The 288,358-nt window shown below is 43.2% G+C and overlaps 2 protein-coding genes across 2 annotated transcripts; one reads left to right on the plus strand and one right to left on the minus strand.

Annotated features, from left to right (window-relative positions):
* Positions 1 to 2,209: 2,209 nt before the first annotated feature.
* Positions 2,210 to 2,986, plus strand: LRRC3 (leucine rich repeat containing 3). Its single transcript, XM_030210486.1, has one exon. It carries the CDS (start codon positions 2,210 to 2,212, stop codon positions 2,984 to 2,986), a length of 777 nt encoding a protein of 258 aa, XP_030066346.1.
* Positions 2,987 to 51,393: 48,407 nt separating this feature from the next.
* Positions 51,394 to 201,384, minus strand: TSPEAR (thrombospondin type laminin G domain and EAR repeats). The gene is made up of 12 exons (XM_030209633.1): positions 200,668 to 201,384; positions 146,610 to 146,827; positions 144,533 to 144,771; positions 133,917 to 134,007; positions 124,276 to 124,435; positions 121,218 to 121,349; positions 98,286 to 98,518; positions 86,487 to 86,673; positions 63,827 to 64,056; positions 60,862 to 61,046; positions 55,053 to 55,154; positions 51,394 to 51,872 (listed from the first exon to the last, which is right to left on the minus strand). Exons 1-12 carry the CDS (start codon positions 200,759 to 200,761, stop codon positions 51,719 to 51,721), a joined length of 2,025 nt encoding a protein of 674 aa, XP_030065493.1. The 5' UTR covers positions 200,762 to 201,384; the 3' UTR covers positions 51,394 to 51,718.
* Positions 201,385 to 288,358: the final 86,974 nt, after the last annotated feature.

A 288,358-nucleotide genomic window follows, 5' to 3' on the forward strand; every position in this document is an offset into this window, starting at 1 on the left:
AGCAGCTAACATAACGATTGACTGCTCTGCGCATGCTTTAGGGGCCGATTACCGATGTGTATTGTGATTCTTTGATACATTGTACTTTTCAATACCGATCCGAGCATGTGTGACTTGTTGTTTTGGTGCATTCTTCGTTTTTTAAAAATCGTTAGGGACTTTAACGATTTAGATTTTTTAATGTTTGCTTGCTGCATCTGCCTCTAATTGATTAGCACTGGACATGTCTACTCTCTATCCTCAAACATGTCCCCAGCGCTAAAATATAAAAAGTATTTTTTAGCACCTGGGAAGCATGCGCAGATGACAACACTATTGTGGGACGCCTGAATGCACCTTATGATAGTGCATTTTCCCACACAGTAAGCATGTGCAAGTGCTTACCCCCGCTTAGTAAAAGAACCCTTTAAGGCACAGGCAGCTCCTTGTGACTCTGGGCAAGTCACGTAACCCTCCATTGTCCCATGTAAGCCACATTGAGCCTGCCATGAGTGGGAAAGCGCGGGGTACAAATGTTAAAAAAAAAACGTGAGCCCTCTGGGGACAGGGAAATCTCTACAGTTCCTGAATGCAGCTCACCTTGAGTTCCAACTTAAAAAGGCAAGAGTCAAATCCAAAAGAAAAAAAAATCCATAGGAATCTCTGCACAAAGTATTGTTTTACTGCAGTGAACAATTATTGGGATCGTACCACTGAAAAGATTATAGAAAATAAGCAGATCAAGATTTTGCGGGACTTTAAAATATGAACTGACTGGCAATTTGGAACACAACACACCTGACATCACAGTCAGAGTAATGAAAAATGTATGGTTTTACAGTTGCAAACTACTGGGATCATACCATTAAACGGATTATAGAAAATTAGAAGGTCAAGATCTCGTGGGACTTCAAAATACAAACTGACAGGCACTTACTCCTGGATTCTATATACAGTGACTAATGTTGTGAGTGCAATTGGGCTATGTGACCAAATTGTGCATAAATTATTTATTTCTTTATCTATTTATTTATTTATTGGGATTTATAAATCGCCTTTATGAAGAGATTCACCCAAGGTGGTGTACAAATCAAACCAATCGGCGCTGATAATTGGCCAATAAAAAGCAATTATTGGTACTAATTGGCACTAATTAGAATTTACGCATGCAACTTTCTAAGTGTATTCTGTAAAGTGCACGTAAATTCTAATGCATGGATCTTAAAAGGGGACGTGGACATGGGACGGGCATGGGCGGGTCAAGGGCATTTCTAGAAATTATGCGCACTGTTATAGAACATGCCCGAACCGCACCTAAGTTAGGCATGGGCATGCACACTAGGTTTTATTTGGCATGGGATCATCAAGAACTCAGAGCCTAAGTGGTAACAATTCACTATCAGAGTGCAAAAGACAGCAATAGTGGACTCACTAGTAAAACTTATCAGGATCCACAAATCATGTTGTCACATTTGTTTCACACCGTTTCATGCGGTGACACGACTTGTGGCTCCTGATTACAGTTTTACCATTTCTCCTGGTGGACATTCACTTTGGATTTTATTTAGCATTGAATGTATGATTTGTTTTCCTATTAAAGATTTTTTGCATGCTACCTCTGGTCCCTCATTTTTGTGGAAACTCTTCGGTCCATCCCTACTCCGAACAACCCAGGTTGCTTTTTGGCATAGGGTCCTGATCTCCTGCTTTGTACTTGTTACAAACAGAAGACCTTTGAGTTAGTAGTTATTACACAGTAACACAGTAGGTGACTTCAGATTAAGATCTGCATGATACCTCTATTTAATATATAATTTAATGTTACCTCCAAAATTATGTATCATTTTGTCTTTCTTGATTACACATTTCAAAAATTATTCTTGATTAAAAAACTATGGTTTATGAAAATATTCTTGGGTTGGACTGTTATACTTGTCAAAGTGTTATTGATAATATTCAGAGCAAACGGTGCTATTCATCCTGAACAATTACATACCAAAAATGACAATACATCATGTGGATGCTATTTTGTTGTAAAGCACCTTGGCTTATGGTGCTATATAAATATCAAAATCATAGTTTCTCCTCTTTTGTTTCCAGAACATTCTTTGGAATTTCTCCAGCTTCTTACTTACCTGGCAGATAACGCCTGTCCAGAAACGAAACCCTGCTGGTTGCACTCAGTAACTGTGGGAAAACATATTTCTAAACTTTGAGCAGACTAATCAGAATGTTTCAGGTTTGGAAGACTTACAGGTTTACAAAGTTGTTTCCAAAAAGGGGGATTTTTTTGGTTCTTTTGTGTTTCCACGTGGGCACCTCTTGCCCAAGAAAGTGTCTTTGCTCAGTCAACACTGGGTTAATGGTTGTTCACTGTAGTTCAAGAAACCTTGAAGGTATTCCAAAGGATATCCCAACAGAGACTGTATTCTTAAAACTGGATGCTAATAAAATTTCCCAAATCCCCGATAATGCTTTCAGACATTTGAACTACTTGGAGGAGTTGGACTTATCCCAAAATACTATTGAGAAAATAGGAACTTCAGCCTTCAAAGGGATCACGGAAGGGCTGAAGCTGTTGGACCTTTCAAATAATCATATTCATAGTATCCCCAAGGAAGCCCTAGCAAAACTCAGAGCTAAAATCCGACTTGCTAATAACCCCTGGCATTGCGAATGCAACCTCCAAGAGGCATTACAGGAACTGAAGCTGGATCCTGAGACAGTGAATGAGATAACGTGTCACACATCTGAGCAAGAGGAATACACAGGGAAGTCTCTTATTCGGGTTCTCGATTCAGGTATCAATTTCTGCAGTATCCAGCAGAAGACTACAGATGTGGCAATGTTCATCACAATGTTTGGCTGGTTTACCATGGTCATTACCTATGTTGTGTATTACGTTAGACACAATCAGGAAGATGCCAGGAGGCATTTAGAATATCTTAAATCTCTGCCAACTACCCAGATCACTAAGGACTTTGATACTGTTAGCACTGTGCTCTGAAGAATTAACTCTACTGATGGATATCCTATATCTTGGCTGATTGTCTGCGAAACCACTTTGTAACTAAAGGATTACAAAAGCAGAGCCAGCCTGCCAGATGTGAATGTTCTGCCTGATTGTGTTTTTTTTTAGTTCTCTTTCAGGAAGGAGGCTGACAAATCATCATGGCATCCTTTCAGTAGCAGCAATTCACATAGGGCAGGATTAATCAGAGGGTTTCTCTTATGTTATGCCTGTTGATAGAAGTTCTTGATAAATCAGCTTGTATGTGATGCAAGCCAGATATCTCAGAGCAGCCATCACCATCTGAGAAGACACTTAGCATCTGATGCAGTGGCATGGTATTACTTGATAAATTACAGATTTAGAAAGGTTCATAATATGGGGTTCTCTATGGGATAAATAGTTGAAACAATTGGCCTTAATGCTTTTATGAACCTTCCCATGTGCACTTTAAAATCAGTATAATACAGGAAACTGTTTGCAAGCTATTATATCCACAGCCATTTCCAACATTGGAAGCATACCCTTACCATTAATCAAAAGGCCCTTAGCATAACCTATATGGCAACCAGGAGTGGAGGAGTGGCCTAGTGGCTAGAGCTCCTGTCTTGCAATTCAGAGGTGGCCAGTTCAAATCCCCCTGCTAATTCTTGTGATCTTGGGCAAGTCACTTAACCCTCCATTGCCTCAGGTATAAACTTAGATTGTGAGCCCTCCTGGGACAAAGAAATATCCAGAGCACCTGAATGTAACTCACTGAGCTACTACTAAAAAGGGTGTGAGCAAAATATAAATAAATTGTGGCAAGGTGTGCACAGGAACACATCATCCTCAGAACTGTTGCTAACTCAAAACAAAACACAGGAAATCATATTTAAAAAGTCATTTGGTCACTGGACTGAGAAAACCAACTCATTGCATTAGTTTTCAATGGGATTTCCTACAACGACCGGATCTGTGGTCACAGGTCCGACAACTGTTTTGCCTTTTCTGTAAATGTATATAAAACAGTGTTAAAGTGATTTCTAATGTAACATAGTAACATAGTAGATGACGGCAGAAAAAGACCTGCACGGTCCATCCAGTCTGCCCAACAAGATAAACTCACATGTGCTACTTTTTGTGTATACCTTACCTTGATTTGTACCAGTTCTTTTCCGGGCACAGACCGTATAAGTCTGCCGAGCATTATCCCCGCCTCCCAACCACCAGCCCCGCCTCCCACCACCGGTTCTGGCACAGACCGTATAAGTCTGCCCAGCACTATCCCCGCCTCCAAACCACCAGTCCCGCGTCCCACCATTGGCTCTGGCAATGTGTTGAGTTTAAAAGATGGGAATACAAATAAAATGTAATTCTGTTATTCCCTGTCCTGTTATTAAGTTAGAATAGCTCTAGAAATCTTCATAAATGATTTAGTCTGAGGAGTATCTTTTGTGTGGTGAAAATAACCTCTATGGCAACCAGGTATAAACACGGCAACAAGAGGTGAAGCACAACTTAGCAACAAGAGAATGAACAACAGCTCTGGCAAGCTGCTTGCATATGTTTTTTGATATATTAATTGGGACCTTGTTTGTAAACTCCCATCCCAGGTGGATTAAGGTCCACTTTGAAACTGACAGACCTGTTTTTCTTCAGGAGATCATTAGCTAAAGTAAAGTTGCCAACTAGCTGACATTTGTCTAGCCTGGTTGATTTTAGGTAGGTGAGCTGGTGGCTAGCTGTTGGCAGAACATCTAACCTGACAGTCAAATGAGCTGCCTGCCTCCTACATACCTGGGAACTCTCCAAGTTTGGGAATATAAAATGCTGCAGATCGTTAAGGATGGGCACAGACAAAACAAAGGTTGCTTAGACTTCATTTTTAAAAAAATCTTTTATTCATGAAATTTCAATATAATATTACAAGAAAACATCTTGAAAAGAAACATGGAAGTAAATATAATAACAGTACAGATAGAGAGGGTAAAACAGCATACAACCAAAGTATAGAGACAAAAAAGAGTAACACTGGGCCTTCAAGACTAGGACAATAGGAGTACTTTATTAACAGGTGACCCGACACGGGCCGTGTTTCGGCACCAAAAGACACCTGCCTCAGGGATCAGAGTGTTGATACTATAATGTATAGATAATGTGGGTCAAATGCCTCAACACATCAAAGTGTGCGCTGCAACGCAAAAAAACGGGCTATAGAAAGAAGCCTTCTCCGGTTCACTGAGCCCCCCAAAACCCACTCCCCATAACTGTACACCACTACCATAGCCCTAAGGGGTGAAGGGGGGCACCTACATGTAGGTACAGTGGGTTTTGAAGGGCTCACATTTACCACCACAAGTGTAACAGGTAGGGGGGGATGGGCCTGGGTCCACCTGCCTGAAGTACACTGCACCCACTAAAACTGCTCCAGGGACCTGCATACTGCTGTGATGGAGCTGGGTATGACATTTGAGGCTGGCAAAAAATATTTAAAAAGGGGGTTTTTTTTAGGGTGGGAGGGGGTTGGTGACCACTGGGGGAGTAAGGGGAGGTCATCCCTAATTCCATCCAGTGGTCATCTGGTCAGATCAGGGACGCCCTTCTTTTTTCCATTATCAGTCGAGGACGCCTATGTGTTAGGCATGCCCCAGTCCCGCCTTCGCTACGCGTCCGGCACGCCCCCGTGAACTTTGGTCATCCCCACAACGGAAAGCAGTTGAGTACGCCCAAAATCAGCTTTCAATTATGCTGATTTGGATGACCCTGGGAGAAGGATGCCCATCTCCCAATTTGTGTCGAAAGATGGGCTCCCTTTTCTTTCAAAATTAAGCCTGATAGTAACATTGTAGGTGATAGCAGAAAAAGACCTGTACGGTCCATCCAGTCTGCCCAACAAGATAAACTCACATGCGTTACTTTATATGTATACCTGACCTTGATTTGCATCTACCATTTTCAGGGCACAGACAGAAGTTTGTCCAGTACTAGCGCCGCCTCCCAACCACTTGTGCTGCCACCCAATCTCCGCTAAGCTTCTGAGGATCCATTCCTTCTGAACAGGATTCCTTTATGTTTATCCCACTCATTTTTGAATTCCGTTACCATTTTCATCTCCACCACCTCCCGCGGGAGGGCATTCCAAGTATCCACCACTCTCTCTGTGAAAAAATACTTCCTGACATTTTTCTTGAGTCTGCCCCCCTTCAACCTCATTTCATGTCCTCTAGTTCTACCGCCTTCCCGTCTCCGGAACAGGTTTGTTTGCGGATTAATACCTTTCAAATATTTGAACGTCTGTATCATATCACCCCTGTTTCTCCTTTCCTCCAGGGTGTACATGTTCAGGTCAGCAAGTCTCTCCTCATACATTTTGTAACGCAAATCCCATACCATTTTTGTAGCTTTTCTTTGCACCGCTTCAATTTTTTTTACATCCTTAGCAAGATACGGCCTCCAAAACTGAACACAATACTCCAGGTGAGGCCTCACCAACGACTTATACAGGGGCAAAACCTCCTTTCTTCTACTGGTCACACCTCTCTCTATACAGCCTAGCAACCTTCTGACTACGACCACCGCCTTGTCACACTGTTTTGTCACTTCAGATCCTCAGATACTATTACCCCAAGATCCCTTTCCCCGTCTGTACATATCAGACTCTCACCGCCTAACACATACGTCTCCCATGGATTTCTACTCCCTAAGTGCATCACTTTGCATTTCTTTGCATTGAATTTTAATTGCCAAACATTAGACCATTCTTCTAGCTTCTGAAGATCTTTTTTCATGTTTCCACTCCCTCCGGGGTGTCCATTCTGTTACAAATCTTGGTGTCATTCGCAAAAAGGCAAACTTTACCTTCTAACCCTTCAGCAATGTCACTCACAAATATATTGAACAGAATCGGCCCCAGCACCGATCCCTGAGGCACTCCACTACTCACCTTTCCCTCATCCGAGTGAATTCCATTTACCACCATCCTCTAGCATCTGTCCATCAACCAGTTCCTAATCCAGTTCACCACGTTGGGTCCCTATCTTTAGCCTGTCAAGTTTATTCAAGAGCCTCCTGTGGGGAACCGTGTCAAAAGCGTTGCTGAAATCTAAGTAGATTACATCTATAGCACGTTCCTGATTCAATTCTCCGGTCACCCAGTCAAAGAATTCAATGAGATTCGTTTGGCACGATTTACCTTTGGTAAAACCATGTTGTTTCAGATCTTGCAACTAATTGTGAAGCGCTGCGTACGACTGGTAGCACTATAAAAATGATTTATAGTAGTAGTAGTAGTTATTGGCTTCCAGGAAATTCACTATCCTTTCCTTCAGCATCGCTTCCATTACTTTTCCAATAACCAAAGTGAGGCTTACTGGCCTGTAGTTTCCAGCTTCTTCCCTATCACCACTTTTGTGAAGAGGGACCAAATCCACTGTTCTCCAATCCCACGGAACCTCTCCCATCTCCAAGGATTTATTAAACAAATCTTTAAGAGGACCCGCCAGAACCTCTCTGAGCTCCCTCAATATCCTGGGGTGGATCCCGTCCAGTCACATGGCTTTGTCCACCTTTAGATTTTCAAGTTGTTCATACATGCTCGCTTCTGTGAATGGTGCTATATCCGCTCCATTCTCATTTGTACTTTTGCCAATCAATTGTGGTCCTTCTCCAGGATTTTCTTCAGTGAAAACAGAACAAAAGTATTTGTTTGCAGTTGTAACTAAAAGTACTTTTAGTTACAATTGAAGAAACTGCTGACTTTTCTTTTGTGTTAAACGAGCAACATCAGGAAAAATGTGAATTTTAAGACCAGAAAATGGGGAATCTCTATGTGGAAAGAACAATCTCATAATTTTACATCTATCAAATTCAGAGTCTAAAGTTCCTATCAAAGTTCTTTGTACAGCCTGTTTCTCAATAGAAGTTTCAAGAAATGTTGTCAAACCAGTAACTTGATCCTGTGGCATAGGTTCCAAAGAATCCTCCAAAACATCTGGTTGTAAAGGCATTTTAGGTTTAACAGGAAGATAGTAAACCTTCTACACAGGTAGAACAGATGACGCTGGAATTTGCTTAGACTTCATTTTAGGCAAATTTTTGCAATTTTTAAGAATTCTATAACTGGGCACCTGCAGTTGCATGCCCCTTCCACATGTAAGTGTATAGAATAATAACAGTCAAGAACATAAGCATTGCCATACTATGACAGACTGAAGGTCATCAAGCCCAGTATCCTGTTTCCAACAGTAAGCAGTCCAGGTCACAAGTACCTGGCAAGATCCCAGAGCAGCAAAACAGATTTTATGCTGCTTAAATTAGAATATGCAGCAGATTTTCCCAAGTCCTTCTTAATAATGGCTTATGGACTCCTTTTACGAAATTAGCAAAATCTAGTTTAAACCCTGCTAAGCTAACTGCTTTTACCACATTCTCTGGCAACAAATTCCAGAGTTTAATTACTCATTGAGGGCCCTGTTTACTAAGCAGCGTTATAGGCACGTTAACATTTTTAATGCGCATTAACCACGTACGTGCGTTAACCATGTAGTGCCTACAATACCCCTATAGGCGCCTACATGGTTAGCGCATGCGCCAACACTAATGCACCTTAGTAAACAGGGCCCTCAATGAAGAAATATTTTCTCCAATTCGTTTTAAATTTACTACGTAGTCACTTCATCGTGTGCCTCCTAGTCCTATTATTTTTGGAAAGAGTGAACAAGAGATTTACATCTACCTGTTCCATTCCACTCAGTATTTTATAAACCTCTATCGTATCTTCCCCTCAGGCGTCTTTTCTTCAAGCTGAAGAGCCCTAGCCACTTTAGCCTTTCCTCATAGGGAAGACCTCCTTCCCCTTTATCATTTCCTTCTCTGTACCTTTTCTAATTCCACTATATCTTTTTTGAGATGTGGTGACCAGAACTGCACACAGTATTCGAGGTGTGTTCACACCATGGAGCAATACAAAGGCATTATAACATTCTTAGTTTTGTTTTCCATTCCTTTCCTAATAATTCCTATTTGCTTTCTTAGTTTGAGCAGATGTGTTACAGATACAGTTATGTGTATCTTACTCATGAAAGAGCCAATGGGGCTCTTAAACACTACCCTGTAATGGTGCACAAATGGCATTACACATAAATGTAAGGGGGACTATGCAGAACATGGATGGGATTTCCACTTACAGAATACTATTGGTTATGTACATCCCTGCCGCATTTATGTGACTGCAGTTACACCAGGCCTATGGCTGTTGCAACTGCGCCTGTAAATGGTGGGTCTCTAGCGTACCAAGGGCAGGGTGGTGGGGGTGGTCAAGGGGCAGCAAGGGGGTTCACGGGGCAGGCATGCAGCTGTCAGCTCTGCCGGTCCCCTGTCCCCTCTGATGTCAACTTCCTGTTCTGGGGCAGGGGACCAGCAGAGCCTATAGCCACACACCTGCTCCGTGTACCCCCTTGCTTGGAGGGGGGGGGGGTGTTCCACCCGGGTGGCAACTAATGTAGGTGCGCCACTGTGTTAAGCAGGCATTACCAGATTGCATTAGTGTTTTATGACAGAACCTGGGTGTTTATAGAATACTGTAAGCTGTCCTTCACAGCATCAGGGCACCTACATTCATACACTCACTTATAGAATTGCCCCCTTTGTTTGCTTTTCTTCATGTTTATTTTTTCCAAACATTTGTTATTTTTGCACCCTTGAAGGCACATTTTAGAAAGAACGTACAAATTGGAATTGAGATGTTCAGGTCAGGACATATCAATTCCCATTACTATTTTATAAAAGGATCTGTTGACTTTGAGCCTTTTCTAAAATACATACAGGAATGGATATGTATGTGCTGGCTACATATGGTGGCAGCACCCATTTTGTAAGTGTCAGTGTCTAAGATATCAACAGAGCCAACACAGCAGCATACACATGTATCTGCTGGCACATATATGGGCATGTCTGCCATGTTAGAAACCTACATGACAGGCTTATTTTCGAAAGAGAAGGACGCCCATCTTTCGACAGAAATCGCAAGATGGGCGTCCTCACAGGGTTGCCCAAATGGGTATACTGGAAAGTCGATTTTGGCCGTCCCGGGGGCGTGTCAGAGGCGTAGCGAAGGCGGGACTTGGGCATGCTGGTTCCTCCCATGACCAGAGGGCTTGCATTTGGTCTTTTCTGAGATGGGCGTCCTTAGTTTCCATTATCGCAGAAAACCAGAAACAACCAAGTCTAAGGATGACCATAATGTCAAAATGTGGGCGTCCTCGACCATATTATCGAAACGAAAGATGGACGCCCATCTTGTTTCGATAATACGGGTTTCCCCGCCCCTTCACCGGGATGTCCTGCGAGGACATCCTCAGGAAAACGTGGGTGCCCCTTTCAATTATGCTCCTCCACATTACTCCAAGCCTGATATCAGTATGGCTTTTAGGATGGACAAAAAACACTGGTCGGTTAATATTCAGCTAACACAGAGGGGCATAATCGAACGTCACCGGCCAAATAGATCGCCGGCGATCTATGTTGGCGGCGGCGCTACAGCTGGCCGGAACCGTATTATCGAAAAAGATGGCCGGCCATCTTTTTTTTCGATAATATGGTTTAGCCCGGCCAAATGCCTTGGAGTTCACCGGGTTTGAGATGGCCGGGTTTGTTTTTCAGCGATAATGGGAAAAAAAATGCCGGCCATCTCCAACCCGGCGAAATCCAAGGCATTTGGTCATGGGAGGAGCCAGCATTTGTAGCGCACTGGTCCCTCAGACATGCCAGAACACCAGCTGGGCACCCTAGGGGTCAGTGCGGTGGACTTCAGAAAAACCTCCCACATGCATAGCTCCCTTACTTTGGGTGCTGAGCCCCCCAACCCCCTCCAAAACCCACTACCCACAAATGTACAACACTACCAAAGCTCTTAGGAGTGAAGGGGGCAACTACATGTGGGTACAGTGGGTTTTGGAGGTTTCCCATTTACCAGCATAAGTGTTACAGGTAGGGGGGGATGGGCCTGGGTCCGCCTGCCTTAAGTGCACTGCGTACCTACTAAAAGTGCTCCAGGGACCTGCATACATGCAGGCCTCTAGGACTTGTTGCTGCTGTATAACCTTGGCACACCAGTTGACACCTGAAGACTAATCTCTTTGAAAAAGTCCTTTATTTGAATAAGCACGTTTACTCACAGTTAACTGCAGATCAGAGGTTGTGCCCCACTGGCAAACAGTCTCCCTGGTACTCAGAAGGTCAGAGCTGGCAGAATGGTGTACAATGCCCTCTTTCAGCCACATTCAAGGTAATAACGTTCTCTAACGTGGGTGACACATGGAAGGGATCTAAAACTGGCTTATAAAAATGGCCACTACCTTATGGACTACTGGAAACAAAACAGGACACACTCTGAACCCAGTTAGCAGGGGGGGAAAAGCACCATGGGAGTAGAGCCCAGTACCCTACACCCACCACAATGCATTGCTGATTTGACTCTGCAGGGCACCTAACAGAAAAGATGTCACACTCACCCGAGAGCCACATCGTAACCAGGGAAGGGCTGTCGGAGGATACAACACATTCTGCTGTCATAGAGGTGGGTACGGCATTTGAGGCTGGCATACAGGCTGGCAAAAAAGGTTTTTAGTTTTATTTGTTTAGTATGGGAGGGGGTTGGTGACCACTGGGGGAATATGGGGAGGTCATCCCCCATTCCCTCCAGTGGTCATCTGGTCATTTGGGGCACCTTTTTGAGGCTTGGTCGTGAATATAAAAGGACCAAGTAAACCCGGCGATATACTGCTTATCGACGGTTTTTTTTTTTCATTATCGCCGAAAGCCAGCCATCTGGTAGCCACGCCCATGCCTGCCCATGTCTCGCCTTCGCTTCGCCGCCGACACGCCCCTTTGAACTTTGGCCGGCGACGAGCTGGAAAAGCGGCGATGTTGCCAAAAAAGCGGCTTTCGATTATACCAATTTGGCAGCTTTTCCGAGATCGCAGGCCATCTCCCGATTTATGTCGGAAAATGGCCGGCGATCACTTTTGAAAATGAGCTGGACAGTCAGCATGTTTTTATGCACTGACCATTGCCTGCAAAATTAGATCTGGATTTTCAATGGTAGGCCATGGCTAGACACCAGCATTGAATATCTGGGGTGGATCAGACTTCACCTGGCCAATGGCTCTTATGGAGGTCCCAGCTGAATACAGGCCAGGACCCACATAAGGAGATACATAAGGTTTCTCTAACCTTTCCCTTTCCCAGTCTTGACCTCCCCCCCCCCCCCCCCAAGAGTAGCAGCCATCCACCCAAAACCCCTTCCCCCAAAAATAGCAGCTCCCACCCGGAACCCCTCTCATTCACATCCCCCCCCCCCCAGCCCCACCCACACACTTGTATCCCCAGGCCTACTTTACTATCCCTGGTGGTTTAGGGAGTAGTCAGGGCAGGAGAAATTCCAAGTTGTTCCTGCCCATGTTAGGTGTGGTCTTAAAATGGCTGTCATGATCTCTAGTGGTAGTCTCACAGTACATTCTTTGGACACGAGGAATAGAATTATTATTTATAAAGCAACTTCAGTGTATAATATGTAAAAATATAGAAAGATGTGCCCACCCACTAGGGCTTACAGCAACCTATACATCAGGGGTACTCAAACCTGTCCTAGGGGGTCCAGAAACCAGTCGGATTTTCAGGATACCCTAATGAATATGCATGAGAGAGATTTGCATATAATAGAGGTGACAGGCATACAAATCTCTCTCATGCATTTTAGTACATAAGTACATAAGTAGTGCCATACTGGGAAAGACCAAAGGTCCATCTAGCAGCATCCTGTCACCGACAGTGGCCAATCCAGGTCAAGGGCACCTGGCACGCTCCCCAAACGTAAAAACATTCCAGACAAGTTATACCTAAAAATGCGGAATTTTTCCAAGTCCATTTAATAGCGGTCTATGGACTTGTCCTTTAGGAATCTATCTAACCCCTTTTTAAACTCCGTCAAGCTAACCGCCCGTACCACGTTCTCCGGCAATGAATTCCAGAGTCTAATTACACGTTGGGTGAAGAAAAATTTTCTCCGATTCGTTTTAAATTTACCACACTGTAGCTTCAACTCATGCCCTCTAGTCCTAGTATTTTTGGATAGCGTGAACAGTCGCTTCACATCCACCCGATCCATTCCACTCATTATTTTATACACTTCTATCATATCTCCCCTCAGCCGTCTCTTCTCCAAGCTGAAAAGCCCTAGCCTTCTCAGCCTCTCTTCATAGGAAAGTCGTCCCATCCCCACTATCATTTTCGTCGCCCTTCGCTGTACCTTTTCCAATTCTACTATATCTTTTTTGAGATACGGGGACCAGTACTGAACACAATACTCCAGGTGCGGTCGCACCATGGAGCGATACAACGGCATTATAACATCCGCACACCTGGACTCCATACCCTTCCTAATAACACCCAACATTCTATTCGCTTTCCTAGCCGCAGCAGCACACTGAGCAGAAGGTTTCAGCGTATCATCGACGACGACACCCAGATCCCTTTCTTGATCCGTAACTCCTAACGCGGAACCTTGCAAGACGTAGCTATAATTCGGGTTCCTCTTACCCACATGCATCACTTTGCACTTGTCAACATTGAACTTCATCTGCCACTTGCACGCCCATTCTCCCAGTCTCGCAAGGTCCTCCTGTAATCGTTCACATTCCTCCTGCGACTTGACGACCCTGAATAATTTTGTGTCATCGGCGAATTTAATTACCTCACTAGTTATTCCCATCTCTAGGTCATTTATAAATACATTAAAAAGCAATGGACCCAGCACAGACCCCTGCGGGACCCCACTAACTACCCTCCTCCACTGAGAATACTGGCCACGCAATCCTACTCTCTGCTTCCTATCTTTCAACCAGTTCTTAATCCATAATAATACCCTACCTCCGATTCCATGACTCTGCAATTTCTTCAGGAGTCTTTCGTGCAGCACTTTGTCAAACGCCTTCTGAAAATCCAGATATACAATATCAACCGGCTCCCCATTGTCCACATGTTTGCTTACCCCCTCAAAAAAATGCATTAGATTGGTGAGGCAAGACTTCCCTTCACTAAATCCGTGCTGACTTTGTCTCATCAGTCTGTGGACCCCTGGGACAGGTTTCAGTACCCCTGCTATACTTGTTTTTGATGTACCCAGAGGAGTACATTTGACCACTGTACTACTTAAATAGCTGTTCTATTCACTGAGAAAAAGGATAAAGTGTATGTTGATGAGCTAATTTAAGTATTCCATTCAATTCAGAAAGTAAGTCGCTCACCTTTCACACAGGTGCAATGCAAACTTTTTCTGCTCGGTCAGGGGTGCCATCGAAGGTTTTGTGGAGAGGATTTCATGTCAATCTTTCAAATTTAATTGCTGGGTTTGTCTTCTTTTGAAAGCAGAAGGAAGCCCCTGCAAGGTTTAAAGGCAGATGGAAGGTAACAAACATGTGCGTGTATCAAAACAAAACCAAAAGTGAAAGCATATATCAACTTAGGAACAACAAACATAGTTTGAAATGTCTATATGCGAATGCCAGGAGCCTAAGAAATAAGATGGGGGAGTTAGAATATATTGCACTAAATGAAAAATTAGATATAATAGGCATCTCTGAGACCTGGTGGAAGGAGGATAACCAGTGGGACACTGTCATACCGGGGTACAAATTATATCGTAGTGATAGGGTGAATCGGATTGGTGGAGGGGTAGCATTGTATATTAACGAGAGCCTTGAATCAAATAGATTGAAAATTCTGCAGGAAGCAAAACACTCCTTGGAATCACTGTGGATTGAAATTCCATGTGCAAAGGGGAAAAGGATAGTGATAGGAGTGTACTACCGTCCGCCTGGCCAGGACGAACAGACGGATGCGGAAATGTTAAAGGAAATCAGGGACGCAAACAAACTGGGCAACACAATAATAATGGGGGATTTCAATTACCCGCATATAGACTGGGTTAATGTAACATCTGTACACGCAAGGGACATAAGATTTCTTGATGAAATCAAGGACAGCTTCATGGAACAGCTAGTTCAGGAGCCGACAAGAGAAGGAAAAATACTAGACTTAGTCCTTAGTGGTGCTCATGATCTAGTGCAGGGGGTAACGATACGAGGGCCGCTTGATAACAGTGATCACAATATGATCGGTTTTGATATTGGCATTGAAGGAAGTGAAACTAGGAAATCAAGTACGCTAGCGTTTAACTATAGAAAAGGTGATTACGACAAAATGAGAAAAATGGTGAAAAAAAGACTGAAAGGAGCAGCTCGCAGAGTAAAAAACTTGCATCAGGCGTGGATGCTGTTTAAAAACACCATCCTGGAGGTTCAGGACAAATATATTCCACGTATTAGAAAAAAGGGAAAAAAGACTAAACGTCAGCCGGCGTGGCTAAACAGTAAAACAGTAAGATAAAGGAAATCATTAGAGCCAAAAAACAATCCTTCAGAAAGTGGAGAAGAGAACCAACTGAAAGTAACAGGATAGATCATAAGGAATGCCAAGCCAAATGCAAAGCGGAGATAAGGAGGGCAAAAAAGGACTTTGAGAAGAAATTAGCGTTGGAAGCAAAATACATAGTAAAAACTTTTTTAGATACATTAAAAGCAGGAAACCGGCCAAAGAGTCGGTTGGGCCGCTGGACGAAAATGGTGTTTAAAGGGGCGATCAAGGAGGACAAAGCCGTAGCGGAGAAATTAAATGAATTCTTTGCTTCGGTCTTCACCGAGGAGGATTTGGGGGGGACACCGGTGCCGGAAAGAATATTTGAAGCGGGGGAGTCGGAGAAACTAAACAAATTCTCTGTAACCTTGGAGGATGTAATGGGTCAGTTCAGCAAGCTGAAGAGTAGTAAATCACCGGGACCTGATGGTATTCATCCCAGAGTATTAATAGAACTAAAAAATGAACTTGCGGAGCTACTGTTAGAAATATGCAATCTGTCCCTAAAATCGAGTGTAATACCGGAAGACTGGAGGGTAGCCAATGTTACTCCGATTTTTAAGAAAGGTTCCAGAGGAGATCCGGGAAATTATAGACCGGTGAGTCTGACGTCGGTGCCGGGCAAGATGGTGGAGGCTATTATTAAGAATAAAATTGCAGAGCATATACAAAAACATGGACTGATGAGACAAAGTCAGCACGGATTTAGTGAAGGGAAGTCTTGCCTCACCAATCTAATGCATTTTTTTGAGGGGGTAAGCAAACATGTGGACAATGGGGAGCCGGTTGATATTGTATATCTGGATTTTCAGAAGGCGTTTGACAAAGTGCCGCACGAAAGACTCCTGAAGAAATTGCAGAGTCATGGAATCGGAGGTAGGGTATTATTATGGATTAAGAACTGGTTGAAAGATAGGAAGCAGAGAGTAGGATTGCGTGGCCAGTATTCTCAGTGGAGGAGGGTAGTTAGTGGGGTCCCGCAGGGGTCTGTGCTGGGTCCGTTGCTTTTTAATGTATTTATAAATGACCTAGAGATGGGAATAACTAGTGAGGTAATTAAATTCGCCGATGACACAAAATTATTCAGGGTCGTCAAGTCGCAGGAGGAATGTGAACGATTACAGGAGGACCTTGCGAGACTGGGAGAATGGGCGTGCAAGTGGCAGATGAAGTTCAATGTTGACAAGTGCAAAGTGATGCATGTGGGTAAGAGGAACCCGAATTATAGCTACGTCTTGCAAGGTTCCGCGTTAGGAGTTACGGATCAAGAAAGGGATCTGGGTGTCGTCGTCGATGATACGCTGAAACCTTCTGCTCAGTGTGCTGCTGCGGCTAGGAAAGCGAATAGAATGTTGGGTGTTATTAAGAAGGGTATGGAGTCCAGGTGTGCGGATGTTATAATGCCGTTGTATCGCTCCATGGTGCGACCGCACCTGGAGTATTGTGTTCAGTACTGGTCTCCGTATCTCAAAAAAGATATAGTAGAATTGGAAAAGGTACAGCGAAGGGCGACGAAAATGATAGTGGGGATGGGACGACTTTCCTATGAAGAGAGGCTGAGAAGGCTAGGGCTTTTCAGCTTGGAGAAGAGACGGCTGAGGGGAGATATGATAGAAGTGTATAAAATAATGAGTGGAATGGATCGGGTGGATGTGAAGCGACTGTTCACGCTATCCAAAAATACTAGGACTAGAGGGCATGAGTTGAAGCTACAGTGTGGTAAATTTAAAACGAATCGGAGAAAATTTTTCTTCACCCAACGTGTAATTAGACTCTGGAATTCATTGCCGGAGAACGTGGTACGGGCGGTTAGCTTGACGGAGTTTAAAAAGGGGTTAGATAGATTCCTAAAGGACAAGTCCATAGACCGCTATTAAATGGACTGGAAAAATTCCTCATTTTTAGGTATAACTTGTCTGGAATGTTTTTACGTTTGGGGAGCGTGCCAGGTGCCCTTGACCTGGATTGGCCACTGTCGGTGACAGGATGCTGGGCTAGATGGACCTTTGGTCTTTCCCAGTATGGCACTACTTATGTACTTATGTAACGCTTGTCCTTCTTTGCCTAAATATGAGCTATTCTATAAAGAGCATGCACCTTACATAGAATAGCGTTTAGTGCAGATCCCACACCTAACTTTTGGGCGCTGGATTTACACCTGCTGAAACCCGGTGTAAATGCCGGTGCCAAAGTTAGGTATGGTTAGGCAGTACTCTGTAATTTTGAGTACAACTTTTCGGAATGTCCCTGAGATGCCCATGGTTACGCCCCCTTTTGAGATACTCACCATGGGAGTCAGGCATCATGCCTTATAGAATAGCACACATCCAGATGCATGTGCAAATTGTAACAAATGCCAATTAATATCAATAACTGGTTGTTATAAATGATTCAGAGCTCATTACCTAATTAATTTGCACATACATCTCAGAAGCATACCCAAAGTTAGGTGCACATCTTTGGGTGCCATCCCCGGGATTCTATATATCATGCTAAGATTTTCACATGGAAATCCAAGCGCATTCCTTAACAATGCTGTCACGTCTATGATCGTGACCCCTCTCAGACTTACCTTATTTCTGGGGGTCAGCTTCTGAGCTGGCTTCTGTCTGTCCTTTCTGAGTTAGTTCTGTCTCTGTGTGCTGGCTGCTTCCAGCGTGGCTCTAATTACTCCACTATACTGCACCTGTGTGTGTTGCCTGACTTAGCTCTGTCTCTGTCTCTGTGTGCTGGCTGCTTCCAGCATGGCTCTGATTGCTCCACTGTGCTGCACCTGTGTATGTTGAGCTTCTCTATGCTTCAGTATGCTTTCTGCCTGCTTCTTGGTTTGTGCTCTCCTCGCCCTCTGGTGACGAGAACCGGTGGTTGCCATAGACTGTCTTGCTGTCCCTACCCATTCCAGGCTTCAGCTCAGTCCAGACCGGATCTTCCAGGCTGCCAGACTTGTCTTTTTGTTTGTGCCTGCACAGCACCCATAGCTGCCTTGTGATTGCTGCAGCTGAGTCTCAGCTGCTGCTGGGCTTATTAGCCATTTGGAAACTTCTGTGTTTGCCTTTGCATCGCCTAAGGCCCTGGTTTGTTGGTGCTTGTTGCACTTCTGCCCAGTCCAGTTTATAGTCTGTAATTCTTGCCTGATTCTAGTTTAGTCTTTGTGTAGCTTTGTGTTCTGTATTGCTTGTTTACTGTATTGCTTGTTTCCCAGTCTTGTTTCTTGTTTGTAGTTCGGGGTGTAGTTCTTAGGTTGTCTGTGTTTCTTGTTCAGTGGCTGCCTGGCAGCTTTCAGTTCTATCTCTTGTCTATCAATGTTTATTCCCTGTTTCAGTGGCTGCTTGCAGCTTTCAGTTCTGTCTCTTATCTATCAGTGGTTGTTCCCTGTTTCAGTGGCTGCTTGCAGCTTTCAGTTCTGTCTCTTGTCTATCAGTGTTTGCTCCCTGTTTCAGTGGCTGCTTGCAGCTTTCAGTTCTGTCTCTTGTCTGTCTGAGAGTCCTAGTCTAGTATTCTGCCTAGCCCCCTGTGTGTTCTAGACCCTGTGTGTATCCTGCTGGTACCCAGTTCCTGCCCTGTCCGGCAAGTCCTGCCGGCCACATGCACCCAGGGGCTCAACTTCTGAGGAACAGTGGTCAAGTGCAGGTGAAGTCTAGCTGTCCCTGTCAGGGTTCTGTCTTATCCTTGTGTGGGGTGGTTTTGCCTGCCGCTGCTGCTCCTCGGCAGTGGCCCAAGGGCTCACAAACCTAGTTCCTGCCCGGAAAACGTGACAAATGCGCATAAGATGCTAACAACCAATTATCAGCACTAATTGGCATTTTAGAATTTACGCACAGAACTGCCTAAGCGTATTCTGTAATGTGGCCTAGTGGTTAGGGTGGTGGACTTTGGTCCTGGGGAACTGAGGACCTGAGTTCAATTCCTGGCACAGGCAGCTCCTTGTGACTCTGGGCAAGTCACTTAACCCTCCATTGCCCACCGCATTGAGCCTGCCATGAGTGGGAAAGCACGGGGTACAAATGTAACAAAAATAAAAATAATTTAGGTGTCGGGATTTACACCAAGTTTTACTTGACATAATTGCCCATGACTAAATTTAGTCACGTAGAGAGGCGCTCAACGTATTCTATGAACCACACAGAAATTTAGGCTTATTCTACAAAATACGCCTAAATTAAGGTGTACTTTTATAGAATACGCTTAGGCAAATTTCATTTCTGCACAGATTTTTTAGGCATGATATGTAGAATCTGGGGAAATGTGTGTACCATCAAATAGGCTGAAATGCTACTTACAGTCTGTGCTTTTTTAAAACAATGCTTATTTTTACTGCTTCTGTAGGAAATAGCCTCCACTGAGCAAACCTTGTACCCTGCTGAGATCTCCTGTTGCAGGGTCAATAACCTGTCTTATTGGTGTCAAGTAGAGCTCCAGCCTGAACCCTTTCACAAACACAGGCCCCAAACAGTTGTTTAAATCAAGACAAGCAGATTAAAAGCAGATGTACAAGATTTGCATCTGGGCTGGACTGACCATAGCTTCATTGACATTCTAATCAGCAGTTTCCTAGCTGGAAACCTAACCCAATCTCCAGACACTTCTCAGACAAACATTCATTGCTAGGCAACCCTGCTAGGTAACAGCCAATCATTGCTCTAGGTCAGGGCTACCTTTTATGTGTTGTTCTTTTCTGTTCTGTGACAAAAAAAAATCAATAGACTTCTTTTTAACAATTTTCCTAAGTGTTTAAGTAAAGCTTATCAGTCATTTTCAATTGTCAAAAGCCAGATGTTACACATTAGAAAGAAAGCATTTGTAATGACATAGATGGATTTGAAAATTTTTGTTATTTTTATCATGTCTATAGTGCTATCAGGTGTACAAAACACTTTGCAATCACACTTAATAGACAGTCTCTGTTTCTTGAAGCATACAGTCGACTAAGACAGAGGGACAATAAACACTGATGAGACAGAGAGCCTTTAAAACAGTGTGGCAGGTTGCAAGGAGTGGATTTTGAATAATGGTAAGAGTATATTCAGGTAAAATCCTATCGTACTAATTTATTTTTAATAATTCACTGAGGAGATAAGCAAACTGGGATGTGTGAGAGCCTGACTTTTTTTTTTTAATTTTACTTCACACTTGAGGTAGTGTTACAGCTCAGTGTCCTTTGCTCACTCGCACTCACTATTAATTGCTGGGTAGAGTCCAGCCAGAACCTCATGTAAGTATCATAGTGATAAAAGCTGCAAGACAGCATAGATAACCGAAGATAAGATGAGGGAAAGGAGCTGCACACACATAGAAATGCAAGAAATAAACTTATTTGAACAAAAACAGAACAGAGACTGGGAAATAGCAGGCAAAGAGAAAGAAACAGGGGAAAAAACAGCACTGGTCAACACTGCTAGATTTCTTAAGTAGCATTAAACATAAATAATATCAGCCAGACACTGAAACACAAGGAGAAATAAAGCACAGGATTATTTGTGAAACCAGTTTGGTAAGTTGCAAGAAGAATGACTAAATTGGGACATTCATAGCTTGCAGCTTATTGTACATGAAGCCATTTGTAAACAACATATAAGGCCATTGGAAAAATGTGCATATTTGATGGCATGTACACCAGGAACAACCATATTGCAGAAAAAATAACCATGTCCAAAAAAAGAGCAGCATCACTTGGATCTTCATGGTGGGACTTCTATAAAGGATGCCTCCTTTTAAGTGTGCTGATGCAGTGTGGAGATTGCCTATTCTATAACAGCATCGGAGCAGCCTGATTTGTCCTAGAATACTACCATAAGTTAGAACATAAGAATAGCCACACTGGATCAGATCAATGGCCCAGCTAGCCCAGTATCCTGCTTCCAACAGTGGCCAATCCAAGTCACAACTACCTGGCAGAAATCCAATTAGTAGCAACATTCCATGTTACCAATCCCGAGGCAAGCAGTGGCTTCCCCCATGTCCATCTCAATAACAGACTATGGACTTTTTCTCCAGGAACTTGTGCAAACCTTTTTTAAACCCAGATATGCTAACCGTTACCACATCCTCCACCAATGAGTTCCAGAGCTTAACTATACTTTGAGTGAAACAATATTTCCTCCTATTTGCTTTAAAAATATTTCCATGCAATTTCATTGAGTGTCTCCTTGTTTTTGTACTTTTTGGAAGAGTGAAAAATTTATTCACTTTTTTATCCGTTCTACACCACTCAGAATTTTGTAGACCTCAATCTTATCCCCCCTTAGCCATTTCTTTTCCAAGCTGAAGAGCCCTAACCTCTTTAGCCTTTCCTCATATTAGAGGAGTTCCATCGCCTTCATAATTTTAGTTGCTCTTCTTTGACCCTTTTCTAATTCCGCTGTATCTCTTTTGAGAAATGGTGACAAGAATTGAACGCAATACTCAAAGTGAGGTTGCACCATAGAGTAATACAGAGTATTATTGGTCTTATTATGCATCCCTTTCCTAATAATTCCTAGCATCCTGTTTGCTTTTTTGGCCACCGCCACACACTGGGCAGAAGATTTCAGCATATTGTCTACAACGACACCTAGATCTTTTTCTAGAGTGTTGATGCATAAGGTGGACCCTAGCATCAGCTAGCATAGACCTACTACTACTACTACTATTTAGCATTTCTATAGCGCTACAAGGTGTACACAGCGCTGCACAAACATAGAAGAAAGACAGTCCCTGCTCAAAGAGCTTACAATCTAATAGCCCTGGTGCCCCCTTCCAGTTTCACTTTCAGGGTAGAGGGAGGGGGACAGTAACCATTGGGGAATTAAGGGGGTGTCATGCTTTAATCTCTCCAGTAGACAGCTGCTGTATCGGAACACCTTTCTGTAACCTGCACATTCAAAGTACCAGGTCTTAATAAGGATGTATTTTCTTTTAGACATGGACCTTTCTTCCTTTTTTGGTAATCACTGTTGGACATCCAGATTTCAGGCACTCCCTAGTTCCACCCAAAATATGGCCAGAACACGCCCCCTTGCTATTTGGACATACTGGAATTCAAACATGTGTGGGATAAACACAAAGGAATCCTGTTTAGAAGGAATGGATCCATGGAATCTTAGCGGAGATTGGGTGGCAACGCCAGTAATTGGGAAGCAAAACCGGTGCTGGGCAGACTTCTACAGTCTACACCCTGATCGTGACTGAATAGATATGGATGGGCATGAGTGTAAATTTTAAAGGGCTTCAACATTAGCTTCAGAACTTTTAGTACAAGAAGAGTGCTGGGCAGACATCTACGATCTGTGCCCTGAGAATGGTAAGGACAAATCAAACTTGGGTATACATATAAAGTATTACATACCATGTAAAATGAGTTTATCTTGTTGGGCAGACTGGATGGACCATACAGGTCTTTATCTGCTGTCATTTACTATGTGGAGTTTTGGTGTAATTAAACTCTGGAATTCGTTGCCAGAGAATGTGGTAAAGGTGGTTAGTTTAGCAGGGTTTAAAAAAGGTCTGGACGGCTTCCTAAAGGAAAAGTCCATAGACCATTATTAAGTGCGAGAGGAAGAAAAAAATGGCTAAAGATGTAAAGAGAGGTGACAAGACCTTTTTCAGATATGTTGGAGAAAGGAGAAAAGATAGGACCGGAACTGCGAGACTGAAAGATCATGAGAATGGCTATGTGGAGAGTGATGAAGATAAAGCAAACGTGCTAAACAATTATTTCTCTTCTGTGTTCATGGAGGAAAATCCTGGAGAAGGACCGTGGTTGGCTGCCAAGGGAACATCTGGGAATGGAGTGGGTACTTTGCAGTTTACAGTTTATAAACAGCTTGAGAATCTGAAGGTGGACAAAGCTATGGGGCCAGATGGGATACATCCCAAGATACCGAGGGAGCTCAGAGAGGTCCTGGCGGGACCTCTTAAAGATTTATTTAATAGATCTTTAGAGACGGGAGAGGTACCACGAGATTGGAGACGAGTGGATGTGGTCCCTCTCCACAAAAGTGGAGACAGGGAAGAAGTGGGAAACTACAGACCGGTAAGTCTCACGTCAGTGGTAGGAAATATAATGGAGTCGCTGCTGAAAGAAAGGATAGTTAACTTTCTAGAAGCCAATGGGTTACAGGACCCAAGGCAACATGGCTTTACCAAAGGAAAATCCTGCCAAATGAATCTTATTGACTTATTTGACTGGGTGACCAAAGAACTGGATGAAGGACGTGTGCTAGATGTAATCTACTTGGATTTCAACAAAGCCTTTGATAAGGTCCCCCACAGAAGACGCGTGAATAAGCTGAAAGGGTTGAACTTAGGACCGAAAGTGGTGAACTGGATAGAAAACTGGTTGACCGACAGGCGGCAGAGAGTGGTGGTAAATGGAATTCACTTGGAAAAAAGGAAGGTGAGCTGTGGAGTTCTCAGGGGTTGATGCTGGGGCCTATTCTGTTTAATATATTTGTGGGAGATATTGCTGAAGGGTTGGAAGGAAAGGTTTGCCTTTTTGTGGATGACATGAAAATAGCCAACGTTAGAAGAATGGTTGAGGGTCTGGCAATTAAAATTTAATCAAAACTCAGGGTTCTATTAAATGCTATCTGGTGTTTGGAATTCAAATCTTGGTTTAGCTTTCACACCAATATCATACCATAACTTATTACTCATAAAAATAATTCTTTGAAAAATGATTACTTTTTTTTATTTTTATATTATATTTTTAATATGCAGTGCTCAGTGTTGCTATTGTGCCAGTTTACCGTGATGTACGGTGACAGCATGCAGCACAACAGCCCTAAACCATCACAGCACAGAAGCAATCGGAGACGGGAAGGCGGTAGAACTAGAGGACATGAATTGAGGCTGAAGGGGGGCAGGCTCAGGAGTAATGTCAGGAAGTATTTTCTCACAGGGTGGTGGATATGTGGATTGCCCTCCCACGGAAGGTGGTGGAGATGAAAATGGTAATGGAATTCAAACATGCTTGGGATAAACACAAAGGAATCCTGTTTAGAAGGAATGGATCCACGGAATCTTAGCGGAGATTAGATGGTAATTGGGAAGCGAAACCTGTGCTGGGCGGACTTCTACGGTCTATGCCCTGAATAGATATGGATGGGCTGGAGTGTAAATTTTAAGGGGTTTCGACGTTAGCTTCAGAACTTAGTACAAGTACCGTGCTGGGCAGACTTCTATGGTCTGTGCCCTGAGAATGGCAAGGACAAATCAAACTCGGGTATACATATAAATTATCACATACCATATAAAATGAGTTTATCTTATTGGGCAGACTGGATGAACCATACAGTTCTTTATCTGCCTTCATAGAAATGCATTGGTCCATTTGTGGGGGGGGGGGGGGGGGGGGAGCTTATTTCTGTGGAACCTAGTCCAATTTTGCTTATTTTTGTACTCATGTCTTTTTACCAGTTTTTACCACAGGCCAAATTTCATCCTATTCTGTTAATTGTTTTATGCTATAGAAGCTAGACCTCCTTCTTCCTTTGAAATGGATTGGGCCGTTTTTGAGGAGCTTATTTCTCTTGGACAACCAGTCAGATTTAGCTCATTTTAAAACTGGTGTCTTTTTACCGTTTTTTTCCCCCACATACCTTGTTTCATCCCATTCCCTTAAATTTTTGGAAAGTTATTTTACCTCCCCCCCTCCCCCCCCCCCCCCCCCCCCCGACACACATTTTCAACCTCTTTTGCATATTGGGTTGGAAAGAATACACATTCAAAAAGAATGGTGGTTTGGGAGGTGAATCAGCATTTACAGGATTCATAATTTGGTGGAGGGGCAATCTAGAAAACAGAAAAGGGGACCATCCACAAAAGTTTGCCCAGAGACCCATAAATAGTTAAAGCTACCTTGTACACTGAGATCTCCTTTTCTGTTTGGAGATGTTCACATTCCATTGCTGCAGTTAACCATGTTTTTTTTTTTTTACCTTTCTAAAGCATCAGAGTATGTTTTCTGGAGATGCTATCTGTATGTGGGGGGGGGGGGGGGGGGGGGTTCACCTTTGCTTCCTATGAAGAAGGGTATATAAGTGATTAAAAGCATTATTTAAATAGAGCAGAGTGGAATTGAGGTGTGGCAATGTGTTGTTAACTTCTTCTCCTTTCTTCATGTTGATGTTGCACCTTAAGAATGTGTTGTACACTTCCTTCTCCCCATTCTGGATTTTGCTCATGTTAGGAGCATGACTTCACATGTCCAGATAGGGATAATGAACCTTACACAATCTGATACCCACAAGCGAGCCTTCTCTGGAGTAGCCCCCACACTCTGGAATGCACTCCCTGAAAGGCTCCACTTAACAGAAGACTATCTCTACTTCAGTAAGCAGGTGAAAGCTTGGCTCTTCAACCAGGCCTTTAATGGAAGAAGTAACTAGCTTGTTAGTCTCACTCATACACACAAGGAGTGACATAGGCTGCACATACTGCAGCAGGACATGTTTATTCACTTCTACCCTAGCTGAGATAATATTTAACCATCTCTCTGACCTTATGTGCAACTTTATTTAAATTAGTCACCTTATTTTCTAACTCCTCTTACTCTCTTACCTATGTATATGTTCCATCTTTGCTTATACCCTACACTATCAATTAAAATGTTCTATTACGTATTATGTTGACATTGTAAATAGTATACTATGCCATACTTTGTATTATATCTGAATATTTTTACTGCTGCAATTGTCTATTGCTCATGTTTGATTTATTCTTACTGTACACCATATTGAGTGAATTCCTTCAAAAAGGCGGTAAATAAATCCTAATAAATAAATAAATAATATACTTTGTGAGGAAGCTACAAAAGTATTATATATCCGAGAATTGAGGCAAAACTAAATCCTCAAATAAAGGGGTTTATTAAGCTTCTCTAAGATGCATACATCCTCCTGACAGCCTCTTGTTAATTTCTTCCAGCTAAATATTTCTGTTTGCCTCCTGCTGAAAATAAGTTTTGCTGAATTTTATTGAAGCTGCTAACAGAGGTGTATCAAGACAAGAGTGAAAATAAAAACTAAAGTCAAATTAACTAGCCAAAATACTTAACACAAGCTATTTCATGTCTTCCTGCTCAGCAGAGCTCTCAAGTTATCCAGTTCCAGGAAGGAGACTTTTTGGCAGTCCTAGTTTTGAACTTACACCCCACAGCAGTCCAGTATTTGTAGACTCTGATTTCACCCATTAAAACCAACGCTACAGTCAGAGTCATTGAGAGACAAAGCCAGGCCCGGGGCAAACAAACTTAATGGCATCCCTCCCAAACAGTTGCATGTTGAGACATTCCATACATCAAATATCTCTTAAAACAACACCTCGTGCCTCATGAGAATTCAACATCCATTCCTGGGCTCTAATACTAAGGATGTTCCCCATGCTGAATCTATGATTAAAAGCCTAACAAAAATCCACCAGTTTACATATGCTGTTTTGAGAATTGGGGATAAAAACCATGCAATGAAACTACATTAACTTGGTGGTTGCAGAAAAATACCCATTTATCAATCAAAAATAAGGAACCATCATTGCAAACCAAGGATATTTATGTGCCTCCTCGACCAGAAAAAAAAATATCTTTTCTTGCCTAGTGATGGCAAATGACTTTGAAGGGAAGGGAGTGAATTATGGGAATGACATTTTGGCATATTAAGCATAAATGAATGCAAATAGTCACAGTTTCTGCATAAATAGAGTTTTAGCTACTATGTCAAGCAATATTAGATATTTGGTATGATACAAATGATATAATATTCACAGCATGACTTTTTCCACTACTTTGAAAGGTACCTAATTACAAGAAAAGTAAACTTTTTATTTAACATAGATAAAACATTAGTTTTGTGTATTCTAAACAATGATTCAAGATCACAAAAATATATTTACACCACATCTTTTCTCAAAATGTCACTATGCTCTCAATCTAACTACTCAATGGCTACCATGATATCCTATACTACTCAACCTCCATTGTTTGAATGAAAGAGAGCATTTTTACTGTTTTAAATGTGTATGACCTCTGATATTACGTTTATGCCTTGAAAAAAAACCCCAGCCTCTCCATTCACTTAAATGCATAGTTTAGTCACTGCTATAGAATGGAAATATCTCCTTTATAAAATAACAAAAAAAAACCCATACTTTTAAGGATTTGCAGCGTAACCTCTCCTGGTTTGTAGATGGGAAAGATTCCGCTGAGGGATAAAAACTCCGCTGCTGGAAAATGGCAGGAGAATCTCACTGGATATTACCAGCTATGCTCCATGCTTGCTGTCTCTTCCAACTCCGGTGCTCACCTTCCCTTTTTTTGGCTGTGTCCCGCCTGCGCGGCAACTGAAGTTGCATCACAGGAGACGGGACGCAGCTGAAGGAAAAGAAAGCCTTAGACCTAGTCAGAATCTACCTGCTTGATTTGCTGCAGCGGCTGCCGAATTTGAAGGCGTCATTTCAGTACCGGGGGAGGGAGGAAGAGGCAGAGACACTGAATGGACCTGGGGAATGAAAGGAGAAGGAACCGGACCCGAGGCAGTGGGAGAGACACTGAAAAAACTGGCTGGCATACACAAGCAGGAGACAATGTAGCCTTTTGCCTGCCACCAGAAGCTTTGTTGATGTGGTGGCGGTGGCACGGGACTCCACTTGGAGACCCAAGCCCGGGGAATTTTGTCCCCCCCCCCCCCCCCCCCTCTCGGCAGACCTGGCTACAGTTCCCATAAAGGTTGTCTGATTTCAAACCTGGCCTAAAATCTCCTTCCTGGAACTGGTTAACTTTGCAGAGCTGGACAGGAGCAATTGTCCTTGAGAGAGGACATATGGCAAGATAAACCTGAATATAAAACACTTATTTAAAATACACCCATTCAAAGTTCAGTAGTTACAAATATCTTCTAGCAGTGCAAATGTGAAAAGAAATACTCAGGACCTCTATATGTTGTGATTAGCTTTGAGTGTTTCTCAAAAATGCATTCATTTGGGAACAAACCCATGCTGTGCAAGAAAAGAAAACAGAGATGCTCAAGAGCAGATGACATAAAAAAAAATCATTGTTGTTGCAAAAATAAAAATAATAATTTAAAAAAGCTACTTCACTTTCGGCTAGATTTAAGTGCCTCGTGATCAGTTCTGTGCACTGTGTATCTAACACGGTCTGGGTCTGTGTGGTCGTGACTCATGACTAATGAAATAGGACAAATGCCTCTTCTCATGATTGCCGTAGTGCTAGACACATCATTCTATCTGGAGACAGAAGGCAGTAGAGGAAGGGGCTGATGGAGACAATGCGCTCTATATTTTCTGTTCATGGTCAGATCAAACACAGATGTTGACAAGAATCAAAAACAGTTAAAATCCCCAAACCCTCTGCCATTTTTCAGCCTGTCCCTCAATTAATGAATCAGTCAGATTTCACAAAGGAACAAAATGTTAAGATTTAAATCTGTGCAATATGGAAGTGGGCATCCTTTTCTGATTGCTTTAATGTTCAGATAAGGGTCTATTCACTAAAAGCTATGCTAAAATAGTTCAAATATGCACATGCTAAAATTTGTAAATTACCGTCACCAACAGCTTTTGATCATCAACGCACTATTTTGTGTGCCCATTAAAATGTAGTCTCCGTAATGAACAGAGATGGACCATCATTTTGCAATATCACAGAAAATGTCAGTGACCTATACCTTGTTATCACCTGTTGTTCAACAAGAAGTAGCTGAAAAAAAACATTTTATGACCTGACAGCTTCTGCTCTAAGGGATCCTTTTACTAAGCTACAGTAGTGGCGGGGACCGTTTTTCCCGCACGCAAAAGCTCTTTTTACCACAGCGAGTAAAAAGCCCCTAAAAAATGGCCATACAGTAAGATTACTCTTACCATGTGGCCATGCAGGGGGAAAGCACTTACCGCTACCCATTGAGGTGGTAGTAAGGGCTCCCACAGTAACCCAGCAGTAATCAGGCAGCCACGCTATAAAATTTTTAAAAATGTTCCGGCATGGTAGAAATGGCGTGTGCTGAAGGTAGAACTACTGCCAGCAGCCATGTTGGGCTAGCAGTAGTTCCGGGTTTGCATGTGATAAGCTCGCATTGGGCTTACCTATGCTTTGTAAAAGGGCCCCTCAGTGACTGCAAATAATGCAGCTGCACTTAGCGCCTCCTCTTGAGGGGGAGGTAAGCTCAACAGTGCTGTCAGAATTCCTGACAGCTAGCGCACAGTAACTAGCAGTTGTTTTTAATTAAGCTAGTCTTTTTGCCACCACCCCAAATTACTATGTACCAACCACCCACAATTTGGAGTGATAAAAGACTAGGAAGGCCACGTTTGAGAAAAACAATTTTTATTGCTTACCAAAGTACAGATACAATCAATAATTTTCTCATGGGAGGACAGCACTGCTACACATAGGTGTTATCTGTAACCGTCTCTCCAAAGTAATACCCTGATCAAGGTGCTTATATACTAAAATTGACAAGCTAAAAATACATTCCACAGAAGTCCATACAGTTCTCCTTTTCCCAGGATCTATTTCCCTCATGTTATTCCCCTTAAATTGTTAAACCACGTTATCCTGTTTATGAGGTTTTTATGACTTCTCTTTTCTCTGAAATGCCTGCACTCTTTTGGTACTTCTCTTTTCATAGAACAAAGGGTGTCTTCAGCACCTCATAAGTTTCTAAAGTCACACAGGCTAGTTAACTGTTTATTCTTTTAGGCCTTGATCTTAGGGCTCATGGCTGTGCCCATATTCTACACAGTTCTCTAGCTGTTATAGTCAGTCACTTTTTAACCCACCCATGTCATACCCAGATCTCACCCTCTTCTGCATTAAGCAACTAATGCAGGGATTTTACCACAGCGGCTGCCTTATTAACTCAGGAGGCAGTAGTGTGGGTCTGTGCTACTGTCTAATCAAAAAAGAACAAAAGTGTCCCTCAAACAACAAAGCAAGGCAAAATAATTGAAGTTCCAAATGTGGAATTTATTGTCAGTAAGTCAACTTTGTACACAAGTCAACTTTTGTACACAAATCAATGACTCAACGCAGTCCTGTGTTTCAGCGCCTCATGCCTGCCTCAGGAGTCAATTAATTAAATTCAAAGTTGATGAATTATACTTTAAAAGTCGAACAATCCAAAATCCAATACAACAGTATCAATGATACAAGTGAAACAAAGTGTAGAATTGCGTATCAATATGGACAAGCAAATTTAAAAAACGCATCAAAAAGGGACAATATATATTGTAACCGGCTGAGACGGTCAGCTCCCCTGGAGAGGGACAAAAATGCAAGAAAGTGTTCTAAGAGGAGATAGTAAGACTGGGAACAAGAGAAAACTTGGAGGTAGGAACTCTGCACACTTCCCCACTGCAGAGCAGACTATGTTAGGGTTTGTACATGCTAGGGAAGGTAGAAAGAAAGGAATCTCCAGTACTTTTCTTGTAAGAATGAAGCAGGAGAAACCCTGCACAAGCTGAGCAGGGGAAGGGGAATTCCCTCAGGGTACAGTCTCACAATCAAGGTACCTGGGTGTATGTGTGTTCCTTGGTTTCCCCAGCAACCAGAAAAAGAGAGATGGTGTGACTGGAGGACACACTCCAGTTAAAAATAGCAATGCAGTAGAGAATAGAGGTCCATAGTAAAACAAGGGTTAGATTGCCTACAAGCTAGAGGGAAGGAAGGAGCCTGCTGGAAGGGAGGGCCAGTTTCCAGAGATAAGAGGGAAGAGAGGATTTCCCTGGGAGGGAGCTACAAACCAATGCAAAAAGAGACGAACCCAAATTAATATAAATGATACACTCTCATGAGAATCTGGTTACCAAAACATCAAATATATATCAGTGATTTATTATCAATTTTTCAACTTTGCAATTTAACGTTCAGTACTACTAGTAATTATGTTTCAAAAAAATGGTTCAATTCTTTTTACTTTTTCAAGATTTTTCAACATTCTTCAGTGCAAATTATAAAACGCTAAACCACTATGCAAAAAGAAAATTACTTATCCTATATAATAATTTGTACCTCCAACATTCCATGGCTGGCTGGCTGGCTGGCTGGGTTTGTAACATCTCCTGATGTCAGCTAGCCTCTAGCGTTCCATTCCCCCTCAATGTCCCGCCCTCGTGTCAAGACGTAATGATGTCAGAGGGTGGAACAGTGCGAGGGAAGGGAACGCTGGAGGTGAACTGACGTCAGGGGATGTTACGAATGGAATGGAACGAAGCCAGCCAGCTAGAGAATGTTCAGGTACAAAGAAGAACGGAATCATGGGACATCGAGGGCCGGGCAGAGCAGAGCAGAATCGATGGGATGAGATGGGAGGGGAGAAGAGGAGAGGAGAGAGTCGTGGCACACGGATAGGAGGGCAGGGAAGAGGAGAAACGTTGGTCATGGACGGAGGGGAGGGGATGGGAGGGGAGGAAAGAATCACTGGACATGGAGGGGAGGGGAGAGAGAAAAAATCGCTTACAAGACAGCCTTCCTAGGGCCCGTTTCATTGTTGAGGAAACGGGCTTAGTTCCACTAGTTCAGTCATAAAAACCCAACAGGGCCCATTTCACCATCATCATAGGCTTCCTCAGAAGTTATTTGTTAGCATAGCAGAAAAAGTGCTGTTTTACACCAGACTCGTGCACCTACAAATGAAGAAAAGACTTTAAACACTGAACTCAAAATTCTAATAATCGCAAAGTATATGCAATGGCTTTGATCTTCATTCTTCTGGCTTAGCCACATCTCAGCTGACTCGTGCTGTTTGTTGTAAAATGGCACCTCCATTTAAAAAGAACGCCAACACATAGCAGAAATTGTGATGTCATTGTGTATATCATTAAAGAAACAAATCAGTCGATACTGCTATTCAAGCCATCTGGTTCCAAAGTTCCTAATTTGAAGATCCACTTCACTTCCCGCTGTTACAAATATTTCAACCTATTGCCTCATCGTGGGTGTGCTGATTCTATATCGATCATACAACAGAGCATGTTTTCAAATTTGTGACCCTGTTCTGTACAAATCATTACCATTGGTTCATTGGTTCGTCCTCTCTTTAAATTTGATTTGTGCTTGATCATCCTGATTTTAAAACTTCTTGATGTAAGGCCAATGTAAACTTTGGAACACAGACAAAAAAAACAGCATAAATAACAAAGTCTGAGTTACAAGTAGAAAAAAATTTTTTTAAATATTTTTTATTGTCTTTAGGATTCACAGATTCTTTTGTTTGAATCGTGATATCACAGACAACACACCTGCCACATTTGAAATGTCCTCTAACCCCTAAATCTCTTCTTTTTGGAGTAATCATCGCTGGATTGATGATCTCTTTAATATTTTTTACATAAGCAATTCTGAAATCCATATCGAAGCCTACCCAAAGGAAACGGGATTTCTCCCAGGAAGCTGTGTGAGGCAGAGGGGCCTGCAGCAGATGGAATTCAAGAAGAGGCAGAAGGTTGGTAGTGAGAATGAAAGGGAATAGTAGTCCCTGTTAGCTGGCTGAAGTGTAGACCCACAGCTTCCCTCCAGGAGGCTGGTAAGGCAGGGTGAGAAAAGGGAGTTGTTCAGCTGGCTACTTTGTGTGCCTGGGGTAGGGCTTTGAAAGGTGTCAGCCCTTCTCAGGAGAGATCAAGCAGTAACGGTCTGAGTTGGAGAGACAGATGGTGCTGGGAGGCAGAAGAATCACTAATGGTGGAGTGGGGGAGGCCACATGGTTCCTAGGTTGTTAAAAGGAACTAGGAACTGGGAAGGAAAGGGCTAGGGAGTAGGAATCCAGGAGTCTGAGTATTGCACTTAGCGTGTGCTGGTTGGAAGCAAACACTGTTATTGTTTATGCGACTCAAGTCAACTTGTGACGGCACAAATGAGGAAGAGGTCTAGTAGATGTCTGCAACTACCCAAGATCCCTTGACAAAGCTTCCGCGAAACAAGCGCCTGTCGGGGTCCAGTGAGTTGATGGATCATTATGATAAGTGACCGCTTCATGCCTGCCATTTTCAGTACAATCTAATATAATAATTCGCACCTCCAACATTCTGAAGCTGACTCTGTGGCAGGGTGGCAGTGAAGCCGTGTAGTGTTCATAGGGTTCGTAATCACACTCACGATCACTGCCCTTCCTGCATGGTACCGCGACGTCAGAAGGAGAAGCCTCAGCTGTCAATCTATGGGAGGGCGGCTATCATGATGGAGCAGGACCTGGGCGCTAAGCGGGCAGAGTCGGCCAGGTTGCGGTGGATTGAGCAGCTGTGATGCTGGAAGGGCTCAAAGACTGAGCTGGTGGTGTTCCCATCATCGTCACTCTGAGAGAAGCGCATCTGGGTGAGCCTTACAATGCTGACCCCTCTACAAACCCCCTGCCACCCGCTCCCACTTCAGCAGTCCTGCACCCCCCTCTAACATTCACACAAACACACACACTCGCGCTCCGAGTTCGCCACACCCTCTCTCACTTTCACCACACCCCCCAGCAATGCTGACTCCCCTCCAAGCCCCCCGCCACCCCCTGCCAGTTCGGCAGTCCCGCACCCCCCTCTAACATTCACACAAACACACACACCCGCGCTCGGAGTTCGCCTCACACTCTCACACTTTCACCCCCCCCCCCCAGCAGCGCTGACCCCCCCCCCCCCTCCAAGCACCCAGCCACCCCCTCCCAGTTTGGCAGTCCTCTCTCCACCCTCCAACTTTGCTGCACCTCGATGGATGGAGGGGGCAGGGGAGAGGTGCTGCACATGGATGGATGGATGGAGGGGGCAGGGCACACAGGACATTTGCTGCATATGGATGAATGCAGGGGAGACAGCATAATTGGTACACACGGAACACACACTACACTCTCTCACTCACACAGACAGAAACACACATTCTGTCTCCCTCTCAATCACCCACTGTCTCTCAATCACACAATCTCTGTCTCTCTGACACACACTCTTTCTCTCTCACACATACTCACTCTCTAACACATACTCATTCACTCTCTCACACATACTCACTCAATCTCTCACACATACTCACTCACTCTCTCTCACACATACTCTCTCCTAGCAGTTTCCTTAAAAACATAATTGCCATTAGAGGACAACCTTGCTAGCGCCCATTTCATTTCTTTCAGAAACGGGCCTTTTTTACTAGTTATGTATATAAAACAGTGAAAAATTGTGAAAAATATTTAAACACTGACACTATATGAGCACACGCTTATACGGTAGAAGCAACACATTTGGAAGGAAGGGGGTTTTGTCTGTGATTATAACAGTCACGAAAAGGGCTTCACCCACATCATGGGTGCAAATTGCATTATATCCTCTTACCACACTAGTTGTATATCTGAGTTTATTTATTTATTGCATTTGTACCCCACATTATCCCACCTTTTTGCAGGCTCAATGTGGCTTACAGAGTGTTGTTATGATGTAGTCATTACAGGATCTTAAGTACAATCGCTGATAGGCTGAAGGATCTTAAGTACAATCGATAATAGGCTGAAGGTAAATGGGATTTTAGATGGAAAGGTGGTAGGTAAGGTAGTGTGAGAGGTGTTGTTTTTTTTTAATGCACATGAGTGTTGCACATGTGTGGTTTAAGGAATGATTTGTTTCATTGAGGATTGTTGTTGTAAGCTTTGTTGAAGAGATGTGTCTTCAAAGATTTGCGAAAGTTGGTTAGATTATCCATGGTTTTCAGGACCATGGGTAATGCGTTCCATATTTGTGTGCTTCTGTACGCAAAAGTAGTGGCATATGACTGTTTGTAATTTCTTTACAACTGGGGAAGTTCAGGTTGAGGAATTTGCGGGCCAATCTTTTGGTGTTTCTGGGCGGTAGGTCCACTAGATTTAACATATAGAGTGGGGCATCTGCGTGGATGATTTTGTGAACAGTTGTGCAGATCTTGAACTCAATTCGTTCTTTCAGCGGGAGCCAGTGCAGTTTCTTTCTTAGGGGCTTCACATTTTCGCATTTAGTTTTTCCAAAAATGAGTTTGCCTGCGGTGTTCTGGGCTGTCTGGAGTTTTTTAATGGTCTGTTCTTTACAGCATGCGTATAAAGCATTACAGTAGTCCAAGTGCCTTATCACTAATGACCGTACTAGGGTGCGGAAGATGTTTCTTGGGAAAAAAGGTTTAATTCTTTTGAGTTTCCACATCGAGTAGAACATTTTTTTCATTGTATTCTTCACGTGGGTATCGAGTGTGAGGTTTCGATCAATGGTGACTCCAAGAATTTTGAGATTTTCTGAACTAGGAAGTGTGCAGTATGGTGTGGTTATAGTGGGGTAGTTGTTTGTGTTATATTGGGAAGTGAGGACTAGACATTGAGTGAGATCGGTCTACTACTTTTTGTTGTGAGGTTGGAAGCAAACAGACAGAAGAGAACAGGGAAGCTGCCTGTCTAGTTAGTCTGTCCACCTGTGAAGCCCTCAGCAGTGCGTAGGTTTGGAAAAGGAGAGATTGTGTGCCTGGAGATAATAAAGATTGTTAATTTCTTTAAAGAAATGTGGACTCTCAGTTCTGTTTTGAACTTGTGTGAGGTAATATGGAGATTTGCAGCACCAAGCCTGCACCCCCTGACAATATATTTGTGTTGGATTTTGGATTGTATGACTTTTGAATATAATTCATCAACTTTGATTGGATTTAATTGACTCCTGAGGCAGGTGCATGAGGCACCGAAATGCAGGACTACTTGAAGTCATTGATTTGCGTACAATGTTGACTTACTGACAATAAATTCCATGTTTTGGAACTTCATTGGTCTACCCCCTTCTCTTCAATTATTTTTTCTGTACTATTGTCTACCACATAGTAAACCACGAGCTAGCTGCTTAATGCTTCTTAGTAGAGGGTCCCAGTGTGAAGGGAAGTAAAAGCAATAATAGCCTGTAGACATAGAGAGGCTAAAGCATATAAGACAATAACCTTTAGGTATGAAGGACCATATTTGTGGAACTCTTTGCCCCAGATATAAGAAGTGAGTCTCATAGGAGTCAATTCTATAAAGTGCATCAAAATTTAGGTGCCAAAATGCAGTGTATTGAACAAGAATTCTATAATGATATCTGAGTACCTATTATATTAATTTTATATTCATACTTTTGGCCTTCTCAAATATTTTGAACTCCTGAGGCAAAACCAGACAAGAAGTGGGAACAGGATCTGGCTCTTCAAAACAGACCAAGAACTCTTGATATATAGTTAAAAACTTTTAGTAGATGATGACTCAACACGGTACCATATTTCAGCACACACATGCCTACTTCCGGAGTCTGCACAGATGTAAATGAATCACAGATATTAACATATCGAAACACAGAAGTGTGAACATATAGTAATTAGAATTTTTTTTTAATGTATCACAAATTACATAATAGATATATAATAAAAACATTCAATAGTGGTGTTAAGGTAATAAATATGTGAAATTGAAATATATAGTGAAAAAAACAAATGAAAGATGTCACACTTTTCATTTGTTTTTTCACTATATATTTCACTTTCACTTACCTCCTTCTTCTTTGGTTCAATGTCTATGCTCTGTATGTATTATCTTAACACCACTATTGAATGTTTTTATTATATATCAATTATGTAATTTGTTTTATATATTTATATATTTTTTAATTATAATTCATTTACATCTTTGCACACTCCTGAAGCAGGCGTGTGTGTGCCGAAATACAGTACCGTTTTGAGTCATCATCTACTAAAAGTTTTGTACTATATTTCAGGAGTCCTTGGTCTGTTTTGAAGAGCCAGATCCTGTTCCCACTTATCGTCTGGTTATGATTCTTACATGGGACTTTTGTGTTCTTTCCACTGCTGTGGATCTCCTGCATCATCTGGACTCCTGAGGCAGGCCATTAGGCCGAAACACGGCACAGGTTGGATCATTATTTTGATAAAGAACAGTTTTAATCTCTGGAGTGCACACTATGGGCTAGATTCTATATATGGTGCCTAAAAAATCGGCATTGAAAAAAATGTGCCTAAAGTTCAGCATGGTTTATAGAATAACGATTAAGCGTAGGCGTTGCATGTAAATTTAGGCACCACCATTTGCACCATTAAAAACGTGGTGCAAATGCCTGTGCCTAAATTTCCACATAGCACACCATTATTCTGTAATTACCTGTTACTCAAAACCATGTCCTGATCCACCCCAAAATGCTCATGACCCTCCCATTTACGTGACCCTTTTATAGGCCATATAGAAATTTTAGGCATAGAACCCATGCCTAACTTTACCCACATAAATCCCAATTAATTGGTGTCAATAATTGCTAATTAAAAAGCCAATTATTGCCACTAATTGACTCATTCAATTAAATTGCACGTGCAAATCAGGACCATGCCTAAATTTGCACGCGCACTGTCTCCGCAGCACAGAACATGCTTCTCCATCATAGTTTCTCTTGGGACCAGGATCCTATGTATATATGCAAGTTTCAATGAAATTTCTTGTTCAATTTCATTTCATTTTGACAAAATCAAAACAAAACAAAAGGCCACACAATTTCATTCTTTTCATTCTGTTTGTTTCATTTTGTTTTCAGTAATAAGCAGCCAGTTTCAGCCTCCCACCCTCTGGTGAATTATCCTGGGCTATTAAAACCTGACCACCCCACCTACTGTACATCTTACCCCTCCACAGCAGATGATAACAAATGAGAATTAATTGACCCATCAAGTGTGCCTGCTGCTTTCTGTCTACACTGCTAATATTATTGTTTCCCTGGTTAGTCTACCATCATTCTGAGGAGATGTACATGTTCCTATCCTTAGATAAACTGGTCTTCCTTCATTCCGGGTACATGAACATTAAAGATATGCATTCATTGGAAACAACATAGAAAATGTCAGTGACATATACTATGTCATTTCAGGTCGCTGGCAATAGTGTGCAGTCTTTGGAAAAAGCATGCACTCTTTTAAAAAAAAGCATGCACTATTTGTAAAGGGCTGGATTCGGTAAATAGAGCCCAACTTTGAGCATTGAAAAAAAGAGTGCCGATTGCTGCTCTAAAACCACTTATAGAATAATACTTGCTGTCAGGATCTGAGCCCAAATTTAGATGCAAGGATTTACACCAACTGAAATCTGGTGTAAATTCTTACACTTAAATTAGGCGCAGATCTCCCATATTCTATAATACTGTGTGCATCTTAAGTAAATGCCTCTGACCGGCTATGCCCCCCCCTAAGACTATGCCCTCTTTTCAGTGGCATGCTAAAAAATATATGCACGCATCTTTATAGAATACCACCTAGCAAGATGCACATGTAAATTCAAACTGTTGCCAATTAGCACCAATATTGACTGTTAGTGCCAATTATTGGTGCTAACAATTAATTTGTATATGCAAGTAGAGGAGTGGCCTAGTGGTTAGAGCACCAGTCTTGTAATCCAGAGGAGACTGGCTCAAATCCCATTGCTGCTCCTTGTGATCTTGGGCAAGTCACTTAACCCTCCATTGCTTCAGATACAAACTTAGATTGTGAGCCCTCCTGGGACAGAGAAATATCCAGAGTAACTGAAAGTAACTCACCTTGAGCTACTACTGAAAACAGTGTGAGCAAAATCTAAATAAATAAATTGGGTGTCATCTTGTTGAATTTGGGAGAAAGTGTGCACACACACTCTCAATAGTGTACTCATGGGGCAAATAATGCTTGCATGCACACAGTATCAGGAAAGAATGTGCACCCTTCTGAACGAGCGCACAGATTTTGCATGAAGTGCACACTCTTTTGAAAGAGCACATGCTCTTTTCGAAACAATGCTCACTCTTAATGACATTGCTCCCATGATGACATAAGGAAAAAAAAAACCTGAACAAAATGAACATTTCTGGAAATGACACAGGTAATGACGTAAATGAAAAATTGCCTGGCTATACATCCTTGATGAACACACAATTTCCCACAAAATGACATCTAGTTCTCTCCACTCCCTGCCATAAGGTCCACTCAAACCCTCAACCCTGTTTCCAGCACTCCTCTCTACTGTTATCCCAAGCAGGCTCAAACTCTGTCATGGCACTGGCCTCTATTACAGTTTTACAGTATAATATCATGTATTAATAACTTTAGTTTATATAATCATGAACTTTAAAAATGTGATCTTCATCTCTATGCTCCACTTCCTCCAATGGCTCCCTGACCTTCATCTTCTGGACGTACTTGTGGGACTAAGAGGCCTGTAATAAGATGTGTTGAGTTTAGCCAATGCATGGAAATTACCTGAATACGGAGTTATGACCAGTTCAGGAAACTGCATTCTTTACTTCACTATGGGCCCCTTTTACTAAGCCGTGTAGGCGCCTACGCATGCCCACCACGTGCCAAAATGGACTTACCACCCAACTACCAAGTGGCTCTTGCGGTAATTACATTTTTGGCACGCGTCCACTACGCACATCTAAAAAGTCATTTTTATTTTTGGATGCACGTAGCGGACATGCACCAAGTGGCATTTGATGCGCGTAGGTCTCTATGGTCCAAATTCTTTACCGCTAGGTCTATAGCTGATGGTAAGGTCTAAGACCCAAAATGAACGCGCAGCAATTTTGATTTTGCCGCACATCCACTTTTGGGAAAAAAGAGGCCTTTTTCACAGGTACGCTGAAAAATGATTCTGCTCACGCCCAAAACCCGCACCTACACTACCGCAGGCCATTTTTCAGCACGCCTTTTTGAAATGACCCCTATTTGCATTAAATCTTTACTACAACCCTGTATGGGAAGTAAATTGAAGTTTCAAAAAGCAGCCGCCAACAGACCTGGGTTGCCCAAGTTGGGGACCCTTCATCATGTGATCACCAATTTAGGACTACACACTTGGCAATGCCAAGTCTAGGACTCTTGCAATCAAGGAACTCCAGCTCCAAGACACCTGCACCTTTGAGATCTGATTCTGGGGTAAATTAATAGGTGAGTAGAGGTTAGGAAGATGGGAGTGGGGGGAGGTCTCTCTGATTCTAGGGCGCATTCCCTCTAGCTGAGGGGTTCTCAACCCAGTCCTTGGGATTGAACTAGCCTGTCAGGTTTTCAGGATACCCACAATGAATATGCATGAGATAGATTTGCATACAGTGAAGGCAGTGCATGCAAATTTCTCTCATGAATATGAATTGTGCGTATCCTGAAAGCCTGACTAGCTAGGTGTGCCCTGAGGAATGGGTTAAAAACCTCTGCTCTAGTTTGAAGGTCTAATGTTTTCTTTTTTTTTAATTCAGTGGTGCACTTTTTAACTTTACCATCATTCTTACCAACTTTCCTAAGCTATTGAGGGAAACCAGTCACAATTAGAAAATAATTCATGCCAGCACTTAATAACTTTTACAAGTTTGTCCTCTGGCTAGAGGAGAGATTTATATATTTAATTAAGTATATGTCAAATAACATGTAAATCATTACATCTATTTTTTTTTTTTTTAATACTGTGAAGAAAATTATATATATCTATATGGCATTTGTAGAAAGAAATTTAATTTAAATACTGGATATAGCAAGGCACATTACAATTGCTCTGTGCTGATATTGAATTACAGGAGAAAAGGAACATGGAATTTAACACTGTTGATGAATCTATGAACCAATTATTTCTAAGCTATTAAGTTCAAAGAGTGATTTCGGCAATGTTGTCACACATGAATAAATCATCCGAAATATCATCCAGACCACGAATCTATTATCTGCAATAACACTTATAAATTTCTCATTTGATAACCCTTGATATGTTGTGTTTTATTAATTAAATATACTTAATAAAATGATGTGAAGGTTCAGGAGAGCCCAGGAGAACATAATCAGAATGGCAAGAAGAACATAAGGATAGCCATACTGGGTCAGACCAATGGTCCATCTAGCCCAATATCCTGATTGGCTATGGCCCTGTCCTCCCTGAGTGCCTCTTTACTCCTTGATGACTTAACGGTCCCACAGATTTCCTCACAGGCTTTCTGCTTCTGATATATGTGAAAATGTTATTACTATGAGTTGTTTCCTCCAGAGTGTCCTTTATAAGATACTAGTAAAAAGGGCCCATTTCTGACACAAATGAAATGGGCGCTGGCAAGGTTTTCCTCGGAGTGTGTATGTTTGAGAGAGTGTATGTGAGAGTGACTGTGTGTGAGAGAGAGAGAGTGAATGTGTGTGTGTGTGTGTGTGTGTGTGTGTGTGACAGAGAGAGTCTGGGTGCGAGTGTGTCTGTGAGACAGAGAGTGTGTGTGAGAATGAGAGTGTGTGCTTGTGCGTGTGAGAGAGAGAGAGAGAGAGTGTTTTTCACACAGATACAGTGTGTGCGAGAGAGAGAGAGAGTGTAAGACACAGACACTCTGTGAGACTAAGAGACCAAGAGAGTGTGTGAGTGACTGTGTGACACGTGGAGAGTGAATGTGATACAGTGTGAGACATAGACTGTGTGAGAGACAGTGTGTGCGAGTGAGAGAGAGAAAGACATTGACTGTGAGAGAGAGAGTGTGTGTGAGAGATACCCCCTCCCTCCCGTGTCAGCCCCCCCCCCCCTCTCTCTTTCTGGTGTCTGAGCATTACTGTGCAGGACGCTGAGCTCTGGCTGTGCTTCAAGGAACTGACCAATCCTATTTAATAGAATGCACCTCCAACATTCTGAAGCCGAGAAACCTTGTGTGGTTGGTCACTTCTGCTTGTGACGAACCCGGAAGTACGTGATGTCAATTCAGGAGATGGATACAGAGAGCAGGAATGCCTCAGCCATGTAGTCAGCTTCAGAATGTTGGAGATGGGTTTTATTATATAGGACTAGCTTAACATGGATCATCCCAGTGCCTAACTTTGGGTGCCGATATACCGGCTATCCAGAGGTTTTCAGAGCGAAGCCAGCTAAATTTGGCGGCCATATTTGGCCACCACAATAGGTGGAATAACTGTGGCCGGCTCCAACTTAACCGGTCAGCGCTGAATATCGGTTTTGCCAGTTAAGTTGAAACCGGCCAAATTTAAACTGGATATTCAATGCTGGCCACTGGAAATGGCCCAGCATTGAATATCCAGGCTCAGTGCTGGCCATGGGAGGCAGCCCGGCTATCTCCCACGGTCTGAATATTGGTCCCATTATGTATTTCTAAAACCGCCGTTTCTGGCTAGCAGATCAAAACAGTGTACAAAATCTAAAAACATAAAACATCACATGGAAAAGAATGTCATTTTAAAACAAGAAAGGGACTCCACACAGCAGAAAGAGGGAAAGAAAAAAAACTCCAAATGTGCAACCAGCAAGACATCCAAATCCCAGCCAAGAGCCATAAATCACTGTAAATAGGCGAGTCTTTCAGGAGGATTTAAATCTATTAAAGGACTCCTCACTACGAATGCACGGAGGTAGATCATTCCATAAATGGGGGACTAAAAATTAGAAAGCAATATTCCATGTAGATTCCAATCTCATCTGTTTAGGGCCAGGCAGAACTAGTCTGTGAGAATCCAGAGACCGTAAAGCTTAACAGCATAGATGCAGCTGGTGACAGCACTGCCTACATAAGGTTTTTTGTTTTTTTTAATTTCTGGCTGTTTTGTGAGTACCTATGGCAAAAAAAAAAAAAACTGCCGAAACGCTGGCCACTGTCGGCTTGGTACATTTATTAAAGAAAGAGGAATACAGCACATCACGCTATCCAAGAAGCACCCACTATAAAGATAAGTGTGGTGTTTAATGTTATAAAAAATATATATGACATTTTTTTGCCTATGAAGTTATAGATAGAGTTTTTCACCAGCAAGTTGTAACAACAGCAGATTTTTTGGTCAAGGATGAAAGCAGGGTCTATGGACCCGTTATAGCTTCAACAGGTTGAAGTAAGACCTGGAAGCTCTTTGAGGCCTTTTTCCTGCTGAACCCTGTAGGTAGTTTTTTTGTCATTTGTTGACAGCAGATCTTTTGTGGTGTATTTATATATTTTAGTTGATCTGTATTCGAACAAACATCAGTGTTTAGTTGATTCTAGTAAAAAAAAAAAACACCCAAAGTTATATGTCCAGTGAAGGAGAATAGTTTTGGGTTGAGTGAGGGTGGTGAAAAAGAAAACAAACATACGTTTAGAGGTGAAATTCAGCCACTGAACATACAAGTCATTCATGTAAGTGCTGATGCATAAATTACAGGAGTAACTTTAAAGATACATGTGACTTTTCAGCTCCAGTACCCCTTGATTCTGTAACTGGCTGCCCACATTTGTGCCCATAAATGTACAGAATATCAGCAGTTTCATGGATGAGTCTTCACATCTGCAAAAGTGTCAGCAAGGAGCCTAAGCATTATTCTGACAGGAAGTACACAAATGACAGAGAGACCCATTGTTGACAGGTCGTAGAAGCAGGAGTTGAGATATACAGGTCAGTGCAACTCAAGTTTTCACCAATATTTTAGAACAGAATCTGCCAACATAAAGCCTGTTTTAACATACAGAAGAAATGGATGTTTATGCGCCAGGTGCATGCAACATAAACATCCATTTTAGAAAAGTAAATTATATAATATTGATAGATTCAAAGATGGCACATAACCAATTATCTTTGTGACTTTAGAAACATAACTAGGTATTATCGCAGTGCTGTCACAGTGACCAGCTTCCCTTTTTTGGCATTTGGGGGGTTGGGCCAAAAACCACTGAGGAATTAAGGAGGCAATCCTCCCTGATCCCTCCAGTGGAGTGCTGCTCAATAGCAACTGTTTCCCAAGTCCTAAACATGCTTGGTTGCAGGTATAACTCCCAACATGTAGGACACACATTTAGTCCCCTTCTGAAATGAGGAATAAATGTCTATAAATTTGTAATGCCCTTTTCCCACTCAAAATAAACCAGGCATAGCCCCTTGTCATTTTCATGCACTTGGGTTTGATATGTGCATATCCTGGCTTTATAAAATGTTACACATACACGGGTTATAGTAGATTTTATAATTAGTCACACTGTATCAACTACTCATATGTTGCGCTAATTATTGGTCATAAATAACATTGTGTAATATCCAGTATCACATTTATTATATATTAACAAATTCCCATACATCCACAAACAATCTCACATACAGCTCAAAACTGTACTTTACCCCAATAACATTTCATCTTGTACCCCCACTGTCCTACATAATCCTCAAGTATATACAAATAACATCAGTCCATAGCGCAGTAATCACTTCATACCACTTATAGGGCAAATATCTTGATAGTCCATAGTTCACTAACGACAACCTCATTGCCACTCCTCACAGTCCAATAAATGATCACCGCATTGGTTAAAGTTCTTTAACAACCAAAAAAGCTGTCCAATTGAATCATACCACCAAACCCCATTACAGGGTCACTATTCCAGAGGTAAGCAATCAAATCGTTGCAATGTCAAATTTTACTCATCAGTGGGTAATAAATTCTTCCAGCTTTTCATCCATATGAAAATTGCATGTGGTTGAATGCGTCTCACTCCTTCACCATTCAACTCTTAGCTTGGTCCCGATCTCAACCCAGGCCGTGTTTCATTTTCTCTTCATCAGGAGACCTTTATCAGCCACATTAGAGCTTCTAGGTACACCCAGGCTCCTCTCTGTCTCCGGTTACACCTACTACACAGATCTGGAGGAGAGCTCTGGAATGAGGGGGCATACGAAAAAGTTAAGAGGGAATAGGCTTAGGAGTAACCTAAGGAAGTATTATTTCACAGAAAGGGTGGTGGAGGCGTGGAATGGCCTCCCGGTGGAGGTGGTGGAGTCAAGGACTGTTCCAGAATTTAAAAAAGGCATGGGATAAGCATATGGGATCACTTAGGAACAGGAAGAATTAGGGGTTACAGAGGATGGGCAGACTGGATGGGTCATATGGCCTTTATCTGCCGTCATGTTTCTATGTTTCTATTAAATGGCAGTGCCCAATTATAGAATTACCTCTATACTGCCACTTATAAGCCTAAATTTGTACAGGTCATCTAGGCAAAGAAAGGAATATCCAAGTTGGGATGTTAAAATTTTGCAGTGTATTTTACAAAAGGCACACTGAAAACAGAGACTTTTGTAAAATACATATAAAGGAACATGGAACAAAGCAAAATAATATATATTTGAAGGCAAGTACAGCCGCAACAGCTATTTTACAAAACATGTTTTAAAAAGAGCAACATCACTCAGGGTTTTGTACATGTGAACAGCGGCACTTACATATGCAGGCACACATTTTGTTACATATTTGTGTGAGTGTCAGCACTTACATGAGAAGGTGGAAGATTTTCGGGACCCAGTTAATGAGCTAAGCACCAAAACTCAAATGCCTGGCATTCTGAGGTAGTTTTCAACAGTTGAGTTGTAAGCACAATTTCCCTCTCTAGCTCTCCTTCCCAGCCCAGGCTCAAATGAGAGTTAGCCCACAGTTACACATAACTTGAAGTAGGTACAAATGCCAATGAGGAAATTGTTTTAAAATATCAATGTATTGCCGGTGCAAGATACAGAATACATGTGCACTTTCAATGTCCACCCAAACAATGTTCAGAACATGCCCCCTTCAAATCTGCACGTCACAGGATACAGGTATAAGAAGCACCTGTTCTAACATCGATAGTGCATACTGATTTCCAGGTTTAAATTATTTTTTTTTACATGTAAATTTTTAAAAATTGCTTCCTTTATATTTAAAGTGGCTTTGGAGCTCATTTTCAAAAGAGAAAAACATCCGCAAAGTGTCATAAAACCCGATTTGGACATTTTTCTTCTCCAAATCATTATTTTCAAAATCTATTTTGCAGATGTTTATCTAAGCAATTCATCTGCAGTGTGTCCAAATCACAAGGGGGCATGTCGGGGGCATTTCAAAGGCAGGGTTAGGGCGTGCCTAACACTTGGATGTTTTATAGCCATAATGGAACAAAACCAAAATGCCCAGGACTAAAACTAAGATATTTTGGTCTAAACCTGTTTTCAGATTTAAAAATATACAAAAAGGTGCCCTAAATGACCACTGGAAGGAATCAGGTGTGGCCCCCCCCAATACCCCCCCCCCAGTGGTTTACTGACCCACTCCCACCCCCCAAAAATGTGAATAAAAATATGACTTACCAGCCTCTATGACAGCCTCAGATGTTAAAGTCAGGTCTATTAGAGCATCATGCAGGTCCCTGGAGTAGTGTAGTGGTTGATGCAGTGCACTATGGAGTGGGGGACTCAGGTCCCTATTTCCCTCTACCTGTCACACTTGTGGTGGAAACTGTGCCCCCTCCCAAAGTCACCAAAACCCTATTGTACCCACATATTGGTGCCCCCTTCACCCATAAGGACTATTGTAGTGGTGTACAGTGGGGAACAGTGGGTTTTGGGTGGGTTTTGTAGGACTCAGGGGACAAGATAAGGGAGGAAAGGTGAGATGGTCACCTGGGAGCATTTTTATGAAGTGCCCCATTGCTCTCCTGGGATGTCTGGAGGACCAGTCTACTAAAAATGATAGCTCCTCCTACATCCAAATGGCGTGAATCTCTGTTTTGCACTTATTCATTTTTTTTTCGAAAATGGTTCAAAAAACATAATGTCAAAAGCACAAAACCTTGTTCAAAACAGTATTTTTGGGGGGGGAAAGATGTTTTTCTTTTTCAAAAATGACCTTCTTTCCTATTTGGATTTTGGACGTTTTATGCAAAACGTTCAAAATCAGACCTAGACGTCATATTGAAAATGCCTCTCCACGCCACTCAATATTCTGGCCAATATTCAGCGCTATTTAACCAGCCAGAAATGGCTGCTGACTGGTTAAATACCTTTTTTAATGCTTAACTGCTAATATTCAGCTTGAGATAACCAGTTATCTCAACTGAATATTGTCAGTTAGGGCCAAAAAATAACCAGTTGCATCACACGATAACTGGTAATATTCAGTGCTGACTGGCTGCGTTTAGCAGCCAAACCGGACTGCCTAAATAAGAGCCCTATCTTTGGCTGCTATAAACTTACCCAGTCAGAGTTGAATATTCACATAGCTGGTTAAGTTTGAGTTGGCCAAAAAAAACCTCTGGATATTCAATGCCGGTCACCGGAAACGGCCCGGCATTGAATATCTGAGGCCAGCGTCGATCGTGGCACTTAGGCAGGCTGCCTCCCATGGGCTGATTATCGGTCTCATTGACCTCATGAGGCTAATTTATTAAGTTGCCTTGGGTATTATAATGTGGCTTTTCAAATGCACTGACTGTATGGTGCCATGTTAACAGTTCATGTTCTCCAGTAAACTGTTTGTGCTTGCTAGTTATCATGATAAACACCTTCAGGACAATTCTACAGCTTAGGTAGAAACCTTTACTTGTGCATTATGGGGGGAAATTCTATAAATGGTGCTCAAAAATGAGAGCTGAAAAAAAATCGGCGCTAAGCCCTATTCCATAAAGGGTGCATGTCTTTTATAGAATAACGCTTAGTGCTTATTCCCACACCTAATTTTTAGGCGCCAAAGTTATGCCTGCTGAAAGTTGATATAAATGCCAACACCCTAGTTAGGCGTGTTGAGTCAGTATTCTATTACTATGCATGCAATGTTTTGGAACACCCCTGACACAACCAGGGCCACTCCCCTTTTGAGTTATGCGCTAGTAGAGTTAAGCGCCATGCTTTATAGAATAGTGTGCAGCCAGATGCGTGCATAGATTTTAATGGGGGCTAATTAACATCAGTAATTGGTTGTTAGCACATCAGTAATTGGTAGTTAAGGACTCGTTATTCGATTAATTAAATCAGGACACCATATATAGAATCCAGTGGTCTGAACACAAATGTTTAGAATATTAGTATGTATGCACATATGTGTACACTTACATACATAAATGCCAGTGCTATTCTCAAATACTTGCTGGTATTTGCAAGGGGCAGTACACAGAGATGGTACATGAATGGACCTCCAACTTCTGCAATAGCCTACACAATACTGTATGTTCTATAGGTACCTGCTGCCCTTCAACACATGAACTTTACACCAGTTCTATGGCTGGCATAAGTAATCACACTTAAATGTTAGGTGCGTTGATACCAGGTTACACTAACATTCTATAAAGCAATCTAGGTGTGTATGTTCCTTATACAATAGACCTCCTACTGTGCCCCCTCTAGATGCCTAATTCAAGGCACCCTGTTATAGAATTTCTCCTCTAATGTGAAAATTCCTATCAGGGGGTAAAATATGACTGGGGTATTAACCGTGTGATTAATGCAGAGTTTGTTGTGGTTTAACGGTGAATGTGACAGATTATACGGTACAGTTAGCTACACCCCCTGGAGGTGCAGCTAATGGCATTCCGCATTGTCAGCTGTGTGTTAATACAAAATAGAGACATTACTCTATCTGCCTTTCTCAAAGTGACCCCAACAGTTAACGCTGAGTTTTACCACTTAGGGGTAATCATGCTTATCTTCGTTGTTCCTTGCATATATATTTGGTGTCTTTTTCAAGACTGCTTTTAAATGCTGTTTTTTTCTATTGTGACAAGATACATTTGGATATCATCTGCACAGACTCCTGAGGCAGGCACATAGCCAAAACACAGTGCCGTGTTGAGTCTTTGATCCAATAAAGACCTTTTTGCTTGACATCGTCTCCTTAGTCTTTGGAAGAGTTGTGTTGGCTACACTACTTTTTTCCTTGCTGATTGCTTGACTTTAGTGTTTTACATCCCTCCACTTTTGCAGTTTGCACTCCCAGTGTATTTATGCATCTGAGGTTGTAGTCTTGTGTATTCCCATTATAGAATTACTTCAAATATTTAATCTTCAATTGTTTAACTTTGAAGTAAATTAGCCCAGTTGGCACTGTTTTAGAACACCACTACTCTGAACTTGTAAGCAATAAGCTTTAGGCTGTGAATTGGAGAATCTCTTCTATTTATCAAAGGATACGTGCCAGGGTTTGGTGTTGGTCCATGGGATATAGCCCTGGAACTGAGTGAGCCCCCTGTCTAAGAGGACAACTACATGTGTGCACAACAAGATCTTTTCTAGGGGAGTTCTTTAAAAGTTAACACAACCTACAAAGACTCTAGGGCTCCTTTTACTAAGCAGCGGTAAGCCCAACGCGGGCTTACCACTTGCTATTTAGGAAGTACCGCCGGGCTACCGCAGCAGCCCGGTGGTACTTCCCACCTCTACTGCGCCATCATTTCTGGCACTACCCGGTTGCCACTGGGTTAGCGCAGGAGCCCTTACTGCCACCTCAATGGGTGGGGGTAAGGGCTCCCACAATGGCCACGTGGCAAGTGCTTTACTTGCTGACCAAAAATATAAATTCTTGATATCCAGTCAGCATTCAATTGATATTTAAAAAGGAATTCTTAATATAGAAGATTCTTTTTACAGCTTTAAATTTTCAACTCACATCTTAAATTTTCCCCAAGAACCTCAATAATGTTAATTGCCAACCATTTCAAAGTTTAGTGATATGTCAATCATCAAACTCTTCACTGGTTCATTTTATATATCATCTTTTTTTTTTTTACATTTGTACCCCATGCTTTCCCACTCATGACAGGCTCAATGCAGCTTACATGGGGCAGTGGAGGATTAAGTGACTTCCCCAGAGCCACAAGGAGCTGCCTGTGCCTGAAGTGGGAATCAAACTCAGTTCCTCAGGACCAAAGTCCACCACCCTAACCACTAGACCACTCCTCCACTCCACTTTTTAGCTAAAAAGACTATGAGGGGATGTCCTTGAGACAGCTCGCTTCATGGTGAAACGTGCATGTCGGGCAGTAAACCCCTGGGTCCGACAAGACTAAAGATCTAAGATAAATTCAAAAGTAATTTCAATTAGGATTTTGAATGAAATAAGAGAAGATGATATATAAAATGAACCAGTGAAGAGTTTGTTTTTTAGGTATAACTTGTCTGGAATGTTTTTACGTTTGGGGAGCCACTGGGTGCCCTTGACCTGGATTGGCCACTGTCGGTGACAGGATGCTGGGCTAGATGGACCTTTGGTCTTTCCCAGTATGGCACTACTTATGTACTTATGTACTTGTTTGACATATCGCTAAACTTTGAAATGGTTGGCGATTAACATCACTGAGGTTCTTGGGGAAAATCTAAGATGTGAGTTGAAAAGTTAAAGCTGTAAAAAGAATCTTCTATATTAAGAATTCCTATTTAAATATCAATTGAATGCTGACTGGATATCAAGAATTTATATTTGTGTCACTCTAGGGTTCCAGCTTTAATAATTATATACTGCCTGAATATTGAGTGTGTTACTTGCTGACCAGCCATTTCCTGAAGGAAAGCAAGACCGGCCCTTTTACCAGCTGCGGTAAAGGGGGGCCTCAGCGCGCATGTAAAACATGCGCCGACGCCAACTCTGGCCCTTTTTGCCGCAGCTTGGTAAAAGGGGGCCTAGTTTTGTCCAGGGCCAACACGACTACTAAACTTGTTCCCTCTTTTACATTGAGCCAGTTATAGACAGACAGAGAAAATTTCCATTCTTCCCTGTAAAGTGAATTAAAAAATTCCTGCTGAGCCATTGGCTTTCATCATGGTCTTGTTGGTTGGAACAGAAAAAAAAAAACCTATGAAAGCAGATCCTTGAATTTCTGATGGAGCTCTAAATGATAGTACAATCTAGTGTACATGACAAAGAAAATTCAGATCACGAATAAAGTGTGTGGCGGGCCAAAGGTTCTGTGCCTGCCCGGGAATATGAGCAAGGAAAAGCAAAGTGAACATCCAGTAATGTCACCAGCTTCAAGCAACTGACAACAAAAGGAGGACCATAAACATGAACTATACCAAGAAACACTGGCACATGAAACTGGGAGGCATGTCCAATAAAAGCAAGCACTGCCTGAAAATCATTTATGAGCCAATCATGTAGCACAGACCCACTGAGGCATTGCAAGCCCTTTGCTTTTAATGGAAAGCATATGAACAATAGTTAGAATTGGTGAAATTAGGATTCCCTGTACTGCCCAGCTTCTGACCCCTGACAGAACAGCCACAGAGCAAAACACCTTCAGTAACAGATATGTCTTCTTATGAGGTGACATTATTTCAAAAACAACCATTTGCAGCATGCAGAAGTTATCAGTTAAGTATTTCATCTTGAAAGTGTGCGAAACCAATTTCAATATTCTTATCTTTTGCAGAGTTTCTCATACTGGGTGCTGCAACATTTCTTTGTGTCCCATTCATAGTCTGTACTCTGTCTCCTCCATTCTGTGGAGAGCTCTGGGATAGTTGGAAAAAATACTCTGAAAAGTTTTATTATAACTTCACCACAGGTCACTTCTGGCATTGATCCCCTTTTTGAATTTATGTCAATAGGTTTTAAGTTTCAGCACCTTGGATATGGGCTCCTTTGCACTTGAATAGATGAGGTAAGAGCCTGTTGTAGTATTAAAAGCTTCCCAGTCTCTACAACCAAATGTTGGGAGATGGTGAACTGCTACAAAGCCTTCATATCCTTGCCACCTGTAATGTAAATGAGTATGAGTCAGTAACAATGACCACAATGCTCCTCCCTCAGATATTCAGCACGATGATTTCAGCACCAAATGTATTAAGATTTTTCGCATGGATGTAAAGGTATTATTTAGTTATATGAGTTTAGCTCATGCCTTTTCATTGGTAATTCAAGGCAAGCTACATTCAGGTACAGTAGGTATTTACCCACCCTAGAGGGCTTACAATCTAACCAGTAAATTTAAAATTAATCAGAGAAAATATTTCTTCACTCAGTGTGTAATGAAACTCAGAACTTTGTTGCCAGAGAATGTGGTAAAAGCAGTTAGCTTAGCGGGGTTTAAAAAAAGGTTTGAATAGCTTCCTAAAAGAAAAGCCCATAAGCCATTATTAAAGTGGACTTGGGAAAATCTGGGACAAGCAGCATAAAATGTATTGTACTGTTTTGGGATCTTGCCAGGTACTTGTGACCTGGATTGGCCACTGTTGGAGACGAGATACTGGGCTTGATGTACCTTTGGTCTGTCCCAGTATGGCAACACTTATGTACTTACATGTAATATTCAGCCGTGGAAGTTAATGTTTTGTGCATGCCATCCATTGTGTGCTTTTTATATGTGGACATTCAGAGCTGGGCTGTACCCGGATATCAATGCCTTTTTTTGTGGCCGAAAATGGACATGCGACAAAATTAAAACCAGTGTGCATCCATTTTTGGCCTGAGACCTTACAGCCACCCACTGACTTAGTGATAAGGTCTCACGCATTAACCGGGCAGTATTTGTCAGCACGTGTAAACTGCCGATTAACACCGGGTAAGCACCACGCAGTAGAAAATAGAAAATATTTTCTACCGTGTGTTTTAGATGTGTGTCAAAAATGGAACTACCACTCAGGGCATGCGGTAGCCAGGCACTAGTTCCAATCTGATGCACGTTGGACGCGTGTGGGCGCCTTAGTAAAAGAGCCCTAAAGTTAAGTGCAGAAAGCGCACTATGCACTATTCTGTAAAGGGTGCTTTGCGTAGCGAGCTCTTTACAGAATACTATCTCAGCACAGATCACAGCGACACCTGCCTTTCAGCACCATTTACTGAATCTGGCCAATAATCCTCTATTTGGGTCCCTTTTACTAAGTACCGGTAAGCTCAATGCGGGCTTACCGCTCGCTATTCTGGAACTATCGCTGGGCTACCACAGGAGCCTGGTGGTAGTTCTCACCCCCTGCACACGCCATTTCTGTTTTTGTAGCGCCATTGTTTACCTGGCAGTAATCGGGCAGCACCACGTTGGCAGCGGGAGGGGGGGTTGAGAGGGTCATCAGCAGGGGGGGTCAAAGTTGGTGGTGGGGGGGTTCGGCAATGGCAGGGGGGTCAAAGTCGGTGGCCGGGGGGGTTCAGCAATGGCGGGGGGAGGGGTTGCGGCACTGGGGGGGGGCTAAAATGTGCCCCCTCACCTCGGGCTCTGGACCCCCCTCCCGCCGAAGTCTGGCTACACCCCTGCTGCATGGCCATTTCTTGCTCTCAGAAAAAGACATCGTTTTACTTGCTGTGGTAAAATGAGGCCTCAGTGCACATCAAGAACATGTGCTGACACTAGCGCAGGCCCCCTTTTACCGTAGCTTAGTAAAAGGAACCCTTGGTGAAGTGGATCAAAGGAAGTGGGTCCCAACCGGAAACAGAGAAGTACATCAGTATGGTAAAATCAGCTTTACTGATAAAACCTCTTGTATAAAAACCCGACACGGCCATATTTCAGCAAATGCCTACATCAGGAGAATGACAAATTAGTGTATAAAATGGAATTAAAACTGCTGAATTGACAGCTTCTAAGTCACGAGCAGTGTCATTTAAAATGCTGAGTGAAATCAGCAAATGACATTGCTCATGACTTAGATGCTTTCAATTTCAGCTCAGAAGTTTGCAAAATGTAGCCACATCTGTTTTTATACAAAAAGGTTTATTAATAAAGCTGATTTTTTACCATACTGGTGTATTTCTCTGTTTCTGGTTGGGACCCATTCCCTTTGATCTAATTCACTTTTTGTATCACCTACCTCTCCCTTTTTCCATCCCATAATCCTCTATTGCCTCAGATAGCAACTTAGGGGTCCTTTTACAAAGGCGCATTAGCATTTTTAGCGTGCGCTAAAAATAAGCATGTGCTAAATGTTAGAGACACCCATATATTTCTATGGGCGTCTCTAGTGTTTAGCGCTTACCAATCATTAGTGCGCACTAAAACTACTAGCACGCCTTTGTAAAAGGACCCCTTAGATTGCAAACCCTCTGGAGATAACTAATGTGACTGAATGTACTCACATTGAACTGCTGAGAAAACTGTGGGCTAAATCCAAATTCAGGTTCACTTCCCTCCATTCTCTGCTACTGAAACATACTCACTAGTTCCTAGTTTTGGCTCTTATCACTGCCATCAACACCAGCCATAGCTCACCATACAGAAACTCGCAGATTTGTAACAGCAGACACCAAGTGGAACAGTTTTTCAGAAGCGAAGTGCCCTCTATGTTACTTTTTGCACTTTCGTAGAAGCACAGCAGCATAATCCTGCAGCATTTTTTGCTAAAGTATGCATCAAGTTCATGTAACTCTACTACTCTCCCCTTGTCCATGTGAAATATTTTGCATCAAGCCCTACAGTGCAAATAAGGCAAACAGCAGCAATTGTTCACATGATTCTTTAATCAAAAATTGTACTCTTTGAACATACTAATTCTCTTCCCAACATTAGTCTTTTCTCATTTTCCTGTGTCTCAGTCAGTGCAATGGCGTACCGAGGGCAGGACGGTGGGGGCGGTCTGCCCCAGGTGCACGCTGCAGGAGGGGTGCAGGGAGCAGCCACACAGCTGTCAGCTCCACCGGTTCCCTGCTCCCTCTGCTGTTACTTCCTGTTCCGTGGCAGAGGGAGCAGGGAACTGGCGGAGCTGACAGCCGTGCAGCTGTTCCCAGCACCCCAGCAGGTAAGAAGAATGCACCCCCGGGGGTGATGCGCCATGGGGGACGCTGCACCCGGGGGTTGTTGTGCTACACCCGTGGGGGCGCTGCACCCGGGGGAGGGGTGCACAGTGGCAATACGCCCCGGGTGGCAAACGACCAAGGAATGCCACTGAGTCGGTGATGCCCCTATGTACCAGCCCTGCTAAAAGGCAATGAGTGGCTTGTTGTCTCACCTATATACAACACTATTTACAGCAAAGGAGACACCATCAAAGGAGTTTGCCACAACCAGGAAACTGTCTTCACCCACTGAAAAAAACTCCCAGTCCACAGCACTGCAAGGAAAGTAAAGGACACAGAGGGTTGATTAGCAAAGCCAGTAAAAGCAGCAAAGGGAATAATATCGTACATAGATACCAGATTCAACTATTCAGAAGCAATATAGTAGATCAGATGGAAGTGGACTGTAAATGAATTTATTAGACAACTAGAAGGACTAAACATGGCCCCTCCACTAGGGCTGCATCAGGGACAATTAGAACTGTGTAGCTGGGTCACCCATCCAGGACCCAGCCAGGCTCAACCCTGCTTAGCTGCCTCTTCCTCCACACAACTGTTGCCTTCACTCCACAGCAATCTGGCTCCTCTGAGCCTTGGCTCCAGGCCCTGTGAACTCCCAGGACTTCCTCCTCCCTCCGTTCCTTTCACAGAGGCACATTCAAAGCCCAATGTTTATAAGTAAGAGCTTTTATTTTCTTGCTTCAAATCAACAAAACACCCTTCACTCCAGGTTGTTTAGGCTAGCAGCCCAGAGCACAATTCAGGTTCAGCACAGTCAAGTTCAGGTTCAAAAACAGTCCATATAACTTCAAACTCAGGTTCAAAAACAGTCCATATAACTTCACTTCACTTTAGCTCAGATTACTTCACTTAGGGAACAGTACAGTATCAGAGGGAAAAACCAAATAGCTTGGTAGGTTGCAGCCCAGACCTTTTTAGTATGAAACAGTTTACACAGTCTTTCTTGCACCTTCTTACAGCATGGTTACACAGCTTTATTCCCACCTGGTTCAGGCTGGGGTTTCAATTGTGCCCAGCTCTCTTTCTCTCCCACAGGCTGCACCTGTTTCCTCTTTAGTAGAGATTTCCCCCAGTGCCTCAGCCTCTCTCCTCTGGTCTTCCACCAGGCTCTCCAAGGTACAGCTAGCCACCCTATTACAGCAGCTTTTCGGGTTTGAGCCAGGGCTCCAATCTCCATCTGTTCCTCCCCTAGTCCTTCAGTAATCTACATTTTATCCTCCTCTTCAACTTCCCCCGCCCCCAATCTCTCCAGCTGGCCCTCATCACCTTCCTCAGAGACCATTTCCCAATCTTCTATCTCCTCCCCTAACTCTTGCACAGCCAGGTGGGGAAGAGAAGGATTCTGGGACTGGTAGTTCCTCCCCTTCTTCCTTAACCCAGCCAACCTCTCTGCCTCTGGTAGCCTAGCTTTCTGAATGTGGGTGTTGTGCACATGAAATCTGCCCCGTTGGGATTCCCCGGCTCCCTGTACCCCCTTTCTTCGTGCCTTCCCGGATCCCCTTTCACCTGCACTCTCACAACTGTCAGAACAAATAAAATTGTTAGTAAACTCATAGGGGTCCTTTTACAAAGGCATGCTAGCATTTTTAGCGTGCACTAATCATTAGTGTGCACTAAACGCTAGAGACATCCATAGGAATATATGGGCATCTCTAGCGTTTAGCACACGCATATTTAACATACGCAATAAAAATGCTAGCACACCTTTGTAAAAGGACTCCATAATACCTTATAAATAAAAACAATGTACAAGGCACCATATAAATAAATAAAACTGGCACAATAATCTCAAATCAACAAATAATCTAATACATAATTATATAAATGTGCCCATTAAAAGATTGACTCTAAAACATAGAACCACCATTTGTCAGTCACTAAAACATATGAACAATACATATATGGAGACAAACTTTAAAAGGAATAAATGGCTTAAAGGCACAATTAAAATCCCCAAAAGAGTGTTAAACAAAAAAAAAAAAGGAGATACCCAAAATGGTGTCTGAAAATGGATTCTCCACTAAGATAAAGACGAAAAAATACACATAGTTTATCAGTTATTGCAAATGAGAGCAAACCAATAATTCTTGAAATAGAATTCATCAGCAGACTTAACCAGTCTCTCTCTTCCTCAAACAATGAGTGTTACAGACAATACTAAACTTAGGTGACAAACCAGTCTATTTATGTCCCAAAGGTCGCATGTCCCAGAAGTTTATAAAGTTAATAAAAAAAACAACCTAATAACTAGCCCTAAAAATATCGTAAATTTTTTTAAAATACAGTCATTAAGGGGTCATTTTACTTAGGTGCACTAATGATTAGCATGTACTAAATTATAAGAAGCCCATTGTAATACTATGGGGGCTCTGTTTACTAAGGTGCGCTAGCATTTTTAGCGCGTGCACAAAATTAGTGTGTGCTAACTGTGTAGGCACCCATAGGAATATTGTGGGCACCTACACAGTTAGCGCACACTAATGGTTAGCATGCGCTAAAAGCACTAACACGCCTTTAGCGCGGCTTAGTAAACGGGGTCCTGGATGTCTTATCATTTAGCGCATGCTAAATCTGTTAGTGCACATTAGTAAAATGACCCCTAAGAGAGAAATTAAGACCTGCCTCTCTAAAACCAGCCCAAAAAAAGAGGGTTTTTTGCACTGCTGGATAGCTGGACGTACTGAAAAGGAAAGGGGAATAAATATTTGTACTCAAAAATTGATTCCAGTCAATGAATTTAGCCAAAACTAATTGAAAAACATTGTTTTCAAATGTGTTAAAACCACTAAAATTAATGAAAAACCCTATGTATGCCATTCATGTGTTGCACTGTGCATCTATGCATTCAAGTTTTGAGTCCTTGGGTTGTAGGATCTCCGGCGATTAAGGTTGTGCTACGGGTTGGACAATTTTCCTCTGTTGGTGTAGCTTTAGATAGTTCAGACCTAATTTGGAGGATCTTATTGGTGAAATGATCAGCTAGGTCTTGGGCAGTGGGACATGTTTTCTGTGAATGTTCATCCTTATTAGTGGAAGCTAGAGTTTTAACTAAGAAGAAGCATTTTTTGTTGTCAAGATCATCTTGATCTATTAGGCTGCTATAGTACTGGCTAACTTCCATTTGGATTTATCAGTAGTATCTTTATTCTTTCTCCATTGTTTTTCAAGGTGTCAACATTCCTTTTTTAGGATGGATAGTTCTTCTGTAACATGGCAAATTTCTGGATGTTTTGACCTTTTTAAGTGGTAAATGGAGCAATTTTATCTAGTATGGCTTTCACCTTGGTGTCCCAGCAGGATTTGATTGAACCATTTATAGAAGATGTAGTAGTGAGGGAATCTGTTAGCTCAGACCAGAAAATAGCTTTATTGATTTTACCTCTGGTGGAGATAAGTTTGGATGACTTGTCTGGTTAAGCTTGACATATAACTATCAATGCTGAAATCCAATTGGAAGTGGTCAGCCCATGGTACTGGCTTCCATTTGAATGAACTAATCAAGATATTAGGATAGGAAGTCATGAAGTCTAACATATGGCCTTTTTCATGAGTTGCACCCTCAACTAATGTAGTTAGTTTGCAGTCCTTCAGGAATGATTTTAAGTTGTGGACATTGGTGTCGGCATTATTTTCCAAGTGTAGGTTTAAGTCTCCCAGGAAAATAATCCTTGAAGATTATGACATGGCAGAGAAAGTAATCTCTTCAAGTAGAAGTTTTGTATTGGACCAAGCTCCCGGAGGACGGTAAATGAGGAGAAGGGTGATTTGATTTGTTTCTTTTGAATCATTGCAGAATTTGTACAGCATGTATTCCAGTTCAGGGAAAATCCCAAAACTAACTAAAGACACATGGAAAAAACTCTTAAAGATAAGAGCAAGTCCGCCTCCTTTTTTACCTTGTCTTGAGAATGAAGAATACCATAACCGGGTGGGTAGATGTGGAGCAGTATCGGATTATCAACTTCTGTGAGCCATGTTTCTGAGATAAACAGAAAGCCTAGATCTGAAGATTCTAGCAGATCCCTGAGTAAGAGAGCCTTGTTGCTCCAGAACAAGCCCATGTATAATAATCATTTTGTTGATTTTTGAGTGGAGTATTTGGTGAGCTGGAGAGCTAATTAGAAGGAGGCAGAAACGTCAAACTGTTGGTCAACATTTTTACACAATTGTTTGTCTTCCATATAGGGATAACTGACCTGTATAGATGTACAGGGTACTATTCATTATGGGTGACAAACCTCCCTCACAATGTAGCTGAAGAGGAGCCAACATCCCATCCTTCTGACACAGCCTTTGGGGCTGAAGAGCTCTGCCATCCCAGGGTCAAAGAAGAACTGCTGCTCCTGCTAGCCCCTTCCCTCCTGAGATGACCAGTGGGGCCAAAGAAGCATATTTCACTTGAGTTTTATGAGAATAGTTGAATAAGTTCTCTGATAATGTCATTTCTTTTTCTCTGTCTGCTCAGGCTACTTCATGGGATGATACTTTTGAAAACTATTTACTGTATGAGGATGTTGCTTTACTTCAAACTTATATGGTGCATTCAAGATACTCTTTTCCAAGGTATCATAATGGGCTCTGTGTTCGGCGAAGCCAACTGTCATCATGAGCAGAAATGTTATAAACTTCAAACATCATCTAGTTTAGCATTACTATATGGTATGTTACTGAAAAAATAGAGTATTTCTCCACATTATGTGAGAGAAACACTATGCATGGTAGACTGTATAAACTAGTTAGTTGAACAGAGGAGACACTCAGTTCCCTTTCTTCAACCCCAGCCATGTCAGCAGACCAGTTATCACGGGCATTTATATATAAAATACAAGATCATTCCTCTACCGTTCCAAGTGTGTCTACTAGTCTACTACTCCTTTAGTTCCCTTATCATCTATTGCCTGTGCTTTATGTGCTTCTGAGGTCGATACTCACACAGCATCTACTGCGTTGAGAATATCTTGCTCATACTCTGACATTCCTGTCAACTCAATGCTCAAACAGAGTACTTTTCATAACTTGTCTCTCCTGGGTAGCTCTGTCACTGGTGTCTTCTACTTATCTTAATGACCCTGTTCCTGCCAATTTGTTAAAACAGTTTTTGAATCTTTTTCCGTTATCTACATTCTCTGGTGACTAATCTTGGAGAAGGGAACTTTTACTTTAGAATGGAGGCAGTTGATTATTCACCCTCATCTTATGGTTTACAGTCAGATGCTACCAAGACATCATATTATCAATCAATTTATAATTTGCCATTTCTTTCTAATGTGGCTGAGAAAGTGGTCTGTTTATCCAAATATAATCCAATGTTAATACTTTGCATCCTCAACAAACAGGTTTTCATCTACACTAGCTCAATAGGTGCCAAGATAACCGGATCATCCCCAGCACAGTCTAAAAATCTTATTCAGGACAGGTGTGATGTTCATCACCCTTGCACCAGGCAGGCAAATGACCAAGTAAACCTCACACCCACCAGACACCCAGCTATCTATATACCTAATGATCAATTCTCCAACTGAAATAGTCATCCTAACCCTTCCTCCTTATTCCACTTCAGGAATGGAGAAAATGACAAAAGAATAAAAGTTCTAAACTAAGGCCCTGATTCACTAGAGCTTTTTCCCCATTCCATGTCAATTTGAGGGGCCCTTTTACTAAAGGGTTGCCTCGTGGCCATTTCTTTTTTCAGGCTTTTTACCCACTATGGTAAAAAGTGCCTTGGTGCATGGCAAAAACAGTCACAGCTGTTAGCACAGGGCCCCTTTTACCTTAGCTTGCTATAAGGGCCCCTGAGTGAATTAGGAGACAAAAGTAAAACAAAGAGTTCTGTTGTATGACCCTTTCCTTTATATTTAGGATTAACAGAACATTGTCAGTAAAAGTAAATTCTGAATTCTTTATAGAAACACCATAGAACACAGCACCTGCTTGTTGACAACAAAAAGTTGTGAATGGTACCTGAAGGTGAGGACATCCTGGAACTTGACAAACATCTGGGCTGTGATATTCAGTTCATAGATGGTTGAATTGATAGCATAGGAGTTGAGCAGTAAAGTCTCGGGATCGTAACTGTGACTGTTGGCAACAGCAAGGAAAATTCGGTCCCCAATCTGGAACACTTCCCAGTCAGCAGCCCCAAACGTCTAGACCACATGAAGAAGAAATAATATGATTGCAAGCATGAATGTGGGCCTTGAAGATGAAAAGCAGTACAGTATAAAATATAGGAGCATAGTAATAAAAGTCCATACTGCCGAGGCTATATCCTGGTTGACAGCAACAGAAACCTTACCATTTGTACTATATTACTCCTTATACAAGTCATGTCTTCATTGGCCTCTACCTACTTGGGTAGATAGCCATATAAATTCCCATATATAATTCAATATCCAGCCTATAAAACCCAACCTACCACAAATCTTACTATCTTACTTCCAAATTTTATTTAAAAAATACTAAATAGCTAACAAAACAAGTGACTCAAAGATCTGGCTCCCTAGATTCTCATGGTCTTTCGGGACAGTACACAGACTCAGTTGCATTCTTCTCAATATGAGATAAACACTCATTTTGGAATCAGAAAATGATCCCCCAATCATTTTTCTTGTACTACAGGATGTCTCTGTGAGACTCCCCAAAACACACCTATTTTAAGACTACCTTATAAAGACAACATAGGTACTTAGGTGTCTTTATAAAATAGGCACAATGCAAAGCTGTGACAGCTAGTGCATAGGTCTTTACTGTGCTCTAGCTATCCCAACTGCTGATAGTATAGTCAAACTTACCACCACCTCATGAGGAGGTGGTAACTACAACTTTGCTGGTGCACTGGCGCATCACCAGAACCTTCCACTGACACCATGCATCTCCTGAAACCTCGCCAGACATCAGTCCAACTCTCCCTGACATCACCTGAACCCTCTCCTGACACCAGCCTGAGTCTCTCAACATCATCTGAACCCTCCACTGACACCAGCCTGACCCCCTGCACATGATAGGGTTATCTCCCTACCAAACAAATAGGGAGTCAGCACAACCAGCCTGCCTCCTTCCTCAAACCCTGCCTCCCTCCTCTAGGACTTACTTGAGGGTCTGCATTGGTATCAGTGGGGTCCCAGGTGGAAGCGACCCCTTCCTACCCCCCGGGTTGGTGGTACCATCCAAAATGGTTCTGATGGCCTCTAGGGGACCTCCTTTCATATAAGGAGATTCACATTAATCCAAGTGTTAACATACGACGTGTAATAAAAAATAGTGGGAACACTATTGCAGTGTTAGTTTTGGGCTTGCTGCATGTTATAAGTCTGCATTATAGTGCATTAAGCTCAAAATGATGCATTTTAGTAGAAGGCCCCCCTGTGTCTTAAAACAAATCAGTGCATGTTAAAGTGATGTTACCTAGAAATAAGCATGCGTTTTCAATTAGTGCATATTAAAGTGCTATAGTGCATGTGAAAAATCACTATTAAAACAAACGTGTGAAACAAACAAAAGAAATCACCTGAAAATCAGCAAAAAAAAAAATAAAAGCTAACAATTATTTTTGGCTATGCACATCCCTACCAATTTAAGATGGCAAAAGGGCACCCTATTTTACAATAGTGAGCCTATCCAGTCTGCCCATCCATACCAAACTACTATCCCTTCTTCTCTCTTTGCAATCCTATGTACTTGTCCCAATCTTTCCTTAATTCAGATACAGGTACAGTCTTCATCTCAACCACTTCCACTGGGAGGCCATTCCATGTATTCACCACTATTTCCAGGAAAAAGTATTTCCTTAGGTTACTCCTCAGTCTGTCCCCTTTCACCTTCATCCTATGCCCCTTCATTCCAGAGCTTGCTTCCAACTGAAAGAGACTCATTTCCTGTGCATTTATGTCACAGAGGTATTTAAACATCTCTATCATATCTCCCTTCTCCCACCTTTCTTAAAAAGTATATATACATGGAGATCTTTAAGTCACTGTTCCCTCTTAGCTGAATGGGAGTCCTTCAACTGCATCGCTGCTGGGGGGGGGGGGGGGGGTTGGTGCTTCAATACTGTGTTTTCAATTGCTAGGGACAGGCAAGTTCCTTGGAGTCTTCCAGAACTTGCGTGTTCTTCACTATTGAAAATATGGTAGTGAAACTGCAACCCTTACTGGCAGTACTGTAGGTGGAGGACTTTTGCTCAGCTTCGAAGGATCAGTTCTTTAAGCCTATCCCCATATGCTTTATGTTTTAGCAGCTGCCCTCAGACCGACTCTACCATTTTATCTTTTTGAAGGCGCAAACTCTATAACTATACACTGTATAGTGTAGGGACTTATACAGAGGCATTAACACCTCCTTTTTCCTGCTGGCCATTCCTCTCCCTATGCACCCAAGCATCCTTCTGGCTTTTACCATCACCTTTTCTACCTATTTGGCCACCTTAACATCACCACATACAATCACACCCAAGTTCCATTCCTCTTTCGTGCATAGTAGTGTTTCACCCCTTAAACTATACTGGTCCCTCAGGTTTTTGTAGCCCAAATGCACGACCAGGCATTTTTAGCACTAAATCTTAGCTGCCAAATTCTGGACCATTATTCAAGCTTTGCTAGGTCCCTCATCATGTTATGCACACCCTATTACTGATTTTGGTATCATCCAGAAAGAGGCAAACCTTACCAGATAGCCCTTCTGCTATATCACTTACAAAAATGTTAAGAAAGAATTGGGCTAAGAACCAATCCTTGTGATTCACCACCACTATCTTTTGTTGCCTTCTACCCACCCAGTTCCTAACCTAGTCGGTCACTTTAGGGTCCATACCAAGGGCACTCAGGTTATCTATGCAAAACTGTGTCAAAGGCTTTGCTAAAATCTAAGTACACCACATCTACAAATAAGATCAAAACTATTCATAGACTGGTACAGACAGCTTTCTTACCAGAATTGACTGGAAGAGTCGGAACATTCCGCTGAGCCAGATGTAGATATGAGAGTGTATCTTCGTGGATGTACCATTAAAGGTGTTTGCCACAACCAGAAATGAATAAGGTCCAATGGTGAAAAACTCCCAGTCATAAGCCCCTGAGGTAGGAATAGTCTGGTTAATCTCAAAAAGTGCAGTTCTTGAGTTCCACTTGTAAATGATGCTATTTATGTTGTGATTATCCCCTAGAAAAGAAGACATACAAAGTAAGTGCAGGACAGCAAACATAAGTAGATTGCTATTCATAGCATAATATGCATTCGCCAACTGGTGGCAAACACATTTCTTGCCTATGGTAAAATTATGCCTTACCTGATAATTTTCTTTCCTTTAGTCACAGCAGATGAATCCAGAAAACAGTGGGTTGTGTCTGCCTACCAACAGGTGGAAATAGAGAACCAAACTCAAGGGAGCTATACCAGCCGGCCAGCCCCTAAGCTCTTTAGTATATGTTCCATCACAAAGCTGTAGAAAATATAACTTTATAACAATCATAATTGCCAACTTCCTCACAAGAATGAACCACAAATGAGCGGTTTGCGGCACAAACTGCCACTTAACAGGTTAACTGCAAACAACATATGTCAGTTCCGAGAGACACAAAGAGGGGCATAATCGAAAGGGACACCCAAGTTTTGTTGAGGACGTCCTCGTAAAACGTCCTGATGGAGAAGCGGGGAAACCAGTATTATCAAAACAAGATGGACGTCCATCTTTTGTTTCGATAATAAGGTCGGGGACACCCAAATCTTGAAATTTTGGTCGTCTTTAGAGATGGTCATCCCTAGACTTGGTCATTTCCAATTTTGGGCGATAATGGAAACCAAGGACGCCCATCTCAGAAACGACCAAATGCAAGCCCTTCGGTCGTGGGAGGAGCCAGATTTCAAAGTACACTGATCCCACTGACATGCCAGGAAACCAACCGGGCACCCTAGGGGGCACTGCAATGGACTTCATAAATTGCTCCCAGGTACATAGCTCCCTTACCTTGTGTGCTGAGCCCCCCAATCTCCCCTCAAAACCCACTACCCACAACTGTACACCACTACCATAGCCCTTACAGTTGAAGGGGGGCACCTAGATGTGGGTACAGTGGGTTTCTGGTGGGTTTTGGAGGGCTCACATTTACCACCACAAGTGTAACAGGTGGGGGGATGGGCCTGGGTCCGCCAGCCTGAAGTGCACTGTACCTACTAAAACTGCTCCAGAGACCTGCAAACTGCTGTGATGGACCTGGGTATGACATTTAAGGCTGGCATAGAGGCTGGTAATCAATATTTTTAAAGAGTTTTTTGAGGGTGGGAGGAGGTTAGTGATCACTGGGGGAGTAAGGGGAGGTTATACCCGATTCTTTCCTGTGGTCATCTGGTCATTTTGGCCACCTTTTTCTGCCTTGGTTGTAAGAAAAACACGACCAGGTAAACTCATCCAAGTGCTTATCAGGGACGCCCTTTTTTCCCATTATGGGTCGAGGACGTCCATGTGTAAGGCACGCCCAAGTCCCACCTTCGCTACGCCTCTGATACGCCCATGAACTTTGGTCATTCCACGACGGAAAGCAGTTGGGGACCCCCAAAATCGGCTTTCGATTATACCGATTTGGGCGACCCTGTGAGAAGGACGCCCATCTTCCGATTTGTGTCGAAAGATGGGCGTCCTTCTCTTTTGAAACTGAGCCTGAAAGTGTCTGGAGCACTCATAAAATTCTTCTCAACTCCTCTGCTCCTTTCTTCTTAAAACGAGAGTTCTGATCTGCACAGCGGAACAAAAACATTCAGGGTGGGATCCTGGATTCAACTGCTGTGACAAAGGAAAGAAAATGATCAGGTAAGGCATAATTTTACCTTTCATAGCGTCATCAGCAGATGAATCCAGAAACCAGTGGGATGTACCAAAGCACTCACTAAGTAGGGTGGGTGTCCGCTGCACCGTGTGCCAACACCGTTTCTCCAAATTGTGCGTCCTTACGAGCTGAAACATCTATTCTATAATGTTTCGAAAATGAATGCAACGATGCCCAAGTAGCTGCGCGACAAATCTCTGCCAAAGAGAGGGTTCCAGTTTCCGCCCACGAAGTAGCCTGAGCTCAAGTCGAGTGAGTGTGTAGCCCCGCCGGAGGCCATCGACCCACTAGATGTAAGCCGAAGAAATGGCTTCCCTGAGCCACTGCACAATAGACAGCTTAGATGCCGTATCCCCGTACCGAGGACTCGCTAGCAAAACAAAAAGATGGTCTGAGCGTCTAAAATCATTGGTCACCTGTAAATATCGCATGACTACCCTTTGAACATCGAGAAGCTTGAGGGAATCAAAATGGACCGGATAATCCTCCTGCTTAAAGGCAGGAAGGAAAATCTCCTGATTGACATGAAAAGCTGACACCACATTTGACAGAAAAGAGGGAACAGTCCTCAACGTAACCCCAGCTTCCGAAAATCAAAGAAAAGGGTCCCGGTACAAAAACGCCTGAATCTCCGAAACCCTGTGCGCTGACGCCAGCGCCACCAAAAACACTGTCTTAAGCGTCAGATCCTTCTCCGATGCCTTATGCAGAGGTTCAAAGGGAGCCTGCTGCAGTGCTCTGAGCACCAAATTTAAATTCCAGTTCGGACACGGAAGCCGACAGGGGGGCTTAAGATGGGAACCCCTCAGAGAAAACTTGCAACATCCAGATAGGCTGCCAAGGAATTCCCGGCAAGGCAACCTCAGTAACAAGAAAGAGCCGCCAGCTGCACTCTTAGTGAATTGTAAGCCAAACCCTTCTGGAGGCTTTCCTGCAAAAAATCTAGCATCTGAGAATCTGAAGTCCGAGAGGGCTCCCATCTCCGAAGGGTGCACCAAGCCATAAAGGTGCGCCATACTCGAGCGTAAGCCGTCATGGTGGAACGTTTACAACCCTGCAGCAACGTAGCTATAACATTCTCAGAATAGCCCTTTTTCCTCAATCTCGACCTCTCAAAGGCCAAGCTATAAGACCAAAGTGGGAGGGATCTTCTATCAGAACTGGCCCCTGATGAAGAAGATCCGGTGCTAAAGGCAGATGAAGAGGCGATCTTGCTAACAACTGGATCAGATCTGCATACAAGGGTCGCAGAGGCCAATCCAGAGTCACCAGGATCACCAACCCCTGGTGTTTGCTGATCATGTGCAGAACTCGGACAATGAGTGGCCAAGGAGGAAAACGTACAACAGTCTCGCAAGCGGCCACGGTTGAAGTAGAGCATCGAGCCCTGCCGAGCCGATTTCCCTGTGCCTGCTGAAGAATCGGGCCACTTTGGCATTCTGGTGAGACACCATGAGATCCATCTCCAGCCAACCCTAACGATCGCAAATCCATTGAAATGCGCTGTCTGACAACTCCCACTCTGTCGCATCCAGAAGGTGCTGACTGAGAGTCTGCCTGATGTCCAGCTACGTAAGCTGCCAAAAGAAGCTGAAGATGAGTCTCCGTCCAAGAGAGAATTTTGCTTGCTTCGGCCTGCAAAGCCCACCCTGTAGATTGACGTAAGCCATCGCTGTCGTGTTGTCCAAGAACACTCGGATTGCGGTCCCCAGAAGATTGTCTCAAAACGCTAACAGTGCGTTCCAAATCGCTCTCAACTCCACTTGATTGATGGGCCAGGTCACTTCTTCCGTTGACCAACTGCTCTGCGCATACCGCGAGAGACAGAGAGCCCCCCAACCGAGAAGGCTGGCATCCGTCACCACTACCACCCACTGAGGGGACACCAAGGGCATCCCCCGTTTCAAGTGGGCAGGTAGGAGCCACCAAATCATACTGGCTTGCGCCTTCAACAACCAAGGAAGACATCGAGTGTAATCCTGCGAAACTAGAGACCAATGGCTCAGAAGGGCCAGCTGAAGAGGTACCACTTCGATTGTAGCAGCCATCGAACCTAGTACCTGCACATAGTTCCACACCTGAGGGCACGACATCAACTTGATCCTCCTGCCCTCGGGCAGAAAAACCAGTCCTTGGGCAGTGTCAAACCACACCCCCAGGTATTCCAGTGACTGGGAAGGTAGCAGATGACTTGGAGAAGTTGATCACCCAACCGAGGGACTGAAGAACTTCCACCACTCACTGAGTAGCCAGACGGCTCTCCAACTCTGACGCCGCTCGAATGAGCCAGTCGTCCAGATAGGGATGAACTCAAATTCCCTCATTCCGAAGAGAGTCTGCCACCACTACCATGACTTTGGAAAATGTGCAAGGAGCTGTGGCCAATCCAAAAGGCAATGCTCAGAACTGAAAGTGGAGCCTCGAGACTGTGAACCTATCAGAAACCTCTGATAGGGCGGCCAAATTGGAATATGCACATAGGCCTCTCTCAGGTCCAAGGCTGTCAGGAACTCCTTGGGCTGCACTGCCGCAATCGCCACCCGGAGTGTTTCCATGCGAAAATGGCGAATTCTCAGGAAGTGATTTACCTTCCGGAGGGCAAGAACAGGTCGGAACGACCCCCCTGTTTACTTCGGGACCACGAAAAACATGGAATATCGACCTGTGCATTCTTCGAGCTTCGGCACACTAGGTCTCGCACAGAGGTTAGAATTGCCTCGCGCTTGACAGAAGTAGTGCACTGGGACTCCAAGAAAGAATCTCCAACCTGAGTGGCAAATTCTATTTTGTAGCCTTCCTTGATGACTTTGAGAACCCATTGGTCTGAGGTAATCTTGGTCCACTCTTGGAAAAATAGAGTCAACCGACCCCATTTTTTAAGTCCAACGAGTGGGCTGGCGCCCCGTCATTGTGAAGGTCGAGAGGATGCTCCCTGCCGAGCTCCGGACCCAGCTCCTCCTTTGTCTGCACGAAAGGAATTTCATTGCTGAAACCTAGGCCGCTGGAAGGCTGGAGAAGGCCTACCTGGTCGATATCGTCTGGAATCTCTAAACCGAGGAATAGAGGTTCCCAAGAGAGCCGAGGGCTTGGGTCTGTCTTCCAGAAGTCATTGAGATTTGGAATCCCCCAAATCCTTAACAATCTTTTCCAGCTCCTCTCCAAAAAGTTTACCTCAAAAGGATAACTTAGTCAGACGTTGCTTAGATGCCATGTCTGCGGCCCAATGCCGACGCCATAGCAACCTACGAGTGATGACTGCCAAAGCCAAACTCCTGGCCGAAGCTCTCACCAAATCATATAATGCGTTCACTAGGTATGCTAGAGCCCCCTCCATCTTAGGAAGGACTTACATCTGGCAGGAATTCCTGGGCTCCTGCTCCGTCAACAGCTGTAACTAATCAAGGGAAGCCCGAGCCGCGTAGGAACTGCACACAGAAGCTTTAAGAGCCAAAGTCAAAACCTCAAATGCTCACTTCAGCGTTGCTTCTAGCCTTCTATCCTGCATGTCTTTAAGCGCCACCCTGCCTTCCACCGGAAGGATAGTTTTCTTGGTGACCGCTGTCACCAAGGAATCGACACGGGGCAGTTCAAATCTCTCTGCCTGACTGGGCTACACCGGATAAAGGCGAGCCACAAAGGGGCATCCGGCTCCGACCACTGAGCCATGATAATCTCCTGAATGGCATCATGCAGGTGGAAGGCCTTGGACGGTCTCCTCGTGCTAGCCATGCACACATTCACAGCGGCAGCAACTGGCGCCTCAGGGTCCTCAATGTGCAACACTTCCAGGGCAGAAGAAATGAGGGAGGAACGCTCCTCCCTGTAAAAAATCCGTACCGCAGACAGATAATCTGATTCCTCCATGGTGATCTCCCCCTCCTCTAAATCCTCTGTGCCCGAGGCACTCAGGGAAGATCCTGAACATCCAAGAAGAGAGGTGGTGACAGAAAGCGGTCCAATAGAACCCGTGTCTGAGCCAGAATCTCTGCGTCTGTGCTTGCGAGCCTGATCTAGCCCAAGAGGCATCAGACCTCCATCTGCACCCTCTAGAGGCACTACCTGTCCCCCTAAACCAGCCGAGGGAGGAGGAGGAGGAGGAGGGAGAGAGTGCTTCAGCAAAAAAGCCTAATGCAATAAGAGGATGAATTCAGGAGAAAAGCCTGCCCCTGAATCAGCCACGCTGCCCTCCACTGGAGCAATCATTCTAGAAGGACCAGGTCCCCTAGAGACGTCCTCGGCCACTACACCAGCGAAATCCTTGTGTTTTGGGGTCAAAGGAGTCTGAGCAAGCACCAGAGAACCAGGGGAAGAAACAGACGGCGATTCCAAAATGGTGCCCTCATGAGCGGTCCCCGCATGGGAAACTTGTGCTCCAGAAGAAAACGCCCCAGCATCTCCTCAGCTTGAGTCTGAACAGCCCGCGAAGCAAATACCCGCTGTCGACCTGCGCTTCCCACAATGGGCACAGCGCTTAACATTTTCGGCCGCCATAGCCACAGGCAGCGCGATAGTAAAGTTGGAGGTAACAGATAGAATCAAAAAGAGCTGCACTCACCCCAAGCTGAGCAGCCAGACAAAGTCCCTCAATCTCAGAATGCTGCCTGCAGAACAACTGCCTGTCTGAGCAGAGGGAAACTCCCATACAGCAAAAGGAGCAGGAACAGAGCACTGCTTGAATTGCTCTCTGTTTCCTTTTTCTCTTTTTTATTTATTTTTATTTTTTTTTAAGTGAGGAAGTTAGCAGAGAGAAGCCAAAGGCACAGGGAGAGAGGGACTTTCACAGGGTGAAGCAGGGACAGGCAGGCAAGCCAGTATGCTTCTAAAGGGGGTCAGAGACCACACAGTCACCCCTGGTCTCAACTGGCTACCAGCCCAGGAGACTACATAGGCCCTGAAAATATCCAGGAGCTGGGACAGGTCCGTCTACCACATGTTGGAGATAGAGATAAACTATAGAGCTTAGGGGTTGACCGGCTGGTATAGCTCGATTGAATTTGGTTCTCTATCTCCAACTGCTGGTAGGTGGACATAACCCACTGGTTTCTGGATTCATCTGCTGATGATGCTATGGAAATGTAGATTTTGAAAAGAGTGGAGGGTAATTCTATAAAGGAGCACCAATTTCTAGGTACCAAAATTGTGCCTATATGGAGCCTATTCTATACAGAAAAGTAGGTTTCAACTTTTATTACAGAACACTTGCACAATAGATCAAAAATGTGCCTATATTTTAAGCATGTGGGGGCTTAAAAATGAGTCCATTCAATGTCCAATACTCTTTGAATCTCAGTGGGTAATGGCATAAACAGCTTTCAAAACCTCAGTGGCGACTTTTTTCATATAGACAGCTCAGTCTATAACATTGGCTTAGTAATTGCTACTACCCAACTCTACTATAAATTGTTTCCAATTAAAACCACATTACTTCAGAAATTCATACTCAAAAAAGGATTGAAATTAAAATTTATTTTATCTTGTTGAAATCAACTGGACCCATGCCAGTGAGGAGGTAGGCAAATTATAGACTGAGCTGTCTATATGAAAAAAGTCACTGCTGAAGTTTTGAAAGGTGATTGTGCCATTACTCACTGAGATTCAAAGAGTGTTTGGGCATTGAATTGACACATTTTTCAGGCCCCATGGTTTTGACACTTTTCATGGATTTTTAAAGGGATTTATTTAAGCATGGTCACATCACAAAAGCTGATCACCTTAATAAAAATTGTTTTGCTGGACCATCAGAAATACAACTCCAACATATGCTTAATTATGCTGAACACTGAAGCATCAAAGTTGTCATAGGTCCAATTTTTAAAGTCCTTCTTTTTTATAAATCTTTCCCATATTTCAAAACCAACATCTTCTCCAATCTATTTATCAAATACAAATTTATTATATTTAATATAAAGGGTTCAGAATGGAGACATCCATCTGACATGAACTCATATTTCACAGTGGCTGTTGTAAGGATGTGTCTCTCAGACTTTCAGTCTGCAGATTTGGGGATTGAGCAGCATGGGACTGAAAGTTCAGGAGACACATCCTTAAAACAGCTACTGCGAAAAGTACATTTATATCAGATGGATGTCTCAATGCTGAACTCTTTTAAGAAGAATATTGCCTTCTGAAAGAGAACTACTACAAATTGCTGTATTTCCTAAGTGCACTAGAAATGGGCCTACCTCAGTCTAAATTCTATATATGGCGTCTTAAGTTGTGTGCACTAATTTGGCCGCATGGCCAAATTGCACACACAACTTAATTAAGAAGCCAATCAGCATGATAATTGGTACTTAACCAACTAGTAGCACTAATTGGCTTCAATTAGAATTTACACATACAACTTTCTAGGCATATTCTATAACACAGTGTGCGTAAATTCTAATGTGCACAGTTGGAAAGGGGGTGTGGCCTAGGCATGGAATGGGCGGGTTGTGGACATTTCAATAAACTATGCGCTCTATTTTGGAACATACCCGATCTGCACCTAACTTAGGCACAGGTATTTAGGCTTGGTTTTAGGTGGCTTAGATGGGTGGGCCTAAATTTTAGTCTCAAGATTGGTGCGTGTGCATATTCTATAAACTACACCTAACTTTAGGCATAGTTTATAGAATCATGCTAACTGCTTGGGTTTTCGGTGTCAATTTTTAAGGCACAATTTATAGAATTTGGCTCTTAGCACATGGGGAAAGTCTCACCTTACATGCGCTAAGCCCATTTACTAGAGTACTTTACTAGACATACTCTTAAAAGCATAAACTGATTTGGATTTTAGCTCATGTCTTTCTCCATATTTCAAGGTCAACTACATATGTTCCTGTTCAGGTATTAGGGGGTCCTTTTACCAAGGTGTGGGAAAAAGGGTCCTACGCTAGTGGTGGGGGCTGTTTCCCAATGCGCCAGGGCTGTTCCCCCCCCCCCAAAAAAAAATGGCCACATGGGGAGATTTATTTATTTATTTATTACATTTGTACCCCGCGCTTTCCCACATAATGCAGGCTCAATGCGGCTTACATAGTAATTTAATTCTTACCATGTGTCCATGCGGCGGGGAGCCCTTACTGCCACCCACTGAGGTGACGATAAGGGCTCCCGCGCTAATCTGATGGGAACTAGTCAGCATGCGGTGATGCCCAATTACTACCAGGTCATTGCCATGCAAGCCATTTCCAGGAGTTTTCTTTTTTCCCCCAGAAATGGCATGCGCTCAGGGCAGGAATACCGCCGGCAGCCACGTTGGGCCGGCAGTAGTCCCAGAAGAGCAAGTGATAAGCCAGCGTTGGGCTTACCACCGCTCTGTAAAAGGGTCCCCTTATGTTTAATTACAACAAATTAGAGGAGAAAAGAAGATGATGCTATGAATTATTCATTTAACAGGCAAAATTAAATGGACAGTGTCTGTGTGGTAACTGGCCCATATATATATCAGCATCGCTACCTAAATGAAAGAGGTGCAGATTTGATATGAGATTTCTTTCAAACAGATATGATATAAGAGTTATTATGGTATTTTGATTTTATGATGTAAATTTGTAAACCATATTGATAGAACAATGGTTATTATTGTGGTATAGAAGCATTTGAAATAAATAAATATATGAATTTTTAAGTGCTGATGCTTTTGTTTCACCTGCTGTTATAACTGTGCCAGTTGACAACTGACCCAAAAGACTGTATAATAGTAAGGCCATAGAAAGGGGAAACCTACTTCCTTTTAGTATTCTTTCACAATGCAATACGGTTATATTAACGGTTAGCCTTTCATTAAGTAATGGAGTGGTATCAGATAGATTGAAGCAAGCTGTGGTTACACTTATTTTGAAACAGGGAAAAATGGTTGAAGATGGATACTCTGGTTTTCGCCCACTCTCCAATTTGTCGTTGTTAACCAACGTGCTTGAAAAGTCTGTGTTAGAGCATTAAATGACTGTTATTAAAAGGCAAATTTTGCATTAGTTTCAGGCTGGTTACAGGTCACATCACAATACTGAGTCACTTTTAATGTCTATTGTCAATGAAGTATTAGTGAAGGGTGACCAAGGATATGATGCACTATGTATCCAACTGGATCTTAGTGTCACCTTTGACACTATTTCACATTCTAAATTGCTTGTTTATTGCAGAAAATTGGAATTCACTCCACTGTTCTTCAGTGGTTTGAATCTTATTTTTCCAGTCGTTCCCAGCTGGTCTGCTGGACTTCTGAACTTTCTTCTCATAGACATTTGGAGCATGGGGTACCTCAGGGTTCATTACTTTAACCTACGTTGTTCAATTTATATCTTGTTCTCTTGGCAAAACTGTTAGATAGCTGGGGACTTACATTTCAGTTTTTCACTGATGATATACAAATTATTGTGTTTATGAAAAATGATCAGTCAGGTTGTGTCTGACCTCAATTGCAAACTTGGTTGCTTGGAAAAATGGTTATTTCATAATGACTTGATTTTGAATATTGACAAACCTGCAGCTATATGATTCTCTCGTAAGAACAAGCCATTGCTTGTCTCTCCCTCTATGGGACGTCGTTTGATTTCTCTCAAAGAAGAAATATTAACTTTAGGTTTTTATTGTGATAATGCATTGAAAGTTGATAAACAAATCAGTCGTGTAGTAAAATCATGTTATTACCAACTGCAGCAAAATTTGGCAGCTCAAGCTTCTTCTGACACGATCTAATTTGATTAAGCTGGTACGTGCTTTTGTTACCAGCAGAACAGATTATTAGATTTCTTTGCACCATGTACTTACTTTGAATAGTCTGAGGAGGCTTCAGCTTGTTCAAAATACTGCAGCACGCATGGTGGTAAATGGAAAGGGAACAGATCGTGTAACACCTATTTTGAAAGAACTGCACTGATTGCCTGTTTCTACCAGAATCGATTTTAAGATATTTATGTCTGGTTTTGAAAGCTCTTTTTAAAGAAATCTTCCTGAATATCTTTCCAATGTATTGGTTAAGCAAGATAATCAGTGTGTCTCTTTGCACTCTTCTCAGCACTGCCTAATACAACTTCCTTCACGTCAATCTATCGAGTTGACTACTACAAGAGCTTTCTGCTATATGGGACCATCATCATGGAACATATTATCATCTAGTGTTAGTAGCATAACTGTCTATTTTGGTTTTCGCAAAGTGTTGAAAACTTGGATTTTTGACACTGATTTTCGTTAAACTGAAGGTTCATTGCTATTAGATTTATAAAATACTGTACTAATTTTTGTTTTAGTAACTGGAAGATGTTATTGCTATATTGTAAATTGCAAAATATTTTTATTGTACACCGCTTTAAAGCTTTGCATTAAGCAGTATATCAAGTCAATAAATCCAATCCAGTTGTGTGCCGCTAACATTTACTGTGCTTGAAAAATAACATTTGCTGGTTTTACAGACATGCTGAACCACCTTGAATGATATTGAAAGAAGCCAAATTAATTTCTATTGGAGGGCGACTATTGAAATGGCAAAAGTCATACTGTTATTAACACAGACTATTAGCATGTCATCTGCTTTGGCTAGAATTCAATCAGGTTTAAAATATGTGGGAAGAAAACATTGTTTGCAAGAAATTTATTGCAAAATGAGCAAAGGATATGTAAATGCAACATCATACTTAGCTAAGTTAACCAGATAGCTCTATGTGCAGGGAGAGAAGTTGAGGCAGCTCTGGCTTTGCCCCATTCCAAAAATGGAGACATAGTCCTGCTTTCCTAACTAATTTCACAGCAAAAGCAGCACAAACTTGCAATGGAGAAAAGCCAGGACTGGATCAACTTGTCCTCCTGGACCTGGAGTTGCATGGTTGCCCCTATTCTTAGGGCATTTTGAACTGCCCTGAAGGAACATAACTTTTTATTGGACTAATTTAACATATTTGGATTAGCTTTCAAAAGCTATCATCAACATTTCTATGACCTTTATTTCTACCTTTTTTACATAAATTGAGGGTAATTCTATAATGTATATGCTTAAATTATTAGAATAATGGCATATACGGGTACATGTTCACACATATATGCATAAATGTCCAAATTACACCTTAGTGATATTTTGTAAACGTGTGTGTAATTTACAAGTAGAAGTATACATAGACAAAGTCTGGGTGGAGCATGTGCAGGACTCACTTATCCATGCAGTTTTCAGACTGCTAAAAGTTATTTATTTATTTATTTATTTATTACATTTGTATCCCACATTTTCCCACCTATTTGTAGGCTCAATATGGCTTACATAGTACCGGAGAGGCGTTTGCAGACTCCGGTGTGAACAAATACAAAGTGATGTTGTGGTAAGATAAAGTTCATGTGGCACAGCCACATTAGGGCATTGTATAACGGAAGAGTTGTGTTAGCCTAGATTTGTGTGTCAAAATTTGGGAGCAATCCTGAGATACGTGCAAATTAATTGGCAAATGAGCCAATTAACTTCAATAATTGGGTGATAAATTATTTAGCACCCATTAAAATTTGCATGTACATCTGGCTATGCACTATTCTATAAGGTATGGCGCCTAACTCTACCAGCATGTAACTCAAAAGAGGGCATGGCCATGGGCGTATCAGGGGTATTCAGAAATGTTGCATGCATAGTTCCAGAATACTGCCTCAGTGCAAATTCTATAAGGCAGTTCTGCGCACAACTGTCTTTACAGAATATTAACTTAAATCCGCATTTTCACACCTAACTGTAGTCACGAGCATTTATGCCTGCCAAAGGCTGGTGTAAATGTTTACGCCTAACTACTGTAAGTAAGTTGCAGAAATGCAAGTACTCTATAACAACTAAATCCTGGGAATGCCCTGATCTGCCCATGCCCCTCCCTTGGCCATGCCCCCTTTGGATCTGTGCACAAGATAAGTTAGGTGTGCAGGTTACAGAATAGAGGCATAGGGAGATGCACACATAGGACCAGATTCTATATATCACGCCTACAAAATCCACGTGGAAAAAAATACGCCTAGACATAGTCTATAAAGTATGCCTAAATCTAGGCATACTTTATAGAATAAGCCTAAATTTCTGTGTGGTTTATAGAATACGCCAAGCACCCATCTGCACAACTAAACTTAGTCACAGGCATTTATGCCAATTAAAACTTGGTGTAAATCCCAACGCCTAAATTAGGCACAGAATGAGTGTATTCTATAACAATGTGCATAGATTTGAGAAATGCCCATGATCCACCTATTCTACACATGTGGCCACGCCCCTTTTCAACTATACAACCTAGAATTTACACGCATCATGTTATAGAATATCCTTCGGCAGTTGTGAACGTAAATTCTAATTCCAATTAGTGTCAATAATTGCTTGTTAAGTGGCAATTATCAGTGCTGATTTTTTTGTTAACTAATTAAATTGCGCACTCAAATCCAACGTAAGTCGCGCTATATACAATCCTGGGGATAACTACTAATGACTGCTATTTAGTGCTTGATAAGGCTATTGCTTGTTATCACCAATTTATCCAATTAGTTTATGTGCATATCTCTGATCCATGGGCAAAACTGTGTGCTTAACTTTGAATGACCTATACAGAATTTGGGGGACAGTTATAGAATTACTTCCAAAATGAAACAGTTCAAAAAGGAGCCACGAGCAAAATGGCCTGCAACCAGCATGATGTATGTGTGTATGTCTCCCTGTCAGTTGGTGTATGCCATGTGTCAGTTATTTTTAATGCAATTCAGCATAATGAACCTGCTAGAGCAGGTGTAAAGCATCTTAGAAAGATCAGTCATGGGCAAGTTCTTAGCCAGAAATAGGTCTACTCTTTGCTTCTGATGCTCACTGTGCTGCTAATCTTGTCTCCAGCTTTATTCATGAGCGAGCCACATGCTGTTGTCAAATTAGTGCATCCATGACAACTGCATTCAAGGTATCATTCAAGAGTACATTAAAGTTTTAATAAAAGGAATTGCACTTCTGTACAGCATGTGTTGCTTCTCCAACTCTAAGGATAAAAAGTGTATGTATTGTACAGTCACATCTCAGCGAATGAAATGATAATGCTATTGTTCCATGTTGCTAGCATGTTTCTGAATTCATGAATGTATGCATTTTGTATACTGCTGATTTTTCCCTCTCAATTTTAGAGCTAGTGGGTTTGAATAGTTCTCTTCGCACTTATCGTAGTCTTTACGATGCGAGCTGAGTAGCTCCAAACCTCTGGAGCACACTCCCAGAAAAGCTTTGGTTACAACAAGACTCTCTCTACTTCAGAAAGCATGCGAAAGCTTAGCGACCTGAACATGTATACCCTGGAGGAAAGGAGAAACAGGGGTGATATGATACAGACATTCAAATATTTGAAAGGTATTAATCCGCAAACAAACCTTTTCCATTGTACGTGCAGGACGTGAGACTAAGAGTTCTGTTCTCTGAGTCTGACATCGCACGTACAACGTGCAGGACGTCAGCAATGCATGCAACAGCAAGAGCAGGATGGAGAGGACGTCAGCTGGCGGGGAGTGGGGTAAGCAAAAGTGAAGGTAGGCGGCGGAGGGGACGGGTTCGCCGGGAGGGGGGTCCAGGCTGGAATCTACGGGGGCCCAGGCCCCACGTAGCTACGCCACTGGTCTACAGCTTGCCCCCAGACCTCGTTGGCACTTCCATAGTGGTTTGCCCAGATATTCAGCAGCACTATCTGGATACATGTCAGTAAATATCCAGGTTAACCCTGGTGTCCATGAGCTAACCAGACAGGAGATTCTCCTGCCAGATAACTTATTTTAAATATTCCCTCCTCCTATAGAGACTAATATTCAACAACTGATCTCTGTTAAACAGAACTGGAGAGCTTATTCAATTATCTTTAAGTTTGATTACTGCAATTCCATCTATGCTGGATGTAAGGAGGGTGTCCTAAAAAGGCTGCAAATGGCCCAAAATACTGCAGTGAGGCTTGTCCTCAAGGTACTGCGTTTTGTTAGAGTCACTCCATTATTATGAAAGCTGTACTGGCTGCCCATTAAAGCCAGGATTACTTTTAAATTTTGCATTTTTGTCTTTCAAATATTGTATGGCATGTCACCAGATTGCATGCGGCCCTTAATAACTATTCCCCTACACAATATAACCTCTGGTTCTAGGGACTACCTTAGACTTCATCTTCCAGATTGCAAGAGAGTGTGTTATAAGTCGGTTCACTCTGCAGACTTTAGATATCAAGGTGCTAAGTGGTGGAATTCACTGCCAATGGCAATCAAGGGTCAGCCTGATAACTTGGTATTTTGCAAAAGACTGAGAACTCTCCTCTTTGAGAGGTTTCTATCCATTGATGGAGCATCTTAGATTGCAACTGGCCATCAATGGTCTATATTTGATATTTTGGCTTTGTAAACCTTGGCTGTTGTTTATTTACTGTTAACCACATTGAACTTGAATATAAGGATAATGTGAGGTATAAATGTCAAAAGTGGAGGAGTGGCCTAGTGGTTAGGGTGGTGGACTCTGGTCCTGAGGAACTGAGTTCAATTCCTACTTCAGGCACAGGCAGCTCCTTGCAACTCTGGGCAAGTCACTTAACCCTCCATTGCCCCAGGTACAAATAAGTACCTGTATACAATATGTAAGCTGCATTGAGCCTGCCATGAGTGGGAAAGCGCAGGGTACAAATGTAACAAAAAAGTAAATAAATAAATAGTCAACCAGATATTTAGTCAGTTCAGTACCACTGAATATAGCTGGTTAAAGTTTATGGGGTATCATTATCTAATTACTTTAGACCTGCTATTTGTGTAGTCCAGTTTAACTAGTCTACTAACCAGATAGCTCTGAACAACAACAGTATCTGGTTAATATTTAACCATGCCCCCAGAATGCCCCTTTAACTGGATAACTTTCGACAAATTGCAAGATATTCAGACAAAGGCTATGCAGTCTGCAGCACAAAAATTCAAAATTAAAGATTTATCCAGATAAATCCTGGAGTTACATGAAAAAAATCTTTTGAATAGCAACCCCCCCAGATTACATCTGGTGGACTCAACTGTTCGTGAACAAGTATCTATCTCACTGAAAACCACTATAGCAATAAGAATAGCCATATATTAGTCACCAGAACAGGCATTTTCACGTAAGATATGCAACAAGCTGGCATTTAAAACTGGACTGCTGAAATTATATACTGCCACTGCAAATCTACATTTTTATATAGCAAAAATTGGCATCAAATATTTTCAGTTGACAGTTGTACAATGCTAGCCTCACATGAAACTAAATCACATTCCCTCAACTTGTCTTAGAATATTTAAGGTCTATTTTGAAAGGCACTTATGAGATCAGGGAATGACGCCAGCTAGAACAGTGTCTTTTTTTTTGTTTAATTTGATACAGATCTACATTAAACTTTAGTTCTCTTATTTGCAAAATGGCCAGCGTTAGATATTCAGAAAAGGGGTACGAGTTGGGGTTGGTCAAGGCAGGAAAAACATTACACATTCAGAGTGAAATTCAGCTACTGAAGGGGCAATTCTATAAAGTTTTTTCTTTGTGTAAAGCCTGTTTCACATGTGGAGATGAGTGTTTATAGAATTGCACAACATATATTGCCATGATCAGGAGGATTCCTGAGCCTCGGTCTCCAAGACCAAACCCAAAGTCCCTATTCCCAGGGAAATGATTGTGAAAGCAACACAGGCGGGCTTATTTTCGAAAGAGAAGGGCGCTCATCTTTCAACACAAATCGCAAGATGGGCGTCCTTCTCCCAGGGTTGCCCAAATCGGCATAATCGAAAGCTGATTTTGGATGTCCTCAACTGCTTTCCGTCGCGGGGATGACCAAAGTTCACGGGGGCATATCGGAAGCATAGCGAAGGCAGGACTGGGGCGTGCTTAACACATGGGCGTCCTCGGCCGATAATGGAAAAAAAAAGGGCGTCCCTTACGAGCACTTGGCCGGCTTTACTTGGTCCATTTTTTCTTGCGACCAAGCCTCAAAAAGGTGCCCGAACTGACCAGATGACCACCGGAGGGAATCGGGGATGACCTCCCCTTACTCCCTGTGAGGGTTTACTGAGAAGACGGTCTCAAGGAAAGCGAGAGCAGCCCCAGAGGGAGATAGGGAGGCATTCACAAACCTCTTGTAGAGGAGGAGCACGCCCTCCGGTGGCCAAGAGACTGTTTAGAATAAGGAATAAGCCCCAGGGACCACCATTCCCATAATGCCCCTGACCCAATACAGGACTCACAGAAAGTGAAGGGGGAGGGGCAGGATTGGGAGATGGTTTCTAATCAGGGAGATGAGGAGCAGCTGGGGGAGCTCTGGGAGGAGGAGGAAGAGATGGAATGGGATAAAAAGGAGGATATAGAGGAGAGCCAGGAAGAGAGTATGGGAGTGGCTGCATGTGCACAGACTGCTAGTGCTAAGGTGAGAGGTTTCTGGGCTGTTGTACTCCCTCAACTGTCTAGAATTGGTAAGACAGGATTGATGCAGCTGGGAAGGAACCTGTGGCAGCAAGTAATTCAGAAGGTTCAGCTTGGGGGAAGAGTAAAAGGCTATGTGATGTCAGGAACTGGTGATTAACAAAGCAATCAGTGACTAACTGAGGAAGGAAAGGTGGTGTTAAGAGCACCGAACTGTGATCAGCCAGTGAGGGGATGAACCCCTGTTTGATATTGTGAATGTGAACAAAGGTCAAAGAGACTAAGATAAGACAATATAATGTGCTGCTGAAGTGATTACAGCTGAACTGATGTAAATAAAAGAAAATCCTTTGTTACAAGACGGTTGAAGTGTCTGTCCGTTTGTTGGGAAGTACCTACTAAGGTCACAGTGACTGGAGGTAGCCGTGGTTGTGGAGAGCTGAGGAGTGGAGCTGGCCACTGTAGAGGGCCAGAAGCCAGCATTGAAGCATGTCAGCTAAGCAGGGTCAGCCTGGACCAAAGACTGGAAGGGGGACCTGCTGACATCCCCTGGTGGTCACCAACCCCCTCCCACCCTAAAAAAAAAACTGTAAAAATATTTTTTGCCAGCCTCAAATGTCATAACCAGCTCCCTGACAGCAGTATGCAGGTCCCTGGAGCAGTTTTAGTGGGTGCAGTGCACTTCAGGCAGGTGGACCCAGGCCCATCCCCCCTACTTGTTACACTTGTGGTGGTAAATGTGAGCCCTTCAAAACCCATCAGAAACCCACTGTAGGTGCCCCCCTTCACCCCTTAGGGCTATAGTAGTGTTGCACATTTGTGGGTAGTAGGGTTGGGGGGCTCAGCACACAAGGTAAGGGAGCTATGCACCTGGGAGCAATTTCTGAAGTCCACTGCAGTGCCCCCTAGGGTGCCCGGTTGGTGTCCTGGCATGTGAGGGGGGATCAGTGCACTACGAATGCTGGCTCCTCCCATGACCAAATGGCTTGGATTTGGTCATTTCTGAGATGGGCATCCTCGGTTTCCATTATCGCCAAAAACCGGAGACGACCATCTCTAAAGACGACCATCTCTAAGGGTGACCTAAATGTTGAGATTTGGGCGTCCCCTACTGTATTATCGAAACAAAAGATGACCACCCATCTTGTTTTGATAATACGGGTTTCCCCGCCCCTTCGCCGGGACGTCCTGCAAGGACGTCCTCAGGAAAACTTGGGCACCCCGTTCGATTATGCCCCTCAGGGTATACCAATAATTTCTGGTCTGGAATAAGAGGGGAAGGGAGGAGAGGTCCCAAGTGTATAGGAAACTTCATAGGGGAGGAGCTAGTTAAGGGAACAGCCCCATAGAAGATGAGTCTCCCTGGATCTGCTGAAAACAATATATAATGGATCCCAACAGGCCTAGGGAAGCACAGCTTTTAGTGTGACACAAGAAGATTGAGGAACCCATCCCTATAGAAGTAGAAGTACCTGAGATACACAAAGTGGACCAAATGTCTGTCATGTCCCCTACCTCAATGCAAGCGGCGTCCTCAGGCTGCACAGGGTCCCGTCGACATGCACACTTGACTGGCACAGCCCTGAGCCATGTGTGTGTGGTTCTTCTCTGGCTGCAGTCTCCTTGATTGCTTTGCTTCCATGCACCTGGCTCTGCTCTCTCTCTGCCTGGCTTCCAGGCCCCTTGATTGCTTTGCTTCCACCCACCTGGGTCTGCTCTTCCTCTGCCTGGCATCCCTTACTTCTCTCCTTTTGGTCTTCCGGTTCCTCCTTCCCCTGCTCTTGTCCTATGGCTGTGCTCCTTCTCCCTGCTGATGTCAATCACCAGCACTTTATCAGCTGAGCTCTCCCTAGACTCCTTGCTTTGGCTTCTACTTTGGTAGGTGTTACTTGCTCAGTAGTGTGCTTCTCCTCTACTTTGTTCTTCATTACTGACTCTGCCTGTACCTGGATTACTCTCGTGTCTGCTGCCCACCTATTGACTCTGCCTGTACCTGAATTACTCTTGTATCTGCTGCCTGCCTACTTACCTTGCCTGTACCTGGATTACTCTCATATCTGCTGCCTGCCTCCTGACCTTGCCTGTACCTGGATTACTCTCGTGTCTGCTGCCTGCCTACTGACTCTGTCTGTACCTGGATTAAGCTCTTGACCTGCTGCCTGCCTACTGACTCTGCCTGTACCTGGATCACTCTCTTGCCTGCTGCCTGTCTGGCCGTCACGTTCATCACCCCGCTTCCTGCTCCATCTCATAAGCCCTGCAGGCCGCCCGCACCTAGAGGCTCAACCTCTGGGGAACGGCGGTCAGCACAGGTGAAACCCGGGGTTGTCTGGCCACCAAGCAGAACCTGGTCTGAATACCAGGCTCGGCAGCACTCTACTTGGTACAAGAACTCACAGGTCTGACAATGTCTAATGAGGAGTTTATGGACTGTTCCGATGCAGAAAATTTTGCAGAACCAAAGGGTTTAGAAATGTGAAAAGATAGAGGGAATTCCCTTGTCCAGGAAAACTCACCAACAACTTTCTGGTTGACAACTATGGGGTGGGGGATAGTGCCTGTTAAGTGATAAAACTATCCCAAAAGGAGTTGCTGTCAGGGGTCCCCAGAGCTCTTAAAGTTGGGAGAGCCCAAACCAGGAAGAGACTGAAAAGAAAAGTACTGGGTTTTTGATAGCAAATTTGCATACAACTTGTGGACAGATAAGATCCCTGGATTATACATTGCTGAGGGGGGGGGGGGGAGGAATTCGGGGCTAGAGCCTATCTTGGGACTTATACAAACTGATCTTAAAATATGTAGTGTCTTGCTGATGTCTGGATTTTGACCTGGTTTGTTCATCATGAGTGGGAAGGAGTAACAGGACCAGGACCCTGTGAGCAATCAACAGGATAGGGCAGACACTGGCTCTCTTGGGGTCACCCTGGATTGCAGACCCTTCCTGTTGGAAGAAGGCCCCTTTACTTGACAAGGTGCTGTGACATCCTGTGGGATTACTTCATGGACAGGTCAGATGTGTGGACACGTATTGCTGGCAAAGGACCCCCCCATCTGTTACAATATGCATGTAAAAATTATGTCCATGGTAAGCATGTGTCTTCTTTTATGTGATCTGTTGATGTTCTCGAGGGCACACTTTGGATAGAATAGAGACACAGTTGCAAAGAATGTGCATATTTTATAAAATACACATGTATATGCATATAATACATGCACACATTCACCTTTTATAAAAAAAATTGGAGCAGATGGAAGCTTGTTCAAGAGTATTTGTGTAATGTTGGGCCTGGATATAGGAGCCTATTTCATAACAGCACATAAACGCCTATTTTAGCTTTTATAACACAGGCTTAAAATAGACACCTTTTTGGACTTCTTGTATTCGATTTTTGTTGTGTTGATATACTGCTTAATAAAAGTGGTTTACAATACATAGAAAAACAATACGATAGGCATCTTGTTATAAAATCAAGACTGGAATGTGTAAGTTATACATCCAAGTGCTGACAAGTAAGGGGGTAATTCTATGTGTCTGACTCCGTGTCGATGCTGTGATGCCGCATGGGGAGCGCCTGTTCAATAATGACATCTGGAGACCCAGAATACTAGCATAATCCAACGCTGGCATGCCTTACATTTATGTACCCGAAGTTATACCAGTCTTAGAACTGGCATCACTGAGCACACCTAAATGTTGCAAGGGGGTGTTTAATTTATAGTATTCTATAAATTATGTGCATAACTGGGAGACATACCCATGCTCCACCATATGTACACCCCCTTTACATTTGTACACTATCCCCCAGGTTCTGCGGCGACTAAAGTTACCTGCGCGGCTAAATTGCGTGCACAACTTAATTGTTTAACAAGCCAATCGGCACCGATAATTGGCCAATGATGAGCAATTATCAGCACTAATTGGCACTAATTACAATTTACATACTCAACTTTCTAAGTGCATGTAATGTGTGGATCTTAAAAGAGGGCATAGCCAAGGGAGGGGAAGGGGTGGGATGTGGGTGCTCCTAGAAACTACACACACTGTTACAAAATATGCCCAATCTGTGCTTAAGTTAGGCACAGGCAGTTACATTAGGTTTTAGCTGCTGCAAATGGTCATGCCTAATGTTAGGCGCGGTTTATAGAATAGCGCTAAGCACATTTTTTCCATGCCGATTTTTTCATTGTCATATATAGAATCTCGTCCTATAGCAATAATGCATGCCCCTTTAGAATAACACTTATGATGCTTACACACATAAGTGCTACTTTCTGGCATATAGATATATATATATCTGTCGTCATAGCCAGAGTCACCATCTAAGCACCAGTCAACATATCAACCCATGCAGTCATTTAAGTCTTGTTTTTTATACCATCCATTTTCTGATTAGAGATCCTCTGTGCTCATCCCATGCCTTTTTGAATTCTGTCACCATTTTTGTCTCCACCACCTCCCTCAGGATGGTATTCCAGGATCAACCATCGTCTCCGTGAAAAAGAATTTCCTTACATTAGTGCTAAATCTACCACTCTGCAATCTCAATTCATATCCTCTAGTTGTGCCATTTTCCCTTCTCTGGAAAATATTTGTTTCTATATTAATACCTTTCAAGTATTTAAATGTCTGTATCATATCTCCCCTGTCCCTCCTGTCCTCTAGGGTACACAGCTTCAGGTCTTCCGATCTCTTCTCTTACTATTTTTGTCACTTTCCTCTGAATGGCTTCAAGCCATTTTACATCACTAGCAAGATACAGCCTCCAAAACTGAATACAATTCAGATAGGGCATCACCAATGACTTATACAGGGACATCAACACTTCCTTTCTTCTGGAGATAGATAGATAGATAGATAGATAGATAGATAGATAGATAGATAGATAGATAGATAGATAGATAAATTTGGCAAATATACATGCATATGTACATATGCAATGGGGTGCCTAGTTATAGAATTGCCCTTTTATCTTTTAAATGGCAATCATGTATTTGAATTATGACCCCCCCCCCCCCTTGTCTCTATCAAAGTGATTATTTCCAGTTAATCTATTTTTTGCATCTTTTTTTTGTACTTTTCTTTATAACTTGATGGCATTCCTTTCCTTTCTAACTTAGGGTGTCTTTTGGTAAGCTGTGGTAGTGTTTTTTTTAGCAAGTGGTAGAAATCAGCTGACGGTAAACACTAAGGTGCCCATTATATTCCTATGGACGTCTCAGTGTTTACCACCAACTGATTTTTGCCACGAGCTACTGTGGCTTAGTAAAAGGACCCCTTAGATTGTAAACCACTTTGAGCATTCACTCATTTAGCCGTATACCAAGTACCTTGTAAACAACAAGCAATAAACAATTGCCTGTGCATTAGGATGCACTGTTACAAAATAAGGTAGGAATACCTTGTCTATGGTTGGCAACAACAAGGAACGTCTCTCCAGCAATCTGAAATGCCTCCCAGTCCCTAGCGCTGTGCGTGGCAATCCTCTGGTAAATGAAAAACTTCTGCTTCATGGAATTCCACTTGTAAATCACAGACAACTCCTGCCTGTTTTCATTCCGTTCAAAATTAGCCACTGCTAGGAAGATCTGAAAAATAAAACAGACACCTCAGGTTCCATTCATTTTAATTTCTTTTTGATCAGTCTTCTCCTCTGGAAGTTAATATTCACATAAAGGAAGCTGGGGGAGTAAGGGGAGGGCATCCCTGATTCCCTCCGGTGGTCATCTGGTCAGTTCAGGCACCTTTTCGAGGCATGGTCATGAAAAAAAATGGACCAAGTAAAGTCGGTCAAATGCTTGTCAGGGACGCCCTTCTTTTTTCCATTATCAGCCGAGGATGTCCATCTCTAAATCACGCCCCAGTCCCGCCTTCGGTATGGTGCCGACACGCCCCTATGAATTTTGGTCATCCCTGTGACAGAAAGCAGTTGAGGACTCCCCAAATCAGCTTTCGATTATGCCGATTTGGGCGACCTTGAGAGAAGGACGCCCATCTCCCGATTTGTGTCAGAAGATGGGCGTCCTTCTCTTTCGAAAATTCACCTGACAGTCACTTAAACCTGCATTTTTCTGCATATAGGAATTAGCTGGAAACGTACACGCAGACTTTCATTCCCTGACCTGAATATGCCCCTTGAGAGGCTTCTTCATTACCTCTGGGAGATATTCCCAGTGTTGTAATGTAACTAAGTAGATGTAACTAGTTACTGTACTTAAGTAAAAGTTTTGTTATTTTTACTTGTAAAGAAGTTCAGGAAAAGTTTGTTACTTTTACTTTTACCAAAGTAATAATTTTACTAATTTTTACTACTTTTACCTAATTACTTCTGATGCTTGCAGATAAAAGTAAAAAGTTAAAGTGGCAGAGAGACCTAAATGATGATTCCTCAGTAAATCAAATGAAACAGCTAAACCTGGAACAGGATTTTGCTATTGCAAACTTCATCACACAAACAGAAGATCTTCTCCTCTTAAATTTTAGTGTTCAGGGAATACAGCCTATGAGAACAGTAGAGTTGCCTGTGCTTGTTGAACTGGTTACTAGTCTCCAGCCAAACAGAACAGTGATGAGTTTGGTCACTCTGAAGCAGATAAAGCTGAAGCTGGTTGCAATTCTTGATGAACAGACATATGCCTCTATCACAACAGACTGCTGGACATCCCAAGGAAAATTTTATATTGGCATGACAATCCACTGGATTGATATTCTGCTTATCTGGCCTTAAGACTGAAGAGTTTCCATACATTTGACATTATTGTATCAGTTCTTGAAGATATTGAGAGTTTACCATCAGATGAAAAATAGTTAGGTCAGCAGACTATGATTTCAACTCTATGAAAGCCTTCTCTGAAATTGGACAGCATGACAATGATAACAAAAATGAAGATGAAGATACAAGCGATGAATTAGCACTACTGCTAATGCAGATGATAATAACAACAAAGATGATAAAGCATTCTTTGCTATAAGGAAGTCAAGTGTTTCAGACAGAGATTCCTTTGATCAACACCTGCAGACCCAGTTAAAAGACATCAGTAGTACTGCAGCCTTGCCTGATTTGAAGGAATTTTTTATCAGACTGAACCATCTACTTCCTGCTAGTGCAGCTGTGGAACTTCTTTTTAGCTGTACTGGATTAATGGCTCACAAGTACACTCACATGAGTGACATTCATTTTCAAAATTTAGTTTTACTAAAAGCGAAGTAGATTAAATTGTAGAGCAATAAAATAAATGTTAACAATAGTTGCATTCACTGTAATTACCGTACTTTTACTTTTTACTCAAAATGTTTTATATTAGGCAGTCACCTTTTTACTTTCACTTAAGTAACATTTTTAATGTGTTCTTCATTGTACTTTTACTTTTACTTAAGTATTAAAATATACATTTATTTTTACTTAAGTACTTTGACCAACACTGGATATTTCAGATAGCCAATTTACACAGGTAGAAAGGCAGATTTAGGCCCCTGTTTACAAAGCCACGCTAGCGGCTGGCGATGTGGTACTGTCGACACATCCCATTCATTTTGAATGGATTGTGTCGGCATTGCCACACGGCTTTGTAAACAGGGGAGTTAGATAGTAAGTGGAGCAGGGAATTCATGTCTAGGTCAGAATGTGGAGAATTCCCACAGTATTTTACAAAAAAAGGCTTTTGTAAAAGAGATGCTGGAGTGCACATTTAAGGATATCTTCATACAGCAGGAACAGCAACATTACCCCGTGGAGCAGCTTTTTGAAAACACTGCTCCTGACACCAGCCAGCCCACATATCAAGATGCATATATAGGAGGGGGAGCAAGGGAAGTGGCTGCTCCCCCAAATGGATTTTGAATGACATGGCATCTATGAGGATTGGGCCTGCAGCCTCACACCAATGCCTGTTTTACAAAAGGTCTGTTCCTCCTGTCGTCAAAACCTGACTATGCTTCTGCCTTGACACTCACTCCACACATCATCAACCTACCATCCAGCCCCCCTGTTAACTATAAGTCTTCCAATATCCCCCTCCTTCACACACAAACAAACATATGGCAACCCCCTTCCAATCCCATCCAAACCCCCAACATGGCAATTACTAGTATCTAGTGGGGAGCCTCGCTTTTAATATGTTTGGTATTCTCATGAGATTACTGCTAGGAGTTGTTGGCACCATTTTGAACCCAGGACTGATGAAGTAAGAGTGACTGGACCATTCCTGCTCCCTCTAGACACCGGGGACCCCCGGTAAGAGCCAGGGTTGGGATTAGGGGGTAGTGGATGTCCTTGTATAGGGAGGGGGGGAATCAAAGCAGTTGCCATACAGGGAGTAGAGGGGATCAGAGAGCTTATAACTGGAGTGGTAGGATTGGAAAGGGGGGGTTTGACTTTGGCCTTTGCCGCCAACATTCCAACAGGCACTTATGTATGGCTCGGGGCAAGTGTAAATGTCAACACAGATATTTATACATATCCACATGTATTCCCCTTGTAAAATGATGAATATATATCGGTATGCTTGGCTCACCCTGCCCATTCCCCCTTGCTGTTTAGATGTGGTGAGCTTCCCCACCTTTATATAGCCCCATTTGTAAAATGGCATTTATACCTATATGCCAATCAATCTACACGCGTAAAAGCTTCTATTTGCATATGGGGGCTCTTCTAAAACAAGGGCCATAATTTGTTCTCTCAGGACAAGTAGGATATGATTAATCTCAAGAGTGGGTAATATTTGATATAGCAAGAAAACAGGAGAATTTTTAAATAAGCTTTAATGTTTTGTCAAATGGTGTGCTGATAAAATGTGGAAATCCACCTCAGTTCTGGTTTTTCTGTGGAGTCCACTAGATGCAAGTTCTTATCTACATGTTTTTCCTTTCAGTGTGAGTAGTATTTCAATTTAAATATTTCTCTTAGTGATCCCTTAGTTAAGTGTTTTTAAACATTTTTATTTTTTTGTGCAGCCATGGCCTGCACCAGCATCTGTGCTTTGAGCTATAATCAAGCCTGCTGTACTTATGATGTACTGGAGGGTAAATGGTTTTGGTTTAATTTTATGATTAGAGCTATTTGTCCATTTGTTTTATATGTATTTTTACCATATATGTTTTATTGTTCTCTGCCAAGAATTCTAAGATTGTGCAGGTTATAAATAAGTAAATAAATAAGACAACAATGGTTACCATCAAGCCATAATTTGCCATCAGTTATTCTTCTCCCAGTGGCTTCAACAATGTAGCTGGTGTAGCAAGAAGCTATTGGACACCAAATCCCATAGTATGATAGAGGTCTATAAGATAATGAGTGGAATGGAACGGGTCGATGTGGAGCGTCTGTTTACGCTTTCCAAAAATACAAACTAACACATGCTACCAGCTTTTCCTACATGAGCACGCAGCTTTGGAACGCACTACCAATACATTTGAAAACAATTAACGAAATCACGGACTTTCGTAAATCTCTGAAAAGCTATCTCTTCAACAAGGCCTACCATGAGAATCCATAGCTTAAGTATAACACTTCACAACTCCACCCCTACTCTGAATGCCGCCTTCTATAACTGTCTGCTTAGTTCTTCTACTACTACTACTACTACTATTTAGCATTTCTATAGTGCTACAAGGCGTACGCAGCGCTGCACAAACATAGAAGAAAGACAGTCCCTGCTCAAAGAGCTTACAATCTAATAGACAAAAAATAAATAAAGTAAGCAAATCAAATCAAATCTCTGCTATCCTTGATCTCTTTATAACACCAACTGTATCTTTTACCCTGGAATGGCGATGCCATAACAGGTCTTTGTAAGCCACATTGAGCCTGCAAATAGGTGGAAAAATGTGGGATAAAAGTGCAATAAATAAATAAATAAATAAAATAGTATGTGTTTGTTGTGTTTTGGGGCCCAATACGATCTCTGTCCTTATGCCACCTGTTAAAAAATGAAACCTAGGGGGTCTTCATGGCCATCCAAAGTATAACAAGCAACTATTTGTCTCGTCTAAATCAGATTCAAGTGTATTAGCATCAGTGGCATCAACCCCCGAGAACCTTGATGTTGCATGCAGGAACTATGCACCCCTTTGTAAATAGAGTACACTATTAAAATGTTTGTTTTTTTCTGCTCATTTTTGTTTGTTAATGACATGGGCTATGCCACTTGAGATTCCCTATATCATTGCAAATGACAGCCCATCCCTATTATCAGCTGTTGTTTCCCCCCTCCCCCCCCCCCCCCCCCCCCCCCATTTCCCCTTTATTGTTTAAAGCAACTTGTAGCTAGGGCTTCTTAATCCTTCTTGTCCTCAGAAAAAGCAAAGTTGCTTACTTATAACAGGTGTTTTTCAAGGATAACAGGTCATAACAACACTCCCACCTCCCCTAATAGATGCCTAACCTGTTACAGGTAAACAACTTTGTTTTATCTACATAGATCCCCTTGAAAACTGACCTTTAAAATCTGACAACGGAAGGTATTATTAGTACAATACTGTACTTGCAGCAAATATCTTGAAAAGAAAACACCTGGGGAAGGCTGAGGAAAGGGTCATGCTGAACTTCTAACAAATGCTTTCTGAGTGTTAAAACCTGCTGTAAAGCTCAAACTGATTTTTCCAACATGGCATCTGCTGGGGATCATTATCCCAAACAAGGAAAATGGCAGAATGTCAATTAATTTATGGTTTTATATATCTGTTTCTCTTGATCATATGTAGCAATCACAGTTGATATTAATAAGTAAGCATAAGCATAAGCATCGCCATGCTGGGACAGACCAAGGGTCCATCGAACCCAGCACCCTGTCACCGACAGGGGCCAAAAGAACAAGCAATTTGTCCCACCCATCCTAGAAATACTGTATTTCCTCATCCATTCAATAACATTCTATGGCTTTTTTCCTCCAGGAAGCCGTCCAACCCTTTTTTGAAGTCCGCTAAGTTAACTGCCTTAACCACCTTTTCCGGCAGCGAATTCCAGAGTTTAACTACGCGTTGAGTGAAGAAATATTTCCTTCGATTCGTTTTAAATTTACCACACTGCAGCTTCATTGCATGCCCCATTGTCCTAGTATTTTTGGAAAGCGTAGACGCTCCACATCGACCCGTTCCATTCCACTCATTATCTTATAGACCTCTATCATATCTCCCCTCAGCCGCCTTTTCTCCAAGCTGAAGAGCCCCAGCCTCTTCAGCCTATCCTGATAGGGAAGCCGTCCCATCCCCTGTATCATCTTTGTTGCCCTTCTCAGCACCTTTTCCAATTCCACTATGTCTTTTTTGAGGTGTGGCGACCAGAATTGAACACAATATTCGAGGTGCGGTTGCACCATGTAGTGATACAACGGCAGAATAATATCCTTATTTTTGTTTTCCATCCCTTTCCTAATGATACCCAACATTCTATTCACTTTCCTAGCTGCAGCAGCACATTGAACAGAAGTTTTCAAGGTATCATCAACGACGACACCTAGATCCCTTTCTCGGTCCGTGACTCCCAACGCTGAGCCTTGCATGACATAGTTATAGTTTGGGTTCCTCTTTCCCACATGCATCACTTTGCACTTGTTCACATTAAACATCATCTGCCATTTAGACGCCCAGTCTCCCAGTCTCGTAAGGTCCTCTTGTAGTTTTTCACAATCTTCCCGCGATTTGACATAACAGACCCCCCACAGCGGTCCCAACTCACCGCGTGCTGCCTTCCCCCGTGAAGGAGATTCGTTCCTGGCTCAGCGCTCTTCTAATCAGTCTAAGGGAAGCCTGAAGCACTGCAAACGCTCAGTTTCTTCTTTTTTTGGGGGGGAGAGGCAGGAGAGAGCAGCAGGCAAACCCAGACCAAGTGCCAATGTGTCCAGGCGGACTAGCTAGCGAGGCTGGCTGGGAGAGGGAGGGAGGGATCTGGCCCCACCAGGTATGCCCAATACCACCACACGGTACCTCAACCCTAGAAAGGACTTGACAACCCCCGAAGGAACAGGTTAAGAGTCAGATCAATCAGAGCTGCACAGGTATGTCCTCCACCTGCTAGATAGAGAGAATACTGAGATGAAGCTGGCTGCAAAGGTCCAATATACAATCTCGGAGTTCTCCCTATCTCCATCTGCTGGTTGAGGGACATAACCCACAAGTCTCTGGATTGAACTGGGGACGCAATGGAATATTCCTTTAATAGTGTGACTATTGATAAATGGTGTGCACAACACACAAAAAAACATCAGTTATTTTCCTGTCATTTGGGGGTTAGAAACAACATGGGAAGTGTCATTGGCATTTTCCATATCATTTTAAGTTAATTTACATCCTAAGTGTACTGTACATGCGTGATGCTCTACTGTGCTAAATCCTACTGAAATAAACACTCAGTGCCCTGTTTACTAAGGTGCACTAATGTTCTTAGTGCATGCTAAAACTTAGCACGCACTAACCATGTAGACATCCATAGGAATATTATGGGTATCTACACGGTTAGCGCGCTCTAAAAATGCTAACGTGCCTCTAGCGTGGCTTAGTAAACAGGGCCCTTGAGCTCTGTTTTCATGTTGCTTCTTCTATTATTTTTTATGTTAAAGTTCAATGCCCATAATTCATATTCGGTGTTTGTATTCAGTCAAATAGTAAAATATGATATTCGGTATAACTCTACTTACCACAGGATGCGCTGAAGCATCCTGCAGTAAAAGCACAAAGTACGCACACAAAGCATGCGCTAAGAATATTTCTATTTATTTTTCATGGAGGGGGTGTGTCTGGGGGCAGAGAATGGGCATGACAGTGCAAATCAGGGCAAGCACATCAATGCCTTACCTTACTAATTTTTGGTAATGGATGCACACTAATTGCAACATTAGCGCTTGGCCATTCATTTGAAAAATGAAAAATCGACCATTTTCTGTCTGCGGTAAGAATGGCAGGGTGCAGGAAAACCCCACATAAGGGCAATCTAAGGCCAATTTTTACCGCACCTTATTAAAAGGCCCCCTATGGGAGCAATATCATTAAGACTACATACTATTTCAGAAAGGGTATGCATTTCATGCAAGAAGTGTGCATCATTTGTAAAGAGGGTACACTCTTTCCCAATAGTGCATTCATGGCAATACTATTGTGGGAAAATGTGCCCTCTTAACAGATAGTGTGCACTATTTTGGAAGAGTGTACACTATTAACAACACATGAAAAAAGAATTCAGAGTTTTTCCTGTCACTTTGGGAATAAAATGACATGAAATTACATGCATTAGGGTTCAGGCAACACAACTATTGCATTCAATAAAAGTCATTTTGATAGTTCAGTTAGATGTAAGAAAATTATAGTTTAATTAAGAGCAGCTAAACCAATCCAAATATTAAGCAATTAAGGGTTGTAGTTATTAAGGTGCATTATAGCAACACATGTAGTTTTCCCTTTAACACATATTAAAAAGCAATAACATGCATTATATTACTATAACACACATTAGTTTAAATTAAAACAGGATTCAACAATGAGATGTAAAGCAGACAAATGTAGGCAAAAAAACTCATAATGTAAATCGCTTAACACAGCCTGCGGTGAACACCACGAGCTGCATTATTCTTAGAAAGGAAAAAAACACCAGCTTAAAGCTAGTATTATTTTGCCATCCTAGTAGTACATGACCCAATGCTCCTTAGTAGCATTTTAAAGGGGCCGTCACTAGAAAACAATGACTTCCCCATCCCCTTCCCCCTAACAGATACCCCATTACTCAAGCCCTACCCCCTTTCCCTGCCAAAGATCTGTATCCCCTCTCCCAAAGGACCCCCTCACCTCTCCCTGTAGACCCCCCAGGCCTCCCATAATGGACCCAGGTTGTCTAGGATAAGATGGGCAGGAATGATCCCCAATCATTCCTGCCCATGACAGTTCCAGGCTCAAAATGGCTGCTGCAGCCCCTAGCAATAGTCTTGCAGTAGTACAACTAGAAGTCAGGCTGCCACATAAGGGCTTTGTGGTGAGACTACAACTAGGGTCAGAGGCGCCATTTTCAATCTGGTGCCCAACGGAGCAGAAGCACCTGGGGATCACAAAATGGGAGAATCCCTAGAAGCTGCTGGGAAGAGGGTCTCTGCAAGGTAGGTAGCCATGATGACGAGGGGGTTCAAGGAGGGGTGTGTGATGATATCAGGGGGATCTAGGATTCTGAGGTAAAAGTGAAAGGGGGTCTGCTAATGTTGGGGGAAGTACAGGGGGAGAGGGGGGGAAGAGGTTCAGTCAACTTTTGCACCCGTCTCAGCTGGCACTCTCAGGATAGGTATAAAAAACAACATAGAAAATCTTTGGCATATATGTGTATTCCCTTTGTAAAATGGGAAATGTCTATATTTTGGGCTTGCCAAATCCATGTTCCCTTCAAATCTCTGCATATCTACAGGTAAATAGTAGCTTCCCCAAATTGCTATTTGCACATATAGAGGGGCATAATCGAATGGGGCGCCCAAGTTTTCCTGAGGGCGTCCTCGCAGGACGTCCCCGCGAAGGGGCGGGGAAACCCGTATTATCGAAACAAGATGGGCAGCCATCTTTCGTTTCGATAATACGGTCAGGGACACCCAAATCTCCACATTTACATCAACCTTAGAGATGGTCATCCCTAGAGATGGTTGCCCAGATTTTCGGCGATAATGGAAACCGAGGACGCCCATCTCAGAAATGACCAAATCCAAGCCCCTTGGTCGTGGGAGGAGCCAGCATTCGTAGTGCACTGGTCCCTCTCACATGCCAGGACACCAACCAGGCACCCTAGGGGGCACTGCAGTGGACTTCAGAAAAAGCTCCCAGGTGCATAGCTCCCTTACCTTGTGTGCTGAGCCCCCCAACCCCCCCCAAAACCCACTCCCCACAACTGTACACCACTACCATAGCCCTTAGGGATGAAGGGGGGCATCTAGATGTGCGTACAGTGGGTTTGTGGTGGGTTTTGGAGGACTCACATTTACCACCACAAGTGTAACAGGTAGGAGGTGGTTGGGCCTTGGTCCGCCTGCCTGAACTGCACTACAGTACCCACTAAAACTGCTCCAGGGACCTGCATACTGCTGTCATGAAGCTGGGTATGATATTTGAGGCTGGCATAGAGGCTGGAAAAAATATTTCAAAAAACATTTTTTTTAGGGTGGGAGGTGGTTAGTGACCACTGGGGGAGTAGAGGGGGGGTCATTCCCGATTCCCTCCGGTGGTCATCTCGTCATTTAGGGCACACGTTTGTGGCTTGGTTGTAAAAAAAGAGGACCAAGTAAAGTCGGCCAAGTGTTCGTCAGGGACACCCTTCTTTTTTCCATTATCAGCCAAGGACGCCTCAGGTGTTAAGCACACCCCAGTCCCACCTTCGCTATGCTTCCGACACGCCCCCGGGAACTTTGGTTGTCCCCACGACGGAAAGCAGTTGAGGGTGCCCAAAATCGGCTTTCGATTATACCGATTTGGGTGACCCTGGGAGAAGGACGCCCATCTTGCGATTTGTGTCGAAAGATGGGCGCCCTTCTCTTTCGAAAATTAGCCCAATAGTCAATCTATACATGTATATGCTGTCAGGGCCGCCGAGAGGGGGGGCAGGGGGGCAATATTCCCCGGCCCTGGCCTCCAAGGGGGGCCCGGCACCGGGGTCAGACCACCAGCGCTGCAGTTCCCGGTCTCACCTGCCTCCTCGGCTCTGGGCCCCCTGCATTCGAAGCGGCAGTCACAGATCACCTCTCTTCGGGCCTTGCCTCCGTGTCCCGCCCTCGCGGAAACTGGAAGTTACATCAGACAAGGACAGGACACAGGGAGGGAAGGCCAGAAGAGAGACGATCTGCGACTGCCGCCTTGAATGCAGGGTGCCTGGAGCCATGGAGGCAGGCAGGTAAGACCGCAGACTGCAGCGGTGGGGGGAGCGACAGGGGGCGACAGCAGCAGAGGGAGTGACGGGGCGGCAGCGGCGGGGGGGGGGCGGAGGCGGGGCGGCCTCGCCCCAGGCCCAGCCTAGTCGCTCGGCGGCCTGGTATGCTGCTATTTACATCTGGAGATGCTTCTAAAATAAGAGTCAAAAAAGAAAGCATGGAATAAGTACAGAGGAATCCTGGTTTAGAAAAAGTGAGGTCTATGGCATTGCACCAAATAGATTATCAAAAAGTCTAGACAGATTTTATAGCATAATATGCCATCATATTCTATGTTTCAATTGAGAATTTCACCTTTACATCTTTAGTTGAAACACAGGCCTCTGCTTTTGTGTTTAATAAGTTTTACTTTAGTTTTGTTACGCTGTCTGGCTATATAATCTGAAGGCCCACCCTCAACCCTTGCTCACGCTATCACAAGCCCATATATTCAATGCCAGGTCATGTCCAGGCTCCAGAATTGAAAATACTGTTCAGAGAGGTTACCCAGAACTTAACTGGGCCCCAGCCATTATTCAGACTTGTGCCCGGTTAGCTTGGTAGATAAAGTTATGAAAGCCTTATTTGCAGGTCTAACTTTATACACTTCCTTAACTAGTAGCAGACTGAGGAGGGAAGTTATCAAGCTGTGTTAAGGCTTTAAGTCACGTTACTTGCCCCTTAAGGCGACTTAAAGGAACCTAATGCTGCTTGACACAATTTACTACGATGATATTTAAGCTGTCACCAGTTACATAGTAATGAGATGCAAAACATTCAAAAGCATGATTTGCTTCTCATTGCTATGTAAATACCATAATGTGAGTCAAGCTAGGGTCAACCAATCATGGTCAAAATAACCCCAACTTTTAGCTGGAGTTATTTTACTGCTCAGGAGCATTGAGTCGTAAAGCTGCAGCCTAATGCTCCCAGGCCAGAAGAGCAGGCCCTTCATGGCTTACGCCTACCCCCAAAAGCCTTACTGGCCCCCCAGCTCCAGGTTCACCTCCCTCCCAAAGGCTTTACTGGCCCCCCCCCTCCTAGCTCCAGAACCCCCAATATCAAGCCACACCCACCCCATCACACAAAAGGTCCATGCCCCCTACCCCCACATTGCCTTAGATCCCCTACAGGAGCTACCGTCTTAAACACTGGTGGGCCAGGGGGATAAAACCCCTAGATTCCTTGGTTCTTAGACTGCTTCTCTGGCCACTGGGCTATTCCTTCACTCCACTTTGAAAGACATGATAAATAAAAGATTTCAGCCTCTCTACTGCAGCCAATCCAGTACCTCTAGCACTCAATTCACTAGAAGAACTTAGATGTCATAAATTACTTACTCTTTTTCCTATTGTGAAATATCTCCAGGCTTGTGCTTGATATGTTGTAATGTATTGGTAGGGCTCAAATCTTCCATCAGTCCATTTATAAATAGCTGAACCTGGCTGAGTTTTTCTGTTGGCTGTTGCCATAAAGAGTCCAACCTTTGGGATTACAAAGGTCTCTAGACCCATCGTTTCTGAGGTAGTAACTAGATTCTGGTATTCTTCTACATAGTCCAGTCTCTTTTTAGCTATAAAATGAGAAAAGATCAATGTGCAAAATTAATTTAACTGATTGAACATTGCTTTTATAAATAGCATCTTCCCAAGACATTTGTTTGTTGTAGTAACTGAAGTAAGGAAGGCAATTTTCAAAAGCCATTTATCCGTATAAATGTCTATTTTTGCCAAGGGGAAAATGGCATTATGAAACTTACCTACCCTGTATGTCAATAAAAACAAGCGTGTTTTCCCACAAGGCATGTACATTTACCCAGATTTTCAAGGAGGTGTTCCTGGAGCAGGGCTAAGCTGGGGAAGGAAATAAAATAATACAAACAATTTTGCATATTTTAAATATAGTTTTGCATTGTTCTGGCCAGAAAAAATTACCTGTAAGAAAATCAAGTAAAAACCCCTGTGGGTACATTTCCCTTAGATATTATTTTTTTTTAAATGTACACACGTGCTTTCACTTTAAAACAAACTGATGACAAACTTCTATCCATGGACCTTACAAATGTTTGTAGTTTTCTGGTTTATGGTTTATCATATTTGATATAGCAGAAAAAAGGATTAAAATATTGACGTGTTGCACATAAAAAAATTAAAGTAAAACAAATGAGATTATACAGATAACTCGGTTCTCTGGGGTGGTCTCCTGGTTCCTTGTCCTCATTGGCTGAATGTTGTTTGTTTTATTGTTTAGTATGTGTGAGTTTTTTTAGAATGATTGATTGTCTTGCTGATTTGCGAGTATGATTTTTTGGTGTTTCTTTCCTATTTTTTAATGGCGTTCCTTTCTTGGCTTTTATTTAGTTTTGTATACCGCTTGGATCCACTGGTTTGGTACATGCGGTATAGCAAGGTTTTTTAATAAACATAAATATAAATAATAAATAACATATAACAAGAATAATATAAAGAGATAACATATAATAAAATGATTAAAGGAAAACCATAAGCCAAAATACCACAATAACTACAATAAAAAAAAAAGTAAAAATAAAAATCATACTCCAAAGCAGCCCCATTGCCCTGCTGGGGAAGATAACCTTGTAACAAAGATATGCTATAGCCCATCCAAGAATCGGTGCAAATATAGCTGAGATTCGACCATAGTTAACCTGTAATAATTTCTATGTTAACCAGCTTCCCAAATAACCAAATCTTGAGGCCCTATTCCACTAAATATAGACCTAGTTGCCTTTATCTGTCATCATATCCAATGAGGTCAGGGCTCAGCAGTATGCTTGATGCATAAATTTATTCAGATATTTTAACTGTATAACCTTATGCAGATTTCAGCCAGACTTTACATTCAAGCCTGAACACTGAAAATGCTGCCATAACATTAAAGTGTTGACGTTTACACACCCATTGCATATGTAAATACTTAGAATATGAGCACTTACGCAGTCGCACATAAGTACACACTTACCCACAAAATTCTCAGTAGGGCACCTAAGTGCTGTTCTGCAAATTCCCACTTAACTCACAAAATGTATTTGCAAGGGGGGTGAACGCATGGGCAAAACAAGGGCAAGACATAGACTCCCGCTTACACATGTAACTTACAAAATACTACATTATACATGTTCCTCCTGCATTTAGGCGCTTGCATTTACGTAAGCTCTACGGATAGCCAGATCACCTTGTGAGGATCCTTGCCCTCAAGATCTCTTGCCTCAGGGCCTCTCTGATCCAGGTTATTTAAACTCATCCCTGCCTGAGCCCCGCCCCCTTGACTCCCCTAAGGTGGCTCACTCTTCACACTCATGAGCTAGATCCCCCTGCTGCAAAGTGGCTTATTTGCAATATCAGTGAGGTAGTGCTTTTCACTATACCACCTACTCCCTCACAGTGCCCAGTTGTAGCATTGCCCCCTTAAATGCTGTACCTGTTTGTACTGTGTTCAGAAACGTATAAGTTAGATGGATAGTGGCTTAATTTTGCCATTCTTTTTATAAATTTTATCCTACCCCTCTGTGATGCTCCAAATCCTGCCCCATTTTAAAGTACATATCTTTGGTCATATAGTTTCTCATAGAAACAGATTATATATATATATATATATATGGAGCTACCAATACAGGCCTCCAGGCCTTCTTAACAGTAGCAGCATCATTATGGACCATTGGATCCAATTGTGGGAACCACTTCTTGCCGAAGATCTTTTTCTGTTCTGAGTCACGTGTACTGCACTTTGGGTGTCCAGTCAGTCCACTCCCAGGTATCACCCAACCAACTTCTTTTTGTGTCTTCTAAGAATCATTGTTTTTAGCAACTCTTCATCTTCCATCCTAAAGATATAGCCAAACATCTCCAGTTTCCTTGCTTCAATCTTGTCCATGACTGTTCAAATTATCTTGGATCTCTCTGTTGCCCACCATATTCCTCTAACTTATTATTCAGGATATTCACAATGAATATTCATGAGAGAGATTTCCATGCAGTACCTCCACTGCATGCAAATCTCCTCTTTCATGAATATTCATTGTGGGTATCCTAAAAACCTGACTGGCTGGGGTGCCTCCAGAACCATGTTTGGGAACCACTGGTGTAGACCAATTTGTATATCTGGGAAATGTGACAAATCAAGATAATAAGTGTAGCAAGGAAATATGAAGGAGGATCGTAATAGCAAGTAGTACTTTTATGAACCACTAAGATATGGAAGAGCAAGAACATGGACAAAATAACCACACTGCAAATACTGGATGCAGGTACAACACTACCATAGCTCTTAGGGGTGAAGGGGGCACCTACATGTGGGTACAGTGGGTTTTGGAGACCTCCCATTTACCAGCACAAGTGTTACAGGTAGGGGGGAATGGGCCTGGGTCCACCTGGCTGAAATGCACTGCAGTACCCACTAAAAGTGCTCCAGGGACCTGCAAACACGCAGGCCTCTAGGACTTGTTGCTGCTATATAACATTGGCACACCAGTTGACACCTGAAGACTAATCTCTCCGAAAACGTCCTTTATTGGAATAAGCATGCTTACTCACAGTTAACTGCAGATCAGAGGTTGTGCCCCACTGGCAACGAGTCTCCCTGGTACTGAGATGAGCAGTAGGTCAGAGCCGGCAGAATGGTGTACAATGCCCTCTTTCAGCCACATTCAATGTAAGAACTAAGTTCTGTAACATGGCTAACATGTGAAAGGGATCTAAAACTGGCATACAAAAATGGCCACTACCTCATGGACTACCGGAAACAAAACAGGGCACACTCTGACCCAGTAAGCAGGGGGAAAAGCACCATGGGAGTAGAGCCTACCAACTACCAATATCATGAGCATTTGCCACAAGCTAGTGGAATCACGGAGCCCAATACCCTACACCCACCACAATGCATTGCTGATGTGACTCTGCAGTGCGCATAACAGGAAAGGTGTCACACTCACCCGAGAGCCACATCAGAACCAGGGAAAGGCTGTCACAGGATAGAACACATTCTGCTGTCATAGAGGTGGGTACGGCATTTGAGGCTGGCATAGAGGCTAGAAAAAAAGTTATTAAAGTGTTTTTTTTTTGTGGGAGGGGGTTAGTGACCACTGGGGGAGTCCGGGGAGGTCATCCCCGATTTCCTCCAGTGGTCATCTGGTCAGTTGGGGCACTTTTTGGGGACTTGTTCGTGAAAAAAAGGGTCCAAAAAAGTGACCCAAAATCGCGGTAAAAACACCTTTTTTTCGATTATCAGCTAAAGACGCCCATCTCTCCTCGGCCGATAACCACGCCCCAGTTCCACCTTCACCACACCTTCAACACGCCCCCGTCAACTTTACCCGTTTCCGCAATGGATTGCAGTTGGAAACGCCCAAAATCGGCTTTCGATTATACCAATTTGGGCACCCACGGGAGAAAGACGCCCATCTCCCGATTTGGGTCGCAATATAGGCATTTTTCTCTTTCGATTATAAGCAGGTAAGTTTCCAGGGACAGAGTCGGGCTAAGTGCCAATATTCAGGCCCTTATCGCGTAAGTAAATTGCTTAAATTGGGCTGCATAAAAGGCGGTTTGACTTATGCGGGCAAGGGCTGAATATTGACTTAAACTGGCTATATGCTAGCTGCTCAGAAAATACCGGACATTTAATGCCGAAGCCCAAACAGGGTCTGATATTGAATATCCAGGAATAATGCCGGCAGCAGATAGCAAAATGCTCACTGCAGCCAGCTGAATATTGGGGGAAAAGTGTTAGTCCAGGAACCAAATGTGGAACAAACTCAGACACATGAATGGTTATAAAGAGGTGAACTGAAACCCAAGGATGAGAGATTTATGGCTGTAGCCTAGTACAGTTCCCCACCTTGAGACCAACTGCCAGATTATTCAGTTTATTTATGAACAGTGTCAAAAGCTGAGCTGAAATCAAAGTATACCACATTCAATATATGCACCTGATCTAATTGCCTGGTGACTCAGTCAGAGAAATTAGATTTAGCACAATTTTCCTCTGGTAAAACCATGCTGTCGCAGATCCTGCAACTCGTTGGATTCAAAAAGTACTTCATCTCCTTTATTCTATATCACACCTTTCAATAACATATCAAAGGGAGTTACAGTAAATTTTTTAAAACGGCACAAAATACTGCACTATCCTTTCCTTTGGTACAGCCTTCATTAATTTTCCTACCACTGCAGTCAGAATAATCATCCTGTAGGTTTCATCCTCCTTGTGTGCCCCCTTTTAATCTATTTATTTATTTACTTTCTGTTCTTGAAAATTATTTTTAAAAATGTACAAGTTGTACAAGTAAGACATAGATAAAAGGAGATATATTTCACACTGAGGTTAAGAAATAAGGAAAACAAGAAGGAATTTAAAACCGTAAACCCTTTCAAGCCACAAACAAAGCCAAAAAGAGCGAGAACCTGAAAGTCGTACTGCCTTAGCTGTCATTCTTCGACCAGCATCTTTGCCAACCTGATTACCTTTAATACTGAATACCTTTAATCCTTTTTCTAAGATCTCTTGTACTTTTGTGGGGAAGAGGGTGGTTTTCCCTTATATCACCGTCTACAATTGCCTTTTGAAAAATGTAAGTCTCTGCTAAAAGTATACTGTTTTTCCCTGGCCCTCCCACCCACTCTGCAAGATCAACTCCTATTACTTTCTTTCTGACCGAGCTGTAGATTTATGAAAGAATGAGAAGAGTATAGTATAGAACTTCCCTCCCCTTATGCTGTTTCTCCCTGACTCTCCTTTGTTCTAAATTATAATTTTTCCTCTCCCTTTATTTCCTTCTGTTTATTTCTCATAAATGCAGTGTTGCGGTGCTCTTCAATGTAAGGCCCAGGGGCCAATAGCGGCCCCTGGAGACCTCTGAAGCGGCCTTCCTCATCATTCTGGTGTTTGTTTGTTTGTTTTCTCTGCTACTGTCCGCCTCTATCCAAGCTTGTGACAGAAATGGGAAAAAGGATGGGGGAGAAGAGCCACATACTTCAAGTCAAAAGGGTGGCGGAGTGGCCTAGTGGTTAGACACTGGTCTTGATAAGCAGAAGTGCCCGGTTTAAATCCCACTGCTGCTCCTTGTGATCTTGGGCAAGTCATTTAACCCTTTTTTACCTCAGTTACAAACTAAGCCCTCCACAAACAGAAATACCCAGCGTACCTGCATGTAACTCACCTTGAGCTACTACAGAAAAGATATGAGCAAAATCCAAATAAATAAAGCATTTCTCAATAGACAAAGAGAATATATTTTCAAATGCCCACCTCCTTGAGGAAACCCTGATGAAAAGTTTGAAGATGGGCTGATGGGAATGGATATCATCGACACCCATTGATAAGTAGTGTCGTGGTCCCACATGGGAAGATATTTGGCAGCACTCCTTTAACTTATTCGGATCCAAAGAGGGGCATAATCGAACGGGGCGCCCAAGTTTTCCTGAGGGCATCCTCACAGGACGTCCCCGCGAAGGGGTGGGAAAACCCGTATTATTGAAACAAGATGGGCGTCCATCTTTCATTTCGATAATACGGTTGGGGACGCCCAAATCTTAACATTTAGGTCGACCTTAGAGATGGTCATCCTTAGAGATGGTTGTCCCCGGTTTTCAGCGATAATGGAAACCGAGGATGCCCATCTCAAAAACGACCAAATCCAACTCATTTGGTCATGAGAGGAGCCAGCATTCGTAGTGCACTGGTCCCCCTGACATGCCAGGACACCAACCGCGCACCCTAAAAGGCACTGCAGTGGACTAACTGATGCACTAACTGAATGGAAAAAGCCCTTCCCTTAGCGATTCGGAAAGGAACGGGCATGCATGAAGGAAATTGCATGCAAATGAGCTGCTCACTGTTAGCTCATTTACACACGATTTCCTTCCTAAGGAGGGGAAGCCAGTGCAGAGCAGTCAAGCATTATGCGTGGCTGCTCTGCGCATGCCAAAGATGTCTTCATACATGCAGAGAAGCTGTGTGTATAAATAAATTGCTATCTACAACCTTAGAAAAATACCAGGTGAAAACATCCAAGTGCTTGTCAGGGACATCTTTTTTTTTTTAAGAGTATAGGTGAAAGACCTCCAAAATGTGGCTGTTTCTGTGAGAAGGATGCCCATGCCTGGATGTTTTTGTGAATGCTTTTGCTATGCCTCTGACACCCTTTATTTATTTGGATCACAAGTAGCAACAGTGGAATCTGAACTGGCCACCTCTGGATTGCAAGACCAGTGCTCTAACCACTAGGCCACTCCTCCACTCCCTTGAAACTTGGCTGGCCCTGTGGGGGAGAGGCAGTTCAGGACATCCAAAATGTTTGAAAGAAAGACGTCCACGCCTTCGCTATGCCTCTGCTGACACATACATACCTCCCCCCCACCCCCACCCCCAGGGACCTGCATACTGCTACGATGGGCCTGACTATGACATTTCAGGCTGGCAAAAAAAGTTTTTTTTTTTTTTTTTTATTTATTTATTTATAAATTTTTACAAACAATTATTCAAGATATAATTATTCAAGATATAACTTGACGGATAGCATTATATCATAGGAAAGAAACAATAAGAAAAAAAAAAAAAAAAAAAAAAAAAAAACATTATGTTAAAGAAAATATTTTCTGATACAATACTCAAGTCCTAACAATAAGGAGATCCAAGATCCTGTTTTTGGGTTTAAAAAATTTCCTTGTTTCCTGATCTCTCTAGAGAGACTCAACGTAAGCGAAAACAGTTCCTTATTATGAGACCAGCAATTCAACAGTTGGGAGGTGTTTTCTTTCTGAGATACCCATGCAAATGTGTTGTTAGGATTGACTCTGTTAAATATGTCTTTTTAGATCCTTCTCAGCTCTCGGCCTTTATAGCGTCCAAAAGAACATCTAGTAGCCTTAGAGAAAGTTAGCACTCTCTTCACAAGTACTTGATTTCCTTTTTTTGTATTTTGAAAAAAAGTTTTTAAAGTTGTTTTTTTCGGGGTGGGAGGTGGTTAGTGACCACTGGGGGAGTCAGGGGAGGTCATCCCCGATTCTCTCCGGAGGTCATCTGGTCAGTTCGGGTACCTTTTTGAGGCTTGCAAGCTTATTTTCGAAACTGATCGCCGGCCATTTCCCGACATAAATCGGGAGATGGCAGGCGATTTCTTAAAAGCAGCGAAATCGATATAATCGAAAGCTGCTTTTTTGACAGCATCGCCGCTTTCCCGTCGCCTCGCCGGTGAAAGTTCAAGGGGGCGTGTCGGCGGCGTAGCGAAGGCGGGACATGGGCGGGCATGGGTGTGGCTACCAGATGGCCGGCTTTCGTGGATAATGAAAAAAAAAAGCGGCGTACAGCAGTATTTCGCCAGGTTTACTTGGTCCTTTAATTTTCACAACCAAGCCTCAAAAAGGTGCCCCAACTTATCAGATGACCACCGGAAGGAATCGGGGATGACCTCTCCGTACTCCCCCAGTGATCACCAACCCCCTCCCACACTAAAACAATAAAACTAAAAACCTTTTTTGCCAGCCTGTATGCCAGCCTCAAATGCCGTACCCACCTCCATGACAGCAGAATGTGTTCTATCCTCTGACAGCCTTTCCCTGGTTGTGATGTGGCTCTCGGATGAGTGTGATACCTTTTCTGTTAGGTGCACTGCAGAGTCACATCAGCAATGCATTGTGGTGGGTGTAGAGTAGTGGGCTCTACTCCCCTGGTGCTTTTCCCCCTGCTAACTGGGTCAGAGTGTGCCCTGTTTTCATAGGCGGTCGGTGGCCCAACTGTTTGGGGAGGCTAAAGGGGCGGGGTTAGGGGCGGGGCCAGGGGTGGAGCTTAAATCCATAATTGTCTGATAACACACAGAAAAAAAATAAAAATAAAAATGTAAGTCACAATTAATACCTTTTATTAAATTTAGATATTAGATATGTATCATATGTCAAAGGATAAAGTGGTTGCTCAAAGCATATACTAACCACAATCGCTCAACTGCAAAACACTATGCACAACTTTGTGCAAAAACACACTCAGAACCTTACTGTACCATAAATATTACACTGGGCAGACCCTAATACACCATATACCACCCAAATGGACAACATCACAGACCGTCAACAATATGAAACAAGAGATCATATCACAATTCTCATGTCATATACAGCCACAAAACATCCTTTTAGGGTGGAAATTCACAATGAGCTCCTTTTATTAATGATCAGATAGAGAAAACAGTTTTCAAATTTCAATTTTGGCACAGTATAAGTCATCACAAACAAAATATAGGAACCCAGAGCATTAGGGGCTTATAGCCCATTTAGTTATGTTTAAACAAAAAGAGATCTGCATGAAACAAAATATTATTTTTTTTATTTTGACTTAAACCTTCAGAGTCAGCACCTACCTCTCCTGAAATCCAATGTGCGCTGCGTGCCACAATTTCCTCTTCTTGAATTATTATGGTCTGGGTCTGGGAAGGAAGTGGGAACACCTCAGACAACCATTGTAACCAGCCTTGAACGTTGAGCCTTCCCTTCCCTACTTTGACGGCCCCTCCCGTGCGGAACAGGAAGTTGCATTGCTCTCGGGTAGGGAAGGCTGACTGGCTGAGAGCCTGCACATCATGAATATCCCACCCGCTCCGCCGATCCATCTCGCCCCTTCCCCGTGCAAGCTCTGACTGTCCCCACGATCCCCGGCCCGCGTCAACGCAAGAAGAGGAGGAGGAGGGACGCAGCGCGCCGGAACTGGGCATGGCGCTCAGCTGATGGTGAGCCGGCCGGCAGCGCTCAAAGCACTGCAGAGAGGATGGACGGATGGTGAACGGATCAAGAAAGACGGCGTGTCGGGCCGGCGTCGCGTCGGAGATTGAGACTGCTGCGGGCGGCTGGGGAGGCTTAGCCTCCCCAAGCATCTTATACCGGGCGCCTATGCCTGTTTTGTTTCCGGTAGTCTATGAGGTAGTGGCCATTTTTGTAAGCCAGTTTTAGATCCCTTTCATGTGTTACCCACGTTAGAGAACTTAGTTATTACCTTGAATGTTGCTGAAAGAGGGCATTGTACACCTTCTGCCAGCTCTGACCTACTGCTAATCTCAGTACCAGGGAGACTGTTTGCCAGTGGGGCACAACCTCTGATCTGCAGTTAACTGTGAGTAAACGTGCTTATTCAAATAAAGGACTTTTTCAAAGAGATTAGTCTTCAGGTGTCAACTGGTGTGCCAAGGTTATACAGCAGCAACAAGTCCTAGAGGCCTGCATGTATGCAGGTCCCTGGAGCACTTTTAGTGGGTACCGCAGTGCACTTAAGGCAGGTGTTACGTTCCTCGCCTGGTTCCAGGCATGCGCGGCCGATTCGCCGGCGAGGCGCGGTCCGGCAGAGATAGCCGGCTATTCTGGATGTGGTTCTCCAGGATAGGTCGGTTTCTGTTTCCTATTTCTGGCAGCCGTCATCTTGGTTGGATCAATGTCCGCAGCCATCTTGGATAGCTCACGAGTCAGCCATCTTGGATAGATCTTATCCTAGGAAGCCATCTTGGTGTTGATTAGCTTCAGGAAGGAAGCCCATATTTGGACGTAGGCATCTCTGCTGATGGGGGCAGCCATCTTGAATCAACTGCACATGTTTGAGATTGATTCCAACACTATTTAAAGCCCTGCCTTCAGTCCTTCATTGCTTTGGCCTCAATTGTTCTGAGGAGTTGTTGTTGGAGTGCTGTTTGCCGATTATCTTCTGTTCCTGGTTTCCTGTGTTCCAGACCCTGGCTTGTTTCTCGGATATTGCTTGTTTGCTGCCTGCCTTGACCCTGGACTGATTTTGACTTTTCTTTGCCTGTTGGAGTACTAGTTCTGGACTGTGTCTGTTTGCTGCCAGCCTGGTCAGCGGCTGTGCAACCCCGCCGGTTCCAGAAGTCCTGGTAGCCACCTGCAGCTGGGAGCTCAACTCCTGGTGAACGGTGGTTGCTTTTCAGGTGAAGCTTGGGGTTGTCTGGCTGCCTGACTGAGTGCATGTGGGAGCTTTTTCTGAAGTCCACCGCACTGACCCCTAGGGTGCCCAGTTGGTGTCCTGGCATGTCAGGGGGGCCAGTGCACTACAAATGCTGGCTCCTCCCACGACCAATGCCTTGGATGTTGCCGGGTTTGAGATGGACGGCAGTTTTTTCCATTATCGCTGAAAAACAAAACCAGCGATCTCAACACCGGCGAACTCTGGCATTTGGCTGGGCTAAACCATATTATCGAAAAAAAAAAGATGGCAGGCCATCTTTTTCGATAATACGGTTCTGGCCAGCTGTTGCAAAGCTGCCAAAATAGATCGCTGGCCATCTATTTCGCTGGCGACGTTCGATTTTGCCCCTCTTGGTCGCAAGAAAAAATGGACCAAGTAAAGTCGCCCAAGTGCTCATCAGGGATGCCCTTCTTTTTTCCATTATCGCTCGAGGACACCCATCTGTTAGGCACGCCCCAGTCCCGCCTTCACTACGCCTCCGACACACCCCCAGGAACTTTGGTCTTCCCCGTGACTGAAATCAGTTGGGGACACCCAAAATTGGCTTTCGATTATGCCCATTTGGGCGACCCTGAGAGAAGGACGCCCGTCTCCCAATTTGTGTTGAAAGATGGGTGCCCTTCTCTTTCGAAAGTAAGCCTGAAAGTGGCCTGTTGAACAAAAGTATGAAAGATTTGTTGAATAAAAGCATGAAAGATGGGGTGGAAAGCTCCATGATTACAACAAGCTGTTTTAACACTAAACCAAATCTCCTGAGGCATGAGAAATTTGACGGACATTAAACATTAGCCAAAGGCAGGCTCCAGAAAGTCTGTGGGCAATAAGGGGGAGTAGTAAGTGAAAGCAGATGTTCTGCACATGATTAACAGTTTGTGGTATTCAGAGACTTGCACAGGAATGTTGTATGAGAGAATTGGTCAGATGCCAAAGAAGAACGATATAAAAACAGATTGGAACAAAGAGGTAGCAAGCATTTTGAATTTTTCTTTGTCTGTATATAGATTTCTCTCTCTGTATATAGCATTCTGATTTCTTTGCTTTACATTGCTTTGTTTTGATCATTCATTCTGGCTTGTATATTGCTTATCAAGAAATGCTTCCTGCAATAGCCCATTGAGCTATTCAGTACAATTGTAAATAAACTGTTTATATTAAATATGAAATTTGTCTGGCCTTCTCTACAAAAGTGGCGGCATCCTTTTATACAAAAGTGGCGAGCCAGCCAGGAGTAGGCCGCACACGGAAAAGAGAAGGCGAGACGAAGGACAAATTAAGTTGTTGTTAATGAAGTTTTTTACAGGATTGAAAGCAAAGCAAGCGTTGTTTAAACCTGATGATTTCTGTGCTCCACTGATGTGGGATTGATCAAACTACTGAAGTGGACATACGGGTGACTCCTGAGCTTGCTAAAAAGAGAAATAAGAAGACGCGTGAGTAAGCTTACACTGTGGCCTTATTACTGGTATATTTGTTTAGTTTTGTAGTTTTCTGTTTTGTATATTTTCTTGGTTTAGGTGCAGTAGTATATTTTTGTAGGTTGTGGCTCTATAGGAGAAATTGTAATAGTCAGAATAAAAGGGAAAGGGGCAGATAAGAAAGAAAAGCCTCCTGTATATGCTATGTATTTAGATTTAGATAGTTCAAAAAAATGCTCCCCTTTGCAGCATGTCATAGAATTATTCCCATTAGAAAAAAAACAGATTGAAAAAATACATGACAAATGGGTCAAATATGATGCAAAAGATTCTGTTTTGAGCTGGTCTCAGGATGGATCGTTTGATCGTCCAAAATTATTATCTCTCCTGAGCTACTTACAAGAAAATAAAAATAAAACTAGGCAGAAGAAAAGCTTAGAGAAGCATCTTACAATTTGGAATTTATTTTCTTTAGCAGCAGACCTTTTTCATGCTGATGTAGATAGGATACAAAAAGAGGCAGAAAGAAATAATCCCCCATCATATGAATCTAGCAGGGACACGTTGTGCCCCATAAGGGCGACTGATAAAATGAAGGAATCAAAGTCAAAGCGCCCTGTGCCATGCGCTGGGTATTCGGCTCTTGATGACCCCCCCAGTGATTCAGAAAGTGAAAAGGGAGGGGATAATGAGGACAGTGATGTGGGGACTGGGGAACAGAAAAAGGAAAAAAAACGGGTGAGACAGAAAGAAAAAGGAAAATCTAGTGCAGAATCAGGCACTTACCCTGATTTGAAAACCCTAATTACATCAGAACAATATGACTTGGCAACACAATTTGAAATTGAGGGACGACTGCGGATGTACTCCGAGCCTCCCATGACCATGTCAACCCCAACTCATAAGCGAACAAAAACTATGCCAACATCTTTAACCCCAGGGCCCCCCAGGCCAATTTTTCGAGGCACGCATGTGGCTGCAGAGCTTATGAGACTGAATAATACTAGATATGGTGAGGAATGGTGGGGGGCTACTAGACACTTGTTAGATGTAAAACGGCTCCCCTTGCCGTGCGATGAAAATGGTCCTAGTACACATGAGGACATTCAGGAATTATTAGAGGTTGTCAACAAAAATTGCCCGGGTATAGGGACTGGAACATTTGTAAAAGAGGGATTGGAATTCTGGGATAATTGGTTCCACCAAATAAAACGTGATTTGGAAGAGGAAGGTAAACAGGAGATTTGCAGCGCTTTAGATAGTAGTGCTTTACACATGCCAGTTATGACGCGCTTAGACGCAGCTGGCAATCGAATACAACAGTACAAACCATACACCCCCGTAGATGTTACAACTTTAGTTGCAAAAATTCCCAGTATAGTGAAAGGAGCTCGTATGTGGTTAGATGGGATAGAACAGGCAACTGCAGGGACTCAATTGACTATTGGAGATTTTAAAGCCCTGTGTGCAGCGTCAGGTATTAGTATTTCTCAACTGGCAGTGCAGTGTGGATATCAGCGCCTGCCATCACATACTGTGGATGGGGATGTATACGCAGGGAATAGTAAGGCTGCTCTTTCTGCAGCTCTGCATGTGATGTATCCAACCCCGATTGATTTTTCAGCCATAACAGCAAATAAATGGGACCCTAAAACTGATTTTTCGGCACATTTGACAAAATGTATAAATTTGTATAAGGCTCAAACAGGGCAAGATGCAGATGTGGATCATAATGTAGCAGTATTTTTACACCTATTTATGTCCACACTGCCTGATAATATGCGTAAAAATTTAGACGCTGTCATTGCCCTGTCCTCAAAGCCATGGCCAGAAATAAGAGAGACATTGATGCATTTTAGTAATGTGCATCGTAAACTGATAGAGACCCCACAGAAAGAACAGGCTAAATTAACTTCTAAGTTAATGACTATGCAGTTAAAGGATTTGGAAAGCAAGGAACAGGATAGAAATAAAAAACAGGAAACAATGGTGATGCCCTCTGCCTCACCTCCACAGGTCATTTACTATGTACAACCGGGATATAGCCGGCCGTACCAACCAAGGGGACGAGGCATGGTTAGAGGCAGGGGTAGGGGTCGAGGGATGCAAGGATCAGGACTATCACCTAATAGAAGGGCACATGTACAATGTTGGGGATGTCAGCAATTTGGTCACTATGCTTCAGAATGTTATCAGAATGCAGGAATGCCCCAAGTACAAATGCAGACGCAGCAAGGATTAATGCCACAAGTAGTAGGGATACCTGCGAGTGCCCCGCAGACTGCAATACAGCAGCCAGCGACGCAATCACAGGGACCAGGAGCGGCAGTACAGAGACAGGGTACTGTAAATGCTTTTCCAACTTGGCAGAATATTCCAGACCAATGCTATTGACTGGAAGCAGACCAGTGTCAGGAAGAGGGAATGATTTTCAGGTTAGACACAAGGGAACCCTTTATTACATTGACAATTGGCAAATATGGAACTCCTGTGAGATTTTTGATAGATAGAGGGGCGAGTACCTCTGTATTGTGTGCAAAACCACAGGGAGTTAAACTTTCAAATCAGTATAGAACAACAGTGGGATTTACGGGGATAGAACAAAGAAAAAGGCTAACAGAACCCACTCTGGTGCGCTTGGAATGCCAACCGCACGGTTCAAGGGAGGCTGTGGTACCCTTCTTAGTGGCACCTGATTGCCCAGTAAATTTGTGTGGTAGAGACTTATTGTCTCAATTAGGATTGTGTTTAGATTTTGGAAATAAAGAAATACCAAGTTTGCTCACCATGGTCCAGCAGTTGAATAATGAAAATAAAGTAAGGGTTATGGAAGAATTACCACAACATATTTGGAGTACAAGTGATTCACCATATGGACTAGCCGTAAATGCAAAACCCCATAAGATAGAATTAATAGAAGGGGCAAAGGGGCCGAAGCAAGACCCTTACCCCATACGACCTAAATTAGTATCCAAAACCCTGGAACACATTGGTAAATTATTGAAATGTGGTATTATTGAACCTTCAGTATCCCCGTACAATACCCCATTGTTTCCGGTTCCGAAAGGGGAAAACAATGTAAGGATAGTACATGATTTAAGAGAGCTAAATGAGATTACAAGAAATCAATTTCCGATTTGTGCAAATCCTGCTCTCTTTTGCATACCCAGAATATATATGCATATAACACTGTTATTGACTTGTCTAATGCATTCTTTTCAATACCTCTTCATCCAGAGTCTAGGGATTTGACGTCATTTATAGTACAGAATGAGGCATACAGGTGGACTAGGATGCCTCAAGGCTTTACTGATAGTCCATCGGTATTCTCAAAACAACTAATGATGGATTTAAAGGATTTCAGGAGTCAATTGCCTGACACGGTGTCATTGTTTGTCTATGTAGATGATATTCTACTGTCTGCTGAGACTGAAACAGAATGTCTAGAATGGACTAGAAAATTATTTTTGTTATTAGGAGAGTTAGGATATAAATGTAACAAGGAAAAATGTGTTATAGCTCAGTCTACTGTCACCTTTTTAGGACAAAATGTTTCAGCAGAACATAAGGTCATTATACCGGAAGTTATATCTATTTTAAATGAGACTCCGGTACCGCAAACAGTTACCCAGTTACGTGCTGTTTTGGGAATGTTAAATTACTGCAGACAATGGATACCAAATTATACACAAAAAGTAATGAGACTTTATAAACATTTGAAACTGCCCGCAGCCACACCAAAGAATACACTAATTGTATTGGAAGAACAGGATAAGATGGTATTGGCTAAGATTGTGAGGGATTTGTTATCTCCAGGACCTTTAGCAGTAATAGATATCCAATCACCTGTGCATTTGTGGGTAAAAGACATGGGAAACAGTTGGGCAGCTATGATTAATCAAAATAATGAAGTAAATGCACCAGTAGCTTTTTTGTCAGGCTCTTTTAATCATGTGGAGAAGGGAATGAAAGAAATACCAAAGTTACTGACAGCTATAGTGGCTGCAGTAGGTAAATGGAGAGCACAAATGCCTTTTGTTCCTATTGTAATACATACCAACCACACGATTAAAACGCTGTTGAGCCCTAGCCAGACGGCATTGACAGCCACTAGATTTGGAAAATATCAAGCAGTACTTTTAGGACAAGATATAAGAATAATACCATTAACTAAAGAACAGAGAAATAAGATAGATCTGCTTTTTCCTGTCGATCAAGAGGGTGAGATTGATACTATAGAAATCCCTACATTTCACTGTCTTACTTTTGAACCCTTATCTGATGGATTAATATGGTTTACAGATGGAGCTTGTGAAAGGACTGTTGCAGGCTTTGCCTGCATGCAGGTAGATGAGAATCTAAGAAAGATAATGCAAGTACAATATAAAACCCCTCCTGATCAGACTGCACAGCATGCTGAACTTTTAGCCGTTAGTACGGCCTTACAACACACTGATATGACTCAAAATGTCACTATATATACTGATAGTGGTTACGTTGCAAGTTCACTACAGTATCATATATTAAAATGGCAGCGTAGGGGGATGATAACCAGTGCAGGTAAAAATCTACAACATTACACATATTGGAAATTGCTGTTTGAAATATTGGCAAGAAGGGAACGTGAAGGTAGAAAAACTGCAGTTGTGTGGACCCCGGCCCACACTGAAAGGCCAACCTTTGAGGCACTAGGTAATGCAATGGCTGATGCAGCAGCAACGGAGGTGGTTAAGCAAAGTGAAAAGATTTTGTATAATACTAGACAGACACAGGAAGGGCCACTTACGAATGTAGATAAGATTGAAATGTGGCAGCCAGAGGGACAGGAAAGTGAAAAATGGTTGAAGAGAGGATGTATGAAATTGGGAAGTGAATGGTTTAATGCAGAAGAAGGATTACCTTGTATGCCAATGAGCCAGGCGATTAAGGTATTGATTGGGTGGCATGCAACCATGCATTGGAACAGAGAAACAATGAGGCAACAATTTGAGCAAAGATTTTGGACTTTAAAAATTGATAACCTGATTCAACAGGTTGTGCAAAATTGCATGGTATGCAATATTAACATACCTAAACGAGGTCCTAAAATATCACCTGGGACACTTCCAATACCAGAAGGCCCAGCAAAAGAATGGTATATCGATTTCACCGATATGATTGTTCCAGTGCAGGGAAAAAGATATTTGTTAGTTTGGGTGGATGCTTTTTCAAGGTGGATAGAAGCATTTCCATGTAAAAGGGAGACAGCACATGAAGTGGTACAATGCCTGGTAACTCATATTATGCCAAGACATGGGTGTCCGTCTAGAATAATTTCTGATAACGGGACACATTTTAATAACAGTGTTTTGAAAGAAATGGAAACGATTATGGGTTTAACACACAGAAAAGTATCAGTGTATCGCCCCACCTCCAATGGTTTGGTGGAGCGCTACAATGGTATTTTAAAAACTAAATTGAGAGTATTACTGAAGGCTTTAAACAAGGAAACAGCAGGTAAACCATATACCTGGCTTGATTTGTTACCATTAGCTTTGATGGTTATAAGGGCCCAACCTAATGGGCGTACAAAATTGTCCCCATTCCAAATTCAGACAGGACGTCATTTCTTCCCGATGCAGACAGCAAGTACTGATAGCACAACTCAGTACTGGCAAAAGCTACAACCTATGTTGAACCTGACAAGTGATATGATCCGAACAAATGTAGCATCACAGGCAGGGACTACTAATGATGTTTGTGCTTTTAAAGTAGGTGATCTAGTACTGCGAAAGAACTTTACACATAAAACATGGAAAGATCCTGTGTATGTAGGGCCTTTTGCTATCACGGCCCTTACTCAGACCGCTGCCCGTCTGGAAGGTCATACTTCTTGGATACATTTAGCAGATATTCGACGAATTAATAACATTGAAATGGACAAAGAATAAACAAACATCATGTCCCTAAACATGATGGTATTGGACTGTTGGTGTTTGTTAATGGACAATGAACACATATGAGAATAGACTTGTTACAGTGGCCAAGATGTTGAATTTGACTGATTGTATCATATGTGCCCACATCCTTGTCCTTGCCAGCTATGATGTATGGGACTACAATGATAAAATTGAGTGGGCACCATGACTGTGATCCCAATAATACCTGTGTAAGGGATGATGAAAACCTTCATTGGACAAATGAGACTATTTATAAGCAAGCCTTGCTTATGGACAAGTACCCACAGACATCATGTTGGTGTCTGATTAATAGTATGACAACTGAACACATTCCCCTGATAAAGTGCACTTACACGCAGAATGTTGTAACAACTGATTTAATGAATGTTATGCTTTTAATTTGTGTAATTTTTAATGCCACATCAGCTAATGAAAAGTAAGAATGAATGACAGTGTATTCCCCTGTGATGAAGCTCACTGTCCTATAAATTATATACCTCAAAAGATATAAATTTTGTACCCTAGTACAATTGAATCTGTTTAATGCTGTGTAACATGTGTATTAGCATGTTTGCAAAGATGTGCCAGGATGCTTTTAAAATAACAATGATAACTGAAATCAAGAATAAATAGAACTTTAATATGTCAGCCAAAAATATTGAAAAAGCGTGCAGAAACTGAATGCCACAAACAAAGGGGGGAGGAAATTTAGAAGGGAGGTAAGGAAACAGACTGGAGCTAAAACAGATGTTTGAGTCCTGGAATACCAGGCCTCAAAAGGGAGGATTTGTTGAACAAAAGTATGAAAGATTTGTTGAATAAAAGCATGAAAGATGGGGTGGAAAGCTCCATGATTACAACAAGCTGTTTTAACACTAAACCAAATCTCCTGAGGCATGAGAAATTTGACGGACATTAAACATTAGCCAAAGGCAGGCTCCAGAAAGTCTGTGGGCAATAAGGGGGAGTAGTAAGTGAAAGCAGATGTTCTGCACATGATTAACAGTTTGTGGTATTCAGAGACTTGCACAGGAATGTTGTATGAGAGAATTGGTCAGATGCCAAAGAAGAACGATATAAAAACAGATTGGAACAAAGAGGTAGCAAGCATTTTGAATTTTTTTTTGTCTGTATATAGATTTCTCTCTCTGTATATAGCATTCTGATTTCTTTGCTTTACATTGCTTTGTTTTGATCATTCATTCTGGCTTGTATATTGCTTATCAAGAAATGCTTCCTGCAATAGCCCATTGAGCTATTCAGTACAATTGTAAATAAACTGTTTATATTAAATATGAAATTTGTCTGGCCTTCTCTACAAAAGTGGCGGCATCCTTTTATACAGGCCCCAGCTTCAAAATTAGTGAAGATCACTGCAGTGTTGGGTTCACATGTCCTTTCATTCAGTTCTAGGTATTATCTCCCCCCTCCCCCATTTAAATTCGAACTTGTAAACCACTTTCATTTTTTAAAATATTTTAAATATTTGTGGTATATCAAATACATTGAAGTTGAACTTGGTTTATGTGTGTAGAAAACCTCTTCTAAAATTACCTTATCAGTTATACACTTAAAGGTGTGTGTGGTGAAAAGCAGACACATACTTTTCCTTGACACAGGTTAGGTAGAAATTTGGAGGAGGAGCAGAGTAATACAGTAAATGATGGCAGATAAAGACCCGCATAGTCCATCCAGTCTACCCAACAAGGTGCCAGAGCCGTGCCTGTCAATCTGTGCGGGACCCAGTCACCCATGCCTAAACACTGGTTGTCAAGTCTCCACCATGCCAACTACATAGGCAGCCAAACATGATAAGTCTTGGAGACATGCTAAGTCTTGGAGGAGTAGCCTAGTGGTTAGTGTAGCGGACTTTGATCCTGGGGAATTGAGTTCGATTCCCACTGCAGCTCCTTGTGACTGTGGGCAAGTCACTTAACCCTCCATTGCCCCAGGTACAAAATAAGTACCTGTATATATGTAAACCGCTTTGAATGTAGTTGCAAAATACCACAGTAAGGCAGTATATCAAGTCCCATTTCCCTTTCCATTATAACCATATATCATTCACAAATATTGCTAATAGTATTCAACTTACCAGTCAAGATGTCTTCCTCACTCGCAGCATATGACAATAAAGTGATCTACAACACTGGAGTTGCTGAAGCTTCACCTGTCTTATGCCATTTGCAGGACACAGACCATAGAAGCCTGTCCAGCCATAACAACATGAGCAGATTCATAAATGAATGTGTAGTTTATAAAATACATAACTATGTGTGTATTTGACCCGTGAACATTTATACCTACTCCCAGATGTAAATGTACACAGGTATATTTTAGCCAAGATTCTGCAGGTTTTATAAGGCTATTTTGTAAAGGCACATGCGGCCTGTTACTAAAGTGTGCTAAGGTTTTGGTTTAGGTTTATTAGCACTTAATATACTGCCTTGAATGCCAGCCAAGTCACAGCAGCATACAATAACTACTTAGAAATTGCAGAAAGGAACTCTATTAAACTGATGGGGCAGAAGGATAAAAGAGCAATACAAAAAACAAGACATAATGAGAACAGACAGCATCACGAGATCCCGCAAACCCTAAGCTACCAGGGAATCGTTGAAGGCAAGTAAGCTGCTTAGCACACACAAGTGACAGCAAGCACAAAGCTGTGTTCCTACTCTGTATGATGAATTTCTCTGTATACCACACATCAAGATTGGTAGATAGGACTCTTACTGCTTTTATGTCCCTGCTCACATAAGCCACGTGATAATTCAACTGGCATGCTGTGTACTTAAACACAAAAGAAAATAAATGTATTTTATATGATAATCCATGAAAATCAAAACTGAAACACTGAAGGCCACACAGGCCACGTGTCCTTCACAAAAAAATTTGAGTCCACAGAATTAGGTTTTCTGCTCCTCAGATTTTGTGTGTGAAGTCAGAAGGAGGGCAGTTCTAGAACAGTGCAGCCAGATTTACGTACCAAGAATGCATATAAATGACCAGAATACTGACATATATATAAGTACCGTATTTTCACGTGGATACCCTCGGATTCTATATAGCGCGCCTAGAGATTGGCGCCAATATCGGTGCAGGTTCTATAACAATGCACCCAATTTAACAAGCTTAACAAGCTAATGAGCACTGATAACAGCACTTAACAAGCAATAATGAGCACCAATTGGCACTGATTAGAATTTAGGGGCACAACTTGTTAAGCGTATTCTGTAACGATGCACGCTGAACTTCTAATGTGCGCAGGTAAAAATGGGTGTGGTTATAGGCTGTGAAATGGGCATTTTGTAGGCATTTCGAAATTTAGGTGCCTATAGAATATGGCCCAGTGTTCCTAAATCTATGTGCTGGGATTTACACCACATTTTTGTTGGTGTAAATGGATGTGCGTAAATATAATCGGTGCCTAAATTTAGGCACCGATTATAGATTATGCTTAGATGGCTCTGATTTCAGCGTCAATTTTTTTTACACGCCATATATAGAATCTCCCCCATAATGCATCCACGCATATAATGCTCAAATGCATATAATGTGCACAAATTGATTGTGGATGTTTAAAAAAACTCTCATATAACACACTCACATGTACAATGCCACATTTTATATGTGTGAAAATACCTTTTCTCTCCCCGGAGTCTTCCACCGTGATCTGTCAGCGCCTCCTCCTCCTTCAGCTTCTCCACATCTTCCTGCTCAAGTTGGCAGTAGGACTGCTGCCTTTAGGCTCCCCCTCCTCAGAGTTCTCCCCTTGGCTACCTTTGGACTTCCTACTGTCCACTCTGTTCTCCCCCAACCCCCACAGCCCTCAGTGCTTCTGGCTCTATGAATAGCATAGCTTGCAAGGTTGATTGCAATTGCATTATTCATATACCGCAGCAATGACTAACTGGTAGTTTTGAGACATGTAGGGGTATCCCTTTTGTAGGCCTGAGGCCTGGATAGGCCATGAACCATTTTTTCTGAACTATATTATCATGGATTCTACATGATTTCCTGGCAACACTGTGCAAGATAACATCATCCAAGAACAAAGACCACCTGCACTAGCACTCCAGTCTGAATATCGACATAGCTGGTTTCAAAAATAAAGCAGGTATTCCACGTCGGTCACCGGAATCGGCCAGGCATTGAATATCCAGGTTTAGCGGTAACCACAAGAGTTAGCCAGGAGTTAGTAGTTGTGTGATCACATTTACATTTTCATATCTATCTGTATATATATATATATATATATATAGTGTGTGTGTGTGTGTTTAATTCTCAGTATTTTTTGTATCTTGCTTGCCATATTTGCTTATTTTTATTATCTATAATAAATAATATATATTTTCACATTGGTATTATTCTTTCATTGGGGACAGGTCAGCTAGGACCATAGGGTCACCTTAGGTGCACTCATACCTCTTGCAATATGAGTCCACAGTAATTACTATCTGAGGGCCCTGGTTACTAAGCCATGCTTTAGATATGCTAGCAACAAATTAGTATATGCTAACTCTAGAGACACCCATAGGAATATATGGGTGTCTCTAGCGTGCACTAATTTTTAGTATGCACTAAAAACGTTAGTACACCTTAGTAAACAGAGCCCTGTGTGATTTATTGTCATTATATATGCACCTACAGATACCACAGGTTAGTCACATTCAGTGGGGAATTAAGATGTAGTAAAAGCCCAACTTTTACCACACCTTAATAAATGCCCTCCTTTGACCCTATAAAATTGTCAAGCTTCTCCTCCTCTTTTACAAAGATTAATGACACTGGTGTAATTATGTAGAAAACATTGCTCAAAATATGTATGGCCAATGACTTTATGATAGTCAATATTTTTAGTCACAACTCCATGACTGTGAATTTAATCCAAATCAAAATTTGAAACGGAAGTATACTTCCCCCAGTTCAGTTCTCTTACCTTCTAGCACTGAAATCCATTGAAGACCATCACATAAATAAAGGTCCCTCCTGGAAGCATCAAACCAGAATTGAGCACTTTCTGCCTTTGTGCAAGGAGGGTGTACTCCCAAATTAACCTTCATAACAGCTTCTGAACAAACAACAAAAACACAAGGTATACCTTCTTCATGTCATTTTGGAAGGGGCACAACCAGGATTTAGTTACTAGGAAACTGATTTCAAAGAAGTAGAATGATACAATGAACACATGGGTCCATAAAACCATAGCTAAAAATCCCTGGTTTACTCTATCCCAAAGCTGCATGTTATTAGTCCCTGGATTCTATATATGGATCTCAAAATTGTGCATTAAAAAATTGGGCGTGCCCAATTTGCATGCAAAATTTAATTGAGTAATGAGCCTATTAGCACCAATAATTGGACACTAACAATCAATTATCAGCATTAATTGGCAACAATTTGAATGTACACACACATCTTAAAAGATTTGCGCATATATCTCTTAGGGGTCCTTTTACAAAGGCGTGCTGAAAAGTGGCTTGCGGTAGTGTAGGCGTGGGTTTTGGGTGTGTGCAGAATCATTTTTCAGCGCGCCTGTAAAAAAGGCCTCTTTTTTTCCCAGAAATGGACATGCGGCAAAATCAAAATTGCCGCGCGTCCATTTTGGGTCTCTGACCTTACCGCCAGCCATAGACCTAGTGGTAAAGAATTTGGTAAGGACCTACTTGCATCCGATGCCACTTGGCACACGTCCACTACGTGCATCCGAAAATAAAAATAATTTTTCTGATGCACATAGCGGACTCGCGCAAAAAAACGAAATTACCGCAAGAGCTACATGGTAGTCAGGCAGTAAGTCCATTTTGGCGCACGTTGGGCGCGCGTAGGCACTTACGCGGCTTAGTAAAAGGGGCCCTGAGCGTGCAACTGAAAAGGGGGTGGGGCCATGGGAGGGTCAGGGGTGTTCTCTAAAGATTATAGAATTCGGGGGATCCGTGCCTAATTTAGGCACAAGGATTTACACCAAGTTTCAGTTGGTGTAAGTCCTCGCATCTAAAAGTTGTATGTGGATCCTGGCGCAACACACTATTCTATAATTGGCGACCAACTCAGAGCGCCATTTATAGAATAGCACTTAGCACTCTTTTTTTTCAGTGCCATATAAAGAATATGGCCCTATATGTCTGGGAACTAAAAGGAGCGAGGTGGCCAAAAACAAAGACATAACCACAGGACCAAATAAGACTGTGGTTATGTCTCCATTTTTGGCCACCTCCACTCCTTTCGATTCCTTTGTATAGTGTGCAGAGATTTCTCTTCTCTGTGTTGGTATTGCAATATGTAGGAACAAGTCTTCTACTTTAATTTGTGTTTGGTCCAGGGTTGATCCTGCGAATGCATTATTATAGAAAACAGCCAAGGAGCTTCGTGAGGTCTACAGTCCTGTCTAGAAAGGGCTGATATTCAGGTACAGCATAGCCAGCATACTTACTATACCTAAATGTACACTGCTTTGATAGTTTTCAGGCTAAATTAAGTAGAGATGTGCAGCCCAAAATTTTTCATTTTATATTGTTTACCATGTCGCTGACAGGAATTTTTTTTTTACGTTGTTATTTTATTTTCTCTATTTTATTTTATTTTTCATCATGGGAACACTCTTTCAGAAACAGTGTGCACTTTTTCAGAAAACGTGCACATAATTCTGAAAGACTTTGCACTGTTCCAACAGTGTGTAATTTTGCAAGGAGTGTGCACTTTCCATGGAGAACACACAATATTTGTTAAGAGTATATACTGTTTGCAAAGAATGTGCATTCTTTCCAAAAGCTAATACTCTTTCTGACCAGGGGACACTATTAATGACACAGAATTATTTTTTCAGTTTTCTTCCTGTCGTTTCAGACCAAACAAATGACACAAAATAACATGGGAAATGTCCTTCATATTTCCTATTTCATTTCAAAACAAATGCACATCCCTAAAATTAGCCTGCAGAGATATATATTTGTTAGTGTGCTTTTGGTTTCTAAGCATGTCTTTAAAAAGTGTATGCTTAATGGATTTAATGCAAGTTGAATCAATTAGTACATATTAAAATTCTAGTGCATCAAAGTTTTATTACAAGAATGTGTGAAACAAACCACCAAACTCAGAAAATCAAGAAAAAAAGCCCAAACTGAAAACGAACCAAAAATGATTGTTCTGTGCACATCCCTACTAACTAGTTAAGTTGGTAACACTGAATATAAACACTTAAAATTAACTTGATTATTTATCTGGTTAAATTTAAATCAGGTATTTTCCTAACTGGACTTACTTTAACCAGCTAATGCCGATGCTCAGTGTTATCTTGGCAAAATATATTCATGTCCCCAGTATGTTTCTCTCTCTCTCTCTCTTCCTATTTAACTGGTTAACTTTTGTCTGGATGACACCCTTTGAAGAATGGTGCCTCACTTCTGCCCCCCATAAATTGTCTGGGCAAAAGTTGACGACTGTGGAGCAGGATTTTTAAAAGTTTTGAATTGTCCAGTTACCCAGATAAATAAACCTCATCTTGCCTAACTCACAGTCCTGTATGTAGTGGAGAATTTTTGAACACTGAGCTCCTAAACCACCAACTTGCTTCCATTTTGTGTCAGAATAAAAGCAGCTTAATACATACTACTACTACTTAACATTTCTAGAGCACTACTAGGGTTACGCAGCGCTGTACAGTTTAACAAAGAAGGACAGTCCCTGCTCAAAGGAGCTTACAATCTAATACATCTGACCCATAACTGGTCTCCACAGATTCATATCACCATAAGAAGCTGATTACCTAACAGATCCCCACAGAAACAACAGGAAATGGAAAGTGACTGTAAAATACTGGATTCCAGCAGATTCATAGAATCGTCCAATGGATCTATATCTTTCTATCAGTGTGCATTGTAAGTATACAAAATATGCCCACTGAAAGACCAATAAGAGTTCTCAATTGTTTATTAATTTCTAGTTTGATCACAGCAAATCCCTTTACTCTTGTACCATTCCCCCAACAAACTACTGACCATAAGGATGTGTCACAAGCACCTCGTTGCTTTCTGTCTTGACTGGAAGTTCCTGTAGGACTGTGGGGATGGAAAGCACAGCTAGTTTGGGGTTGCTACTTGGGCATATTCTCAGGGTGGCATCAGATCCTGGTAATAGGACTAGCTGTCTTAGCAATCCCTGAAAAGACAAGAAAGATAGGGAGTTCAGAACACAAACCCCATGTTAAGTGGAAAAATGGTAGGGCCCCGGTCATAAGGTATTTGGTGATGAACTACAGCCTGTTTATAGAGAATGAAAACAGACTCTGATACCCAGAAAGATCAAATGACTCTGTTCATGTTTCTAGTATCTGGAAAATGCAATGAATTTTGCAGATATAGATATATCAGCATATAACAATGATGGTGGGATCCAAGATATTTCACCATGTTATCAGCGAATCCATGCTATATTGGGTCTGGAGTGTAATATGTAATATTGAAAAAATGGGATCTAACCATTGACTACATTCAGGCAATCTTGTGTTATACAGAGCTGTGTTATATGGGATCTACCATGTACTTTTTACTTTCTTTGAAAATGTGAGACAGTTAGTTTTGCTGATTTGCAGCAGTTGGGCAGAACCACCATTTATATCCTAGAAATGCTTATCTAATGTCTCTGATTCATACATTCTATGTGTTTGGTCTCCAGTTCTATTTCTGTGTATAGCAGTGTTCTTCATTGCAAGGCCCGCGGGGCCAGTGTCAGCCCCCACTGAATGTAGGTATGGCTCCCTAACACTCTTCCCTCAGTAAACACACTCTGCCCCACTCTTTTTTTAAAGCTTGCTGCTGATGCTACCTGCAGAAGAACTGTTTTGTTTTGCTTTGGAACCACGCCACCCTCAATGAATTTGAGCCATGCAGTTTCCAAACATCTATGTTATTCTCACAAAACAATGCAAACCATGATGTAATTTGGATACTGCATGGCTCAGACTCACTTAGAGCCAGATGATGGTGACAGAAAACTGAGTAGCTGTCCCAGAAGTGGCATCAGCAGCAAGACTCTGTGGAAGATGAGGGAGCATTTGCAAACCGAATGGGGATCTAGGTTGGAGAGATAGAGGACAGGATGATGGGAGTTGACATTGGCTAAGATAGGGTTGGAAGAGGGCGTGTGTTGGGAAAACAGTTTGGGGGGAGAGTGCGTATTGGCGAAGAAAATATGGGCTTAGGGAGATGAGTCTGAGGAATCAGACTTCATTTTATTGACATATGTTGATCTGAGTATGCTTGAACAGTTGGACTGGATGCATCATTTTGTTTCACTGCTCAGGGCACTTTCTGTCAATGGTTCTGGATCTTACACTGAAGTCCTGTTGCCAGTGTGGCCCCTGTTTGAAAAACAGTGAAGATCAGTGTTATATAGGACTTGTTGTGGGGACCCCAGGACAAGCTTGAGACAGGCAGCTCCTTATGACTCTGGGCAAGTCACTTAAACCTCCATTGCCCCATTAAGCCGCATTGAGCCTGCTATGAGTGGGAAAGCGTGGGGTACAAATGTAACAAAAACAAAAACAAACAAACATTTTGGCCTAAGGCATCTGTCTGTCCCCTTACCCAAGTCATGGTCCTTTGAAGATTGCTACTGACTACCTCTGCTCACCAGAAAGCATTCTCCCAGATGCAGACCCTGGAATATCTACTGATATGCACCTCGCAATGCTCACCCTCCCATCCATCTTAGCTATATTCACCCCTTGCCTTTCACTTGCAACATAAGCTTTCTCTTTGCTGAACTCTTTTTGTTCCTGTCACCGTGCACAATATTACACCACTTCCATGAGGTCTTCTTCCCCTGACCACCATCAGATTCATACCCCTACCACAATCACTCATGCCCCCTCCTACTGATAAAGCTCCCAAAGCTACGTGTCTCACTGCCCGGGTGCCTCATTTTTCCAACTTCTGCAGTTGCCTGGGCCCTAGTACACTGCTTCTTATGCAGCAACCCAGAACAATCATGAGGACACCTTCTCCTTATCCTCTTGCCACCAAGGTATGCCCAGTTGGCTTGTGCTCTACTCTCCACTTCATTCTGATTACACATCTGGCCTACTCCAGCTGACATGGCCTGTGCTCTAACACTTTTACTCACTCCTATGCTTCAAGCCCTTTATTTGTCAAACAATGCTCACCCACCCCATGCCACACACAATTCTCTGGCCACCATATACCTACACACTCCCTTACCTGCCCCATGCCCTCTTCACCTGCCACCTACCAAACTATAGGGAGAGAGAGAGTTCCCATGTAACATTTGTTTGAAGGATAGACAAAGAGTGCCTGGATCAGTTTGGGGAGATAGAGTGAGCATGGATTGGTCAGGGAAGGAAGACAGTGCAGGCTCAGGTTAGGGAATGACTGCTTCAGATGATCAGGAATGAAGAAAGAGAGACAGTGAGAACTGGTGAAGAGAGTGGCTTGACAAAGATGACTGTTGGGCCTCATGATGCATTCACAGGCAGTGTGCTGAGTTCCTGTTTTTCCAGGCGCTATGGGAAACGGAATATTGTGTAGCAGTAGTGGCGTACCAAGGGGGGGCAGTGGGGGCGGTCCACCCCTGGTGCAAACCGCTGGGGGGGTGCCACGACGCGCGCCTGTTGCCCTGTCTCCGAGTTCGCAATTCGCATGTGTTCACTGCTCCCTCTGAGTCTGCCCCGGAACAGGGCTCACACTTTCCACCACAAGTGTACCGGTTAGAGTGGGATATGGGCCTGAGTCCCCTTCTCTACAGTCCCCTGCACCAACCACTAGGCTGCTGCAGGGACCTGCTTCCTGCTTGACTGGGTATAACATCTGAAGTGGTCATAGAGGCTGGTATGTACTATTTCTTTCACAACTTTGGGAGGTGGGAAGAGGTCATTGTCCATTGGAGGAGTAAGGGAGGGTCATCTTGTTATTTAGGGCACCTTTTTGTGACTTAGGTGTGATTGAAACAGGTCTAGACCAAAACATCTAACTTTTAACCTTGGACGTTTCTGCTTTTTTTCCATTATGGCAGAATAACATCTATGTTTTGGAAATGCCCAAATCTCACCCCCAATATGCCTTCTTGTGATTTGGATGCACTATAGAGAAAAACATTTCAAATCCAAGTTTCAAAAATCACGCTTTGGACTTTTTTGGAGATAAACATCCAAATGCCATTTATGCCATTTTTGAGATGTTTTCCTCTTTTGAAAATGAGCCATTTATTTTTGTAATTATATTGTTTCTAGTCTCTGGTTCTGTTTCCGTCTGGTTGTGCTCTGAACTCTGTTTCCAGATTCTCTTGTCCATTTTCTATTTCTTTTCTCTCCTCTCTTCTTCACTTCCTGCCCTACATTCACTTTGGCACTGATCTTTCTTGTTAAGTTTTCTTCCATTTTCCTTCCTCCTTCTCAAATCTAATTTTCCATCTTTTCCCTTTCCCTCCATCCATTTTCAGCAATTCCTTCACCTCCCCTCCATCCATTAGGTTTGGAAAGCCAGAATATTTTCATTTAGTTGTTTCTTGTATCATTTCCAGGAATTTTCATTTTATTTTTTTCTTGACCAATTTGTCATTATGAGAGTAATGTCATTAAGAGTGTACATCTTTGCAAATACAGTATGATGCTGATTATTCGAATGCCAATCAACTGGATGTCCAATTATCCAGACCAACAATCTGTTTGTGTCTGTCAGCATCGGAGTTCTTGCCGGTGAGTCAGCTGATACAGTGAAGGATTCAGTGCCACTGCAGCGAGTGGGTCTTTGCATGTTGGGAGGTGGACGGGTCAGTCTGATAGTGTGGATCATGAGGGTTTGTGAGAGAAAGTACAGCACTGCAAGTCTTTGCACTCGTGCTTTTTTGCAAGGTTAACTAATTTATTAATTTTTGTGCTTTTTGTGCTTTTGGTATAGGTTTGTCTAATCATCTGGATTTATGGTTACCCAGACCACCCCCTGCCGAGGATGGTCCAGATAATCGGAATCATACTCAGGGGTGTGCTGGTAAATTTTTAACAGGCTCTTTCTCCAGCTTTGCAGTTGGAAGGGCCAGGGGTGGCCGGGGGGGGGGGGGGGGGAGCAACACTTGCCTCTCTCTCCTCCCTCCCTTCATGCAGGCACGCTAGGCATATCTTTGCTGGCAGCCACTAAATGGACTGCCACCACTCCCAACGCCTTGCTCTGAGCAGCATGCTGGAACTTCTCTCACATGCTCCAGAAGTCCCAGCCTGCTGCCCAGAGCTGGAAACAAGGAGCGGGGAGCAGCAGTAGGAGCACAGAAATGGGACAGTCAGTGGTGTAGTGGTGTTGTTATAGAATAACTAGTAAAAAAGGCCCGTTTCCGAAACCAATGAAACGGATGCTAGCATGTGGTTTTTTTTGTGTGTGTGTGTATGTGTCACGGAGTTATTTTCTGTGTGTGTGTGTGTGTGTGTGTGTGAGTGCGGTGTATGTGCAGGTTGTTGATGTGTGTCTTTTTTTGTTTTATTTTGTTTTTTGCTTGGGGGTTGGGGGATGTGCTGTGCTGGCAAAGTGGGTTGGATTGGTGTGTGGCTTTGAGGGTGTGTTTCTGTTGTATTGTGTGTGTGTGGTTTTGTCTGTCAAGGAGGTTTGTGGAGGGGGGTCTTTCTGTTGGTGAAATGTAAATGTGGATGTAGGGGGTGTCAGCCTTTGTTGAGTGTTGTTTTTTTTTTCCATATTTTTTTTTTTGTGTTGTGCTGAGGCAGCAATGTTGTTTTAGATGGGTGGAAGGTTGAGGAGCACGTTCTTTGTCTGTCGGTATTTTTTGGCCGTTTCAGGGCTGCTGTAGGGGAATGCTGGAAGAGAAATGTGCTGTTGGAAGCAGCGCCATCTTTTTCCATTGGGCTGGGGTTCTGGGCATCCTGGAGGTGGGTGACGGCTTGCCTGAGGACGGGGATGGTTGTTTTAAGTTGGCGGAAGGTCTCGGGCCGTCGGGGGGTGATCCGATATGTTTGGTCCATTTCAGGCTGGCTGCAGGGGAATGCTGGAACATTTATGCGCTGCAGGAATCAGCGCCGTCTTTTTCCGGGTGCTCGGGGAATCCCCGAGGTGGGAGACAGCTTGCCTGAGGCTGGGGATGGTTGGGCACGTCCTTGGCCGCTTCAGCAAAAGGGGAAGAGGAAGGGGGTGGGGAGTTACCTGCAGCCGCCTGAGGAACCATGTATTCTTTGTTTGTTTTGTATTATTAGTTTGCATTTCTGTTGAAGAAAGAGTGGATGCCTTTCGAATGATGGAGGTGGTGCGTCGGTGTGCGGTTGTTTCGTTAGTTTGGCAGCCAGTCTCCAGCGATTCCTGGGCAGGGAAGGAGTAGAGAAACATACTCCTCCCCCTTCCTTGGTCGCTGTTTGCTGCTGGCTGAGTCACGGGTAATCCTTCCAGCTGGGCCGCAACTTGTCCTGTTCGCCCACATCCCAGATGGTGACGGGCACGTTGTTTTCCGGCTCCTCTGACTCCATGTCAAGCGATCCCAAATATAGTCTGTGCTATAGGCCCTCTGGCACTCTTCAGTACTGACATTAGGCATTTAAAATTTCTCCCCCCCCCCCCCCCCCCCCCCCGGTCTATTTTTGCACATACCCACAGCAGGAATATTCTTCTCTCGTTCCAGTGGTGGTTCTATGCTCTCCGTGCTGCACAGATAATGAGCCATTCTGCTGGGGAATGCTCCTCCCTTATTGTCACGTAGTTTCCTCTGATTGGTCCGTCTTACGTTGCCTAGTGTTGCCTAGTGATGGTCCTTTGTGTTTCAGAATGTTGAGTGTGTTTTTTCTGATTGGTCCGTCATGCGAGGGCGAGGCAGAGAGACATGGTCAGTGTTCTGGCTTCACCTCCATGAATCCATGAACCCTTCAGTGAGTGACTGAGTGACTTCAGAACGTTGTCTTCAGAACGTTGAGGGTGAGTTTTATTATAGTAGATGAGGCTATGTGTTTAATGTAACCACTTTCATTTGAACCATGTTTCACTTCCTGTAAATGGCCACACCTAATGTTAGGTGTGATTCCTGGCCATACACACTATTCTATAAACTGTGCCTAACTTTAAGTGCAGCTTATAGAATAGCATTTTGGGAGAGGCCAATTTTTTGGGCACCATATATAGAATCTAGCCTATAGTGTGCACTCAGAAACAGCATATACATGTGTCAACATGGCCACATTTTGCAATGCTGCATCAGGACAACAGCCCTGAAAAAGTATATATATATAACAATAACAATCATGTACACCCTATTTTTTTATTCTAAATGTATTAAACATACCTGTTACGAATACGCTGCTCACTTCCAGCGCTTTCTCATCTTACAAAATGGCGTCATAACACCATCATCTATTTCTAAGGCCCAAGCCACCCAGAAGGAAACCACATATTCCAATCAGTGATGATCACAAAAGAGATCGCCGCTGATTGGAGCATGTGGTTTCCTTCTGGGTGGGTTGGGCCTTAGAAATAGGTGATGGGTGGGGGCAGAACCAAGATGTTGTCAAGGACAGACGCTAGAGAGGAATGCTCCAGCTTGTAGTAATGAATCAGTGTTGCCACACCCTGCGAAGTTTGATGGGGAAGCGGAAAGGTACTCCTTTTGTCCAGAAGCCTCCATCCAGAGGATCCCCTAGGCGCTTGGTGCTTGGCTCAATCTACTATTGCTGAACTGCTTTCCTCTTCAACTGTGACTACAGCTCCTACTTCTGGAGGTAAGCCTGGTTCAGCAGCTGACCTTAGTGCAGACCAAGTTTCGTTGAGCACGGATCAGCAGCAAGCTCCCCCTCAGCCCGGAAGTTCAGGAAACTGGAGGGCAAACGCTGATCTGTGTGATCTGGAGGGTGTTGCCTTTGCAAGTGGAGGTGCAGCCGGCTTGGACACCAATTGGGGACCTGCTGGAGCTGCTAAAAGAGTTGTTGCCAAGGCTCCTGGTGTGTTATCTTCTGGAGAAGTAGAGGAGAGTTCTGTTCGTATGGGGGGGGAGGGGGTTCAGAAGCCTGAAAAGTGAATATGGAAGCCCTATGGGTAGTAATTAAAAGCCTGGACAGTTCCCTAAAAACTTCGTTTTTTGGGATCAAGTATGAGATTGAGAACATGTGGTCCAAGACCTAGGTTCAAGAAGAGATGGTGCAAAAGCATGAAGAGCATTTAGATTCCCAGGATAGGAAACTGTAAGAAGTAAGATCTGTGGAACTTATGTTGATTAAAGGACAGGAAATGTTGCAACATAAAATGGAGTATACAGAAAACCAGATGAGGAGAACTAATCTGAGGTTTTTAAATTTTCCAAGGTCTCAGTACTTCCTCCTCTGGAGATGGTCCATAAGTACTTTCGGGAGATATTGAGGGGCATAATTGAACAAAAACGTCTATCTCCATGGGCGTTTATCTCCGAGAACGGGTCTGTGAAGGGGCGGACCGAACCGTATTTTCGAAAAAAATAGACGTCCATGTTTTATTCGACAATTTGTGAGTTGGGCGTTTTTGTTTTTCAGTGATAATGGAAAATGAAAGCGCCCAGCTCAAAAACGAATAAATCCAAGGCATTTGTTCGTGGGAGGGGCCAGGATTCGTAGTGCACTGGTCTCCCTCACATGCCAGGACACCAACCGGGCACCCTAGGGGGCACTTTTACAAAAACAAAAAAAAAGGTAAAAGAGCTCCCAGGTGCATAGCACCCTTCCCTTGTGTGTTGAGCCCCCCAAATCCCCCTCAAAACCCACTGCCCACAAGTCTACACCATTACTATAGCCCTAAGGGGTGAAGAGGGGCACCTACATGTGGGTACAGTGGGTTTGGGGGGGTTGGATGACTAATAAGCATTAAGCAGCACAATTGTAACAGGTAGGGGGGGATGGGCCTGGGTCCACCTGCCTGAAGTCCACTGCACCCCCTAATAACTGCTCCAGGGACCTGCATACTGCTGCCAGGGAGGTGGGTATGACATTTGATGGTGAAAATAAAAAGTTGTGAAACATCATTTTTTGTGGTGGGAGGGGGTTAGTGACCACTGGGGGAGTCAGGGGAGGTCGTCCCCGATTCCCTCTGGGGGTAATCTGGTCATTTAGAGCACTTTTTGGGGCCTTATTCGTGGAAAAAACAGGGTCCAGGAAAAGTGCCCTAAATTCTAGCTACAAACGCATACTTTTTTTCCATTATCGGCGAAAGGCGCCCATCTCTCCTCGGCCGATAACCATGCCCCAGTTTCACCTTCGCCACACCTCCGACATGCCCCCGTCAACTTTGTACGCTTCTGCGATGGAATGCAGTTGAAAACGTCCAAAATCGCCTTTCCATTATACCGATGTATTCGTTTTTGTGAGATAAACGTCTATCTCCTGATTTGGGTCAAAATCTAGGCGTTTTTCTCTTTCAATTATAAGCTGGATTGTGTGTGCCAACTAAGAATATGCCACCCATTGTGAGAGTTCAATATCTGGTCCTGGGCGGGACCAGTGGATTATCTATTCCAGTGAGAGAGGCTGGGGTTTCTCCTGAGTCATTGAATTTGTCAGTGTTCCTGGAAAGCTCTCTTGAAGTTGTTACTAGAAGAACTACCCTATTAGTAACCTTTGCTATGGAACACAATAGGAATTATATATTATGTCTTCCGCCATTTACAAGAGCAATTTTTTGGATCTACTATTCGTATATTTCCTGATCTATCTCAGGTGACACAGAGGCACAGGAAAGAGTTCTTGGCATTTAAGCCAAGAATCCTATCCCTAGGTCAACCTTTATTTTGAAATTTCCTGCTAAATGTTTAACTTTTTGTGGTAAAAATGTGATCCAAAACAGTTGCAAGAATTTTGGGGAGCTAGGGAATGAAAAGGGTGGGGACTGCTCCTCATAGTTAGCATGAACCGGCTGTAGAATCTGTGGTCTTATCTGACCTTTAGCAGTTTTTTTTCTTTGTATTTCTTGTTTGGCTCTGCTTTTATATTGTGGACTAATAAGATTCAGTACATGTTTTCCTAATATGATATTTGAAATAATTATTTTGTATTTCCAATTTTCAAGTAAGATTATTTGATTTGTAATTGAATTATCATTATATAATTAAATAAAAAGAAAAAGGTGATGGTGTTAGTTTGCTATTTTGTAAGATGAGAAAGCACTGGAAGTGAGCAGCATATTGATAACAGGTATGGGATGAAATGTTTAATAAATTTAGAATTTTAAAAAAATAGGATGTAAATAATTGTTATTGTTATATATATATTTTTTAGGGCTGTTCTCCTGATGCAGCATTGGCAAAATGTGGCAATGTTGACATAGGTCCTGATACCATGATATGTGGCAATAAAAAAGTCTTATGGAATGTATATCCCGTACCTGAGTGTTTTATGAAATAATGGTTGTGCCTGGGATGAGAAGGCCTAGAAAAAAGTGCCAGGTGGTCCGATGTGTATCCAGGGGCCATCAAGGGAGTATTCAAGGGGGGATCAATAGGGGCCACCATAGAGGTCTACAGAGGCCACTGTTGGCTTATGGGCCTTGCATCGAAGAACATCACTAGGAATTCAAACTAAAGCTAACTGTAGAGAATTAACATGGCAGCTATAGACATCGGTAGATAAATGATAATTGTGAGTTGGTAATACCCTCAGTCCAATACAATATTAATCACTGCTTACAGTGAAAGCACCTTTCAGTCTCTTCCTGCTTCCAATGTAAAATCTGGATCCATAAGTGTTCAAGGATGCGGGGAAAGGTACACTCACAACCCTAGATTTCAAAACAAAAATCACAGAAATACATTAGCAGTGAACTAACAGCATGCCTTATTAGAGCTACATGAAAGTTGTATAACATTCTACTAACACTCTTATGTTCCAAAAGGAACTTCCAGTACCACCATTTCAATTTCATTGACAGGATCAAAGAAGTTCACATAAGAAAAGGTATTTTGTCCTATTGTTTTCACTAGCAAAAATAATTTTTTTCCATAGTTCAAAACTAAAGTCACAAGTTCTACATCCTACGATATAAACTAGATTCTATATATCACGCTGAGATTTCCACGTGGAAATCGAAGCGCATTCCTTAAAGTATGATTTAATTTAAGCATACTTTGTAGAATAAATCTAAATTTCTGCGTGGTTTATAGAATACTAATTGTCCCTGCTGGCATTACTCAGCGATAGGTTAGTATTTTGTAAGTGAAAAACCCACTGGTGGTAATGCTAATTTCAAGCCTGCTAATTTCAAGCTTGTGGCCGACAGTGGAGCGACTACCTTCCAGCAGGCTTGGTAATGTCGTTAAAAGAATTTTTTCTGGAACATTTATTTTCATCAATGAATAATAATGCTATACTGTATAATGTACATGCTATACCAATCTGTATTTCTCAGATCCGGAAGTGGCGACTGTTACTCCGGCATTATGTAAGCCACATTGAGCCTGCAAATAGATGGGAAAATGTGGGATACAAATGCAACAAGTAAATACATAAATAAATAAATCCAACCAATGAGAATTGTTGTTACATAAGTATATCAGATATTTTTATGTGATTCTGTATTTTATTTATGATTATTTTAGAATTTGTCTAGGTGTTGACATCTATTGTGAATATTTTTATGTATTCTGGTTTGGTAAAGGAGTGGCCTAGTGGTTAGGGTGGTGGACTTTGGTCCTGGGGAACTGAGTTTGATTCCCACTTCAGGCACAGGCAGCTCCTTGTGACTCTGGGCAAGTCACTTAACCCTCCACTCAGGGCCGTGCCTAGGGTCTCTGGCGCCCCCCTGCAGACTATCAGTTGGCGCCCCCCCCCCCCCCCCGTGAAAATGATCATGCCCCCCCATGAAAATGATCGCTCACCACTTGCCACACTGAAAGGAATTGTCAGCAATATTCTTAGAAACAAATTGCAAAATAAGATAGCAGATGTAAATTCTCAAAGTGGATATATTCCAAACGCTAAAATGAAAATAAAATAATTTTTTTCTACCTTTGTTGTCTGGTGACTTTCTTTTTTCAATCATGCTGGTCCAGTATCTGATTCTGCTGCTATCTGTCCTCTTAATTCCATTTCCAGGGCTTCCTTTCCATTTATTTCTTTACTTTTCTCCTTTCTTCTTCATTTCTTGCTCTATATCCATTTCCAGCAATTTCTCCTCTCTCCCTGGGTCCTGCCCTCCCATCCATGTCCATTCTTGTCCCTCTCTGCCCTTCCCTCCTCCATCCATAGCCAGCAATCCTCCTCTCTCCCCTCCCCTCCATTTCCAGCAATTTGTCCTCTCCCTGGGCCCCCATGTCCATCCATGTCCCTCTCTGCCCTTTCCTCCTCCATCCATAGCCAGCAATCCTCTCTCCCCTCCCCTTCCAGCAATTTGTCCTCTCCCTGGGCCCTGCCCTCCCATCGATGCCTCTCTGCCCTTCCCTCCGCGCCCTGGGGCCTTTAAATCTTTTACTTCCGGTCGCAGCAGCGTCAGTGAAAGCGGAGCGCTGCCGACGTCTCCCTTCCCTTTGCACTCTTGGTTCCCTCAGTGTCCGCCTTCTTCTGACGTCAGAAGAAGGCGGGACACTGAGGGAACCAACGAGTGCAAGGGAAGGGAGACGTCGGCAGCAGTGGCGTAGCTAGGGTAGTTGACACCCGGGGCCGGTCATTTTTTTACCACCCCCCCCCCCCCCAAATCCAGTACTAGGCATACCGAGAATACAAAACACTCACGACCTATAGAGCAATTTTACCATACCATAAGCAGTCGTTTCTATGAGTCACACAAGGAAAAGGAAAGCATCTTAAGCACTACAGTGAGCACTAGAACATCAATTCACCTATTGTAAAACGAAACCAGACAGAATAGTACAGATCGTAGATCCTGCACAGTCAATGCCAACTGAAAGCCATGTCTTTCTCACAAACACAGATACACCCTAATCCACTATAGAATAAGTAATCATAAACTTTCTATTTAGACAAAAATTAAACTGAACCCCCAATGCCAGACTCTGCATACAATGCAACACCACAGAAACAGAAAATGTCTCCTAGTACTGTGCAAAATATAAAGACAGCAGATGTAAATTTGAAAAAAACTAACAAATACCAATCACCACTTTACAAATTAACAAATAGAAATAAAACAAATACAGAAAATAAAATAATACCATTTTATTGGACTAATACATTTAGCTTCCAGAGGCCAAAATCTCCTTCCTCAGGTCAATACAGTATAGTTCTGTTACAGTATCCTATCCTGATCTGAGGAAGGGGGTTTTGTTCTCTGAAAGTTAAGTCAAAATGTATTAAAATTAGTCCAATAAAAAGATTACCTTATTTACATGTTCTATTTATAAACATTTATTAACACAGCTAAATACTATATCCTAAAGCAAAATAATAAAAATATATATTTACAGTTTGTTGTCTTTGGTTTCTGCTTTCCTCATCTTCTTTTCACCGTCTTCCTTCCATCCAGCATCTGTCTTCGCTCTCTCTCTGCCATCCAGTGTCTGCCCTCTCTAATGTCCCTTTCATCCACATCTGCCCTCTATTTCTGCCCCTTCCATCCACCATCTGCCCCAGTCTGCCATCTCTCTCTCCCCTTCCATCCACCATCTGCCCTCTCTCTCTCCTTTCCCTCCAGCATTTACCCTCTATCTCTGCCCCTTCCATCCACTGTCTGCTCTTTCACTCCCTTCTATCCACTGTCTGCCCTTTCTCTCTGCTCCTTCGATTCACCATTTGCCTTCTCTCTTTCCCCCTCCCATCCATTCAGGGTCTGCCCTCCCTCTCACTCCCCATTCCATCCAGGATCTATCCCCCCTCTCTCAATGCCCCCTCTTTTCGGCTCCCAGTTCCCACCTGCGGCTGCCCCTAGTTCCAGATCCATTGATTCTCCCATCCACCCCTGCCCCAGGCATGACCCCATTCTCCCTCCTGCTCACTTTTTAGACCCCAGTTCCAGATCCATGCCCCTTCTCCCATCTGTCTCCCACCCAGTCCCTTCTGCCCATCCAAGTCCCCCTCACCCCATCTGTCTCCCACCCAGTCCCTTCTGCCCATCCGAGTCCCCCTCACCCCATCTGTCTCCCACCCAGTCCCTTCTGTTATCCAAGTGCCCCCACCCTCACCCCATCTGTCTCCCACCCAGTCCCTTCTGCCCATCCAAGTCCCCCTCACCCCATCTGTCTTCCACCCAGTCCCTTCTGCCCATCCCCCTCACCCCATCTGTCTCCCACCCAGTCCCTTCTGCCCATCCGAGTCCCCCTCACCCCATCTGTCTCCCACCCAGTCCCTTCTGCTATCCAAGTGCCCCCACCCTCACCCCATCTGTCTCCCACCCAGTCCCTTCTGCCCATCCAAGTCCCCCTCACCCCATCTGTCTCCCACCCAGTCCCTTCTGCCCATCCGAGTCCCCCTCACCCCATCTGTCTCCCACCCAGTCCCTTCTGCTATCCGAGTCCCCCCCCCCACCTTCACGGTCACCCCATCTGTCCCCCACCCTCACCTTGCCTCGTCTTCTCCCTGCCACCCAGTCTTTAAAAATAAATTGCCGACGCGAATAGCAAGCACAGCACCTCGTGTGCAAGTAAAAGAAGCGGATCCGATCATCTCATTGGGCCTTCCTTCACTGTCCCGCCCTAGAGGAAATAGGAAGTTGCGTCAGAGGAGGGCGGGACAGTGAGGGAAGGCCCAATGAGATGATCGGATCTGCTTCTTTTACTTGCACACGAGGTGCTGTGCTTGCTATTCGCGTCGGCAATTTATTTTTAAAGGGCTGGTGCGGGGGGGGGGGGGTGCCAGGAAGAAGAGCAGCGGGAGCGGCGGCACCCCCCTTTCTGATGACACCCGGGGCGGACCGCCCCCACCGCCCCGCCCTTGCTGGTCGGCAGCGCTTTCACTGACGCTGCTGCGACCCAAGTAAAAGATTTAAAGGCCTTGGCAGCGCGGGGCGAGGGTAAGCACCGCGGCGGCGCCCTCCAGAGGTGGGCGCCCCCCTGCGGCGCTTACCTCGCTTACCGCATCGGCACGGCCCTGCCTCCACTGCCCCATGTAAGCTGCATTGAGCCTACCATGAGTGGGAAAGCACAGGGTATAACAATAACAATTTTTTGGACATTTGAAAACCAGCATTTAGACATCTATATTGCATGGATGAGCAAATCCTGATTTTATAAATCTGAGATATTAATGTCTAAAACTGTAGTACATCCATATGGCACTATTGATTTTCTTATGGGATGGTCCTTGAAACAGCCCAGGGTGGGGGTGGGGGGGTGGTGAAACATGATCGTGTAGGACGACATATCCCCCTTCTGACAAATGCTCTGTTCAAGATAAGTGGAACTTTTATAGAAAATAATTATAGTTTAAAACACTGACAGAATCTCCATATAAGTGAGTGGATTATCCGTTGTGAAGTTAAGAGAAATTTGCAATCAATTGGTTATTGAACTACTTGAGAACCAATGACGAGGTGGGTGGAAGAAATCCTTGCATTAATGTGAAATCATTGGCAAGGTGCACCGCTGAGGTTTTCGGTGTTCGGTTAAATTTTGAGTGGAAAATATTGGGGTTATTATTGATATGTCCAAAGATGGACATTGTTATTTAGACCCGGTACCCATCATGTCCAGGTTACAGAAAGGTGCTCAGATTGAGCAGCTGGTCCACTTGAGCAATTAAGGGAAATCACCCCTTAATCTCACAGTGGTTGCTGCTCGCTTGAATGTGAAACTGGCAAGGAATACTGGGCTCTGTGACAGCTTCAGGAACGATGGACCTGCATGTTGTAAATTGGCCACATATGTAGTACAGCTCTTTACAATTATTTTAAATTGTGAGCCATCTGGGGTTAGAAAAATGTTTCATGTTTAATGTTTACACATTTGATATACTGCTTAAGATATTACAAATCCAAGCAGTTTACAATAAAATATCTACTGTACCTGAATATACACCACTTCAGTAGCCTTCAAGCTTACAGGTTTCTTATATTTATCTAAGTGGTGTATATTCAGGTACAGTAGGCATTTTTCTGTTCCTGGTAGACTCACAATTTAAACAAAAAAATCAAAAAGAGCAGAAGTAAAATTTGAGCTGGGGTCCGCTGGCTCTCAGCCCACTGCTCTAACCATTAGGCTATTCCTTCACTCCACTTGGACATCTGTGTGGCCATTTTATAACACAGATGTCCCTATGCTGCCATAATGATGTCCAAGTCTCTTGTTTTTCCCGTTCATAGTTTGGACATTTCAGTTTGTAAATGTTCATGCTGGACGTCATCAGTACATGGACATCTGTTTCTCATGTATTTTAGAACAAGGTGTATGTCAACAAATCTTTTTTTTTTTATTTGATTGACTTTTAGATTTGGGGATTTATTATGATGCTTTGGACATTTACTACTTTTTTAAATTATCTTTATTGAAACAATCAAGCAAGAACAGCAACAACAACAAATAAGAAACATTCCAATTGTGGTATACAGTCAGCCCCCCTCCAACCCCCCTCACCCCTCCCCTCGACTATCACCAACAGATCCTATTTTAAAATACTAGCATCACCAGCAATGTACTGACCGGATGTCCTTTCTAAAGTGCTGTTCTTAGTCCCTAAAATGTCATAAGTTCATACTGGAAATGTTTCTGGCCTTTCTGTAAAAAAGTCCATGTACCCAGGGGAAGGTATTTAATGCCAACAATAGTCTTTTCCTGACTAGCAGAAAAATAAAGTAACATTTGGCTAAAGTTCAGATCTCACAGCCTACAGGACACAGACAAGCTCAAATTACTGATTTTCTGTGAGTTTGCAGCCTTATAATTATGGACCACAAATTCATATCAGTTATGCACTTCTATAATTACCATCACCTTTTGTTTCCAAATGTTGGGCCACTGAGTCATGTCACATGGCATTCATGTTTGAAAAATCACCTTAACTTGTTGCGTGAATGACTGAACCAGACATAACACATTTTAAGGTATTTACAAAATAGCTTTCTGTCTGGCCTAATGATAGACACTCATTTTCTTGTGAGTCAGAAAAGGATGTTTACAAAATTTTGACCTCCCAAGAAGGCAAGTTTGGCAGGCCTATGAAATAGAATATCAGCTGCGTGAAAATGCTGACTCAGCACTGGCAGTCACAACTGTGAAATCAACAGTAATAATGTTCTATTACGTAAAACCATCATTACAGTATGGAACAGAAACCCCACAGCGGCCAAATAATTAACTGTTTATAGCTAGCTATCTTCAGTAACATCTTCAAACACAAATGCTTTTATTTTAGAAGCTCTATTCATGTTTTCAGAAATAGGGGAGAGAGAAGGCAGATGATGGATGGGGGGAGAGAAGGAACAGACACTGGACGGGGAGAGAGGTGGCAGACACTGAATGTAGGAGGAAAGGGAGCAGATGCTGGATGAAAAGGGGGAGGGGGCAGATGCTGTATGACATGGGAAGAGAGAAGGCAAACGCTGGTTGGAAGTGAGGACAGAAAAGGGTTAGATGCTGAATGTAGGAGGGGAGAAAAAAAGGACAATGAGTTGAAATGGGGAGAGAGAGGGGCCAGACTCTAGATGGAAGTGGGGAGAGAGAAGTGTCAGATGCTGGATGGAGATGGGAGAGGAAGAGGACAGATGCTGGGTGGAAGGGAGCAGAGAAAAGGGTAGATGCTGGATGGAATGAGAGAGGGGGTAGATGGATGGAAGGGGGAGAGGGGGCAGATGCTGGATAGAAAAGAGACAGACGGGGCAGATGCTGGATGGAAGGGGTGGAAGTGGAAAGAGAGGCGGGAAGATGCTGGATTGAAGGGAGAGAGAGAGGGGGAGCAGATGCTGGATGGAGGGGGAGAGAAAAGATAGATGCCGGATAGAGGGAGAGCAGAGAAAGAGGGCAGATGCTATATGAAGGGGAGCAGAGAAAAGGGGAAAATGCTGGCTGGAAGAGGGGAGAATGAGGGCAGATGCTAGAAGACTGGGTGTGAGTGTGTCTGTGAGAGAGAGAGTATGTGTGTGTGAGAGTGAGAGTGTGTGCCAGGGGCCCCCCTCCCTCCCAGTTCCAGTGTCCCCCCTTCCTCCGTGTTCCAGGGTCATCATCCCCCTTCCCTCCGATTTCTAGGGTCACCCCCCCCCCCCCCCCGCTTTTTTTTCTAGTTTTTGTACAGGTGGTGCATTCCCCCCTCCTCCCCTCTCCTCTGAGTTCCAGACCCCCTCCCCCCTCCCCCGAGTTCCAAACCCCTCTCCTCCACCGAGTTCCAGACACCCCCTCCCTCCCCCTCCTTCCAGGCCCCCTCCCTCCCTCCTTCCAGGCCCCCTCCCTCCCCCCAGGAGTTCCAGACCCCTCTCCCTCCCTCCCTCCCTCCCCCTTCCCCCCCTCGAGTTCCAGACAAACAGATTCAAACTTGATCAGATCATTCGTCCACGCCGCGCGGCCGAGAAGAGGACTTCGGCTGGCGGGGGTTGGGGTCCTCTGCTAGCACAGGTACGCGACGGCAGCAGGGGAGGGTTGGCGGCAGGAAAGGGGGCTCGAAAGGGTTGCGGCAGGGGTGTCCAGGGGTCAGGAACTCAGAGGGGGGTATGGAAATCAGAGGGAGGGGGTCTGGAAATCAGAGGGAGGGAGGCTGGGGAGGTGGGGTCTAGATCTCAGAGGAGGGAGGGAGAGGGATCTGGAACTCGGAGGAAGGGAGGGACGGAGAAAGGGAGGGAGGGGGGTCTGGAACTCGGGGGGAGGGAGGGAGGGGCCTGGAAGGAGGGGGAGGGGGTGTCTGGAACTCAGGGGAGGGGGTCTGGAACTCAGAGGAGAGGGGAGGAGGGGACGAGAGGGGAGGAGGGGGGAAATGCACCACCTGTACAAAAACTAAAAAAAAAAAAATTGGGGGGATGACCCTGGAAATCGGAGGAAGGGGGGACACTGGAACTGGGAGGGAGGGAGGGAGGAAGGGGGCCCCTGGCACACACTCTCACTCTCACACACACACTCTCTCTCTCACAGATACACTCGCACCCAGTCTCAATCTCTCTCTGTCATACACGCACACTTGCACATTCACTCTCTCTCTCTCACACAGTCACTCTCACACACACTCTCTCAAACATACACACTCCAAAGAAAACCTTGCTAGCGCTCGTTTCCTTTGTGTCAGAAATGGCCCTTTTTTACTAGTTTTATATAAAGACTCCTGAAGCAGGCTTATTGCCAAAACATGGTGCTGTGTTGAGTCTTCACCAATAAACATTTTACCATCATTTGAAGTCTCTTCATTTGTTCCTGGTCAGCCTGGTCTTTTCCCCATAGTTATACCAGCCATAGACCTGGCATAAATGTGGGTGCCTAAATGTGGCAGGGACACATATAACCTACAGTGTTCTGTAAATTATGTGCTTAACTGGGAGTCCTGTCCTTGTGTCACCCATACCCAATTCAATGACTCCATTTTGTGGCAGCATGTTTTGATTCCTCTGAAGGATCTGGTTCTCAACTGTGTTTGCTGTAATACCATATTTTGGAATTCTTCAAGAGCCCTGACCAATTTGTTTGACCCCTGTTGAACGCATTTACACCGCAATACAGCCCATGTTGGGTTCATCAATAAAGGACTCTTGACTATCCCATGCTTGAAGGCCTTTTGTGCTTTTTTTGATTTTGTCACCCATACTCCACCCATAGGTATGCCCCCCTTACAATTACATACTAAGTTAAAAAGGTATTTGCAGAATAGCACTCAGACATCCTGTTGGCACTTTTGTGGGTAAGTGTATACTTATGCCTCATATAAGTGCTAGTATTCTAGATATTTGCATGCAAGGGGTGCCTAATCGCAGGCATCTATATTATACAATTGCCCTCATAGTTTTCACAACTTTGGAACAAGTGTTTTTGTTATTACAATTGCTTTTACCTTTTTGGGGGACGGATTTTTTTCCCGTATTTTGCTTCAGTAAACTTTATTGAACTGGAACACACATTTGTTGTGAGGGGATTTTTTTTCCTGTTTCCTGATCCTCTAGCTTAGAAAACCAGTTTCCCACCATCCCCAGTAGCCCTAAAATGGTGCCATTCTGTAAACGGAAGGATTGGAGAAAAGGGTTAATGTTAAGAGACTTACTATAAATAGAGGTTTTTCTGAAATAAGATCCCCTAGGTTAGTGCCCTGGATAGAGCTAGCTGGATATCTTTAGTTAGAAGGCAGCTAACTTGCTTAGAATAGACCCTAATACATTCCTAGGGTGGAATTCAGTAAATGGCACCCAAAGTTAGACACCAGGAAGATCCGTGCTAAACTAGTATTCTAGAAGTATTCTACTAGTATCAGGGTACTCTGCGCAGAACACTAGTTTAGTGCAGATCTCGTACCTAACTTTGGGCTCCGCACTTACGCCTGCTGAAACCTAGTGTAAATGATGGTGCGCAATTAATGGCAGTTGAGTGCCCAGATGACCCTATTCTATAGCATCACGCCTAATTTCTGGGAAGTCACCTGACCTGCTCATGCCCCTCCCATGGCCACGCTCCCTTTTGAGTTGCTCGCTATACAATTTAGAAGTGCATGTTATAGAATAGGGCACAGGACAGATCTGCACGTAAACCCAAATGAGTGTCAATTAACACCAATGATCGATAGTTAATGGCTCCTTAACTCATTAGTTTGCACATGGATATGGGGTCCGTGCCCAAATTTGGGCACCCTATATAGAATCCAGGGGCTAGTATAATGTACAGTGGAGAAGTAGCCTAATGGTTAGTGAAGTGGCCCAAGAACCAGGGGGACCAGGTTCAAGTCCCACTGCAGATCTTTGTGACTCCTGGCAAGTCACTTAATCCTGCATTGCCCCAGGAACAAAATAAGCGCCTATATATAATATGTGAACTTCTTTAATTGTACCACAGCAAGGCAGTATATCAAGTCCCCTTCCCTTTCCCTAAAAAAAAAAGATAAAGATCCAGCAGAATTTAAATATGTTCTGTACTCTGCTGGACAACTGCTTGTTGGCAGGAAATGTACTTGTGAACGGACATCTGATTCACACAGGGAATATCACCACAGGTTTGTCACTGCAAAATTATTGGATGCACCTTGATTATATAAAGCATGGGATCAAAAATCAAGGTAGCTTAGCACCCAAAAAGTGTAATGAGCAATAACTACATAATCAGTGCTGATTTCCATACTGAAGAAACCCTAAACATATATTATAGAGTTCCTGAATGTAACTTACCTTCAGCTACCACTGAAAAAAAGGTGTGAGTGAAATCCAAATAAATAAATAAAATTGATATACTATTTGGCATACTTACAGATCTAGGGAAATGCTGCAATCTATGGTTAGCGAGAAGGACTGCCCAGACACAGCCATGATGAGTGTGTGCCATCGGTTGTCTGCTAAAGCAATGCCTCGAAAGGTCACACGGGACTGCCAGCCATTAAAAACGTCTTTGCTCCAGAACAGGAAGTGAAGTTTATTCATTGAGTATCTGAGTCCCACTAGCACGTTGTCACTCTTATCTTCAATTAGTGAAAAGATGTATTCATTTTTCTGAAACAGTGTTTTGTTTTTTTTTTAGTAAGTAGCATTCTGCTGTGAATATCATACACTGACGAACTTCATGTGACTAGAGAAGAACAGCAAACAAGAAATGATTCTTTGAAACAATAATGCAGCCCTGCATTGCAAATGTTGTTAGCTCTGCTGTAGCCCACTTAGGCCTGAAACACTGGGAATGAGTAGCACAGGAAAGCCAAAGAAGAAAGCAGAAAGCACTTGTTCGGTGGAAGTGATTTAAATCCTGCTGTATCTCACTGACCCAGAGAAATATCAAATAGGTACATGGTGTCCGGATAACAGGATCCCTTATATAGTTTCGAAATAATTTGCAATTGTTTAAACATTTAGGGGTCCTTTTACTAAGGTGCAGTAACAGATTTATTTAGCACATGCTAATAATTAGGCATGCGAAATGATAAGACGCTCATAGGAACATAATGGGCTTCCTATCATTCAGCGCACACTAATCATTAGCATGCATTAAATCCATTAGCGCACCTTAGTTTAAAAAACCCCTTAATATGACCTTTGAAAATACATTAGTATAATTTTTTTCTTAGTTAAATTATTTGTGTTCAAAATGTCCTCCTTCATCCTTGACACATTCATGAAGTCTCCGATGCTACTGAGCTGTTGGCTCAATGAATTATGGAGTTTCATTAATTAAGGGTTCAACTGTTTTGCAAACTCGATGCGCAGGAGCTCCATCCAGTTGCAATGTATACTGCTGAGAAATGTCTCAACTTTCAGGCAGAAGTTTCTGCTGCAGTAGGATGTTTTTGAGTTATTTGGAAAAATGTTGGGGTTCCAACAATGTAGAAACTCCGGACCCTTTTAGCTGATTCAGATCATGACCTCAGCTTTTGTTCTCATGGTGCATCATGTCACCAAAACACATAATAAATTTATGGCTTTGCATGATTAGATGTTAATTTTATAAACTAGCTATATGTATAAAACACTGATTTACTTGTGTAAATGCGCACTTGAAAAATTAAAACATGCTTAAAAGTACAAACAGTGTGAGCTTGTGCAGTAGGAATGCTTAGTGGTGAACTTTGAGCAGGGTGTAGGCAGAGACAAGATTTATGCATCTATTGTACCTGTGTACAAGGTCCCTGCCTTCAATCTAAGTGTGATATATGCAGGATTTATGCTAGTGTTTAATAAAGACACATGGAGGTACTTTTGCTAATGTGCACTAACGGATTTAGCACATGCTAAATGCCATGCAGCCCATTCAGTACCTATGGGCTGCTTAGCACTTAATGCACCCTAGTAAAAGGACCCCTTAAACACCTATGTGTTCTGTCCAATTAACCAAAGCACCCTGTTATAAAATTACCTTCATACTGCTTTAATTAAAAAGCTTTTTAGTTCTGCACATATGAAACATTACACAGACAACACAGAATGACTCCCTGATGAAAGCCAGATTAAAAACAGTAAAGAGGATGTTCTTGCAGGAGAAGGCTAAAACAATTTACAGTATAAACAAACATAATAATAATAATAATATGCAAGGTTCTAGTCCTTACACTGTGGCACAGAGGATTTCAAAGACTGCAGGAAGTGTCTGGGTTGTTGTGGCTTATCATGGAGGCTCGAATTAGCATGCAGACTTTAGAGCTTCAGTAATCCTGTGTTTGCTTTTGTGTATCATATCTTTCTTTGGCATAGGCCACTGCTACAAGATAACAGTATGCTGGAGGTATGAGAGAATGCATTAATGAAAGTGTAGCATTCTTTGTTCAGCCAGCTGTGCACTACAGAACACAAACATCTGGGCAGTGGCACTTTGTATTAAATAGTAAAAGTGTTTACAGTACCTTAGGTGGAATGCTGGTAACTTTCAAGGTAACGACAATGGAAAATTCTTCCGGAAAGAGACCACAGTTAATGAAAAGCTGAGATGATGGGAAACTGGGTGGGCGAACAGATGTGGAGAAAAGAAATCCACGAGCCCCCTGAACCTGGACCATTCGTATCCCATGCTGTGCTCCACTGGAAGGAACCCCCTCTGACAAGATATCCAAAGGACGAAGATCTATAGCAAAGAAATTAAACATTCAAGTCACATACGCTGCTGGATCATACTGAGCAATGTCTATGGGAATTTCTGAGAGCTGCATTTTAAAAAAAATGGAAATCCAGCAATGGAGAAAAATATGTGACATATTTTTCATCACTACTGCTACTACTACTACTACTACCTCCTATCATTTCTATAGTGCTACTAAACATACGCAGCATGTTAGAGACAGTCCCTGCTTGACAGAGCTTACAATCTATTCAAGACAGTCAAACAGGACAAATAAGAGATTAGGGAGCTTCAAGCAGCCTCTAAAAGATGGGCTTTTGGCCTGGATTTGAAAAGGACTAGAGATAGAGTATGATATACTGACTCGGGAAGTCTTTTCCAAGGGAACGGCGCAGCAAGGTGCAAGGAACTGAGTCTGGAATTGTTGATGGAGAAGGGCACAGATAAAAGTGACTTACTTGATGAACTAAGTTCACAGGAAGGGGTGTAGGGAGAGAGAAGAAATACTGAGGAGCTGCAGAATGAATGCACTTGTAAGTCAGTAAGAGGAGTTTGAACTGTATAAAGAAATGCATAGAGAGCCAATGAAGTAACTTGAGAAGAAGGATTATGGGAGTATAGCAACATTGTCAAAAGACAAGCCATGCAGCAGAATTCTGAATAGATTGAAGTGTAGACCTCTGAAGGGTAGGTTGCACTAGTTTAAGCAGTAAACAATAGCCTTGTCGATAAGAGTTTTGACAATGTGTTTGGAAACAAAAGGATGAACTTTGGTGATGTTATAAAGAAGGAAAGGACAGGTTCAGCGGTCTGTTGGATATATGTAGAGAAAGAGAGAGAGGAGTCAAATATGACCCCAGGGTTATGAACTGACAAGTCAGAGAGGATGAGAGTGCTATCCACAGAAATACAGAATGGGGAAAGAGGAGAGGTGGATTTAGGAGAAAGATAAGAAGCTCAGTGGTAGAACAACAGGACAGCAATTTCAGGCAAGCAGGCAAAGACTTGGACCTGGATTCCTGGGAAATTTCAGGTGTAGAGAATAGATCTGGAGTCATCAACATAAAGATGGTATTGAAAAACATTGGAGGAGATCAGAGCACCAAGGGAACAAGTATATAGAGAAAAGAGGTCTCAAGTCTCAAATGATTTCCTTGAGAATTCTAATGATCTGATCTCCTCTAGAGCCACGCTGATCATCACATTTCTGGATGAAAAAGACAAGGTTACTGTGGAATGTTTTATTTTTTGGTCAGCCTCTACTTCTCCTTACGTGGGTATAAAGTTATCGTTTTCTCTGATGTAGCTTGGGCAGCATAAATGAGAAGGGAACAGTTTTACAGCTCCAACCAAAGGTGGTAGCAATTGAGGCTACCTTCTTTCTGTGTTTCCCAAGTAGATGTCTCATAAGTACATAAGTAATGCCACACTGGGAAAAGACCAAGGGTCCATCGAGCCCAGCATCCTATCCACGACAGCGGCCAATCCAGGTCAAGAGCACCTGGCAAGTTTCCCAAACGTACAAACATTCTATGCATGTTATTCCTGGAATTGTGGATTTTTCCCAAGTCCATTTAGTAGCAGTTTATGGACTTGTCCTTTAGGAAACCGTCTAACCCCTTTTTAAACTCTGCCAAGCTAACCGCCTTCACCACGTTCTCCGGCAAAGAATTCCAGAGTTTAATTACGCGTTGGGTGAAGAAAAAGTTTCTCCGTCTATTTTCAGGGAGAAAAAAAAGAGGCCTTTTTTACAGGTGCGCTGAAAATGATTCTGTGTGCACCCAAAACCCACGCCTACACTACCGCAAAACATTTTTCAGCGCACCTTAGTAAAAGGACCCCATGGCTACATTCTGACTACAAAAAGAAACTTCCTTAAAATAAATTTTAAACAATAAAAAGACTTATCATTTTCTGAATTCAATATAACAACCAGAGTGGTTCTATTAGCTATATTGTTGTGAGAGCATAAGAATAGCCATTCTGGATCAGATCCAGTGGTCCATCTAGCCCAGTATCCTGCTTCCAACAGTGGCTAATCCAGGACACAAGTACCTGGCAGAAACCCAATTAGTAGAAACATTCCATGCTACCAATCCCAGGACAAGCAGTGGCTTCCCCCAGCTCAATAACAGACTATGGACTTTTCTTTCAGGAACTTGGCCAAACCTTTTTTTAAACCCAGATACGCTAACGTCATTACCACATCATCCAGCAACGAGTTCCAGAACTTAATTATTCTTTGAGTGAAAAAATATTTCCTCCTGTTTGTTTTGAAAGTATTTCCATGTAATTTCATTGATTGTCCCCTGGTCTTTGTGAGAAAATTCTAAAAAGTCCATAAGATCCAGACTGTCTGATGAAATGCCCAACCTCCTCCAACTCATTCCTTTTCCCAGCTGATAGGCAGTACGATTTAGATATCAATATATTATAAGGTTTCACAAACTTCAGTATATCCTTCAAATACATGTTCCACAGAATATTGAGTGCAGACAACAGAGTCTGGAGAAAATTAAGCTGCCTAATGTTCTTACTCCATGCTTCTAATTTCAGATGTAAAGAAAGACTTTCTTTAATAAGAATCCCAACACAATTGAAGAGGCGAGATACAAGGTGAGTCTGGGACTCTGTATTGAGAATCAAAGTATTTCTTAAGTCATCTAGGGTCCCTTTTACTAATGTGCGCTGAAAAATGGGCTGCGCTAGTGTGGGCGCGTGTTTTTTGGCACACGCAGATCCATTTTTCAGTGCACCTGTAAAAAAGGCCTTTTTTTAAATTTTTGTTTATTTTTATTTTTCATTGTTCTCGAAAATGGACGGTGCGTGTCCATTTTGGGTCTAAGTCCTTACCGCCAGCCATTGACTTAGCGGTAAGGTCTCACGTGTTAACCGTGCGGTAATCGTCTGCATGCGTAGAATGACGAATACCGCCCGGTTTCTGCCGCACGCCAGAAAATAAAAATTACTTTCCAGCGCACATAGCGAACGCATGTCAAAAATGAAATTACTGCAAGGGCCACGCGGTAGCCGGGCGGTAACTCAAAATTGATGTGCATTGGGTGCACGTAAGTGCCTATGCGGCTGAGTAAAAGGGCCCATTATTTCTCAAATTTCTCGGTCCTCAAGGTTAACTATGCAAAAATTAGAGAAGCATGATAATAAGTTGAAAGTAGTAGAACAGTGTTTGGACTTTAGAAACCTAAGTGGTAACTGTACAGAAAGCTGACATGACATTTATTAAAGAGAAGAAAATCAAACAAATTATTGTAATAACCCAAGCGTTAGGACTCTAACAGGCTCATTTTCGAAAGAGATGGACGTCCATCTCCCAGAGACATCCAAATCGGTATAATCGAAACTCGATTTTGGACGTCTCTAACTGAAGTCCGTCACAAAGACTTCCAAATTTCAAGGGGGCGTGTCAGAGAAGTGGTGAAGGCGGGACTTGGGAGTGCCTAACACTTGGACTTCTTTGAGCCATAATAAAAAAAAACAGGGACGTCCTAAAGTAAAACTTGGACGTTTTCACCCGGACGTGTTTTTTTACGACTAAGGCACAAAAAGGTGCCAGAAATGACCAGATGACCACTGGAGGGAATCGGGGATGACCTCCCGTTACTCCCCCAGTGGTCACTAACTCCCTCCCATCCTCAAAAAACATCTTTAAAAATATTTCATGCCAGCCTAAAATGTCATACTCAGGTCCATGTCAGCGCATGCAGGTCCCTGGAGCAGTTTTAGTGGGTGCAGTGCACTTCAGACAGGCAGACCCAGGCCCATACCCCGCCTACCTGTTATGTTTGTGGAGGAAACAGCGAGCCCTCCAAAACCCACCACAAACCTACTGTACCCACATCTAGGTGCCCCCTTTCACCTGTAAGGGCTATGGTAGTGTTGTACAGTTGGGGGTAGTGGGTTTTGGGGGGGTTGGGGGGGCTCAGCACACACGGTAAGGGAGCTATGTACCTGGGAGCAATTTCTGAAGTCCACTGCAGTGCCCCCTATGGTGCCCAGTTGGTGTCCTGGCATGTCAGGGGGACCAGTGCACTACAAATGTTGGCTTCTCCCATGTCGAAATGGCTTGCATTTGGATATTTTAGACATTGGCGTCTTTGGTTTCGAAAATCGACGAAAGTCAAAGACGTCCATGTCTAAGGACATCCAAATTCAAGGACGTCCCTGGTATTTTTGAAACGAAAGATGGACGTCCATCTTTTTTCGAAAATACGGTTTTTCCCCCGTCCCCGGATTTGGACGTTTTACAAAGACGTCCAAATCCCAACTTGGACGTTTCTTTCGAAAATGCCCCTCCACAACACCACAACATTCAAGACATTTATCAAACACTGTCCTGGTTTAGGCAAATAGTGATATGATACTCATCACTTCCATCAATCACAAGCCAATATCTTTCCTGTGATCTTAACCCTGCGTTTATGACTCTTTTTGACATTTTAAAAGTCATTTTGTGCACCCCGTATGATGGGAAGGTTTTTCCCTGTGATGCTGAGCCGAGCCCATGCCTTATAATTGTGGTCGACTGGGTGCTTCAACTGAGGTTTTTTTCTCCACTTTTTAGGTGTGCTTGAATGTTGTGGTGTCTTAGAGTCCTAACGCTTGGGTTATTACAATAATTTGTTTAATTTGATTTTCTCATTTATTAAAGACAGCCTTTCATTACATCTGAAATTAGAAGCATGGAGTAAGTACATTAGGCTGCTTAATTTTCTAATGCACAGCTAATTACACTGGCTCCAATATGCACTGAATAAGAGTAAAAAATGCTGCACATCCCATAGCATTGCCTCTGTGCTCCCAGATCTATTATTAACCTCTTTCTTTCTTTCTTTCTTTCTTTGGTGTTTGCTTTGGCAATTGAACCTAAGACAATATATTTCCCAGGATCCTTTTATTCTTCTTGTAAAAAGAACATCAATAGACTGTGGCAATGCATTTCTAAAAGAAGATCTGCCGCTTCTCTGAGTGGAGAGCAATGCATACCTGTAAAGGAGCAGCTGTGTTCCCTTTTATCTCTTCAGCCCTTATAAAACAGCAGCAAAATACAAACCTCTTACATACAAGCAATCTCTCTTTGACACAAACAAGAGGTCACAATATCAAGCAGACAGATACTTTTCCCTCTTTAAGGGGCCCTTTTACTAAGCCGCAAAAGCATCTACACACGCCCAACACGCGTCAAAATGGAGTTACCGCCCAGCTACCGCGTGGCTCTTGTGGTAATTTCATTTTTGGTATGTGTCCAATACATGCATCTGAAAATGATTTTTATTTTTGGATGCGAGTATCGGACACGCGCCAAGTGGCATTTGATGCGCGTAGGTCATTACCGCCTGGTTACCGCATGAGTCTTTACCGCTAGGTCAATGGCTGGCGGTAAGGTCTCAGACCCAAAATGGACACAAGCCAATTTTGATTTTGCAGTACGTCCATTTTCATCAAAAATTTTTAAAAGGCGTTTTTTGCAGGCGCACTAAAAAATGGATCTGCGCGGGCCCAAACCATGCGCCTACACTACCGCAGGCTATTTTTCAGCGCACCTTAGTAAAAGGACCCCTAAATGTGCCTGAAATATGAGGAGAAACAAATCACATACTAAAGTGAGTATGATTGTATGGCAATTAAAAAGAGAAAATTTTAAAGCCATAAAACCTAGAATTTCTTTGTCCTCCCTCCCCCCCCCCCCCCCCCCCACCCACCCAAGATTTCAGTCTTTCTTATGTGGCAAACTCCCTGGATAGGAACTACACATTCTAAAAGCAGGCAAAACATTTTAATCTAGAACTCAAGTCAATTTTAAGGCCACTTATTTCAGAAAAAAAGCCTTCTATGCCCATAAATTGGCTGTCTGAAAACTGCCCTTCATCAATGCAGGTGAAATAAGCGTGTTCTTCCAAAATACATGTATAGTGAGCTACATTTGATGGAGCTATTCCTGGAGAAATCTTTTGAGCAGATCAGAAAGCCAGATACAGAAACCATGTTTTGAAGCCTACGTACATTTGTTTTCCAAAGTAAATCTGTCTGCACAAAAAGTAAGTGCAAACATTCTCAGATACTTTGAAAGTTTCAAAGAGAGTGTATGCATATATAGTACATTCTATTTGAAAATTGGTATAAAGTCCACAGGCTAAAAGTATCAGCAAACTTTATCCTGATGCAGAAAGTTTGAAAATTACCCCCATGATAATTTATACTTCTTGGGGCAATGGTTCCCAAACCTGGTTTTCAGGATACCCACAATGAATATTCCTAAGAGAGATTTGCATGATATAGTATGCACATTTGAGAACCACTGTCTTGAAGTAAATACTCCAATTTAGATTTGTACATATCAGGAAAGAACTCACCCATTTGCCAAGCCTAATACTTGGTGGCAAAACCCTTGTTGGCAAGCACAGCGGTCAGACGTCTTCTGTAGTTGATGATGAGGTTTGCACACATGTCAGGAGGAATTATGGTCCACTCCTCTTTGCAGATCATCTCTAAATCATTAAGAGTTCTGGGCTGTCGCTTGGCAACTCGCAGCTTCAGCTCCCTCCCATAAGTTTCAATGGGATTAAGGTCTGGTGACTGGCTAGGCCACTCCATGACCCCTAATGTGCTTCTTCATGAGCCACTCCTTTGTTGCCTTGGCTGTATGTTTTGGGTCATGTCGTGCTGGAAGACCCAGCCACGACCCATTTTTAAGGCCCTGGCGGAGGAAGGAGGTTGTCACTCAGAATTGTACGGTACATGGCCCCATCCATTCTCCCATTGACAGCGGTGAAGTAGTCCTGTGCCCTTAGCAGAGAAACACCCCCAAAACATAACATTTCCACCTCCATGCTTGACAGTGGGGACGGTGTTCTTTGGGTCATAGGCAGCATTTCTCTTCCCTCCAAACACGGCGAGCTGAGTTCATGCCAAAGAGATCAATTTTTGTCTCATCTGACCAACAGTACCTTCTCCCAATCACTCTTCTCGGCATCATCCAGGTGTTCACTGGCAAACTTCAGACGGGACGTCACATGTGCCTTCCGGAGCAGGGGGACCTTGCGGGCACTGCAGGATTGCAATCCGTTTATGTCGTAATGTGTTACCAATGGTTTTCGTTGTGACAGTGGTCCCAGCTGCCTTAGATCATTGACAAGTCCCCCCTTGTAGTTGTAGGCTGATTCTAACCTTCCTCATGATCAAGGATACCCCACGAGGTGAGATTTTGCGTGGAGCCCCAGATCTTTGTCGATTGACAGTCATTTTGTACTTCTTCCATTTCTTACTATGGCACCAACAGTTGTCTCCTTCCGCCCAGGTCTTACTGATGGTTTTGTAGCCCATTCCAGCCTTGTGCAGGTGTATGATCTTGTCCCTGACATCCTTATACTGTATATTGAATTATACCTATAGTAACATGGAGGGGCATAATCAAACGGGGGCGCCCATCTCTAAGGGCGCCCATCTCCGGGGATGGCCCCGGGAAGGGGTGGAGCCAACCATATTATCGAACAAGATGGGCGGCCATCTTTCATTTTGATAATACGGTCGGGGCCGGCCAAATCTCAACATTTAGGTCAACCTTAGAGATGGTCGGCCTAAATGTTGAGATCGCCGGACTCAGAGAATGGATAATGGAAATCGAAGCCGGCCATCTCAAAACCAGCCAAATCCAAGCCATTTGGTCGTGGGAGGAGCCAGGATTTGTAGTGCACTGGTCCCCCTCACATGCCAGGACACCAACCGAGCACCCTAGGGGGCACTGCAGTGGACTTCATAAATTGTTCCCAGGTACATAGCTCCCTTACCTTGTGTGCTGAACCCCAACCCCCCCCCCAAAACCCACTACCCACAACTGTACACCACTACCATAGCCCTTAGGGATGAAGGGGGGTACCTACATGTGGGTACAGTGGGTTTCGGGTGGGTTTTGGAGGGCTCCCATTTACCACCACAAGTGTAATAGGTGGGGGGGGATGGGCCTGGGTCCGCCTGTCTGAAGTGCACTGCACCCACTAAAAACTGCTCCAGGGTCCTGCATACTGCTGTCATGGAGCTGGATATGACATTTGAGGCTGGCATAGAGGCTGGAAAAAATGTATTTTAATTTTTTTTTTGGGTGGGAGGGGGTTGGTGACCACTGGGGGAGTAAGGCGAGGTCATCCCCGATTCCCTCCGGTGGTCATCTGGTCAGTTCGGGCACCTTTTTGAGGCTTGGTCGTGAAACAAAGGGACCAAGAAAATTCGGCCAAATGCTCATCAGGGACGCCCTTCTTTTTTCCATTATCGGCCAAAAACGCCCAAGTGTTAACCACGCCCCCGTCCCGCCTTCGGTACACTGCCGACACACCTGCGACAGAAAGCAGTTGAGGATGCCCAAAATCGGCTTTGGATTATGCCGATTTGGGCAACCTTAGGAGAAGGACGCCCATCTCCCGATTTGTGTCGGAAGATGGGCGCCCTTCTTCTTCGAAAATAAGCAGGATAATAATATAGTAGATGACGGCAGAGAAAGACCTGCATGGTCCATCCAGTCTGCCCAACAAAATAAACTCATATGTGCTACCTTTTGTTATACCTGGCCTTGATTAGTATCTGCCATCCTCATGGCACAGACCATAGAAGTCTGCCCAGCACTAGCCCCACCTCCCAACCACCAGCCCCGCCCCCCACCACCTGCTCTGCCACCCAATCTCCGCTAAACTTCTGAGGATCCCTTCCTTCTAAACAGGATTCCTTTAGGTTTATCCCACGCATTTTTGAATTCTGTTACCCAGTGCCGTAGCGAGGGCGGCTGACACCCAAGGCAGGTCGCCGCTGCGCACCCCCCTCCTGGGTGCAGCACGGCGCATCCCCCTGGAGCGCATTCTTACTGCCATACGAAAGTGGGGGGTGGGCGGGAACGCCGATCCACCCCGAGTGCACGTCGCTGGGAGCTGCGTTGGCTCCTCTGGTTCCCTGCTCTCTCTGCCCCGGAACAGGAAGTAACCTGTTCCGGGGCAGAGGGAGCAGGGAACAAGTGGAGCCGACACCCCCCCAGCGGCGTGCACCCGGGGTGGACCGGCCCACCGCCCCCCCTCCTATGCCACTGCTGTTACCATTTTCATCTCCACCACTTCCCACGGGAGGGCATTCCAAGCATCCACCACTCTCTCCGTGAAAAAATACTTCCTGACATTTTTTTTGAGTCTGCCCCCCTTCAATCTCATTTCATGTCCTTTAGTTCTACCGCCTTCCCATCTCCGGAAAAGGTTTGTTTGCGTATTAATACCTTTCAAATATTGAATGTCTGTATCATATTGTAAACCCCCTAGTCGTGGAGCAGGTAAATTTGAATAATTGAAGAAATAAATATATGAGTGTCACAGTTTTAAATAGGGTTCCCAAATAAACTCCACACAACCAAGGGATTTAGCAAGAAAAAAATATTAAAGGTTTTATTAAAGGGTAAAATGAATAGAGGGTAAAGTAAATAGAAACACTTGTTGGTTATGTTTCTTAAATGTTGGTACCAATTTTTACAGGTTGATGGTATTAAATAAAATTAGTGCAAGATGTTAAATGCTTTGAGATAAGTTACAAAGGAAATAAAGGCAATAACAATTTTAAAACTACAATCACAGTCACCAAGAATCACAGTTATCAAGGATCACATCTATTAAGACCCCAACTCCACATCTGCAGTAACCCAAAACATCCCACACATGTACACAGCACTAATTAGTGTACTCAGATCTGATATATATAGTTTTCAATTTGTGTGCACACAATTTCATTACCAGTATATTAAAGTCTTCGCTAGCATCGCTGCTTTCTTGCGTTGAGTATCTTAGTCTTCTTCACTTCCACGTCTCCTCGGCTGGTGATGTCAGCTCGCTGATTCAGGGACTCCCGATACCTACTACTCTGACTCAAAAAAACTCAAAAAAAAGGAAAACCTTGACTTTCTGTGGAACTGGTGGACTAACTAAATTCAAAATAAAAACATAAGCCAGGAAAATTCCTATCTCAACCGCCCAAAGCATGACCCCTTTTGTTTTGTTCTGCTATACAACCACCCCAAATCTCACTGATGGACGGCTACACTAACTCCCCTAGAGGCATGCACTCGCAGGACTCAAGGCTTAGGCATGGCAGCTGTTCCCCAAGGCAGGCTTTTGTCTGGATCCCCGGAGGCAGGCATAAACAAAAAAAAACCACAGTGTTCACTTTTAGTCTGGCCACTCAGTGCAGGGGGATGCCCCTTTCTTTCTCTTTGTGGACGCTCAAACCAGCAAGCTTCTGTCTGGATTTTCCTGAGGCAGGCATTCAAAGAAACAGTTCCTTTTTTTTAATCTGGGCACTCAATGCAGGGGGTAGGGGTCTCTCTGTCCCCCTCCTTGTGGGGCCTCTTCTCTCTCCGGATAAGCCTCTTGTTTACAGGACAGTCACATGGCTGGCTTTCTCCTCTGCTCTCTGGGCAGACAGACATACACACACGCGGATTGCCCTGGGTGGATTCCTCTGGGGTTCTATCCAGCTATGCACTGCTCCCAGCACGTCCCTGTGACTACTGTAACAGCAAATCTTCTGCTCAGCTCACCTCAGCCCCCCTTTCTTCTGTTTCTGTCTGCTTCAATGCCCGGCCACACTCACCATCTCTCTCTTTCTTCATCTGTGAATTCCAGCCTGCAGCTGCCTCTTCTTATTTGAGCATGCCCTGCTTCTGTCCCAGCTTGCAGCACATTCTTCCCTCAGACCATGCTTGTAGCTTCCATTGTCTGTAGCCTCGATTGCCTTCTTCTTCCCAGGCAGCCTCTGCACTGTAAAACTTCTTTGTCCCACCTCTCTGTCCCCTGGATTGGCTTGAAATTTACGCCAATCTAAGGATCAGACTGCCTCCTGCCACCTCATTGGTCCAAATTCATGCCCCTTAGCAGATCCTGGCTCCTATTGGCTGACTCTCACTCTGTCCCCTCCTCTACTTTCAGTTCTCAAACAGCAAATCAGGAGCCTTGTACTGTGCTCTCAGACAGCCAATCGGGAGATTTGTAACAAGTCTGCCCTTCTCTCACAGTTACAAACCATTGAAACTTTATAAACACACATCTAGCAGCCATGGACATCTGAGTTCTTTGTACAACAGTGCTGGAGCATTTTAAACACTCTAAACATTTTAACTAAAAGGTGGCAGAGTTGTGCTGGCTCTCAGCTTGCCCTCTGTGTCTCCCTGCTCTCTGCAAGATGCCCCCTTCCCAGGAAAGGGGGGGGGGGACAAAGGTAAAGGCTTCTTTTCTTCTCTATATTTACAATATCACCCCTGTTTCTCCTTTCCTCCAGTTCCTCCAGGGTATACATGTTCAGGTCAGCAAGTCTCTCCTCATATGTCTTGTAATGCAAATCCCATACCATTCTCATAGATTTTCTTTGCACCGCTTCTATTCTTTTTACATCCTTAGCAAGATACAGCCTCCAAAACTGAACACAATACTCCAGGTGGGGCCTCACCAGCGACTTATACAGGGGCATCAACACTTCCTTTCTTCTGCTGGTCACACCTCTCTCTATACAGCCTAGCAACCTTCTAGCTACGGCCACCGCCTTGTTGAAATAGTAATGTTGCATACCTGTAAGAGATGTTTTCTGTAGACAGCAGGATCGATAAGGTGCACAAGTACAACATGTCATTCAATGGAACTGCTCTCCTAAAGCTCAGAACTTTAGTGTAACAATCTGAGCATGCGACACCCTTCCCATGCACAACAGTAACCTTAGCTCCTAGGTTAATTTCGAACCTCAAAACGGTAAGATGCCTCTCAGGGAGGAAGGAGAGATTATGTGAATTGTCAATTCTTGCATGTGACAAGTAAACAATATCACTTTTTCTGTCAATATGTTTATTTATTTGTTTGGATTTTGCTCACACCTTTTTCAGTAGTAGCTCAAATTGAGTTACGTTCAGGTATACTGGGTATTTCCCTGAGGGCTCACAATCTAAGCTTGCACCTGAGGCAGTGAAAGGTTAAGTGACTTGCCCAAGATCACAAAGCGCAGCAGTGGGATTTAAAACAGCCACCCCTGGATGTCAAGACCAGTGCTTTAACCACTAGTCCACTCCTCCACTCCTTAGGGATGCTTGGCAATAAATTGCCTTAGTCCAAGGAACAGCCCTCACAAACCAGTGCGAAAGTTGTTAGATGATAAGGACAGATTGACCAGCACAAGTTGACTAAAGACCCTGCGCTAAGATGAAGCTTGGCTCAAACCAATAATGGGCAGTGGAAATAAAGATATGACCAAACAGTCGCTTTGCAGATTATATTAACTAAGGCAGACTTCAGTAGAGCTGAAGTAGTCTGAAGTGTTGAGACTTGGCTTTGGAGCTGAGAGGAATTTCTGGTCATTCATGACATATTTATGTCCAAGATGTCAGCCAGTTTGTTATTCTCTTTGCAAATGGACTGCCAAATCTATTAGGATAGAAAAAGACGAACGGTTACAAAGATTTCATAACAGAATACAAATGAGAACCTATACACAATGTATAATATGGAGGATTTTTTTGCTGAGCAGTGGCTTCTGACAGAAGGTGGGAAGCCATATTCCTTCTTTTGATTTGGGAGTTTGTTTACATACCATATGCTTATGTACTGATGTGAGTGTAATTACTGCTTGAAGACGGACAAGAAGAATAATATATAAGCACCCAGTATAGCCAAAAAATAACAAGGTTCTGAGACACATACTTGTATCTTATTTCCTTGTGGTCTAAATAATTTGTTTAAATACTACATAAATGTACTTACATTAAGTTGACCATATTTAGATGCAGTGGATATATTGTAACATAAAATAAGTGGAGCATAGGTTATCACCCTCATGAAACACTTAACAGGTTAATAGGAAAATGCTAATAATGTGCAAGTGAACAACATATGAAGCCCAAATACTACTACTACGACTACTACTTGACATTTCTAAAGTGCTGCTAGGGTTACGCAGCGCTGTACAATTTAACATAGAAAGACAATCCCTGCTCAAAGAGCTTACAATCTAAAGGACAAATGAACAGTCAGTCCGATAGGGGCAGTCAAGTTGGGCAGTCTGGATTTCCTGAAAGGTAAGAGTTAGGTGCCGAAAGCAGCACTGAAGAGGTGGGCTTTCAGCAAAGACTTGAATATGGGTAGGGAGGGGGCTTGGCGTAAGGGCTCAGGAAGGTTGTTCCAAGCATAGGGTGAGGCGAGGCAGAATGAGCAGAGCCTGGAGTTGGCGGTGGTGGAGAAGGGCACTGAGAGGAGGGATTTGTCTTGTGAGCGGAGGTTTCGGGCGGGAACGTAAGGGGAGATGAGGGTAGAGAGGTAGCGAGGGGCAGCAGACTGGGTGCATTTGTAGGTAAGAAGGAGGAGCTTGAACTGAATGCGGTATCTGATTGGAAGCCAGTGAAGTGACCTGAGGAGAGGGGTGATATGAGTATATCGGTTCTGGCGGAATATAAGACGTGCGGCAGAGTTCTGAACAGATTGAAGGGGGGATAGATGGCTAAGTGGGAGGCCGGTGAGCAGTAAGTTGCAGTAGTCAAGGCGAGAGGTAATGAGAGCGTGGACGAGAGTTCGGGTGGTGTGTTCAGAGAGGAAAGGGCGAATTTTGCTGATATTAAAGAGGAAGAAGCGACAGGTCTTGGCTATCTGCTGGATATGCGCAGAGAAGGAGAGGGAGGAGTCAAAGATGACTCCGAGGTTGCGGGCAGATGAGACGGGGAGGATGAGGGTGTTATCAACGGAGATAGAAAGCGGGGGAAGAGGAGAAGTGGGTTTTGGTGGAAAGACAATGAGCTCGGTCTTGGACAAATATCAAGGTAAGAATGATCAAACTTAACCTTAAAATGTATAATAAGGCAATGAAAGATGAAGATGAAATGAAGAAAGATATTTTAGAAACATCATATCTGAGGACTTTCAAAGAAACATTGTACCATGTCCAAACAAACTTTAGTCGCATCAGAACTGGAAAGGAAGTACTCCCTTAGAGGAATCTTTGCTATAGTTGTTTTAGCATGACCTGAAAGAAAGGATAAAGTGGCAGTTTCTCCACCATACTTGTGTGACAAGTGCACTAGTGAGATGCTAAGCAGGAAGGAATGATGTCATCCAAGGACTGCACCTTTCGAGGTAGAAATGATTGCGCGGTAGTGTTTCCAGGATATCAAGTTTTCAGGGTATCCACAAGGAATATACATGAAAGAGATCTGCATATAATGTAGGCAGTGTATGCAAATCAACTTCATGCATATTCAGTATGGATATCCTGAAAACCTAAATGGTAAGGGGTACTCCAGGACTGGACGTGTAAAACACTGCAGAAGACGGCTGGAACTGTTACGTAATAGAATGTGACCACATCTGTGCAGTGAAAGCTCCACTCAAGATTTGCACAGGGGATGGTTGCAAAAGCAACTCAGCATAGTTCTGGAACTCTGCACAGAAGGAAGTCAATACTTAATCGCACAGGAGCCAACTTTTCAAAATTAATGGGGGTGCTAAGCCCAATGGAAATAAGCCTTCCCTGGACAGATACAAGGAATTTTCTCAATACTGGGGGTGCTCAAGCACCCACAGCACCCACATAGTCGGCTCCAATGCTTAATCGTGATGAGCAGCCTGTGAGCATGGAAGGCTCTGTATTATGCGTGCAATGTAATTGAATAACGAGCCAATTAGTGCCAATAATTTGCTTTATAACAAGCAATTACTGGCACTAAAATTATTTAATTGGCATTTACACGTGTAAATTTAGATGCAGAATTTTATGCGTGGCTCAAAAAAGGGGGCACAGAAATTGGAGAGTCATGGGCATTTCAGGGCAGATCAGGGGTGTGGCTTTCAATTACATGCGTAATTATAGAATATGGGGGCTATGTGCGCAATTTTAGGCATGAGAATTTGCACCATGTTTTCGTTGGTACAAATGGCAGCGCCTAAATTTATATGTAACCCCTGCACTTAAGTGCTATTCTATGAACCATGCTTAACTTTAAGAGTGATTTATAGAATAGCACTTTTTTTGACACCGATTTTTTTGGTGCCATATATAGAATTCACCACAAAGAGTGCTAGACTCTGCACACAGCTTAGGTTGACTTTAGCACAATTTTCTGGATGCACAATGTAGAAAGGAGCTCTGCACCTGAGGTAACTGTGTGCAAAACCTCAGGTCGACATTGGCGTGCAACACATTTACATCCTGTGGTAATGAAGATATTACATATTCAGTGATGAAGCAGAGAAGTGTGCAGAAGACCCAAAGGCCGAGTGCAGGGTTCTCTAACACTGGGATTTTAACGCAAGCCCTAAGTAGTAGTAAAAGGCAGGGGTGTAGCTACGTGGGGCCACGGGGCATGGGCCCCTATAGATTTGGCCCTGCCCCCCCCCGTCGCCAACCCTCCCCCGCTGCCATCGGTTACCTTTGCTGGCGGGGGTCCCCAACCCCCACCAGCCGAAGTCCTCTTGTCCGGCGCGGCTGCGTTGCTGATCTGCAAGGGCAGGCTTCTGTTTCTGTGAGTCTGACGTCAGACTCACAGAAACAGAAGCCTGCCCTTGCAGATCAGCAATGCAGCCGCGCTGAACAACAGGACTTCAGCTGGTGGGGGTTGGGGACCCCTGCCAGCAAAGGTACCTGACGGCGGGGGAGGGTTGGCGGCAGCGGGAAGAGGGGGTCGAAAGGGTTGGCGCTGGGTGGGGTCAAATGTGGTGGTGGCAGTGGGGAGGTCAAAATGGCAGGGGGGGTTAAAAATGGCACCGGGGGGGCTAAAATGTGCCCCCTCACCTAGGGCTCTGGACCCCCCTCCTGCCGAAGTCTGGCTACGCCCCTGGTAAAAGGTCAATGTTAGTGAGGGTTTTGTGCCTGGTTTTTGTCTTTATCAGCAAGCATACAGGACTTCAAATTTTTTTTTCTGACTTCCTTGTAAAGGAAAAACTGAGGGAGGAACAAAGATATGCTGGACTGCTGGAATGCTAGCCTGCAAATAAATAACAATTCTGCAAAATTGTATGCACATTTTAGTACACATGCTGACATAGGCGCATGCAACTCCGGTGCTGATACAACTGTTGTGTGCATGCATCTAGTCTGCTCTCTCACATTAGCACACCTGGTTTGCTCAGAGATCATTTGCACTCAATTTGCATACAGCACTGGAGAGCATTTTTTCGAGTGGAGGAGTAACCTAGTGGTTAGTGCAGTGGACTTTGATCCTGGGGAACTGAGTTCAATTCCCACTGCAGCTCCTCATGACTCTGGGCAAGTCACTTAACCCTCCATTGCCCCTGGTACAAAATAAGTACCTGAATATATGTAAACCACTTTGAATGTAGTTGCAAAAACCTCAGAAAGGCAGTATGTCAAGTCCCCCTTCCCTTTTATGCATACATTAGGAAACCCTGCACTGAGCTTTAGTGCAGAGCCTTAATATGTAGCTTTTCGGCATCAGCCCCTCTATGGGGATTACTGGTCTCCACATTGTCCCCTTCTATAACTTCATTGCTGATGCCTCCATTTATAGACCCTGTCCAGTATTACTTTTCACATGCTAGACCTTCTCATTTGCTTCAGAAATGCCCCTTGCAAGAAGTCTTATATACCATTATACCTTGATCTACATCTGGAGAATTTAAGTCTGCTCCCCTCCCTCCATCCTGGCACCCCTCACAATAGAATATCTGCTTTGTGTGCTTTCAGGTAAAGTCTGCCATGTTCATATCTATTTTTTCCTCCTATGATGATGATCTTTATATAATACATACATAAATATCAGCCCCCTTAGATTTTTTCATAACAAACACAGTTTTCATACTATTCTCAGCCTTAAAACAAAATTTACTACTTTATGAGAAGAGTAAGTCAGACATGTATTCAAAGGAATTATCCTGTGAGCGTGTGAAACAGGGCATGTCTAGAGAATTAAAACCCTGTATTACAACCAATCAGGGAGTATGGAATTAAAGTGAACGTTCTGGTTAGGTTGTAATTAGGCATATACCACTGGACAGTCGCAGCCCCAGGTTAATGAGTACCAGTTACCACAAGCTCTAGTTTGACTGCTGCTGTCATAGTTTCTCAAGACACATTAAAACATTTTGCTCCCATAAAACATTTTACTCCTATAAATATAAATCTGGTCTTAGAAAAGCCTCTGAATCAAATGCTGGTTAAGGTTACTAGAAGCTATGTAAGCGAAATAGACATTTTGTGGAACTCAACCCATGTCTGAGCTTTGTCCTTTAGAAGCCATGCATTACTGTGTAGGAGGTAGGAGAAAAAAAACAGCAGATCGATGATATGAAAGAGATGTAAAAGGGTCCAAATTTATTCACCACATATAAAAAATAAATACACAAATAATTAAAAGCCCAACACGGCCATGTTTCAAGGGCAGCGTCAGGGGCAGTATAAACTGTTAATAAACACATAAAAACCAAATCAGTATAAATCATAAAAAGACACATAACAACTATGATAATCAAAACCTTAACCACAGACTAGAACCAAAAAACTATTAAAATTATATACAAACGGAGATAAAAATTAAAATGAAATAAAAATACATGCCCAGAAGGTGTATTCAAAGGTCATCACCTAATGGCTTAAAATCTAACAATACAAGAAAGTGTTACTAATAGAACCACAGTCTTCACATAGTAAAAGACTGGAATAGACTAGAGAATGTCTATTTGGAACCTATTCTATAAGGGAAATTAGGCACCTGCTTTTCTGTATAGAATACTAACATAGCTGGGTACATATGCACATATGCGATTAAGCACAAGCACTTAAGCCCAACCCTGGTGTAAATGCTTGTGCCCAAATGCCAGAAATATATCCATAACTTAGAATATTCTTTAAGTTAGTACATAAGTACATAAGTAGTGCCATACTGGGAAAGACCAAAGGTCCATCTAGCCCAGCATCCTGTCACCGACAGTGGCCAATCCAGGTCAAGGGCACCTGGCACGCTCCCCAAACGTAAAAACATTCCAGACAAGTTATACCTAAAAATGCGGAATTTTTCCAAGTCCATTTAATAGCGGTCTATGGACTTGTCCTTTAGGAATCTATCTAACCCCTTTTTAAACTCCGTCAAGCTAACCGCCCGTACCACGTTCTCCGGCAACGAATTCCAGAGTCTAATTACACGTTGGGTGAAGAAAAATTTTCTCCGATTCGTTTTAAATTTACCACACTGTAGCTTCAACTCATGCCCTCTAGTCCTAGTATTTTTGGATAGCGTGAACAGTCGCTTCACATCCACCCGATCCATTCCACTCATTATTTTATACACTTCTATCATATCTCCCCTCAGCCGTCTCTTCTCCAAGCTGAAAAGCCCTAGCCTTCTCAGCCTCTCTTCATAGGAAAGTCGTCCCATCCCCACTATCATTTTCGTCGCCCTTCGCTGTACCTTTTCCAATTCTACTATATCTTTTTTGAGATACGGAGACCAGTACTGAACACAATACTCCAGGTGCGGTCGCACCATGGAGCGATACAACGGCATTATAACATCCGCACACCTGGACTCCATACCCTTCCTAATAACACCCAACATTCTATTTGCTTTCCTAGCCGCAGCAGCACACTGAGCAGAAGGTTTCAGCGTATCATCGACGACGACACCCAGATCCCTTTCTTGATCCGTAACTCCTAACGCGGAACCTTGCAAGACGTAGCTATAATTCGGGTTCCTCTTACCCACATGCATCACTTTGCACTTGTCAACATTGAACTTCATCTGCCACTTGCACGCCCATTCTCCCAGTCTCGCAAGGTCCTCCTGTAATCGTTCACATTCCTCCTGCGACTTGACGACCCTGAATAATTTTGTGTCATCGGCGAATTTAATTACCTCACTAGTTATTCCCATCTCTAGGTCATTTATAAATACATTAAAAAGCAACGGACCCAGCACAGACCCCTGCGGGACCCCACTAACTACCCTCCTCCACTGAGAATACTGGCCACGCAATCCTACTCTCTGCTTCCTATCTTTCAACCAGTTCTTAATCCATAATAATACCCTACCTCCGATTCCATGACTCTGCAATTTCTTCAGGAGTCTTTCGTGCGGCACTTTGTCAAACGCCTTCTGAAAAGTTATGTGTATAAGTGGGAGTCCTGCTCACTCTCCGCCCAGACTCTGCCTATGGGTATGCCCACCTGTCTAACACATGCTATGTAAGATATGCGCATATTAACGGAATAGCACTTAGACGGATTATCAACATTTACATGCATATGTACCCATAACGTGCATATATGCCGGTATTGTCATCATTTATGGGCATTTTTGGCACATAAACGTTGGCACCCACTTTATAGAATTACCCCCTAAATGGCTCATGTATCCACAAATGCAAAAGCAAACATGGCATATGCCATGGCCTTAGTGAGGCTCATGCCTGTCATGGTTTGCACATATTAATCCGTGAGGTATTTATTCCCACATTCAATTGCTGCTTTTGTCTTAAAGAGTAGTTACTATAGGGCCCTTTTACCAAGCTGCAGTAAAAAGGGCTCTGCAGTAGCGGCTGTCTTTGCGGCTCACTGTGGCCCTTTTTATCACAGCGAGTAAAAAGGCTGCAAAAAAACATGGCCATGTGGTAAGATTGACCTTACCGTGTGGCCATGAGGGGGAGGGAAGCACTTACCACCACCCATTGAGGTGACGGTAAGGGCTCCTGCACTAACCTGGCGGTAACCGGGCAGCGCTGATTACCGCCAGGTAACCCCTGTGCTATAAAATCAGGTCTTATTTTCTGTAGTGTGGGAGATGGTGCACAGTGGGGCTGGAACTGCCAATGCCCGTGTTGAGCTGGTGGTAGCCCAAGATTATCATGCAGCAAGCCCACTTTGGGCTTACCGCCACTTTGTAAAAGGCCCCTATGAGGCCAATATTCAGCCCATGCTGGGAAGCAGCTTACCGCTGTGGGCCTAAGTAACCCTGAAACTTTAGTGCCGGGGTGTGCAAGGCTCCCAGCATCATGTACCTAGGTAGGTACACTGACCCATGGGCACTGGTTGATATTCAGACCTGTGCCCAGTTAATTCGGCCTATACAGTTAGGACAGCCTTTTTGCTATATGGTCTTACATAGCTGATTAACAGACTGAATATTGCCGCTAACCAGCTAATTTGTGGGCCTAAAGCAAAAGTGGATGGGCCCAGGCCAGCTCAGGCCCAACCGTGGCTATGCTCCTGCGAAATGTGCTAGTCCCCTGCTGAGGACTGACTGGATCTTTTTCGTCAAAATTGAAACGGGCCCTAGGAAGGCTCTCATCTAAGCGATTTCTCCTCTCTCCCCTGCCCTCCCCTCCCCTCCCATCCCCTCCATGTCCCACGATTCTGACCTCCCCTCCATTTCCAGCAATTCTCCTCTGCCCTGCCATCCCCTCCATGTTCCGCGATTCTGTCCTCCCCTCCATGTCCAGCGATTCTCCTCTTCCCTGCCCTCCCCTCCATGTCCTGCGATTCTGGCCTCCCCTCCATGTCCAGCGATTCTCCTCTACCCTGCCCTCCCATCCGTGTCCCACGATTCTCTCCTCTCCTCCCATCCCATCCATGTCCACCGATTGTCCTCTGCCCTGCCCTGCCCTCCCCTCCCCTTGATGTCCCACGATTCTGGCCTCCCCTCCATGTTCAGCGATTGTCCTCTGCCCTGCCCTGCTCTCCCATCTATGTCCCATGATTCTCCCTTCCCCTCCATGTCCCGTGATTTTGGCCTCCCCTCCATGTCCAGCGATTCTCCTCTGCTCTGCCCTCCCCTCCCATCCGTGTCCCGCGATTGTCCCCTCGCATCCCATGCCATCGAAATCCAGTGATTCGCTTCTGCCCTGCCCTCCCATCCCATCCATGTGCAGCGATTTCCTGTGCCCTGCCCTGCCCTCCCAGCGACTCTCTCCTCCCCTCCATGGCCAGTGACTCTGTCCTTCCTGCCACCCTGCCTGTAAACTATCCATCTTACCTCAGGTCGGAGTGGCGGCAGGCAGGCTGGGCTCACGTTGCCTCCAGTGTTCCCTTGCCTTCCCGCAGTGTCCCGCCCTCCTCTGATGTCATTTCGTCTCTAGGTGAGGGCGGGACAGTGAGAGGGAAGGGAACGCTGGAGGCGAGCTGACATCAGCAACATGTTACGAACCCAGCCAGCCAGCCAGAGAACCTGAGGTGCAAATTATTATATAGACTAGGCCTGATTTTCAGCTGGGAAGCCATCATTTAAAATTAAAGCATCAGCCCCGGTGCTTAACTTAATATGTATATTCAGTGGTACCATCCATTTAAGGAATGCTTCTGGCATAGGAGCCAACTTTTCAAAATGATTGGGGGTGCTGCAATTGTTTTTTACAGGTGGTGCATTGTCCCCTCCACCCCCTCTCCCCCCTTCACCCCCCCCTCCATTCATATCCAGCAATTCTCCTCTCTCCCCTACCCTCTCCTCCATTCATAACCAGCAATTCTCCTCTCTCCTTTACGCTCCCCTCCCTCCATCCATGTCCAACAAGTCTCATCTCTCCCCTGCCCTCTCTTCCATGTCCAGCGATTTCTCCTCCTTCCCCCCCTCCCCTCCATGTCCAGCAATTTCTCCTCTCTCCCCTCCCCTCCCCTCCATGTCCAGTAACTTGCCCCAAACACCACCTGCCCCTTTTCAGCCCCCCTCTCCTCCGAGTTCCAGTCCCAACTCCAGCCCGACCTCTTCTCTCACAACATTCCTCCGTCCTCGCCTTCCTGCCACCCAGAATTTAAAACTCATTTTTCCTCGGTCCCAGTGGCAGCAGTGAAAGGCGAACAGGCTCGGCTTCAGCCTTCCCTTCTCTCTCAGCTCTGGTCCCGCCCTCATTTCCTGTTTCCGTGAGGGCGGGACCAGAGCTGAGAGAGAAGGGAAGGCTGAAGCCGAGCCTGCTCACCTTTCACTGCTGCCGGGACCAAGGTAAAATGAGTTTTAAATTCTGGGAGGAAGGCGAGGACGGAGGACTGTTGAGGGAGAAGAGGGCAGGCAGGTTGGGCTGGCTGGGGTTGGAACTGGAACTTCCGATGGCAGGTTAAAATATTAGGGGTGCTCGAGCACCCACAGCACCCACGGAGTCGGTGCCTATGCTTCTGGATATATGAATGAGCAGTGACCATGTCAGTGTCTACCTCTTTACTGCTATTCAGCAGGCCTACATTAATACTACTACTACTTAACATTTCTAGAGCGCTACTAGGGTTACGCAGCGCTGTACAATTTAACAATTTAACATTAAACAAGTAACTTAGGGCCCTGTTTACTAAGGTGCATTAGAGTTTTTAGTGTGCCTGTAGCGATATTGTAGGTACGTAAATGGTTAATGTGAGTACATGGTTAATGGGTGTTAAAAACATTAACGCGCCTATAACACTGCTTAGTAAACGGGGCCCTTATTCATTTAGCAGCTGAATATGTCTGCTAAATCGATGATTACTGGATCTGCCTTCATTCCTCCCCAAAACAGACTTCTTATTATTCAGATAAATCTATCCAGCCAATAATCAGCCATGGTGGTCTGCGTTATTTTTATAAGCTGCTCATCGTGGCAATTAAATCTAGATAGTCAGTGCCGATATCTGGATAGTGCCCAGCACTTAATATCCAGATCAGAATTGACCACTGTTGGCTATTCAGCCCAATATCCTAATAGTTATGCGGTTACTGGACTGAATATCACCACTAACTGCTGTGGTAATGGGGTGTTAGATCATAAGGGCAGCTGAGGGAAAAGCCCTAGGAGAAACCAGGAATAAAACCCCACATTGCATAGGAGTGTTTCTTCCTTATCCAAAAGCAAGTGTCAGAGGCTTCCGAGGGGGTGGAAGATAGTAACACCTGTTTGCTGCTTTTTACTATCCTAAGGGAGGGGCTGTTAAAGGCTGGGCTGCAACAGTTTGGAAGACAGCCAGTCTTTTCTCATACACTAAGGACTGAGGGTGCTGAAACCTGAACAGATATTCAGATAAACTATTCCTGCGAAAGGGAGAATTATCCTTAATTGCTTGAAGGTGAGCTTCCTAGGAACTGCAGCTGGGAAAGTCTAGTCCTGAGAATTGGTTTGGAAGTCACCATTAACTTGAGCTTTGAGGGACATTTGCATGGGACTTCTGATCTATTTTATCTGACTATTTTTCTGTGTTTTAAAACCTGGAAGAAGAAACTGAGAACCTTATATGTTAGAAATTGTGAATATGTAGCTCTGAATCTTTTTGTGTTTATGTCAAGCACAGTGGATTGGACTGTAATCTTGTGTTTCACCTTAAGTTAACCAGGGACATGAAATAAAGACCACAGAAAGGGGCATAACCCACAGGGTGAATGCTTCTGCTTATTACAGCTGGGAGTTCACTTCATTCTATGAGAGCTCCTTGGGAAGGTACTCACCACACCATGAAACTTGCATAGCACTTTTTATTATACACATAGACTGCCCCAGCACCAGATAGCATCAGCCAGCCTACAATGATTTTCAGTAGCATTATCCAGATAATGTCACTGAAAATCCAGGGATGGATTTAGTAAATGTTACTTATCCAGACAGTAACAGCTGTCTATTGCTAAGTATTGCTGCCAAGGGGAATGGGATTGTCTTCCCCCCCCCCCCCCCCCCCATTTGCAACAGGCCTAATGGAATGAGGGGGTTTCTATTGTACAGGAGGGCACCGGAGGGGGTTTGCTTATGATGAGGGGCTTATATTGTTGCAGAGAGTACTGGGAAGGGGCATTGCTCATGTTTGGGGGAGGGGGGGCTTGTATTATTGCAATAGGGGAGGATCCAGGAAGAAGCAGTCGCTCTTGGTGGAGGAGCTTGCATTATTGCAGGTGGGTGTCCAGAAAGGAAGGAAGAACCTGCACTGCTGTAAGCCTGTACCCAGACGTTTTGCAAGTGCCAGTGGATATTCAGTGGGTTTAGTTAGGATTGCTCTTTGTGCAGTCCTATGTACCCACTTTGCCATGCAGACCTCAGTACTGAATATTGCCAGCACCCGCATAACTCCCAGCTCCTCATCAACTCCACCCCTATAACACTCCTCTCCTGACCAGTTTTCAAATGTCCATTTAGTGCAGATATTCAGCAGCTCACTAAGACATCATTCTGTAACATACACCTCCTATGACACACCCATACCCCTCCTATGGTCATGCCCCTTTTCAGTTATACGCTATTAGAATTAGGCACCATGCCTTATAGAGTTGCAAGCAGCTAGATGCGTCTGTAAATTTTAATCAGTGCCAATTAATGACAATAATTGGTTGTGTGCAACAATTATTGATGTTAATTGGCTCGTTAGCCGATTAATTTGCACATGCATCTCAGAAGCACACCCAAATGTTGGCACACAAATTGAGACACCATATATTAAATCTAGGGGTTAATGTGCTAATTTTGTGATAATACACAAAATAATTTTGTGTGGCATGGAATACACAGGGGCTGTGTCTTACAGTTAATGCAGAGCTCATTATTGTGCATTAACTTTTAATTTGACAAATAGAAACATGACGGCAGATAAAAGCCAAATGGCCCATCCAGTCTGCCCATCCTCTGAAACCCCTAAATTTTCCTTTTCCTAAGCGATCCCACGTGCTTATCCCATGCCTTCTTAAAATCTGACACAGACCTCAACTCCACAACCTCCACCGGGAGGCCATTCCATGCTTCCACCACCCTTTCTGTGAAATAATACTTTCTTGCATTACTCCTAAGCCTGTTCCCTCTTAGCTTCATCGTATGCCCCCTCGTTCCAGAGTTTTCCTTCAGTTGAAAAAGGCTCACTTCCTGTACATTAATGCCCTTGAGATATTTAAGCGTCTCTATCATATCTCCTCTCTCCCTCCTCTCTTCCAGCATAAACAGTGTAAAACTGAGTAGTTAATTCTACCTCGATAGACCTGGTTGTGTCATTTTCTCTGGTTTATCTGCACAACACTCAGAGCCTCTTTTACTAAACCACACTACAAATTCCTGCTCGACCTCGCATTTGCCGCTTCAGAAATCGCTATTGCAGTTTAGTAAAAGCGACCCTTAATGCAGGGGTGCAGTCAGCATATATTAATTTTGTCATTTAACTTGTGGTAACTGCAAAATCTTACAGCATTTTATTAAATAGCAGCCTTAGTTTTTTGGCTATTGCCTTGTGCTCTCTGGGCACTCCTTTTACCCCTTGGCCATCTGGTGGTATAAACAACACCCCATTTTGCTTTGAATGTAGGAAAGAGAAGGAGAAGGGATTTTGGATTTAGCTCACACCTTTTGCAGTTGTAGCTCAAGGCAAGTAGCATTCAAGTACAGTAAGCATTTGAAAAAAGATTTTGTTATTAGTTTTTGTCTCTACAGCAAGCTTGTTGTCATATTTTTCTTGGCTTGCCTTATCACCCTTTAACATCTAGCTTGCCAGTGTTTATGATCATCCCTGTCTTTTCTCATTTGGGTTTGCTTTCTATTTATTGAAAGCTGCCCTTTTGGCTTTCACTGCTTCTATCAGGGCCATAGTGAGGTATGTGTCATCACAGGATGCAAGAGAAGCAGGAGCAGCAAAATCATGGCTGTCCATTGCCTCCCCTGCTTCACCACAACACAGTGGGCAGGGCAGGAGTCCTTCCAACTCTGTGACCGTTTACTGCTGGCAGACACCCCAAAGGGACATGTTTTCAGTCCTCCAGCTTAAAAATTGTCAGAACTAATCCCCTAATTCCTATATCTGATTGCCTAAAGTTAAGCACCAACCCTGAAATTTTACATAGTGCGACTTGAGTTGCACACGCAAATCTGGACATATTCTGATTTGCACATGCAACTCAATTAGTTACTAAGCCAATCAGCACCGATAATTAGATGCTAGCAAGCAATTATTGGCACTAATTGGCACTAATTAGAATTTACATGCACTACTCACAAAGTGTATTCAATAAAGCAGTCTGCATAAATTCTACCGCTCGGGTCTCAAAAGGGGGTGTGGCCATGGAAGGAGCATGAGCAGGATGTGGGTGTTCCTAAAATTTATGTGCTTTTTATTGGTGTAAATGGCTGCACCTAAATTCTAGTCGCATGGATGGCATTATGCGTATTCTGTAAGTTGCGCCTAAGTCCCAGACCACCCTTGGGAACTATAGGAATGGTGAATGCCAGATCAGCTGCAAAGAAATCCTCAGCGATCCATGATGTTATACATAAACAGCAACTTGACATCCTAGGAATAAGTGAAACCTGGTTAGATGAAAGTGGGGATTTACCACTGGCTGAACTATGCCCAACAGGTTTCAACATCCAACATCAACCAAGACCAGGAAGACGGGGTGGAGGGGTCGCAGTCCTGATTCAGGACACAATCAATCTACACAGAATCACCATTCCCCAGCTACGTGAATCAGAATCTCTTTCAATCCAACTTGAAGAGGAGAAACCAATCTGGCTGCTCATGGTATACAAGCACCTCATAACCACACATTATCTGTGCAAGAACTCCTCGACCTGATTACTCAAGTGACCCTGAATTACCCTAGGCTGGTGGTCATGGGAGATTTCAATCTACACATCAAAACCCCAGATACCACCACAGCCGCCTTTCTGGACACAATGACTGCACTAGGATTTACACAGATGATCGGTTCTCCAACCCACTTTTTGGGATGAATGCGGAGGGGTTGGTGGATTTGCTTGTAATTCCTTCTTCTGGGAGAAATCTTTGTTATCATTGGACCCTAACATTACAATGAAAAATATCAAGTTAAAATCAGTTCTTGAAAATTCATTCCCTTTCCAGTGGGTGCATTATTGGAATGTGTTACCTGTGCATATGAAAACTTTGTCCTCTTATTTATTCGTTTAGGAAGGTGTTAAAGACTTACTTATACTGATGCTAGTTTTCTACGTTTAGGGTTACCATTTTGTGGCCTCTGAAAAAGAGGACACATGTCACGCCCCCGCCACGCCCACTGCCACACCCACTGACACGCCCCTTTCTGGTCCTCATTCCGCCCCCTTCCCCTCCCCTGTCACATAGTCCCCTCCCCCGCGCCCCCCCATCACATACTCCCCTCCCCCATCACATGCTCCCCTCCCCTCCCCTTCCTTACCATCTTCCCTGGTGGTCTAGTGACATCTTCGGGGCAGGAAAGAGCCCCCTCTTTCCTGCCCGGAGCGCTGCCTGCCCTTGCCTACATCCTTCTTGGGCTCGGCTGGGGATTCAAAATGGTCGCCGAGAGTTGAAGCGGCCTCGCAAGACTTCAACTCTTGGCAGCCATTTTGAATTCCCAGCCGAGACCGAGAAGGAGGATGGGCAAGGCAGCGCTCTGGGCAGGAAAGAGGGGGCTCTTTCCTGCCCCGAAGACGTCACTAGACCACCAGGGAAGATGGTAAGGAAGGGGAGGGGAGAGCCATGGCGCCGATGGATTGCACAACCACATGCACGCCCTCCTGCACGCATGTTTGTCCAGAAATCCGGACAAACGTGCGTGCGGGCAAAACCCGCCGGATGTCTCAGACATGCCCTCAAAAAGAGAACATATCCGGGGAAATCCGGACAAATGGTAACCCTATCTACGTTTGTTTTGAACCATTGTGCACTAGCTTTTGTGTTTGTTTGTTTATTTGTTTGTTTGTTTTTTCTTTTTGTATTTCTCTCTATTTGTTGAGATTTTTTTTTCTTTTTGTGAACTGCAGTGAATCCTGTCTAGGAATAACTGGCAGTATACAAGACTCAGATAGAATAGAATAGAAGTTATTTATTTTATTTATGTACTTATTTATCTATTAGAACTTGTTTACCGCATTTTTGAAGGAATTCACTCAAGGCGGTGTAAAGTAAGAATAAATCAAAGATGAGCAATAGTAAAAATATTCAAACAACAATACTAGTATACTACTTACAATGTCAATACAATACGTAATAGAACATTTTAATTGACAGTGCAGGGTATAAGCAAAGATGGAACATGTAGATAAGTAAGAATAAGAGGAGTTAGAAAGTAAGGTGACTAATTTAAAGAAAGTTTCACATGAGGTCAGAGAGATGGTTAAATATTATCTCAGCTACGGTAGGAGTGGATAAATATGTGCCACTCCTTGTGTGTGAGTGAGACTAACAAGTTAGTTACTTCTTCCATTAAAGGCCTGGTTGAAGAGCCAAGCTTTCACCTGCTTCCTGAAGTAGAGATAATCTTGTGTTAAGCGCAGCCTTTCAGGCCGTGCATTCCAGAGTGTGGGAGCTACTCCAGAGAAGGCTCACTTGTGGGTATCACATTGTGTAATGTCTTTTGGAGAGGGTGTGGTTAGTGAAAGTCCTTGAAAAGACCTTAGTGTCCTTGGAGGTGTGTAGAGGATCATCCTATTCTTCAGGTACTTGGAGCCATTTTCTTTAAGGGCCTTGAAGATCAGACAAGTTTTAGCACTTTTTATAGAATTAGGGGGTGCTGCATTTATGTGTGTCTACTTACACCTACTCTTGACAGAAAGTGAGTGGGTGCACCTAAATATTGGCGCATAAATGTCAACTTATGCTAGTATTCTATAAGTGGAGGACTAGCCTAGTGGTTAGAGCACTGTTCTTGACAACCAGAGAGGCCTGGTGCACCTTGTGATCTTGGGCAAGTTACTTAACTTTCCATTGCCTCAGGTAAAAGCATAGATTGTGAGCCCTCTAGAGAGAGGGAAATACCCAGTGAACCTGAAATTAACTCACCATGAGCTACTACTGAAAAAGGTGTGAGCAAAATGTAAATAAATACAATACAATGGAAATTATGCACACTGAATTTTGGTGCCTTACTTTTGTGAATCTTTATAGAATGCCTTCCTTATTGGCCACTGCATGCCTCCTTGATATTGGAGTCTTACTTTGCTGACCTCTCTTCAGATAGATTCCTATCTCTTGAAATTGCTCGTGAAAATGCTTTGCCCAACTCTGTGTATCCCAGCCCACTCAGCCTGATTTTTCTACTACATTCTTCTGGCCACTAGCACCTGAGGGGAAGGAAACCTGTGCAAGCAGAAGATTGGCTTTCATAGCCTAGGCTGACCCTCAGCATAGGGTTCACGTTGCCCCATCTGATCACGTAGCACATGCATAATAGGAATGTTAATTTGTTAATGCACTATAGGTTCAATAGTATGCCTTTGAAAATTTATGGCTAGATTTGCTAAAGTGTGTTGCCATGTTATCATGCACTAATACAGCTAATGCGCATTATTAGGAAATAGGTATCGCTTCATAAAATGGGACCTACAGTAAATAACATGCATTAATGCATGCAAGTTCATGGTAACGTGGCAGCACCTTTTAGTAAATATACCCCAGCTTAGATTTCAGTATATCAGAATATGTGATATTTTTCCTACGAACCTGCTCAGTTGAGATTTTTTCTTGAAGATAAATCCCTCTTGGATTTACAGGTTGGTTTGGTATATCAGAGGGGAATTATCTTACTCTTTCTTTTTTTCTTATTTTTTTTCTTCCTTTTTGTATCTATCTTCCTGTGGGGTTTTCTAGGTCTTGGATTTCACCCTTATAGTGGACTATGTACAAGTATTATTTCTTCGGTATTTATAGATTGCTGAAAGTGTTTGCGTTATTATTCTTTTTCTCGATTGCTTGTCAAAGTATTTATCTTTAAATGTATTTTGAAATGCAAAAAATATATACAGTATATATACCCTTTAGTACATGCAAAATGGATTTAATGCGTGTACACGGGTTCAATCAATTTGTATGCATTAAGACTTTCTAACACAGGCTACAAAAGTTTGCATTTAAGGGGCCCTTTTACTTAGCTGTGGTAAAAAGTGGCTTGTGGTAGTTTGGACATGTGTTTTTGGCGCACTGGGCCATTTTTGCAATTCTTGGAAAAAGGGATTTTTTTTTTTTGGAAGGTAGAAAATAGCCATGTGCAAAAATTAAAAGTTGTGTGCGGCTATTTATTGATTGATTGATTGATTGATTTGTTACATTTGTACCCCACATTTTCCCAACTATTTTTAGGCTCAATGTGGCTTACATAGTACCATAGAGGCGTTTGCCAATTCGGTTGATAGCAGATACAAAGTTATATTGTGGTCAGATGAGGTAGATATGGATCAGCCATCATGGGGTCAAAGGAAGTGAAGATTATAAATTGTCCAGTACGATCATTAGTTATGCTGTGTTGCTGGGTGCTGGGATTTATGTTGGATCGGTGGGATAGGCCTTGTTGAAGAGGTGAGTTTTGAGTGATTTCCTGAAGTTTAAGTGGTCACGGATTGTTCACACAGCATTTGGGAGTCCGTTCCATAGTTGTGCACTTATGTAGGAGAAGCTGGATGCGTAAATTGTTTTGTATCTTAGTCCTTTACAATTTGGTTAATGTAGGATAATGTTTCTTACATTCTCGTGCGTTGATAGAGTTCGGGTCTTCTGAGTGAAGGTTGATGTCTCCTAGTACTAGTGTATTGGAGTGTATTTACTGCCTGAGCTCTTACCTCCACCCATTTACCTAGCGGTAAGGGCTCGCACGGTAATCGGTTAGCACGTGCTAATGTGGCTGTGCTGCCGATTATCACCGGAAACGCCCCTGCGGTAAAAATCAGAAAAAATATTTTTACCACAGGAAACAGCATAGGCCAAATCCCAAATTACCGCCAGGTGCATGTGCTACCCATTCAGTAGTCTCGATTCGGCACACAGTAGCCCTACCAAAGCTTAGTAAAAGGGCCCCTAAATGAATATCTGAAACAAATAAACAAAAGCTTGACTATTGGGTAAAAGTCTGAACATTGCCACATGTAAGCCACATTGAGCATGACATGAGTGAGAAAGCACGGGGTACAAATGTAACAAAAAAATAAAATAAAATAAAACATCTGAAAAAAAAGTGAAATTTTTTTCACCTGTGCACATCCCTACCATACAGTACGTCTCCTGGTGATTTTACTTTTAAAACCTTGCTACTAGTGTGGGTTTCTTACAAAAGTGGAAGAGTAGCCTAATGGTTAATACAGGGGCCTGAGAACCAGGAGTAGCACGTTCAGTTCCCTCTACAGCTCATTGTGACTCTGGGCAAGTCACTTAGGGCCCCTTTTACTAAATCGCTTGTCTACATGCACCCAACGTGCGCCAAAATCGACTTACCACGTGACTCTTGCGGTATTTACATTTTTGGTGAGCGTCCGATACGAGCGTCTGAAAAATAATTTTTATTTTCTGACGTGCATAGCAGTCGCGCTTCCAAGTGGCATCTGACATGCATAGGTCCTTACTACCCAAATTCTTTATCGCTAGTTCTATGGCTGCTGGTAAGGTCAAAGGCCCAACATGGATGCACGGCAATTTTAATTTTGCCGCACGTCCATTTTGGGGGGAAAAATGTTTTTTTTTTACAGGTGCGCTGACAAATGGATTTGCGCGCACCCAAAACCCGTGCCTACACTACCGCAAGCCACTTTTCAGCATGCCTTTGTAAAAGGACCCCTTAACCCTGCATTGCCCCAGGTACAAAATAAGTACCTGTATAAAATATGTAAACCACAGAAAGGTGTTATATCAAATCCCATCCCCCTTTCCCTTAAAATAAAAAGAACTGATATTCATTGATTCAGACCAAAACTTGACTGATAGCCCCAGTCTTATCAGCATTGCTCTTGCCACATCTAATAGCATTCAATTAGTATATCCTTCAACTTTATTTTAAGAAAGAAAATACAGAACTGTTTTATCATGATGAATTCTATCTTTCTTGATTAAATTCTCAGTTTTGTCTGTAATGAGCTCTCTTCACTTGTCAGTACAGACATGTTTAAACTTCTCCCATGTTTTGTGTTCTGAGTATCATCCGTGGCCACTGAAAATATCTTGGACTGCATCTTTGGGCTCAAGGAAAAATACATTCATCTTTCAGCTGTAATGATATAGTATTACAAATATATATCAGCTACAACAATAAAGTCCTCTCATGTGCTCCACATAAACCCACACATATTAGCTCGAATAAGTCCTTGTTTCCTGGACAATTGCTTTTAATAATGGTTTTTTTTTCACTGTTTACCTTTGATGCAGTCTTCAGATATTTTTAGAACTCCGGTCTTCAAGTGAATACTCTTGATTTTTCCACTCTCATTCATAGATTTTACAATGTCATAGTTCAAAAATGTGATGTGCTTATGCCACACCTTGGCATCAGTTCTCCAATAAATGCTAAAGTCCTTTGACGTGATAAATAAAAATTCCATGATATTCTTAGCTTCTCATCTGTCTTTCTCGAAAAAATATTTTCAGTCTGAAAGAGGGTGTCAGCTAAACCAGGGGCCCTTTTACTAAGGTGGGAGAGAACTAACGCGCGGGTAGCGTGCACCAAATTGGCACTAACGCTGGGCTAGCACATACAACAGGCAGTAATTCTGAGTTTGGCGTGTGCCAAATCCCGTGGTAAAAAATAATTTTCTACCACGGGGATGTTCCCAGCGATAATTAACAGTTGGCGCACGCTGTACGGTTACCACGCGGGTAGTGTGTAAGCCCTTACCGCTAAGTCAACGGGTGGCAGTAAGGGCTCAGGCCATAAATAGACACATGCTAGTTTTAATTTCAGCGCATGTCCATTTCCTGGCCCGTTAAAAAAAGCCCTTTTTCCCAGCCATGGTAAAAAAATGGCTCAGCGCACGCCCAAAACATGTGCCAACACTACCGCAGGCCACTTTTTACCGCAGCTAAGTAAAAGGCAGGGGCGTAGCTATGTGGGGCCACGGGGGCATGGGCCCCCACAGATTATGCCCTGGCCCCCTCTACATTTGCCCCCCCCCCACCGCCGCTGCCGCCCGCACCCCACCCCGTCGCCGCATCAGGTACCTTGTTTGCTGGCGGGGGTCCCCAAACCCTGCCAGCCGAAGAGTTTTCTTCAGCGCCGGTCAACTCCGGCGCCTTCGTTGTGGGATCATCTGTTTCTGACACCTTACGTCTTGCACCGTGCATGTAGCCCCGTGCAGGACATAAGGCATCAGAAACAGATGATCCCACAACGAAGGCGCCAGAGTCGACCGGCGCTGATGAAGACTCTTCAGCTGGCAGGGATTGGGAACCACCGCCAGCAAACAATGTACCTGATGCGGCTGCGGGCCAGGAGGCGGGCGGGCAGCGGTGGCGGCAGGGGGGTTTGCGGTTGCGGCGGCGGTCCAAAGGGGGGTTGCGGCGGCAGGGGGTTCCAAAGTGGCAGGGGGCGGCGGCGGCAGGGGGCAGCGGCTAAACAGTGCCCCCCCACCTCGGGCTCTGGCTCCCCCTCCCGTCGAGGTCTGGCTACGCCCCTGGTAAAAGGACCCCTCAGCTTTATATATTATATATTATATATTATATCTTTAGCTATCAGGCCCTCATGGTCACTGTCCCCATATGGCTTGATTTGAATACTTCTGACCCCCTCTGCTTCTTTGGATGTGCTATCTGCTATTGGTATAGAGCTGTCCTGTACTAGATTCTGGTTATCGAGTGGTTCACACTATCCAGTTAAATGACTTGAAGCACCAGAATCTACTGAAAATGGCTTTTTGTTGTCAATTACACTGTAGACCCCATATAACGCGAACTTTAGGGTCCAAGATATTTGACCGCATTATAAGTAAATCCCATTACATCAGATCTTTACAATGTAATATGTAATTACTATGGGGTCTTTTTACTAAGGTGTGCTGAAAAGTGGCCTGCACTAGCATAGGCGTGCATTTTGGACGCGTGCAGATCCATTTTTCAGTGCACCTATAAAAATGCCTTTTTCGGAGAGGGGCTGAAAATGGACGTGTGGCAAAATGAAAATTGGTGTGCCTCCATTTTGGATCTGAGACCTTACCGCCAACCATTCATTTAGCGGTAAGGTCTCACGCGTTAATTGGGCAGTAATAGTCAATGTGGGTTCAAATGTCAATTACCGCCCGCATGTGAAAAATGAAATTACTGCCCAGGCCGTGCGGTAGCCAGGTGGTAATTCCAAATTGACATGCGTTGGGCACATGCAGGCGCCTAAACAGCTTAGTAAAAGGGCCCCTATAAGTCAGGAATCAGGGTTCAGTCATTGATCATAATTCTGCATTATATCGAGCCACATTATCCCGTCATTTCTATATATGGCGACTAGATTTATGCACCAAAATTTTGATGTGCTCCCACAATGCCCATGGAAATTAATTTGCTAATGAGCCAATTAACATCAACAATTTGGTTCTAACAACCAATTATTGATGTTAATTGGCACCCATTAAAATTTGCATGTGCGTTTGGCTTCACACTATTTTAAAAGGTGCCTAACTCTAGTAATGTGTAACTGAAAAGGGGGCATGGCCATGGTTGGGTGCCAGTATTTACACCAAGTTTCAGCAGGCGTAAGTCTGGCACGCAAAGTTAGGCACAGAAATCAGTGTTATGCGCTGCTTCTCAGGAGAGGAGTTGTGTTAGTCCAGTAGGTGGAATTGGTTTTACTACACCACTGGGTTGTTATATGCTAGCCCCTGATGCAGCCCTTTAAAAAATGTGGTGAATAAATGAAATTATTTTTCTCAACATTGCCACTGGTGATTCGCATCTTTTTTTCTATTCCGTAAAAAATAATCAGCGCTGAAACTAAATACATCTAGCTGCATTCTATAAAGTATGCCTAAACTTAGGCGTACATTTTAGAATACGCCTAAATTTCCACGTGGTTTATAGAATACACCAAGCGCCTGTCCATGTGACTAAATTTAGTCGCCAGTAGTTATGCCAAGTTAAACTTGGTGTAAATGCCGGCTCCTAAATTATGCACGGACCAGGTGTATTCTATAACCACATGCATAGACCTGCCCATTCCATGCCCCCTTTTCAACTATTCAACTTAGAATTTATGCGATTCACTTTATAGAATATGCTTAGACAGTTCTGCGTGTAAATTCTAATGAATGCCAATTAGTGTCAATAATTGATTAATTGGCAATTATCGGTGCTGATTGGCTTGTTAACTAATTAAGTTGCGTGCGCAAATCCAGAATATGACTGGATTTTTTGCATGCAACTTAAGTTGGGCTATATAAAATCCAGAGGTTAATTCCTAAAAGTCAAGGCTTCAGATTATGGTGGTAGATGGATAACTGTTACACCTTTATTAGTATGCTACCTGTGGAAATGTGGAAAGTTGCTGCAAATGGGCATGCAGAAAATCTACAGGGGGTCCACTGATATCAGTGCTGTTTAATCTAGGCATGCTGGCTTCTCATGGATGCACAGAACTCCAGCGCTATAGGGAACAGCGCCAAAACTTAGCTCCCCAATGTTCACCACTAATGGTATGCAAATAGTATGCATGCTGTGAGATTGAAAGTAAGGGGAAGGAATGTGCCAGGTGCATGTGCAGAAGAGTTTTGCGGTAAGCACAGTTCTTATGCAAATGCCCAGGCAAGCAAGGAAGTGAAGTACACATCAGTACCATTCTTCTGCGCCTTTAAATATAAGCTTGTCCAAAAAAATTTTTTCACTTGAAGGGCTTATATTTGGGCAGAAAACAGGCACCAATGTGCGCTTTCACTTTCGGGTGTGCTTGGACACGCACACGTTTGATTTTCACTTCCAGCACTTTAGAGACTTGCACAGGCTTCCTTCCACTTCAGCTTCTGAATTAAATCAAAAACAGCAGATTTTAAGCTGAAAAAAATGAGAAATTCTCTCTTCAAACCAGTGGTGTAGCCAAGGGTGGGCCCAGGCCCACCCACTTTGGGCTCAGACCCACCCACTAGCAGCCCACCTATGATGTGGTTGGCAGGGATCCCCAAGCCCCACCAGCCAAAAACTCCCAACAACTGTCCCTCCTACATACCTTGACTAATACATACTGCTTGCACCAGCCCCACAGCCTTCCCTCTGATGTATTCCCACCTATGCGGAAACAGAAAGTTGCATTAGAGGGAAAGCTGTGGGGCCAACATGAGCAGTGTGTATTAGTTGCTGCTCCCTGCTGGTGAAAATCTGCTATTTAAAAGGTATGCAGGGGAGCAGGGATGTTTGAGAGACCATATGGCATGTAGGCGAGAGAGGGAGAGACCACATCACTTGTGAGACAATGCGGAGTTTTGCCCACCCATCTTGGGCCCAGGCCCACCCAAAATTGGGTGTTTTTACTACGCCCCTGCTTCAAACACCCCAATGCCAGTTCTGAGCTACCGGTAGGTTTCAAGCGGGAAGGGCAGGGTTTGTTTGTGCACTGTTCTCTGAGCATTGGGAGGGAATAGCAAATGACCTCATTTACATCCATTTGACTATATTTAAATACAATTTGTGCTAATCTTTGGCGTGGCCACTGTTTCTTGTGCTGCAGCCTTCTGAACATTCTGCGCAGATTAACACTGGCGCTAGTCCAGCAGTAATTGGTGTACAGCGCTGCGTATGCCTTGTAGCGCTATAGAAATGATAAATAGTAGTAGTAGTAGTACCAGCATTAGGTTCTGAGCATTGACCCATCAGTGACATGTTAACAGTGAAGGAGTGTGTGTGTGTGTGTGTAAAATGAACTGAGATGTTGCTGTGAAGTATATCAGACAATATTAGTTTAAGGGGTCCTTTTACAAAGGCGCGCTGAAAACTGGCTTACGGTAGTGTAGGCGTGGGTTTTGGGCGCGCGCTGACCCATTTTTTAGCGTGCCTTTAAAAAAGGCCTTTTTTTATTTTTGCCGAAAATGGACGTGCGGCAATATGAAAATTGTTGCACGTCCACTTTGGGTCTGCGACCTTACCGCCAGCCATTGATCTAGTGGTAAAGACTCACATGGTAACTGGGTGGTAATGACCTATGCGCACCAAATGCCACTTGGCGCATGTCTGATACGCACGTCCAAAAATAAAAAATTTTTTTTTGCACGTGCGCCAAAAATGAAATTACTACAAGAACCACGCGGTAGCTGGGTGATAACTCCATTTTGGCGTGCTTTGGGGGCGCGTAGACGCTTACGCGGCTTAGTAAAAGGGCCCCTAAGTGACTGTGGAGTGAATGAATATATGGGGTTGGTTGGTGTAGGCAGGATTACTAGTTATTCTGGGAGAAAAGTTAGACAGGAAAAAGTAACTGCATCAGAAGAAGTGTCATTAGTGCAGGCCTAGTTAGGGATTAGGATTTATTTTTGAGTTTGTAAAGGTAAGGAGTAGATAACTGAAGAAGAATCAGACCTGTGGCACCAAAGATTTTCAAAGCTGGTCAATGTATCCTGCAACAGAGAATTGATCTGGGACAAAATAACTGAGGTATTTGAACCAGTAAAGAGAGAAGAGAAAAAGAGAAAAAAAAATCCGTACCTGTTTGAGATCCTGTGCCCAGGGTAAAATTTTACAATCTGAAACGTAAAAAGTAGCAACAAAGAGTCAAGTCCTTAATGAAAACTAATAAGTTAGCTAAATAAATGATAAGAATGTAAAAGCTTCATCCTTAAACCGTGTGTACTTATCTGAAAATTGTGATGAGGTCTTATGTTTTACCTTTGAATCCTGTAATTAGAAAAATAGATACATTGTTCCTTTCTGTCAATTTGGAAAGTTTTATAGGAATTGAACCTTTAATTATACGCAAGAAAATAAATGTTACCTATTTAATATTAAATTCCTGGTTGGTGTCAAATTTGTCCGGAAAGGGTTACCATATGGCTCCAGAAAAAGGAGGACACATTGATCCAGTCCGGGTTTTGCTTCCATTGAAAGCAATGGAAGTAAAACCCAGACTGGCTCAATCTGCCCTCCTTTTCCTGGAGCCATATAGTAACCCTTTGGTCACAACTCTTTAACATCAGCATCTACTATCTGATGTCATACCAGATGCTGCCACTAGGGCGGTTACATTACAGTAACAGTTTGTGGTGTTTGTTAAGTGTTCTTCATTATAATCAGAGAATTCATGTCATCAATACCACATAGGCTATACTCAGTGGTGTGCTGGAGCCGGCTCGCACCGGCTCTACAGAGCCGGTTGTTAATTCTTCACGAATTTTGCGAGCCGGTTGTTGTCTCTGTCAGCAGGGGACGGTCACGGGAACAAAGTTTTTTTTTCCATACAGCTGGGAGGCTCCTCAAGTCCTCGTGCTGCATTGGGCTGCCTGGTTGACCAGTGGCGTGCTGAGGGCGGGACCGCAACCCAATAAGGGGGGGGGGGTGTCGTGGTGTCCTTCTAACTTCTTCTGTTCCTGCCGCGCGCGCCGTAAGTTACACCCTACCTGCTGCCTCACTTGTCTCCTCCCAGCGGTTCCTCCAGTCTCTGAGTCGCGTCCATGATCGATGTCACGATGCCGCTCCTTCCTCCCTCTGTCTCCCCGCCTCACTGGTCTGAGTCCCGCCCATGACTCACATCACGACGTCTTCCTCTGCATCCTCCCCCTGCGGCACCCTGTGCGCCCTTCTTGCTTAACGGATCCTGAGTCCTGCAGGTGTTTGGCGCCTTCTGCTTGCTTCAGTGCACGCTGTGTCCGTCTCCTCACACCCCTGCCTTGCCGGCCAGCCAGGCCACCAGTCTACTATATCGTCCAGGTCCAGTCCTCCCTCCTCCTCGTCATGGATCTTCACTTCCAGTTCCATTCCAGCCAGGTAGGCCCCAGCGATCTAATATTTATTTAAATTGACTAAAAACATTTTTTATTGTATTTTCTGCTGCTGCTAGTGCTAGTTTTACCCGAGCAGCAAGCTTCAGCTAGGGGCCTGCCTTGGTCCAGGGGGGGGGGGAGGGATCAAAATGTGAAAAGGAAGGGGGGGCCTGGGGGGGCAAGATAGAGCACTACTCTGGATGGGAGAAAGAGGACAATAATGGCAATGGGCATGAATGGCCAAATTTCACTGAGGATATCCTGTTTCCTGCTGGGTTCGTCTTAAGTTAACTGTTGTTGTAATCTATAAAGTTGATGGAATATATATTGAAATTAAATGGAAGTAGAATTAATATTAAACCCTCCTTTCATTGGGGCACACATGGAATCAGATCTGTTTTGTAGAAAGTTACCTTTTAGATACACATGGATTAATTTGTTTTTGAACATGTTTCAGGGGGAAGTGGTTTTATTAGTCAAAATAAATATTTTGTTTCTTGCAGATTTTTTTTGTTTATACATAAATGGGCTATATAAGCCCCTAATGCAGCCCATATTGGTTTTCTTATATTTTGTTCTTGTGATAACTTGTACTGTGCCAAAACTGAAAACTCTTATCTCTGTCTGGTCGGTAATAAAAGGAGCTCATTGTGAACACTATCTACCCAAAAGGTTGTTTTGTGGCTTGGTATGGTCGCGTTTTCAATATGGTAATACTACTACGGCCCAGCTAAGGAACAGCCAGGTTATTTTGAGTTCGTTTTCACTGAACCAAACTTGCTTTCCTTGTGCCACCATCACTATCCAGCAGGTAGGCAGTGTCTTAAAAGATGGAGGAGAAAGGATTTTTTAAAAAACATTTATCACACATTCCAAGCAAAGTTGGCTTACATTTCAAAACACACTGAGACAGAATAATAAAATTCAGTTATATCATGGGAACAAATAGATGGATATGTCTGAAACATTTGAGATTAGCATATATATGATATGTACCCAACTGAGCATTTAAAAGTTTGTCCTTTAATGATACCATATGTTCAGAAATCCATAGCCATTTAGTATAGGTAGTTATTCAAATATTATCACATTCATACACCAGAACAGGCATCCATCCATCACATTGCAAAAGAAAACAACTTCTACACAGTACGTCCAAAATTTAATTTTTATTTCCTTATTTCTTTCTTCCAAAATTCCAGACAGCACATGTACAGATCAGTAGGAGGACCCAAAGCACTCCAAAACAAGTAAAGTCAGAAACAACACAGTTTATTGTTCAACCACCCTTAGGATTTACCTTGGGATTAAAAAGCAAAACCATGTACATATCCTTTGTACCAATAATGTATAATAAAGTTACATGTTGTTGGTACTTTACCAGCTAACTCTCTCCCTGGGAATAGCCAGCTCTGCAATTTGTGGGGGGTGGGGCGCCGCGCAGGGGTGGATGGGGGAGAGAGCCTGTTGTTAAAAATTTACCAGCACACCACTGGCTATACTGGTTTATCTGGGGGTGCTTTTCTTAAATGTACACACACTCCTACATGTGACTCACATACACATTTCTGAGGGCTGGACAACTGAAAATGAGAGCTCATGATTTCAAGAAGAGTAAAAGCATCTGTCTGAAAGCTTTCAGAGCTATGGAATTCCTCACTGCTTAAGGTGTGGTCCTCACCAATTACCTGGGGCTCTCACATACTTGGAACGTAGCTCAGGGTTTCCGTTTCCTGTGGGGTATGACTGTAAGCCCATTTCCCATGTTGTTGCAAATGACAGCCCATCCTTTCTGATTAGAATGGTGTCGGTGGTACAGATTAATGACTTCCAACTATTCAACCTCTCATAGCTCTGAGCCTCATAGACAGTGCAGTGTTTCAGATCACTCTTTTTAGGAGAGGAAAGTCTGAGAGAAGAAATGCCTACTGGGCTTAGCTGGTAGATAACATCAGAGTGTAACTTCCTGGGTACTTGGCTTCTCCCTTCACTGACAGGTGCATGTAATGTGAGACCTCTGCACACATTTGTTGCCACTGCATGAAGATTATTATCTAGTCAGGTAGGTTACTCCTTTGTAATTGCTGCAGGGTCCTTCAAAATGTGTCTTCATATTGCCTCTACTCTATTTCCTTTATCAGCCCCAATGAGATCCTATTTACAGTATGTGGTGGTGTTTTTCTTTCTATGAGACAGCTCTACATCACTTCCATGTAGGACTTTTTTTTAACAATGAAGACACTATCTGACACATTTCAGTGTTTGGCATGGCATTCTCACAAGAGTTCACCCTTCCCATATCAGCCCCTGTTGGTACTTACCTCTCTGGGGTAGTAGGCTTGCTTGTTAAAGGCCCAGCTAGCCTTTCCCAGACCCATCACATTCTTGAACTGTCCCTCCTCTGTCCAGGCACTGGGAAAAGCTGGTTCTCCCACCCCAGCATGAACCTAGCCAGGAGGAAGGTATCTTCCCTGCCAACATTTGGATTGTAGACTCTGGAAGCCATTTTCTCCCACCCCAGCATGAACCTAGCCAGGAGGAAGGTATCTTCCCTGCCAAAATTTGGATTGTAGACTCTGGAAGCCATTTTGGGAATGTCCCAGTCCCTGCCACATCAGCACACATTGCATATACCTGTTCATGCGACTTTAGAAGTTCACACAAATATCTACATGGCCTGCCACGTGTTGGTACATACTATTAGCCCCAAGTACATGCCTATTTTATCAAGTTTGCAACCACCTACATGAACTAATGTACATCTAGTTGGGGCCATTTTTGAGCATGCCCAGATTTTTGGGCACCTTTTATGGAATTACTCTTCACATGGCCTCCTTAGTGATTGGCAAACATTTCAAGCTGTCCCGTTATCTCTATCTAACCAGTCAGAGGAGTAAGTCCTCAAAACTGTGTGTTTCTTTTCTACTTTACTTTCTGACATCACTGCACAGCACATACCCAAAGTCACTGGTAGGCAAAAAAAAAAAAAAAACCTTTTACGGGCCCTTTTACTAAGCAGCGGTAAGCTCTAAAACGTGCCTATGGCAGGTTGAAAACCACTAGTGCAGGACACACTCAGGCATCCTGCGGTAGGTTTGGGATAAGCATACGCTTCCCATGCACTAAAAAATAGATTTTATGCTGAGGGTATATCTGGGGCAATACGTAATAGGCTCAGTGCTCCTGGGCGGTCAAAATAACCCCAGCAAAAAGATGAAATCACATCCCCAGCAACTGGTTAATTGCATTATGTTATTGATTTTCTAGACTTGGTTTTGTTGTAATTACTTACAGAGATGTTTTCTTCAGTGAACTATTTCCATAGAATCTCTCTTATTTTCCTCAAATGACCTGTTTAAGGATAACTTTAGGTATGAACTCTAATTCTGCTTGTATTTACTAAGGGCTCCTTTTACTAAGCTGCGTAAGCGCCTACACGCAGCCAATGCATGTCAGATTGGACTTGCCACCCGGTTACCACCTGGCCCTTGCGGTAATTTCAATTTTGGAATGCGTCCGCTATGCGTGTCTGAAAAATATTTTTTATTTTCTGCCGCACGTAGCAGACACGCACCAAGTGGCATCTGACATGCGTAGGTCATTACTGCCCAAATTCTTTACCACTAGGTCTATGGCTGGCAGTAAGATCAGAGACCCAAAATCGATGCACGGCAATTTTGATTTTGCTACATGTCCATTTTCAGGGAAAAAGGCCTTTTTTACAGGTGCGCTGAAAAATGATTCCGCGCGCGCTCAAAACCCGCACCTACACTACCGCAAGCCATTTTTCAGCGTGCCTTTGTAAAAGGACCCCTAAGACTTTGCTTCCACTATGTGGGGCACAGTTCTCTTGCTTACCCTCCTTAAAAATGCCCTTATGGGGTGTTGTATTTATCATAGTACCAGTAAATGATCCCAAGTTCTTTACTGGAATAGTAAAGGGGGGGGATGTTCATAGATAGTATAGCATCACTCCAAGAATCTCCCTTATGAAAACATTTCTGTGGACTAAAGTCTGTAATGACCTGTTGCTTGCCAAATCCAGAGGCCACTACTCCATCCTCATCCTCCTCGATCTATCCGCCGCTTTTGACACTGTCAATCATGACTTCTTGCCACACTGTCCTCATTTGGGTTCCAAGGCTCTGTCCTCTCCTGGTTCTCCTCCTATCTCTCCCACCGCACCTTCAGAGTTCACTCTTATGGATCTTCCTCCACCCCATCCCGCTATCTGTTGGTGTTCCCCAGGGATCTGTCCTTGGACCCCTACTCTTCTCAATCTACACCTCTTCCCTGGGCTCCCTGATCTCATCTCATGGTTTCCAGTATCATCTCTATGCTGATGACACCCAGCTGTATCTCTCCACACCAGACATCACCGCGGAGACCCAGGCAAAGGTATCAGCCTGCTTATCCAACATTGCTGCCTGGATGTCCAACCGCTACCTGAAACTGAACATGTCCAAGACCAAGCTCATCGTCTTTCCACCAAAACCCACTTCTCTTCTTCCTCCACTTTCTATCTCAGTTGATAACACCCTCATTCTCCCCGTCTCATCTGCCCGCAACCTCGGAGTCATCTTTGACTCCTCCCTCTCCTTCTCTGCGCATATCCAGCAGATAGCCCTGTCGCTTCTTCCTCTTTAACATCAGCAAAATTCGCCCTTTCCTCTCTGAACACACTACCCGAACTCTCGTCCACGCTCTCATTACCTCTCGCCTTGACTACTGCAACTTACTGCTCACCGGCCTCCCACTTAGCCATCTATCCCCCCTTCAATCTGTTCAGAACTCTGCTGCACGTCTTATATTCCGCCAGAACCGATATACTCATATCACCCTTCTCCTCAGGTCACTTCACTGGCTTCCAATCAGATACTGCATTCAATTCAAGCTTCTCCTTCTTACCTACAAATGCACTCAGTCTGCTGCCCCTCACTACCTTTCTACCCTCATCTCCCCTTACGTTCCCGCCCGAAACCTCCGTTCACAGGACAAATTCCTCCTCTCAGTACCCTTCTCCACCACCGCCAACTCCAGGCTCCGCTCATTCTGCCTCGTCTCACCCTATGCTTGGAACAACCTTCCTGAGCCCTTACGCCAAGCCCCCTCCCTGCCCATCTTCAAGTCTTTGCTTAAAGCCCACCTCTTCAATGCTGCGTTTGGCACCTAACTCTTACTGTTCAGTAAATCCAGACTGCCCCAATTTGACTGCCCCTATCGGACTGACTGTTCACTTGTCTTTTAGATTATAAGCTCTTCGAGCAGGGACTGTCCCTCTATGTTAAATTGTACAGCGCTGCGTAACCCTAGTTGCGCTTTAGAAATGTTAAGTAGTAGTAGTAACATGCCCCCTTCCCGCAGAATTCATTTTGTTGCTTAAGACACAGGAATGATTTTATGAAGTCCAATTTCAATGAAACAAATTATGACAATACTATTCATGTGAACATCTTTGTGCCTTCATCTTGTGCACCTGGTTAATGAAGGCACTTTAAGGATAGAAAAACTGCTCATAAGGTTTTCATAGGAAGACTCTGTTATCTCCATTATAAGCCAGCCCTGTGCTCTTTTCTGCATCGTAGGCAGCACATTGCAAGGTAGGAGGCTTTAATGATACTTGGACTAATCTGAATTAAATAAAGCATTTTACAGGTAGGCTGTAAACTAGGGGCGTGGAACTCAAACATTTTCATGTTGTGTCATTCCCAGGAATGTTTTTTTGTTTTGTTTTTTTAATTCAGCTGTTTTTATGTCATTTTTTCACTACATGAGCAATGTCATAAAGGAACCTTTTTACCAAACTGTGGTAAAAAGTGGCCTTAGAGCATCCTTACATGGGTCATTCCCTCATGCTAAGGCCATTTTTACCACCAAGGTAAAATAGTCGATTTTTGTATTTTCCCTATTAATGGCAATGTACTAATTTTCTTTTTTAGCACTTGGGTAGCGTGCACTGATCCTAAAATTATCGCGCGATGCCTGAGCAACCCCGCAGTAAGGCATTTGAGCTTCTGTAAGCATATTTTAGTGCTTACCTCAGCTTAGTAAAAGGACGCCTAAGAGCGGGCGCACTGTTTGCAGAGAATACATTCTTTTCTGCCATGCTTCTGTACATTATTGGGAAAGAGTACACAATCTTTCAAAAATTTGATGCTGTGCTACTCTATAAAGGGCACTCACCCTTTTCAGAATAGTGCTTAGTGCCAATTCCCATGTTTGAAACACCCCTGATATGCCCATGCCCCTGTTATGGCCATGCCCCCTTTTCAGATGAATGCTATTATTTATTATTTTATTTATTAGGAGTTATTTACCACCTTTTTGAAGGAATTCACTCAAGGTGGTGTACAGCAAGAATAGATCAAGCATGAGCAGGAGGCAATTAGAGCAGTAAAAATATTCGAACAACAATACAAAATATGGCATGGTATACTACTTGCAAAGACAACACAATATGTACTAGAACATTATAATTGGTAGTGAGAGGTAAGGCAAAGTTGTAACATATAGATGAGTAAGAAAGTGGGAAGAATTAGAAAGTAAGGTGATTGATTTGAAGAAAGTTGCACGTGAGATCAGCGAGATGGTTAAATATTATCTCAGCTAGGGTAGGAGTGGATAAACATGTTCCGCTACAGTATGTGCAGCCCGAGTCAATCCTTGTGCGTGTGAGTGAGACTAACAAGTTAGTTACTTCTTCCATTAAAGGCTTGGTTGAAGAGCCAAGCTTTCACCTGCTTCCTAAAGTAGAGGTAGTCTTGTGTTAAGTGGAGCCTTTCAGGGAATGCATTCCAGAGTGTGGGGCTACTCCGGAGAAGGCTCGCTTGCGGGTATCACATCATGTAATGTCTTTTGGAGAGGGTGTAGTTAGTGAAAGTCCTTGGGAGGACCTTAGTATCATTGGATGTACTGCCTTATAGAATAGCAGGCAGCCAGTTGTGCACACAGATTTTAATGGGTGCCAATTAGCATCAGTATTTGGTTGTTAGCACCTGATTATTGATATTGTTGAGCTCGTTAGTCAATTAATTTGAGACTGCATCTCAGGAGTGCACCCATATTTGGGTGCTATATATGGAATCCGGGGTTAATGAATAGTGCACACCCTTTTGAAAGAGTGTGCACTATTGACACACAAAAACATACATTCTCATTTTTTTTCCTGTCATTTGACACGCAACAACATGGTTATGTTGTTGACATTTCCCATGCTGTTTCAAATGAATCCCTACTGTTACACAGGATAATCTGGTCCATGTCCCATGAAACAGGTTGAGCCAGCCCTGATTTTACTTGATTTCTTCCTGGTGTTTCAAGGAAAATTTAAACCACAAGTCTTCAGGTGCAGTGTATTAAAGAAGGGAATATCACAGCCTACCCTTTAAGACAAGCTTGTCCAAGTTCAGTCCTTGAGAACTCATACAGGCCAGGTTTTAAGGAGATCCATAAAGAATATGCTTGAGACTCGAGAGATTCATATGTTCACTATCCCCATTGTATGTAGATCTCTCTCATGCATATTTATTATCCCTTCTTATAAAGTAACTACCATAAATACATATACATTCTTTATTAGTATCAAAAAAATATTAAAACACTTTTCACAATATTCCAATACTTTTCCCCAAGTTCTCCTATTTTCCTATCTTACACATCCACAACTCTATCATTCTTTCACATCCTACCACATTCATACTTTTCACCTTAACTCACACAGATTAATTGAAAAGGTACAAAAATATCACATACATATAATATTACTTATTGTTTTTTCGTGACAAGTTTTTTATAGAGTCATTTACTCCTGGTTATTTTCCAATATATGGCTCCTTCCTGTTGTTAATAAACATTCTTCAAAACAATTTTTCTCTAAGATGTCACCATATTTGCATTCTGCTTGCTGATCTTAGAGCCATATTTATTTATTTATTTATTTATTGCATTTTGTATCCCACATTTTCCCACCTCTTTGCAGGCTCAGTGTGGCTTACAATACATCATGAATGATGGAAATACAATTTGTACAATTTGATTATGGGTTACATGGTGAGGAATTATAAGAAGACAAAGTAAGATAACATTATGAGGCAATAAGAACCATAGGATAACAACTTGAAGATAAATCATGTGACATGACACTTTTCTAGCTATGAGGGAGGGGTTTCATTTGTGGTGAAGGTACGTAAGATGAGAATGCTAAAGGAAATATTATGAGACATTTCTAACTATATATAAGGAATTTATGTGTTTTTATATCTCTTTTACCATCATTGCAACATGAAAATTGTACTTCTCCACTGCATGTTACTTTATGATGCGTCTTCCTCCGCCCTTTCCAATAGTATTTCAATAATATATATACTTTTCTTCATTCAGAACTGTGATTGTTTTCTTTCTCTCCACTGCTATTGTGCTCCCATGATATTAAGTAAGTCAAACCCTAAGCACTCAATGCGTTTTGCTTATTGCGTCTTCAGGGGTTTAACTTCCCTCAAAATATTGCGCTCCCTATCAGGCTTATTTTCGAAAGAGAAGGGCGCTCATCTTCCGACACAAATCGGGAGATGGGCGTCCTTCTCTCAGAGTCGCCCAAATCGGCATAATCGAAAGCCAATTTTGGGCGTCCTCAACTGCTTCCTGTCGTGGGGACGACCAAAGTTCATGGGGGCGTGTCAGCATTGTAGCGAAGGCGGGACTGGGGCATGATTAAGAGATGGGTGTCCTCAGCCAATAATGGAAAAAAGAAGGGCGTCCCTGACAAGCACTTGGCCGACTTTAATTGGTCCATTTTTTCTTGCGAACAAGCCATGAAAAGGCACCCGAATTGACCAGATGACCACCGGAGAGAATTAGGGATGACCTCCCCTTACTCCCCCAGTGGTCACCAACCCCCTCCCACCCTAAAAAAAACTTTAAAGAATTTTTTGTGGTGGTAAATGTGAGCCCTCCAAAACCCACCACAAACCCACTGTACCCACATGTAGGTGCCCCCCTTCACCCCTTAGGGCTATGGTAGTGGTGTACAGTTGTGGGGTTTTGGAGGGGGTGGGGGGCTCAGCACACAAGGTAAGGGAGCTATGCACCTGGGAGCAATTTGTGAAGTCCACTGCAGTGCCCCCCTAGGGTGCCTGGTTGGTGTCCTGGCATTTCAGGGGGACCAGTGCACTTCGAATTCTGGCTCCTCCCACAACCAAAGGGCTTGGATTTGGTCATTTTTTGAGATGGGCGTCCTTGGTTTCCATGATGGCTGAAAACTGGGGACGATCACCTCTAAGCTCGACCATCTCAACATTTAGGTTGACCATCTCTAAGGTCGACCTAAATGTTGATATTTGGACGTCCCCGACCATATTATCGAAACAAAAGATGGACGCCCATATTGTTTCGATAATACGGGTTTCCCCGCCCTTTGTGGGGCCATCCTGCGAGGACGCCCTCATGAAAACTTGGGCGCCCCGTTCGATTATGCCCCTCTATGTGTCTCCCTCACAGCATCTTCAAAGGTTTTACTAAATGAACAAACATACAATTAAAACACAGAAGAACCTACATCCATCTGTTTAAACTATCTAAATTCTTTACTCCAATGCCTTTCATTCTTAATTCATACCTTTTCCTAGATTATTGGCTGCAAATTCATGCAATGGTGCTGAAGTTTCTGAACGCCAAAGCGTGTGCACTGCTTTTTACTAGTGTGGGGATGACATCATTAACGGGGACATCACACGCAAATTCCCGTCCATTCCACCTCCTTATTGAGCCCCGTGGGGATTACAGGGTGCCACTCAAAAATCAAATGTTGCTCCTTAACAAGCATTTTCTGTAGAATATTACCCCCTTTAGTAACATCAAATTGTATCAGAACCAAAAATCTCAACTCCGCCAAAGTATGATTATGAGCTATCCAATGAGCTACTAGCGGGGTGTCTACCTTTAATAACCAGATATTGCTGAGGTGTTGAGCCATTCTATGTTTTATTTTTTTAACCATTTGACCAATGTACCTTAATCCGCACAGGCATATAATGGCATAAATTACCATTTTAGAATTACAATCTGTATTTGCTTTCAAAAAATTTTTTTTGTTTTGTGTTTGATTAGATACATTCACCCAGCTAGTTTCTAAAGCATACCGGCAGTAAACGCACCCTTTACATTTAGTATGACCTCCTATCTGATGCACATTGATATATTTTCCTGTTAATCTCTCGCCTATATTTTGGCCCCTAGTGTATTTGAAACATGGTTTGACATCAAACCCTTGGTGAACCCCTAAGATCGTCCAATGTTTCTTAATTATATTACGTATTTTGATAGAATTAGAGCTGAATGGTAACACACATGTCAATTTGTTTTCCTTCTCATTTTTATTTTCTGAAGATAACAACCATGTTTTATGTACAATACTGGCTCCTTTAAAGGCTCTGTTAATTACTTTTCTTGGGTACCCCCTCTTTCGATACCGGTTTTTCATATCCTGTGCTTGTTCCAGAAAGTCATGCTTTTCTGAACATAATTGTTGAATCCTCAGGAATGCATATTTATTAGGGATATCTGGAAATCCTGGCCTGTTTGCTGCCCTTGAGGACTGAACTTGGAAAGCTTGTCTTAAAAGATGGAGCTATCTGGTCATCTTATTTGAAATAATTGGTTCTCAAGCCAGTCTAGGTTTCATAATATCCACACAGAATATGCATGAGATGAATCTGCATGTAGTGTTTCCACTGTGTACATGTATATTCACTGTAAATATCCAGTATTTGGGGAGTATGACCAGTGCTCGGCAAACTCCTATGGTCTGTGCCATGAAAATAGCAAGGACATATCAAGATCAAGCATATATATGTTATACTGCATCATATGCTATGAGTTTATAATATTGAGCAGACTGGATGAACCATGCAGGCTTTTATCTGCCATCATAGAAACATAGAAACATGATGACAGATAAGAGCCAAATGGCCCATGCATTATGCCCATCCACGGCAACCACTATCTCCTCCTCTCCCTAAGAGGTCCCACGTGCCTGTCCCATGCTTTCTTAAATTCAGACACAATCCTCGACTCCACCACTTCCACCGGGAGGTGATTCCACACATCCATCACCCTTTCCTTGAAAAAATACTTCCATAGTCATCTACTATGTTACTATCGGGCTTATTTTCGAAAGAGAAGGGCGCCCATCTTTCAACACAAATCGGGAGATGGGCATCCTTCTCTCAGGGTCACCCAAATCGGCATAATTGAAAGCCGATTTTAGGCATCCCCAACTGCTTCCCGTCGCGGGGACGACCAAAGTTCCCGGGGGAGTGTCAGAGGCGTAGCGAAGGCGGGACTGGGGCGTGCCTAACAGATGGGCGTCCTCAACTGATAATAGAAAAAAGAAGGGCGTCCCTGACAAACACTTGGCCGACTTTACTTGGTCCTTTTTTTATACGACCAAGCCACAAAAAAGTGCCCTAAATGACCAGATGACCACCAGAGGGAATTGGGGATTACCTCCCCTGACTCCCCCAATGGTCACTAACCACCTCCCACCCTGAAAAAAACAACTTTAAAAACTTTTGTCTTTTTTTTTAGAGTATGGGTGAAGGACCTCCTCTCGCTATGCCTTTGTCCCTGCGACGGCAGTTGAGGACGTCCTTCGCTATTTATTTATTTAGATTTTGCTCACACCTTTTTCAGAAGTAGCTCAAGGTGAGTTACATTCAGGTACACTGGATATTTCTATGCCTCTGTCCCTGCAATGGCAGTTGAGGATGTCCTATGTCCAAAATGTGGTGTTTGTGAGAAAGATGTACTTACCTGCTATGCCACTGACATCCCCTTTGTTTATTAGGATTTTGGATCACAAGTAGCAACAATGGGATTTGAACCAGCCACCTCTGAATTGCAAGACCAGTGCTCTAACCACTAGACCACTTCTCCACACCATTCCATGCCCTTGAAATTTGGCCATCCCTGTGGGGGGGGGGGGCAGTAGGCAGGTTCCTGGGGGAGGGAGGTATGTGTGTGTCAGCGGAGGCATAACGAAGGTGTGGATGTCCTTCTTTCAAACATTTTGGACATCCTCAACTGCCCCTCCTCAGGGATGGCCAAATTTCAAGGGAGTGGAGTGGAGTGGCTTAGTGGTTAGAGCACTGGTTTTGCAATCCAGCGGTGGCACGTTCAAATCCCACTGTTGCTACTTGCAATCCAAAATTCTAATAAATAAATAAAGAGGGTGTGGGAGGCATAGCAGGCATCCTTCTCACAGAAACATCCAGGACATGGATGTCCTTCTCACAAACATCCACATTTTGGACGCCTTCAGAAGGACGTCCTCAACTGCCATTGCAGGGACGAAGGCATAGAAATATCCAGTGTACCTGAATGTAACTCACCTTGAGCTACTACTGAAAAAGGTGTGAGCAAAATCTAAATAAATCAATAGCAAGGGACAGGGGATAGCAAAGGAGGTCCTTCACCCATACTCTAAAAAAAAAAAAAAGACAAAAGTTTTTAAAGTTGTTTTTTTTCGGGGTGGGAGGTGGTTAGTGACCATTGCATGCCTTTTTCCATTCCGTTAGTACATCAGTTAGTCCACTGCAGTGCCCCCTAGGGTGCCCGGTTGGTGTCCTGGCATGTCAGGGGGACCAGTTAACTACGAATGCTGGCTCCTCCCACAACCAAATGACTTGGATTTAATCGTTTTTGAGATGGGCATCCTTTTAACTTTCTTCTTTGGGAACAACTCATCATTCACTAAGGACTCCTTTTACTAAGATGCGCTAACATATTTAGTGTGTGCTAACGATTAGCATGCGCTAAATGCCATGCAGCCCATTATCTTCCTGTGAGCTGCATGATATTTAGTGCATGCTAATCATTAGCGCATGCTAATCATTAGTGCATGCTAAATTCATTAGCGCATACTAAATTCATTAGCGTGCCTTAGTAAAAGGACCCCTTGGTTGCTTGTACCATATACACGCTTCATATGCATGATGCCTGCATGGGGTTTTGACAAGAATTAGCACAGTAGCACCCCAATTTGCATAGATTCACAATCCAAAAGATAATGGAGCAGTAGCAGTTTTCAAAGATATGCAGTGTTATTTCAGCAGACCTGCACTGTAAACCTGAATTTAAAAAGAAAGGACTCCTCATCATTTAAAGTATTTTCTGGGGTCAATATGTAAAATGATTTAACTGGGCAAGATTAAAAAGTACATCCATCTCTAGATCAGATATTCAACAGAACTGAAACATATAGGACTAGATTCTATATATCACACCTAAACAAAAAACCAGCACAGAAACAAAATACACCTAGGCGTATTCTATAAAGTACGCCTAAATTTAGCCATACTTTATAGAATAAGCCTAAATTTTCACACAGTTTATAGAATACGCCGAGCGCCCATCCGTGTGACTAAATTTAGTCACGGGCACTTACCCCAAGTAAAAAAATCCCAACGCCTAAATTATGCGCGGACAGAGTGTATTCTATAACCACGCGCATAGGTTTTAGAAACGCTCAGAACCCACCCATTGTCGTGTCCGCTCCCCCTTTTCAACTATACATCTTAGAACTTACGCGCCTCACGTTATAGAATATGCATAGACAGTTCTATGCATAAATTCTAATTAATGCCAATTAGTGTCATTAGTTGCTTGTTAAGTGGCAATTTTCAGCTCTGATTGGCTTGTTAAGTAATTAAATTGCACGCATAAACCCAGACTATGACTAGATTTGTATGTGCAACATAAGTCACGCCATATAGAATCCAGGGGTTAGTGTGTGATAACAATTAGGTAAATGCCATGCAGTCCATTTTATACCTATGAGCTCTATGGCATTTATCACAAGCTAATTATTGGTGCACGCTAAATCCATTAGCGTGCCTTACAAAAAGAACGCCTTAGTCTAATTTTTGGTTACTTGTACCATATACATGCTTCATATGCATGATGCCCATTTGGGGTTCTGACAAGAATTAGCACAGCGGCACCCCAATTTGCATAGGAAGGATGAAGGAGCAGTAGCAATTTTCAAAGTTATGCAGCATTATTTCAACAGACCTGCACTGTAAACCTATATTTAAAAAGAAAGATCTCATCATTTGAAGTATTTTCTGAGGTCAATATGTAAAATGATTTAACTGGGCAGGATTAAAAAGTATTATCCATCTCTAGATCAGATATTCAGCACACCTTAGCTAGATAGTGCCACCAAATATCTGTTCTGTCTGCTGTGGCACTGTCCGGTTAGTGCAGGGGCGATTCAAGGCGGAGCCATAAATTATCCGGGCACTGCAAATATTCAATGCTAGATCCTAGATGGCTAATCGAGTATGTTGGACCACATATAAAGCTGTTCTAAGTATGCTCAGTTAGCTATCCCATTACAGCAGTGAATATCAACCATACCTGGATAATTTTTGGGTGCCTCCAAACCACTATTCCCTCTAAGCTGAGCGGAAGTCCTCCACTTACTATCATGCCAGTGGGGGGTGCTGTTTCAGGATCACATTTTCAAACCTGAGGGAAAGACAAACTCTGCAGGAGTCCAAGGAAACTGCTTGTCCCTAGTGATTGAAAACACAATATTGGAGCACCATAAGTACATAAGCACATAAGTATTGCCATACTGGGACAGACCAAAGGTCCATCAAGCCCAACAACCTGTTTCCAACAGTAGCCAATCCAGGTCACAAATACCTGGCAAGTTCCCAAAAAATGTACAAAACATTTTATACTGCTTATCCCAGAAATAGTGGATTTTCCCCAAGTCCAATTTAATAATGGTCTGTGGGCTTTTCCTGTAGGAAGCCGTCCAAACCTTTTTAAAACTCTGCTAAGCTAACCGCCTTTACCACATTCTCTGGCAACAAATTCCAGAGTTTAATTACACGTTGAGTGAAGAAAGGTTTTCTCCGATTCGTTTTAAATGTACTACTTTGTAGCTTCATCGCATGCCCCCTAGTCCTAGTATTTTTGGAAAGTGTAAACAGACACTTCACATCTACCCATTCAACTCCACTCATTATTTTATAGACCTCTATCATATCTCCCCTCACCACCCCTCACTGGCAGCAGGTCTGATGGAGGATTCCTGCTCAGCTTAGAGGAAACAGTGCTCCAAACACCTGGATATTCAATCCAGATAGAGGCTGGCACTGAATATCTAGATCTAATTTAGTCAGTGGCTGCCAGTGTGTAAAGAAATATTGTTGCTGCCTGAATATTGCCCCTATTCTCACTAGTATTAATGCCTTAACATTTCCAGGGTACCTGTGCAAGGTTTCCATGATCTCCATCCACTGGTGTAACAGGTGTCAATCCATGAGTTCAACAGTAGAACACAGGTCAGAAGCAGAGCAGACATCAGGGGACTCTCTCAGACAGGTCCATCCACAGTCAGGAACCTTCCTGTCCTTACCTGTCCAAGCCCCAGACCTGCAACATGCTACTCGGAAACTTTGTCCAACACATCATATTTCTTTTTAGGAGGTAAACCGGATCTGACAATCATATCCTCTGCTTCAGATGGCCTGGAGGTGGTGGAGGAACCTCTCAGAGAAAGCCCTCCAGATATCTCCAGACGACACTTCATCCAGCAGTCCAGAGAACCAGGCAACACATCAAGAAGCTCCAATCGTCATTAACTGCTCAAAGAATTCCTTCTCAAGTTGATGCTTGTAAATAAAGGCTTTTCCCCACTTTTAAATTTTACTTCTTACAATATCCCTAGAGAGGTGATCTAATAAATCTTTCTCCATTTCCTCTCCTTGACTTATTATCAGTTTCATTAGCAAATGTATTTTTCAAAGCTACTACAGGAAAAAAAATGTCTCAAATCTTTAAAAAGAAAAAAAGAAAAGAATGAACCAGCAAAATTACTTTCACAGCATTTGCTGTTTTTTGTAAGAAAATACTATGCACCCATCCCAGAGAATATTAGACTACTGACAACCAGAAGGGAGTTAAAACCGAGAGCTGGTTGGCAGACATTTCAATGAAAAGTCAGTTGTGAAGAGGTGGAGTGCAGCTAATTTTGTCAAGATCTTTTTTTTATCTTTTGCCCAGCCCCTTGGAGCCTTTTCTATTTTTTTTTCCTGAGGATCAGGAATTTCCCTCTTTAGAGAAGGAACCCCTTCAAGGGAAAATCTAATAAGAGGGAGGTGCCGGCAGGGTTACAACACTGCAGTACACCTGAGTCTAATAGCCGAAGTTTCTTAGCTGCTTGGATTTGAAATATGTCACGTCTCTTGTATACATTTACTGTATCTCTCTGCAGAGTCATCTGTCTTCTGTTCTCGGCCCCTCTTTCTTATGTACATAGTATATAATGGCAGATTCAGTGCATAAAATCATTGTACCATGAAATGTAGCACAGTGGGTTAGACTGGCATTAGGGAACATCAGATGAGTTTTCTGAAGGCAGTGTTTTCCCAGTGCTGGAGGAAAGAAAACAATCTGGTAACAACTGGAATAATCTGTTTGCGAGAAAGCAATTCAAGGAGATGCATGAAAAGGCACCTAAACATTAGACACCGGGCTACAGCGAACTAAGCACATGCAATTACTGTTATAGAATATTAGCCTAAGTCTGCATTTATGCGCCTAACTCCATGTCAAAGCTGGTATAAGTGCTTGTACCTTAACTGTAGGTAGTTAGGTGTGTAAATGATACTATTCTGAAACTGCCAGATTATTAAATCTAAGAGGACTCAAATCATATATAAGTAACTTCTCTTACTAGATAATAAATGCATATATCAGATCTTCAGAATTATCACTTGAGTAGAAAAACATTTTCTTTGAAATAAATAGCAAACTGTGAGTTAAAAATTAAAAATGTAAATAGTTTAAAAACTTTAAAACATTGAAGAGTATTTTTAATCAGAGTTATGACAACTTTGGCATGTGAATCTCAGTGATAGCAGTATATCTCATGAGTGACACTTCTGATAGAGGTCTATAAAATACTGAGTGGAGTGGAACAGGTAGACATGAATCACTTGTTTACTCTTTCCAAAAATACTAGGACAAGGGGGCACACAATGAAGCTACTGAGTAGTAAATTTAAAACACATTGGAGAAAATATTTCTTCACTCAATGTGTAATTAAACTCTGGAATTCGTTGACAGAGAATCTGGTAAAAGCAGTTAGCTTATTAGCAAGGTTTAAAAAAGGTTTGGATAATTTCCAAAAAAAAAGTCCATAAGCCATTATGAAGATGGACTTGGGAAAATCCACCTCTTATTTCTAGGATAAGCAGCATAAAATCTGTTTTACATTTTGGGATCTTGCCAGGTACTTGTGACCTGGGCTGGCCACTGTTGGAAACAGGATGCTGGGCTTAATGGACCTTTAGTCTGTCCCAGTATGGCAATGCTTATGTTCTTATGAAGATCTGATATGTGCATTTATTATCTACTGAGGGAAGTTATATATTGTATTCTATAACATACATGTGTAACTGCTAGCCATGCCTCTGACCCACTCACAGGGCCGCCAAGAGGGGGGGCAGGGGGGACAGAATTCCCCAGGCCTGGGCCTCCAAGGGGGACCCGACACCACAGTCCCCCCACCCGCCTCCCCTCCGTCCACCACCAGGCCGGGCCCCCCTGAATTCAAATCATAGCACCTCACCTCGACCTCGCTCCGTGTGAAAGAAGCACAGCAGCAGCAGTTTGTAGGTCGCCTCCCTTCGGGCCTTCCCTCCCTGTGTCCCGCCCTCGTGCAAGTTACATCAGACAAGTGCGGGACACAGGGAGGGAAAGCCCGAAGGGAGGCAATCTGCAGACTGCCGCTGCTGTGCTTCTTTCACACGGAGCGAGGTCGAGGTGAGGCGCTATGATTTGAATTCAAGGGGGCCCGGCCCAGTGGTGGACGGAGGGGGGGCGGCGATGATGACCTCGGGGGGGGGGCCCCGGAGGCGGACTTGCCCCAGGCTCTGCCCAGTCTCTCAGCGGCCCTGCCCACCCATACCCATCCTATGACCACACCCTCTTTTTGAAGGTGCGCGCCATAGAATTTGCGCATGTATATTATAAAATGCTGATTAAGGGCAGTTGTGTGTGTAACTGCTAGTTTGTGCCAATTAAGGTCAATTAAAGCCTATTATTGCTCATGAAAACCAACTATCAGCTTGTTATTAAATTAATCTACGCCTGCAACTGATGTTATTCTGTAACTTGTATGTGCAACTTTCTGTCTGGGAGCACAAGTTTATGAAATCCAGAGATTAGTGTTATACTTCTGTGGAGCTGGAAAAAACAGTGGAGGCACTGGAAGCTGAAAGTCTATTATAAACAAGAGAGGACAGGGCTGTGACCAGGAGGCCTCTAGTGCAATACAAAACACATAAAGAAGGGCAGGGCATCAGATCATTTTACTCTATTCTATGTGAAGACATCAGGAGTTATATCTGTTGACAGCCTATTCATCACCATTTGGTAAGGGGGAAGCAGTGCAAATGGATAGAAATATATGAGCTACTACCGAAAAGGTACGAGCTGAAATCCAAAGAATGGGCCCAGTATTTCAAAGCACGTATCTGTACAGCAGCAGCTGCAATAATAATAGTGTCACTGAAACATCTTACAGACCACCCCAGCTCTATCTGGATAGTATTGGGGCGAAGGGTGGGCATTCCACCTAGGTCTATGGATAACTGGCGATATTCAGCCACTATCTATAGCATGGCAGCAAAAGGACACCCTAAATTTATCTGTAGAGAATAGGGAGAGTGGCTGAATATCACTGGTTGTCTGTCTAGCAGTAGTAGTAGTAGAACTTGCCACTGTATCTCTATATCTATCTATCTATCTATCTATCTATCTATCTATCTATCTATCTATCTATATTCATACATGTATGTTATTTTACCACAACTTGTGCTATTTTAGCACAGCTCCCATTTTATGGATTGAGGCCTACTTATAATAGCCGAGGTTAACAGTTTATTAGATTATTCATGTATTGCCTTTCTATAGTTTCATTTAGTTTATTAAGATTTGATACACTGCCCTTCACAGGCAAATCAGAGCGATGCACAATGCAAATTAAAACAAGCCAGAAAGGAGCTACAAAATTGTGACAGGAAAGTAGAAAGCAGAGAGAGAAAAAAGAGAAAATCTGTAAAATTAAAATAGTTAAAATAAATAAAAGCTAAGCTGGCGGCAGTTCTGGTCTGGGCCATCAAAAGTGGAGGGGGGGGGTAGCAAAAGGGAAAGCTAATTTGAAAGAAATGGGGGAAAGATTGCTCAAAATGGAGGGCCAGAGGGAGGGCATTCCAAAGCCAAAGCCTGGTCAAGGCCCAGCTTTGAATATCCATGAATAACTCTGTCGGCAGCGAGCAAAACACTCACTGCCACCGGCTGAATATCAGGCCCAGTATATTCAAGCTCTGACAATAGCTACTTGTGTTATTAATATTTCTCATAACAAGCTTTCAAATACATACCACGAAAAAATTATTCCTGTGTGGCTTGTTTCATGCTGTCTACTCAATTCTTAAAATGCATACAGAGACAGAAAGAGAAACAAGTTGGACTTAGGGTATATTAAGTGCAATGGGACATGGCTTGAAGTGAACTAAAATTCTAAGGGCTCTGTTTACTAAGGTGTGCTAGCATTTTTAGCGTAATTAACGCATGTTAATGCTAGAGACATCCATATATTCCTATGGGTGTCTCTAGCGTTAGCGTGCACTAAAAACACTAGTGCGACTATAGCACGGCTTAGTAAACAGGGCCCTAAGACTCTTATTTACTAACGTGGTAAAGCTTTAGAAGTTACTGCAGGTTTAACGGCCAAACTTAGGGGGCCCTTTTACTAAGATGCACTGAAAAATGGCCTGCAGTAGTGTAGGCGCCGGTTTTGAGCACACACAGATCCATTTTTTAGCACACCTGTAAAAATTGCCTTTTTTAAATTTTTGCCAAAAATGGATGTGCAGCAAAATTAAAATCGCCACGCATCCATTTTGGGTCTGAGACCTTACCGCCAGCCTATTGACCTAGTGATAAATTCTCACGCAGTAACCGGGTGATAATGACCTACGCACATTAAATGCCACTTGGCACACATCCATTACGCACGTACAAAAATAAAAATTATTCTTCCAACGCGCCATAAATGAAATTACCGCAAAAGCCATGCGGTAGCCAGGCAGTCTCTCCATTTTGGCACGCGTTGGACCCCTTAACAAACAGTAACTGCAAAAACACTGTTAACTGTTGAAGGGACATTCCCAACAATATGCCATTCAGTTAACACGGAGGAAAGTTCTTTATTGTATGTTTACTATGCCTCATTATCTGCCTTATTATTAGCTTTAGGCAGTGATGTTCCTAGGTCGGCTGCCACCCAGGGCGGATCGCCGATGCGCACCCCCCCCCCCCCCCCCCCCAGTGCAGCATGACACCCCCCCCCCCCCCCGGCGCAATGACACCCCCCCCCCCCAGCACATCTAACACCCCACCCCACCCCCCCACCCCCGGGTGCATTCTTGGCTGCTGCTCTCGGTTCCGCTGGCTCCCTGCTCCCTCTGCCCCGGAACAGGAAGTAACCTGTTCCAGGGCAGAGGGAGCAGTGAAACATCGGAGTCGACAGGCGTGCGGCTGCTCTCTGCACCCCTCCAGCGGCGTACACCCAGGGCGGACCGCCCCACTGCCCCGTCCTTGCTACACTGCTGGCTTTAGGAGCATTCCTCATTCATTCCCTGTCCACCCTTCACCTTCTTCACATTAGGCAGGTAACAGGGAAATTAGCGTGCACTGACAAAGGGTGTGTAGCCTCAAAACTTTGTCGTTTGGTTGTTTTTTCATTCTGGGGGAACAGTCAGGAAATGGTGTGCACACTTTTTCTGACACAAGAAGGAATGCATACTCTTTGTTTTGCGTCCTTTTGGAATAGAACTGAAATGAAGCAACATCATTTCAAAACAAATGCATGTCCCTAGTAATGACTGCTAAGGTACTGAGGGGCCCTTTTACTAAGCTGCAGCACAAACTGACCTTAGTGTGCCCTTGTGTAGATTTTTCTTACATGCTAAGACCATTTTTTCCACAACGGAAAAATGGCCAATTTTCCATTTTTGTATTAATGGCCATGCACTAATGGTGCCATCAGTGTGCAGCCATTTTAATCATTTACAGCATGAGCACTTACCGTCAACCATTTAGTAGGGAGTAAAGGCTCCATGGGAATCTTGTGCTAACCAGTTAGGACCAGATTCTATAAATGTGCCAAAAATTCAACACCGATAAAATTTGGTGCTCAGTACTATTCATAAGTACATAAGTATTGCCACACTGGAACAGAGCAAAGGTCCATCAAGCCCAGCATCCTGTTTCCAACAGTGGCCAATCCAGGTCACAAATACCTAGCAAGATCTCGAAAAATTCAATACATTTTATGCTGCTTATCCCAGAAATAAGCAGTGGATTTTCCCCAAGTCAATTTAATAATGGTCTATGGACTTTTCCTTTAAGAAGCCATCCAGACCTTTTTTAAACCACGCTAAGCTAACTGCTTTTACCACATTCTCTGGCAATGACTTCCAGAGTTTAATTACACGTTCTACAGCTTCAAGATGAGTTCTCTTTATAGAATAGTGTTGAGTACCAAATTTGGCACTCAACTTTGAGCATGAGGACTTATGCCAGCTGAAACCTGGTGTAAATCCTGGCGCGCAAATTGAGCACAGATCCCTGCTATTCTGTAACACTGCGCCCTGACCCACTAATGCCCCTCCCATAGCCAACCCCCTTTTGAGTTGCACATGATCCAATTTAGTTGCCCATTATTACAGAATAGTGCATAGCCAGATTGACACCCAAATCGTAATTAGTGCCAATTAAGTGCTTTGTAGCTCCAATAATTAAATCATTGGAGCCCAGGAACTAATTATTTTGGGCACCAACTTGGAAACTATGTCCAATTTTCGGCGCCCTTTACAGAATGCACAGTAACGTAGCTGCACTAACCGATTGGCATAAGAATGTCCCCTGACACGCCCCCTCCCAAAAAAATAGAAACATTTTTAAACAAGTGGATTAGCTTGCACTAAAATGGCACTTTCCACAGGATGCCTGAGCATATCCCATGGTACGCCATTTTAAGTTGTGTTAGGTGCATGTTAGCACCTGATGCAGCTGAGTAAAAGGGCCCCTTTGTTAACTCTTAATATGTGCTAGTGGCTTAGAATATTCCAAACGACTTCCCTATGAGGAAAGGCTAAAGTGGCTAATGCTCTTCAGCTTGGAGAAAAGATGGCTGAGAGGAGATATGATAGAGGTCTATGAAATAATGAGTGGAGTGGAACGGGTAGACATGAATCACTTATTTACTCTTTCCAAAAATACTAGGACTAGGGGGCACGCAATGAAGCTACAAAGTAATACATTTCAAGCAAATTGGAGAAAATATTTCTTCACTCTACGTGTAATTAATCTCTGTAATTTGTTGTCAGAGAATGTAGTAAAAGCAGTTAGCTTAGCAGGATTTAAAAAAAGGTTTGGATTGCTTCCTAAAAGAAAAGTCTATAAGCCATTATTAAAATGGACTTCGGTAAAATCCACTGCTTATTTCTAGGATAAGCAGCATAAAATGTATTGTACTGTTTTGGGATCTTGCCAGGTACTTTAACCTTGCCAGGATTGGCCACTGTTGGAAACAGGATGCAGGGTTTGATGGACCTTTGATCTGTCCCAGTATGGCAATACTTATGTTCTTATGTTCTTATTGCCTCTCCAAAGAAAATTACACCCGTCAATGAACCTTCTTCAGAGCAGCTCCTACACTCTGAAATGCGCTCCCAAAAAGGCTTTGCTTAACACAAGACTATACTTCAGGAAGCAGGTGAAAGATTGGCTTTTCTCCTAAGCCTTTAATGTAAGAAGCAACTAACTGGCTAGTTATACAGACATGGAATAACAACAGCTGTGCATGTAGCAGGACTTGCTTATTCATTCCTACTCTAGCTAAGATCAGTTTTACACACCTTTTCTAACTTTATGTGCATTTTTTCCTTGTTAGTCGAAAATTGCTTATGACCTTAGAAAAGGTGCACAAAATGTCACCCTTATTTCTATCTAACTCCTGTCAATCTGTCTTATGTTCCACCTCCATTTACACCCTATGCTGTCTATTAAGATATTTAAAGGTATTAATTTACAAACAAACATTTTCCAGAGATGGGAAGGTGGTAGAACTAAAGGACATTAATTGAGTTTGCAGGGGAGCCGCCTCAGGAGTAAAATCAGGAAGTAGTTTTTACACAGAGAGGGTGGTAGATACCTAGAATGCACTCCCAGAAGAGGTGATGGAGATGAAAACAGTAATGGAATTAAAAAATGTGTGGGATAAACATAAAGGAATTCTGTATAGACGGCATGGAACCAAACAAGCTTAGCGGTAATTAGATGGCAACACCGGTAATTGGGAAGCAAAGCCATTGCTGGGCAGACTTCTATGGTCTGTGCCCTCATTATGGCTGGACAGATTCAGCTTCAGTAAGTGGAGAACAAGGCCAGTGCCGGGCAAACTTCTATAGTCTATGTCCTGAAAATGGCAAGGGCAAATCAAGTTCAAGTATAGGTATGTAGTACCACATCATACCTATGAGTTTATCTTGTTGGGTAGACTGGATGGACCGTACAGGTTTTTATCTGCAGTCATCCACTAAATTACTATGTAATGTGTATTGTGTTGACATGGTAAGTAGTGTACTAGAAATCAAATAGTGGATTTGTAGAGGAATAAAATTTGCATGAACAATCAATGAAACAGGTTTCTCTAAATAATAAGTATAAACAAGCGCTTAACTTATACATACAAACAGTTTTCAGAGAAAATTCTCAAGAAATTCTGTTCTGTCGTCACTATTCAATTTGCTGCGTCAGGATGCGTGGATTACAACTGAATACTCCAGATTACTGTAATCCACGTATCCTGAAGCAGCAAGTCAAAACGCTGGCCACCATTGACCATGAAGAGAGAATAGAAGGCATTGCAGCACATTAAGTTAAGTGTTGGGTGCAATTTCACGTATGATTTATCTCGTATTAAATAATGTTGATGCATCTTTGGAGGTTTCTTTAGCCGAAGATGACAGCGAGAGCTCCATTGTTCTAAAAAAAGACTATGGTCAGGAGCCTTTTGAGGCTTTTTCCTCCTATTTGCAATTTTTATGGATTTCTTGAGAATTTTGGCTGAAAGCTGTTTGTATGTATAAGTTAAGTACTTGTTTATACTCACTATTTAGAGGAATCTGTTTCATAAGTAGCATACTATGCCATACTCCCCAGGATATTATAATGCTTGCCCAAGGTTGGACGCCCAAATTAGGGTGCAGATTCAGATGCGCGTGGAAACTAATTAGCCAATTAGGTGCAAACAATCAGTTATTGAATTTGGAACTAATTATGAGTTACCTGCGCACCTGTCCTATGCTCTATTCTATAACATGGGCATCTAAATTATATAGGGGCCCTTTTACAAAGACATGGTAGGCTCTATGCGCTTGCAGCATGCGCCAAAATGAGACTACCTCCAGGCTAGCATGCTCCCTAGTGGTAATTTTGGATTTGGCGTATGCCCATAATGTCAGAACAAATTACATTTCTATTTTCTACCGCGAGCAGCATTTCCGGCATTAATCGGCAGTTGGCACGCACTGACTGGTCACTGCACATGTAGCGCGTAAGCCCTTACCACTAGGTCAATGGGTGGCGGTAAGGTGTCAGGTCAAAAATGGATGTGCAGTGATTTCAATTCTAGTGCACGTCCATTTTCCCGCTCTTTTTCCCAGATGTGCTAAAATATGGCCCAGTGCGTGCTCAAAAGACGCGCTCGCCCTACTGCAGGCCACTTTTTACCACAGCTTAGTAAAAGGACCCCATAGTGCACAATTCAAAAAGGAACATGGCCAGGGAAGGAGCATGGGCAGGTCAAGGGCATTCCCAGAAATTAGGAACCATATTATAGAATATTTGAATTTCTGTGCCAAACTCTGCCATCAGTTGGGCACCAGGATTTACACCAGCAGTTGGGCACCAGGATTTACACCAGGTTTCAGCAGGCATAAGTCCTCACACCCAAAGCTGGGCATGGGAATCTTCTCTAAACGCTATTTATAAAGGTTTCTTAGTGCTAAGCAACCTAGAACTGGCACTTAGGGCCCTTTTATGAAGTTGTGGTAAGCCCAACGTAGGCTTACCGCTCACTAAAATGAAAGTACCGCCACGCTATCACAGCAGCCCCGCAGTAGTTCCCTCCCCCGGCTTGCGCCAATTCCAGCACTGCAAAGATATTTCAATTTTTATAGCTCCGATGTGTACCCGGCAGTAATCGGGCAGTGCTGCACGCTGCCTCCTTACTGCCAAGTTTGCAGGGAGCCCTTACCGCCACCTCAATGGATGGCAGTAAGTGCTGCCTCCTGAAATGGCCACGCAGCAAGTGCTTCACTTCCTGCATGGCTATTTCTTGAAAAAAACCAAAGACCTACCTTGTACCTGCTGCAGTAATAGTGGGCCCGAGAGCTGGTCTCAACGGGCCCATTTAAACGTGGGCTGGGCCCGGTCGAGCGAGGGCTTCGAGGCGGAAGGAAGGGGGGGAGTGGGGGTCCACGGGATTCATGCAGGAGGATCCCGTCATGGGATAGGAGGATTTGAAAGAGGCAGAGGGCATAGCCGATGCCTATTGGAGGAACGGAGGGGTGAGGGCGGAGCATAGGAGAGAGTTTAAGGCATGGGGTAGTGATGTCAAGAGGGCACTCTGGCGATCCGCGAAGGTGTTTGCCCACCCTCCCACCCTCAAGCGGGGGGCAGGGGGTGGGGGGAAGAATGGATTATGTTTTGTGTTTTTCAGGTGAAAGGTAAAGGCTGTCGCAGCGGCAAAAAGAACACAACCAACCCGAGCTACAGGAAGCATGGCTCATGGGGGGGGGGGGGCTGAGCCAGGGCTTGAAAGGCGGGTCGGGCGACCCGGGAGACGTGTGGAGGTCCACTCGGAGCAGGGTTCTTGCTGAGAAGGCGGAGCCTGGAAGACTGCTGTTTTGCTGATAGGGCGAACGGTGGAAGGGGGGGGCCACTGTTGGCGTTAAGCCTGGACATATGTAGCTCAGGCTAAAAGGGGCTATTGGTTGTTCAAGTGCATTGAAGTTGAATTGCTAATAAAGAAAGCTGCGGCCTAAATTACCCAATACTGATTATCAAGAGAATTATTGCAAGGGGGTATGGATGGGAGGGGGAGAGATGTTGGGGTGGGGGGTTGTTGGAGACGAACGGGTCCCGGCTCCATGGTTTAAAAAAGGGCCTCGTTATGCGTGAAAAACATGCGCCAATGCCAGCACAGGCCCCTTTTTGCCACAGCTTCATAAGAGGACCCCTTAGTGCGGACCTTAACAGCACCTAATATTGGGCCCCATTTACTGAATCCGGCCCACTGTGTACTGTTTTTTTTAATATATTTACTGCTGTAATTGTCTATTGCCCGTGTCCAACTTATTCTTGTTATGCAGGGCCTTGGATGAATTGCTTCATAGATCCTGATTGCACCTCATAACTACAGAAGTAAGCAAAAATCTGAAAGGAAGCAAGTAGGAAAGTAAGACAATAATGACAGAGAGGTGGGGAGGGAGGGAGAAAATCCTATACATATGGCGGAAGATCCTATACATAATTTCTGTTGTAGGTTTTTAAAATCTTTATCACGGTTGCCACATACTATACTCAGTGGCATAGCAGGGGGGCTGCCACCCGGGGCGGGGCGGTTCGCCGTTGCACCCCCCCCCCTGGGTGCAGCACGATGACACCCCCCTCCCCCCGACCAGCTCCCGCACCCTACCTTTAAAAAAAATATCGGGAGGCGAGGCGCCCTGCCCTGCACGTAAAAGAAATGTGGACCGTGGGGCCTTCTCTCGCTGTCTGTCCCGCCCTTGCGGAAATAGGAAGTTGCGTCAGCGGAGGGCGGGACAGATAGAGCGAGGGAAGACCCAACGGTCCACATTTCTTTTACGTGCAGGGCAGGGCGCCTTGCCTCCCGATATTCTTTTTAAAGGTAGGGTGCGGGAGCTGGTCGGGGGGGGGGTGTCGATTCGCCAAGGGGGAGAATTGGCAGGGAGCACCCCCCGAGCTGACACCCGGGGCGTCCCGCACCTCCCACCCCCCCACCCCCCCTTGCTAACCCACTGACTATACTCATGGTCCACAAATTAGACTATGCAGTGAGAAATGCAAGCAAGTTGCCTTTTTTTTTTTACCAGATACAAAGTGATACTTACTCTCTCATACAAGAGACTGAGTGTAATGTGGAGAGCATCACAGAACAACCAATTATGCTTAAACAGTTTAATTTGAAACTTGAATTCATCACCTTTTGAAGTGCTCAGAGAAACAGATCTGAGCTATACACTCTTAATTATAAGCGTGTCTCTGTAAACAGAAGCTTAAAGCCAATTTTTCCAAGTTAATTTAAAACTTCAGTTTTATCTTTTCATTGCCCCACATCAATCATTTAGTTATGGTGTCAGCAAATGCTCCCAGTGCAGACTGCATATTTTTTCCTTGCTGTTGACATGAAAACTAAACATACTCTGCAATTTGAGCAGTACGGTAGATTTATTATGGTTGTGATGTGTTCATGATTCCTAGCAGGATACAGTCTCTCTTTTACACTTTTTGCCATTTCCTTTCAAATTCTATGTTCTCTATTATTTTTCCACTCTTTCCAGTGTGTACTTTCTGGTTATGTTGCACAAAAGCTGAGATATAACCTTCCCGTGAACCTTGAAGGGCTGAATATGTAAAGGGAGGGCGTGTGAAGTTTAATATTGTAACAGGTCACTTATGTGTTGAGGATAAGTAGGTGCTTTTGCTAAAAGGCAAATGAAGGGCAATTCTATAACTGGGCATCTGCACTTTTGTGTCCCTTGCACATGTTAGCATAGAGAACACTGGCACTCATCTAGAGTGCCAGCAGAGCGCCTCTGCTCTATTCTGTAAGACACACGTAAGTTGCATAATGCCTAAATGCAAGGGGAATACACATGGGCAGGACCAAGGAGGTTTGATGAACAGGAGACGGCAGGAGCGTGCTTGGCCCATTATGTGGCCTGAAGCCAGTAGGCGGAGCTTATCGCCCTATCAATTACATTGTTTTGGATGTACCAAGATGACAGCTGCTGCACTGGAGAGAATGAAAACCTCCTTGGGTGGACTGGCTTCAGTTGTGTCACACTGTCTCCTATTCATCAAACCTCCTTGGGCAAGGCATGGGCAGGGCTCCCAGTTGCAGACATAATTTAAGGAATACTGTACATTACGCACATCCCTGCAGTATTTAAGCAGCCACAGTTATGCCAGGTCTATGGCTGGTGTAACTGCGGGTGCTTATACGTAAGGCACCCCAATACTGGCTATGCTACCAATCTATAACAGAATATGGATGGCAAGATGCCATGATAGAATAAATAATAAACTTTCACTGGCCAGCATCAGGGCACCTAAGTGGAGGTGCCCACTTACAGAATTGCCCCTGTAGACACCTGTGGAGCTCATGTTCGAAAGAGAAAAACATCTAAAAAGTGGCATAAAGCAGCATTTGGATGTTTTTCTTATAAAAACGTCCTAATCAATATTTTCAAAACCAATTTTTAGATGTTTTGCTATGAAATCTGTCAGAAGTGCATTCAAAACACAAAGGGGTATGTTGGGAGTCTGTTAAGGGCAGCCTCTATGACAGCCTCAGATGTTAGAGCCAGGTCTATTAGAGCAGCATGCAGGTCCCTGGAATAGTGTAGTGGTCAGTGCAGTGCACCATGGCTTGAGGGACTCAGGTTCCTATCTCCCTCAACCTGTCACATTTGTGGTGGAAATTGTGTCCCCTCCAAAACTCACCAGAAGCTCACTGTACCCCAGCAGTGTACCGAGGGCAGGGCGGGTGGGGCGGTTCGCCCCGGGTGCACACTGCAGGAGGGGTGCAGGGAGCAACCGCGTGGCTGTCAGTTCTACCAGTTCCCTGCTCCCTCTGCTGTTACTTCCTGTTCCGAGGCAAATAGAGCAGGGAACTGGCAGAGCCGACAGCCACGTGGCTACTCCCAGCACCCCAGCAGGTAAGAAGAATGCACCCGGGGGGGGGGCTTGGAGGTGATGTGCCAGGGGGGATGATGCTGCACCTGGGGGGGGACACTGCACGCTGGGGGAGTGCGCAGTGGCGCTCTGTCCAGGTGGAAGCCGACCAAGGAACACCACTGCTGTACCCACATATAGGAGTCCCCTTCACCCATAAGGGCTACTGTAGTGGTGTACAGTTGGAAGTTTGGGGTTGGTTTGGGGGGGCTCAGCAGACAAAATAAGGGAGCAACTGTGAGATGTGTATCTGGGAGCATGTTTTTGAAGTCCACTGCAGTGCCCCCTAGGGTGCCCCATTTATTTCCTGGGATGTCTGGGGGACCAGTCTACTAAAAATGCTGGCTCCTCCTACGTCCCAATGGCTTGATTTTGTGCGTTTTCACTTGGACGTTTTTATTTTGAAAATGAACCAAAAAAAACAAAACGTCCAAATCACAAAACCTTGTTCAAAACAGTATTTTTGAAAAAAAAGATAGACGTTTTTCTTTTTTGAAAATGACCTTCCTTTTCATTCATATTTTGAACGTTTTTTTTGCAAAACGTCCAAATTCGGACTTAGACGTCATATCAAAAATGCACGTATATTTATAAAATACTGGGTGTAAGGCCACAAAAATGGCACCTAGATTGAAGCCGTAGATAATTATGCTTGCTTGAGAGCAGGCGTAAGTATTCACACATAGAGTAGGCATGTACGTGTATGTTTTGTAAATAACACATGTACACGGTGACTCTGGTCATGCTCTGCCCTTGAACACACCTACATGCAGGGCCACAAAAAGTACGCACCTTCTTGGCACCATGCATACTTTTATGAACATAATCCATGAGGCAATTTAATAAAAGCCCTTTTATGCACAACAAATCATTTATCAAATTACCCCATAGGTTTCCTAAAGATCTATTTCTTGTATCCTTACTTATGGTGCCAACCTGCTGCATAGCCATGGGGGGAAGGGGTCTTGGGGGCCTGGCCCTTTCCGAGACCTGTCAAAATTGAGGTGCTGTCTTCTGAGGTTCTCTTTTAGGTCCAATATTATTTAACATCTTTATAGCCCCCCCTCACAACTTTTGATGCAGGTTTAGACATGAGTGTTTATTTTTTATTTTTACACAGATGATGTTCAAGTTCTTATTGCCAGAGATTTGACTTGGCAACAAACTGTCAGTCACTTGCTAAGTGTTTCACATTGTCTCATCTTATGATCTTACCTGAGATGATATTGAATTTCTCTAAATCTGAAATGATGTGATTGAGGAAATGATTGAGGAAATGATGTGATTTATGAAGAGCAAGACTCACCCTCATTTCAGGCCATGTCTATTAGGCACTTTCATTCCAGCTAAAGGTTTTATCTCCTTGTTAGGTGTATTACTGTACTGTGATCTTTCTTTCAAACCCCATATTTCATTTTTGTGCTCTAAGGGAGCAATTCTGTAACTGGGCACCACAAATTTGACAGCTAGATGCAGCATGCTCATCAAAGGTGGGCATTGGTAAAGGCATGGGATTTGGGGCAGAGGCAGTCTGAGAAGATGTCGGTGTCAAATCGTTGGTGGGGACCAGGCTACTTGATCACTTGTGCACCAGCACCTTTTCTAAGGAGGGGGAGCGCTCTTCCCAGCGCCGGCACTTCTTGGGTATCGGAGGATCTGATGTCCCTATGCTCCCAGCACCATGCGTTAAGGAAGACCGATGCTTATGCTTCTGGGTTTTCCCCGATGCATAGAACCTTGATCCCCCGGTGCTGATGATGCCGAATCCATACGTGTCCTCAGTGTCGGGTCCAATGCTGACCAGTCCCAGGGCCTGCTACCAGCACCTCATGTTGAGGCAGGTGGAGACCTACTCGATGCCGGTGTAATCCCAGTGGATGCCAAAGTCGGAGAAGCCATGGAGGTCGATGATGCCAGTGCCGAAATCGATGTTCCGGCCTTCAAGTAGCCAAAAAGATGCTTCATTTGAGCCAATCGCACCTGTTGAGTTCTCACCTGCATTTTTATATAGAGATCCCAATCAGAAGGGTCATGATCTGGCCCAAGGCACCCGACGCACCAATTGTGTGGATTCGTTGCAGAAGTCACATGTCTACACTTGGGGTACCTCTTGAAGCTACTGGGGACCTTCTGTGACACTGAAAAAATAATCTCAACTAAATTAGACTCCTCAATCTTGAACAGATAAAGAAAGGGGCAGTATTCAAAATGAGGACAGGTCTGTGGCCTAACCTCACAGCTACTCCCAAAAAAACAAAGAAAACTTGTAAAGCCGAAAACTGTAACAAAATACAAGAGGTTGAGGAAAAATGGAAACAGAAGAAAAAATATTGGAAGGCACAAACAAGTCTTTAGCAAAAATGCAGCGTGAGGGAGAGAACATGGGAATGCGTTCTCTCAGCTCCATGGGAAAACTAAGACTGGAGGACCCGAGCTTGCACGTCAGGCGGGAAGACACCAGCATATGTGCAGTGGGATACTGCTAAAAGTTTCTACTGTACTTGCTAGTCAGCGTCCACACCGGGCTTCATCAGATGACGTCACCCAGATGTGAGAATAAGAAGGCCTACTTGTCCTCAGAGAAGTTGTTTACCACCCAAGTGCAAGGAGAGCATAAACATGGGCAGAGAATACTATAGTTGCATGGCACACTTAGGCATGCTAGCTTACACTAGCCATTGATGTGAAATAAGTTAGTGTGCCTAACATTTGGAGTACCAAAGTGGCCGTACACTAGTATTTTATAACAAGATGCACACACCCAAAAGCCATTATAGAATTGGCAAATAAGCATGCCCTATTATGTGCCTGCATCTTGGCGCCAATTTATAGAATTGACTCCATAGTTTAGAACAGGAGTTCTCAACCCAGTCCTCGGGACACACCTAGCCAGATTTTCAGGATACCCACAATGAATATGCATGAGATAAATTTGCATACAATGGAGGTACAGCGTGCAAATCTACCTCATTGTCTCAAGGACCAGGTTGAGAACCCCTGGTTTAGAAGGAGTGCCAAGGTCAACTAGGGGGAGGGAGCATGCAAACAATATATGATAACTCCCAGCTCTGCTCTGCACTAACTGGAGAGTGTCACAGCAGTCAGAACATATATTCAATGGCATTCACTGGTTAAGTGCTGCTGGATATCTGTTCCCAGCCCAGTCAGGATGGTTTAACTGGGCAACATTCCCAAGTTAAACCACTCTGAATATTGACTTCATTGTTTATAAGTGTTTTCATGCCACAGGTACTATTGCTGGATTCCTTTTCCGGTAAAGGCAAATATGTACATTAATGTCAATTAGGAGACATCAGTGCAGAAAAGGCACAAAATTGATTGACACACACAAGACAAGCCAAGTGAGAAGGGGATGAAAGAATTCTAAGTTATCAGGATAATGGACTTAATATCGCTGCTCTGTCCAGAAATTCAGCAGCAGTTACTAGTGTATAGTGGGGCTGAATATCCAGATGTTTTTAACCACCACAGCCAGAGTTCTAAAAAAGAAAACCTGACCACAATAATTAAATATTGACCCTAGCTAGTTAAAAAAAAACTTTTTTGCATTGCAAGTGTTTTATTAATGTTTACCAGTTAAACCTAAAATCAGAAACTGTACCTATAGTCTCGCTGTAGACACAAGTAGGTACACTGTACCCTTCACTAACACACAGATCACAAATATCACCATTCACCATTCACCCCATATACCTGACAACCCACACATTTCTGCATACAGTCCTGCTTGAGTCAGCAACAGGATAAAGAGGCAACATGCCACTGTGTCATACTGTAAGTGTGCAATTTTTATAACTTATGCCATTTTCAGGCCACTGAACTAGACCTTAGACTAGAATACTGATTTTTATGCCTTTGAGAAAGCCAAATGGCTCATGTTCACTTCTTTCTCCATTTTAGTAATTTGTTGCTCAAGCAAAAATTTGCATTAGCGAGACATTCTTTTTATGAACTCTGGTTTGATTATTCTTATCAATGTGCACCTTTCTTGTTCCATTTTCCTGCCCTTGATTACAGACTCCATGCTCTTTCCTGCCACAAAAAATAAATCTGCAGGTCTATAATTTTCTGCATCCTTCCTTGGACCCTTTTTTAATATCAGTAAGTAATATTTAACATTGGCCTCTTTCCAGTCTCCTCATACTACCCCACATTCACAAAATAACTATTAGCTACCTCACTTCATAAGGTAGTAGCACAGTGAGGCCTCATAATCATATACTATTGCATTTAGGGTATCAGGCAAGTTCCCACCCGGACAGTTCGCCCCAGGACAATTCCCATGTAAAGGGGACAATTTCCACCAAGGACTTTTCCCCCCTGACATTTCCCACCCTCCCTAGCCTGTAGCTTCTTTCTTGTATCATGTCCCATAAGTCCTGGCGGTGTTTTTTGTTTTACAGTGTCTGAAACAAGGAGGTTAGAGCAGCATACGGATGTACACAGAGGATGTATAATAACGGAATAACTTTTCATAGGTAGAGTAGTAATTTGTTATAAATCGTAATCAGTGTGTCATTTTGAGGGGCTGAATTAGGTTGAAATCTAGTGTGTGGGTGTTGGGGAGCATTGCCCCCCCCCCCCCCCCCCACACACACACACACATGAACTGCACTTTCCATTTATCTATTTATTTATTTATTTATTTATTTATACCATTTAGATCCCAGATTAAACATGAATTAGGTTGAAAACTAGTTTGGGGGGTGTGGGGGGCATTGCCCACCCCACATGAACTGTGTGTCTGGAAGTGGAAAGGGACATGTAAAAGATAATGTTGTGGGGGGGCGTGAGGGGTAACTGGCCCCGCTAATGATCTGGAAGAGAAAAGGGAGGGAGATTACAGGTCCTAGTGTGTTTTGTATTTTTTGGGTTATGCATTCGAATTGTCCTCCCTGGTGTGCTGGGAATTGATTCAGTGGGAATTGTCTTAGGTGGGAATTGTCCAGATGGGAATTGGTGGGTGGGAACTGTCTGGTGAGAACTGTCCAGGTGGGAACTGACCTAGAACCGTATTTAGTGGTTAGAGCACCAGTCTTGCAATCCAGAAGTGGCCAGTACAAATCCCACTGCTGCTCCTTGTGATCTTGGGCAAGTCACTTAACCCTCCATTGCCTCAGGTACAAACTTAGATTGTGAGCCCTCCTGAGACAGAGAAATATATCCAGCGTACCTGAATGCAACACACCTTGAGCTACTACTGAAAAAAGGTGTGAGCAAAATCTAAAAAAAATAAATAAATAAAATTTTGAGTATTTACTGCTAGCTTATTGTTTTGAGGTATTACGTTGTTTATCTGCCTATTTTATTAGGAGCAGTTATCAGCCGATATTCAGCCCATAGGAGGCAGACCGGCTAAGTCCTGCAATTGGCGTTGAGCCCAGATATTCAGTGCCGGGCCTTTTCTGGCAACCGGCATTGAATATCTGTTTGTTTTTTGAGGCCAGTTTAAACTTAACCAGCCAAGTCAATATTCAGCGGCTAAAGATAGGCCAGTTATTTGGGCGACCCGATTTGGCTGCCAAACTTAGCCGGCGATGTGCTGAATATTTGCGGCTAGCCAGTTATATTACGTGATATAGCCAGTTAGCAGCTATGTGCTAAGTAGTAATGTTTAGCAGAGATAACCAGCTATCATAATCTCGCACTGAATATTAGCGCTGAACTGGTTAAGTGCTTTTTAACCAGCCAGGAACAACTCCTGGCCAGTTAAATAGTGCTGAATATCGACCGGTTATAAAATACCTTATGTCAGGGTCCTTTATTACATGTGCAATTTTCTATTGTCAAGAAAGTTCCATAGCATCAGAAAAATAGGTGTATCTGTTGGCTAAGGATGTGCATTATTTTTCGGGTGAATAGTAAACCGATGAATGAATGCATTTTCAGCTCATATACTTAAAAAAAAAACCTGAATCAGCAAAATGCCAGTTTCAAAGCCATTCCATTCATTTTCAGCTCAAACTGCACTCATTCATTGGGAGTAAGGAGTGCACATTGGGAGGAGGGAGTGCAGAAAAATTGGAGGAGAATGCAGATGCACGAGACACTTCAGCAATCGTGTTGAAACTTTTTAACAGGTAACTAAAGAAGTCAGCACCTGCCTAGGAAAGTAAAAGAAAGCAGCTCTGACATAAACCAGCCACAAACCCATCAGGGCTGAGGGATTAAGGACTCAATGCCTTGTGTCAATCAGAAAACAAATCCACAATGCACTCTTCTTCAGCTGCAGTAGTCTAGAAATCCTTATACTCGTATATCAGACTAGAGAACAGCAATACATCTTACAGGTCCTCCAAAATATCAGGGGGCTCAGGGAAAATTCAGCGATGTCCTTGACCTTCAGAGCTTCCTAGTTCTCTTTCTTTCACCAAGAGAAGAGTGTAAAAAGACAACATTGTTCGAGTTCTCCATATATACAAATTTACTTCCCAGTCTTCCCCCAGTCTCTAATAATCATGGCTCTAACAAGCTATAGGGGTGTTTTCTTTTCACACTGGCTTCTTTAAACCAAGGGCTAGGGCCCTCATGCTCAAAACTTCAGCACTGTACAAAACACTGCCAGAAAATGCCGCCATTATAGTGCTGAGAAAGAACTGCCCAAATGCGTGCGTCTTAGGTCAGTGCAATCTTGGAGTGACCATCCTTACTTATTCAATTTTTTATTTACTTATTATTTTATTAATTGGGATTTATTTACCGCCTTTTTGAAGGAATTCACACAAGGCGGTGTACAGCAAGAATAAGTCAAACATAAGCAATAGACAATTACAGCAGTAAAAATATTCAAACAGCAATACAAAGTATGGCATAGTATGTTACATTACAATGCCGACACAATAAAACATTTTACTAGACAGCATAGAGAGGCATAATTGAACGGGGCCGGCCATCTATATGGCCGGCCCCGTAAAGCGGCATACTCGACCGCATTATCGAAACAAGATGGCCAGCCATCTTTCGTTTCGATAATACGGTCGGGGACGCCCAAATCTCAACATTTGGGCCGGCGTTAGAGATGGCTGCCATTGGTTTCCAGCGATAATGGAAACTAATAACAGCCATCTAAAACCCAGCCAAATCCAATGCATTTGGTCGTGGGAGGAGCCAGCATTTGTAGTGCACTGGTCCCCCTCACATGCCAGGACACCAACCGGGCACCCTAGGGGGCACTGCATTGGACTTCATAAATTGCTCCCAGGTACATAGCTCCCTTACCTTGTGTGCTGAGCCCCTCAAACCCCCCCCCCCAAAACCCACTCCCCACAACTGTGCACCACTACCATAGCCTTTACGGATGAAGGGGGGCACCTAGATGTGGGTACAGTGAGTTTGTGGTGGGTTTTGGAGGGCTCCTATTTACCACCACAAGTGTAACAGGTAGGGGGGGATGGGCCTGGGTCCGTCTGCCTGAAGTGCACTGCAGTACCCACTAAAAACAGCTCCAGGGACCTGCATAGTGTTGTCATGGAGCTGGGTATGACATTTGAGGCTGGCATAGAGGCTGGCACAAAAATGTTAAAATTTTTTTTTTGGGTGGGAGGGGGTTGGTGACCACTGGGGGGAGTAAGGGGTGGTGATCCCCTATTCCCTACAGTGGTCATCTGGTCAGTTGGGGCACTTTTTTGAGGCTTGGTCATGAAAATAAATGGACCAAGTAAAGCCGGCCAAGTACTCATCAAAGCCGGCCTTCTTTTTTCCATTATCAGCCGAAGCCAGCCATCTGTTAACCCTGCCAACACGCTCCCTTTAACTTTGGCCAGCCCTGCGATGGAAAGCAGTTGAAGCTGGCCAAAATCAGCTTTCGGTTATACCGTTTTGGCTGGGTTTAGGAGATAGCCGGCCATCTCCCGATTTGTGTCGGAAGATGGCCGGCCATCTCCTTCGAAAATAAGCAGGATAGGGTATAACAAAGATGGAACATATAGAAAGAAAAGATAGAGTGACAGGAGTAAGAAAATAAGGAGGTCTTTTACTAAAGGTTAGTTTGAGTTATCTGCAGCAGGTCCCATTTTATTCCTATGGGCCCTGCTGCAGATAACTCGAGCTAATCTTTAGTAAAAGACCCCCTAAGGGACTAGTTAAAGACAGTTGCAAATGAGGTCAGAAAGGTGCTTGAACATTATCTTGGCTAGGGTAGGAGTGGATAAGCATGTCCCGCTATAATATGTGCAGCCGGTGTCATTTGCTTCTTCCGTTAAAGGCCTGGTTGAAGAGCCAAGCTTTCACCTGCTTCCTGAAGTAGAGATAGGCTTCGCTTAACACAAGACTTTCAGGGAGTGCATTCTAGAGCATGGGGGGTACTCCGGAGAAGGCTCACTTGTGGGTATCACATTGTGTGATGTCCTTTAGAGAGTGTGTGGTTAGGGAAACTCCTTGGGACGAATGTTAGTGACCTTGAAGGTGTGTAGATAGTTTTTATGGAGGTGCAGATTAGATTGAGATGTTCTACATAGTAACGTGGAGGGGCATAATCGAACGGGGGCGCCCATCTCTAAGAACGGCCCCGTAAAGGGGCGTCCCCGACCGTATTATTGAAACAAGATGGGCTTCCATCTTTCGTTTTGATAATGCAGTCGGGGACACCCTAATCTCAACATTTGGGTTGACCTTAGAGATGGCCGACCTTGGTTTGACGATAATGGAATCCAAAGAAATCCATCTCAAAAATGGCCAAATCCAAGCCATTTGGTCATGGGAGGAGCCAGCATTTGTAGTGCACTGGTCCCCCTGACATGCCAGGACAGCAACCGGGCACCCTAGGGGGCACTGCAGTGGACTTCAGAAATTGCTCCCAGGTGCATAGCTCCCTTACCTTAGGTGCTGAGCCCTCCCAAACCTCCCCCCCCCCAGGTCCGCCTGCCTGAAGTACACTGCACCCACTACAACTGCTCCAGGGACCTGTATACTGCTGTGATGGACCTGAGTATGGCATTTGAGGCTGGCATAGAGGCTGACAAAAAAGTATTTTAACCTATTTTTTATGGTGGGAGGGGGTTAGTGACCACTGGGGGAGTAAGGGGGGGTCATCCCTGATTCCCTCCGGTGGTCATCTGCTCAGTTCGGGCATCTTTTCACGGCTTGGTCATAAAAAGAAATGGACCAAGTAAAGTCGGCCAAGTGCTCGTCAGGGACACCCTTCTTTTTTCCATTATCGGCCGAGGACGCCCATCTCCTAATCACGCCCCAGTCCCGCGTTGGGCCGGCTACAGTCCCAAAAGAATGAGCAGTAAGTCCACGTTAAGTACATAAGTACATAAGTAATGCCACACTGGGAAAAGATCAAGGGTCCATCGAGCCCAGCATCCTGTCCACGACAGCGGCCAATCCAGGCCAAGGGCACCTGGCAAGCTTCCCAAACGTACAAACATTCTATACATGTTATTCCCGGAATTGTGGATTTTTCCCAAGTCCATTTAGTAGCGGTTTATGGACTTGTCCGTTAGGAAACCGTCTAACCCCCTTTTAAACTCTGCCAAGCTAACCGCCTTCACCAGTTCTCTGTTGGGCTGACCGCCGCTCTGTAAAAGGGCCCCTGAATGATATAAGCTCTTCAAATTCTTCTTTGCAGCCATTTTCTGTAGAGGCATAATTGTGAGGGAGCAGAAAGTTGTGGATTTATGAGAACCTCAGCATTCCTTGTACAGCTTTTATTTACATAGTAACATAGTAGATGATGGCAGAAAAAGACCTGCACGGTCCATCCAGTCTGCCCAACAAGATAAACTCATATGTGCTACTTTTTGTGTATACCTTACCTTGATTTGTATCTGTCATTTTCAGGGCACAGACCGTATAAGTCTGCCCAGCACAATCCCCGCCTCCCAACCAGCCCCCCCTCCCACCACCGGCTCTGCCACCCAATCTCGGCTAAGCTTCTGAGGATCCATTTCCTCGGAACAGGATTCCTTTATGTTTATCCCATGCATGTTTGAATTCCGTTACCGTTTTCCTCTCCACCACCTCCCGTGGGAGAGCATTCCAAGCATCCACCACTTTCTCCGTGAAAAAATACTTCCTGACATTTTTCTTGAGTCTACCCCCTTCAATCTCATATCATGCCCTCTAGTTCTACCGCATTCCCCTCTCCGGAAAAGGTTCGTTTGCAGATTCATACCTTTCAGATATTTGAACGTCTGTATTTGGTAACAGTAGGTGAAGTAGAGGAAATGCTGGGCAAAGTTAAAGCAACCCTCCTGACTACCTGAAAGAATGTAATCATAGATTAGCTCCTTTGCTGTCTTGTTCAGTGAATTCTTCTCTAATGCAGAGTATTACCTAAATCCTCGAAACATGCAGTTGTTCAGCCTATTTTTAAGGGTGGAAATGTAGATAAAGATATTTTGTCGTCTTCTTTTTCAGTTTCACAGCTGCCATTTGTGTGTAAATTCTTGAAAAATGTATTTTACCATAAATTACTTGACTGTGAGGAGGCTTCAAAAGAACTGTGTACTCTATAGCCCAGATTTCAGAAGTCTCCTTGATAAATTATGTCAGATATAGTTTGGATAAAGGAAATTATGTTCTTTTGATTCTGTTAAATCTGACTGCAGCCTTTTACACTATTAACCATCTGTTGTTGGATTTGGGGTTCTGAGGGTCAGTGTTGATCTGGGTTTCTTCTTTTTATCAGTAGATCTTAAAAAGTCCATTGAGATGGTCAGTATTTATTATTATTATTTTATTATTTGTTTCATTTCTATCACACATTTTCCCACCTATTGGCAGGCTCAATGTGGCTTACATTATGCCTTAGTGGCGATCGCCATTTCAGGAATGAGAAATGCAAATTTGGTACTATCTTCCTTACCTCTGGGCTTCCACAGGGTTCAGTTTTATCTCTATTGTTTTTTTAATTTATACTTAAGTCCTGTGATCTCTATAGCCTGATATAATGATGTGAAACTATAGTACTGACAGACAGCTAAGTGAATACGATCTGAAATTGCTATATCAACAGACAACCATATGAATTTGATCCAAATCTGTGGCATCGATAGATAATTATGTGTATATGTTGATTTGACAGGTTTGTGTTTCTATTTGTGAAATTAATGCTTTAATGTTTTTATGTTTGCCTTATTATAAATCGCCTAGCTTAATAGTCAGTATAATAATGAATAAATGAATGAAAACAAAATGAAAATTATGGGAAGATTTGCATTGTCTTGTCATTTATATGCAGATGCAGTTGGAGTTTGTTTGGCTCTTCTAGTTTCCAATACAGAGATAACATCATGAAAGAATATCTTTCCAATGTGAACTCTTAGGGGGTCTTTTACTAAAGCGCGCTAGCGTTTTTAGTGTGCACTAAGTTTTAGCACGCGCTAAATGCTAAAGACATCCATATATTCCTATGGGTGTCTCTAGCATTTATGTTTCAACATTTTTTATTGAGAAATCAACCAAAGAGACATTTCGGCATTCTCCATATGTTTGACTTAAGTAAACATCAATCAGAACAATACACAGTAAGAAAATCCCTCCTCAAATTTTTTAATTATCACCCTCCCGCCCCTAGTAAACCTCCCCCCATTCCCTAACTCTTACACCAACCTCATCAAGAAAACTGAGTTTTTGTCCACCTAGTATAGCAACAGAATTTACACCTCCTAAGCAAGAAGGGATTTTTGTGTGTCAACCCTACATTGATGATCGATTAACCATCAGACTATAAGTTTAATTAATAACAACCCATTTGAAATACAAACATATTCCTCTTCCTCTCTATACCCCACTCATACCCTGTGTCTCTAGCATTTAATGCATCCTTAATTTTAGCGCATGCTAAAAACGCTAGCGCGCCTTTGTGAAAGGCCTCTTAGTTACATATTACATATCTCAAAAACTATTATTTTTCTTTAATTTATCCTGAATGAGAAATTAAAGGGCTTCATTAAACACAAGTGAATTGGTGTCATTATACTCAGAAGTAGAACTAGCACTTAATGTTCTTGCTGGGTGTACAATGCAATGCTTGCGGCAAGGAACTTGATTGTTAAATGGATAACTCAACTAAAGTGGCGACCATTTAACCTGCCATTAACAGTTATTAGGTGAGCTCTGTGCATTTTTTACATTCTTGTTGAGATTAACCTGCATTATAATTTACAGCAGCGGATACTGAATCAAGAAGACGCACTCTCCACTCTCGCAAAGAAAACTACAATTAGAAGTGTAAATGCCTGAACTCTGGACTGGAAGGTACTACTCAAAGCCCTCACTTCAAAGGCTTTTCAAGGCCTGCTGACTGCTGTGGATCACAGGGGAAGGTGTATAATTATCTGTGCAAACCCAGGGCTCAGGGTGTGATCAAGGGATTGATCATCACACAGAATGCCCTGCCTATTTATCTTCAGCTCTTTGTGAGGGAGGCCTCTATTTACTGATGCACAGCTCCATTAGGAACAAAGGCCACATTCTTTTTGATGTGAATTAAATACAGAATTAAACAGATACCTTTTTTTTCTCTCCTATTCTGGGACCATTTTCCTTTGATAATTTGACGTTGTCCTTCACCCTTCAAACTTATTGATTCGCACTACTTTGTTGCACACTGCTGCTAAATCCATAATATAGAGAGAGAGATTGTTTTCTGGCTATCTCTATCCAGACCAACAATGATGCCTTATAGCAAACATTAACCACATATATTCATCCAATCATTAGAATATTCTTGTAATAGCTTAGGAATAACCCTTAGATCAGTTGCTTATTTAAGTAGAGCTGGCATTAAGACGGCGAAAGGGGTCAGTCCTTGAGACAGCCCTGGGGAAGGGCGAAACGTGCATGTCAGACGCTAACAACAACCCCTGGGTCCGATTTTTTGAAATAAGATGAGTATTCAAGTATAGAGTTAAAAGAATTTATATAAAAGAAGAAAAATATATATAAAATAATGTGGCATCATGGTGAGCCGATGAAGAGTTGTGTGCAAGTTCTATTGCCATAAAGTTGAGTTAGCAATATGCACAGCTGAGGTTCCTAAGCTATTACAAGAATATTCTAACAATTGGATGAAAATATGTGGTTGATAGATGAATAGAGGAGAGGGAGTCATTGATAATATGTAAGGATATAATTTCTGGACTCCCACTAGTGGTTAAATTACCAATTAGCCGAAGAGACTTGTATTTATAGCAAACATTAGTCATCAGAAAATTGGTATCTTGAAGTAATAGAGGACACAGCAGTGCTGCAATGCCTCCATAGCTCCCTGATATTGTAGAGATATACAGCTATTTATATCCATAACAGCACACGTGTACTGGAAAATTAATTGAATTAAGTTACATGTATTTCATGTTGTGCAGATGTGACTTTTTTCCATTTGAGAAGTGATTCACACTAGAAAGAATTGCTATTTTAAAGTTGTAAGAATCCAGAGCAGAAATATTGTGATAACCCATCCAATACAAAATTAGTTTAAAAAAAACAGCAATTAGAGTAGTGGGTAGATTTTATTTATTTATTTATTTAAATGATTCTATATACCATTTCCTTGGCCCTTTTGATAAAAATGCCACAGAGCATGTACAAAATAGCACTTAATACCTAAGACTAACAGTTTTTGTTACCCTAACAGGATATCTTCACTACTCAACATGTTTCAGCTAAAAACTGCATCAGGGGTACCTTAACATAACATTAACACAAAGTTTGATACAAAATGTACAAGGACAAAGGCAAGAAAATGATGACTAACCCTAAAAGAGACAAAACAAACATTCTGTATTGATAACAGTTAACACCAAAAAGGATATAAGAACTCCTTTTAGAAGCTATAATTAAAACACCTACCCACTAACAAATAAGGAACACTGTTCATCATAAAGGGGGAAGGGGAAGGGATTTGACATACAGTACTGCCTTTCTATAATACAATTAAAGTGGTTTACATATTATATACAGGTACTGTTTCTGTCCCTAGTGGGCTCATAATCTAATTTTGTACCTAGAGCAATGGAGGGTTAAGTGACTTGCCCAGGGTCACAAGGAACTGCAGTGGGAATCAAACCTTTAGCCAAAGAAGCAAATTTACTGAGGTTTTAAAACCAAGATAAAACAAACAAATACCAGAACAATTAGTCAATTCAGACTACAGCTAATGGTCATCAGCACCATTTTGGTTCTTGGTTCCAACCTGGGTGGCAGCAGGGGAGGATTGGTTCCACCTGGGACCACTGATCACCACTGATGATCGCCGGGTGAGTTTCAGGAGTGGATCAGGGGGTGGGGGGAAGGTAGGCTACAGTGGGTATAGGTTTGATGGCAGAGGGCTTGGTTCTTCTGCTGTGGGGGGTGGGTTTATCTGTCATGGGTGTTATGTTCGCGGAGTGCAGGGTTTCTGATTATGTTTTTCAGAGGTGCAATGTTTGAATTGGCTGCTATGGTGGGGGGGGGGGGTCTAAAGTGTGATGGGAGGGATTGGGGAAGGAAGTGAAAGAGTGGGCAATGCAGCAGCTCTTGTGCTAGTGCGCTACACTATTGGACTGATGATAGCACAGCTGCACTCACAACCTCCTCTTGAGATAGCAGTAAGTTTGACTGCGCTATCAGTATTCGTATCAGCTAGTGTGTGGTACAGATACACATGCTAGCTGTCATTGTCAACCATACTTTTGCTTGCCCATGTCATGCCCAGATCCCTCCCACTCCTGAGTTAGGCAGCTAATGTGGGATCTTTACCACAGTAGCTGTCTTTTTAACACAAGAGACAGTGGTACAGGTGTGCACTACTGTCTAAAATGCAGTAAATCCCACATTTGCTGCTTAATAAAATGGCCCCAGAGGAAGTAAACAGGATTACCTGTAGTATGGCCACCATCCTATATAGGACCTATAATAAATATATACAAATACTTAAAATCAAATTTTCTTTATTATACAAATTAAAAATCATACTATCATCCTAAAATTTACATTCAAATTGGGACACAACAATCACCAAAAATACCATTTAGACAAAAAGACCCAACATAGTCAAGTTTCGCTATTGAGCATGCATCAGGGATCCAAAGATTTGTAGTTATCCAATTACACACAACAATATAATCACAGCCAACTCATAAAATCAGGAGTCAGATCAATCCCCAAAGGAGACTAGCCCCAAAAGGATTAGGGTCACAGGACCATAGATTCCTTAACCCGATAAAGACCCCCTTAAACTATTTGTGGTGCAAGTCAGCATGTACTTTCCAGTAGGAATACTCAGGGATGGAGCTAGGGTACAACATAGGCAGAGTTGCCATTTACAGGCATATTTTATAAAATAATACACCTTAATGGCAACTAAATTATATCAAATGCGCTTTCACCAATTATTTAAGACCGGAACACACGTCTGATGTAGAAAACACATTATAACTTGTTCTTGATTTTAAAAAACACCTCAGCCGTGCCACTCAAAGGTTTTTTTTTATCTTTTCACCTCCGAGATTTATGCACTCACCTCATCATTGGTTTTTATCATCATATTTTTGCTTCTAACTTATCAAATACTTTATTTTAATATAAGGGCCTTGTTTACTAAGCCGCGTTATAGGCATGTTAGTGTTTTTACCACGCGTTAACCATGTACGTACGTTAACCGTGTACGCGCCTACAATATCCTTATAGGCACCTACATGGCTAGTGCATGTGCTAATTGTAGGCACATTAAAAACGTTAACGCGCCTTAGTAAACAGGGCCCTAATATCCAAAGTTATATACTCATCTTCTTGCAACAACTTTATCAGACTTTGAACAGCTTCTTTTGTTAACGTTAATGTTTATCTTTGTTATAATTTTGTTAACACTAATAAAAGTAATAAAAATTAATAGTAAAAAAAAAATCTCAGCTGGGGGGGGTGAAAAAGTAAAAAAAACTTGTGGCATGACTGAGGTACTTTTAATCTAGATCAAGTTAAAGTGTGTTTTCTTCATCAGACGTGTGTCCTGAACTTATATATTTTATAAAATAGACTCTGAGGGCCCCGTTTACTAATGTGCGCTAGCGTTTTTAGCGCATACTAGAGACACCCATAGGAATATATGGGTGTCTCTATCATTAGCACGTGCTAATTTTTAGAGTGTACTAAAAATGCTAGTGCGCCTACAGCATGGCTCAGTAAACAGGTCCCCAAATTTGGTCAAATTCTAAGTACAGATAATACTAGCAATCAAAGTTATGGAGAAATTACACATATATCCCGGGATTCTATCAGGCTTATTTTCGAAAAAGAAGGGCGCCCATCTTTTGACACAAATCGGAAGATGGGCGTCCTTCTCACAAGGTCGCCCAAATCGGCATAATCGAAAGCCGATTTTGGGCGTCCTCAACTGCTTTCCGTCACGGGGATGACCAAAATTCACGGGGGCGTGTCGGAAGCGCAGCGAAGGAAGGACTGGGGCGTGCCTAACACATGGGCGTGCTAAACCAATAATGGAAAAAAGAAGGGCGTCCCTGACGAACACTTGGACGACTTTACCTGGTCCTTTTTTTTCTTACGACCAAGCCTCAAAAATGTGCCCTAAATGACCAGATGGCCACCGGAGGGAATTGGGGATGACCTCCCCTTACTCCCCCAGTGGTCAGTAATCCCCTCCCACCCCCAAAAAAATGTTTTAAATATTTTTTCCAGCCTCTATGCCAGCCTCAAATTTCATACTCAGCTCCATGACAACAGTATGCAGGTCCCTGGAGCAGTTTTAGTGGGTGCAGTGCACTTCAGGCAGGCGGACCCAGGCCAATCCCCCCCCCCCCCCCCACACCTGTTACACTTGTGGTGGTAAATGTGAGCCCTTCAAAACCCACAAGAAACCCACTTTACCCACATGTAGGTGCCCCCATTCACCCCTAAGGGCTATTGTAATGGTGTACAGTTGTGGGTAGTGGGGTTTAGGGTGCTCAGCACACAAGGTAAGGGAGTTATGTACCTGGGAGCAATTTCTGAAGTCCACTGCAGTGACCCCTAAGATGCCCAGTTGGTGTCTTGGCATGTCAGGGGGACCAGTGCACTACGAATGCTGACTCCTCCCATGACCAAATGGCTTGGATTTGGTCATTTCTGAGATGGGCGTCCTCAGTTTCCATTATCGGCGAAAATCGGGGACGACCATCTCTAAGGACGACCATCTCTAAGGACGACCTAAATGTTGAGATTTGGGCTTCCCTGACTGTATTATCGAAACAAAATATAGACGTCAATCTTGTTTCGATAATATGGGTTTCCCCGCCCCTTCGCCGGGACGTCCTGCGAGGACGTCCTCAGGAAAACTTGGGCACCCCTTTCGATTATGCCCCTCTATGTATCACACCTTAACTTCCATACAGAAATCAAAGAATATTCTATAACAATGCATTTAACTTAATTGTTTAACTTTCTAATCAGTGCTGCTAATTGGATGTTAACAAGCAATTATCATCCCTAATTGGCATTAATTAAGATTTACATGCACAACTTGCCAAGTGTATTCCGTAACATGGACGTGGATACGAATTGGAAACCATCCGGGTATGTGCACACACCCAATAAAATTAAGTTAAGTGTGCCTTTAGTTAAGGTTTATTGCTTGTAGTTGAAATTACTGAGAATATTATATGAGAGGTTGATATAGAGATAGCACACAAGCGTGATTAAGAGTGTATGAAAGTTGTATATATGCAACTTCATTGAAAGTTGTCAGATAATGTGAATTGTGTGCATGAGGTTGATGGAGAAAGTGACAGGATTGGCCTAGCAATTAAGTTAACAATATTAATATTTCTTTTAGGTGAAGTGTTTATTATTATTTAAAGAAGAGCACTGGTGTGTATTTGCTCACATAAAAATTAAAAATCCTTTGGGGAAGTTCTATGATCGAGAAACTTGTCCACCCTTATAGGCGGAATCTACCTAGTAGTGCAGTCCCGCTTGGGTGAGTTAACACTCTGAGAACTCCTTCATTCACAAAAATTTTCTTTACATGTTTTCTTGGTCAGTCCTCTCACTGTTTGTCTCCTTAAGGTTATACTCTGGTTCTTTGTAAGTGATTATTGAGGTTTTTACCACATTATTAATTGTATCATTTGAATGATGTTATTTCACCGTGTTTAAGACAGTGGCGTTCCTGGCCTGGATGGCACCCGGGGCAGAGCGCCGATGCGCCCCCCCCCGGGTGCAGCGCCCCCCCCTCTAAATGACACCTTCCCCCCCCTCCGGTGAAATGACACCCCCCCTGGGTGCACGCCGCTGGGGGGGGGGGTGCCGCAGCGCGCGCCTGCTCCGAGTTCGATAAACTTCGCTTCGCTGCAGCTCCGTCTGCCCCGGAACAGGAAGTAACCTGTTCCGGAACAGAGGGAGCTGCAGCGAACGAGCGACGAAGTTTAGCAAACTTGGAGCCGGCGCGCGCCGCAGCACCCCCCATCGGCGTGCACCCGGGGCGGACCGCCCCCACCCCCCCACCCCCCCCTTGGTACGCCACTGGTTTTAGAACAAATATTTTTAACAGGCCAAAATCACTAGGTAACACTAAAATGTCAGTAACATCAACGCAGCTTAAGATAATTAAATGTTGTTTAATAGTAATACATAAGTATGACGACTAAATAAATATGTAAAATTTCTTGTTGCTGAGTAAACGGCAAAAAACTCTAGGTGGTTACCTTTTTATTTTTTTGCCTCTCCCAGTACAGTATTACATTTAGGGGGTTGTTTACTAAAGCTTAATTCGAGTTATCTGCAGCAGGGCCCATTTTATTCCTATGGGCCCTGCTGCAGATACCTCGAGCTATGCTTTAGTAAACAACCCCCTTAGAGCATTAATCACATGAAATACTCATTCTGACATGAATTATGAAACCACTTTCTTTAGCGTATAATAGATCCTTTGATTTAGCTGTATCTCAAGAGTAAATCTATGATGGGAATGTTTAGGAACTGTCACTGTAGAGTTTATTTTTCTTGAGAAGGAGCCGGAGGAATACACATAAGTAAAATGCAATTCCAGAATAACTGCTTGATGAGAAATAAAAAGCAAACAGCATACAGAGAAGCTTTGCACGGCTATATAAGCAAATGAAAAAGATATATGTTTATGAGGCCCAGTTCTCTGGTTGAGAACCATTTCACAGTAGTGAGGTTATAATCTCTGCCTGAATCTGAGATTTTATGTGCCTTATCATATGCAGCCCTATCTCTGGACAGCCATTGTATTCATTTCCTTTAAACTTTTGGTACTGTAGGATGTTTTGTCTCTCATTGAACTGTTCTTTTGAGGGCTACATCAGATCTCCCTCCTTTCAAGTGCAAGTTGAATCAGACAAGACAGAAAGGGGCACAGGAAAACAATGGGCACATCCTTTGTATAAGGGTTCCTAGTTGATGCAATCTAGGGATTAACCAGGATCATACTGTTATCCTTAGTTTCAAAGACTATTATCATTGCCTTTTCTCTTCTGTAGTATCACTTAAGCTAAGATTAAAAAAAAAGGAAAGAAAGAAAAACAAAGGAGAAGCCAAAATGTTAAATTCCATACTAGCCTGTTATGGAGCTAATTTATTAAGGTTACAATTAATGTGCACAATAATTACTGTGTTCACTGAAGCCTTAGGGGCCTTTATACTAAGCTGCGTAGGTGCCTATGCGCGCCCAACATGCACCAATTTGGAACTGCTGCGTGGCCCAGGCAGTACTTTTATGCGCGTCCACTATCAGGGGCATTTTCAAAAGAGAAGGGCACCCATTTTCCGACACAAATCGGGAAATGGGCATCCTTCTCTCAGGGTTGCCCAAATCGGCATAATCAAAAGCCGATTTTGGGCGTCCTCAGCTGTTTTCTGTCACGGGGACGACCAAAGTTCATGGGGCGTGTCGGAGGCGTAGCAAAGGCAGGACTGGGGCGTGCTTAAGAGATGGGCGTCCTTGGCCGATAATGGAAAAAAGAAGGGCATCCCTGATGAGCATTTGGTCGACTTTACTTGGTCCATTTTTTTTCACGACCAAGCCTCAAAAAGGTGCCCAAACTGACCAGATGACCACTGGCGGGAATCAGCGATGACCTACCCTCACTCCCCCAGTGGTCACCAACCCCCTCCCACCCTAAAAAAAAACTTTAAAACATTTTTTTGCCAGCCTCTATGCCAACCTCAAATGTCATACCCAGCTCCATGACAGCAGTATGCAGGTCCCTGGAACAGTTATAGTGGGACCCAGGCCCATCTCCCCCTACCTGTTACACTTGTGGTGGTGAATGTGAGCCCTCCAAAACCCACCCGAAACCCACTGTACCCAAATGTAGGTGCCCCCCTTCACCCCTTAGGGCTATGGTAGTGGTGTACAGTTGTGGGGAGTGGGTTTTGGGGGGGGGGATGGGGCTCAGTACCCAAGGTAAGGGAGCTATGCACCTGGAAGCAATTTCTGAAGTCCACTGCAGTGCCCCCTAGGGTGCCCGGTTGGTGTCCTGGCATGTCAGGGGGACCAGTGCACTACGAAATCTGGCTCCTCCCATGACCAAAGGGCTTGGATTTGGTCATTTTTGAGATGGGCGTCCTCGGTTTCCATTATGGCTGAAAACTGGGGACGACCATCTCTAAGGTCGACCATCTCTAAGGTCGACCTAAATGTTGAGATTTGGGCATCCCTGACCGTATTATCGAAACAAAAGATGGACGCCCATCTTGTTTCGATAATACGGGTTTCCCTGCCCCTTCGCCGGGACATCCTTAGAGATGGGCGCCCTTAGAGATGGTCATCCCCATTTGATTATGCCCCTCCACGTGCGACAGAAAATATATTTTATTTTCTGGTGTGTGGCGCTAACCAGGCGGTAATTGGCATTGTAGTGCACTGATGATTACCGCCCGGTTAACACATGAGACCTTACCACTAAGCCAGTGGGTGGCGGTAAGGTCTCAGGCCCAAAATGGATGCGTGCCAATTTTAATGTTGCCGCACATCCATTTTTGGCCCCCAAAAAAGGCCTTTTTTGCAGGTGCACTGATAAATGGACCTGCATGCGTCCAATACACGCGTCTACACCAGCACAGGCCATGTTTTGGCACAATTTAGTAAAAGAACCCCTTAGAGAGTCAAAATTCAAAGCGATTTAACCAGGCAGAAGAGGGTCCTGGCTAGTTAGAACACTATCCGGATAGTGCCGCTGAATATCAGCCAAGCTCATAGCTGGCAATTTTGTGGGTGGTCTGGGAGCAGAATCGCCACTTATGTGGTTAAGGGCTAATATTCAGCACTTAACTGCATAAATTAACAGGACAAATAGGACTGCATAAAACACAATTCTATCTTTGTTCGGTTTGATCTCTATGGTTAAGTGCTGAATATCTCACCGATCTGGATAAGCGATAGCCAGCTGCACATAACCAGATATTCAATGCCAGTGCCTGGACATCTAATAAGTAGGACTATAATATTAAATGTGCGGGAACCATTAACACATCTTGTACCTTTAGTAGTTATCCCAGGCAACTGTATTCTTTTTTTTTTTTTTTTTTAACTCTTTATTTATGAATTTTTCATTTACATCAAACGATATAAAGATTGGTAATATCAGAAAAAATAAAATAAAGGAATATACATTTATATCATTACTTATAGAAAATACTGGTTCAAATTTTGACCTCAATAAATTGAATCAAGATACTAGGAAATATTTATACAAGAAATTATTATTAATAAACAAAGTTATTTAAACAGAAGGGTCATAACAGATATCTGCAGCCAACTAAACAGCATTTCTAACTAGGGAGGCAAGTCTCCAGGTGAATTAACACTCTCCTTGGAATCAATAAATTCTAACAGCTTCGAGGGAGTAAAGAATATGTAATTAATCGATTCAAAAGTAATATAACATTTGCAAGGAAATTTTAGCAAAAAAGTAGCACCCAGTTTAAAGACTCTAGTTTTATAAATCAGAAATTCTTTTCTCCTCTTTTGCGTACTCCTTGCCAAATCTGGAAAAATTTGTATCTTTTGACCCAAGAAGACCATTTAAATGGCGAAAATATAGTCTCAGAATATTATTTCTGTCCATTTCCAGGGCAAAAGTCACAATAAGTGTTGTTCTCTCTGTGATAACTTCCAGAGAGTTCTCTAGAAATTCTGTCAAATTTAAATCTGGAGTAGTTGGTGGTTGCTCCTTTGGAAGTTTAGAAACACCCATAATATACTGGGTTCTCGTTATAGGGGGATAACCCTCCATTGGGATTCCCAGTATTTGGGTAAAATATCTTTTCAGCATATCTATAGCTGCGACTAAGGGTGATTTTGGAAAATTTATTAACCTTAAGTTATTCCTTCGAGCATTATTTTCCAAATTTTCTAATTTCTTTTCCTGTATTCCTTTTTCTTTAATTAAAGAAAACGTTAGATTTTGAAGTTTTCCAACCTCAACTTCCATCTTCAGAACTTTTTCTTTTTGTTCCTGAAAATTATTAGACAGATTTTCATTAGTCTGTTTTAATTCCTTAATTTCACCCTTAATAGAGGTATTCATCTGGAGTAAAGTGTTATTGACCCCTTGAATTGCATCCCATAATGAGTTCATAGTCACCACTGCTGGTCTCTGTAATCCTCCATTACTCCCGGTAGTGGAACCTCGGGCAACAGGGGCATCGACCTGCAATTGCTCCTGCATTGCTGTTTCCTTCCCCGGGGTTGAAGTGCTCGAAGTTCCTCCTCCCAACGGCGTTGCAAATGGCACTTCCAACTGCCGTGGTCCCTCGGGCAGCCTTTCACTTCCGGGTTGTGGAGGAGCGGTGTAAGAAGGAGGGCTCAGCGTCGCTCCTTCAATGCTGAGGTCCGTACCCAGAGAGGTCGAACCAGTCAAAGCAGTTATCTGTTCGCCATGGATCCCAATTCCGAAGCTCTCCAAAGTTGCTTGTCGAGAGATTGGCATCGTCGGTGGAATCGCGGAGGTAGAAACCACCGTCTTCCCCTTTCTTTTCCCCATCTTAAAGTCGGAGAAAGAACTTCTCTCGCTAGTTTAACGATGGGTCTCAGGAGCTTTGGGAGCACACATCCGTTTCTGACGCCATCTTGATTCCAATCCCCAACTGTATTCTTATATACTATGCAAGAACAACTATAAGTATATCTACTATGTCCTAATCTCATTTTCAGCAAATCTGTAAACAATTTTTTGGCAGGAACAGCCTATACTGAATTCTCCTTTTGTCCCCCTTTTTCAATCAAATTCCTTTTGTAGTTGTAAGAGTGTATAATTTCTCTGGATTTCCCTATACATCCTATACACTGGGATTGACTATTTTTGACGTCTTCATCCATGTTTGGCACTGTTGTTTCATCCATTAATTTTTCTGCTTCCTTCTCAAATCTATCTAGTTTCCCTATCTCTTCCATTTCCTACCACCCATGTCCAGCATCTGCCCCCTCTGTCTTCTTTCCATCCATCTATGTACAACACTCTCCTCTCTTCCCTTTTCCTCCTCTCCATTCATATTCATTTCCCCTCTCTTCTCTTCTTTCCTCTCCATTCATGCCCAGCATTTTCTCTTTCACTTCCTGTGCCCTCCTCTTCCCTCTTTTCATGTTCAGCAACCCCCACCTCTTTTCCATGTTATGTTCACAATCCCCCTGTCTTTTCCCTTCCCTCTTGTCCTTCATTTCTTCTCCTCTATATCCAGCATCTCTTCCTCACTCCCTCCATCCTGTCCATCTATCATCACTATTACTCTGTCCCCTCCCTTTTTCTCATTGCCAGCCACCAATGGGACCTTTCATAGCCTGTACCTGTGCTCAGGTCCCACCCCTCACTCACACTTCCTGTGTTGAAGGGAGCGGGATCCACTGATGCTGTGCATGAGTACAGGCTGTGAAAGATCCCATGCTGCCTTTTATTTTCACTTCCTTGGCAGCGGTGGTTGGCGGTAAGAAAAAAGGGAAGTGGATGAGAGGGAAGGGAACAATCTTGTGCTGCCTTTTACTTCACCTTCTGCTATTAAGTGAGGCAGCTGAAAGCGCAGTCGTGAAAAAGATGCCATTACTGTGTACTGGCACATACCAGCTCAAAAAAAGCCCTGACTAAAACGTTATCTACCCCACTGGTGAATCACTTTTTAAGTATGATCTTAGATTTGTTGACTGTTGCTGGAGTATGATTGATCAGGTTAAAGAAAATTGGTGTGGAAGAGATCTTGAATGCCAACTTAATTTTATTTTTTTCCAAGTCATCTTTATTGATTTCAACAAATAAACAGGTTACTTCTCACTAAACTGTGCACATATTGGCAACCAAGAAAACAACTGTGTACATTACACCCTCTCTACCCACCCTTCCCCCCCCCCCCATTAAACTCTGCATGAATGGAGACAATTTAAAAGAAAAAAAATAACTCAATCAGGCATTGAGCAGATGACTGTGGGCAAGCGCAGTAAGAGAGGACCAAAAGGGTTTTCATAAAGAACAAAACCTCTTTCCTACTACAGAATCCAGGTCAGAGAATTCCCGTCACTCTAGAGATGCTTGTAATATCATCAAAGATCTCCATTGTTGAAGAGTCGGCAGGTCAGTCAATAGCCATCATTACAATGTACATTTCTTGTCCAATAGTATCGCCCTCTTAACAAACGCCAAATAACCCTTGGGGGCCTGATGAGAGCAGGATATTTGATCAAACAACATCAAAAGAGAAGGTCGCCAAGCCCACTGCCACAAGTGTGACACCTGCATTGTCACTGCCTGCCAAAATCCATGTACAACAGGGCAGGCCCAAAACATATGATCCAGACTTGCTGGGCATTGTTCACATTTAAGACACACATCATCCTCCCGGAGAGTAGCCAAAAAAGCGCAGTGAGGTGAGATGTATAAATGCAAAAGAAACTTGTATTGTAGCTTACCATGAACACATTTCTAGTTAGTTGACCGCAATATAGTAAACAGCGTTTGAAACGATCATCCGAAAGACTAAGCCCAAGCCTACATTCCAGCATTGAAGTTAGGGGGAATAATCTAACTCAGGGAGCTTCTCTTGTAAATCCTTATGGTAATATTTCAAGGGCACACACCGCTGAGCATCTAACCAATAGATTTCCAATAATTTCTCCTGAGCAGAGTGAAAGGGACACCCATGGTAAGGACAACACATAGTGATGTAATTGCCAATAGGAGAATAATGAATTGCCCTCTATGCCATGCTCCTCGCATAGATCACGAAAGGGCTTCATGGAACCTTCATCGAATATAACATAAAAAAGATACCGAACCCCTTGTCGGGCCCAACACTCAAATCCAACACCCATCATTCCTGGAGGAAAGGCTGAATTTCCACAGATCAGCAACATTGGAGTGGCATGTGAATCCAAACCCAAACATGTACCCACATGATGCCATACCGCCCGTAAAGGACCATAAAATAAGGAGTGAGTAGAATTAGTGGCTGAGACCGAAGGAGGGGCATATAACCAGTAGCTGAAATGTGCACTTCCGCACTGGTCACCGAAAAATGAGAGGTTCCACAAAACCAATCTGATATATGCCACATCCCGCTGGCTAGATAAATTAATTTAAGATTCAGTAGGCCAAGGCCTCCTTTAGTTTTTGGTAATGTAAAATATATAATATAATAATCTATTCTTCTATATTCTGTCTCCACCAATTAAATAAAAGGTAATATGATAAGAATAAGAATATGTAAGAAAAGGGGGGGGGGGGGGAATAAATAGTATATTTGTTGAATTACATTAACCTGCACTGTAAGATTTAAGGGCATGTGCTCAGAACATAAAGACCATATATTTAACTTTAAAATGTTTATTTACAATACAGGTAATGTAATAATGTTACAAGAGAGAGGCAGTTTTTAGGAATCTTTCACAAGGGGAATGTGCTTTCAAGATAGCAAATCTGAATTATAAATTAAGCTGGATAATGGTAACTCACTTTGATGGAGGCTGCTGGTTGGAGTGATGAAGGAGATCCTTGCTGGAAAAGAAGTCTTTTCGTTGCAGAGTTGTTGCTGGAGCCTGGAGAAAGTCTTATCTGGGATGTGTGTGTGAAGTCTAGCAAGGCTCAGTGAAAGTCCAGATCAGGAAGCGGACAAAGAGAGCAGGGCCAGAGCGCAAGAGTGCAAGAGAGAAGAGGGTGAGCTGAAAATGTTCCAGGCTTTTTATAATCTCTTATTGGACCATAGGCTGAAGTCAGGTGGGGTGTACTCGATCCAATGAAAACTCAGGGATAGCTGAAAACTGGTTTCATCTAATTTTGAGATGGAGCATGGTAACTGGTCACATGTTTTAATGACATCATAAGACTTTCTGTCTGGACATCTGCTGTGATATACATCCAGAAGGCATCTGACAGGATTAAGTGGGCTTGGTAGAAGGGCTTTTCAGTCTCTGAGTCATTGCCTGAGAATAGGTGGAGTTTCACTGTCTTTGTTAACTCCTATCTCTGTGATTGCTGTCCATCTTCAGATTTTTGTTCTTTGGTGATGTGTTGATTAACTGTAAGTATCCACCCAGCTAGCCTTTGTTAAGGGAGGGTGATGGTCATACCAATTTATCTGATACTGTTTTACATTTGTATCTGTTGCAGCAAAATCAATAACTCTGACAATTAAACTCATATCATGCTATAGTAACATCAGGACCGATATGGCAGACATGCTCATTTACCCTGCCATAAAAATGTGCTCAAAGCCCGCGATGGAAGTTTAGTATGGCGATAGCGCAGGTGAAAGGGGAGCATTTGAATAACATAAAGCCATTTCAGCACTAACATCATACTTTAAAGAGCAATGCGCCCCACCAGCAATAAAGGAAAATGCTGCCATATTGAAGCTTTTGAATAGTGAGGTCTAGCAAAGGCTGAACATTCAGAAAATAAAGCTGAGAGAGGTCACAAGGAATGTGTAAGCCCAAATAAGTTAACCATACAGGAGCCCAGGCTAACAGAAAATCTCCCACCCAATCTCTTCAGACATTAGCCTCATTAACCAAAGATTTTTGATGATTGAGAGATAGTCCTGAGAATTAACTGAACTCATCCACAGTAGGCAAGAACTAAGACAGAGATTCCTGGGGACGAGAAAGAGTAACAAGCACATCATCTGCATACACGAGAACCTTTGAAGAAGTCAGCCCAAATGAAGGCCCCTAATATCTATGTCTAACAGTGTCATGCGCAGAAGAGGCTCCAAGTAAACATCAAACAAGGGAGAGAGTGGGCAGCCCTGACGTGTGCCCCATTCAATATCAAAGGGGTCTGTGTGAACGCCATTTACCAAAACCTGAGCCCAAAGCCCCAAGTATAATGTGGAAATAGCTTGAAGAATCCAATCAGCAACACCTACATAATGCAAGGTATGAAATAAATATGACCAATTTATTTCATCAAAAGCCTTTTCGGCATCAAGTCCTATCAATATACCAGGCTTGCCTTCTAACTGTGCCATCAACATGGCCAGCAAGATCTTACGGACATTTACCACTGAGTGTCTATTGGGTACAAACCTGGCCTGATGATCTCCAATTAACAACAGCAGCAACTGCCAGCTTCATTTTAAAGAACAGCTTGGAATTATTTCACTGGGAACGGTGTAAACAGAGGGTCTTAATACAGAGATTGAATGGCTCTCATTAATATAAGAAACCTTGTCCTTTTGTGCCTTATTTGGAGAGGAAGAACTGTAGATATAATTGAATACAAAAATCAAGGAGATAATCTTTAGAAGATTTTAGAAAATAAATAAAAGGTAAAAACTATAAAAAAAAAATAAAAAAGGTAAAAACTATAAAAAGAAGATTGGTGTGTTAATTTGGACTAATGATTGTATCCAGTGGTGTAGATACACTACAATACTGATTGCCAACTAGTGCTCTCCCACAGCTGAAGCTCCATTTCACATTCTACTGAATTTGACTGACATAGAAATGATAGATGAGATATTCTTTCAATAATATGTAGCTTATATAAAAGACAGCACTGGCAAAGAAAATTACTCTTATTGTGTTAATCTGCCTTTATATCAAAACACTACATAAAATCTTTACAATGGAAAAAATGGCATGTGAATTCAGGTGCATTGCAGTTGTCATCCATTATGTATCCGATTACAGTCAGAGTTGGCAGTAGAGTCCTTTAACCGAGATAAAAGAAAACGAGAAATCACTATGCAACAGGATTTCAAACATATACAGATGTGACGGCAGATCAAAGGCATATATAAAGTACAATGATACATTACTTTATAATTACTTTCAAACACATTCTCCAATATCTTTTATGCTGGGCTTAAGAGCTATTTGTTTTATCCATTAAAAATATATTTTAGGGCTGTATTTCAATTAAAATGTCTAATCGTGATTAACCACACGATTAAAAAACATTTTAATCATGATTAATCACACAATTAAAGGTATTTTATGTATTTATTTATTTCCCACTGCAGCTCCTTGTGACTCTGGGCAAGTTACTTAGGGCCTCTTTTACCAAGCTGCGGGAAAAGGGCCCTGCGCTGGGGGGGGGGGGGGGCTATTTTTCCCGTGCGCCAGGGCCTTTTTTACCACAGTGGGGAAAAAGGCCCCAGGCACACATGGCCATGTTGCTACATGTATTAAGGTTAAATAATACACATATTTGCCATTTTAAAGGATGGGTAGTTACTAAGATGTGCTAAACTGCAATAATTTATTTATTTATTTTATTTATTTATTTTATTTATTAGTTACATTTGTATCCCACCTTTTCCCACTTATTAGTAGGCTCAAAGTGGCTTACATAGTTCCGGAGAGGTAGTTACAGACTCCGATGTGAACAAATACAGTATAGGGGTACTATTACAGTGACAAGTACAGTAAAGAAGTATCGGTAAATAGGTTAGGGTGATTCAGACAAAATGTTAGGGTGTGATCATGCGTCAGGGTTGAATACTGCCCGTTTCCTGATTACAATGCCATATTTCATTATTCGGAGTTTATGTCAGATACTGTGGAGTATGACTTCTTGAACAGCATTATGTTACCTTTAATGTATGTTAGTTTAGGTTACAATGGGATACATAATACTGAAAAGCCTTTTGTGCAGAATTTGTGAGATTAACAGGTATAGGGAATAGCATGGAGCACAGATGTGCATGGAAAATATTTGGTTTGTTTACAGGTCATTTTTGGACCATTTCCTCCTGATTTTCATGGCAATCGGGTAAAGGGAATATCCATAACAGAGGAGATCACAGGTCAATTAGAAGAGTAGGAGTCCTTTTACTAAGCAGTGACAAGCACTAATCCATGCTTCCCGTGCACAAAAAGGAATTACCATGAGGTGCACTCAGGCACCCTACAGTAGTTTAGGCATCTGCACTCACTTCCTGATCCTCAACAAATTATATGTCAAAATCCAGTATGCACACCCCCCCCCCCATTCCCATAAGTGAACTGCAAACACCTAAAGACCGACTCCCCTCCTATTCCCCATATTTTTTAGCACTGGGGGTGTATTTGGGGGTGGAGACAGAGTCAGCGTGCCTTCCGAACGCCAACCGCTTAGTGCATGGATAGCACATGAGCCCTTTCCACATACTATATAGGTATTTGTAAGGGCTCATGCACATCATTCATCAACCTTTGGTACATAACCACTGATCATTTATTTTCATTGCATTTTATTTTTATGATACTTATGTCTGTAACATATTTATAAACCTTTTATGTATGGATGTTGTATTATTATTCATTATTTTAAGTCTGTATTTTTTTACGTTTGTTTATAGTATCTTGTATTTTTGTTTTAATTTGTAGACTCCTGAAGCAGGCATTTTGAATGCCGAAACACGGTGCCGTGTCGAGTCTTCATATTTTTTTTATGCAATAAAGTTTATTTGTTGGACCTTTGGTTTGTTTAGCCTTCCCTCATTTCTCACCTCTTGGATTCTCACACGCTAATGGCCATGAATAGGAAAAATAGAAATGTGACCATTTTACAACCATGCTAAAAGTGGCATCACTGCACGGAGAAACCCACGTTCTAATCACAGCAAAGGCCACGTTTCAGCATAGCTTAGTAAAAGGGCCTCATTGTCAGCCACAATATGCAGGTAAAAAAAAACATTGCTTATTGAAGGACCTAACAGAGCCTGGGCAAGGACCTGACACAGCAAGGATGGCTGCATCAGGGATCTATAAAATATATACATATATACATGAAAATGAGAAAAATGAAACAAATGAAAATGTAAAAAACTTTGCAAACAATTTTATTTTTTAACACTTTTGTATGTTATTTTTTATTTTTCATTTGTAATATTTCAGACTACAGGGGTTGATTGAAGAGGCAGTTACAGAGGTTTAAAACTGATCCAGAACACTGTCACTTGGCTACTGTTATGGAAAACCTTTAGGGATCACATGACTCAGCGTTTCATAAAGTGGTTCAGGTAAGTGGTTGTGTTTTATTCTAAGGTGAGTCAGTCTGGGTTCCCTAAATATCTGACAGAAATTTGTTTCTTATCCTCCTCGATAGCCACTTTAGTCTTTTTAGCAGAGTTATTTGACTTTAGCAGCTAGGGCAAAGTTGCAGTGTACTTGCCAGCAAGTATTTGAGTTTGCTGGGCATAGATTATAGAACTCTCTTCCTCTGAATGTTCAGCTTGAGAAGGACTATCCTTGGTTTCACAACATTTTAAAGGCATGGCAGTTAATGAGAGCATCCGGGGGGGGGGGGGAGTAGGATTTTAGGTGTTTGCAGTTCACTTATGGGAATGGAGGGTGTGCATACTGTGGACCCTATTTACAAAGGCGTTAGTGTTCATTAACACGTGCTAAAAATTGGCACGCACTAACTGTGTAGGCACCCACAATATTCCTATGGGCGCCTATACAGTTAGTGTGCACTAATTTTTAGCACAAGCTAATGAAAACTAGCATGCCTTTGTAAACAGGGCGCTACTGTGTTTTCAAAATGGTGGCTGAGACTTCCCGCGGTAGTCTCGCGGGTCTCAACAGTCTCACGAGACTTCCGCAGGGAGTCTTGGCCGCCATTTTTAAAGTATGATGGTGCCGGGCAGGGGGAATAGTAGCAGCACAATGGGCAGGAAAGAGCATGTCGTCGTCCCCCCCCCCCCCCCCCCCCCCCGCAGAGGCCATTAGATCACCAGCGGCGTGCCTTTAAAGTTAGGACTGGGGAGGGCTGTAGTGTGTGGTGGGCATCTGGGCAGAACCTCTGGACACTCGGGCACTGCCCAGTTGCCCAAATTCCCAGTCTGCCCCTAGGCTGAAATGATTTAATTATTGTCGCTAACAAGCACTTAATTGTCATTAATTATGATCTGGGCGCCAATCTGGCTATGCACTATTCTGTAACAATGGGCACCTAAATTGGATCGCGTGCAACTCAAGAGGGGGTTTTGGCCATGGGAGAGGTATGAGCAGATCAGTGGCGTTCGCCAAAGTTGCACGCAGTGTTAAAGAATAGCTGGGATCTGTGCCTAATTTGTGCACCAGGATTTACACCAGGTTTCAAAGCTGAGCACCAAATTCAGCACTCAATGTTATTCTATAGACTCCTCATCCCATAGCGCCCTTGAGAAAATAGTATCGAGCGCTGAATTTTAGTGGCACAAAATTTTCAGCGTCATTTATAGAATCTGACCCTTTGCTGCCACTCATATGCATAAAAGTGTACACATACCCATGACGGAGCTGACATTCTGTATTTTTACATGTGCAAGTGATAGGCATATCTGGGTGCCCAGTTACAGAATTGCCTTTCTACTGCTGGAACAGAATGACAGTAGAACGTGGGCATTTCACTCAGCTCTATGAAAAGTGACGATATTCAGTCCACTTTTGGAGTACATAACATAAGAGTAGCCATACTGGGTCAGACCAATGGCCCATCTAGACCAGTATCCTGTTTCCAAACAGTGGCCAAGGCCAGGTCACAAGTACCTGGCAGAAACCCAAACCATGGCACATTCCATGTGTAATATAGAGAAAGAAATAAAATAAATAAATAAATAAATATACTTGCCTGGGGGGGCTCTGGAGAGTCCGGGAGCTGCTTCAGGGTGAGTGAACAGTGGCAGCTTGGGGGCCATTGCGGGGCTGTAAGGAGCAGCGGGTTTTTTTTTAATTCAGGGATTTGGGGGCCGTGGGGGACGCTGCTTGAGGCAGCATCGCTATTTTTCTGATGCCCGGGGACGGTTGGACACATCCCCGGGTGTTGAAGAAACGAAGGAGGGTTTCTTCGCCCCGTTTCGGGGCCGGTTTTGGCTTTGGCGCTAGGCGCCAAGCGAAGAGGAGCGCCGAAAAGAAGAAAAAAACGTGCGGGCGCGCTCCCGTAGGGGGCACGCTACATGCCCGAATCAGGTTCGCGCGTCGTCGCGTGTAGGCCGAAGCCGGGGCCTAGATTTTGGGCCGGCTTCGGAGCTTTTTTATTTTTGACTCCGATTTGGAACACGGAGGTCGAGGACCGGAACGGAGGGAAGTGGAAACGTTAGGGGAAAATCAGGAAAACAGGTAAGGGGTTTTTAACCCAAAAGTTTGATTGGTTAATTTGTAAATTGTGGAAATAGGGACTTTTATTTTTTAAAAATCAGGGTTTTGAGTTTTTTAAATTTGGTTTTTGGATTTGGGGTCAGGGAATTTTTTAGAATTTTTCTGTCATTTTAGATTTTGAATTTTAATATTTTTAGGGGGTCTTTTGGGAAGGGTGCTATTTTATGGGGTTAGGAAAGGGTTAATTTTTAAATTTCGACGTGGTATGTCCGGGAGATGGTTTTAGAATTTTTGAGGGGGGTTTTTAATTTTTTGGGAATTTTTTCGGGATTTTAGGATGTTTTTTTCCGGGCGGATATTAAATTTTGGGATTTTTAAATTTTAAAGATATAGGTTAATAGAGGATGGGAGGTTTAATTAGTATGGGAAATTTGGGGTAATTTGAGTAAAATTTTCAGGGGTTTTAAATTAATTAAAGTTTTTCCCATTGATCCCTATGGGAAATCTTTAATTAAAATGGGGCTTGAGTAGTGCTGCTCAACATTCCGCTGGTCAGCAGAAGGATACGGAATGTTGAGCAGGACTCAGGATTGGCTGGATGGGTTGCGGAACCCCAAGCCAAGGGTCCGTCTCCCAGGTAACGGGCAGGCTGGCAGTTGGCAGAGCATTGCTGACAGTGGTGAGGAGAGGAAGTGTTTTTGGTGGTGTGGCTGTGATAGAGGTTTGGGAGTGAGTTTGTGGAGATAGGAAGTGGTTGAGGTGTGGAGTTGTGGAATAAGCAGTGTGTTGTGAGAGGGTGGAGATTGGAGAGAGAATTTTTGGAGGTGTGCTGTGATTTTTGGGTGTAAAGTGTATGGTAAAAAAAGGGGTGTATATATGTTAATGCTCTTTAGTATAGGGATCATTTAAGTAAGATTAGGGGGTTTTAGTGAGGGTATTGTTATTTTAATTTTGTTAGCTAGGGGTGGCCATTGTATAGAATTTAAGCTTGAATTAATGTCATTAGTGGGGTGGGGTGATTAATAGGTAGATAGGGTTTTCCTTCCTTTTGGTTTGTTTAAGTGTGAGGTGTAGGTGACGGTCACCAGAAATCCTGAAAACATCTGAAAACATTCATCTTGGGCCCCTATGCAAGACAGATCCTGAGGACAACCGGCCGGTGGTGGTACAACCAGTGTGGTGACTATATTACACAAATATAAATTTACATACTTACCTGAGTTGATCACGGTGCTGAGCTCCTACAAGAGAAAAAAAAATGCACACAAAGTATCATTTTCTTTTAATGACTAAAGATTAAAATTAGAAATTATTTAAAGAATTCATTGAATGTTTAGAAAGTAAAAGAAGAAAAGAAAGAAGAATACTTATCTGATCTGTTCCTTTTTGTAGTGTTCAGAGGCTTCTGTAATAAAAGAAAGAAAAAGAAATTAGTTCACTGTTAGTATAATATTCTGTTTAAAATTTTATCTGTTATATATAAAATAAATGTTGATTGCATTGTAACATCTGAATTGAGTTTGAGTTTGAGTAATTCAGGTGGAATCCAATTTTAGTTTTCTTTCCCTGTACACCCTTTGAGGGTCTACAGCGAGGTTAGTGAACTTGTATCACCCCCTGTGTTCTCAGGTGTAAACCCCTACCTGGCACGACTACATTCAACAGGGTTAGGGTGACACTTAAACAACGGAACACAGAGGGGGGATGGCAAGACATGCTACAAATCCTAGGACAAGCAGTTGCTTCCCATGTCTGTCTCAATAGCAGACTATGGACTTTTCCTCCAGGAATTTGTCCAAACCTTTTTTAAACCCAGATACGCTAACCACTGTTACCACATCCTCCAGAAAAGAGTTCCAGAGCTTAACTATTCATTGAGTGAAAAAATATTTTCTCCTATTTGTTTTAAAAGTATTTCTATGTAACTTCCTCGAGTGTCCCCTAGTCTTTGTACTTTTGGAACGAGTAAAAAATCGATTTACTTCTACTCGTTCTACACCATTCAGGATTTTGTAGACCTCAATCATAACTCCCCTTATCCGTCTCTTTTCCAAGCTGAGGAGCCCTAACCTCTTTAGCTGTTTCTCACACGAGAGGAGTTCCATCCCATTTATCATTTTACTTCTACTCATTGACCTAGACTTCCTATACAAATTTAAGGTGCACACATGAAAAATAAATGAATAAATGTGATACAAAAAAAAGTTCATGGAAAAAAAAAACTTTATTGGTCCATGGGTTAGCATTCACATAAGCTATAGAAACATGTTTCTTTAATACAAAGCAGCAGGCCCATTTTCCTGTGAACATTACTGCCGAATCAACTATTTAACAAGTCTGCAAAACCCAAGATATTTGAGGATGGGATTATAAAAGTATAAAGAGGCCTGGATACAATTGGCCTAATATTAACAGGATTTTTCTGATCCCACTGATGAAAAAAATGACCTTTGAGCTGAACTAAAATTTTTATAAAAATTTGTTTTATCAGATAGTGGAACAAAATACATTTAAATTAAAGGCTAGATAATCCTGCTAAACTTGCTGGAATTTAGAAAGAATACCTCCACTTAAATGCCCTCAAGCTGCTAATATTTGTAATCAGTTTTTAAGTTCCTTTTGTAAAGTCATGTATTCCTGCTAGGAGTGATTTGGTTGCTGGGAGCCCATTAAAACATGTTCACCTGTCATTGAGGCTATGGTTAAAGCACTCATTCTCAGAACTGCCCCTGCAGCCAGAAATTGGCTTACACGGCTTGTCACATCAAGCAGAGCCTAACATCTTTTTAAAAAGGGGGGGAGGGGGGAACTCCAGCGCTGACAATTATGTTTGTTGAGCATTTTTAAAAAACAGATGCTATCAATGCATGCAACATTATCAGGTCAATATTCAAACATCACGATCAATGTTTCTTTTAAACACTAGTCAAGCATCTAAACATATACCTGCATATTTAGCCGCTGGCTGATATGCACATATCAGCACTGACTATCTGGATATGGTGGCACAGTTATCGAGATCATGGAGATAGTCATGATCAGGACAGTTTTTATGCTGTTCTGTTAACTGGATGGTTATCCAGCATGGGTGTAGCTTGGGGGGGGGGGGGGCAACGAGCTGCCCCTACTGCAGGGACAACAAAGAAAACTGTTCTCCCCTACAAGTCTGGCATCCTTCTCATTGCCCCCTACCCTTTCCGTGGGTCTGGCACCTCTCCAGCCCCCTTCTCCAGTATTCAAATGCACATGACATATAAGCTGACTCCGGGCCAGCCCCGCCAGAGCCACATCCCATCTCTTTGATGCAACTTCCTGTGGGGAGGGTGTGGCACAGGAAAGGCTTTGGTGGGGCTGGCCCAGAGGCGGCTTATATTTAGCACAGCCTGTGTCCAGAGCTACTTTGCCCATCCATTATTGCTACCTGGATAAATGCTTTTAAATATCAGGCACTATCTGGTCCGGTCGATATTCAGCTGGTGGCGGTCAGCATTAGCCCCGGATATTCAGTGCTGGGCAATGTCCGGGCATCAGCATTGAATATCCATGACTAATTTATGTGCTGGTTGCCAGAGCTTTTGCAGGTCCAAGCCAATATTCAACTGAGACCCGCATAAGGAACATGTGTGGGCCCTGGCTGAATATTGGCCAGGACCCACATAAGGGATGCAGATGCCCTCTGCTCCCCCCTCCCAGAAGAAGATTAAGATTCCCCCTCTGATCCTCCCTCCCTTTCTCCTACTTCCTATCCAAAAAGGAAAGATTCCCCCCTCCCAGACCCATGGTCCATTGCCACTCTCCCCCCTACTCACAGTAAGCTACCCCCAGCCTACCTAAACTCCTTGGTGGTCCAGTGAGGCAGAGCTGCCAAGTTACCTCATCCTGGTGCATTATGGGACCTGCAGCACTGATTTCAATGGATAGAATCATGGTCTACAAATACTACACTGCTTCGGGATGTTAGTTAACAGCCAAAAAGTCTCCCTCCTGGAATTGGTAACTTGGCAACTCTGGTGGGGATGGCGGGGGCAGGAGCAAAGCCCACTCATCTTCTTCCAGGGCAGTGGGAGGGAGGATTGGAGGGAGGGCTTCAGCATATTCCAGGAAATGGGAGGGAGAATATTGGAGGGAGGCATTGACATGTTCAAGGGGGGAAGGAGGATAGGAAAGAAGGCATTAGCATATTCCAGGGGGGTGGGAGGTAAGGAGGATCTCAGCACCATTTCAGGCCAGATCCCGGAAGTTAACCAGGCATTGGCTGATATTCAGACCAGTGCTCAGTTAACTCTCCACATAAAGTTAAGGTAGCCTTTTTTCTGTCCTAACTTTATGTGGTTGCTCAGCCAGTTAACGAACTAAAAATCACTGCTAACCTCCTAAGCTTCCATTCTGCACTAACTCCACCCTCAGACTGCCCACATACTAGCCGGTTTCAGAGGGGATGTTCGGTGACACTGTCAAGTGCTGCTCAATATCCCCAGAAAGAAATGACCAAGAGCCTCTTCTGGTTGCTTCAACCACTTTGAATACTGACCCTATGTTTCTGTCATTTTAAAATAGGAAAGAAAAAATTAGAGGATTAGGAGTTAGTACTTGGAACCAGTGGCACACCAAGGATAGGGCGGTGGGGGCGGTCTGCCCCGGGTGCATGCTGCAAGGGGGTGCAGACAGCAGCCGCACGGCTGTTGACTCTGCCTATTTCCTGCTCCCTCTGACATTACTTCCTGTTCTGGGGCAGGGAACAGGTGGAGCCGACAGCTGCATGACTGCTCCCTGCACCCCAGGAGGTAAGAGCAATGCGCTTGGGGGGAGGTGGAGGTGATGCACTGGGGGGGATTGTGATTTGCAGGGAGGGGTGAATCACTGGGAGGGGGGGCACAGCAGCGATCTGCCCCAGGTGGCAGCCTACCTAGGAACACCACTGCTTGGAACTGGTAAGACTTGGGCTTTCTGAATTAAGTGGTACTCCTATGCACACCAAAAGACATCTCTATAATCTAGCCACCCAAATTTATGTGTCTCTTACACAAGTACAAGTCTAGAATACTAGAACTTATGAGAATTAGTGTACTCTTACTCGCAAAAGTGCCAGCAGGGCACCTAAACAAGTTTCAAGTTTATTAAAAATTTTCTAACCTGCCTAACAGTAAAAACCACCCAGGCGACTTACAATCTAAAAAGCAAGGATTCGTCTAAACATAGTAGTACACACAACACACATGACGATAAAGAGGGGAGAACTACAATTCTTAGAAGGACAGAAGGGGAGAAATAGGAATACATAAGTGTAGTAAGCCAAGATCTCAAGGTCTAGCCACAAACTCTGCTCAATCAAAATGAATGAAGACCATCATAAGGACGGTGTAGAAAACTTAGGGGTAGGCGTCCTTGAAACGGAAAGATTTAAGCTTTGGTTTGAATTGTGCCAGGATGGTGAGTTGTCTAAGATGTTGGGGCAAAGACTTCCAAAGTGAAGGACCTTGAACTGAAAACATAGACTGCCTACTATGCTCATGTATAACCTCTCAGTATGATGGCACATTAAGGAGATGATGTTGAGCTATCTGACTACCCGCATAGGATGGTGGGGAACTAAGGTCCTGAGGAACTGAGTTCGATTCCCGGCACAGGCAGCTCCTTGAGACTCTGGACAAGTCACTTAACCCTCCATTATCCCATGTAAGCCGCATTGAGCCTGCCATGAGTGGGAAAGCGCGGGGTACAAATGTAACAACAACAACAAAAAAAAAGTACCGAGAAAGATATTCAGATTCCTCTAAAGTATGTGTCTTAAATACTAGCAGTAGGATCTTAAAGGTGATTCAATGGAGAACTGGGAGCCAATTGGCTGCTTTGAAATAGGGCGTCACATGGTCATATTTTCAGAGGTGATTAATAAGCTTTAATTGCTGTGTTCTGTGCTAATTGTAACCATTGACCCTCTTTGATACGTTTGCTGAGATAGAGTGAGTTACAGTATTCTAGTTGAGAAATTACTAATGAATGCATCAGAATATTAAGTGCAGACGAATACAACAGTGGTTGAATGGATCTAATTAAAGCACTATTCTATAATGCTCTGCCTAACCTACATAGCAGGTAAATGCAAGGGTGGGCACAGAGGCAGAGCATGCACAGACCTCCCCTTACATGCATAACTTACAGAATACTGCATGGCTGTATGGTGATGTAACTGCAGCAGCTAAATGATTCAGGTGTCATTATACATTAGGCTCCTACCACACACCCTTGGGGCACCCAAAATGGCAGAGAACCATTAGGTCCTCACTTATTTACAAGGGTCATTTTCTAAGTGTCACCGTAGATTGTTTGCTGCAAGGCCCATCTTATAAACATTATCCTGAGGCAAATAATGAGCATTAACAATGTCAGCACATATTAATGTTTAGTAAATGATCTCTAAGGTGTGGTAAGGATATGCAGTTACCATATGGTAATAGCCAAAATTAACATGTGCTGACTTCATAACATTTGCGTTAACTGAGGGGGTATTACCAGAATTTTTGGGAAGGTTGCCACCAGGGGCGGACTGACCAGTCGGGCAACCAGGCAGTGTCCGAGGGCCCAGAGGCTCTAGGGGGCCCAGAGGCTCTGCCTGGATGCCTGGATTCCCGGCACGCCACTGGTGATCTAGTGGCCTCAGCAGGGAGAAACATGCTCTTTCCTACCCGTCCCGCTGGCCAGCTGATATTCTCCCCCGCCCAGCACCACTGTATTTTAAAAATGGCAGCCAAGACTCCCTCTAGAAGTCTCGCAGACTGTCAAGACTCATGAGACTACCGTAGGAAGTCTCAGCCACCATTTTGTTTGAAAACATGGCAGTGCTGACAGGTGGGGGAATAGTGGCAGCATAGTGGGCAGGAAAGAACATGCTCCCCCCCCCCACACACGCAGAGACCAGCAGACCCCCAGGACTCCTCAGGTAGGACTGGGGCAGCGGGGGCGTCGGCTGCCGCAGCAGGGAAAGTGCCGGGCAGCGGGAGGGCGGGGAACCCAGACCACCCTCAGTGCCTGGGGGCCCAGATCACCCTCAGTCCAGCCCTGGTTGTCACACACTTAACACAGAGAAAACACTGCTACCTCACACCAGCTGCACCTCTTGATGTGGTGTTACTGCCCAGCTACTACTTGGCTCTTGCAGTAATTTCATTTTTGGTGTGCGTCCGATATGCGTACCTGAAAAATTATTTTCAGATGCGTGTATTGGGCACGCGCCAAGTGGCATTTGATGCACATAGGTTATTACCGCCCAGTTACTGCATAAGACTTTACCACTCGGTCAATGGCTGGCGGTAAGGTCTCAGACCCAAAATGGACGTGCAGCAATTTTCATTTTGCCACACGTCCATTTTCGGCAAAAAATTTTTAAAGGCATTTTTTTACAGGTGCGCTGAAAAATGATTCTGCGTGCATCCAAAACACATGCCTACACTACCGCAGGCCATTTTGTAAAAGGTCCCCTTAGTGAATAGGAACCTCAGTACATAGGCCCATCGATCTGCTACCTTAGATTCCTACTTTCTAGGAGCAGTGCTGTGCATTGCCACATAGAGAGCTGGCTTGGATCTTTCGCACCACTACCCTCCCAGTCAACTGGAGATGAAAATGCTGAGGAGTCAGCATTCATAGCCCCTAGGGATAGGGAGTCATGGTCATCATATGATGGTGACACCTAGTGGTCAACCTTAGGGCCCATAATTGTAGAATTTTGGAAATTGCTAAGGACTTCCGCTACAGTGACTACATAAAATGGGGAAAATTCACATGTAGCTGTACGTGAAAGTCCCCTGATTGTGAATGAGTCGGAAGCCCAAAAGAGAAGGAAGAAACTGTTGAGCTGAGAACCGGTGCCAAACAAAATGAAAAGGTAGGACAACGGAGGTTAAAACAAACTGAAACTCATTGAATATCAAAGAGATATGCAAGAGTCACCCCATATATGCTTATATAATTGCTGAAGCAAAACCTGGGCCTCCCAGAAATATGAAAGCTGATCTCTCCCAGGAGAAAGCATTTTTCTGTTATCACGGTGGAAGTTGATGCACGTCATTGCCTGAAGCCACAACAGAAATGCAGAAGGATCTTTCCAGTGTCATACAGTAAGCCACTTAATTGACACTCTAATTATTGTTAAGGTGGCTCAGAATGAATGCACATATATGGATTTATCATCTGTAACACCGTAAATACAAACTTGGCTACTAGTTACTTGCTGCAGAGCCAGTCCTATCTCCACCCAAAACTGTGGACAGAAAGTGAAAGGGCATGACAAATATCACACCACTATCCAGAAAATTTCTCGTTTTTTCCCTCGCTCCACCTTCCCTTCATCCCTTCACTATACAGATTAGAGGAATTTTGGGCCTGAAACTCTATGTATAGTGGCTGAAAATCCACAAACCCCCCCATCCCTTGTAGTCAAGCATCTCTCCCTTCCCTTTTTCTTTCTACTCCCCATGGTTTCATGATGAAACTTCCATCGGGTCTTCTCCTCTCTTCCACCTCCCCCTATCCAGTCTTTATCTTTTTTTTTTTTTTAAGTTTACACACTGATTCATAAGATAATACATGGAGAAGCCTCTATCTACATGAAGAACCTCATCGACCTCCCAACCAGAAACAGTTCAACGTCTTCCCATACTTACCTCAATTTACACCTTCCCAACTGCAAAGGTATTAAGTACAGATCCTCCTATGCATCCAATTTTTCCTTTTTGGGTAGCCAGCTTTGGAACGGTCTACCAAGACCCATCCAAACAATCAACAGCCATTTGCCCTTCAGAAAAGCGTTGAAGACCCATCTCTTCAAGAAAGCCTACCCCAATAATCCAACTTAGCTAAAGCCCACCCACATGATTCCTGTCCTGACGATTGTTATACATTAGACCATGTCTCCCATTCTACTTATGCTCACCCCCTATCTTTTCCTCCCCATCCTTCCTACACCTTACCCTCCCCATTTTCTTTTCCTTCTACGCTCAATTCCTTCTATGCTCAATTTACTTATCCTTTAACCCCATTATTACTATGTTTACTACAATTTGTAATAATCTCCTTCAAGACTTTGTAATTCTATTTACTTGTTACTATGTAAGCCGCATTGAGCCTGCTATGTGTGGGAAAGCGCGGGGTACAAATGTAATAAACAAATAAATTTGGTGATATCTTTATTGGAAAAAAAGGAAACATATCCAGCATAACATGAACAAAAGGATTACAATCAAGTATACCCCATACTGTAGAGCAGTTGTCAAAGATATTCACAGACATCACCTAACTCTGCTTTTTTCCCTCATGGATAAAAGTATATGTGCTGTGGGGAGTATGGTAATTTTCAAACAGGTCTTTTATGCACGTAGTTATTTACCCACAGAGAAAGGCTTGAAAATTAGTGTCTAAACGCAAACCCCTACTATGTTTTTTAATTTATAAATCTAGTATTAACTCTGTGATCTTATAGTAGCAGTGCATCCTTGCAGCAAAAATATCATTTGCTGTGTGTAAGAAGGCAGCCTTCCTTGCAGTAGGGATGAAGGATCTCAGGGACCACTCTTCATTTTCTAAAAATATGCTATAATTATTAACTGGGAGTCAGGATGATCAGCAGCGTGACAACTGGGAGATGGCCACTTTCTGAATTCCCAGTTTATTGTTGTATGTCTTTTTCAAATAAGATATATTTAGACAAAGCAGCCTTCAGTGTTCTCCTCCCTTATTTCAGTCAAGACCATCCTTCTACTAATGGCAAATTAAATCATTTCATGTATAGGTGTCCTGCTGTTTTACATTGTCCTGTACAATAATTATCCCCAATCTTATTCCCCCATCCAGTCTTTTTCTTTCTCTTGCTCCCCTCCAGCCCGCAGTCTGACTCCGGCAGCATGTCCTCCTGTCTTGCTCTTGGAATCCCAGACCCACCCACCCGCCACACTCATACCTTAACCTGCAGCATCAGCATTTCAGCATAGAGAGTGTCAGGTGGCGGCAGTGATTTTCATATCCTGTCGGCTGCCAAGCCCAGAGCCTACTTGCTACCTCATCCCGCCCTTGCGGAAGCAGGAAATTACATCAAAAGGGGTGGGGTGCAGCAGCGAGCAGGCACCAGGCTCGGCGGCTGATGGGATGTGAAAATCGCTGCTGCTTTCTATGCTGAAACATAGATGCATGTTAAGGTATGGAGTGGGACAGAGGGTGTTCCAAGACAGGGCCCCTAGGATCATAGGGCCATGTGTGGCTGTCCCTGCCTAAGACTGGCCCTGTGCATAGGTAAACTAAGATCTTCCTGGGTGTCTGAAACAAATGTACCACTGCTTACCTTGAGAGTATGTAGCTAAAACAAACCAGTCTGTTGTACTTATACTGGTGCACCCATAGGCGTAGCTTGCCCACTTCATTGTGAGGGGCAAGGGATAGGAAGTTCAGATTACTGGCGGAGGGAGAGTTTTCTCTCCCCCCACCCCTGATGGACTTTGATTAGCTTTCTTCCTCCTCTCCATTTCTTTTGTTTTCATGTTTTCCTTGTATCCCACTTATACTCTTCAATTTGCCCGTCTTTCCTGCACACATCCCCTCACTCCTCACCGTCCACATACATTCTTCCTCCCCAACTCTTCATAATTCCCTCATCCTTTATTTCTTTCCCTAACCCTCCCTCCTTGCATCTCTCCTCTACACCACCCTGTTCCTCCTTCCTCCTGTCTACTCTGGTCCTTCTCACTCATCTCTCCTCCCTACCCTTCTCTCATTAATTCTTCCATCCTTCCTTCCACAGCCTCCCTCTTCTCTTGCTTTTTTCCATCTCTTCTCGCTCCTTCTCACTCCTCACACCCTCCCCTTCTGTCTCTCCTGTCTTTAATCTTCCATCTCCTCAGCCCAACAGGTTTCAACCTAATTCATGTTTAATGTGGGACTTAAATGTCATAAATAAGTAAATAAATAGTTAAAAACTCTGAATGCTGAGCACCTGATTCTCATAAAGTGGCCCTTTACTAGGAGAAAAAAATCTCTGCACAAATATAACATGTGCTAGGGTGTACCTATAACCAGCCCCTCCAAATGACACACTGATTATGATTTATAACAAATTATTACTCTACCTATGAAAAGTTATTCCATTATTCTACTTCCTCTATATACATCCGTATGATGCACAAGCTGGCATGTTTGAAAATATAAATGAGATTAAATTAAAATGCTACCAGCAATAAAGAATGACAACGTGGATGCAGCAGCTCATAAGTTTGTTTGCTTTTTTTTTTTAGTGTATGCAGAACGGCAGCTGCATGGGGAAGGGGAACACAGACTAACCTGTTTGCCTTCAATGTTTTGATGTCACTTCATCTCCTGTTTTATCTAACCTCCTTGACTCCAATAGCACAATCTTCCAGTTCCACCCCTCTGATGCACACTTCCTGCCTGTTTAGGGGTGGACCCAAAACAGCCTGCAGGGGAGCGCTTCAGCCCAAAGCTCTTTGCCCAAAATGTGGGGTTCTTTTTGTTGTTGTTCTTTTACAGCTTACTACCGCCACAAGAGAAAAGCAACACGGGACCGAGCTTTGAGGGGAGGAGCGAACTAGTAGGGGGGGGCTAGGCAAGAAGGGGGATGCTCAACAATGATGCTCTATCCAGCAGTGTTTTGGGGGTAATGCCCCCTCCTCAACCACCCCCTCCCAAGCTACGCCCATGGGTACACCACATGAAGAATATAAGAACATAAACATTGCTATACTGGGACAGACCAAAGATCCATTAAACCCAGTATCGTGTTGTGGCCAATCCAGGTCACAAGTACCTGGCAAGACCCCAGAACAGTAAAACAGATTTTATGCTGCTTATCCTATAGTTTGGGTTCCTCTTTCCCAAATGCATCACTTTGCACTTGCTCACATTAAACGTCATCTGCCATTTGGAAGCCCAGTCTCCCAGTCTCATAAGGTCCTCTTGCGATTTAACAACTTTGAATAACTTTGTGTCATCAGCAAATTTAATTACCTCACTAGTCATTCCCATCTGTAGATCATTTATAAATATGTTTAGAAGCAGCGGTCCCAGCACAGGCCCCTGGGGAACCTCCACTATATACTCTTCTCCATTGTTAGAATAATCTGGTATTTTTTTTGTATTAAGTAAAGCCGGTGCAAGGGTATTAGCCAGCTTTCAGTTTTGTGGCTCCTTCTATTAATTTCCAGGTCCCTAGCCCTTCCCTCCTCATCACCACTGTGAATTGAAGCATTAAAACGTTTTTCAGCAATTGAGAGGTTTTGTTGAAGAAAGAAAAGGTTTGCACTCCCACCAGGCAGGTTTTCGGGCATATCATAGTACTGAAACCAGTCTTGTGACCCTTTCTAGTGAAAGTCGCAAACAGCTCAGTGGGAAGAAGGCTGTTCTCATTGTTTCATTAATTCTGAATGCAGCATTCAACCTCATCGATCATTCTTTACTGGTTTCACTTTTGGAATTTTATGGCCTTTTTGGCTTTCCTCCTTTTTGTTGGACGGGACACATCAGGCCAGATTCAGTATAGAATAGCACCTAACAGGGATTCCCATGCCCAACTTTGAGCATGAGGACTTACGCCAGCTGAAACCTGGTATAAATCCTGGGGCACAAGTAGGACGTGGATCCCCAGAATTCTATAACACTGCACACATCCTTTGAGACTGTCCTTGACCCACCCATGTCCCTCCCATGACCATGTCCCCTTTTGGGTTACGCACTATAGGATTTGGGCACCCGGGCTTATAGAATAGTGTGCAGTCAGATGCACATACAACCCCTCATTGTTGGCAATTAACATCCATAATTGATAGCATCCAATTATTGATGTTTATTTATTTATAACATTTGTATCCCACATTTTCCCAACTATTTGCAGGCTCAATGTGGCTTACATAATTCCGCAGGTGGTGATTACCAGTTCCGGATAGGAGAAATACATAGTTGGGGCAAAGGGACAGATTAGGTTAGGTTACAATTAGCTCATTAACCAATTAGGTTGCATACACGTCTCTGGATTGTGCACCCTTTATAGAATCTGGGAGATGTTTATTTTAATTCCACCACTTCCAGCTCCTATTCTTTACAGTATGGAGTGTTACAAGGGTCTGTCTTGTCTCATTTTTCATTTGGTTTTGAGTCCTCTATCATTTTTTATTTGGTCTAAGGTGTTAAGAAATTATTTCTTTTACAGGTGACATAGAATTGTTGTTTTTTTACTGATCCACAATCTCCTGAGATTATTTGGTATCTGTTTCCTCATGGTCGCAGGCTCACCATCTTCAGTTTAATCCACTGAAGTCTTCTGTGATGCGGGTTCCATGGAGGACTCATTTACCAACCTGTGCACCATCATTTTCAGGGCACCCAATACCATTGATTTCATCTCTTAGGAGTTGGAAGGTCATTTTTGGTCTCTTCCTTTCATTTCAAGCCTGAATTTCTTCAGTAGCCTATTCCCGGTTTTGGATTTTCAGATCTATTAGAACAATAAGACCTTTCTTTCAGAAGCCAGCTTTATTTACACTGGTTTTCACTTTGTTGATTAGAAGATATCTAATACGGATATCTTGTCATTGAGCATATAATATTATATGGGATTGTAACTTTTCCCTCTTGTGTTGTCATTATTATTGCTGTTGTTTTTTTCTTTGACATGTACCTTTTATGACTGTAAACCACTTAGATGTTTTTAATGATTTAGCAGTACAGTACACTCCACTTAAGTGCACATCGGATAAGCGCACACTCCGCTTATCTGCAGTGGAAACTTACAGTCCCAAATTTTTCTCATTCGTTTCAATGTTAACGTACGCCAGTTTAGCACGGAAGTGATAAGCACCCACTCCACTTAAGTGCAATGCCTTGCACCACATTTTTTTATAACTTCACTCCTTTTAATTGCAATTTTCCTCATTCACTGGGGCTTGTAAAGTCCTAATGCCATGTGAGTGAGTGATCCATCCAACCTCATTGGCTTCCCAGTTCGTGATGTCCAATCGCTGTGCTGCATAGCAGTTGAATACTGTATCATAAGGCCTGAACCAATAAGATCGATTGGGTGTGCCTCACTCTGTCCTCTCTCTACTTTATTGGCTAGTAGCTTGTGATGTACTGAGTGAAGAGATCATGTGACTACCATGTTCTTTCTTGCCCGCTTGCCATGTGATGGAGGGTGCCCACCATTTTGTTCCTACTGAACCTTGTCTACAACACAGACAAAACTGTACAGAAAACAATTACAGATTTTTTTATACCTTTTAAATAACACTAGCTCTGTGTTGTCAAATTTTTATTTAGGTTTTATTGATCTTTTTCAGAAAATTGTTAACAGTCCAATAGCAGTACTGTAATAAATAAGCTAAGCTACACTGGCTCTATGTGATTTCTTTGAAAATGGTAACTTCGGTTATGTGCATGCTCTGTTAAGTGCAAGTAAAAATCCAGTCTGGAGTCCTTTCACTTAACCAGAGTTAAGTGAAAGTTGATGATGATGATGATGAACAAACAGTGGCATAAAAAGCTTAAGACATTAATGCTAAAGGAGGAAAATACTTTTTTTAAATTCTTTTTGTTTGTAGTTTTTTTGGGAGGGGGGAACACAACAGTGGGAAAAAAAGAGTAAAGTAGGGCAGCTGTTATGCTGTGCAGTACCAGCTAGAGTGTCTGTAGCACCAACATAGTAGGCTAGTGGCACTGAACCAAGAAAGCAGGCCGTGCAGCAGCAGCACTTACAACATGTAGTGACACAGGCTGCTACAGCACCAGGAGCAAAGAGACACAGGGAGGAAGAGGAGTTTCTTTCTCTAAGAAAACTAACTGGGCAAAAAAGGCCAAGAAGCAGCAATTGGAATGGTAACTGAAAAAAAAAAAAACAGTAACACAATGAAGGCAAAGAGAATGGGCAACTGGGCATGCATTGCTGGTTGCATGGAAACTGAAGGAAACCAAGCAATAGGTTTGTATTTAGAAACACTAGCTTTTTCACTTAGGCCCCTATTTACTAAGGCGAATTAGCGTTTTTAACATGCCTACAATTAGTTCGCGTGCTAATCGTGTAGGCGTCTATAGGGATATTATAGGCATGTACATGGTTAATGCACATTAAAGATGTTATAGCGCCTATAACGCGGTTTAGTAAACAGGGCCCTAAGTCTGATTCCACCAAGTCTAATGCTAGCTGTGAACAATGTGGACTTACAATGCTCCCTACCATTAAGAATATCTATTCATAAGGCACACTGGTGGGAAAAGACAATTTAGGTGACCTGAGCCATGTCTGACCAGACTGCAGAATTGTATTCCCAATATGTCAAGTCTGTGGACATGACCTTGATGGACTACAGTAAAGTTTAGGGTTAGAAGTAGGTTTACATTCATAGTTGTAGTTAAGATTAGGCTTTGGATTACTGTTAGGGTTGAGTTAAGGTAGTTGTTAGTGCTAGGTATCATTAGGATTGCAGTTAGAGTTAGGCTGAAGTTTAGAAATTGAATAAGAATTAGGATTAAATTTGAGATCATTCTTAGGTTTGAATTAAGCTTAGAGTAACCATAAGTGTTAGGAATCAAGGTTAGGGTAAGGAATAAGGTAGAGTTCAGAGTAAGAGTTGGGAATTTCATTAAGGTTAAGTTTAGGATTAGAATTAGTCTTACAATAAGAGAGAGTTAGGATTAGTGTTGTACTTGAGTTTACATTTTGGGTTATGGTTAGGGTTAGAGTTTCAATTGCATTTATAATAGTTTTAAGAATAGATTCAGTGTTGGGATTAGTATAAAGATGAAGGTTAAAGTTGTAGTTACAGTGGTGGAAATAAGTATTTGATCCCTTGCTGATTTTGTAAGTTTGCCCACTGACAAAGACATGAGCAGCCCATAATTGAAGGGTAGGTTATTGGTAACAGTGAGAGATAGCACATCACAAATTAAATCCGGAAAATCACATTGTGGAAAGTATATGAATTTATTTGCATTCTGCAGAGGGAAATAAGTATTTAATCCCTCTGGCAAACAAGACCTAATACTTGGTGGCAAAACCCTTGTTGGCAAGCACAGCGGTCAGACGTCTTCTGTAGTTGATGATGAGGTTTGCACACATGTCAGGAGGAATTTTGGTCCACTCCTCTTTGCAGATCATCTCTAAATCATTAAGAGTTCTGGGCTGTCGCTTGGCAACTCGCAGCTTCAGCTCCCTCCATAAGTTTTCAATGGGATTAAGGTCTGGTGACTGGCTAGGCCACTCCATGACCCTAATGTGCTTCTTCCTGAGCCACTCCTTTGTTGCCTTGGCTGTATGTTTTGGGTCATTGTCGTGCTGGAAGACCCAGCCACGACCCATTTTTAAGGCCCTGGCGGAGGGAAGGAGGTTGTCACTCAGAATTGTACGGTACATGGCCCCATCCATTCTCCCATTGATGCGGTGAAGTAGTCCTGTGCCCTTAGCAGAGAAACACCCCCAAAACATAACATTTCCACCTCCATGCTTGACAGTGGGGACGGTGTTCTTTGGGTCATAGGCAGCATTTCTCTTCCTCCAAACACGGCGAGTTGAGTTCATGCCAAAGAGCTCAATTTTTGTCTCATCTGACCACAGCACCTTCTCCCAATCACTCTCGGCATCATCCAGGTGTTCACTGGCAAACTTCAGATGGGCCGTCACATGTGCCTTCCGGAGCAGGGGGACCTTGCGGGCACTACAGGATTGCAATCCGTTATGTCGTAATGTGTTACCAATGGTTTTCGTGGTGACAGTGGTCCCAGCTGCCTTGAGATCATTGACAAGTTCCCCCCTTGTAGTTGTAGGCTGATTTCTAACCTTCCTCATGATCAAGGATACCCCACGAGGTGAGATTTTGCGTGGAGCCCCAGATCTTTGTCGATTGACAGTCCTTTTGTACTTCTTCCATTTTCTTACTATGGCACCAACAGTTGTCTCCTTCTCGCCCAGCGTCTTACTGATGGTTTTGTAGCCCATTCCAGCCTTGTGCAGGTGTATGATCTTGTCCCTGACATCCTTAGACAGCTCCTTGCTCTTGGCCATTTTGTAGAGGTTAGAGTCTGACTGATTCACTGAGTCTGTGGACAGGTGTCTTTCATACAGGTGACCATTGCCGACAGCTGTCTGTCATGCAGGTAACGAGTTGATTTGGAGCATCTACCTGGTCTGTAGGGGCCAGATCTCTTACTGGTTGGTGGGGGATCAAATACTTATTTCCCTCTGCAGAATGCAAATAAATTCATATACTTTCCACAATGTGATTTTCCGGATTTAATTTGTGATGTGCTATCTCTCACTGTTACCAATAACCTACCCTTCAATTATGGGCTGCTCATGTCTTTGTCAGTGGGCAAACTTACAAAATCAGCAAGGGATCAAATACTTATTTCCACCACTGTAGGTTTAAAGTAAGTGTTGGGGTTAGAGATAAGATTAGACTTGGGGCCTGATATTCAAAAAAGCTGAGCTCCTAAATTTAAGACCCTAAAATAAGTCCCTATATTTGTCCCTGATTTTCAGTCAAATACAACAGCCTACGTTTTCTACTGAAAATTCACCTAAATTTAGGACCTTAAAAAATGCAGGCCTAATATTCAAAAGGGTTTAACCAAGCAGGAGAGGCTCCTGAAATCCGGTAGAGCTGGCCATTCACCAATATTCAGCAACACTTAGGGGCCCTTTTACTAAGGCGCATAGGCACCTATATGCGTCCAATGCGTGTCAGTTTGGAACTACCACCCAGCTACCGCGTGCCCCGGGCAGTAATTCCATTTTTTACACATGTCCAATATTCAAGGCAGAAAATATTTTTTATTTCCTACCACGTGGCGCTAACCAGGCGGTAATCAGTAGTGTATGCACGATGACGATTACTGCCCGGTTAACGCATGAGACCTTACCACTAAGTCAATGGGTGGTGGCAAGGTCTCAGGCCCAAAATGTACGAACGCCAATTTTTATTTTGCCGCACGTCCATTTTTGGCCAAAAAAAGCGGCCTTTTTTGCAGGCGCACTGAAAAATGGACCTACGCATGTCCAATACACATACCTACAACAGCGCAGGCCATTTTTCGGCACACCTTAGTAAAAGGACCTCTTAAGCAGGTGATGCCACTGAATATTGCCTCTGACCACTATGGCACAGTCCAGTTTGTACTGGGACAAAGTAGGCACATAGGGTATCTTTTACTAAAGCTTAGCTCGCGTTATCTGCAGCAGGGCCCGTAGGAATAAAATGGGCCCTGCTGCAGATAACTAGAGCTAAGCTTTAGCAAAAGACCCCCCTTAACTACTTAGTGGTGATATTCATGTCCCTAACCATTAAGTAAGAGAATAAAGTTCAGACAACAAAAGCTCTGTCCTAGCTATATCTACTGAGCTAACTGGGCACCATTGTGAGCTTTGGTCAGTGCCTGGTTAACTTCTGAGTGACTGCGCTTACCTACCATGGACTATTACCCTCTACATTCTTAAGTTTATTCTTCACATTCATTTGCCTAGATTTATGAGTTTATCTTTTACTGCCCACCCTACTTCCATCTATGTTTTAGGGTCCTAAATGTAGGAGTTTAGTAAGATTTTGAGTATGTATGAAGTAAGGCACTCAGTCAATATAAGAACCTAGGGGGGTATTTTACTATAGTTTAACTTTAGTTATCTGCAGCTAGGCCAGTTTTATTCCTATGGAACCTGCTGCAGATAACTCGAGCTAAGCTTTAATAAAAGACCCCCCCCCCCCCCCTAATTGTTGAATTTAAGAGCAGATACCTTTGAATATTGAACTCTTAGGGGACCTTTTACTAAGCTGTACCAGGATCCAAATTTAGAACTTGCTCCCTGCTTATTTTAGGGCCATGATTTCTGACCTCTGGAGGAGAAACCTCCCCTTCTTGCAGCTCTCCACTCCCGCCCATGAGTGCAAACATTTTAAATACAATCCTGGGCTAGAGATGTCTTCCCCCAAACTATTTAGTGGTCATCTTCTTGTAGAAGAATGAGAGCAATGGGCTTTATTTCTCTCCTGTAATATTCTGAGGTTTGCTTCTTTGAAAGATAATGGGAAGAATGCTTAGTGTACTGTACTTTGTTATTCATACTCCTTTCTTGTGAATTATAGACTAACTATTATGAAACTTCGTGTCAGCATGTTATGCCTCTTAGCAGACTTTTCCTTCCCCAAGCTAAGGCTCTGTCAATCAACATTAACTGTGCAAGGCTCTCCAACCAATCCGCTTGCAGATTAAAGCATATAATCTTTCTGTCTTCGTAAGCATTTGTTGTAGGTATCCTCTGTTCATTTCTTGTATGAAAACACTCTTTAGATCTTCTTCAAATCTGAAAGACAAAAATCTGCAATGTGGTGGACATGCCTAGAGGATAGATAAGATGAAAGATTACTTTAAAAATTAGAAGAATTATCATGGAGTTGGAAATTATGGGGTCTTTTTACTAAGCGGTGGTAAGAACTAACACATACGTCCCGCAAGCCAAAATGCACTACCATGGGGTGCGCTCAGGTATCCTGCGGTAGTTCTGACATCTGCTCATGCTTCCCTGGCTGGAAGTATGTTTGGTGAGCAGACAGTAGGAGTGCCCAGCACTAATTACATTGCCAACTGTTCCTTTGAGTTGCACGGGCCTCTGTACAACTGCGTGGCTTAAAGGAACCAGTTGTATTGCTACAGGCTAAATAGTAACTCTTTCTTTACTTTGATTATAACCAGGAGCTGAAGCTCAAGCTGTGAAGTAAGAGTTTTTGCTGGCAACATTTTAAAATTTAAACCAGTTTCATCACAGTTATACATCTGCTCCCTTGATAGTCCTTTTTTATTAAGACAACAAAATTTTGTCTTACATCCAATAAATTCTTCAGAGTCTACTGACACTTTTTCCCCAGAAATATTGAGCAGTCTTATTCCACATTTTTTCCAGCGATTAAGCAAACCCATAATAGCAGTGAAATCAGTGTCATCCTTATTAGATTCCTTTCAAAAATACAGAGCTTTTTCTTGTAGTATGGGCTTGATATAACTCACTTGGTCCAGTCAATAACAGTTACTTTCCCCACTCCATGTTCGGTTGCAATTTTTTGTATGGACTCACCCTTGTCTATTCTTTTTAGAGCTTTAAGTTCCTCCTCTAAAGACGCTACAACTTTTTTCTCTTTTGACTTGCCACTGCAGATGTAATACCCCATTAAAATGGGTATTACTGAAAGTTGAGACATACAAGAACTCTCCAGAGTTTCTGGAGGGAGGGAGGTGTGTTTGTGGGTGGATGGAGATCCAGCCCAAGGGGTGTGTTTAAGGAGTTGTAGAAAGAGATTGTTATGAGATGGTGAATGACATTGGGGGGAGGTGTCAGGGAAAGTGATAAATATGGGTGTTGCATTGTATGCAGGGTCTTTGGTTGCCTTTATCCCTGCAGGGGAGGAGAAGGGGGTCCTGCATAGGCAGAATAAACCAAGGCTGAATAAAGGAGTAATTGCAGCTCAAATAGTAGTAACTGTGAAGGAGTGGCGTGCTTCCGTGCGTAAGGAGAACCCAGCCTGGAAGCAGGAACCAGAGCAGGGGAAGCCTCTTCAAGGCCAGGATGCAGCTCGGAGAAGTGCATCACTGGAAGGAGGACAGCCAAAAGGGTCTGTGCCTGAAGGAGAACTGGATTGTGATCAGAATTATCAGGAGCAGCCTTGGATTATCAATTGCCCAAAGGGACACGTAATGGACAGGAGAGGTTGTAAATATGTACATAATTAAGATTCCTATGGGAAAGTTTGGAGAAGTGGTTGAGACAGTGGTACATGGTCTCAATTGAAAGGAAGAATCAATTGAAGCAAATGCCTGGCATAAATAAGAAGTTACCTGCCTGTTACAAAACGTTCAGTACACAGTGGCGTTCCTAGGGGGGCTGACACCCGGGACGGATCGCTGATGTGCCCCGCCCCCCGGGTGCAGCGACATCCCCCCCGGCGAAAGGACACCCCCTGTGAAAGAACTCCCCCTCCCCACGCGCGCCTGTCCTCCGTTCGTTCCATGCTTCTTCAGAGAAGAAGCATGGAATGAACGGAGGACAGGCGCGCGTGGCACCCCCCCCCCAGCGGCATGCACCTGGGGCGGACCGCACCCACCGCCCCCCCCCTAGGAACGCCACAGTCAGTACAGTTGAAAAATCAAATCCTTGGAGTACAGTGTGGTCTCTGGAGCAGGAGTGAGGACGCTTGCTCCCCAGACTAGCAGAGCACCCATGAAAAACCCACTTAATTCCCCATCGCTTTCCAGATCTCAATTCTGGCCCCGTCCCTCGCCCAAGCTCAGAAGTGGGTATTTGTGACTGTGTGAGTTAGAGAGAGACTGACTGTGAAAGAGAGAAAAAGTGTATTTTCTCTGAGGCCCAGGTCCACTGGGGATGTCCAAGTCCCTGGAGGGGAACTGAGCTAGTGGCGGTGAGACCCGGGTTTCACAGAGAAAGCAAGGTCACAAGAACAGCTGACTTGGTTTTGAGTGAAAAGTCAAAACTGATCTAAGAATAAGAAAATTAAATGTTAAATAAGTTGGTTCTCGGAGAGCCAGGGTTCAAGGGAAGAAATGCTTGCAACCTGTGGTGTGATCTGCATCAAGGCAGGGCCAACGTTAAAGGGGTGGGAAAAGAGGGCAGTTGCTGTTGGCCCCACAACTCCAGGGGCCCCCCCATGGTCCAGTATCTCCTCTCTTTCTCCCTGTTCCATGTGATCCTTCCTGGTCTACATTACAAAACATTTTTCTTTGCAGAGCACACCAGTGCAGCATTAAATCTGATAGGATGTCTGTGCCAACTTCCAACCTTTTCCTGTGCTGCATTCCACCCCTCTCTGATGCAACTTTGTTTCTTCTGGGCAGAATGCAGCAGAGGGAAAGGTTAGAGGCCGGCACAGACAGCCTATCGGATTTGTTACTGCACCAGTGTGCTTTGTAAAGAAAGATGTTTTGTAAAGTAGATCAGGAAGAGAGGGTCAGGAAGAGTGGGGTGGGGAGAAAGGGAGATGCTGGACCACAGGGACTGAAGGAAGAAATGATGGCCCCAGAACAGAAGGGAAAAAGAGAGAGAGAGAGAGATGGTGGACAGTGAGATGGAGGGAGGGAAGACAGTGGAAGAGATTTTGGACCCTGGGGTGGAGGGAAGAGAGGGATAGATACTGGACTACAGGAGGCACGGAGGAAAGAGAGAGAGAGAGAGAGAGGGATGTTAGACACAGGAAGAAAGGGAGGAATGTTGGACCGAGATGTGGGAGGGAAAGAAGAGAAGGAAAGATTGCTAGACCATGGAAGGAGGGGGGAAGAACAAGAAAGAGAGAGGGAGAGATGCTGGACCATGGGGTCAGGGCATGAGGGACGAAAGATAGGTCAGGAAGATGCTGGGGTGGGAGGAAAAAAACAAGGTGATATCAGGCTGAAAGGGTGGGAGGGGAGGAAGAAGAGATACTAGAAATGGTGGAACCACATGGGAGAGACCGGATTTGGGGGGGGGGGGGTGGCAGGGAAATGAGTACACAGGCTAGAAATTGGGCAAAGATGAAAGGCAATAGGAGTCTGAGGAAGAAATGAGATGGGAAATTGGAGCACTAGAGCATGAGTGAAGGAGATGGAAAACTGATAGGTAACAGAAAAGTAAAAAAAAAAGGAGAAGGGTGAGAAAGAGGGTGAAATTTGAATGGAACGAGAGGCAGAAAAGAAAAAAACAGGAAGAAAGAGCTGAAACAGAGAGATCAACATGTCAGAAACAAGTGTAGCAAGGGAATGGAACAAGACAGGACAGAGAAGAAAAGACGAACAGCAGCCATTACAATGAGAATTAGCAGAAGACAAACAGAAAAGCAGAAAAGAGAAATTGGGACAAACATGTGAATTGTAACTTTTTCATATTTGATCATTTTCATCAATTTTTTTGTCAGTGGCATAGCTATAGGTAGGCCTGGGTGGGCACAGACCCACCCTGTTGCAGCACCACACTCCTCTCTCTCTTCCTTTCCTCCACTGGTGGCCTAGTACTGGCTCACCCCCCATCTCTGTACTTCCTCCCCGGTATACCTCAAAGACAGCCACAGCAATTCATTTTTACTGACCAGCAGGCTTCTCTCTGCCATGTTCAACTAGTAAGGAAACAGGAAATGATGTCAGCGAGGACAGGATGCAGCAGATGGAAGTCTGCCAGGATGGCACAGGCAGCAAAAATGAATTGCTGTGGCCACCTCCAAGGTACTGAGGTACACCAGAGACAGGATTGAGAGACAGGGGAAGTTGCCAGGCAGGGATGCGGGGGGGGGGGGGGGGGGGGGGGGGGGGGGGGGGGGGGGGGGGGGGGGAGAAGCTGAGGGGAAGATTTCAAAAAACTATTTTATATATGTACGGGGGGAGGGGCGTGGAAGAGCCCATCCAAGTAAACTCTGTGTCCACCCGAAATACTAGGTCTGGCTACGCCACTGATCTTAAGTATTTAAAAACCTTCAGTAAATTTTAATATTTCAGTACATAAACTGGACTGGACTGTGAGTTTTTGGAAATTGTGAGTAAATGATCCTGGGGCCAACAGTTTCCCAGTGCTGCCTCCCATGAAGTATTCATCCCTGGTCTCCACGCATTGAGCCTGCCATGAGTGGGAAAGCGCGGGGTACAAATGTAACAAAAATAAATAAATAAAAAGAGTAATCCATGCTCTGTGAGGAACCACAGACTATGGGGGCTACATAAAATGCCGCCAAAATAGGGTGGGAAGAGTACCCAAGGGATCAAAAAGTAGAGCTTTTGGACTAAAAAGATGGCATTTGTTATATTTTTGAACTTTGCACTGCCCTTTTACTCTGAAATGCACACAAATCTCACTAGGATGATGCAGGAAGGGCTCCATATATGGAAGGCTGAACCCTAGCAGTAGTACTGTGAGACTACCACTAGGGGTCATGGAATTTACACACATCACATTATAGAATACGCTTAGTCTGCGTGTAAATTCTAATTAATGCCAATTAGTGTCAATAATTGCTTGTTAATTGGCAATTATCAGCACTAATTGGCTTGTTAACTAATTAAGTTGTGGATTTGCATAAGCAACTGAAGCTGTGCTATATAGAATCCGGGATATATGTGTTTAAAAGGCAGTTCTATAATCTACGCTCCCACATTTACATGCCAATTACACATATAAATTTCTAGTGTACTAGCACTTACACACGTATTTGTGCTCTTACCCAAGTAAATGCTAGCCGGGTGCCTAAACGTTATTCTACACCTTTCATAGCACATATTTGCAATGGGGGCATACACAGGAACAGAATATGGGAAGGACATAGATAGGGCTTCTATCTACTGTAAGTTAAACATGTCTCTGCAGAGTTTAGATGGCTGCACTTTCGCCAGCTCTATGGCTGGTGCAACTGCAGCTGCCTAAATGTTAGGTGTGTCAATACCGGGTTATGCTAAAATTCTATAATGAAACCTGGACACTCAGGTTCCATTACATAATAGGTGGCTACCGCGTAGCCTCAGGGCACCTAAATGGAGACGCCCAGTTATAGAATTGCCCTCTTGACAGCTGGATAGTGCCTGCATCAGGGGTATATCATAAATTACAAAAATTATGGTATTTGTGGAGTGGAAAGGGTATATATGAAGTACTTGTTTACTCTTTCCAACAATACTAGGACAATGAAGCTACTAAGCAGTAAATTTAAAACAAACCAGAGAAAATATTTCATCACTCAATATGTAATTAAACTCTGGAGTTCACTGTCAGAGAATGTGGTAAAAGCAGTTAGCAAAGCAGGGTTTAAAAAAGGTTTGGATACTTTCCTAAAAGAAAAGTCCATAAGCCATTATTAAGATAGACTTGGAAAATCCACTGCTTACTTCTAGGATAAGCAGCTTTAAATCTCTTTTACTCTTTTGGGATCTTGCCTAGTACTTGTGACCTGGATTGGCCACTGTTGGAAACAGGATACTGGGCTTGATGGACCTTTGGTCTGTCCTAGTATGGCAACACTTATGCTCTTATGTTTTGATGCCTTTGTATATATCTTAATGATTTGTGTGCTATGCCCATTAAACAATGCTCCATTCTCAGGAATGTGCTGGCAAGATATACATCATGCTGTCAAGTTTTGAAATATCAGAGTGTTGCCATGTGGTTTAGTAGATGCTGATTTTTACTGTATTGCCCTGATTCACATTCTCACTATGATCTAATACATGTAAATCCACCACCAGTCTGTGCTGGTGGATAGATTCCATTGTTAAGAGGAAGCCACCAGCATTCCAAAGGTTTTAAACGTCTCTTACCTCCTCCGTCCTCCCCCTGAGCACCCCCCAATTGGTGCCAAAAGACAGAAGGCAGCTCACTGTTAGTAAATCCTAGGCAGCATTTTACCACATAATCCTGGCAGGCGACCTAAGGGAGAGGTTAGTATTAAATTGTATCTCTGAATGTTCTGTAAAGTAACTGTGTGACTCATAGTCAAGGGTTTGTCTATTCTAGGCATATAAAGTGCAGGTTTCACACTGTACTAAAAAAAATATCATCAAATCTAACAGGAGGAAGATAATTACAAAGCCATATTCCACTCCCATACTAAGGGGCCCAATGCAGAAAACTTCCCGCACAGTCACCATGGGATTAATCGTTGGTATAGCACTGCTGGTGTTAACTTGCGTGGAAACCATGACCACACACCAGATTGAAATAAATGTAACTGTGATGATTTCCCATTCCACAGCATGCAAAACAAAAAAAAACATTTTTTTGACACATGACTCCCATGGGAAAATTTTCACCAGGTCCAGGGCAGTCATAAGTAGGTTTGACTGAGAGGATGTCAACCAGCACCCTCTCTCTACCCCCAACCCAACCACCTTGCCCCGGATACCTTGCATTGGCCTCCCTGGTGGTCTAGTGGTCCTCCTTCCCTCCCTGACAACCCAACCCAACCAAACAACTTAACCCCCCCCCCTACCTACAGTTCAAAACATTTCCCTGGTAGTCTAGTTGCCTCCCCCTCCCCTCTTGGATAACAAAACCCCTTCTATCCTCAGTTCAAAATGTTTTCCTGATCATCTAGTGGCTCCCCTCCCTCCCCCTGCTCAACCCCTCTTTCCTTAGCTAAAAAAAAATTAAATCCCTTGTGGCACCCTCCCATCTCTTGCCCCTACCCAAGGCCTGCCAGAGCCCACCCACTGTACCTTAAAATGAGAGGCAGTAGCAATGCCCACTTGCTCCTGCTTCTAGCACCTCCATATTGAAAAATGGTGGCACCCTGCCCAACATGGAGCATCCTGGTGATGCACCAAGCAGGATCTGTCTGCCATATAAGGGAGATGCTATAGAAATGGTGAAGGAATATTCATAAGATGTAGAACAGGGATTCCCAAACCTGTCCTAGGAGAACATGAGATAGATCTGCATACCAAAGACGCAGTGTATGCAAATCAATCTCATGAATATTCATTGTGGATATCCTGAAAACTTGACTGGATGGGGTTTCCTCAAGGCAAATTTGGGAATCACTGATGTAGAAGATTGCCGAGTTTGAACTGGTTAATGTGATTAGTTGTCTCATACTTGGACCAGTCTCCCTATGAATGAGATGAGCTTCAAAGAAGAGTGATCAAAATGATAAAGGGGATAGAACTCCTCTCGTATGAGGAAAGGCTAAAGAGGATAGGGCTCCTCAGCTTCGAAAAGAGACAGATGAGGGGAGATATGATTGAGGTCTACAAAATCCTGAATGGTGTAGAACGAGTAGAAGTAAATCGATTTTTTTACTTGTTCCAAAAGTACAAAGACTAGGGGACACTCAAGGAAGTTACATGGAAATACTTTTAAAACAAATAAGAGGAAATATTTTTTCACTCAACGAATAGTTAAGCTCTGGAACTCTTTTCTGGAGGATGTGGTAACAGCGGTTAGTGTATCGGGGTTTAAAAAAGGTTTGTACAAATTCCTGGAGGAAAAGTCTATAGTCTGCTATTGAGACAGACATGGGAAGCAACTGCTTGTACTGGGATTTGTAGTATGGAGTGTTGCCACGATTTAAGTTTCTGCCAGGTACTTATGACTGGCTTGGCCACTGTTGGAAACAGGATACTGGGCTGGATGGATCATTGGTCTGACCCAGTATAGCTACTCTTATGTTCTTCCCATCCCTGGGTTGAGAAATCTATAGTAAGGACTAACTGATGTTGCCATGGTGCAAATGGAATGCCTATGGTTAGGTCCTTCTTCCCTGGACTCCTTCACTGGAAGGAATATCTGCTTACAAGGCTATACTGTATGTATCTACTTTCCTCCAAAATGAAAGGGGGACACCTCCTCCCACTTACTGTCAGTCATGTCTGGCCTCCTCCATATCTCATACCTTAAAGTGCTTACAGCATATTTTGGTGATCCTCTACACATGTCTTCCAATATTTGCCCTTCTTCCCAAGTGTGTAGGTAAAATACATGTGTTATTTATTAATACTGTATTTTAAAAGGCTTATTATATACTTATACCTCCAATCACACATGTGTAGTTTAGCTAAGCAGTTTACAATTTAAAAATTAAAAGTAAGGTAGAGAAGAAAGAAAATGATAAATAGAGCAAGAGAAGGTAAGTAAAGGTACAGAGTAGGATGAAAGATGTGAAAAGAAAAAAATACAGGAAAGAGTGCAGATGATAGGAATAATGACGCAGGATTATGTATTGGGAAGAATAAAAGTGCTGTGAAATAATCAGGTCTTTACTTGCTTCTTAAATTCAGAAAATTAAGGCTCTAGTCTGAGTTTAAAAGGCAACGAGTTCCACAATTGTGAACCAGCATTGCAAAAGGCAGTATCATGAGAAACATCTAGGCAAAGATACCATAGTGGTGGAAAAGATAGAAGAGCTTGCTGAGAGGAAAGAAGACTGCGAGATGGGACATAGAGAATAAGGAGATGTGAAAAAATCTGGAGCTACGGGAGAGAGACCTTTACACGCCATGGTCAAAAATTTTAATTTAATATTGGGAGCCTGTGCTCAGAAATTAAAAGAGGAGAAATGTGATTAAAATGTTGTGGATTGGGAAGAAGATTAACTGCCATGGATTGCATTAGCTGGAGACACTTAATTGAATGAAGCGAGAGGCCATAGTATAAAGTTTTACAGTAATCGAGGTGTGATATGGCTAGCGCCAAAATAAGAGTATGGTTGACGGTGGGGCCAAAAAAGCCTTTACTGAACAACTTCTATATAAGGAGAAGAAAGATGAACATAATGCTACATCAATTTGTTTCTTAAATGATAGTTTAGAGTCCAAGATGACACCTAGAAACCTGTCAGAGTCAGTGTATGATAGAGAGCAATCACTGACGGCTGGTTGAGGTGGGGCAAGAGAATAGGGATTTGGAAAATGTATCCACACCAAAAGACAGTGCTGGGGCCATCCCAGCCAAGAAATTTATTTTTAATGCCCTGCGTGCACTCCCTGTTGAGGAGTTTGCAACTACATACTCTGTAAGTAGTTATCCACTGCCAGACAACGTTTTAAAGAGCAATGACACAGGGAGCATCTTTTTGGAATAAAATACCTCGCAGGTTCCATGAGCAAACTGAAATAATGCTCTCCTAAATACAATGAAAAGTTTGAAACACAAACAAATCAAAATACACTATGAAACTATACATCAAAACATAGGATGTTCTGGGGGGAGGGCAAAGGGGGGAGAAAAATCAGAAAATGTTTTGGTCATTTCTATGTAAGTGATACTCCTTGTATTCTTTTTATTGACCGAATAAAGATATTTAAACATAAAACATAGGATGTGCCACGCTGGGTGATACCAAAGGTCAATCAAATCCAGCATCCTATGTCACTACTACTACTACTACTATTTAGCATTTCTATAGCGCTACAAGGCATACGCAGTGCTGCACAAACATAGAAGAAAGACAGTCCCTGCTCAAAGAGCTTACAATCTAATAGACAAAAATAAAGTAAGCAAATCAAATCAATTAATGTGTACAGGAAGGAGGAGAGGAGAGTAGGTGGAGGCGAGTGGTTACAAGTGGTTACGAGTCAAAAGCAATGTTAAAGAGGTGGGCTTTCAGTCTAGATTTAAAGGTGGCCGAGGATAAGGCAAGACGTAGGGGCTCAGGAAGTTTATTCCAGGCGTAGGGTGCAGCGAGACAGAAGGCGCGAAGTCTGGAGTTGGCAGTAGTGGAGAAGGGAACAGATAAGAAGGATTTATCCATGGAGCGGAGTGCACGGGAAGGGGTGTAGGGAAGGACAAGTGTGGAGAGATACTGGGGAGCAGCAGAATGAGTACATTTTTAGGTTAGTAGAAGAAGTTTGAACAGGATGTGAAAACGGATAGGGAGCCAGTGAAGCGACTTGAGGAGAGGGGTAGTATGAGTAAAGCAACCCTGGCGGAAGACGAGACGGGCAGCAGAGTTTTGAACCGATTGGAGAGGGGAGAGGTGACTAAGTGGGAGGCCAGCAAGAAGCAGATTGCAGTAGTCTAAGCGAGAGGTGACAAGGGTGTGGATGAGGGTTTTGGTAGAGTGCTCGGAAAGAAAGGGGCGGATTTTATGGATGTTGTAAAGAAAGAAACGACAGGTCTTGGCGATCTGCTGGATATGAGCAGAGAAGGAGAGAGAAGAGTCAAAGATGACCCCAAGGTTTCGAGCTGAGGAGACAGGGAGAATGAGAGAGCCATCAACAGAAATAGAAAACGGGGGGAGTGGGGAGGTGGGTTTGGGGGTACCAGCAGATTCCAAAGCCTAGACCTGTTCCTGGCAGTACCGCCCAGAGGTAAAATATGGCTTTCTCCCAAGTCTATCTGGAGAATAATTGTTTCTAGACTTTTCATCCAGGAACTAACTGAGGAGCCCTTTTACTAAGGTGCGTAGGCAACTAAGCGCATCAAATTGGAACTACCGCCCGGCTACTGCGTGTCCCGAGCGTTAATTCCATTTTTGACGCATGTCCAAAATGCGCGGTAGAAAATATTTTCTATTTTCTACCACGTGGGGCTAACCGGGTGATAATCGGCAGTGTCTGCGCTTTGACGCTTACCGCCCAGTTAGAGTGTGAGACCTTACCGCCAAGTCAATGGGTGGTGGTAAGGTCTCAGGCCGAAAATGGATGCGCGCTCGTTTTAAATTTTGCCTGTCCATTTTCGACCACAAAAAAATGCCTTTTTTTCCAAGCATGCTGAAAAATGGACCTGCGTGCGTCCAAAACACCCGCCCGCCTCAGCGCTGGACACTTAGTAAAAGGGCCCCTAAACCACTTTCGAGACCAGTTATACTAGATGCCTTGACCATATTTTTTAGGGTAATGACCATAAAAAGATTTGCTGGTACTTTATATTGTCTTTTATATTTCCTGACTTGCACAATGTACTGTATCGTAGCCTTTAACAAAGCAATTATATGTGAGCAATCTTCAGTGAGGACGTTTATCAAGAGACTCCCATATATATGAAGCCAACAGGGTATTCCATGGATAATAATTTCTAGGTTAACAAATACTAAATACTGTATTATGTATTGTGAAGGACAACAAGAGTAAATTATGTCTTACAGCATTAATTCAGACTTGGCATAGATCTATATTTTATAGAGGTATATTGATTTAAGTGAACTTAATGGTGTGCAAAAACAACTCAGCAAGAGCTTCTTGTTTTAAATAAGTTATTATTTACATTTTTATTTAACTGGAGGACTTATCAACCTACCGCTGACAAAGGTGTCCTTTTATAGAGCCACAGTAAAAAGTGGCCTGCAGTACTGTTGGCCCTAGGATTGCTGCACACTGAGGCCAATTTTTACTTCAGCTATAAAAAGCTTTTTTTTCAATTGGCGTCCTTAGTACATAAGTATTGCCATACTGGGACAGACCAAAGGTCCATCAAGCCCAGTATCCTGTTTCCAACAGTGGCCAATCCAGGTCACGAATACCTGGCAAGATCCCAGAAAAGCTCAATATATTTTATGATGCTTAAATAAGCAGTGGATTTTCCCAAGTCAATTTAATAATGGTCTATGGACTTTTCCTTTAGGAAGCCGTCCAGACCCTTTTAAACCCCGCTAAGCTAACCGCCTTTACCACATTCTCTGGCAACGAATTAAAGAGTTTAATTACACATTGAGTGAAGAAAGATGGTCTCCGATTCATATTAAATTTACTACTTTGTAGCTTCATCACATGCCCCCTAGTCCTAGTATTTTTGGAAAGAATAAATATGCGCTAATTTCACAGTTAGCATGTAGTCATTACTACCTGAGCCCTTTCCACCCCCTATTTACTTGGTAGTAAGGGCGCACGTGCTAATCTGGCAGTAATCAGGCAGCATGCAGTGATGGCCATGCACTGCCTGAGTACTGCCGAGCATGCCTACTCCTTGCCCCCTGCACTAGAAAATAATGTTTATTTTCTAGCATGGGAAACAGCATGCTGCAAGGACAGAAATACCACAGGGTAGTGCTGTTTTACCACACACTACCCATGTGATAGCCCTATCAACCTTTAGGAAAAGGGTCCCAAAGACAGGACCTCTACACCTTTAGGCCCTGGAGCTTTCTCAGATTAAACACACCAAGTCTTGTGATCAGGATTCTGGTACATGAGCAGAGAGAGCTGAGACTTGACCAAAGGAGTTAAGTGGCCATCTAGTAAAGGTAATGTACCCCATTTGCTCTCCCATATCACTCTGTAGTAACAACAATCACCAGTCTCCAGGCAGGGCTTAATAGAGAAACAGAGAAAATGATGGCAGGTAAAGCCCTTTCAGTCTATCCAGTCTGCCCTTCTATACCACATACTTAAGTTCTATAATCCCTTCATATTGCTTAGATTTCCTCTGTGCTTGTCCTATGCTTTCTTAAATTCAGATACAGTTCTCAGCTCCTCCACCTCCATTGGGAAATTGTTCCATGCATCTACTCCCTTTCCATAAAGAAATATGTCCCTAGATTACACCTGAATCTGTCACCTTTCACATTCATTCTATAACCCCTTGTTCTAGAGCATCCTTTCAATGGAAAGAAACACGCTTCCTGTGCATTTACAATATTCAAATATCTCTATCATATCTTTCCTCTCCCACCTTTCATCCAAAGTATACATTCTGGCAATGTTAAGTCTGTACAAATGTGTTTTATGATGAAGATCCCTCTCCATTTTAGAAGTCAACTCTAGACCAACTCCATCCTGCTCATATGTTTTTGAAGATGCCGTCTTCAGAATTGTACAAAGTACTTCAAATGAAGTCTCACCAGAGACTTATTCAGAGTTACTATCACCTACTTTTTCCTGCTACCTATTCCCCTTCCTATGCACCAAAGCATCCTTCTTTCTTTTGCCATCATCTTTTCTATCAGGATCAGTGGGTATGATCATACCAAGTCCCACTGTACTTTACCTCATAACCTGTTTTTCTCCCTTGGGTTTTTGCAGCCCAATCCATGAACCTGCATTAGTTATAATTAAAACTTAGCTTCCAAATTCTAGACCATTCTTCAAGCTTTTCTAGATCTCTCTTCACATTATCCATACCTTCCAGGGTGTCTGCCCCATTATAGATTTTAGTATAATCCACAAACAGGCAAACCTTCCAGACAGCATTTCCACTATTGGGCTCATTTTCGAAAGAGGACGACGCCCATCTTTCAACATAAATCGGAAGATGGATGTCCTTCTCACAGAAACTTCCAAATCGGTATAATCGAAAGCCAATTTTGGACGTCCCCAATTGCACTCTGTCGCAGGGATGGCCAAAGTTCAAGGGGGTGTGCCAGAGGCATAGCGAAGGCGGGAATTGGGCGTGCCTAACACTTGGACGTCCTTGACCCATAATCGAAAAAAAAAGAAGGACGTCCCTGACGAACACTTGGGCGTTTTCACCCGGACCTGTTTTTATTATGACTAAGGCACAAAAAGGTGCACAAACTGACCAGATGACCACCAGAGTGAATAGGGGATGACCTCGTGTTACTCCCCCAGTGGTCACTAACCCCTTCATCTTTAAAAATATTTTGTGCCAGCCTCAGATGTCATACTTAGGTCCATGACAGCAGTATGCAGGTCCCTGGAGCAGTTTTAGTGGGTGAGTGCACTTCAGATAGGCGGACCCAGCCCCATCCCCCCTCTCCTACCTTACGTTTGTGGAGGAAACAGCGAGCCCTCCGAAGTCCGCCATAAACCCACTGTACCCACATCTAGGTGCCCCCCTTAACCCATAATGGCTATGGTAGTGGTGTACAGTTGTAGGTAGTGGGTTTGGGGGGCTCAGCACACAAGGTAAGGGAGCTATGTTCCTGGGAGCAATTTCTGAAGTCCACTGCAGTGCCCCCTAGGGTGCCCGGTTGGTGTCCTGGCATGTCAGGGAGACCAGTGCGCTACAAATGCTGGCTCCTCCCACGACCAAATGGCTTGCATTTGGTCGTTTCTGACATGGACGTCTTTGGTTTCAAAAATCGCTGAAAATCAGAAATGTTCATGTCTAGGGACGTCCATCTCTAAGGACGACCAAATTTAAGGATTTGGACGTCCCTGATGGTATTTTCAAAACAAAAGATGGACGTCCATCTTGCTTCAAAAATACGGGTTTCCCCGCCCCTGGATCGGGACATTTTGCAAGGACGTCCAAATCGAAACTTGGACGTCCCTTTTGAAAATGCCCCTCCACATCACCTACAATAAATGCTAAAAGAATTGGACCGAGGACTGATCCTGGAGGCACGCCACTGGTAATACCCTTATCCTTGGAATAGTCTCTATTTACCACTACCCTTTTTCACCTCCCATTCAACCAGTTTTTAACCCAGTCAGACACTTCAGGGCCCATACCAAGGGCACACAGTTTATTTATGTCACTCGTGTGGAACCATGTCAATGACTTTGCTGAAATCTAAGTACACCATATCTAGCACTCTCCCTCAGTCCTCTTTGATCACATAGCAATAGAAATTAATAAGATTCATCCATCAAGACCTACCTCTGGAATAGCCATGCTACCTTGGATCTTTAAGTCCATTGGATTCCATAAATTGCAGTATCCTCTGTTTTAAAAACACTTCCACTAATTTACTCACCACAGAGTTCAGACTAATCGGCCTGAAGTTTTCAACCTCCTCTTCAATTCCGCTTTTGTGGAGAAGGACCATATCTGCCCTTCTCCATATCACCAGGACCATTCCCAACTCTAAAGAAGCATTGAAAAGGTAAGACAGAGGGGCCACCAGAACTTCCTAAGTTCGTTCAGTATCTTCGGATGTATCCCATCCAGCCCCACTGTTCTGTCTATCTTTAGTTTAACTATATCATATGGATAGAGTGGTTTAGAAATGTTTTAAATAAATGGAAGGACAGTTATCTTTGGACAGTTTAAATCGTAATCAGATTCTTGAAACATCATTTGAGGAGGAGGAGCTCTGAGGCACCACTTTATTGATTCCATTGCTTTGTAGCCAAACAAGAAGTGGGCATTGAAATAAGTGGTCCCAATATGCAAAGGATTTATGCTTCTAAATTTAGGATTTAAGCTCCTAAATTAGCCTATTTGAAAATTTATTAGGGCTGAGTGTCTAACATTTCACACAAAATTGCACTAAACTCCTAAATTTAGGAGCATAAAAAGTGGATAGCAACAGGGGCAGATTTAGGGCAGAGAAAAAAAGTTAGTAAATTTAAAACAAATAGGAGAAAATGTTTCTTCACCCAACGCGTAATTAAACTCTGGAATTTGTTGCCGGAGAACGTAGTGAAGGCGGTTAGCTTGGCAGAGTTTAGAAAGGGGTTGGACGGTTTTCTAAAGGACAAGTCCATAGACCGCTACTAAATGGACTTGGGAAAAATCCACAATTCCAGGAATAACATGTATAAAATGTTTGTACGTTTGGGTAGCTTGCCAGGTGCCCTTGACCTGGATTGGCCGCTGTTGGGGACAGGATGCTGGGCTCGATGGACCTTTGGTCTTTTCCCAGTATGGCATTACTTATGTACTAAATCTCTCTCATGAATATTCATTGTGGTTATCCTGAAAGCCTGACTAGCTGGGGTGCCTCCTGGACCAGGTTTGGGAACCACCAAGTTAGAAGCTTAGCACTGATTTTAAGCAATTGGGTTCATAAATCTAGGCAAAGGAATGGCAGGCCTAAATTTATAAACAGAACTTTTAATTTCTATTATTAAGTAGAATTTTCAGCTGAAAATTTATGTTCCTAAGTTTAACTGAAAATAGAGCATAAATTTAGGAGTTCAATTTTTTTTTTATTTCTTTTAATATCAGGCTCAATATTTTTATTGTTGTGGTAGGTTGTTTTGGAGTCACAAGAAACGGGTGTTTCCTGATTTTACTATAGTGACTGTAGAATCAAGTTGTTTTTATGTGTCAGGTAATAGTGTCCTTTGAAGCTTTTTTTTCCTTATCACTTATACTTAATTCTCAAAAGAGAAGACATTTTTATGACCCTAAAATTCAAGATCTCTTCATGATTTTAAGGCTTCTTCTCTGTAGTGGTGAAAATATATTTAGGATAAATTATGATGCTTTGTCAGAAGGACTTTAGCTGAATATATTCACTGGTATTAATAGTTTGAATTAATGTAAAATTGTTATAGGTTTGCACATGTTCTTTTATGTGAGTTCATCATCTTCAGGCTCTGTATTTCCATTGGATCGCTCCACTTTCTAGAAGGCTAGATGTAAAACAATACTCGCATTACCGAATTGCCGGTTGGATGGCCACTGCAATTCAGTGCTTTTGTCCCGTTGAGGATATCACAATGATTTTACAGCCTGGACATTTCTGCCATAACATCATTCATCAGAACCCTGAGGCAGGCCTTTGGGCCGAAACACAGCCGTGTCGGGGTCGTCTTTTAGCTGTTTCTAGTAAAGACTATTTGATATCCTCCTTGGATCTACCTCACTGTTTTATTTATTGTTCACGGTTACATGAGGTTTGTTCCTCCTTTTTGCTTGTCTTAGATGTAAAACATGGCATTTCATTTGTTTTCATCAGTTTTTGTTGATTTGCATTTCCTCTGGAGTTTTTCTTTTAATTTTTGAATTTCAAGTTGTTCCTAAGTTGAAATTGAAAATTCTTATAGAGGTTGACTATTTACCTTATATGATTATTTCCATTGCGTAGACCTGCTCTTGGAGTGGAGGTGTAGCCTAGTGGGTTTGATTCCCACGGCAGCTCCTTAACCCTCCATTGCCCCATTTACACCACTCTGACTGTAGTTACATTTCCCTTTCCCTCTTCACTATTACAAAGAGAGAAATCAGAAGCAAAAAGACTCCAAAACTCATTAATTATTAGTTGAATTTGTATCCTCTGAAAAAAAATATTGCAAAAAAGAATTGTTAAAAAAAAAAGCAGAACTAATGAGCAAGGAGTTGCCAAATCCTCCCATTAATCACATGAGTTTGTTAGCTCTGGAAGATGCTACTGTTATACAATATGTTTCTGGCAAAGTATGAAACAAGTGTTGTTCCCTCTCTCGGCTTACAGAGTCGGTGGAAAAACTGAAACTGAACATTCCTACCAGTTACAATGGGGGCTTTTTTTTTTGTTACCAAAGTAACTACAACAATACAAGTAACAAGGAGAACAATACCACCCTGCTGTATTTGTTTTAATAAACACAAATTACTTTATCAAAGCATCAAATTAAAAAAAAAACAATAGCTGACTGTGGAATTTTTTTCCTACATGAAATATTTTCAAGGATATAAATAAATTCATGTATATTTGGCAATGTGTAACTATAAGTAGGTGGTGACTTATGATGCAAGCGGTGGTGGATACGTGTACTCCCCAATTCTAGAACGTTGTGTGTCCATATTTCCAACTGCAGCGCAAATTTGCACGCCCAACTTATGGAAAAAAGGTCAGTTGTGGGAGTAACTTAGGGGTCCTTTTACTAAGGCATGAGAAAGGATTTAGCATGTGCTAACGATTAGTGTGTGCTAAATGATATGTCACTGATAGGAATATAATGGGAGTCTTAGCATTTAGCAAACACTAATCATTAGCATATGCTAAATCCATTAGTTGCCTTAGTAAAGACCCCCCTTAATGAAATAGTTAGCTGCTAATTGGCCTTAACAACCTATGATTGGCTATAATTGGTGTTAATTAACTTTATTTGACACTAATTGGCAGCTACACACTTAATTGTGCTTAGTAGGTATTCTATAAGTTGTGTGCTCAAATTCTAGAGTGTGCAACTCCAAGGAGGGCATGGACCTTGAAGAGTCATGTGTGGATTGGGGGCATGTCAGGCATTTATGCACATAGATTATAGAATTCTAGAATTTGCAATTTGCATGTCTGGCTGCAGTTAGGGCTATGGTAATGGTGTACAGTTGTGGGTAGTGGGTTTTGGGGGGGATTTGGGGGGCTCAGCACACAAGGTAAGGGAGCTATGTACCTGGGAGCAATTTCTCAAGTCCACTGCAGTGCCCCCTAGGGTGCCCGGTTGGTGTCCTGGCATGTCAGGGGGGCCAGTGCACTATGAATGCTGGCTCCTCCCACGACCAAAGGGCTTGCATTTGGTCGTTTCTGAGATGGGCATCTCAGTGGTTTCCATTATCACTGAAAATCAGAAATGACCAAGTCTAGGGACGACCATTTCTAAGGACGACCTAAATTTCAGGATTTGGGCATCCCCGACCATATTATCGAAATGAAAGATGGACGTCCATCTTGTTTCGATAATACGGGTTTCCCCGCCCCTCCATTGGCACGTTTTGCAAGGACGTCCCAATGGTGGGGGGTGGGGAAACCCATATTATCGAAAGGGACACCCAAGTTTTGCTGAGGACTTTTTGCGAGGACATCCTCAGCAAAACTTGGGTGTCCCTTTCGATTATGCCTCTCTTTGTTTTTCTTCGCATTGAATTTTAATTGCCAAACATTAGACCATTCTTCTAGCTTCTGCAGATCCTTTCATGTTTTCCACTCCCTCCGGGGTGTCCACTCTGTTACAAATCTTGGTATCATCCGCAAAAAGGCAAACTTTACCTTCTAACCCTTCAGCAATGTCACTCACAAATATATTGAACAGAATCGGCCCCGGCACCGATCCCTAATGCACTCCACTACTCACCTTTCCCTCATTCGAGTGAATTCCATCAACCACCACCCTCTGGTGTCTGTCCGTCAACCAGTTCCTAATCCAGTTCACCACGTCGGGTCCTATCTTCAGCCTGTCAAGTTTATTCAAGAGCCTAAACTTGACAGGCTGAAGTTAGGACCCGTGATTAAGGATAGTGATTAAGATGACACAAGAAGGGAAGAGAGAGTGAAACACGCTGGATTCATGGGGTGGAGAGATGGGACAAAAGACAGAGTGAAAAATATTGGGCATGGAGTGGAGAGAATAGAAAGGGCAAAATGTCAGACAGTGGAGTAGAGAGGAGGAAGGGATGTTTTACCATGGAACAGAGGAGAGGGTGGAAAGAGAGAGAGAGAAACATGCTGGATCATGGGGTGGAGAGGAGGGATGAAAGAGAGAGTGAGAAATGTTGGACCATGGGGTGGAGAAGAAGGAGGGAAGAGAGAGGGTGAAATGTCATACAATGTGGTGGAGGGAGGGAAGAGAATAGAGAGGGAGAGATGTCAGACCATGGGTTGGAAGGGAAAGAGGGAATAGAGATGGAGAGATGTTAGACCATGGGGTGGAGGGGAGGGAGGGAAGAAGCTGGATATAGGAGGAATAGGGAGTCCAAAGAGAGATGGTGGAGGACAATCAAAGGTGCACAGAAGGCAGAGGCTGGATCAAGGGGATTATAAAGGGAGATCTTGGACACGATGAGAACATATGGAAATGGAGGAAAGATGTTGGGCTCAGAGAGGGAAAAGGGAAGAAATTGACTTGGGGAGAGATGGGAAGATAGTGCAGATGTTGGATATGAGGAGAGATCAGGAGATACAGTGCAGATAGTGAACAAATTGGGTGGGAATTGTGAAATAGAGAAGTAATTCTGGACAATAGGACACAGGAGGCTTATGAAGATGGAGGGTTGACATGGGACATGAGTGGAGTATAGGGAGATGTTGAACACAGGAGCAAAGAAGATAAGGAATATAAATGGAGGAGATGTTGGGCACAGGACAGGGGGATGTAAGGAGATAGAAGAGAGATGGCTGGACACAGAGGGAAAATGGACAGGATATGTTGGACATTGGGAAGTATAGAGAAAGAGTGCAGATGCTGGACACTGAAGGTGAAAATTGAGAGACAGAGAAGATTGTTGCAGTTGTCTGGGTCTTGCCGCACCTGAGTAAGTGGAACTGATATTTCATTCATTGCGGCTGAAACGTTGGTTCCACTTACTCAGACACAGCACAACCCTGTCAACCACAACAATCAGGACACCAGCCATGGAAGCCTAAGAGAACAGACAGAAGAGATGTTGGGCACAGGAGGAGAGAAAGAAGAGGACAGGTGCTGGACACAGGAGGAGAGAAAAAGGCAGGTGCTGGATACAGGGAAGGGATAGCAAGAGAGAGACAGGAATCTTGGGCATGGGGAGATAAGGAAAGACAGCATAAGAGGGAAGACACTAAGGACCCTGTTTACTAAGCCACACTAGAGCGCACAAGCATTTTTAGAGTGCGCTAAGCATTAGCGTGCGCTAACTGTGTAGATGTCCATAATATTCCTATGGGCATCTATACACGGTTAGTACATGCTACTTTTTAGCATACACTAAAAATTCTAGCGCACCTTAGTAAACAGGGCCCTAAGTGAGGGAAGTTATCAACATGGGCTACCATTAAGATGGGTTATTTTACCACAAGTCTTGCTATTTTAGCACAGGGTCCCTTTTCATACAGTGAGACTCTGTGGTAAAATAACCCTTCTTAACAGTAGCACAAGTCATATAATTTTAGCACAGGGTTTCATTGCATAAAATGGACCCTTGTACTAAAATAGTAAGACTTGTGGTAAAATAACCCATCTTAATGGTAGCCAACATTGGTAACTTCTTCCTTTAATGGAGGAGATTTTGGACAGAGGGAAAGACATGCTGTACACAGGGAAGAGGAAGTTACTGAAAGACTGAGGAAAAAGAGAGAAATGGGGAATGGTGGCTAGGATGAGGGAAAGAGATGAAAAGCAGTAAAAAGAGGGAGATTGAGGAGTGGATTGTATGGAGGAGGAGTAAAATTTTAGTGGAGAGAGAAAATTAAATGGAAGTTAGCTGAGAGGTAGAGATCAATGACTGAGATAGATATGCCAAAGAAAGTGAGGAAGATGAGGGGGAGAGAAGTGGTGTCAGATAGAATGGAGACCTTGGAAAGAGAGTTAAGAGAAGACAGAGGACAGCAGAAACCAGAGACTGAGACCAAGATGATTAGACAAATGAAACTGCCAGACAACAAAGGTAGAAAAAAATTATTTTCAATTTGGCTATTTGTTGATTTTTGGAATTTAAATCTGCTAATTTAATATTTTGCACAGTTCAGGGAGAGTTATAGCTCCTATTTCTTTGGTGGTATTCCGCATACAGAGTGTGCTTTCTTGGAGTTTCAGTTTAATTTGTGTATATATTTCTATTTTTAATTTATGGTCACATATTCTGTACTCTAACAGTCTAGCTATGCTCTAATTGTGTGACTGAAACCAGGTATTCTGCTAGCATCGAAATTCTATGTATGGATGTTTAGTAATCTGTTTAGTTTTCCCAGTAGGTATATTAATAATCTAGAGCGTTCTTCAAAATGGTGCTGTTGACCCCTAGGAATAGGCTTGCAGAGCTACCACTGGGGGTTCAAGCTGCCATATAAGGGCTTTTTTTCTTTTATATGGTAGCTTGAACCCCTTAGTGGTGCCATTTTGAAGAAGGCAGTCACCAGGGCAAGAACAAGTGGGAATTGATCCTACCCCTGGGACCCATGGACTATGTCAGGGTTACAGGAAACAGGGCAAACGATCTGCAAACTCCAAATTGATGGCACAAACAAAGCAGACCACATGGTCTGCTTTATTTATGCCATCTATGTTGGGGTTATGCAGGTGGGCTGACTGGCTAGAAGGGAGCTGATGTGGGGAAGCGCTGATGTGAGGGGGGATACACACCAATGTGGGAGAGAGGGGTGCTGATACCAGAAGGGGGGTGCCAAAACAAAGGTCAGCTCAGTGATCCACAGTCAGTCAAGCCAGCCCCGTGCCTACACCCCCCCCCCCCCCGTGCCCGCCACCATAAGCCATAATTTATCAGAGTTTAAAAGGAGGTTTAGAGCTCTCAGAACCCCACCTCACCCCGTACCTTGATGTGCATCCACCACATTTCAGTAGAGAGCGGCAGACAGCGGCATCGATTTTCATATCCTGTCAGGTACCAAGCCCAGATCCCCTCGTTGCTGC

This window comes from Microcaecilia unicolor, chromosome 7, assembly GCF_901765095.1.
Source record: "Microcaecilia unicolor chromosome 7, aMicUni1.1, whole genome shotgun sequence".
Classification (NCBI taxonomy): domain Eukaryota; kingdom Metazoa; phylum Chordata; class Amphibia; order Gymnophiona; family Siphonopidae; genus Microcaecilia; species Microcaecilia unicolor.

Coding starts and splice junctions, on each gene's coding strand:
- LRRC3 (XM_030210486.1), top strand. CDS start 2,210: ATGTTTCAGGTTTGGAAGACTTACAGGTTTACAAAGTTGTTTCCAAAA.
- TSPEAR (XM_030209633.1), bottom strand. CDS start 200,761: ATGTCTGCTCTGCTTCTGACCTGTGTTCTACTGTTGAACTCATGGATT. Junction 146,828..200,667: donor ATCATGGAAACCTTGCACAG/GTACCCTGGAAA, acceptor TCTTTGCTATAG/ATCTTCGTCCTTTGGATATC. Junction 134,008..144,532: donor TGCAGCATTTCCCTAGATCT/GTAAGTATGCCA, acceptor TTTGAAATCTAG/GGTTGTGAGTGTACCTTTCC.